The 282,537-nt window shown below is 40.8% G+C and overlaps 29 protein-coding genes, 5 long non-coding RNA genes, 3 other non-coding genes and 4 pseudogenes across 65 annotated transcripts in view; 12 read left to right on the forward strand and 29 right to left on the reverse strand.

The window, feature by feature from the left end:
• Positions 1-7,092: 7,092 nt before the first annotated feature.
• On the reverse strand, positions 7,093-7,464 carry LOC133736017 (uncharacterized). The gene has a single exon (XM_062163452.1). The coding sequence runs from the start codon at positions 7,462-7,464 to the stop codon at positions 7,093-7,095; it is 372 nt and encodes a 123-aa protein (XP_062019436.1).
• A 2,284-nt stretch (positions 7,465-9,748) lies between these two features.
• LOC133740288 (SKP1-like protein 1A) lies at positions 9,749-10,546 on the reverse strand. Its single transcript, XM_062168223.1, has one exon. The coding sequence runs from the start codon at positions 10,324-10,326 to the stop codon at positions 9,844-9,846; it is 483 nt and encodes a 160-aa protein (XP_062024207.1). The 5' UTR covers positions 10,327-10,546; the 3' UTR covers positions 9,749-9,843.
• A 14,459-nt stretch (positions 10,547-25,005) lies between these two features.
• Positions 25,006-25,907, reverse strand: LOC133740093 (SKP1-like protein 1A). The gene has a single exon (XM_062167950.1). The coding sequence runs from the start codon at positions 25,519-25,521 to the stop codon at positions 25,033-25,035; it is 489 nt and encodes a 162-aa protein (XP_062023934.1). The 5' UTR covers positions 25,522-25,907; the 3' UTR covers positions 25,006-25,032.
• A 1,168-nt stretch (positions 25,908-27,075) lies between these two features.
• Positions 27,076-27,175, forward strand: LOC133741619 (U6 spliceosomal RNA). The gene has a single exon (XR_009862060.1). It is a non-coding gene; the product is annotated as a U6 spliceosomal RNA (small nuclear RNA).
• A 508-nt stretch (positions 27,176-27,683) lies between these two features.
• Positions 27,684-28,994, reverse strand: LOC133736479 (uncharacterized). Its single transcript, XM_062163980.1, has one exon. The coding sequence runs from the start codon at positions 28,846-28,848 to the stop codon at positions 27,892-27,894; it is 957 nt and encodes a 318-aa protein (XP_062019964.1). The 5' UTR covers positions 28,849-28,994; the 3' UTR covers positions 27,684-27,891.
• Positions 28,995-29,848: 854 nt separating this feature from the next.
• On the reverse strand, positions 29,849-32,961 carry LOC133736478 (ABC transporter I family member 6, chloroplastic). The gene is made up of 5 exons (XM_062163979.1): positions 32,477-32,961; positions 32,146-32,367; positions 31,935-32,057; positions 31,303-31,479; positions 29,849-30,241 (listed from the first exon to the last, which is right to left on the reverse strand). Exons 1-5 carry the CDS (start codon positions 32,858-32,860, stop codon positions 30,152-30,154), a joined length of 996 nt encoding a protein of 331 aa, XP_062019963.1. The 5' UTR covers positions 32,861-32,961; the 3' UTR covers positions 29,849-30,151.
• An 8,116-nt stretch (positions 32,962-41,077) lies between these two features.
• LOC133735205 (uncharacterized) lies at positions 41,078-42,634 on the forward strand. Its single transcript, XR_009858837.1, has 3 exons — positions 41,078-41,382; positions 41,514-41,607; positions 42,391-42,634. It is a non-coding gene; the product is annotated as an uncharacterized LOC133735205 (long non-coding RNA).
• Positions 42,635-43,909: 1,275 nt separating this feature from the next.
• LOC133740899 (translocase of chloroplast 120, chloroplastic) lies at positions 43,910-48,450 on the forward strand. Its single transcript, XM_062168840.1, has 2 exons — positions 43,910-44,062; positions 44,382-48,450. The coding sequence occupies exon 2, from the start codon at positions 44,399-44,401 to the stop codon at positions 48,104-48,106; it is 3,708 nt and encodes a 1,235-aa protein (XP_062024824.1). The 5' UTR covers positions 43,910-44,062; positions 44,382-44,398; the 3' UTR covers positions 48,107-48,450.
• Positions 48,451-49,076: 626 nt separating this feature from the next.
• Positions 49,077-49,861, reverse strand: LOC133735300 (dirigent protein 22-like). Its single transcript, XM_062162719.1, has one exon. It carries the CDS (start codon positions 49,808-49,810, stop codon positions 49,235-49,237), a length of 576 nt encoding a protein of 191 aa, XP_062018703.1. The 5' UTR covers positions 49,811-49,861; the 3' UTR covers positions 49,077-49,234.
• A 10,354-nt stretch (positions 49,862-60,215) lies between these two features.
• LOC133735439 (dirigent protein 22-like) lies at positions 60,216-60,902 on the reverse strand. The gene has a single exon (XM_062162842.1). The coding sequence runs from the start codon at positions 60,894-60,896 to the stop codon at positions 60,324-60,326; it is 573 nt and encodes a 190-aa protein (XP_062018826.1). The 5' UTR covers positions 60,897-60,902; the 3' UTR covers positions 60,216-60,323.
• Positions 60,903-70,901: 9,999 nt separating this feature from the next.
• Positions 70,902-76,099, forward strand: LOC133735644 (uncharacterized). 9 transcript variants are annotated; one of them, XR_009859193.1, is made up of 8 exons: positions 70,902-71,391; positions 71,486-72,164; positions 72,266-72,346; positions 73,796-73,909; positions 74,556-74,612; positions 75,009-75,098; positions 75,252-75,317; positions 75,818-76,099. XR_009859193.1 is itself a non-coding variant. In XM_062163043.1 (8 exons), the coding sequence occupies exons 4-8, from the start codon at positions 72,338-72,340 to the stop codon at positions 75,893-75,895; spliced, it is 324 nt and encodes a 107-aa protein (XP_062019027.1). In that variant the 5' UTR covers positions 70,902-71,391; positions 71,486-71,594; positions 71,940-72,164; positions 72,266-72,337; the 3' UTR covers positions 75,896-76,099. The 9 variants fall into 9 exon arrangements, 6 of the variants coding, with proteins under 6 accessions (XP_062019027.1, XP_062019028.1, XP_062019031.1 ...); XR_009859192.1 differs by having other exon boundaries at positions 75,009-75,062; XR_009859194.1 differs by having other exon boundaries at positions 75,009-75,062; positions 75,823-76,099.
• Positions 76,100-94,551: 18,452 nt separating this feature from the next.
• On the reverse strand, positions 94,552-99,321 carry LOC133736030 (uncharacterized). The gene is made up of 12 exons (XM_062163468.1): positions 98,944-99,321; positions 97,974-98,186; positions 97,759-97,851; positions 97,546-97,659; positions 96,558-97,010; positions 96,194-96,454; positions 95,725-95,978; positions 95,476-95,640; positions 95,285-95,386; positions 95,134-95,200; positions 94,949-95,047; positions 94,552-94,850 (listed from the first exon to the last, which is right to left on the reverse strand). The coding sequence occupies exons 1-12, from the start codon at positions 99,319-99,321 to the stop codon at positions 94,761-94,763; spliced, it is 2,289 nt and encodes a 762-aa protein (XP_062019452.1). The 3' UTR covers positions 94,552-94,760.
• A 1,514-nt stretch (positions 99,322-100,835) lies between these two features.
• Positions 100,836-103,010, reverse strand: LOC133736031 (uncharacterized). The gene has a single exon (XM_062163469.1). It carries the CDS (start codon positions 103,008-103,010, stop codon positions 100,836-100,838), a length of 2,175 nt encoding a protein of 724 aa, XP_062019453.1.
• A 19,304-nt stretch (positions 103,011-122,314) lies between these two features.
• On the reverse strand, positions 122,315-124,617 carry LOC133740478 (UPF0481 protein At3g47200-like). The gene is made up of 2 exons (XM_062168429.1): positions 124,438-124,617; positions 122,315-124,096 (listed from the first exon to the last, which is right to left on the reverse strand). The coding sequence occupies exon 2, from the start codon at positions 124,054-124,056 to the stop codon at positions 122,611-122,613; it is 1,446 nt and encodes a 481-aa protein (XP_062024413.1). The 5' UTR covers positions 124,057-124,096; positions 124,438-124,617; the 3' UTR covers positions 122,315-122,610.
• Positions 124,618-127,255: 2,638 nt separating this feature from the next.
• Positions 127,256-130,722, forward strand: LOC133739460 (uncharacterized). 5 transcript variants are annotated; one of them, XR_009860640.1, is made up of 7 exons: positions 127,256-127,674; positions 127,759-127,863; positions 128,620-128,723; positions 129,029-129,213; positions 129,555-129,603; positions 130,093-130,161; positions 130,524-130,722. It is a non-coding gene; the product is annotated as an uncharacterized LOC133739460 (long non-coding RNA). The 5 variants fall into 5 exon arrangements; XR_009860639.1 differs by having other exon boundaries at positions 129,029-129,116; XR_009860641.1 differs by having other exon boundaries at positions 129,075-129,213.
• Positions 130,723-134,705: 3,983 nt separating this feature from the next.
• Positions 134,706-138,451, forward strand: LOC133739363 (uncharacterized). 3 transcript variants are annotated; one of them, XR_009860590.1, is made up of 5 exons: positions 134,706-135,016; positions 135,113-135,560; positions 135,682-137,489; positions 137,644-137,731; positions 138,218-138,451. It is a non-coding gene; the product is annotated as an uncharacterized LOC133739363 (long non-coding RNA). The 3 variants fall into 3 exon arrangements; XR_009860591.1 differs by having other exon boundaries at positions 135,088-135,560; positions 135,682-137,731; XR_009860589.1 differs by having other exon boundaries at positions 135,682-137,731.
• Positions 138,452-141,601: 3,150 nt separating this feature from the next.
• Positions 141,602-142,248, reverse strand: LOC133735586 (dirigent protein 22-like). Its single transcript, XM_062162990.1, has one exon. The coding sequence runs from the start codon at positions 142,181-142,183 to the stop codon at positions 141,602-141,604; it is 582 nt and encodes a 193-aa protein (XP_062018974.1). The 5' UTR covers positions 142,184-142,248.
• Positions 142,249-145,422: 3,174 nt separating this feature from the next.
• On the reverse strand, positions 145,423-146,877 carry LOC133738193 (dirigent protein 23-like). Its single transcript, XM_062165657.1, has one exon. It carries the CDS (start codon positions 146,763-146,765, stop codon positions 146,205-146,207), a length of 561 nt encoding a protein of 186 aa, XP_062021641.1. The 5' UTR covers positions 146,766-146,877; the 3' UTR covers positions 145,423-146,204.
• A 1,637-nt stretch (positions 146,878-148,514) lies between these two features.
• LOC133740500 (dirigent protein 23-like) lies at positions 148,515-149,287 on the reverse strand. Its single transcript, XM_062168455.1, has one exon. The coding sequence runs from the start codon at positions 149,213-149,215 to the stop codon at positions 148,655-148,657; it is 561 nt and encodes a 186-aa protein (XP_062024439.1). The 5' UTR covers positions 149,216-149,287; the 3' UTR covers positions 148,515-148,654.
• A 583-nt stretch (positions 149,288-149,870) lies between these two features.
• Positions 149,871-150,434, reverse strand: LOC133736038 (dirigent protein 23-like). Its single transcript, XM_062163474.1, has one exon. The coding sequence runs from the start codon at positions 150,432-150,434 to the stop codon at positions 149,871-149,873; it is 564 nt and encodes a 187-aa protein (XP_062019458.1).
• An 872-nt stretch (positions 150,435-151,306) lies between these two features.
• On the reverse strand, positions 151,307-152,083 carry LOC133740001 (dirigent protein 15-like). The gene has a single exon (XM_062167829.1). It carries the CDS (start codon positions 151,939-151,941, stop codon positions 151,366-151,368), a length of 576 nt encoding a protein of 191 aa, XP_062023813.1. The 5' UTR covers positions 151,942-152,083; the 3' UTR covers positions 151,307-151,365.
• A 1,875-nt stretch (positions 152,084-153,958) lies between these two features.
• LOC133736430 (dirigent protein 4-like) lies at positions 153,959-154,543 on the reverse strand. The gene has a single exon (XM_062163915.1). The coding sequence runs from the start codon at positions 154,538-154,540 to the stop codon at positions 153,959-153,961; it is 582 nt and encodes a 193-aa protein (XP_062019899.1). The 5' UTR covers positions 154,541-154,543.
• Positions 154,544-155,093: 550 nt separating this feature from the next.
• On the reverse strand, positions 155,094-157,796 carry LOC133740000 (probable amidase At4g34880). The gene is made up of 5 exons (XM_062167828.1): positions 157,095-157,796; positions 156,621-156,835; positions 156,094-156,333; positions 155,802-156,000; positions 155,094-155,596 (listed from the first exon to the last, which is right to left on the reverse strand). The coding sequence occupies exons 1-5, from the start codon at positions 157,641-157,643 to the stop codon at positions 155,240-155,242; spliced, it is 1,560 nt and encodes a 519-aa protein (XP_062023812.1). The 5' UTR covers positions 157,644-157,796; the 3' UTR covers positions 155,094-155,239.
• Positions 157,797-158,129: 333 nt separating this feature from the next.
• On the reverse strand, positions 158,130-161,657 carry LOC133740691 (probable amidase At4g34880). Its single transcript, XM_062168639.1, has 5 exons — positions 160,835-161,657; positions 159,990-160,204; positions 159,560-159,799; positions 159,268-159,466; positions 158,130-158,811 (listed from the first exon to the last, which is right to left on the reverse strand). Exons 1-5 carry the CDS (start codon positions 161,375-161,377, stop codon positions 158,398-158,400), a joined length of 1,611 nt encoding a protein of 536 aa, XP_062024623.1. The 5' UTR covers positions 161,378-161,657; the 3' UTR covers positions 158,130-158,397.
• Positions 161,658-161,814: 157 nt separating this feature from the next.
• LOC133740692 (probable amidase At4g34880) lies at positions 161,815-164,337 on the reverse strand. The gene is made up of 5 exons (XM_062168640.1): positions 163,765-164,337; positions 163,226-163,440; positions 162,876-163,115; positions 162,560-162,758; positions 161,815-162,370 (listed from the first exon to the last, which is right to left on the reverse strand). The coding sequence occupies exons 1-5, from the start codon at positions 164,293-164,295 to the stop codon at positions 162,014-162,016; spliced, it is 1,542 nt and encodes a 513-aa protein (XP_062024624.1). The 5' UTR covers positions 164,296-164,337; the 3' UTR covers positions 161,815-162,013.
• Positions 164,338-165,195: 858 nt separating this feature from the next.
• LOC133741622 (U6 spliceosomal RNA) lies at positions 165,196-165,288 on the forward strand (annotated as a pseudogene).
• Positions 165,289-165,910: 622 nt separating this feature from the next.
• On the reverse strand, positions 165,911-169,379 carry LOC133740694 (probable amidase At4g34880; annotated as a pseudogene).
• A 2,480-nt stretch (positions 169,380-171,859) lies between these two features.
• Positions 171,860-174,365, reverse strand: LOC133740695 (probable amidase At4g34880). The gene is made up of 5 exons (XM_062168641.1): positions 173,693-174,365; positions 173,192-173,403; positions 172,828-173,064; positions 172,529-172,721; positions 171,860-172,395 (listed from the first exon to the last, which is right to left on the reverse strand). Exons 1-5 carry the CDS (start codon positions 174,260-174,262, stop codon positions 172,255-172,257), a joined length of 1,353 nt encoding a protein of 450 aa, XP_062024625.1. The 5' UTR covers positions 174,263-174,365; the 3' UTR covers positions 171,860-172,254.
• Positions 172,110-172,196, forward strand: LOC133741625 (U6 spliceosomal RNA; annotated as a pseudogene).
• A 12,390-nt stretch (positions 174,366-186,755) lies between the features above and the next one.
• Positions 186,756-186,859, forward strand: LOC133741618 (U6 spliceosomal RNA). Its single transcript, XR_009862059.1, has one exon. It is a non-coding gene; the product is annotated as a U6 spliceosomal RNA (small nuclear RNA).
• Positions 186,860-191,777: 4,918 nt separating this feature from the next.
• LOC133735615 (probable amidase At4g34880) lies at positions 191,778-204,671 on the reverse strand (annotated as a pseudogene).
• Positions 204,672-206,057: 1,386 nt separating this feature from the next.
• On the forward strand, positions 206,058-207,045 carry LOC133736045 (uncharacterized). The gene is made up of 3 exons (XM_062163482.1): positions 206,058-206,267; positions 206,370-206,930; positions 207,034-207,045. Exons 1-3 carry the CDS (start codon positions 206,058-206,060, stop codon positions 207,043-207,045), a joined length of 783 nt encoding a protein of 260 aa, XP_062019466.1.
• Positions 207,046-222,466: 15,421 nt separating this feature from the next.
• LOC133736050 (probable amidase At4g34880) lies at positions 222,467-223,198 on the reverse strand. The gene is made up of 2 exons (XM_062163490.1): positions 223,079-223,198; positions 222,467-222,940 (listed from the first exon to the last, which is right to left on the reverse strand). Exons 1-2 carry the CDS (start codon positions 223,196-223,198, stop codon positions 222,575-222,577), a joined length of 486 nt encoding a protein of 161 aa, XP_062019474.1. The 3' UTR covers positions 222,467-222,574.
• Positions 223,199-229,836: 6,638 nt separating this feature from the next.
• On the reverse strand, positions 229,837-236,814 carry LOC133736051 (probable amidase At4g34880). The gene is made up of 5 exons (XM_062163491.1): positions 235,820-236,814; positions 235,338-235,549; positions 234,973-235,209; positions 234,783-234,866; positions 229,837-229,843 (listed from the first exon to the last, which is right to left on the reverse strand). The coding sequence occupies exons 1-5, from the start codon at positions 236,372-236,374 to the stop codon at positions 229,837-229,839; spliced, it is 1,095 nt and encodes a 364-aa protein (XP_062019475.1). The 5' UTR covers positions 236,375-236,814.
• A 669-nt stretch (positions 236,815-237,483) lies between these two features.
• Positions 237,484-237,572, reverse strand: LOC133741581 (small nucleolar RNA snoR69Y). Its single transcript, XR_009862025.1, has one exon. It is a non-coding gene; the product is annotated as a small nucleolar RNA snoR69Y (small nucleolar RNA).
• A 978-nt stretch (positions 237,573-238,550) lies between these two features.
• LOC133735618 (protodermal factor 1) lies at positions 238,551-240,336 on the reverse strand. Its single transcript, XM_062163020.1, has 3 exons — positions 240,124-240,336; positions 239,552-240,026; positions 238,551-239,131 (listed from the first exon to the last, which is right to left on the reverse strand). The coding sequence occupies exons 1-3, from the start codon at positions 240,278-240,280 to the stop codon at positions 238,780-238,782; spliced, it is 984 nt and encodes a 327-aa protein (XP_062019004.1). The 5' UTR covers positions 240,281-240,336; the 3' UTR covers positions 238,551-238,779.
• Positions 240,337-243,481: 3,145 nt separating this feature from the next.
• LOC133735616 (eukaryotic translation initiation factor 4B3) lies at positions 243,482-245,994 on the reverse strand. Its single transcript, XM_062163016.1, has 2 exons — positions 244,684-245,994; positions 243,482-243,841 (listed from the first exon to the last, which is right to left on the reverse strand). Exons 1-2 carry the CDS (start codon positions 245,892-245,894, stop codon positions 243,766-243,768), a joined length of 1,287 nt encoding a protein of 428 aa, XP_062019000.1. The 5' UTR covers positions 245,895-245,994; the 3' UTR covers positions 243,482-243,765.
• Positions 245,995-246,284: 290 nt separating this feature from the next.
• On the reverse strand, positions 246,285-251,166 carry LOC133735617 (probable magnesium transporter NIPA6). Of its 7 annotated transcripts, none has more exons than XR_009859167.1 (11): positions 250,794-251,166; positions 250,567-250,623; positions 250,376-250,466; positions 250,119-250,279; positions 249,884-250,011; positions 249,650-249,787; positions 248,669-249,159; positions 248,444-248,543; positions 248,253-248,324; positions 248,080-248,172; positions 247,927-247,953 (listed from the first exon to the last, which is right to left on the reverse strand). XR_009859167.1 is itself a non-coding variant. In XM_062163017.1 (9 exons), exons 1-9 carry the CDS (start codon positions 250,915-250,917, stop codon positions 247,109-247,111), a joined length of 1,005 nt encoding a protein of 334 aa, XP_062019001.1. In that variant the 5' UTR covers positions 250,918-251,165; the 3' UTR covers positions 246,285-247,108. The 7 variants fall into 7 exon arrangements, 2 of the variants coding, with proteins under 2 accessions (XP_062019001.1, XP_062019003.1); XR_009859166.1 differs by having other exon boundaries at positions 247,930-247,953; positions 248,745-249,159; XM_062163017.1 differs by lacking the exons at positions 248,253-248,324; positions 248,444-248,543; positions 248,669-249,159 and adding an exon at positions 246,285-247,203 and having other exon boundaries at positions 247,836-247,953; positions 250,794-251,165.
• A 493-nt stretch (positions 251,167-251,659) lies between these two features.
• LOC133735620 (uncharacterized) lies at positions 251,660-252,625 on the forward strand. The gene is made up of 3 exons (XR_009859180.1): positions 251,660-251,913; positions 252,192-252,266; positions 252,389-252,625. It is a non-coding gene; the product is annotated as an uncharacterized LOC133735620 (long non-coding RNA).
• A 4,857-nt stretch (positions 252,626-257,482) lies between these two features.
• On the forward strand, positions 257,483-261,536 carry LOC133735619 (uncharacterized). 9 transcript variants are annotated; one of them, XR_009859172.1, is made up of 9 exons: positions 257,483-257,667; positions 258,252-258,374; positions 258,492-258,565; positions 259,009-259,263; positions 259,337-259,491; positions 259,609-259,659; positions 259,911-260,011; positions 260,525-260,702; positions 261,183-261,536. It is a non-coding gene; the product is annotated as an uncharacterized LOC133735619 (long non-coding RNA). The 9 variants fall into 9 exon arrangements; XR_009859175.1 differs by having other exon boundaries at positions 261,271-261,536; XR_009859173.1 differs by having other exon boundaries at positions 258,228-258,374; positions 260,525-261,536.
• Positions 261,537-281,479: 19,943 nt separating this feature from the next.
• Positions 281,480-282,537, reverse strand: part of LOC133735614 (heat shock cognate 70 kDa protein-like) — a 2,813-nt gene continuing 1,755 nt past the window's right edge. Inside the window, exon 2 of the mRNA XM_062163015.1 lies at positions 281,480-282,537. This exon is cut by the window's right edge and continues 843 nt beyond it. Within this exon, the coding sequence (XP_062018999.1) occupies positions 281,702-282,537 (836 nt within the window). The 3' untranslated portion in view covers positions 281,480-281,701.

Below are 282,537 nucleotides of genomic sequence, written 5' to 3' on the forward strand. Positions count from 1 at the left end.
TTCAATCACACAAGAATAAGCAAACGCTACTCGAGGAACATTTCAAGGCAATGTGTCACACATAAACTCTATGATCTATTTTCCAAAAGTCCTTTTGAGATGTACCAATTTTTGGAAAAACATGATGGCATGCATGACATCAAGCTGGATATGAATGAGGAGTTTAGAGGCATAAGGAGAACCTAATGAAGAGAAGCCGCTAGATGAATATGAATATATAGGCCGGGTTTAATGGTATTCTAATCAATATACGTACCTATTTTTATGTTTTTGAATACCGTGTAATCTTAAATAAAGTACTGTGTTGTCAAACAATATATCACTTATTGGATAATCATGGTTTTGATTTAGTGCTTTCAGTCATCTTCGGGTATTTAAGCTTATGAATCGAATGATCATTTCACAATTTGTTTGTAGGGTTCTTGACCCTAAGCACCAAAATTGGCAAAAATTAGCCCACTTACCCCAGCAACAGTTTTTTATTCCCACTAATCCAATTATAAATGAAATGACAGCTTTGCCCTTAGCATAATTAAGAAAGCACAACCGAGTCCCTGCATCTGCAGATGCGATCCTCTCGCTCTCTCTCTCTCTCTCTCTCTCTTTCTCTTTCGGCCAGAGCACAGCCTTCAGCGTCTCTGGTCTAGATGGCCGGCGGCGAGACGATGACATCAACGGAGAGTTCGTGCAACCGTGAAGGTGCAGCCGGCGATAGTCGTGAAGACCAGAAGCCACCGCCTGAACCCGAATCGAAACCATTTTCGATTACTTTCTCTGGACTCTGACCGAAATCTCTCCAGATTGCGATCTCGATCTGAGCCAGAGACGAAGCTCCGGTTCAGTAGTCACCGCGGCGGCGATCGGATAACCGGTCATGTCGTCGAAGCTCTTCCTTACTCCAACAAAGATATCCATAGCTTGAGATCGGAGCTTTCTTCGCAGCTAGCGTCGTACGCGGCGGAGGAGAAGATGAGGGCCGAGGTTGTGGCGGAGGAGAGGATGAGGCCGGAGGTCGTGGTCGACGTAGATGAGGTAGGGCGGCGCGTGGCCGCAGGTCTGCTCGTAGGTGACGCGCTTGACGACGACGCCGGGTTGAGACGACGGTGAAAATGGGTTGTGGCTTGAGTCGAGCATCTCTGCCGGTGAGATTGGTGATTGGGTGCCCAAGATGAGTTTTTTTTGTTTTTTTTTTTGTGGTAAAATGTGGCAGAAGCCCAGAAAGAAAGAAAAAAGAAAGAAAAAAAAGTTTTATTGAGGGGCAATAGACGACTATTGGGGGGCAATAAACGTCTATTGCGGGGCAATAGATGTTTTAAATTGATGTAATCTCTTCTTTTTTTTTCGTTAATTAAAGTTTTATTTGTCTAATTTTAGGAAGATTAATTTTCATTCCGGCAAACGAAATGAGTTTTTCTCTGGGTGAGATTGGTGATTGGGTGCCCAGAGCTTTTCTCTGGGTGCCCAAGATGAGTTTTTTTTGTTTTTTTTTTTTGTGGTAAAATGTGGCAGAAGCCCAGAAAGAAAGAAAAAAGAAAGAAAAAAAAGTTTTATTGAGGGGCAATAGATGTTTTAAATTGATGTAATCTTTTTTTTTTTTTCGTTAATTAAAGTTTTATTTGTCTAATTTTAGGAAGATTAATTTTCATTCCGGCAAACGAAAGTTCTATTGGGGGGCAATAGACGTCTATTGGGGGGCAATACATGGCTGATAGTCGTCTATTGGGGGGCAATACATGGCTGATAGTCGTCTATTGGCCCCCAATAGACGTCTATTAGGGGGCACTAGACTATTGGGGCAATAGACGTCTATTGGGGGGCAATAGACGTCTATTGCCCCTCTATTAGGGGGCAATAGATGTCTATTGGGGGCAAAAAAACTTTCCGGTGAGATTTTCAGCAAATTCCGGTGGGCGGCAGCCGATGACCGGATTCTGGCGAAAGTTAGCCGGATTCCGGCGACCGGTGACCGGATTCCGGCGAAGTCTCCTATAGTTTCTCTCTCTCTCTCTAAGTAACAAAGGGGTGAGGGGTAAAATGGTATTAAAAAAAATTAAAAACAAAAAAAAAATCTTAATGGGGTATTAGGGAAGACTCCCTTAGAGTGTATTGGGTAAGAGGGAATTAAAAAAACTTAATGGGGTAAGGGGGAAAAAATCCCTAGAAATGGGGTAAATGGACAAAACCCCTTGTTTCTATATGATTTACATGAACAGATGACAATTACTATTTACTTCTTTTCTAACTAGGTGAATGTCCTCATTCATGAATAGAAAATAATGGATGGATCCAAGCGGAATGAAGTATATAAGAGGTTCAACTTTTTATAGGGTTGGTTCTCCTAAAGCAAAGAAGTGACGCTGTAAATTGTACTTTCTTGCCAACATAACAATACGGCCGTGAACAGAATAGAATAGAACCGCCGAACCTGTGATTAGCAATTTTTCAAGCTTAGTAATCAGAAGGATAAAGCTGTAGGCACTTGATGATATATGAATGCGAATGTAAACGTAAATGTATTTTTAAATGCAAACAAAAAATTAGATTTCAGTCCTGAGGAAACTAATTCAAAAAATAATATCAATAAAAAAAGAAATAATTACAGCTCTGATTAGATGCATGACAAAGGCTTTAGTCAGACAGGCTTGATTGGAATACGTTGCATATTCATTGTTAGGCAGCTTGGTATAGTATTCAAAGTCGCGAGTAGTGAGAAGTCGGTACTCGATGTCCAAGTCGGGAGTAACTTGATATTCGAACGTCATGAGATGAAGAATCCCCTTGTTTCTGCCGGTATGATCAACTAGCTAGTTTGTAACCTCCCCCCAAATCATTAGTGTCACAGTACAATGCGTAGAATTATTTGTGAAGAATTAATAAGGCACACTTTTTGATCTCCTAGATGCACAAGACAACACTTGGTTGGACCAACTGCTCTCACGCATGGATCATTGTGAAATTCAGGAGGGGTTTCATTGCTTGCAAAGAATCTAAATTACGGGACATGAGGAAAACTTGTACAGTAATTGTTACTGATCTGTGTAAAACATTAAGTGACCTAATATTATCTGCATTAAGTAAATAACAAATTGATTAAGCTTATTACGATAAATAGGAAATATATAAATTATCTATTTAGTTGCCTAATGAGTTTTGGTATGTCACTCTTGGGTTAGGAATCCATTTTGATAAAGATAAATACATAATTGTTGATATGATAACTATAACATCTCTACAGATAACTCATAGGCTTGCATAGGACTCTTTTATGGGAATGCCTATCTAGCTTGTATATATAGGTGCTTGAAGTCCCTATTCACTGTGTGACAAAACATTCAGTCCTGCCCCATAGAGAGGAGTTAAACACATAGTTGAGTAGAAGACTTTTGGCGTGTGGCTGCTTGAGGATTGGAGCTTGGAGCACTTGTGTTGAATAGTTGTGTTGCTGCTACTGCTCTTGAAGAAATGGATGTTGTCAATGAATCAGGTGATTAATTCTTCAATTGATGAATTCTAGTTCTTGTTGTCTTGATCATATTGTTATGTTTATGAGTTTTGTGAATGATCTTGGATTGCTCATTAAGTTAACAATTGGTATCAGAGCATGTTTTCACAAATTATAAATCATTTTAGAAGATCAATTCATTATGTTTGAGCCAGGGTTCCATGTTCTATTGTGCAAAACATTTTGGGAAATTAGGGTTTGCATAACAGGCCAAGAAAACAAATTTTTTAAAATCAAACTCTAGGCCCGTTTTGATATGACGTGCAGCCCATGGCCCATACCCGATTCAGAAAAAGAGTCTTCTCATGAAGGCTATAGTTTTTACCGTTATTCCATAACAGATAGTTTTCTTCTAGGTTTTGGTATGGATCGTGAAGCAGCGCCCGAGTTTCTTCACAAACTCAAAGTGGATTCGAAACCACATCATTCGATTAGGATAAAGATCATTCTTGGGGAATACAAGTTTTGGGGATTATTGCCTCCGCTAAAAAATTGTTGCAGAAATTGCAGTCGCAAAGGTTAGGCCTTCTAAGGACCATGTTTCAATTCAAAAGCTTTAAATTCATTTTCTATTGAAATACAAGAACACTAGAATCATTCCCAGCGTGCACCTAGGCTAGAGTAGATGGTGGCCAGATGAAATTTAAGTTTTGGTGTGCATGTGTTTCTGAATTGAATTGACTTGAATTAAAATGATTTTGTGCTTTCTCTGTGATTGCTTATGAATGGTTATGCTTGACATTTTGTGTCTTGCCATTATATATCTATGATTGACAATGAAAATATGATGAAATTGATGAATGTTTGAGTTAAGGATTCACATCTCCCTGTACATATTGTCATGTTTTCATTCAGAAAAATTGCAGATTGAGTAAAATTGCTTTCCAAATGCCTTAAAGATGCTTTGAATTGACTTCAGTTAAACTTTGCTTAGGTTACAGATTATAGCAAATGAGAATAGACATATTGCACAAAGCAATTTTTGTTATTATTTGTATGTGATCATTGAGATAAAAATGACCTTGAACTTGTGTTAAACTGTTAATTACTTCAAACTATGCTTACTTGTGTCTTCCAAAGAAGTATTAAAAAATTGCATAGTTTGGTAACAAACAGCTTCACACATAATTTTGAATTCATATTCTGATACTTAAAGACTCTTCTACTATCATAAGATGTTGATTGTCTTTTTGGATAACTTGAATTCTCTATATGTGGGGTGAAGATTCAGAAACTTAAGTACATTATGTCTACAGCTACAAAAATGTTGCCTAATGTAAAATTCAATTTTGGGGTAATTTTATTGATATAGTACCTTGCTATGCTTGTTGCTATTTTGTTTGATATTTTGTTTTGGTGTTTTATGTGTGTTTTGAACTGCTTTTGGAACTAACACATAAATTTACAGAAATATCACCATATTGAGACTTTATGCTTTTGAGTTTTTGAAATTGAAAACTTATAGAATTTTTCTTTTGCTTTTGCTCATTAGGAAGTGTTTACATGAACCTCAACAATGTTTTGATGCTCACTGGAACAAACTTTAGAGCCTGGAGAGACTCAGTAGAGCGTTACATGATGATGCATGAGAACATAGACCTAGTTTTTCATGAGGATGAACTTGAGGCATTGACAGATGATAGTACAGCTGAGGGGGTTAAGGCTTTTAAGGCATGGCACAGGTCAAATAGAATGGTCAAGAACACCATTAGGAACACTATGTCTGACATTGTAAGAGGTAGTGTAGAAGAACCTGATTTGGTCTACTGACTACATGGAGGCCATTGAGAGAAAATTTAGAGAGAGTGAGAAGGTAGAGGCTGTAAGACTGTCAAAATCTTTCCATGAGTTGAAATATGATGGGTCTGGGGGAGTTAGGGAGCACATTATGAAGCTAATCAAAATTAATGCTAGGCTGAGAGAGTTGTTGATAGGAGTAAATGATAGCCAAGTGGTACATGTTGCACTGCATTCCCTGCCAAATACCTTCAGTGGACTTAGAACTAGCTACAATGCTCTAAAGGGTACCTGGACCATAGATGAACTCATAGCTATCTGGACTGGAGAAGAAGAGAGAATTAAGAAAGAAAGAGAGCCTGCAACCTCTGTGAACCTGGTAGAGAAGCCAAAAACAAAGAAAAACAAGCTTAAGACCACCAAAACTATCACTAAGCCATCTGGAAACACTGCAGCACCAAATCCACCAAAGCTTTTAAGTTCAAGTGCTACTTCTGCATTAAAATAGGACATATGAAGAAGAACTGCTCAGGTTTTAAGGCTTGGTTGGTGAAGAAGAGTAAGAATTTCTTAAGTACTGCAGAAACCTTTTCTTTAGAAATTAATTTTGTCAATATTGAACCTCACACTTATTGGTTAGATTCTGACTCACCCTTGCATATTACGAATTCTTTACAGGGATTCACAAAGAAGAGGGCACCAAGAAGTGAAGAAACTAATGTCTGAGAGAAGTTTCTCTATATTTCTTACAGCTGTGCTTGTAATTGCTAGTGGATTCTAGTTCATCTCATATGACTTTCGACGCTTGACGACGGAGCCTCTTGCTATTGTGTTGACGCTTCCCGCATCAGAATCTCTCTATATATTCTAACTGGATTATGTATATATTAGCAAATCAAGCTGCGAGATGCTGCGGGTTTAATTTTTTCCTGAATTTTAAACGTAATAGATTATCCTCATGTATTTAAACGTATTCATAAATCACAACTATATGCATAGAGTCAGACAGAGACCATTGAACAGATGGTTGCTGGGGTAACTATTAGACATCAACAGTTTCTCTTAACAAAAAAGAAAAAGAAAAAACTACAGATCAAGCAAGAGTTCGTTGGTCATCTCAACTTCAACTTCAACTTCAACAAATCTAGCATCACATTTCATAAATATCATAGGTCAAATACGACACAACACAATAGAGGGTAGTGATATATACAACCAATGTTTTAAACAATCATCTCTCATTCTAACCAAGAGCGAAACATAGAAAATAACTCTTCCATAAAACCTAAAACTCATCACTTCTTCAACAGTTCCTTGGTAGGGCTAGTAGCAAAAAAATTTGTGGCTTAAACCACCTTCTGTACGTATTAGGATCAGTCACTGATCGACATGCTGATCCCGTATATAGCTAGATAGAGGTGAAGCAAAATTCACCATGTTGATCAAATTACAGAGTGTGTACAAGTTGTCTATCCCTACGTTGATTTGGATGTCAAATTGTAGTCATCTGGGGTCATGTCCAGCTATCAAACTACTCGGGCCGCTATGTCCAGCTTTAAGAAAACTCAGATAACTTGGTGAAGGACCTGTTGAAGTGTAAAATACAGCAGCATATATGTGCAAGCTTTGTCCCATTACATGATGTATTGTTGGAATTTCAATACTAAATGCAGTTTGGTGCTAAATTGAACTAGTTACATAGTTTCTAACGTACAGAATGACCAAACATGACAATGACATAGAAAAACTCAGTTATTGATATCCATCAACCAAGATAAAAAGTACTTAAATTAATACGAAATTAACCACTAACAAGATGGTTGCACACAATATATAGACTTATCAAATAGAAATTAACCACCAATCTGCTCGGACATTGCATCAATAACAAAATCATCCTCCATTTCCAGTTGTTGTGGGGTGTGAGTTGAGCGTACCCTTTTTCCATCGTAGATGAAACGCATTTCTCCATACACCAAACCTTTACGTTCACAGTAATCTTTCAATATATTTCCAAGTGATACAGTGCGACCGGTCCTGTAGTAGATGTCACCATGATTCTGATTCTGCACCTGGAGAGTTATCGGTTCTTCGTCTTCCTTAAGAGTGAGTTTGACAAGGGACTCCACGGTGGTTGCTAACCTCCTTTCACTCTCTATTGATGAGAATGTTATCTTATTAGGTCTCTCCACAAATGAGATTTTGTATTTACCAAATCTCTCCATTGATGGCAATTTTCCAAATCTGCCTCTCTGTATCTACAAATGAAAGAGATATATACTCATTTATAGTGGCATGCATGGAAGTTGGAACATCGATCCACGCATAGGAAATACCAAAAGTCTGATCCTTCAATTATAACCATATATACATAGTTTACTATTTAAAGCTATACATGTATTTAAACAAAGACATTCAGAGCCAATTATGTAAGACACTTATATATGGACTTAATGACATTTAACTAAGTAATTGTGATAGATGCAATGACTTGGTGATTAAGTTATAAGAATTTGTAATGAGTTCCACTTTTGTGACAATATTGAGATTAATATCTGATCTAATATTGATGAGTACTTGATTAATTATCTGCTTATCTTCGTAGGCAAGTAAGAGATAAACCAGTCATTGTCTCTGATGGAGTTATCCGTAAAACTCTGCGGGCCTCCATGTAAATGAGGTCCCTGCGAACTCTAATACACAAGTCGTCATCGTCTTGCCCCACAGAGAGACTCTTGGACTTTAGAGCTTCACAGAGGATCTCATTTTCACTATACCTAATCCATGGCTGCTAGCTCCAGCTATGTAATCAATAATTCCAATACGTATATGTTTCATAACTATTACAAAGTCCCAATAGAATTGGATCTAAACTATTTGCTGGTGATCTTGGATGTGAGAATAAATTCATACATGTATCTGCAGTGAACTGTTTATGTTTATATTCTGTGTTTAATCTTTCAAATTAGACTTGGTATACATGTGTGAATTAATGTAGAGCAATGAAGCGTTCTGTGCTTGATTTATCCCAAGAAGTTGGGTAATTAAGTTCAGTGTCAAGTGCTTTACTGCTTATGTAACATCAGCATAATTAACTTGTTTTTATATTCAAACCTATTTTAAAATTTGAGTTTGCAAGGAGTGGGTGAGTGATAAGTATCAGTTTTACAGTTCATCGAAATTCATTAATGGAATGTTCTGGTAAATTACTTTGTTTTCATGATGTTGATCGTATAATTTAAGCAACAAACAATGGATAGCTATAGTTCAGATATTAGGGCCGGCTTAGGGCGGACTAGGCATCTGCATACCCCCCAAGTCCTCCTCAACGAGCCGTAAATTTTTTTAATTTTCAAATATATCGACTCTGACAGATGCACATATATATGTGCTGATGTAGTATTCATAAAAAAAAAATGAAATTTCGTCGGCAAAAACTTCTTCTGAAATTACAAAAGAAATTCGTCGTCATCTGTCGACGGTGGCACCTAGCAGAAATATTCCAATAAAAAATTGGAAATAATACCTTGGCCGGTGAATTCTTTGTCGCCAACACAGATGTAACATCGATCACATTGCATTGCACCAAATTTGACCTGCTACTCGCTACAATCTGAAGCCAAATTGGTGAATGGTTACCCTGGTGCAATTATGTCCAGCTTCCAGAAACTCGGATAACTTGTTGAATGACCTCTTGAAGTGCAAAATGCTGCAGCAGATGCAAGCTTTGTCCAATTGTATTTCATGCAAAACACTACTGTTTTTATAGTTGATAAGGAATTTGAATTTACCAGGCCAGTTACCAATTTTGTAACAGATTCAAACTTATAGGATCATTAGATATATGAAGACAGCTACCACCAAATGGCATATGGAATCTGATAATTGCATTTGGGGTAGTTGATCGGGGGTATTACAATATTCCAATGTTTGTAGGGTTTAAAAAGTTTCGTTCTCTGGGTTATGGTGTGTTACCAAGTTGAACTTTTTGGTCGCTATCAAATACTTATCAAAATGATTTAGTCTCACGGAAGTTTAGGAACAAAATTATAGTTCAATACGTTAGATTACATTTCATGTACGTTTGTATTAACAATGAGTGAATTTCACGTGCAACATAAGCATTACTCCTTGCTTTGTATAAATATGTTTGGATCAATAGAACAAACTGCTTTATGAGCTGTATGTGTTTGTAAATAAGATGAGACCATGGTATATCTTGTAGCATGCAATCCTTTAATTTCCTGTTTTCAGGCACTTTATGGCTACAATCCTTTGTCCTGATCTATTACAAGAAATTTAACAAATGGCTTGGAAGTTGGAACTATCACTTTTCATAGTCATGTGGTCTACTGGTGGCTAAGATTGGCTAGCTTGATGGATAAGGGATTAAACTCATTAAATAAGATTTAAAGCAACAAAGTGGTGAATTAATAACAAATCATGAACTGGTGAACTAATAATCAAAATCAATGTATGTTGGTAACTTAAAGATTTCAGAAACAAACAGGTGTTTCAATTATTCTAAAACACAATAAAAGCTCTCCAAATAAACAACAAAACAAAACAAATATTAATTGTAGTTATATAACGATCGATCAGCTTCACTCAAAAGCCCATTGGTTCTCCCTTCGAACCTCCTCTTCTTCCTCAGGAGTGAAGTCATTCTTGATGTTGAAAGTCTTGCGAATCTCTTCGGGAGACTTTCCCTTTATCATGTCTGCCACAGTCTGGCATGTCAAGTCCAGCAGCCCGTTGATGTTCAGATAGTTTGCTGCCAATATCAGATCGAACCGGACGTTCTGGTCGACTTTCACGAACTCTGCGTCGAATTTCTCGAGAGACTCCTCCTTACCATTCTTATTGTCTTCATTCTTGCTTTCCTTGTCCTCAACGTGCCTCTTGCAGTACTCGATGACCTTGGCAAGGATGGCGCCGGTGACGTTGGGCAAGGGGATCGCATTATCGGCGCAGCCGTCCTCCACCATGTGCTTGATGGTCTGCGATTCTAGACCAACAGCCTCATCAATCTCAAATTGCTCTCCGTCGGAGCTTTTCAGGATTAGCTTCTTGTTCTCAGTCGACATGGCTATTGGTTTCAAGGATTGAGGGTTTGGGAGATTTGAGTGCTTTTCAAAGTCTTTAGAAGATTTGAGAATTGAGATGAGAGTAAACCTTGCCCCCTGCCCCTATTTATATTATGTGTCTGTGGATATTCCTATTCTGGTTTAGAATTGGAAACGGATTCACAGTATGATTGGGAAAGCGTCTCCTAAATGTAAGAGGAAAGGAAAAGTGAGTGAGAGGAAAAGTGTCTTTGGATTTCCTTTTCTTGTTGGGAAGTGGACAACTATGCAGTAGGGATTTGGAGTTTGTTTGGAGAAACATTGAAACTAACTGTGTTTATTGTGAGTCGACTTCCAGAAGTTTCAAATGCGTGGATTTTATTTTGAAATTGTACTATTTCTCTTTGGCAATTCACCAAGTTCTTCTGATACCACTTGTCTGTGTAATCAGAGCTCCAATGCAGAAATGTAGGCCTATTAGTAGAACTTGACTCAATTCCGCTACGGAGCTGTGAATATTAATTAGTTCCTATCCTATGGATTTTTAACATCTTCAATATATTTTTATGAAGATGATCCCACAACCGATGAAGTAATTTACAATGGATAGTAAGTCGGACCACAAGATATGCTGGAACTCAGAACAATGAAACGTACAATCACATATAATAGTCATGTGAGTAGCTCAATTTGCTTAATCGATCCGTGTGTTGATTAGCACCAATCTGACAAGCAGGTAGATGGAAGAATTCAAAACTTGAAATGACCACCGTGTCACAAAAATGACTGAAATTAACAGCTAGGTGAAACAAAGTTGAAATTATCAGCACTGTTGAAAGTTGTATTCCAAGTGTTCTCAAGCAGCTACTTATAGATAATTAGATATCAGATTGTAGTCACTTGGTAAGATCAAATTGCACCCAATTTGACCTGCTATAGGCTAATTTGGAAGCAGCCATATGAATAGCCCCAGTGAAGGACTCACTACTGTTTTGTAATTGTTAAGAATTGGTGCAGCATTTGGATTACCACAACACTGAGATTTGTAACATACACCCATTCAGGAATCAGGATCATTAGATATAAACACAGTTACCACTTACCACGAATTAGCATATTGCATAGGACATGTGATGATTCTGTTGAGTTGTAGCTGAAAAGATCTTGTTGTCAACCAGAGGATCAATCTTTACTACTATACATTTACTGGGAACAAGGTAAATCGAATGAGGGTTAAACAGTTAAACCCATAATCAAGGGTTAATGTTCCAGCAAATGAGCAGTCAAATGTGCCTACTGCCAGTCACTGCTCTACAATGCCATTAAGCAATGACCTGAGGTCCAGGTCTTCATTTTGCAATGAAATCACCAAATAAATTCCCAGTAGCCAAGAAGGGATGTAAGAGTTTGCTGCCCTTCTGCGTCAGTAGTAGAGTTCATGCTAAGTGGGACATGGGGAAATAATAACATAGATGAAATCAACTCAGAACAAGCAATTTTTAAAGTATAAAATAACATCCCAGATAATAGCATATATGGATCCCACCACTCCACCAGTTACTATGGCAGCACAAATCTACATGTGATAGCCTCTCAAAAGCGTTCTTGGAGCGCAAGATATTACAAGAACCAACGGAATTCTAGACATGTAAATATAAAAGGTTGAGTGTTTATATCCCAGAAGTTCTGATTAACTCATGACTGTCGTCACTCTCTTCACCTTGACATGTAGGGAGACTTCCTTTTTTAACAATATGACTCAACTGTAGTGTTGAACCCATATTTGCTAACAGCCCTCATAGCCTCCCTGAATCCTTCACCATAAATTTCACTATCCCAGGTTGTCATGCTCCATGTCTCAAATTCTTTCTAATCTTTTGTAACTTGAGCCTGCTTATTCGTCTTGTATGCAGAGTCAAGATCATAACTAGAGTGAAACCATCTCATCCACATGTGTGCCATTACTTGACAAATACCTTCTTCCACTGACCTTTCCAATAGTTCTGGAGAACCTATTAAACATATAACAGTACCAGTTAAGAAAAAGTAAAACAAGGACAGAACCTGACATATTCAATTTCTAGCTAGCAGAAAATAGAGGAAGGTTTATTCATTTTAACTTAACTCTTGAACTCTTTCAAAAAAGTGATTTAAGCCTCTAATGTAGTGCACGTAACTTCTCTTTTATTTTTTATTGTACCAGTTTTATATCTGGGTTTCCTTTGGCCATGATTATATATATATATATACGGAGGCGTTCCAAAGAGGACGTCCGCATTTTCGTTAAAGTGCGGACGGCGCTGCTGCAGCTCGGCTCGGGGCGCGACGGAGCGGCGGAGGTCGCCGGAAGGACGCCAGGGGTCGGGCGGAGAGGTCTGCAGTCGGTGGAGTCGCCGGCGACGTCGTTGCAGCGCTGCCCAGAAAACCTGCAGTTGCAGGTCGGGTTGCTGCCCAGAACCTGCAACTCGGACCTCCTCCGACCTCGAACGCTGCCCAGACCCGTCCGCCAAGCCTCCGGCCTCCGTCCGCCAAGCCCCGAGCCGCCGTCGCCGCCTGGAACGCCGCTGCTGCGTCGCCGTCCGCACTTTAGCAAAGTGCGGACGTCCGCTTCAGAACCGGCCTATATATATATATATTGATTTCCAATACTATAATTTTCCTGCAGACATGAAGACTCTAAATTCATATTCAAACCTTGAAGCTTCAACCATGCGTGCATGAACTCATGTGCCAAGGTCGCTCCCATAATCACACTGTATGAAGACAAAACTCTAATGTCAATATTTCTTCAAGAAATAAACAGTATGGATTTCATCATTGCTAAGTTGGAAAATAATGGAGAGCTTTCATAAACAGATCGAAGGGTATATCATGAGCATGTGTGCAGGTAACTACGTCAGATGTCATATTCATTTATTACATAATAGTCATTGCCAGTTTCTATCAACTTCAATGGAATGAAAAAATGATTTCTTCATCTGAGTCATCTTTACACTAATTATATATAATGTATTAGAAATGAGTCAAACGACATGCATATAGGATTTTAGAGTAGCAGAAAATATCAATTGACAAAACCAAGTAACCTTCCAATTAACTCATGAATGTATGGAACTACTGATGTTCTTCTAGACTGAAACTTTATGTTCCAACAGAGTTAGATACTTAACATCTAAAAGGCACATAACATAAAACTTCATAATAATTTATAGAAGAAGAGTGCACCCATTATGTCTAGAACATATTTGTGGATAGTATAAATATGGTTTTCCCTATGAAAAGTCGAACAGCTACCAAACTAAATAACTAACCAATACTAAAACAGATGATAAATCATCATGCCCTTTAAGTAAAGCAGCATTTGAGTTATTAGCAAGATGTAATGGCTCAATATGCCTCTGCATCTGAATTTGATGCTAAATATAACAACGAACTTGTAGGATTCAAGCGGAGATTCTCATCACCATGAACTAAACGCCATTGCCATTGCATAGTATTCATAGAACAACTGGTACTCAATTACATGTGGATATATATATCCAACCAAATTTTCAGAAAGGAAGATGCCCTATAAACTGTGCTAATGAGTCAGAGAATTGAAATTCAATGGGGGAAATGTATAGGTACAAAGAAATGCAACTATAGGGATTGATGAGTATGGAAAACACATCAAACAGTAATAAAAGTTCTTTGGCGGAAAGATAGGACGATACTCTGGAGATCCAAACAACAATAAAATTGTTATCACTCCTGATTTGCTCCTAAAAAGGGATGTCCATTTGCGCGGGTTTAGTGTTTTGACTTTTTTTATGGCTTTTGATATTTTCTCCAGATTTTAAACATCTTGTAATCTGTTAATCTGTTACGAACCAAAAATGAAAGGTTTAACAGCACCAAATATCTTGGTAGAACTTTCAGTATATAGTGATACATCTATATAGCAAAAATTATTTGCCGTAAAGACAAAAAGTAACTACCGAAATTCTTACCCTCAAAACAGAAAACTTACTAGGTGAATCCAAAATATAGTAAGACCATTAGCCATCTGATATAGAGACAGAAAGAAAACAACACGGGGAATAAAGAGAACTTAGGTGCAGGAAAGAATAAGAAAAAAACTTAGAAGAAGAGAGAGAAAATAAGAAGTTTAGGAAGGTAATTATTATATCAAACGAGTCTGTCTCTCCAGTACTATTACAATGCCTTAAATTACAGATACTTCTAGGCTACCTAGATGCTTGATCTCATCTCCCAAAGTAGTTCACTTCCAACACCTTGGGCGCCCACCAACCATAGGACAAGTAAATAATGCTAATAGTCTTAATTCCTGAAACTCATTCCTAAAACTCTGAAACCAAAAATACTGCTAGAATCACTGAAGAACACAAATTAAGAAAGTAACTATATATGCATGGCTATTCACCATCGCCATCTGTCCTTTCAATAAAGTAAGAGAAGAAAAGCAAGTAAAGATTTCTTGAAAACTTACTTTTCCTTCTTCCATATAAACTTTACACATCTCATACTCGTCAACCAACAGAATAGGAATGTCTTTATCCACTTCAATATTTAAAAACTTGTAAAACTCATGCACAATCTCAATAATGGGCTTGCATTGTTTTGGATCCAGGATAGCTATAGAATAGCAATCCGAGCACAGTTTCCGGCCATCACCAAGGTTGACTTATTCTCCTTTCTGCATCTGTGCAACCATTACCAATTTTAGTGATATAATTCTAAGCAATCCCACAACAAAAAACTATTGAGTCACTTTGAGGTAATGGCCGGCTTTCCCAAACCTAAAATCTATGACAGTAACTACACATGAGAGTCCAACTATAGTCGTGTTCATCGCATCTTCTTTGGCCCCAAAATGTATGATACATCATTTCATTCTGTACAAACAATTAAATGAATACAAACTTACTACTATAAAAAAAAAAAAAAACAACCAATAAAAGCTGAAAATTTACTTGTTTAAAAATCAGACATATCTTTGGTTAATCTGCACTAAAGGTCAAGTATTCTCATTTCTTTGGTTTTAGTCTTTTGGTGTAATAATAAGATTCGATACAAACACAATATATATAAAAATTGTATATCAAAACATAAACATCAGAGAATAAGATGAATCACTTTCAGAGGGTCCATTGCAAACACCACATGTATCAAAGATGTTCTCAATGGATGATACTCCGAAGACGCTGTCAATGTAACATTCGATGGAAGATTGCAAACTCATTTTCTGGGCCTATGAAATCGGATGCAACGCTAGAATTTGGGGTTTCAAGCAATGTATGTATGAACCCTAAAACTTGATATTTATGGGGACCAAAGTCTGAAAAGGTAGATAGTGAGAATCTCATTGAGAACAGATGGTCAAACGGAGTTGCCAGTGAGATTTTCATTTTCGGCAACTTCTTTCTTTTTCAGAGACAAACTCAGAGAGTTTCAGAGGGGAACAGAGTTCCATGTACAGCAATCTGGAGATAAACACGGTCTTTCTTTTCTATTTGAAAAATATAGTCCAAAAGCCCAACAAACGGTAGTAAAAAGCTGGAAGCCATTAAGAATTGGGTTAGTACTTAGGACCCAAAGCACAAAATTAAGCTAATTTATTCCCACTTACCCCATCATACCAAACCCAATTTAATGTAAAATGTCAATTTTACCCTTAAGCTATTCTTAAGCTACTCTCTCATCTCAAGATAGAGATTTTCTGGCCTCTCTCTCCGATCTCTCTCTCAACAATCACCGGCGCGTCGCCGATGATGATGTCAACGCTTGAAGTACCGTCATGTTCTCTCCCTTGCCCAACTCAGCTTCTTCGTCGTCACCATTGACGCCGACATCGGCCTCCAATGAGCGCGTCCAGATCCGATGTCAAACCGCTCTCTCTCCACTCTCTCTCTCTCTCCAAGTCGTCAGAGCATCCCATATAAGCTGAATCGTAACCAATGAGGTAGCTTCAGACAAAGCAGCAGGCAATTCACCCTCAAATTTTCTTAAGAAATTGAAATTACTATAGAAATGTAGTTATTTGAAATCATCTCTCTCACGTATAAAAAAAACACGTCTCTGAGTCACCGATTCTCCTCTCCTCCTCATCGACCTTCTCTCAATCAATATCAATAAGGTGTTTTTCGTTTCAAGTCATTATGAGTGGCTTATTTGTTGAATATGCAACATTAGAATTTTCTAACCAAAGTATATACAACACGGATAAACAAGAGAGAAGGACTTTAGACATTCGTAACGGTCATCATAACTCTAGGAGGCCATGTTATGTATCCAACCTGGAAAAATAGTTGTCGGAAACAAGTCATCCACCTTGAGAACAAGCAAAATGAGCAACTGAATGTGGGAGAAAGAAGGGGAAGGGGGACACTTCAAAGCCAACAATCAACTCATCATAATAAAACACAAATAAACTCGGAAACTGAGTTGCTGTCACCCAATACTAGAATGGGTGGAAAACAAATGGTTGAGATAAAAAATGCAACCGCGTCATTCATTACACACACTACCAGGACAGAGCAAGGACTAGAGAACTCTTGAAACCAAAACAATCTGGCATATACTCCACCTACACTTCTTTTGAAATGAAAGATGCAACCACTTCAATCATTGGTACACTCACTACCAGAACAGATCAAGGATTAAGGATTTGAACTCTACGGAAACCAAAACAAACTAACATACCCTCCCACCTACACAAAGTATATAAATGCTCTATTCCTGAACGTACCTAAAGTACCGACATACGACAACTAATATAGGGCAGCTTAATGCATCAACCAACAGAACAAAAGAAGGCATGGGGAGTACAGAACCATTTTGCTAGCAGGACTCTCTATAGGTTTCTCAATGTTCACGACAATAATAAACTACAAAGCACTCTGCCCATATGATTCTGCAAGGGAATTGTTCAGTATGTTACACAGGACTCAATTCACGATACAATTGGGGCCCTTCACATTAATCAACTACAAAATATTAACGTACAAAAGCTTTGATAAAAGAATTTAAACACAAAGAGAAACATTTGGGATTCAACTCGGCAGTAAAGCATCAAACTTTGTATGTTCTTCATCACCTCCCATGGAGCAAGACACCGAAAAAGAAATGAAAAACAGGGAGCAGGAAGGACCTGAAAACCCCAAGGGACTTGGAACATCACTATGTGGCTACGCCAATTACTAGGTTGCATAGAGGAACGAATAGTATGATTGAAGATATATTCTTTCAGCTTCTCTAATTGCAGCATACTCGCAAATGAGTTTAAATAATCTAACTGAATAACAGATTACCGCACTATGCGGTACACAGAAAGTACCAAAGAAACCTAACAATATCACCAATCGGATCTACCAAGTCGAGTATCAACAACCGACCAAATAAAATAAAATAAAAAAGCATCAACATAACCCTCAAGCAATGAATGCCAGAGTTAGCATCACATCATGTCAACATTGGGTCATCAATAACCCTTGACTCATCTAGAATACCTAGCAATAGCATTCAATTTCTTCTGATCGATACTTCCAATGAGCAAAGAAAATGAAAAAATGAAACAGATTTCTGTCCCCTGCAAATGCGATTACAGAGTCCCAGCGGCATAACCAATCCACCGCACAGAGCCATCCCAAAACTAGCATAATTTGCAGCAAAAATGACAATGTAGTAAGAAAGACCACAAAGTAAGCAAACAATACACCCAACCAATCAAAAGCAAGCAGATTAAAGCACCAGTTCAACCATAATGTAGATTATATTATCAAAGCATATATAACCAGAATTAGCATCCACAGCATGTTATAATTGGTCCACAGCATGTTCATAAACCTGCTCCAAGAAGTTTTTCCCCTCGGCTAACTCCTTCTGCAATTGTTTAAGGTTCTTGCCTTTCACCGTGCAACCAACCGGCACGTGCGTATCGGTTGGTTGCACGGTGAAAGGCAAGGACCCTAAACAATTGCAGAAGGAGTTAGCCAAGGTGAAAAACTTCGATCTCCCCGTCGCCCGCATGATTCAGGCGATATGCTTGACATCTCCAACGTTGATGTCAAGCGTTGGAGATGTCAAGCGACATCAGCATTGGAGATGTCAAGCGTATCGCCTGGATAGAACCAGCCGCGCCGCGCCGCGCCGATGACGCGGACGAAGACTTCAACGATCTGAGAGGGATCGAGCTTTGGCGCCATTGCTGCTGGTGGAGACTCCACAGAGCTTTAGGGTTTCGAACGCAGAGATGGAGTGGGGCGGACTGGAAATGGAAGATTATATATGCTAGGGTTTGGTGCCCCTTTTTCTTTTGTCCAATTTGCCCCTTGCAATTGCCGTGTGTTTTGAGATTACAATGTGGGTGTTTTCGTCAATCAGTGTAAAAGTACGATACGGGACTAAATGGTCTTGCCAACTGGGGCTTGCTGTAAGGTTAAACATGTCTTTTTCATGTTCTCACTAGTATGGGCCTTGTGAAAAGAAAAGACTACTTGGACCGTTTACCCATTTGTGATGGACTAATCCACTGCGCTTTACAACAAGTGAGATTCGGCGTGCAATACATTTACAGCGTTCAAAAGTGTGTCGCAAATTATCATTTACAACGTGCATGTCGAACGCAGAGATGGAGTGGGGCGGACTGGAAAATTGAAGATTATATATGCTAGGGTTTGGTGCCCCTTTTTCTTTTGTCCAATTTGCCACTTGCAATTGCCGTGTGTTTTGAGATTACAATGTGGGTGTTTTCGTCAATCAGTGTAAAAGTACGATACGGGACTAAATGGTCTTGCCAACTGGGGCTTGCTGTAAGGTTAAACATGTCTTTTTCATGTGCTCACTGGTATGGGCCTTGTGAAAAGAAAAGACTATTTGGACCGTTTACCCATTTGTGATGGACTAATCCACTACGCTTTACAACAAGTGAGATTCGGCGTGCAATACCTTTACGGCGTTCAAAAGTGTGTCGCAAATTATCATTTACAACGTGCATGTCGAACGCAGAGATGGAGTGGGGCGGACTGGGAAATTGAAGATTATATATGCTAGGGTTTGGTGCCCCTTTTTCTTTTGTCCAATTTGCGCCTTGCAATTGCCGTGTGTTTTGAGATTACAATGTGGGTGTTTTCGTCAATCAGTGTAAAAGTAGGATACGAGACTAAATGGTCTTGCCAACTGGGGCTTGCTGTAAGGTTAAACATGTCTTTTTCATGTGCTCACTGGTATGGGCCTTGTGAAAAGACTACTTGGACCGTTTACCCATTTGTGATGGACTAATCCACTGCGCTAATTTACAACAAGTGAGATTCGGCGTGCAATACATTTACGGCGTTCAAAAGTGTGTCGCAAATTATCATTTACAACGTGCATGTCGAACTCAGAGATGGAGTGGGGCGGACTGGAAAATTGAAGATTATATATGCTAGGGTTTGGTGCCCCTTTTTCTTTTGTCCAATTTGCCCCTTGCAATTGCCGTGTGTTTTGAGATTACAATGTGGATGTTTTCGTCAATCAGTGTAAAAGTACGACACGGGACTAAATGGTCTTGCCAACTGGGGCTTGCTGTAAGGTTAAACATGTCTTTTTCATGTGCTCACTGGTATGGGCCTTGTGAAAAGAAAAGACTACTTGGACCGTTTACCCATTTGTGATGGACTAATCCACTGCGCTTTACAACAAGTGAGATTCGGCGTGCAATACATTTACGGCGTTCAAAAGTGTGTCGCAAATTATCATTTACAACGTGCATGTCGAACTCAGAGATGGAGTGGGGCGGACTGGAAAATTGAAGATTATATATGCTAGGGTTTGGTGCCCCTTTTTCTTTTGTCCAATTTGCCCCTTGCAATTGCCGTGTGTTTTGAGATTACAATGTGGCTGTTTTCGTCAATCAGTGTAAAAGTACGATACGGGACTAAATGGTCTTGCCAACTGGGGCTTGCTGTAAGGTTAAACATGTCTTTTTCATGTGCTCACTGGTATGGGCCTTGTGAAAAGAAAAGACTACTTGGACCGTTTACCCATTTGTGATGGACTAATCCACTGCGCTTTACAACAAGTGAGATTCGGTGTGCAATACCTTTACGGCGTTCAAAAGTGTGTCGCAAATTATCATTTACAACGTGCATGTCGAACGCAGAGATGGAGTGGGGCGGACTGGGAAATTGAAGATTATATATGCTAGGGTTTGGTGCCCCTTTTTCTTTTGTCCAATTTGCCACTTGCAATTGCCGTGTGTTTTGAGATTACAATGTGGGTGTTTTCGTCAATCAGTGTAAAAGTACGATACGGGACTAAATGGTCTTGCCAACTGGGGCTTGCTGTAAGGTTAAACATGTCTTTTTCATGTGCTCACTGGTATGGGTCTTGTTAAAAGAAAAGACTACTTGGACCGTTTACCCATTTGTGATGGACTAATCCACTGCGCTTTACAACAAGTGAGATTCGGCGTGCAATACCTTTACGGTTTTCAAAAGTGTGTCGCAAATTATCAATTACAACGTGCATGTCGAACGCAGAGATGGAGTGGGGCGGACTGGGAAATTGAAGATTATATATGCTAGGGTTAAAAGACTACTTGGACCGTTTACCCATTTGTGATGGACTAATCCACTGCGCTTTACAACAAGTGAGATTCGGCGTGCCATACCTTTACGGCGTTCAAAAGTGTGTCGCAAATTATCATTTTACAACGTGCATGTCGAACGCAGAGATGGAGTGGGGCGGACTGGGAAATTGAAGATTATATATGCTAGGGTTTGGTGCCCCTTTTTCTTTTGTCCAATTTGCCCCTTGCAATTGCCGTGTGTTTTGAGATTACAATGTGGGTGTTTTCGTCAATCAGTGTAAAAGTACGATACGGGACTAAATGGTCTTGCCAACTGGGGCTTGCTGTAAGGTTAAACATGTCTTTTTCATGTGCTCACTGGTATGGGCCTTGTGAAAAGAAAAGACTATTTGGACCGTTTACCCATTTGTGATGGACTAATCCACTGCGCTTTACAACAAGTGAGATTCGGCGTGCAATACCTTTACGGCGTTCAAAAGTGTGTCGCAAATTATCATTTACAACGTGCATGTCAAACGCAGAGATGGAGTGGGGCGGACTGGGAAATTGAAGATTATATATGCTAGGGTTTGGTGCCCCTTTTTCTTTTGTCCAATTTGCGCCTTGCAATTGCCGTGTGTTTTGAGATTACAATGTGGGTGTTTTCGTCAATCAGTGTAAAAGTAGGATACGAGACTAAATGGTCTTGCCAACTGGGGCTTGCTGTAAGGTTAAACATGTCTTTTTCATGTGCTCACTGGTATGGGCTTTGTGAAAAGACCACTTGGACCGTTTACCCATTTGTGATGGACTAATCCACTGCGCTTTACAACAAGTGAGATTTGGCGTGCAATACCTTTACGGCGTTCAAAAGTGTGTCGCAAATTGTCATTTCCAACGTGCATGTCGAACGCACAGATGGAGTGGGGCGGACTGGGAAATTGAAGATTATATATGCTAGGGTTTGGTGCCCCTTTTTCTTTGGTCCAATTTTCCCGTTGCAATTGTCGTGTGTTTTGAGATTACAATGTGGGTGTTTTAGTCAATCAGTGTAAAAGTATGATACGGGACTAAATGGTCTTGCCAACTGGGGCTTGCTGTAAGGTTAAAAATGTCTTTTTCATGTGCTCACTGGTATGGGCCTTGTGAAAAGAAAAGACTACTTGGACCGTTTACCCATTTGTGATGGACTAATCCACTGCGCTTTACAACAAGTGAGATTCGGCGTGCAATACCTTTACGGCGTTCAAAAGTGTGTCGCAAATTATCATTTACAACGTGCATGTCGAACGCAGAGATGGAGTGGGGCGGACTGGGACATTGAAGATTATATATGCTAGGGTTTGGTGCCCCTTTTTATTTTGTCCAATTTGCCCCTTGCAATTGCCGTGTGTTTTGAGATTACAATGTGGGTGTTTTCGTCAATCAGTGTAAAAGTATGATACGGGACTAAATGGTCTTGCCAACTGGGGCTTGCTGTAAGGTTAAACATGTCTTTTTCATGTGCTCCCTGGTATGGGCCTTGTGAAAAGAAAAGACTACTTGGACCGTTTACCCATTTGTGATGGACTAATCCACTGCGCTTTACAACAAGTGAGATTCGACGTGCAATACCTTTACGGCGTTCAAAAGTGTGTCGCAAATTATCATTTACAACGTGCATGAGGTGCAAAATGCAAGCCGTAAATTGAAAGTGTCATTTATGGCACAGTTTTTTTTTTTTTTTTTTTTTTTAAGATTATCAAATAATTTCACTCCTACACCCATGGTGACTCGAACCCATGACTTCGTCATTTGGTAGTGGGTGCTCTAACCACTGAGATAACACCACTTCGTCATTTATGGCACAGTTTTTAAGGGCATATTTCTGCGTGTTTTGCGCGCTGTATATGACATTTTTTCCTGTAGTGTTCCCTTTAGCCTGAGGCTCTACCCTATAGCACTTTTTTTTTTCTATTGAAAAAATAAATAAAAAATAAATAAAATGATCCATACAGTGTAGGAAATTGGTTTTCGTTTGTCATTGGACTATGGATGTGTTTGGTATGGCTCAAAGCTAGTCTTTGTTTATTTCTGAGAATAAGTGTATGAAAAGCAATTTATGGCCTGTCCGGTAACGTTTTTAAAAATAATTTTTCAAAAACTGATTTTGAAAATGAAAACGAGAAAACAAGATTGGATTTTTGAGATCCGAAAATGTGTCCGATAGTTTATTTCGAAAACAATTTTCAAAAACGAGAACAGCAAAAACGAGTCCGGTACTACCGTATGAAAATACAAAAAACAATGAAATACATATATCTCCGTGTTTTCTAAAATATGAGAATGAAAAGGTGAAAACGTCTATTTGTCGTTTTCCTGTTTTACGAGTAAAATAAAAAATCATTTTCAATTTTTATTTTCTGTATTTTTGAAAATAGACCAACGAACGCATTTTCAAGCCATTTTCATTTTATAAAATGAAAAAGATGACTTGAAAACGTTACCGAACGCCACCTTAGTGTTTGGTAAACTGAACTTTTTTAAGTGTTGTGAGTGTTAAAAATTGTAGCAAAATGTTTAGTAAACTCAAAACTAAAAGTGTTGTGGCCTTGTTGAATGACCAATTTGGACATGAAAGAATTTTTTGCCTTAATTGTTTGGTAATATAATGTAGTTCAAGTACGTACCCTCGTTATAAATTATTCTTAACTATCAATTTTTGTATAACATTTGTTATAAAAACACCAAACCTACTGTGTTAAACTATAAAGCCTGCTCACCTAAGGGACAATTTTTAAGGGACAAGTGAATCTTACGGCTGAAAATAAATGTACAGTTTTAAGTTGTTATAATTTCTGCTTTTATATTTAATACATGTGGTTGAGATGCATTTGTCCCTCACAGTCTCTTAAAACTGTCCCTTAGGTGAGCAAATCTGGTTAAACTTTTGTTATAGCTTATTTGCGTGAGATTAAAATGTAACAAATACACCAAGCCTTAGCCTACTATCTAATAATCTTCTTCTTCCATCTACATTTCTCTCATACCTAGTGAAATTTTTTTTTCCTTTTTATTTATTAAATAAAAATGATAGTATCTAAAATAGGGACATGAAGCCAAAACCCCTTAAGAAGAAACAACAAAACCAAAAGACAACCAAAACATGAGCAAGAATAATCAGAGCCCATTGCGTCAAAGATCAAGACGCACAACAGCGTTTGATTACGAGCAGGGTAAGGGTTTCGTGAATATTTTTCGATCATTAATTTTTTCTTTTGAGACTTCGGGAGAGACTTGCGAAGATTCTCATCTTCCAGAGTTGCTTCACCCTCATCAAACAAGTTACTCAAAGGACTCATCCTCTTCAACATTCTACTGAATTGTCACTTTGATTCCATAATATACAATTACATAAACAAACAAAATACTATCCCAATTTTATTTTATTTTTCGGTCAACATACCATCTCAATCTCAAACTGAAAAACCACAAGATCAGACAAAGTTAATAGACATCCACAATCCATTACTTTCTAGTCAGATGATAGTGAAGCTTTTCAATTCATGTAGTATATGCTCATACATTTAAATTCAATAGTCATTTTCATTCGAAGAAAAAATACAAATTATTGTGTCCAGCAATTGAGCCGTGAACAGGATATAAAAATTATTAACACTGGAAGAACACTTAAATTGACAAGACGAACTGAATCAATATAGTTGGGGTGATTTGCAGGTTACATTTAACTCTTTTCTGGGTCATGTGCAGGTTCTATCAATATTGATCTCAGTCCCACAGGAAACAAATACGGCTTCAGAGAGAACATATGTTGCCAGCGGAAAGCACCAATGTGATTGGAGGGCCACCTTGCTACTACGTACTTCTGCTGTCAGAGCATCCCATATAACAATTATTTGCCGTAAGACAATTTTAAGTAACTACTTGAATATCAGACCGAAGTAGTAGCAAGGTGGCTACTAAGATTGCTTGAAAGACAAGGGAGCATATATAATAACTAACCTCGTTACTTGATAAAATCAGTACATATTGGTAACTAAGTTCTAAGAAACAAGCTGGTATTTCAATTATTGTTAAAAAAATTAGAACATATATGGAAAAAAAAAAAAAACAGGAGAACAAATCAAATGTTGTAGATATATATGGATCAGCAGCTTTGCAATCACAGCTTTGTTGCTTCACTCAAAAGCCCATTGGTTCTCCCTTCGAACCTCCTCTTCTTCCTCAGGAGTGAAGTCATTCTTGATGTTGAAAGTCTTGCGAATCTCTTCGGGAGTCTTTCCCTTTATCATGTCTGCCACAGTCTGGCATGTCAAGTCCAGCAGCCCCTTGATGTTCAGATAGTTTGCTGCCAATATCAGATCGAACAGGACGCCCTGGTCGACTTTCACGAACTCTGCGTCGAATTTCTTGAGATACTCCTCCTGATCCGTCTTATTGTCTTCATTCTTGCTTTCCTTGTCCTCAACGTGCCTGTTGCAGTACTCGATGACCTTGGCTAGGATGCTGCTGGAGACGTTCGGCAAGGGGATCTCATTATCGGCGCAGCCGTCCTCCACCATGTGCTTGATGGTCTGCGATTCAAGGGCAACCGCCTCTCTAATCTCGAATTTATCTCCGTCGAAGCTGGTCAGGGTTAGCTTCTTGTTCCCAATTTCAGTCGACATGGTTATTGGTTTCAAGGTTTGAGGGTTTGGGAGATTTGAGTGCTTTTCAAAGTCTTTAGAAGATTTGAGATGTGAATAAGCCTTGCCCCCGGCCCCCTATTTATATTATGTGTCCGTGGATATTCCTTTTCTGGTCTAGAATTGGAAAACTAATGCAATAGGGATTCACAATATGCTTGGGAAAGTGTCTCCTAAATGTAAGAGGAAACTTGTGACACCCTTCGGCCTTTCCATGTTTCAACAGGAGAAACATTGTTGACTATCTGTGCTTATTGTGAGTGCGGGTTTCAGTAGAGGAAATTGAAGTTGTCATTGCTAAGGAACCCTCAATTTGGTCTTATGAACTGATCGTACAAGCCATGAAGTAATCAACGATGGATAATACCTCAAGATGGGTTAGAAGTTGGAACAGTGAAAGAATTATACATAATTACAGTCATGTTAATGGCTCCATTTGGTTAATCGATCCGTGTGTTGCACTAACATATGCAGGTTAATCCTGGCTCAAGTGCTCAATCAGTACCGGTTGAGTGATTGACCTGCAGCTAGATGGAAGAAGTCGAGATGACAGCACTTTGTGCCTCTTCTATTAATGGTAGCTTGTGTTTGATATTTATTGTTTGGTTATGTGTTTTGTACTCTGCGTACCCTAACCTGCTTCCCATATGGTCAGACTTTTATTGTAAAACCCATCTCCAAAAGTTGTTATTGTCTTCTGAAAGTTTTGAGCCCTCAATTAGTTTTTATGAGTATAATCATACAAACTCGATCATAGCCATGTGAACTAGCTTATTTTGTGAACAAATTTCTGGAATGAATCAATATGTGGACCTGCAGCATAAGAGATATTAACAGTCATATGCGGTTTATAACTCTGTCATCCTGAATCAAATTCGAGCGTTGTCGTTAGCTACGTGTTCAGAGGAGATCACCTAATGGTAGCTGGCCTCACATGTTCGGTTCCATGCACCTAGCTAGCAGATGGATTATTTTTTGTCACAAGACCGCCATATGTCTTTGAAGCTCTTGCTCTATCTCTGATCCGTACCCAAGTATCGATCACACCAGTAATGACGTCTTCTCCATAATAGTTTGAAGCAGGCAACACTAACTGGAACGAAGGATTAAGATGTTCGAAAGGTGGTGACTGACACTATTGTCATTAACTGTGAGGTGCGAGGTGTCAAGGGAAGGGAAGTCATTGAATGGAATTGTGTCGGAAGATGAGCTAGATAAAAACTTGATTTCACTAACTGTATCAACTATAATGTCCCCCTCTGTAGCCTCTTGATATTAAGACATAATATCACAATCACTTTGAAGCTTGTAGCAAGACTTTCAAATTGATACAAGGATGGGTTATAATTATTAACTTCAGTAGAAAATGTAAGCTAGTTTCATCCCATGTAGTTTAAAGTTCTTTTTTTTTTTTGAGAGAACCATGTAGTTTAAAGTTCAGACATGCCACTTATTCGAAAACAAGGTTGTTCTATTCCACATTGCAAAATAGAGACCTATTTGGTCTTCATATATCGCTGGCTTGATAGTTGGTTTGTCCTTTCGGGGACATCCGATAAAATTGTAACAATACAGAGAAGATTAGCATGAGGGCGCAAGGATGACACGCATAAATCGAGAAATGGTCCAATTTTTTTTTTGCCAATCTCCATCTGTTCTCCTGTTCCCTTAGGTAAATTTCCCAGCTTAATATCTGGGTTTTATGCTTTTGCATGGTTATACTCAGATAAGTTTTCCATTTATCATCTAACATAGAAATTCATGCATTCTCATACACAGCTGTCATAGAAGGGATAGTCGGAATCAAACACAACATAGAGAACAAGCAACACATATATAGAGAGTACTGAATAACATGAACACCATGTTTGAAAGGTTGATAGCTAGCTAGCTACTTGGTACATAAATAGATCATCAAATTAAAACTAACAATACGGGGAAGCACCACCAATCTGATCATTCATTACATCAATAACTCGTGCAGTTCTTCGAATAGCTAGCTAGTTGGTAAACAATTAAAAAGGTAATGGGAGCTCAGCAATCAACCAAAGGAAGCATTAACTGGATATTTGATACAAACATGCTTCTTTTTTGGGGGGCCATCTAACAAATACAGAAAGAGAAGGACCTGGCCACACAGAAAATTTCTTCTCAATATCAATGTGCAAATGCCACTGACTATATTTACATTCCAATTCTCATGTATTACAACACAAACACATACATTGACCTGCAGACAAACAATAAGATATAACAGAACAAAACAATGCAGAAATAATTTTTTTTTTTTAAAAAAAAAGCAATTATCAAATTAAACACTTCAGCATGTACATATGAACAAAACACCAAATATCATGGCTTCCCTTCAATTCTCGAATATGTAACCGCGACGCACGCATCAACGAAATCCTCATCAATAAAATCAGTGGAGAAGACCTGCAACCTATCTGCACAACCTCTAGAGAAGCACTGAGTTATAAACAGCCTTGCATATCCATGAATCCGCCTTGTCACAGGCTTCACACACAAGATAGGGTTATCAGCCTGGGGTGTCACAGTGTTCTCCACCCTGTAAAAGTACTTCCTTGATGTAACCGGTGGCTGCTCACTCAAATTCTTCAGATTGCTCTCGAATTTCGTGGATGGCAAATCTGTGTCGATCCAATTATCCTTCAAGTGCCCGGAGTTCCATAATGGACTCCCTGCCTTGGCCTGAGGAGACTTCCTAGGCTTCCACACGCATATGATCCTCTTCGGCAGCAACTCCGAAATAGTTTTGTTGAATACATTGTCGTCCTGGTGGATCAAAAGCTCTCCAAACTGTTCCACCAAATACTTGTCAAAGTCAGGAGGGTCTTCATGTCCAAACTCAGTTCGGATTTCAAGGATGATGATCTCCTTCTCAGTTTCAGATAAGAACTTCTTGACGTCATTGATCACAACATCAAGGCTGTAAGTGGTGAGAACTCCATGACAGACTCGGCGATCCTCCTGAACACGAATGTCAAGAAGTCTGGTGCCTTTGACTAGCTGGTTGTAGATGGAGAGCTTTTGGCATTGTGCAAAAGGTCTAGTGATGCAGGGGACTCCAATCTTGTTGGTTGCAGAGTCATGAGTTCCGGGCCAGACAATCTTGTTGATGTGAACTTTCTCAGGGTTGATCCCAGCCATCCAGTTTTTTCTGTCTGCAGGCTTGTATGAACAGTCTGGAAAGTCCTCGCCACATGTTTTATAGAGATCACAGAGAGTTTTTTTCTCAGTCGAAATCGCCTTGCGCCTTTGGACCTGTTTAGAGAACTGGGTACCCATTCTCTTCTTCTTCTTTGACTTCTGGCTTTGAATTGGAGAAGCTGGTAGAGCAGAGAAAAGTTGTAACCTAAAAGTTGGTATTAGAACTAATTAAATGTTGCTGTTCTATTCTTCAATAAATCTATAATTATCATCATGACCTAGAACAGGATGAGATGTATTATCTTTTCTTGGTGGGTCGGAATTTGATTGAATTATTGGTGGAGAGTCATAATCAATGTATAGCTGGCCAGTGCTTATATGTGACTATACTATATGGTTTTGTTTTCATATCGTTTTCTATGATGTTTCCGTTTATTGAAATTATTACAACTCTATGTAGCCAGTCAGTCATCCGCCACATGGCAAAAAGAAGGGGATTATGTTTGTCCCTGCATCCATTATCCCCATTTGGCCTGGCTCAACCACCACATAAAGTCAGAGCACCAATGCCTATTATTGAATGAAACTATCACAATTGTGGCATTCTTCTATGAGTTTCCTTGAATAAATTCGCAACTTCAACTCTGCATTCAGCTCTTAACATTATTTTTACTGGGATCAGATCAATTCTTACGCCCATTAGAGATAGGTGTTTGTGGTGATACAGCTTGTGATAGTTTTTTCCTACCATGACATGTTACGACTTTCTCAGTTTCTGGGAATGCCCATATGTAACTAGCAGAGATCTTATGGAACAAAAATGATAGCAAGACTGAGATTTGAACAAGCAGCCATTGTTGTAACAGCCGAACTGCCCTCCTCCGGATTATTTGCAAAGAAACAACAATAAACTGAAATGCAAAACAAGTTTCCATATTGGAGGCAAGTTGCTTGCTTATGAAACAGATTAAAGCATTGACAACAAGCTCTTGAGTCAATGAGCTTCCTCTTCTTGTAGCAGAAACGCTACTCAAATCTTATATACCATGGCAAATAGCGAAAAACACAAGTCCTCTGTCCATATTGTCTATTTATTAGACGTAGATAACCTCTAGCAAAACTTCTAAGAAAGACGAAAAACAAAAAACTCGAGTAAAGATGTAAAATTAAACAACTAAATGGGGATTGTAAGTTGAACTCTCTGTAGTCATTAGACCTTTGCCTATTGGATTCTTAGCAACTATATCCTTCCTCACAAATTCACAATATTCAGCTCTTGACTCACTAAAGTGATCTGTCTAGCAGGTAGTATTCAAAGTTTTTCTTCACAGATACTGAACTATAGCCTAAGTACCTGGTTTCCAACCTTATGAATATCTCCTTTCATGATCCATCATCCAAGCATCTCATCTTCACCAGATAGAGGAGAGCGGTACCACTTTTAATGTGATTTTGCAATTGCTTCATAACCATCCTTCTCTAGTGCTTCTGCCAAAGAGATGTCACCTGTCTTCACAATTTTCCCATTCTCCTATAAAATCAATCATTTAAATGGTTAGACGAATACAGAGAGAAAATGTAGATGCAGTTTCAGCTGGTAAGGAATGAAGAGTTGAAGACAGATAATGCCTTTCAACAATAATTTATCAAGTACTCCTTGTATAGGTTTCAAAGCCAACCATGTGAATTACAATCTACAATCTACAATCTACAACTCTAGAGTTCTCATTTGATTGGAAGAACGACTTTTCCCCTGGTTTTAAAAATAAAGAAACAGCTTGTAGCTCAAATATCCATTTCACAAATTTCCAATGGAAAGGCAGCTATCATGAGAGTAAACATTCAAGTATCTAGAACTTTATAATCAAACCTTCCGATCTTGAACCCGATTCACCCCTAAAATACAAATAAAACTAAAGACAACTCCTAAAGGATATATGATATGAACCAGTACTATTTGTCCCAAAAGAATTCCAGTAAAAACTTCTCCAACATATGAGGCAATGTAAGCTAACTTCTCCAACATATGAGGCAATGTAAGCTTTTCTATTTTATTCACTAGAATGTAACGCAATGCTTAAAAGGATCACTAAACTTAATATGGCAACATAAAAATCTAAACCATTCATTCCTTCAAGCATTCCTAGATAACTCACTTACATTTGGAACTAATAGAACCATTTTACGGAGATACTTTATGGAACAGCCACTTTTATTTTTGTTTGCTACTATGATGAGACAAATTCATGCACTGAGACCCAACACCTCTCTAATCCCTGCAACACAGAATAGCGAGAGATGGGTGGTGAAATAGCGAGAGGGCCATCGGAGAGAGATAGAGAGAGAGCTGCGTGGTGGTGGTGGTGGTGTTGAATTTGAAGTGAGAGAGTGAGATAGGGACAGAGGGAGGGAGGTTAGTTTAGTCGGGCTTTTTGCCGGCGTGGGGTAAGTTTGTGTCAAAAGAGTGGTGAATATGAACAGCTGAATTTTACTCTTTTTAACTGTAGCTAACAGAAAATTGAAGTTTCACCATCTTTTACGGCACTGAGACAAATTCATGCATTGCTCCTTTCATATCTCCCACTGACTTACCATAATGTGGATGCATGTTGGCTTTATAAATTGTAGAAGCCGTAGATAATGAGTAATTAGCAACACAGAATTTGTTGGAGTTAAAAGCCCATTCACTGCCTTGGCTACATCTTGGAACGCGTCAACATCCAGGCCAGAATCAATTTCATCCAATAAAGCCAATTCTGCCCCCAAAACCTGCATTAAGCAGAAGCATATACAATCATGAAACTGCTCAATCAAATCCTAAGACTTTCTTTTCTCAAAAAGATCAAATCTTATCTTTATCAACTATTCAACTTTCCAGTTATCACCCACACCCAGAGAAGAAAGAAGGGGGAAGAGAAAATTAACAGTTCATCAAAAAGCAAAATTGAGTTGGAACCGTGAGCATGTTTGTTAAAGAATGCTAATGAATAACGTCAAAAGAAGAGCTGACTGTCCATCTACAATTCAGCCATTCTACACTTCCCACATATACCAAAAAATAACCCAAAAAAAAAAAAAAAAACTCATTGGGTTCACAAGCCATGGAAACTAGAAACCATGGAAGTACACTAATTCACATACCATTCCATTGCTCTACGAACATTCTAACCGCATTATATGTAACAGACACAAGAAACAAGATAAACTAAGAACGATGACCATACCGCCAGTTGTAAAATCTCATTGCGCTTCTTTTCACCACCGCTAAAGCCTTCATTAACATTTCTATCAAGAAAATCCGTCTTCATGTTCACAAGTTCAAGTTTCGGATACAAATAAGCATAGAACTGCAAATGCCATTGAGATATCAATCAACCACTAAAATCATACACTTCAAACTACTAGACCACTAAATTCAAAGATAAAAGCAACTACCTCAAATACTCCAAGCTCAGGCAATCCAAGCTTCTCTCTCTTAGCATTGTACGCCATACGAAGAAAATTGATATTGCTCACACCCGGAATTTCAACCGGCGACTGAAAACTCATAAAAAGTCCGGCGAGGGACCTCTCATCCGCTTCCATTTCCAGCAAGTCTTGCCCTTTAAACACCACACTGCCTCCGGTGACTTCGTAGTCCGGATGCCCCACCAAAACCTAAACAATTCCCAATTTTCAACCCTAGAAATCTTCAATTTCAAATTGAAAATCACAGATAGCACTGAAATGAAGTAATTGCAAAACAAAAAGGAAAAAAGACGGTGACCTTGGCGAAAGTGCTTTTGCCGGAGCCGTTCTTGCCCATGACGGCGTGAACCTCACCTTCGTACACGGTGAGGTTAACGCCTTTGAGAATCTGCTGCTTCGATTCGGCAATCACGGCGGTTAGGTCTTTGACTTGGAGGATGAGCTTCTTCTCGGGTTGGCCGCCGGAAGTCTGCGGGGGAGAATCGACGGCGGAGGAGAGGCCGGCGCGGAGTGAGGAGTGGAGGCGGTTTGGGCGGGAAGAGCGGAGGAGGAGGAGGGGGCGAGGGGCAGGGAGTGTAAATTGGAGGGAAGTGGAGGGTGAAGGTCGGAGAGAAGGAGGAGAGGGCTGTGGTGGTGGTGAAGGGAGAGTGAGAGATGGGTGGTGAAATAGCGAGAGGGCCATCGGAGAGAGATAGAGAGAGAGCTGCGTGGTGGTGGTGGTGGTGGTGTTGAATTTGAAGTGAGAGAGTGAGATAGGGAGGGAGGTTAGTTTAGTCGGGCTTTTTGCCGGCGTGGGGTAACTTTGTGTCAAAAGAGTGGTGAATATGAACAGCTGAATTTCACTCTTTTTAACTGTAGCTAACAGAAAATTGAAGTTTCACCATCTTTTACGGCCAGTTGTCATGCTTGGCAAAAAGCTGCTTACTGTATAAGTCGAGAAGCCAACAGTATTTGGAGAAATAAAAAAATTAAAAAAAAAAAAAAAAGCTTTATTTCAAAAGTTGCACACATTTGTATATAGAGAGAAACAAATGTTATCCTCATTCTTGAGCAATTCGGGATTAAAGATTTCACAGATTAAGGATCGAACATTTCCCTAGAGGCATTTTGGGTCACAAATTCAATGGACAATGTAAACAGTGAGCTAAATGAGGCACAAATTAATGCAGATAAAGAGGAAGAACCGAAGAATATATGGTAAATGACTAATATCATACTAACATGGTACTTGTCAACAATGCTGAATATTCAAAGGGCATAAAGCCTGTTGACGCAACATTATACTAGAATATGATTACACGCACTATTGACTTGGTTAGACTTGGAGGAATGGTTTGACTTGTTGTTTCCTATCAGAATTGTGTGATCGATGCTGTCATTAGTATCTGCGCGTCACTTTACTTTTTTACCTTATTAGATCAATTTTTTATTTCCTAATTCATTTCAACGGGCATTCTTTAATTCTTTAGAATTGATAAAATTAATGAAACAAATACAGGATATAATCCATCAGTCACTTGTTTTGGAGACGATGATAGAGTGGATGAAGGATTAACAACATGCCTTATTTTTTTTTTTTTTGAGAATAAATGTCAACTCCATTAATAATAAGAAAGATTATAAAAGACAAATGTAGAAACTACAATATAAATTAAAAGTATGAAGATAAAACAATGAACATAAAACCTAGCAAAGATACGATGGGATGCAAAAATGCATCTGAGGACGCAGCGGGTGTAAACCGTGCTATGTGAAAAGTTACTAATAGTATGACCGACCATAAAAGGGCAATCTTCTATCAAAGCAACCGGTGGTATGACCGACCAAGCAGATTCCTCGTACATCTTACGTCGAAAAGATAGTGTGACCGACCACTAAAGGGCAATCTTCTAACAATATAACTGGTGATGTGACCATCCAAACATCTTCCACGTAAAAAGTACGCCAAACAGAGATCAATCTTCCACCAAAGGTACCTATGAAAAAAGCTAAAAACCAAATAAACATCAACCTCAAAGCCCACATCCAGGCCCAGTACCAAGCCCAAAACCAGATCCGACCAATGATCCGGATCCAGACCCAGCACCAGATCCAAAGTTGGGTCCGACCCGGATCCCAAATCCGGATCTGCAAACCAGTCTGCACCCAAATCAAGTACGGCAGCACACCAGACCGCCTCCAGTCAACGACGCCGGACGGGGAGGTCATCCACCGCTGGTCGTCGCCATAGTCGCCTCTCCCAGCAGCAGCCAATCCCGCTCCAGCACGGATCAGCGCTGCATCTGTTAGCCTGGCCGCGCAAGCCTCCTTGTACGACGACCAATCACCAGCCACCGTCACCGCCCAGCTGCCTGGCACATAACAACAGGCCTTGCTTAAGAGAACTCATGGCAAAGAAGCAGAAAAACAAAGTTTTTTTTTTTTTTTTTATAAGAAAAGAAAAACTATTTAGGAAAGAAGCTTCTTAGGCAATCAAAGTTTACAACGTCAAAAATTAAGGCTCTAGAAGCCTCACTTGGGACTCTATCACTCCAAGACATAGGAGAAGCAGCATCATGTCCTAAATTTGCAATAGCATCAGCTACAAAGTTTGCTTCCCTATAGATATGCTTAAAGGTAATTTGAGAAAAGGAAGTTGCAATGGTTCTAATGTCTTCAATCAATTTGAGTAGCCTCCACGATGGAATCACCATTCCAGTAACTGCATCAATAACCAGCTTTGAGTCTCCTTCAACTTCAATTCTTGTAAAACCTTTGTCTTTGGCTGCAATTAGACTATCCCTGAGTGCAGTAGCTTCTGCAACAGGGGTAGAAGAATTGCCAACACACTTGGTTGCAGCAATAACTGGTCTTCCATTATGGTCTCTGATAACGAAACCACTAGCAGCTGATGTAAGAATAGAGTTTGAACATAAATACAATTTGCATTATGATTGATAACTTATCATAGATTGCAGAAATAATTAATCCGAGACAGAACACTTTTCCTAGTCCTTGTATAATTATGTTGTGATAAGAATCACACTTCATAATAGTAGATCTAAATATCTTGGAAACCAAGTAATAAACATCGGATATAATTGTAGTAGATCAGTTTCAATAGAATTCATATGCCTCTTATGGGGAGGACTCTATTTACATTGATCACTATATAAACAAGGTCCCTGTGACCTCTCTATTCACGAGCTTTCAGAAATCTAGCCCCATAGATAGTTGCGAGTAAACAGAGAGAGGATCACAGAAGTTCTTGTTTCTAGAGCAATGGCCTCCTTTTCATCATCCACTGGTACGAGTCCTTCTGCAAGTTATGAAGGCTCATGGGACATGTTTATTTATCTGCTGCACTCTGTTTTGTAATGATATGTTTGTTGTGTTTATTCTATATGCAATTATGTGTGCTTTAGTGTTTTTAATCTTTCAGCTGAATCTCTTCTAACTGAGCCATCAAAATTGATTTTAACAAAAGAACTATAAGGAGCAGACCACTTAATTGCGGTTGAAAGGTTTGAAGTTTTTGCTCCACTAGTACTAGTGTTAAAATCAGCAAAACTTTTCATTATTGTTTCAACTGACATAATAATTGACATAGGATTGACAAAAGCTATTCTGAAAATAACATCATTTCTAGTCTTCCAAACCTGCCAGCATAAAGTAATAATCTTTGCAAACAGGTCAGCATTGTAAGGTTGTGGTAAAAAAAGTTCCTCAAAAACTTTGAGATATCCTTCCTCCCAGTCCACTGGGGTGTTAATGTTTGCCAGCCTCCACACTTCCTTAGTGAATTCACAATACCCAAACAAATGATCAGCAGTCTCATTATCTCTATTACAGAGAAGACACGAGTTATCATTAATAATCCCAAACCTGGAAAGTCTATCCCTAGTTTTGAGTCTTCCTCTAAGTAACAGCCAACCAAAGATTTTAATTTTTGGTTGAACATTAAGCTTCCAGAGCTTATTAATCAACTTGGACTGGCTATGCTTACAAAGATGATCATATTGCAACCAAGTAGCAGATTTAATAGAAAATCTACCATTTGAGGAGGGACCCCAAATATATTCATCTTCATGTTCACAAACAGGTAAAGGAATGCCAAGAATCTGTTTCAGAATATTAGGGTCTAGAACATAAGCAAGCTTTTCCTTGTCCCATTTACCATTAATAATATACTCAGCCACTGATTTTTCTAGGTTAATCATATTCCTTCTATCATCAGGAATGAAATCAAGTAAATGACAATCAAATGCCCAATTAAAAGTCCAAAATTTAATATTCTTACCATTGCCTATAATCCACCTCATTCTTTTCATGATCAGGTCCCTTGCATCCAAGACACCATTCCAAGCAACAGAGTTCTTCTGTTTCTTCTTTGCCTAGAACCAAAAAAAAAAAAAAAAAAACCTTTCTTAGATACTTTCTTCTCATATTTTCCAAGCTAGCTTAGCTATAGCTACATTATTAAAATAAGCTGAAGATCTAATGCCCAAGCCACCTGTTGACTTGGGTTGGCACACCTGCTCCCAAGCAACAAGAGCACATTTCATGTCTGAGCCCTAGAAAAAGGATCTGGCTTGTTTATCAATGTTGTTGGTCAACTTCTTTGGACATTTGAAACAAGACATAATGTGATTAGGCATACCAGCAATATTAGATTTAATAAGGGTTAACCTAGGGCTGGGCATAAACCGATCCGAAGTTCCAAAACCGGCCGAACCGGCCAGGAAAACTGGGTCGGATACCCAACCGGATAAAACAAGGCTGAAAAATTAATTTTACCGAACCGGACTGGAATGAACCGGGTCGGAGCCGGGTTCTGCCTTTGAACCGACCGAAATAAAACCGAACCGGCATATTAATTACGTTATATTTAAATTAATATTTATTTAAATTTATTTTCTTAATGGTTGTCGAATTTTGATTGGGAAGAAACAGGTTTTACGTAAAACCTGTCGCACCAGATCCCTATCAGCTATAGAAAACCCTCAGCAACGAATTTCATCTCTCCTCTCTCGTCTCTGAGCCTTTCTCATCTCTCTCTCATCTCGACGCTGTGCTTCGTCTTCATAACAGGAGACGAAGACGCTAACACCAAATCGCAACTCAGGGTCGAAGACCTCAGATCTTGACCCCCACCTAAACCCCTCTCTGCTACTCTGCATAATGAAGAAGCTAGCATCAATCTCATTGTCTCAAAGCTTCAAATCTTCATTATGAAGAAGATGAGGCCGACGAAGTTTCTGACAACGCCGACAACAGTGACAACGCCGAGAACTAGACAGAGTCGAGAACTAGACAGCGCCGAAACCGAACCGGACCGACTTGAAATCGGGTCACCCGAAATTTTCGGCCCGTGTGTATTTACATTCAGTTTTCGGCCTTAATTTTAGGCCCACCGAATGATTCGGAGCGGACTCGATTTTGGCCCAAAACCGAACCGGGCCGACCCGCGCCCACCCCTAGGTTAACCTACCTGCCCTTGAGAGCGTTCCTTTCTTCCACCCAGACAACTTATTTGATCATTTAAGTAAAAGTTATAGATACCCAAATACTTACCTATTGTAGCCTTTTGCTGAATGTTCAGAATATTTACAATATCATTTTTGAGACTATTGACATTTGGAGAAAAATAGAGAGAAGATTTATGATAATTGATTTTCTAACCTGAAGCAGCAGCAAAGAGGTTAAGAATTTTTGAAATGTTCCTTGCTCCTTTCTTAGTAGCCTTAACAAAAATTAGACAGTCATCAACAAACATGAGGTTAGAAATTCTAAAACCACGTGGTAAAGATAGAAAGCCAACTTGTGACTTATGGTTGATAGCCAGAGCATTTAGGTGCCTTATTAGAGGCTCCATAACTAAGATAAAAATATAGGGTGAGAGGGGATCACCCTGTCTAATTCCTCTAGTTGGTTTGAACCAACCAGAGGGACTGCCATTAACTATAATTGAGAAAGAGGCAGAAGTTATACAATTTAAAACAAGCTTAATCAAATTATCATGAAAACCAAACCTCTTGAGGCATTGGGAGATATAATCCCAGTTTAGGAAATCATAAGTTTTTTCAAGGTCCAACTTGAGTGCCAAAGCACCAGCTCTTCCTTTCTTTTTTTGGAAGTCCGAGAAGATTTCAGATGCAATCAGGATATTATCTTGGATGGCCCTTCCTGGAGCAAACGCTCCTTGATTTTTCGAAAAACACTTTTCTAGCAGAGGTCTTAACCTTTTAACAAGAATTTTGGAGATAATTTTATAAGAGACATTGTAGAGACTTATGTAATTGAGTGGCCAAAGATGTAAATATCATAGTTGGACAATTTTTATCAAATGGAGAACATTGATTATCAAATGGAAAACCTCGTTACCATATTGAGTACTTACATATCTTTTGGTCTAATATTAATTTTACCATGTTCACAACATAAATATTGTGGGAATTGTAAAATGGTTGATAATCTTATAACTGATGTAGTTTTTGAAGTAACTACTACAAATAGAACAAAAGTTACCACTTTTACATCAATTGTTGGGGGTTGTGGTAAAATGTGTAGTCATTGCTGTAATCATTTCAATGATAAAAACATAAAGATTTACCACTCTGACAACAAATTTGTTGTCACACTTGTTAAATTGTCCATAAACTATTACATTAGTTTATGTGGAGTAATTACTACAAATAGAACAAAAATTACTGTTTTTACTTCAATTGACGTGAATTGTGGTAAAATGCATGGTCTCTGAAGTAAGCATTTCATTAATGACAAAAACATAATGATTTACCACAGGGACAACAAATTTGTTGTCACACTTATTAAATTAACCATAAACTAGTACATAGGTTGTAGATTGAGTAATTACTACAATTAGAATAAAAATTATCATTTTTACATCAATTGTTGTAATTTGTGGTAAATTACGTCGACTAAAAGTAATTACGACTTCGATGATGGAAATTACACAATATACTACTTTAGTTACACGAGTGAGAACTTCATTACACCGATGAGGACATACGTGGTTTTAGTTAAAATATAATGATTTACCTATAGGATAACATATTATTATAACATTTGTAAATTAGTTCAAAAGGCAGTTTTAACAAGTTGTACGTGAAGTAGTTATTACATCTAAAACAAAGATTATCTATTTTTACATTAATTTTTGTGGTGGTCGTAAATGCATGTAAAAGGAATTATATTTAGTTAAGGAAACTATTAATGATATGATTAATTATAAAGACTATTTAACTAATACTAATTTCATGAGCTTAGAAGGTTTTTCTTTTAAATAAGAAAAAAAATGTAATTGTCAATTGATAATCAAACATTAATTGGCTAATGATTAAATTAATTAGTAATAATAACAAATTACATATAAGTTATTGATAAAAGATGACTTAACAAATACATCATTTAAATATTGAATTAAACATATAAGGACTAAATCTTACAAATAAGGACAATTTGCTCTTCACTTGCCACATGTCATGAGTCAATTTATTTTTTTACCTTTAACTACTTCTTTTGACTTCTAATCCCTTTATAAGGATTAAATCTTACAAATAAGAACAATGTCCACTTGCCACATGTCATGAGTTAATTTACTTTTTTACCATTAACTACTTCTTTTGACTTCTAATCCCTTTATGTTTTTTTTTTTTTTTTTTTTTTTCTGAGAATAATCTCTTATGTCCCTTTGTTGCCATGTGTCAATAAGACATTTACAATTCTAACCTTCATGCATGGATAACTAAATCTTAATTATTTTCTTTAATCCAAACTCTTTTTTGCTCAAATCCTGCTGCTTGCTACTGCACTTGTACTCGTGTTCTACTACTGCACTCGTCATCGCCTAATCTTGCTATTGCACTCGTTCAACCCTGCTACTGTACTCGCTGCACTCATACTCGTCCAGTTCTGCTACTGCACTTGTACTCGTGTTCTGCTAGTGCAGTCGTCATCGCCTAATCTTCCTACTGCACTCGTCCAATCTTGCTACTGCACTCTCTGCACTCATGCATGTCTAGTAAAAATTCAAAATTAAGAGTCGAGGGGGTGACATGATGACACCCCCAAACCTTAGGGGAGTAAACTGAAATTAATCTTTTTTTTAATTTTTTTTTTTAAAAAGAAAAAAACATAATTGTCAATTGTCAATTGATAATTGATAATTGATAATCAAACAATAATTGGCTAAGGGTTAAATAGATTACCAAAGTTTAAATATTTTGGACCATTGGATATATTACTAATCCAATGGTCTAGAATATTTAATAAAATGAGTGTATGGCAAACACCCGGGTACCTGAGAAAATTCCAATATTTTGTGCTCAACCCACAAGATATTTTCATCCCTCTCCACCCATCCAAATCTTCCTTTCGAATTTACAACAAGAACCACCTTCGCTGACTGATTGTGTCATTGCTGGAGCTTCTCCATGGTCTCGCGTTGAAGCATGACGACCGAGTTGTAATGGTCGATGGCTAGCTTCTTCCATCACTAGCTGACTCACAACCTCCTTGTGCTCTAGAAAAGCAATACTGAAATCTCGTTAATAACTTAGATTCAGACGATTTAAGTTAATCTATCATAGTGAATATGAAAAAAGTAGGAAGACTGAAGAGAGATGCTGAGAGGCTGAGAGTAGGGGTGGGTTCGTCAAACCGAAAACCGAAAAAAACCGAGCCGAAAGCCGAACCGAAGCCGAAAAAAACCGAACCGAAAAAAAACCGAACCGAAACAAAAAAACCGAACTGAACCGAACCAGTTCGGTTCGGTTTTCGGTTTTATTAGGTTAAAAACCGAACCTGCAGAAAACGACGTCGTTTTGCCTTGGTTTGACTTAAGTCAAAAACCCTAAAGGGGTTCCAACTCCCACGACCTTTTGTCATTTCATTTCGCCTCTCGCCTCTCGCCTCTCTCTCTCTCTGGAAAGAGGGCTTTCTTCTGTCTCTCTTCTCTATCTTCTCTTCTCTAGTCGCCTCTCTTCTCTTTTTTGTCCATTTCTTCATCAAGAAGGACCAGATCGGGTTGATGTATCAATCCTCTTCTCTGGGTCATCGGGTTTCGTTTGAAATCTCAGTAAGGAGGATCGGATCTGAGCGCAACCTCTGTCACTGTAAGGAGGATCAGATCTGAAAAATTTATCTGAGACTTTGGGTATGATTATGCATGAAGACTCACGCTTGATCAGGTTCTCAGATGGGGTGAGCTTTACGCACTGCTATTAATACTTTAGCTTATACAAGAATCTTTAATTGTTTTTTTAAGAATCGTTGCTTATAAGAATCTCTGCTTATGTGGTTTTGATGCAATTTTTTTTGTTTGGTGTTCTTAGATAGTTTCACTGCTTGAGTCTGAAATTGATATTAATCTCAGGAACTATCAAAAGCAAAGCAAAGCTCTGTCCCAAACTCTTAACCAATTCTCAGGTAATCAATATTTCCAAAACCTTTTCTTTTTTCTCTCAATTCCCTATAACCTAAATTCTACAACTCTGAATCGATGTACTGATTTATGATGATGTAATATGGATGAAATTATGAAGCTTGGTGACTAAAGTTTGATCTTTTTGGTGAATAAATTGGTTCATATGATTTTCTGTTCAGATCTGAAATTTTTTGGAATTACTTTGTTCAGAAAGCATTGATGATTGTTGGTTCAAGAGTATGCGTCTATTATTTTTTTTACATATTAGATTTGAACTGGTGTTTAACCTGCGATTAGTTATCATCTGATGATTTCCTTTTCTGCTTGTATGATCAGTTTTCGTTTCCAATCATGTTAATAGTTGTACACATGATTATTGTTCAATAGAGACTTGAGTTATTTATAACTATACTAGCAAATTGGTTTTGCTTATATGATCAGTATGTCGCCAAACATTTTATAAACAAAAGATGACAATGATATACTTTATAGCTCTCTTTCTAATTTTTGTTATAGAAATGCTACTCACGCACAGTGTCTTTGCCTGCAAGTTATCAATGCTTGTTTGTGAAATCTGTTGATCTGTGTAGTCGTATTTATGGGTTTGGGTCAAGTAGCTTGAACTGGCTACTTGGAAAGAAATATTGTGATGGCCTACAGTAGAAGAAAAACTTGGGTACCAGATTTGAATACATCGATCGTCCCTATATCTGTTGTAATGTAATATACAGTAATGGGAGACTTCCTCAGGTCAATTAATTGATTGTCTGTTATGCTTTATGCAGTCTCCATTTGAAGCTTCTTTTTCCCATGAAAGACGGTAGAGAAAGAGGGGGTTTATTTACTGGGAAACTCAGTCAAATGCCCCTGATGTGGAAGAGGGATTTGCTCTATTTATATATTTTGTGGATGGTTAATGGTTTGCTCTTATTTTTTTACATATATTCTTTTTATATTGATAAGGCTCCAATGGCCTTGATTCTTCCAGAGTAGTTCGTTGTAAATAGATGGAGTTGATTAGTGGCTCAAATGGACTAAATATATACATACATGATTAAAAAGCCAAAAAAAAAAAGAAGCAAAAAAAAAAAAAAAAAAAAAAAAAAAACCGAAACTGGGCCGAACCGAACCGAACCGTTCAGTTCGGTTCGGTTTTCGGTGTCAATTTCTCAAAACGCAAAAACCGAACCGAACCGCACCGAACCTAAATTCGGTTCGGTTTTCGGTTTAGGCTCGGAACCGAACCGATCGGAACCGAACCCACCCCTAGCTGAGAGTAGAACGAGTCGAATAAGATGGGTGTTCCTTTTCCTTTTTTTTCTTCATTTTTCTTTTATGTTAACGTTAGTGACCGAGGGGGTCTCTAGTTAGCTTTAGAAAGAGAGGGAGAGAGAGAGAGAGAGTGACACAAGATGTATAGTGGTTCGTCTCCGCCTTAGCGGGAAACTACGTCTACTTGAATGTTTAACTAGTGTGTTCAGGCCTTGCGGCCCAAAGGGATTACAAAAGATGTAATGGGATGGATTGTAATGGAATGTCTTTCTAAGTGGGAGGAGAGTTCCTTTTATAGGTGAAGGAGTGCTATTCCTTTACATGGTTTTCGATGTGGGACAAGCAAAGATAACTATTCTAGTGTAGAAAGCCTAGTTTGTGAGGGCAACTTTGCAAGGCCGGAAATGTGGCTTCCCGGCGACGGATTTGAGACTTCCGGATACCGTAGCGTAGCTTGAACATAGGGCTACAAGATGCAAGTCTCGGTTGGGCCTCACCATGGCTTGTGGATGTCCCAAAGAGGGTGTTACTTATGCTTGGTGAGATAGCAAATACTCCATATTGTTGGAGGTATGTACATTTTACTTGCCCAAAAACGTTTATCTTTCTTTGGCAACTCGAGAAATCATTTGCCCCAAGGAAGTACATTTTTAATTAGAAATCCAACAACCCAAGAAAATTATGGCATAACCAAGATAATAAAGGATCTCGTGCAACATGCGTTGGCCCTTGGGGCTCCCCTCCCCTCTCCTCTCCTCTCCTCTCCTCAAAAACTTCCCACGTGACCATCACGTGACAACAATCGCTAACAAAAATGTCCAAGCAAACATCAAAATCAACGGATGTAATCAGAGGTCACGTGACTTCCCTCAGCCGTCGATTCCACACGTGCGAAACCCTCAAAATTGGGGCATGGGCAACAGCGAACCCTTTTTCTAGTTTCCGTCCACGTCACCCCGATTGGCGTCTTTCACGATGATACCAATGCAACAGTCCTTACCGTCGGATCAAAACCCCAGAAAATTAGTTGACCGTCTGATGAGACTCTTATCCTTAATTACTCTGCTCTGAAAGTAAAGCATAAGAAAAAAGAAGATCCTCAGTCTCTCTCTCTCTCTCTCAATCTCTCTCTCTGGAAACGAGTCCAAGGCAGGGCCTTTTTCTCTGTGGCACCCAGAAAACCTGGTAAGCTCTCTCTGCTATTTCATATTTGATAACCATTTTTTTCTTTTTTGCATTTATTCATTTTTTTTTTTGGGATTGGTTTTGTTTTTGATAAACCCTAATGAATCAAAGTCACGATCTTGCGGTGGTTTGTTTCAATTATTGTATTGATTAATCGATTATAAATACGTAGTGGTAATTGGGTAGTGAAATTTGGTCTTGGGGTTGTGTTTTGATTGGGTTTATGATTAGGGGCTGGGATAAAGATTGGTTCTTTATTTTGTTTGTTGAGCTTTTGGTGATTTGAGTTTTTTTTTTTGCTGGGTTTTGGTGAATCTAGGGTTTTGAAGATTTGGGATGGAAAATGGTGATGGGATTTTAGGTGGGTCTCAGACGGTGGGTGAGAATAAGGCTGAGGTTGTTGAGGAGAGGGTTGTAGAGGATTCTAATGGAGTCAAGGATGATGTGGAGGAAGAGGTTTTCGAGGAGGCGATAGAGACCGGGACTGTTGGCGACAGTCCTCGTGCGGAGGATTTTGAAGAGGCGATTGAGGTTCTGGATGAGGCTGAGAAGAGCAAGGAGGAGGAGGCTGTGGAGAACGGTGGGGAGGAAGTAGAAAAAATGGCGGGTGGGGATAGTGTTGATGGGGTTGCGGGGACTGGTAGTGTTGTTGTGGAAGAGACCGTGAAGGAATCAGAGACTGGTGATTTGAAGGGGGTAGTGGCAGATGAAGAGTTGGTGGGTAGCCTAGAAGATGCGGTAAAAGATGTCTCGGAGGTTGGTGCTGATGGACAAGTAGCAGTTTCGACAGGTGGGGATGAGGCTGACCATGTGAAGTGTGAGAAGCACGATTCTAAATCAAATGGATTGACGAATGATGGGTTGTTGGATGCAGCAAATGAGGTTTCAGGGATCGGTGCGGGTGGAGAAATACCAATTTTGACTGATGTGGACGAGGTTGATGGGAAGACTGTTGAGGTTGCTGAGAATGGGAAGTCTGAGAAGGTCGACCAGGATAACTTAGTTTTGGAAGTAGTGGCCACAGATGAAAAATTGGAGAACGAGGGTGCTAATCTTGATTCTGCTCCAGTAACTGAATCTAATATGGAAAATTTGAAGGAAGCTGGAAATGTTGAGGAAATAAAGGAGAATATCTTGAGTACAGATAATCTGGATGATAAGACTGTGGATGTGGTAGATACTTCTGTTGGTGTTACTTTGAAGCTTGAAGATGATAAGGGTGTGGAATTGCAAGAGAGAAATATGGATCCAGAGCATACAGAATGTGAGAGTACTGACTCAAATAATGCTATATTTGTCACTGAAGCAAGGCAAGTGGATAATAAAGTTGAAGAACTGAGAGCTACTATGACTTGTACAGATGCAGGAGACCAAGATTCAATGAAAGTGAAAAGTGTTTCTTCTGGGCTTGGTTTGGAGCATGATGTGGAAACATCTGAACTTAGAGGCATTTCATCTGAACAACAGTTGTCAGGGGTAGAAAGTCCTGTAGCATCTGAAATGGCAGGCTCAGCTGTTTCTAAAAGTTCTGCACCTGAGGACACAGAGAAGATTCAGGTTGGTAGCACTGTTTCGAGATCAGAGAATATCAAAGATGATGAACCTCAGCCAGCTGATGAGGTTGCTCATGTAGTTTGCAACAATGGTGCTGCGCCTGAGGAGCCTGAAAAGAAAGAAAACAATCATGTAGAGAAGAGTAGCAACAGAATGAATAGAGTGCAGGAGGTCCAGCATGCACCAGCTCATGGTACCTCTGGAAATTCTACAAATCCAACTCCCCTTCCCGCTCGTCCAGCTGGCCTTGGGCGTGCCGCCCCCCTTTTGGAACATGCACCTAGGGCGGTACAGCAGCCTCGGGTAAATGGTACCGTATCTCATGTGCAAAACCAGCAAATTGAGGATCCCATTAATGGAGAGGCGGAGGAGTCGGATGAGACTCGTGAAAAGCTTCAGATGATCAGAGTAAAATTTTTGCGGCTTTCGCATAGGCTTGGGCAGACTCCACATAATGTTGTTGTGGCTCAGGTCTTGTACAGACTGGGGTTAGCTGAGCAGCTGCATGGGAGAAGTGGGGGTCGTGTTGGTGCCTTTAGTTTCGACCGTGCAAGTGCTATGGCGGAGCAGCTAGAGGCATCTGGGAATGAACCCCTTGATTTCTCTTGTACAATTATGGTTCTTGGAAAGTCAGGAGTTGGTAAAAGTGCCACCATCAATTCTATATTTGATGAAGTGAAGTTCAATACTGATGCTTTTCAGATGGGGACAAAGAAGGTTCAGGATGTCGTGGGTACTGTGCAGGGGATTAAGGTACGAGTCATTGACACACCTGGGCTTCTACCTTCCTGGTCGGACCAGCGTCAGAATGAGAAGATTCTGCTCGCTGCTAAGCGCTTTATCAAGAAAACACCTCCAGATATTGTTTTGTATCTTGATAGGTTGGACATGCAGAGCAGGGATTTCAGTGACATGCCACTCTTGCGCACAATCACAGAGATTTTTGGGGCGACTATATGGTTCAATGCAATTGTGGTTCTGACTCATGCTGCGTCAGCTCCGCCCGAGGGCCCAAATGGCGCTGCTTCTAGTTATGACATGTTCGTCACTCAACGATCTCATGTTGTCCAGCAAGCCATTCGTCAGGCGGCTGGGGATATGCGCCTTATGAATCCTGTTTCCTTAGTAGAGAACCACTCTGCTTGCAGGACCAATCGGGCTGGCCAGAGAGTCTTGCCAAATGGTCAGGTTTGGAAGCCTCATTTGTTATTGCTCTCTTTTGCATCCAAAATCCTTGCTGAAGCTAATGCACTATTGAAGTTGCAAGACAGTCCTCCTGGAAGACCTTTTGCACCTCGATCTAGGCCACCTCCATTACCTTTCCTTCTTTCCTCCCTCCTCCAGTCAAAACCGCAGTTGAAGCTGCCTGAGGATCAATTTGGTGATGATGATGATGGCGTAGATGATGATCTGGATGAGTCTTCAGATTCTGAAGATGAATCAGAATTTGATGAATTACCACCATTCAAACGTTTGACTAAGGCCCAGGTGGAGAAACTCTCTAAAGCTCAGAAAAAGGCATATTTCGATGAGTTGGAGTATAGAGAAAAGCTTTTTATGAAGAAACAGTTGAAGGAGGAGAAAAAGCGACGAAAGTTGATGAAAAAAATGGCAGCTGCAGCAAAGGATCTGCCAAGTGATTATGGTGAAACTGTAGAGGAAGAAAGTGCAAGTGCAGCATCTGTACCAGTTCCCATGCCAGATTTGCCCTTGCCTGCTTCCTTTGATTCTGATAATCCCACTCATCGTTATCGATATTTAGATTCTTCCAACCAGTGGCTTGTAAGACCTGTTCTAGAAACTCATGGTTGGGATCATGACGTTGGTTATGAGGGCATAAATGCAGAAAGATTGTTTGTCTTAAATGGCAAAATACCCTTATCATTTTCTGGCCAGGTCACCAAAGATAAGAAGGATGCCAACGTCCAAATGGAACTAGCTAGTTCAGTAAAGCATGGGGAAGGGAAGGCAAGTTCGGTAGGACTTGAAATGCAGACTGTTGGAAAGGACTTGGCTTATACTCTACGAGGCGACACTAGGTTCAGTAATTTTAGGACGAATAAAGCAAGTGCTGGTGTCTCGGTCACCCTCTTAGGTGATGCTCTATCAGCTGGGTTGAAAATTGAAGACAAATTTATTCCTCATAAACGGTTCCGGTTGGTTATGACGGGTGGTGCAATGACTGCTCGTGGGGACATTGCTTATGGTGGTAGTTTGGAGGCTCAGTTAAGAGACAAAGATCATCCGCTGGGTCGTTCACTATCAACTTTTGGGCTCTCTGTGATGGATTGGCATGGAGATCTTGCTATTGGAGGTAATATACAGACTCAGATTCCAGTTGGTCGACATACAAACCTTATAGGTCGTGCCAATTTAAATAATAGGGGAGCAGGACAACTGAGCATCCGCTTAAATAGTTCAGAACAGCTTCAAATAGCTTTGATTGGTCTCATTCCGCTGCTTAGAAAGTTGTTCACTTACCCTGAATAGTTGCAGTAGGGACAATGATGAAAATTAGATCAATAATTGCGAAGCAGCAGCCTTGCGGAAATAGGTCGTCAGCAAGATTGAGCAAGGAGGTCATAATGTGATGGTTCACCACAAGTGAGTGATACTATGCTGCTGGTTTCTATCCATATCAATCTGGAAGTGTTTCTATTGATCATAGTGAGATTTTTGAGCTTCTTAATTAGATACTGGCAGTTGGTAAATTTTTGTTCTTGTTAAGGTACTGGACCCAATGTTGCTTATTCTTGAATCTGGCCTGTCTTTATTCTCTGTATGGGTGTGAAAATTCGTTTATATAGGCAAAATAGAATCAGGCATCTCTTCCATTCTCTTTGCATATACAGGTTCAACATCTGCTCAGTTTATTAGCTTTTCATCAACTTGATATTAGTTTGTATTTCTTTCACTAGTTATTGAATTGCAGGTGTTTTGAAAGGAACGAGCTTAATAATCTTCTGTTTTTCGAATCCATCATCCTGGACTTTTGCTGCTTCCCACAAAGGGAAATCCCTTTGCCTGGGTGATGGCAAATAACTATGTCATCTTTTTCTTGTGATTGTATAGCATATGTTTCTTTCCGGAGCAGATTTAAGATTTGTGCTTCAATTAGATGTTGGAAGCCTTGTTCAGGTTTTCTAAGAATTCTGTCCGTTGATTTAGTGATTTAAGACATTCTTATTCCTATGCTTGGATCTTTATTTGGAATTCCCTTATGAGTCGAGTCTTATCAAAGGGTTAACGTCCGTGGAAATGAAGGTTGTATGCCTTCGAATTGATGCTTACGGTTTAGGTTATTGATGCTGTATTGTCTTAATCATTGAAGACAACGAGAACTTGGGGAAATTGTAAAAATATATTTGAGGTACAAAGTCTAGAAAAATACCGACTTCAAAAATTATTGAGGTAAAAATTCTTAAGCAACACAATGAAGTCGTCGGTAAAATTATCTTTGTGGACCTGTTTATCTCTTTTTCAATTTCAATAAAAAACCCATTAGAATACTCGCATATCTCCAGCAAAAGCCACTAATTTTCTCGGCAGAGTCCCTACCAGAACAACAGTATTATTAAAAAAAGTAGAGAATAGACCACGCCATTCTCATTATTTCATTCAATATTGTATAACCATAAGATTATATTCCAGAATACCAAGAGTAGCATTAACAAAATAGCTGGAGACTGACGCAAATCCACGGCCCAACCGGAAATCGCCAGTTCCGCCGACAATTGGAAACTCTCGCCGGGATTGAAACACTGCGTTGCGCCCCAAAATAGTGACACCGCTACCGTTGTGTTTGCCGCTGGTGAAAACAATGGTCATGGCCATAAGTAGACAGAGCTCTTCTTGGGACGCGAAACTGTATAGCCCCTGAGCCCTACCTACAAGCTCGGACGTGAGTTCGGGTCCCTTGGTTAGTGGGTTGTCAAACATGTTGACTTGTCCGAACAAGGTGGTCGATGGCTTGATGATCTTGGGTGGTGGAACCACTACGAATGATGTCTGGCCATAGCCTGAAACGATGTCGTGAAAGTAGAAGTGGAATCGGGTCAGCTTGGGTTTTGAGTTGTCGAGCTTCTGAAACCATTGGTCAAATTCTCTATTTTCTTCGATGCTGCTACAGTGCCCTAGTAATGGTATGAACATGAACAGAGCTATGAAGAAAAGGTTTGGAACTACCTTCTCCATTTTTCACTCTTGCTGAGCAAAACAAATCAAGACCGAGGATGCATTTTATAGGAGGACTGGGGAATCAATAACATTATTGTCTTATTATTTTTAATGGGTAGTTCACTTATTTTGCCCAATGTTTCATACCTACTGATGCTATGAATCCTCTTTTGAATGTGGGAGAAGAAAAGTAGTGGCCTACTGATGCATGAGACAAAAAAAGAGACAAATGAAAAGAAAAACACTTTAATAGTTTAGGGTTTTGTCTGTGTGGTTTTTTTTTTTTTTTTGATAAGAAAAGAAAAACTATTTAAAGAAGGAAGCCTCTTGGGCAACCAAAGTTTACAACATCAAACATTAAAGCTCTAGCAGCCTCATTTGGGACCCTATCACTCCAAGACATAGGAGAAACAACATCATGTCCTAAATTTGCAATAGCATCAGCTACAAAGTTTGCTTCCCTATAGATATGCTTAAAGGTAATTTGAGAAAAGGAAGCTGCAATGGTTCTAATGTCTTCAATCAATTTGAGAAGCCTCCACGGTGGAATCACCATTCCAGTAACTGCATCAATAACCAGCTTTGAGTCTCCTTCAACTTCAACTCTTGTAAAACCTTTGTCTTTGGCCGCAATTAGACTATCCCTGAGTGCAGTAGCTTTTGCAACAGGGGTAGAAGAATTGCCAACACTCTTGGTTGCAGCAATAACTGGTCTTCCATTATGGTCTCTGATAACAAAACCACTAGCAGCTGAATCTCTTCTAACTGAGCCATCAAAATTGATTTTAACAAAAGAACTAGGAGGAGCAGACCACTTAATTGTGGTTGAAAGGTTTGAAGTTTTTGCTCCACTAGTACTAGTGTTAAAATCAGCAAAGCTTTTCATTATTGCTTCAATGGACATAACAATTGACATAGGATTGACAGAAGCTACTCTGAAAATAACATCATTTCTAGTCTTCCAAACCTGCCAGCATAAAGTAATAATCTTTGCAAACAGATCAGCATTGTAAGGTTGTAGTAAAAAAAGTTCCTCAAAAACTTTGAGATATCCTTCCTCCCAGTCTACTGGGGTGTTAATGTTTGCCAACCTCCACACTTCCTTAGTGAATTCGCAATAGCCAAACAAATGATCAGCAGTCTCATTATCTCTATTACAGAGAAGACACGAGTTATCATTAATAATCCCAAACCTGGACAGTCTGTCCCTAGTTTTGAGTCTTCCTCTAAGTAACAGCCAACCAAAGATTTTAATTTTTGGTTGAACATTAAGCTTCCAGAGCTTATTAATTAACTCGGATTGGCTATGCTTACGAAGATGATCATATTGCAGCCACGTAGCAGATTTAATAGAAAATCTACCATTTGAGGAGGGACCCCAAATATATTCATCTTCCTGCTCACAAACAGGTAAAGGAATGCCAAGAATCTGCTTCACAATATTAGGGTCTAGAACAGAAGCAAGCTTTGCCGTATCCCATTTACCATTAATAATATACTCAGCCACTGATTCTTCTAGGTTAATCGTATTCCTTCTATCATCAGGAATGAAATCAAGTAAATGACAATCAAAGGCCCAATTAAAAGTCCAAAATTTAATATTCTTACCATTGCCTATACTCCACCTCATTCCTTTCATGATCAGGTCTCTTGCATCCAAGACACCATTCCAAGCAATAGAGTTCTTCTGTCTCTTCTTGGCCTGGAAAAAAGTAACCTTTCTTAGATACTTTCTTCTCATAATTTGTGACCACCAGTTATCCTTATCATTAATAATTTTCCAAGCTAGCTTAGCTATAGCTGCATTATTAAAATAAGCTGAAGGTCTAATGCCCAAGCCACCTGTTGACTTGGGTTGGCACACTTGCTCCCAAGCAACAGGAGCACATTTCATGTCTGAGCCCCAGAAAAAGGATCTAACTTGTTTATCAATATTGTTGGTCAACTTCTTTGGACATTTAAAACAAGACATAATGTGATTGGACATACCAGCAATATTAGATTTAATAAGGGTTAGCCTACCTGCCCTTGAGAGTGTTCCTTTCTTCCACCCAGACAACTTATTTGATAATTTAAGTAAAAGTTCTTTTGCATTGATAGAATCCTTCCAAAAAATAACATTATGGATACCCAAATACTTACCTATTGTAGCCTTTTGCTGAATGTTCAGAATATTTACAATATCATTTTTGAGACTAGAATTGACATTTGGAGAAAAATAGAGAGAAGATTTATGATAATTGATTTTCTGACCTGAAGCACCAGCAAAGAGGTTAAGAATTTTTGAAATGTTCCTTGCTCCTTTCTTAGTAGCCTTAGCAAAAATTAGACAGTCATCAGCAAACATGAGGTTAGAAATTCTAAAACCACGTGGTGAAGATAGAAGGCCAACTTGTGACTTATGGTTGATAGCTAGAGCATTTAGGTGCCTTATTAGAGGCTCCATAACTAAGATAAAAATATAGGGTGAGAGGGGGTCACCCTGTCTAATACCTCTAGTTGGTTTGAACCAACCAGAGGGACTACCATTAACTATAATTGAGAAAGAGACAGAAGATATACAATTTAAAACAAGCTTAATCCAAGTATCATGAAAACCAAACCTCTTGAGGCATTGGGAGATATAATCCCAGTTTAGGAAATCATAGGCTTTTTCAAGGTCCAACTTGAGTGCCAAAGCACCAGCTCTTCCTTTCTTTTTTTGGAAGTCCGAGAAGATTTCATGTGCAATCAGGATATTATCCTGGATGGCCCTTCCTGGAGCAAAAGCTCCTTGATTTTTTGAAATACACTTTTCTAGCAGAGGTCTTAACCTTTTAACAAGAATTTTGGAGATAATTTTATAAGAGACATTACAGAGGCTTATAGGCCTAAAATCATTTACTTTAGTAGGATTATCAATTTTGGGAATCAAAGCAATATTAGTATGGTTAATTAGGTGTAGAGAATTACTATCAATAAAAATACCTTTAACCATGGGGATGATTGTATCCTTAACTTCATTCCAACAATTTTGATAGAAGGAGGCATGCAACCCATCTGGACCAGGTGCTTTAAGTGGTCCAATAGCTTTAACAGCTTCTAGAATTTCCTCATCTGTGACCTGTTTGTTCAAAAGCTCATTGTCAGAGTGATTAATGCATGGCTCAATAATGTCAATAAAATCATGTAAGGAGTCCCTATTAGGGATATTATCAAGATGGAATCTCTTTTTAAAATCATGGATGAGAATATCAGCAATGTCATGGTCTGTAGTTGCCCAATTTCCAGAGCCATCTTGAATTCGTGTTATCAAGTTAGATTTCTTCCTAATATTGGCCTGAGCTTGGAAGAATCTAGTGTTCCTGTCTCCTAATTTGAGTCAGTTAGCCTTAGCCTTCTGAGCCCAAAATAGTTCCTCATCTTTATAAAGTTTCAAAAGCTCTTCTCTGACTTGAAGATCCTGCTCTTTCAAGTAGTTAGACATAGGTGAAGTCATTAACTGCTGTTGAATAAGATTACTCCTTTCATTTAGATCCTCTAGCTTCCTGAAGAGATTTCCATAGACATTTTTGTTCCAGCTTTGAGCTAGACCAGAGAAATGACCTGCAATGGTAACAAAATTCAATAAAGGATTAGTATTGAGTTTTTGGTTCCAAATATTTTCAACCAAAGGTTTAAACTCCTTATGTGAGAGCCAAATTGCTTCAAATTTAAAGGATCTATTTTTCTTTTTCTTCACGTTATTGAGCGTTAGACAAATAGGTCCATGATCAGACCCAATAATTGGAAGGTTTTCCAACTTAATATCTGGACAGTCATTGAGAAGGCATGTGTTAACACATGCCCTATCCAATCTCTCGAAAATAATGGAATCATCTTCATGTTTGTTTGTCCAAGTATAAGGGAGTCCAGAAGCTCTCAAGGAGAAAAGATTTTCATTGTTTAAAAAATCACAGAAATTGAGCATATAATTGGTGACTACTTGGCTCCCACCAAGTTTTTCATCAAGGCTAGTAATGATGTTGAAGTCTCCCATCAGTACCCAACTTTCATTATTGGGGGGGGGGGGGGGGGGGGTTGTAAATGAGCAAGATCATTCCAAAGCCCAGCTTGTCTATCTTTTTGGGGATAGACATAGACAAAAGTTGTATAATAAGACTTAGTAGTGACCAAATCCTTAATAAGACAATGGATAAATCGATCATGAGGTTCAATCACATCGACTTTAACTAAATTTGATTTCCAAAGAATCACCAAACCACCACATTGCCCTAAGGCTGAAATAGCATAAGAACTATCAAATGGAAGGTTCTTAAGTTTATTGACAATGGAAGAAGAAGAAGCCTTTGTGTCCAGAATACAAAGAACATCAACATCAAAACAAGCAACATAGAAATGGGTTTGTGCCACAAAGCCCTCCCAGGCACTCCCCCGGCTATTCCATGAGAGTATCTTCATTACTCAAGATTAAAATTTAAGGAGGTGCCACCCTCCGTATTGATCATAATAGCATTAGCCATATTAACTATCAAATCTTTAATCCGTTCCTTATGATTTATGAAAGCAAAACCAACAAACACCCAATTAGGATTACCAAGTATAGCATTTCCACATGTTCCAGTAGTACAAAAGCGAAACAACTCAAAATCACTTTTGTCCAAAATACTAAAATCATTGCTACAGTAAATAGCTAAGTCATTCTTTTTGTTAGCAGGATTTCCAGAATTTGTCTTGGCTTGATAGAAGCTTGCATAAACAAAACCCCATGATTCCTTGGTGTAGGGCAACTCACCCACAATAACAGTAGTCAGATAGTCCTCAAAACAACAATGATCAACTAAATTGATATTAAAAGAAGACAACAATTGTAACCAATTGAAATAAGAAAGCTCAGAGAACAAACCTGATTGGTAAAGATAAATTTTGTCTGTGTGGTTGAAAAATTCGTTTACATAGGCGAAATAGAATGGCCTCTCTTCCATTCTCTTTGCTTTATTTAGTTCAACATCTGCAAAATTTATTAGCTTTTCATCAACGTGATAGTAGTTTGTATTTCTTTCACTAGTTATTTGGACCGCAGGAGTTTTGAAATCAACGAACTTAATAGTGTTCTGCTAGTGGTCTGTGTTTCGAAGCCATCATCCTGGAATGGAGGGAAATCCCCTAACCAGGGTGATGGCAAATAACTATGTTATATTTTGCTTGAGATTATATATCATGTTTTTCTTTTTAAAGCAGATTCAAGAGTTGTGCTTCAATTAGATGTAAGCTCTTTCTTTGAACGTGCCTAGACAGCTAGCTTATTTTGGTTTTCTAAGACATTTAGTGAGGAAAGACTGCCTATTTTCTTAAATGCTTGGATCGTTATAATTTGGGATTCCCTTTTGAGTCTGCCAAAGGGTTAACATAGGGCTGTCATTCGGTCTGTTCGAATCGGTTATAGGTATTACCAACTTCAAAACCAAAGCTTTTAGTATTAAAATTGAGTTACCAATTACCAACCAAAATTTTCAGTTTTTAATCATATCTACCAAATTCGGTATTTCGGTTTTCGGTATTACTAATTTTAGAACAAATAATTCTTTGTAATATAATAATTTTTTGTAATATAAATTAGAATGAACAAAATTAGGTTTTTCAATTTTATAGTCGTAAATTTCGTATTCATCTACTAATCATAGCTTTCTTTTTGTATATATGACATCAAATTTTAGCCATTTTCAATAAAACTAGGTTATTTAACCATCTTGGACTAGGTTACTTAAAATACATGTACTATTAATGTAGTATTTTTTTTGAGGTTTGGACGACAGTAGTAACCACACACACACCCTCATGCAGTGTATCCCCGCGTAGCCGGACTAATCACTGCACCGCAGACGCATGAACCTTGGTGTTTAATCAACCTAGGTCCCTCAAATCTGCTGGCCACGGGGTGGAGCTGTGATTTGAACGCTAGATCTGGGGGTTCCAGACTAGGCCGCTCGACCAACACACCACACCACGTGGTTACTATTAATGTAGTATATATAGTAATGTTCATACTATTATAAAATTCTTAATATACTTGTATGTGTTGAAAACCATAATATATAAAGCTAATATTTAGATAATCGGTAGATTTGGTATTTACCAAAACCAAACTAACTTTTTCGGTAATTTTTTATTTCGGTTTTATCAGTCTCGATTACCAAAAAGTCAATTTACGAAACCTAAAATATCGATTGGTATTCGGGTCGGTTTGGTAATTACCAAACCAAGTGGCGGCCCTAGGTTAACATCATCCCTTCAAATTGATGCTTTTGGTTTAGGGTATTGATGATGTATTGTCTTAATCATTGAAGACGAGGGGACAGGCGTTTGGAGCAGCTGAGATGGGATTAGGGATTATACTACCCGCATTATTTATTTCATGAATGTTCTAAACGTTAGGGAAAGATGGGTGTGTGTGTTTGGTGGGGTGGTAAGGCTTTGGTCTCATATATAAGAGGTCAGGAGTTCGAGCCCCATCAAGGGTGGGAATGGGGTGGGGTTTTAAAAAAAAAAAAAACGTTAGGGAAAGATTATATAATACACTTACCCTATTTCATCTAATATGCAAGAAAAAATTTTGGTAGGTCGGATGGTTTCATCATATCCAGCTTTTATCTTGCATAAAATTTCCATCAACAGTAATATTTAGAACTTTCATCTAGATGGGTTGGAATGGGTGTTAGAGAACTTCAACTTTCATCACCCAAATCCACTTCAAAATTTCTGAAGGCAAAAGGTCACACCTTCTTCACTTGGCTTTCACCAATGTAATACTTAACTCACTTTTAAAAATGTAACTTAGTTCACTCAATTTTGAAAATTGGTAAATTCGTGCTTAAACAATAAGAAACTACTATTTAAAATATTTTTAACCTATATTTGTCAGAATCTCAATCGACACTTGAAAATTTCGATACATATGGAAATTTTAATCAAAATCAAAATCAAAATTCTGTACCTTGATCTTAACTGGCCAATTACGTGACTATTTTTAATTGGCAAAGATGAAATTACCAAAATGTAAGACGTTATATAAGTTAAGTGAGTAAAGTAATAATATGTTTTTGAGATATTTTAATCAATTTTCAAAAATAACTGATTTTATTTTATTTTATTTATTTTGGAAGGGTGTCAATCCATTAAGAGTAAATGTAGTTAATATGGGAGCAATGGTTCGGTATATTCGAAGGCTCTCTCTCTCGAGGGAACCCTAAAGGCCGGTTTTTGTTCTGGGCAATCATCCTCGTCCGGCGGCGCCTGGGCGCATCGGCTGGCCTTTGGCCTTGTCGTCGTCATGAGGTTGGCTGCCGGACGGGTATTGAATGTACTATTGCTCATGGGATGGCATCTGATGGGGGTTTTGCTCGGGGCTTGTGGATGGTCCGACTGGGATGGAGGCAGAGATGGCGATTGTGCTAGCAGATCTGGCGATCGAACCCTGATGTCGGCGTCATTGATCTGTTGTTTGGCGGTGGCTCAGGGTTTGGTTTCTCCGAGGCGACATGGCTCGTGCGGGTTTGGGTTGTCGACGGTATGCTTGTGGCGGTGCGGATCGAGCGGTGCAGGTCGTGGTGGCGTGTTCTGTGGGGTTTGGGTCGCATGAGGTGGATCGTGGGGCGTAGATTGGAACGGTGCTGGTCGTGGCGGCGTACGGCGAACGGAGTTTGGCTGGCTGGTCTGTACGACGGGGATGGAGTTTGGCTGGCAGGTGGACTGGACCGGACCAGGCTATTGGGCCTTGGGTGGACCTTTGCTGATGGCATCCTATTTGGGCTTTGAGTTTATGGGCTGGGGTTTGACCCTGGTTTCTCAATTGGGCTAGGGTTTAGGCCCTTGGCCCAACTCTATGTTTTTAGCTTTTTTGTCTAATTACACTAAGTTCCCTTGTATTAGGAACCAAACACCCCTTTGTGGTAGGGGCCTATATTCTATGTCTCCATTTTATCCATAGTTTATAGGCTCACTTTAAGTAAGCGGTTAGTTCGAATATAGGTGGTCTATTTCTATGTATCACAGTAGTTTTGCTACAACTTCTTGATCTGTCTTGTTGAAGGCAGCAGAAGGATATGTAATGGCCATCTTGGCATGCGTCAATGAAATCCACATTCACTTCAAAAAAAAGAGTAAATGTAGTTAACAACATATCATGACCCACCCTTTGCAGGGTATGTTAATATTGAGTTATGTAAAGCTATCCTAAAGCAACCTACATGCAATTACCCTAACATGAAACACAAGTAACCAAGATAATGCTAGGGTTTAAGAATGAAGTATGCCCTAACTTATTTAAAAAACCATAGGACTTCCCTACTCAGAAGGGGCTTCCCCAGGATCAGTACTAGCTGGCACCATTGTCGTATCCTCCTCCACCGGAGTAGCATCGGCCTTGTCATCAACCATTTTCAAAGCACGCTTCACTCCACTAGCTGAACTGAACATTCTCTTCTTCCTTTTCTATGCCCCCACCATAGATGATGCAGACTTCGACTTCAAGGAATTTAGATCCTCAACTTTTGGTTTGTTACGAGCTTCAATTGGACGTCCCACCTTTCTCGATCTTCTTAAGAGACACTATCAACATTCCAGCATGTTGAGGGAGTTCAAGGGCAAGCTTGAAGTTAGGGCATTTTTTTGCTCGTGATTATATATCATGTTTTTCTTTCCGGATTAGATTTAAGAGTTGTGCTTCAATTAGATGTTGGAAACCTTGTTCAGGTTTTCCAAGAATTCTATTAGTTGATTTAGTGCGCAAATGCTTGTTTCTTATTCCGATGTTTGGATCATTATTTGGAATTCCCTTATGATCGAGTCTGTCAAAGGGTTAACGTCCATGAAAATGAAGGTTGTATACCTTCGAATTGATGCTTCCGGTTTAGGTTATTGATGCTGTATTGTCTTAATCATTGAAGACAAAGGGGGTACGACTTGGAGTAGCTGAGATGGGATTATACTACCTGTTTGGCTCCAAAACTAGTCTGGCTAGCAAACAGTCTCTTTTGATGTTGTGATTGTGCGAGCGTGCCAACACTGTGGGGTGTAATCGTCGGGGCGTCCCTTGACCTGACTTCTTATCCAAACGTTGTGGACGAGGAGAGCACCAACCTCGTCACCAGATTCTTTCTTATTCCTTTTAGAAAAGGACTTTCGCCTTACGGATAAGGATTTGTGGTGTGATCTCTTGCGTTCACCGAATCGATACTTAACGTTGTAGGTTAAGCAGAGAAATCACTGGGATGTAGGAGAAAGCATGGGTTTGCTAAAGCGTGACTTTAGCTTCGCTGGGTTGCGAGGGCGTTACCCTTGCTTCGCTAGTTTCAACTAGGTTAAAGGTATGTTTGCTCCGGAGAGACTTTGATAATCTGTGCGACTAGTTGATTGAAGAGTTGTTTTTTGTTGATGATAGCCTTCCTTAATTGACCCGCCATGCATGAGCAATTATATATATATATATATAACAAGATTATATATACCTTCCTTGATGATCGCGAGCAAGGCGATTGTTTCCTTACCCAATTGTTCGCGTTCGCTTCCTTGACTGCAATATATGGGGAACTTGATAATTACCTTGCATGGCTCGCGTAATCTCAGCCATATATGCAGCTTGCATGTTTATCTTCCCATTTTGCAGTCTTGGTAATCAAGCAATAAACCACCATTAATTATCAAATCTCTTGATAATTACTAGTAAATCAATAAATATCCACATTAGCCTAGCTCGAGGTTGCTTGATTTCTAAATAGGCTTTATTTAACCTCTAAACAATATATTCCGAGCTTATCGAAAATATATAGTTTGGGCCACGGATATTGGCCCGTTCTCTTTGAATCACTTCTGTAGGAAAAAAATGTTAATTTTGGATTCAAACACTACCTGCATTCTTTGTTTCATGAATGTTCTACTTCAACTTTAGGTAAAGAACGATACACATTCCTTCAATTTTATTGCATCCAATATGTCTTATCATATCAAGCTTTATGCTCGCATAATTTCTCCAACATTTCAGGATTTCTGATACTTCAACTTACAACGAGAACTTTGGGGAAATTCTAAAAATTATTTGAGGTACAAAGTCTAGAAAAGTACTGAGTTCAAAGATTATTGAGGTAAAAAGTCTTAAGCAAGACAATGGAAGTCGTCGGTTTAGAATCTCCCAACTTTTCTTTGTGGACTTGTTTATCTGTTTTTCAATTTCAATAAAGAAACCAAACCCATTAGAATACCCACATATCTCCAGCAAAAGCCACAAATTCTCTCGGTTAAAAGTCCTACCAAAACAACAATATTATTCCAATAAAAAAAAGAAAAAAGAACAACGATATTCTTTTTTTTTTTTTTTGAATAAGAACAACGATATTCTTAAACAAGTAGAGAATAGACCACGCCATTCTCATTATTTCATTCCATTATGTATAACCATGACATTATATTCTAGAGTACCAAGAGTAGCATTAGTCCAACCACATTACCAGAACAACAGTATTATTAAACTAGTACCACGGCATTCTCATTATTTCATTCAATAATGTATAACCGTAACATTATATTCCACAATAGCAAGACTGACATTAGCAATATAGGTCGAGGCCGACGCAAATCCACGAGCCAACCGGAAATCACCAGTTCCGCCGACAATTGGAAACTCTCGCCGGGATTGAAACATTGAGTTGCGCCCCAAAATAGTGACACTGCTACCGTTGTTTTCGCCGCCGGTGAAAACAATGGTCATGGCCTGAAGTAGACTGAATTCTTCTTGGGACGCGTAACTGTATAGCCCCTGAGCCCTGCCTACAAGCTCGGATATGAGTTCGGGTCCCTTGGTTAGCGGGTTGTCAAACACACTGACTTGTCCGAACATGGTGGTGGATGGCTTGATGGTCTTGGGTGGTGGGACCGCTATGACTGATGTCTGGCCGGGGCCTGCAATGATGTCGTGAAAGTAGAAGTGGAATCGGGTCAGCTTCGGTTTTGAGTTGTCGAGCTTCTGAAACCATTGGTCCAATTCTATATTTTCTTCAATGCTACTACTGTGTAGTAATGGCATGAACATGAACAGAGCTATGAAGAAAAGCTTTGGAACTACCTTCTCCATTTTTCTCTCTTGCTGAGCAAAACAAATCAAGACCGAGGATGCATTTTATAGGAGAACTGGGGAAGCAATAACATTATTGTCTAATTTATTTTAGTAGGTAGTCAACTTATTTTACCAAATGTTTCATACCTATCCACCTTTTTGAAAGTGGGAGAAGAAAAGTAGTGGCAGCATGAGACGAAAAAAGACACAGAAAAGAAAAACACCTTAATAGTTTAGGGTTTTGTGACTTTGAAAATTCGTTTACATAGGCGAAATAGAATGGTCTCTCTTCCATTCTCTTTGCTTATTTAGTTCAACATCTGCAAAATTTATTAGCTTTCATCAACGTGATAGTAGTTTGTATTTCTTTCACTAGTTATTTGGACCGCTGGTGTTTTGAAAGCAACGAACTTAATAGTGTTCTGCTGTTGGTCTGTGTTTGGAAGCGATCATCCTGGAATGGAGGGAAATCCCTTAGCTAGGGTGATGGCAACTGGCAAATAACTATATCATCTTTTGCTTGAGATTATATAACGTGTTTTTCTTTTTAAAGCAGATTCAAGAGATGTGATTCAATAAGATGTCAACTATTTCTTTCGAACGTGCCTAGACAGCTAGACTTATTCAGGTTTTCTAAGACATTTAGGTTTCGTTTAGTTCACGGAAGGGAAATTAATTCCCTTGTCTTTCTCATGGAGATGAGAAATTAAAATTCCTGTCAGGTTTCCCTTCCTATGTTTGATAAGCAAAGAAATCATTCAGGAAAGACCATTTGATTTACCTTCCAGTGTTTGGTTGGTGTAGGAAAGGAAGTTAAAAAAATATCAATGTTTCAATAATACCCTTGTATTTTAAAATAAAAATAACATCATGGAAATTCAAAAGTACACCAATTTTAGCAATAGCACATTTGAGCATCAAAATTTTCGTAATAAATGCTGGGAAAGGAGAAGGGAAAATAAATCTCATGGTTCTGAAAGGAATGATCTTTCCTTCTATTTTTCCATCTGTCCAGGAAAATACTTTCAAAGTTTGTGCCTACCAAACAAAGAAAATGAATGACTTTCCTTTCCTGATTCCTCAAAGCCAGGAAAATACTTTCAAAGTTTGTGCCTACCAAACAAAGAAAATGAATGACTTTCCTTTCCTGATTCCTCAAATCCGTGAACCAAACATGGCCTTAGTGAGGAAAGACTGCCTGTTTTCTTATTCCAAATTGAATTGTTATCTGGGATTCCCTTATAAGTCTGCCAAAGGGTTAACATACATGAAAATGAAGTTTATATCCCTTTATATTGATGCTTTCGGTTTAGGGTATTGATGTTGTATTGTCTTAATCATTAAAGACTAGGGGGTGTGAGGGTGGGGAGGGGTTAAGGCTTGGAGCAGCTGAAATTAATGGGATTAGGGATTATATTACCAGCATTATTTATTTCATGAATGTTCTAAATGTTAACTAGGGAAAGTATATATAATACACTTTCCCTATTTCATCTAATATATATGCAAATGGTTAATTCAGCGAGATTTCCTCTCGAAACCTAGCGGCTCTCTCCTAAACCCTAGCTTTCTAGTCGGCGCCTTCTGCTGCCTTCTTTTCTTCACTTCCTTAGTGGCTTCAATCAACGCCGTGACTGCCAGTTTTGCTGCCTCTCTGGCACTTTCTGAAGGGGGTAATGCCTCGAATCTGCGAAAGATTGGAGGAGGTCCGGTTCGCCGATCTTCTCAATCTTTTCTTCTAGGAAAACCTCTCACCCGTAAACCGGTTGACTCAAATGCTTTCAAATCTCATTTCTTCCGGACTTGGATGGTGGAGAAGGACTTCAGGATTCAAGAAAAGGCTGATAACCGGTTCCTGTTCTCTTTTAATTCAGCCCGGGATCGGAACAAGGTGCTTAAGGGCGATGTGTAGTGTTTTGACAGAGCTCTGATATGTCTGGATCAGTATGATGGTATCCTCCCCATCGCCGACGTCCTTTTGAAGCATGTTATGATGTGGGTTAGGGTTTCTGGTATCCCTCCTCTTTATGAGGAACCTGACAATTTCATCCTCATCGGAAACCTGCTGGGTGGTTATCTAGACTATGATAAGAGAGAGTTTCGAAAAGGTATCGTTCGGATTTTTTCTCTCATGACATCTTCAAACCGGTTTTTCTTGAGTGTAGGGTTTTCCTGGCCCCAGGCGTTGAGCCTATTCTGCAGTTTCAGTTTGAACATCTCAAGGGGAGATATCCTTAGTGTGGATTGATTACGCATTCTGGGGCTAAATGTAAGGAGCCCAATGCGACTATAACTGCTCTTAGGTTTTTGAAATTCGGTGTTGGCCCCTCTACCTCTAGTGGCGCCTTCTCCTTCTCTGCCCAGACGACTCGAGATTAACCTATGCCTTCTTCTTCCTTGCTAAAAAAAAGAAGCCAATCATTCGTCGTCTAGAGCGTTCAACTTCTGAACTTGCTGCTCCTAAGGATACCGTGCACACAACGTCAGAGTTGGAAGGCATGGATCAAGAGGTCGTGTTGCAAGAAACGAACACTGGGTTGTCCTCAATGGAACTTTCTGAACCGGGTACGAAAGATCTTGCTACTACTTCTGCCATGCAAGCTGTGCATAAGCAAACCCTGACCTATAAGAAAAGAGGTCGACAAGAGGCAACTGTCCCTTCTCCTAAGATATTTAAAACCATTCTAGGTGGTAAGCTTCTCACGCTTCATACGGAAGCTCTTGGTTTGGCTGAAGCTGAGGATGATGTTGCATTGGTGACACTGAAGAAGAGGGTGGGTAGACCGCTTGGAAGTAAGAACAAGGGTCCCTGGTCTCAAAAGAAGGTGGGATTGACCCCTTTGCGTCTCACCTATCCTTCTACTACTACTGCTCAAGAGATTGGCCCTAAAGTTAAGGGCAAGGGGAGACTCTAAGTTTCCTGCTTCTGTGCCTACCATTTGTTTTATAGTCTTTGGCTATGTAAGTTAGCTTCTCTAGTTGTACACCAATTGAGGTATCTAGGCGAGTAGGTTGCTATGGCAAGATCTTAGATAGTTTTGGGTTTTGCTCATTTGGCTAGGCACTTGAATAATTGTGCCTATTTTACAATGAGGGTCACTTGTAATTTGTTTGGCGGCTTGTGCCATCTAGAACTGTTGGTATGAGACAACATGTGATGTACGTGCCTTCTCGCCATAGATAAGTAATGAAGTTATCTATTTCTCAAAAAAAAAAAAAAAATCTAATATATATGCAAGAAATAATTTTGGTAGGTTGGATGGTCTTAGCATATCCAGCTTTTATCTTGCATAAAATTCTCATCAACAGTAATACTTGGAACTTTCATCGGGATGGGTTGGAATGGGTGTTAAAGAACTTTCATCACCCAAATCCACTTCAAAAATTCCTAAGGCAAAAAATCACATATTCATCACTTGGCTTTAACCAATATAAACATGTTCACCTGGTCAGTAACTAACCAAATGAACTGTGTTCAACCACGCTTGGATATAAATTCAACGGTGAAAGAATTGTTTTTAAAATTGAGTTATTTTGTTTTCAACCTTTGGATTTACATCCATTGGTGATTGAGCATAGTTTCTTTGGTCAGTTACTGATAAGGTAGACACTACTATTCACTAATATAATACTTAACTCACTCTTAAAAATATAAATGATTAAATTTTGGAAATTCGTAAATTCGTGCTTAAACAACTACTATTTAATTTTTTTTTAACCTATATTTATCAGAATCTCAATCGACACTTGAAATTTCTATCAAAATTTTTAGGATTAATTACAGTTTACCCCCCTGAGGTTTGGGGGTGTCATCATTTCACCCCCCAAACTCTAAATTTCACTTTTTTACCCCCTGAACTTTCCAATTTCAATCAGTCGTGTCCAATTTCTCCTATTCCGTCCAAATTGGACTTTAACTCTGACTTTTAAGGGGTAAAATGGTCATTTCAAGATTAAAAAATAAAAATAAAAAATTCGTTTTTATTTTTTTATTTTTTTTTATTTTGTCTTCAACATATACACCACAAGTTATAATAGGTTTATAAAAACAAAAAAATACTCTAGGTGGTTAAAAGCCGCTCGCTGGTCTACGATATTTGTGATATATCTCTGATAAAGTGAAGAATTTTAAGATATATCCCCAATAAAGTGAAGAAATATCTGTAAAAAATAATTTTACACATTATCTGTAAATAAATATCTGTAAAAATGATTTTACACACTCGCTGGTCTACGATATTTGTGATATATCTCTGATAAAGTGAAGAATTTTAGGATATATCCCCAATAAAGTGAAGAAATATCTATAAAAAATAATTTTACACTTTATCTGTAAATAAATATCTGTAAAAAATGATTTTAAACAAATATTTCTTCACTTTATTGGGGATATACAGATATTTACAGATAAAGTGTAAAATCATTTTTTACAGATATTTCTTCACTTTATTGGGGATATATCCTAAAATTCTTCACTTTATTGGAGATATATCACAAATATCGTAGACCAAAAATGATTTTACACAGATATTTCTTCAATTTATTGGGGATATACATATATTTATTTACAGATAAAGTGTAAAATTATTTTTTTACAGATATTTCTTCACTTTATTGGGGATATATCCTAAAATTCTTCACTTTATCGGAGATATATCACAAATATCGTAGACCAGCGAGCGACTTTTAACCACCTAGAGTATTTTTTTGTTTTTATAAACCTATTATAACTTGTGGTGTATAGGTTGAAGACAAAATATTAAAAAAAAAAAATGACTTTTTTATTATAATTTTTTTGTCTTGAAATGACCATTTTACCCCTTAAAAGTCAGAGTTAAAGTCCAATTTGGACGGAATAGGAGAAATTGGACACGACTGATTGAAATTGGAAAGTTCAGGGGGTAAAAAAGTGAAATTGAGAGTTTGGGGGGTGAAATGATGACACCCCCAAACCTCAGGGGGGTAAACTGAAATTAATCCAAATTTTTATAAATTCAACATATGAAAATTTTAATCGAAATCAAAATTTTATACCTTGCTCTTAGTGGGCTAATTACGTGACTATTTTTAATTGGCAAAGATGAAATTACCAAACTGTAAGACGTTAACTAAGTTGAGTTGAGTGAGTAAAGTAATATTTCTTTTGAGATATTTTAATCAATTTTTAAAAATATGTGAGCTTCCCCCCCCTAAATGGGAAGGGTGTCAATCTAGTAAGAGAAAATGTAGGTAACAACATATCATAACCCATCCTTTGTGGGCTTTAATATTGAGCCATGTAAGGCTACCCTAAAGCAACAAAGATGCAATTACCCTAGCATGAAACACAAATAACCAAGAAAATGCTAGGGTTTAAGACCGAAGTTCGCCCTAACATATTAAAAAAACCGTAGGACTTTTCCCTAAAGGGAAAGTTGTCAATCCAGTAAGAGTAAATGTAGGTAACAACATGTCATGACCCACCCTTTGCACGCTATGTTAATATTGAGCCATGTAAGGCTACCCTAAAGCAACATAGATGCAATTACCTTAGCATGAAACACAATTAAGACCGAAGTTTGCCCTAACTTAGTCAAAAAAACCATGGGACCTCCCTACGCAAATGGGGATTCCCTAGGATCAGTACTAGCTTATACTGTTGCCGTATCCTCCTCCACCGGAGTAGTATCGACCTTATCATCAACCATTTCTAAAGCATGCTTCACTGCAATAGCTGAAGTGAACTTTCTCTTCTTCACCTTAGCCCCTGTCGTAGATACAGACTCCAACTTCTAGAGATTCCCATCCTCCACTTTTGGTTTGTTACAAGCTCCAAGTGGACATCCCACCTTTCTCTTCTTAGGGGGAGATACTATCAGCAGTCGGGACCATCGAGAAAGTTCTAGGACAGACTTGAAATCTAGGGAGATAGGTACAGTTTTCGGCGCAAGCACCACAGATTTGGACCGCTTACTATAAGTAACCAACTCCATTGAGGCTGATTGCTTCATAACTAAAATCATCAGGATCTCCATTGCGACACGTCGTGTAGGAGGTGCGGTAGATTTTGGCGCCGCAAGAGCACAAAACTGATTCAACTGATCATCTAGTTCTTCTGCATATATCCCAGGCAGCAAAAAGGTAAATGAAGATGGTGTTGCCAAAAAAGGATTAGGGCTCCGAACTTGGGACACATACTGCTTCAGACTGGCAGACACTACCGCCGACGTTTGCTGCACACCTGAGCCCCTGCTGACCCTAGAATTTGGGTTACGGTTAGAGTTTGACAAGCCATGGCTCTCTGCAACTACTGTGACACTGGGCATATCTGGAGGACTGCCGCATTCTTGGGGAAGATGCTCCAACAACCCACAACTTTGGCAGAAACCTACTGTTTTCTCATATTTAAAACTCAGCATGGCCACTACATCAAACCCAAATTCAAAAGCCATCAGTAGGAATGTCTGCTTCACCATATCATAAATGCAGTGAGTGATCCAAACCCTACACAATTGCCTCGACGAATCCCCTGCTTTTCTAGTTGGATGATCTGCCCTAGCATTGCACCAACTTTGCCACTGCTTCGTTTGTAAACAACACCGATGGTAGCCCGAAAATTTTCACCCATACAGGAAAGGATAAGATCGAGACCGCCATTACATTAGTGAGACCATCGTACTTGGCCAGAGCAAACATCGAACGACCATAGAACCATGGCCCTCAATACTAGATCTGCCTAACTCCTTTCTTCTTTATTTGAATTCAACACAATCAATCGATCACCCTAGCTTTTGATTGACAAGTAATTCTTCAGGCCCAGATTGAAGTCATTGTGCTCATAAAGGTCTTCGGGTGGGGTTTCTGTTTCTAGGAGAGAAACCTCCCTATGACAGACTTGGCTTCTCTACTATAATTGCTTTTTGCTATGATCTGCTATAATTTGCTATTAAGCTACCACAACAGCATCATCCAATCCAACAGCTAATAATAAAGAGTTTACAAACTCACATTGGTGGACTTGGAAGCATCTTCTTCTTCCCTTCCCTTCCCTTCTCTCTCCCCTTCTCTATAACTAAAACTAAAAGTGTTGCAGACAACTTTCTCAATGAAAAGAGTTGCAGCCATCCTTCTTAAACACAAAATAGCCATTCTTTCTTGTAGAATCGTTGTAAATCTGTATGTAATTAGGATTTTATTTAATTAGGATATCCTGTAATTATGGAAAGTTTGTTTCCTATTAGAGTTAAACTACTCCTTTGTACTTGTATATATACCATCATTGTGGGATGAATAGAATTATCGAATTAACCCTGAATTGAAGTATTCTTTTCTACTTGGTATCAGAGCAGGTTCAATCCTTTGAACTTGCGCTGCATCCTTTGAATCCTGAATCCCGAAGAACACCACAAACCGCTGCGTACCACCACCATTGAAATCAAACCATCTCTGAATTTCAAACCGCCATCACCCTACCTTTTTTCGGAAGAAGAAGAGAAAAGAAAACTTTTTTTTCCAAAACATTCATATCCATCTTGAAACCCTAGAAAATCCAATCCTGCAAAAATCCTGACTTCCTCAATGGTGCAATCAGAGAAATAGGCTATGGGGCACTCGGTAACTACCGAATTTTCTGTTATAGCTCAACGCAAACAGGGTCCTCCTATAGGCTTCTCAGGACCTTCTCCACACCGTCCTCTAGGTAAACCAAATCCATATGCAAACAAAAAGTGCATTATCTGTGGGGAATTAGGTCGTAGCAAGGAGCGGTGCTATGAAGTGATTGGTGGGACTTCACCAAGAAACCGCTAAAGAATCTGGGCAAGGCTGCTGTTGCTACTACAGAGGAAGTTTACCTAGACAATGCCTCCGCTAATGTAGCGCAGTCAGGTATGAAGGGTAAGGTTACTTTTAATAGTACATGGATAATTGATACAGGTGCATCTGACCATATGACCAATGACCCTAGTCTTGTGAAAAACCTTAGACGTTCCCCTCAAAATGTTGTCTCTACTGCTGATGGTACTCCAACTCCGGTCACCGGAGAAGGTTCTATTGCTTTATCTGATACCTTAACCCTTGAATCTGTCTTAGTTGGTCCATCACTAGCTTATAATCTCCTGTCTGTTGGTCAAATTATTTTAGCTCTTGCATGTATTGTGACCTTCTATCCGTCATTCTGTGTGTTTCAGGACATTTTGACTCGGCGGATTCTTGGTTATGGTGTTAGAAGGGGGAAATTATACTATCTGGATCTGACAGAGACTGGAAAGAAACAGAAGCATCTTTTGGGACAAGCTAATAAGATCAACGGGGTAAAGAATGCGAAGGAAACTGTATGGTTATGGCATCGCCGTTTAGGTCATCTATCCTTTAGTTATCTTAAGAAGCTGCAACCTCATTTGTTTTCAGTTGTTAGTGATTTGGATTTCCACTGTGACATTTGTGAACTGGCCAAGAGTCACCATATTTCATATTCACCAAGTCTTAATAAAGTTCTGTTCCTTTTATGAAGATTCACTCTGATGTCTGGGGTCCTGCGAAAATTCCTTCTCTTTCTGGAGCTCGGTATTTTGTAACGTTTATTGATGATTGCACTCGCATGACATGGGTGTCATTACTGAAGAATAAGAGTGATGTGTTTGGAATGTTTACCAAATTTCACAAAATGGTGGCAACTCAGTATCAACAATCCATCAGAGTGTTTCAGTCTGACAATGGTGGAGAGTTTGTGAATGGCCCTATGATTGAGTTTTGCCGGTCACATGGAATTCGTCATCAAACCTCCAATTCTTATACTCCTCAACAGAATGGTTTAGCAGAACGGAAGAAAATGTAGTTGATGGAAGTTGTTCGTGCTTCCTTGTTTAGCATGAATGTACCTCGGTCCTATTGGGGAGAAGCAGTGAAATCAGCAGCATATCTTATCAACCGTACTCCTTCACGGGTGATTGAGTTTCAGAATCCTCATAAGAAACTTCATACACTTTTGACCATCTCTTCTATGCCTAATTTGGAGCCCCGGTTGTTTGGGTGCACAGCTTATGTTCATATTCCCAAGCCTCAACCCAGCAAGCTTGATCCCCATGCCCGTAAGTGTATATTTGTTGGTTATGCTGACTTCCAGAAGGGTTATCGATGTTATGATCCTCTTATTGGCACTATACATGTCTCTCTTGATGTTTCTTTTCGTGAATCCGAGCCTTATTACTCAAGGGGAGCTTCTCAGTCTTCCCTTCAGGGGGAGAGAGGTTGTGAAGGGAATCCTCGTTCTATTATTGATTTTGATGCCATTGAAGACTTGGAAAATTTGGAGGAATGATTTGAAGGTAGAAATTCTGAAACAGAAAATGCAGTTGCCGAACAGAGCATTGTGAATTCCGAAACAGAAAATGCAACTGCCGAACAGAGTGTTGTGAATTCCGAAACAGAAAATGCAACTGCCGAACAGAGCGTTGTGAATTCCGAGACAGAAAATGCAACTGTCGAACAGAGCGTTGTGAGTTCTGAGACAGAAGAGATGACTTTTCTGGATAGTTTGAATCAAAATCAAGACATATATGAAGCTCACACACAAGATATTCCCCCTTCTGCATCACCAACTGAAGATCCCAGTCAGAATGATCCACCTCAGGTACCCCTAAACTTTAATGAGTCTTCTGGGTTAGAAAGTGTCGAACCTAGGAAATCACAAAAGGTTACCAAGGGAATTCCTAAGAAACAATATGAACAAGATATCAAAGCGAAAGCTAAATACCCTATAGCTAATTTTATGTCTAACCATAGGATTTATGGGTCACATGTAGTTGTTGTTGATCAATTATCTACTGTATCTATTCCTAGTAACGTGCATGATGCATTGACGGATCCAAAATGGACAAAGGCAATGAATGAAGAATTGGAAGCTTTTCAAAAGAATGCAACATGGGAGCTAGTACCCATGCCGGTTGGAAAGAAGACTGTAGGATGTCGTTGGGTATTTACTGTCACTACAAAAAAGAATTGCATTGGCTTCACTACTTTGCGTCAGCAAGCAATTGTCGTCGCCAATAGTTGCCTATTTGCATCGGCAAAATTGGGCCGTCGCGAAAATATGGGAGGTCTGCCACTGCGTTAATGTGCCGTGGTAATAGCTGTCGCAAAACAATGATCTATGCTTCGGTAAAACTTTGCCGACGCAAAGCATTTTGTAAATTGCTGCTGCATGGAGGTGCCGTTGCGTTAATACTTATTTTGAGAAGCCCACTTATTCGATTAGAAAAACACAGTCTCTCTTTCTCTCTCTCTTCCTCCATTTGAAGCCTTCAGCTTTGTTTCTATTCTCTCTGGATCTGACTCGTAGCCGATTAATCTCCAGGCCTCGACCAATCGTTAATTGAGGTTAGAAGTTGCTCGGATTTTGGTCAAATTGAAAACCCAAGCTTGAGCCATTCGATCTCTCTCTTCGTCAAACCCTAAAATTTCATTCCCAGATGCCAAGTTTTCTGCCAGTCTAGTCCCTGTCGAATCTATGCCTTATCTCCAGGCCTCCACCAAGGTAGTCTCTATTCCAACTTTTCCTTGTTCTCATTGATGTTGTTTCTGAATTTGATCTATTTTGATTTGGGTTTTTTGGGGCAAAATGGACCCAGATGGCTTTGGAATCCCATACATTTGGATCGTACAAAATCGACAGCAGGGAAGTGTTTTACGACACTAATCTATCGTATGCCTTGGTTAATTTGCGCTCTGTTGTTTCTGGTACCGTTCTTACTCTCTTATACTTATTAGAAATTTAGAATGTAGAAATAAGTATAAAAGTTGCAAACTTGATGACCAATTTCCCTCTTTTCTCTGCATGTCAAATCCTTTTGTTTTTGGTTTGAATTGAAATGGTGTTTTGGGTTCAGTCAAGACATTGTTTTGCTTATGAAAGTTGGAAAATTTCTTTCTTCTAGTGACTTTTGGTTGCTTGTAAAGAATGGTATATATGTGTTGAACTACTTGATTGACTGGATTTCATTTTTGAGTATGCATAACCATTATAGAAGAAAAGTGTTCCTCACTATGCTTGAATTTGGGTTTCTTTTGACACTGGAATGTAAGCAAATAATGGCCTGGTAGTTCCAATACTAATTAAGCACATACTGGATGGACCCTGTTGAACATTCTACATGTGTGTACATCTGCGTATTGGAAACATGATCGTGCAGTGTATGTGTTTGTATGCTTGCACTAGCATGCCTATCCATTCCAAAGTATTTGGATGAAGCCTCTTTTGCATGCAACTATATGAGTAGCAAGTTTCTGTGGAATCATATACTTAATTTGGTAAGTTGTTCAATTTGTTTGATTTGACATCATGTACATGTGCTTGTCTGCCCAAAGCATGAAGTAAAGCGCTTTGTTGATCTCACTGTTGATGATACCAGTGATCTTTGGATAATAGCCAAAAGGTTGGCAGTCGGCTTGAGAGCTACCACAAAGCAACATCTCTAACATTGATGATTCAAGTAAGTAGCCAAGGCCTTTTGATTAATAAATTCGATTTTTTTTTTCTTCTGTTTGATCTGGTATTTAGTCAATTATTTTGCTCTGGATATCTGTTACTGAAATCACTTGTTGACTAAGAGAACACTTAGTACATTATATACAAATGCATTTGACACTTAATTAATAGGACAAGTTCAAATGCTCAATCGGATTCATTGTGCCATGAATGCAAGCTGCTTAAATAGGATAACTAACTTATCCTTTAGCATATGAAGCTTCAAATTTGGGGTACAACTAATGTTTTTTATTTTTTGTCAAATGCAAATGTATTTTCTAATCAAAATTTTGTCATGCTTATAGTAACCAAGAACTCTCTTTGAGTCTAGAGTTTCTCTTTTTCTATTATTACTAGGGAGGCAAGGAGTATAGAAACTGTCCACGGACTTTCTGGTCTTACTTTGGTTTGTATTGCAGTCTCCTATTGGTTTTCTTTCTTCTCTTTTAGTCGTTTATGCTTAGCAGGTAACACAACTGTTTGATTAGCAAAATTTCTTTTATTGTGCACCTTCTGGAATATGCTATTCACAGATGTGTGGTGTTCTCCTGACCTAGATTTCATCATAACCGTGTCATCTTATGAAGTAGTTTTGAAGTCTTGGTAGTCTATATTGTCCCTATATGGAACAATTTCTACAGCAACTACAAATTAGCAGCAGGTGCTGAATTGGGGGAAAAGGGCACTTTAGTCATTAGTCAGGGTGGGATATTGACAGAGCGGCAACTACATAAGCAGTAGCTAATGGTTGGGGCATCTGTACCTTGGCCTTCATATAGTACATAACAAAGTGGCTTAAGATTTGAAACATTTCTACCACATACTTAGGGTTGAATTCTTGAAGCAATGAAATTGTTGCTCTTATGCTTCTGTAGCAGTTAAATATTAGAATGAGTCAACAGAATTAATCTTCTTTCAAGTTTATGGTTAATCCTTGGAATGTTTGCTGGTCAAATTAGGGTTCAGAGAATATAGTGTCAAAGATCAACCAACTCCATCCTGTCACTTTTATGCATAGATTCTTGCAATACAATACTGATGATGTAGCTAATTTACTTAATAATACCTATTTATACAGTGAAAGAAAAAAATTGGGAAATATCTTTATGAGATTTCGTATTAGGTAGAAACCCCGGAGCCTCTCCTCACTCTAGCCCGTCTTGTGATGCTAATTTTGTCTTGCTTGTTTGTGATTTTCTTCTCCTCACGTAGCCAGGAGATAATGATACAATGGCCTCTGGCTTTTATGTTTATGACTTTATCAACTGCTCATAACAAGATGGTTATTCATGACTCATGTGATATGATTTTTTTTTTTTAAAATTTTCGATAATTTAAATATCCTGTATTGTTAACTTTCTATGTACCTGGGCTAACAGAACCTTATTTCCTTGCCTATATTATTATATTGCAGGTGTATGGATGGGGCCGAGGGGAACATGGTAGACTTGGTTTCGGCGATAATGATAAGAGCAGTAAAATGGTCCCGCAAAAGGTTCATCTTTTAGCTGGGGAGGATATCGTTCAGGTACCAATTATATTGTTTTCCTTGCAAATCCTCTGATAGCTTTGCTTAGTTGGAACTTAGAATACATGGAAACCTATTTGAGTATATAAAGTCAGTGCAGTGACTGACACGTCAGGGGAGGTGGGTCCTGGACTAGTTCTAAGTTCTAACAATGCTTTTGTGGTCGATGGTCATAGACAGCAAATGATGTTAGGATTTCAGATATATTTTCTAACAAAGTTCTTATTCTGTTTTTTCGTAAGACCAAAAAGGGGTTTCATGTATTCTGATTTGGGAATTCCAAATCGACTAATTAAAGATGTTAGCTGTTTCTCCATATCAGTTTTGGTAGAATGGGTGAAAAAGAGGAAAGAGATCATCTTAGTGTGCTAGCCTAAGACATTATTTCATGATTTGAATCTCATTTTTGGCACTATGCCTTATAGTCTGAGTCAGAACATCTGTCAACGTTTCCTACCATTTGAAATAGACAATGATGCACTTGGCTTCTTCATCATTTGATTGAATGGTCTATGAACGACACGTTGTCTTTTGCCCATTGTCAATTGTTTCTCTTGTTTTGACTGCTCTGAAGCTCCTGCACGCTGTAGTAGTAATCTCAACTACTTTAACAGCTTGAGATAACTCTTGCTTAATTGTGATATAGGTGTCTTGTGGAGGCACTCACTCTGCTGCATTAACACGTGATGGGCGCATTTTCTCGGTAAGAAACTCTTACTGCCGTCATTAAGCTGAAAAATGCAAGTTCCCAGAATATCAATAACACTATTGAAAGACCTCTGTTGAAACTAAAAATGACTCTGAAACTTGCAAGAATGATCTGTTATCAGGCTTTCACCTTAGTGTGCATCTCGGTGACAGTGTTAGGTGTTTATCAGTTGATGGTAAGAATCATGAAGATTTGGATATCTATAGTAACACTGAGGAGAAATCTAGACATTCACTTTATAGCAAATACTTATAAAAAGAAGGAAAAAACGAAAAGAAAAGGTTGTGCTAAAATAAACAAAAATAACTGTGACAGTAAAGGCTTTCATAGTTTAAAGGTTCACCAATCATCATCCAAAATGTCATACCATTGTACTTGATTATTGTGCAGTGGAGGGAGGGGTTGTGCTTGATGAGAGATTTGCTTCAGTGATTTAGTGACTGGGTATAAACTTGATTTCAACTAGTTGATAAAAAAGTAGTACGTGTTTCTTAGTTTTCTCTTTGATTTCTGCCCTTCCATTTCATTATCAGTCGGCCTTCTTGGTGGTTTTTCTTTTAGGTTTTCTATCTGATAAAAGAAAATCAGAACTTATGTCTTGTGATGCTTATGCTTGAGCCTTATTCTATACAGATATTTTGTAAGGAGCCATTCTTCTATGGACATGATAACTACGATCAGCTAGTGAAACTAGCAAAGGTATGCATGCCGTTCATGAATCTGTCTTGGCAAAGGTTACTGAATACAAATTGTCTTGGCAACCAATACACGAGTATGAAATTGCATCTGTTTTGGTATGCCCTGTTATGAGTTAATGACTTATCCTCAGCTTTGGTTACTGGTTAGTCAAGGATATTGCTCAGTTTTGTACCCTGAAAAGTCTAAGTGATAATGCTACTTCAATTTCTCTCATGATATGAATTTAGGAGTTCAAATTATAGCTTAAACTCTAGTGCTATTTCATTTTGGTTAATTTTATATGCCTTTTGTCTTAGTATGACACTTCTGCCTAAGATGAAGCAGTTTTATATGTTTTTTATCTGCAATATTGTCAATGTGTTCAAGTCTCTCCTTATATGTGGTGGCATCAAATCTGGTTCAAGTCTCTCTTTGCAGATTTTGTTGAATCACAAGTTTCACATTTTCAAATACTTGTCTTCAATCTACTGATTTTGTTTACAAGAACTGAATTTTTACAGTGTAGGACCTATTGCTATAGAGAGAAGAAGAGTGGTGGAGAAGGAGATAGACACAAAGAAGAACATAGCTATCAATGAATGAATGAAGCAAAGAAGAATACCAATGCGGTTGAACTTATGCGCTTGAATTCTGATTATGTAGGTCATGATACTTAGCCTACTGAGCGTCAGCATTATGTATTTTAATTTTTGAATGTTTTTGTATTTTCAAGATTGGTGAAGTTGTATGAAATGTATAGAAATAATGTGAAAAAAACATATGAAATTATGATTTATATGGCTTCTTTTGCTCAAAATAGAAAACCTGGTATGCAAATTTGCATGCCAGGTTTTTTTTTTAATCAATAATATGCATTTTTGTGACGGCAACATTGCCGTCGCCAATGACCTTTGGCGACGGCAAAATTGTTGTTGGCGTCGCCATTATGCCGTCGCCAAAAATCATGCGACGGCGTAATTGCCGTCGCAAATAGCAATGGCGACCCCACCAACGACAACGGCAATTTTGCCGTCGCCTAGCCGTCGCCGTTGGTCTTTTGCGACGGCAATTTGGCTTTTGGCGACGGCCTTGCGCCGTGGCAAATTGAATTCTTTTTTGTAGTGTGTGAAGTTTAATGCAGATGGAACTATCATATAAGGCGAGGTTGGTTGCCAAAGGATATACACAATGCTATGGGATTGATTATGAGGAGACTTTTGCACCCGTGGCAAAGATTAATACTGTTCGGATTCTAATCTCACTTGTAGCAAACAAAGATTGGTCCTTGCACCAGTTTGATGTGAAGAATGCGTTTATTAATGAGAATTTGGAGGAAGAAGTGTACATGGATGTGCCCCCAGGTATTAAGAATTATCCAAGTGACATTGGCAATGTGTGTAAATTGAAGAAGTCTTTGTATGACCTGAAGCAGTCTCCAAGAGCTTGGTTTGGAAGATTTTCAAAGTCCATGAAAGCCTTTGGATACAGACAGAGCAATTCTAACCATACCTTGTTTATCAAACGCAAGAATGGTCAGATTACAGCTCTTATTGTGTATGTTGATGACATGATTGTTACAGGGGATGATCCGAAAGAGATGAATGAATTGCAAAAGTATCTGTCAAAGGAGTTTGAAATGAAGGATCTGGGACAACTGAAGTATTTTCTGGGTATTGAAGTTGCAAGGTCTAAGAAGGGGATTTTGCTTTCACAAAGGAAGTATGTCCTTGATTTACTTGTTGAAACAAGGATGCTGGACTACAGACCAATGGAGACACCCATTGAGATGAATCACAGACTTGCTATTTATCCTGATCAAGTTCCAACTGATATAGGGAGGTATCAACGTTTTGTAGGAAGGTTGATTTATCTTTCACATACTAGACCTGATATTGCTTATGCTGTGAGTGTTGTTAGTCAATTTATGCATTGTCCTAGTGAAGAGCATATGGATGCAGTGTTTCGTATTTTGAGGTACTTGAAGATGGTGCCAGGTAAAGGGTTATTGTTTCAGAAAAAAAAGATGAATTGGAAGTTGTTGGGTACACAGATACAGATTAGGCTGGTGATAAAACTGATAGACGTTCTACATCTGGGTACTTCACTTTTGTTGGAGGGAACCTTGTCACTTGGTGTAGCAAAAAGCAAAAAGTCGTTGCCAGATCAAGTGCAGAAGCTGAGTTCCAAGGTATGGCACATGGAGTCTGTGAAATGTTGTGGATTTGTAATGTCTTGAAAGACTTGGGTTACAAGCTTAAAAAGCCTATGGATTTGCATTGTGATAATACAGCTGCCATTGAGATTGCACATAATCTAGTTCAGCATGATAGAACAAAACATGTAGTGGTTGACCGTCATTTTATTAAAGAAAATCTTGACAGAAAGGTTATTCGCTTTCAATTTGTAAACTCAGAGGAACAATTAGCTGATGTTCTTACTAAAGGAATGTCCAGGAAGGTATTTGACAGCTCGGTTGACAAGTTGGGCATGATAGACATCTATGCACCAACTTGAGGGGGAGTGTAGAATCGCTGTAAATCTGTATGTAATTAGGATTTTATTTAATTAGGATATCCTGTAATTATGGAAAGTTTGTTTCCTATTAGAGTTAGACTACTCCTTTGTACTTGTATATATACCCTCATTGTGGGATGAATAGAATTATCGAATTAATTCTGAATTGAAGTATTCTTTCTACTTTTCTTTAGACACAAAATATCCACAAATTCATGAAAGATCTCACAGTAAGAACAAAACTGATTTGAATTCAATTTATAAGAACAAAAACCCAGAAAATAGAAAATAATCGACAATGACAAATCTCATATGAGATTATGATGATTCTTCGTAGATCGATGTAGGATTCTGCAAGTGTTTCAAGGACTACTCAAGAGGATTCTTGAAGCTCCAAAACGGATATAACAATTTCATCATGTTCAATGAAAACCCATAATGGAAATGCTGGTAGTTGTTTCATAACTAGATGAGAGTCATAAACCAGATCGATATGAGAGAAAGAGAGATAGAGAGAGATGGGATCTGCTATTGCTTTGTGAAAGTTGGGCTTTAGCAAATTTTTCATCTTAGCCATCAGATTTTATTAAAATGACGTGGCAGGCTCATAAAAATCCAAGCAGATCTTAACGTAGCAGACTCATAAAAATCCAAGCAGATCTTAGCATTATATTTTCTAGCAGAGAATCCAGGTCCCCCTACGACATAGGGTCGGGTTCCACAATCTTTTGTATTGCTGGAAAAAAAAAAAAAACTAAAGAGAACTTAGGTTGCAAGACAAAAAATAAAAAATAGAATTAAGAATGTGAAAAAATTGAGTAACCCCATTTGTTTTGTTTTTCCAATTCTAAATAATTTTTTTTTTAAACTAGGGTAATAGCTAAGTTGAAAGAGAGAAAAAAAAAATGGTAGACGTAAAAAGTTTGGTAAGAAAAATAGAGAAGTCGTTTAGAGTTTCTCAACAACCTTTCAACTTTTCTACATCACTAAGAGTCGAGTGTTGTGACTTGTTTACAACTTTTCCATGTCGATCAACGTCACTAAGAGTCACGTGTTGTGACTTGTTTATTATGCCATGAAGGATTTGCAGGGATCTCTTTTTCAATTTGAATATAACCCAAACTTGGGTCATCAAATCCATTAGAACACTTGCATATCTCGAGCAAAAGCTACAAAGTCCCTCGGCAAAAGTCCTACCGGACGTACAACTTTGTATGACACCATTATTAAACAAGAAGATAATAAACCACGACATTCTCGTTGTTTCATTCAATAGTATATGACGGCAACACCATATTCAACAACAGCGACACTAGCATTCGCAACATTAATCCTTGCATCGCAAATCCGCGCGCCAATCGAAAAATTTCGAGTTATACCTAGCATTGGAAACTCTAGCCGGAATCTTGCAAGGCAATTTCCCCCAAGAGAATGGAACTACAATCGAAAATTCCTGGTACCATTGACGATTGCAGCCACACGCGCAGGAGAAGAAAAGTGACCTGCACAGAGAAAATGAACACCTTAATGGCCGACTTGTTACCTAAATTAGGATAATAAACAAGGCATTGAGTTACGATTGAGGCAGCTTTAGAGAAGCCCATTCAGATATAAACCAATCAGTGGCATGAATTAACAATCTGAACCAATATTTCTTAACGTACTGCATTGTTTTGAAGTTGATTTTGGGGTAAAATGGGTTCATTACTTGGGTCTTTTTGTTGAATCCATAACACAAAAAAAAAAAAAAATGTATTCCACGTCCAGGTGGTCGCTCTAATCTTTCGCTTTATCAGTTTCCATGCACATACCGTATCTGACTAATTCATCGCAGTCATTAGGAACGTGCTTTGACCAACACAAAGACTAAGGCACATTCATTCATTTGAAAAAGATCAACCACACCATTTTCATTCTTGCATTCAACAATGCATAATTGCAACATTATATTCCACAATAGCAACATTCTTGGACGTGGGTTCGGGTCCCTTGGTTAGCGGGTCGTCAAACATGGTGACTTGTCCAAACAAGTTGGTGGATGGCTTGACAGTCTTGGGTGGTGGGACTACCATAACTGCTGTCTGGGCCGGCCCTGAAACGGTGTCATGAAAGTAGAAATGGAGTCGGGTCAGCTTCGGATTTGAGTAGTGGAGCTTTTGAAACAAGTGGTCAATTTCTCTATTTTCTTCAATTATGATGCTGCTGCGCACTAGGAATAGTGGCATGAATAAGGCTATGAAGAAAAGCTTTACCTTCTCCATTTTTCTCTTTGTGAGCAAAGCAAATGAAAGGCCGGGGAGGCACTATATAGGGAACTTGTGGAAGCATCAATTAATCTTATCTGCTTGTTTTCTACTCTAAGCATTACCTAATAGTATTACATGCAAGCCACAAAACTACTACTTGGCTCATGCCAACTGATCATATGGTCCCTACTTTAAAGTAGGGTGTAGGACTAGAAATGTGACATAAACACGAAACAAAGAGGAAAACAAATAATGGTGTGCTTTGGCTTAATTGTCAAAATGTGAAAGGAATAGAGTTATCGTTAAAGCAGCTATAGGATAAGCTCCTTTAGATATAAACAATGCTGGCTTTGGTTTAATTAACGGCCAGAATTAAGAGTCCGATTGGCTCATAGTTGTGTTACTAGCAAGAGTCAGGTAAGACGAGATTGAGAGGATGAATTTTTTGATATCTTATTCATCTCACTATGGAGGTATATAAAGAAGATTACAGAAATACAATTTATTTACGTCTCTATTCTCTACCACACATATAATAGGTAAGTACTAACTACAAAATAATTACAATATATTACATTCCTAATGTTATGCCATGACTCACGCTAACACTCCCCCTCAAGTTAGCGCATACACATCAACCATGCATGCTCAACTTGCTTAATGAGTCATAAAACGCCTTCCTGGAAACTCCTTTGGTAAGTATATCTGCAAGTTGCTATTCAGTAGGAACAAAAGGAAAACTAATAAGTTTGGCATCTAGCTTTTCCTTTATAAAGTGACGATCAACCTCCACATGTTTAGTACGATCATGTTGTACTGGATTCTGTGATATATCAATAGCCGCCTTGTTGTCACAATACAACTGCATAATACTTTTGAGTTTAAAACCCATATCACATAGCAGATTTCTCAGCCACAGCAATTCACATACTCCATGAGCCATACCTCTATACTCGGCCTCAGCACTAGATCGTGCCACAACTTTCTGTTTCTTACTCTTCCATGTAACCAAATTACCTCCCACAAAGGTAAAGTAACCTGATGTCAACCTCCTTCTGTAATATTTCCAGCCCAATCTACATCTTTGAAGCCACAAACCTCAAGAATGTTGTTGTGTTTATAAAACAGTATTCCCCTTCCTGGAGCTGACTTCAAGTACTTCAAAATTCGCACAACAGCATCCTTGTGACTCTCACTCGGGTTATGCATGAACTAACTCACCACACTTACTGCATATGCAACATCTGGTCTAGTATGAGCCAAATAAATCAAGCGCCCAACCAACCTCTGATAGCGAGGTCAATCAGCAGGTACCTGATCTGGATACTCAGCTAAACACTGGTTCTGCTCAATAGAAGTATCAATAGGTGTGCAATCCAACAAACTTGTCTCTGTCAGCAAGTAAAGAACAAAACTTCCTCTGGTATAGGTAGATCCCTTCTCTTCCCCTGGTTACCTCAATTCCTAAGAAGTACTTAAGCTCACCCAAGTCCTTCATCTCAAACTCAGAGGCTAGTTGTCTCTGCAGTCTATCCATCTCGATCAATAGTATCATTTCCAATGATTACTATATCATCTACATAAATAATTAGAGCTGTTACCTTCCCTTGTTGATGCTTGAGAAATAAGGTATGGTATGAGTTGCTCTGTCTGTAACCAACCTTCCTCATGAACTGTGAAAATCTTCCAAACCAAACTCGAGGTGACTGTTTGAGACCATATAGAGACTTTCTCAATTTGCATACAAAATCACCAAGAGAAGCAACTACATACCCAGGTGGAAGACTCATGTACACCTCCTCGGCTAACTCTCCATGAAGAAACGCATTCTTGACATCAAACTGTCAGAGTGGCCAGTTTAAACTAGCAGCAAACGAGAGCAGAACCTGAATAGTGTTCATCTTAGCAACAGGAGCAAACGTTTCATCGTAGTCTATACCATATGTCTGCGTAAAACCCTTTGCTACAAGGCATGCTTTATACCGATTCATTGATCCATCTGCATTAGGTTTTACGGTAAACACCCAAAGACAAACTACAACCTTCTTGCCTTGTAGTGGAGGCACAAGTTGTCAAGTATTGTTCTTCTGCAACGCCTCCATCTCTTCCTCCCTTGCCTTCCTCCATTTCGGATCCCCCAACGCATCCTGCACTTTGTTAGGTACTGATACAGTAGATATTTGATTCACAAATGATTCATATGACTTAGACAACCTCCTAGTACTGGACATATAATTGGCTACTGGGTATTTTGATTTGGCAGTAAAAGCAGGTTCATTTTGGCTAGCTGACCTCGAGTAGTCCTATTTGGTAACACATATTGCCCAACATTAGACTTACTACTGCTAGTACTAGTGGGTGGACAGATGAGTGATCTTCAATACCAGGAAGCTGTGGGTCAAGGGTAGGAGCAATGGCAGGAGGGGCAGTTGTGTCTTCAACTTCACTTTCTGTGATTAAAACTGGTGCCTGGATGTTTGGAACTTCTGCTTCTGGAGGTGACGGGTTGATGGTCTCAACTGGATTCGTCAAAATACCTCTTGCCTGCGTGACTTCTTCTCCTCCTTCTGATTTCTCCCCCTCTCCATAATACACCTCTTCAAAATATGAATTCTCCCCCTGAATAGCTGTATCAGAAGAGGAAAAATAGCTCATGTCCTCAAAGAAAGTAACATCCATAGTGACATAGTACTTTCTGGTAGGTGGATGATAGCACTTGTACCCTTTCTGATAGCCTCCGTAGCCAACAAACACACACTTAAGCGCCCAAGCATCCAACTTAGACCTCTGATTTTTAGGAACATGGACAAAAGCAACAAACACAAAGACATGAGCTGGAAGATTATGAAATGAAGGTAAGGAGACATGAGACGCAAGAACCTCAAATGGAATTTTTTCCTGAAGGACACTAGATGGAAGACGATTGATAAGATGGGAGGAAGCGTGCACAACATCACCCCAAAGATACTTAGGCATATGAGCACTAAAGAGAAGAGCACGAGCCATATCAAGTAAATGACGGTTTTTCCTTTCGGACACTCCATTTTGTTCTGGTGTTTGTGGACATTTAGTTTGGTGAACAATCCTATAGGTCTTAAAAAACTCTTGAAAAACATGATTAACATATTCTCCCCCATTGTCAGAACACAGGACTTTAATGGTGCTATGGTATTGTGTTTGAACAAGGGTACGAAAAGTTTAATTGAAAGGCTGGAAAGACTTCATCTTTGGTTTTAAGAAGAGCAACCCATAACAATCTCGTACAATCATCAATAATCAAGACAAAGTATCTCATACTCGATGCAGTGGGCTCTCTAGAAGGTCCCCAAACATCAGAATGAATCAACTCAAAAGGAATAACACTTTTATTAGAAACACTAGGAGAATAAGTAGCACGATGACTCTTAGCCAAAACACATGTTTCACAATGTAAAACAGACTCATCCACACCAATAAATAGAGTAGGCATGGTTTTTCTCATAAGACAAAAAGATGGATGCCCTAAACGGCAATGCCACAACCAAATTTCACTTATCTTATCAAAATTCAAAGTCAAAGCGGCGCGAGACTGTGCTCCTGGTTTCTCCCCTGCGTTTGCCTAATCTAGATGGAACAACCTGCCCCTCAGATACCCCTGACCGATTATTTCTTTGGTGAGAAGATCCTCAAAAATCACATTTAGACTCAGTATTCAACTGTGGAACAAATATCAAATTATGCGACAAGTCTGGCACATATAACACATTATGAAGTTCTAAAGTGGGAGTAATACGAACTGACCCTGACCCTAACACAGGGAAGGCTTCACCATTAGCACTTGTGACATAGGACATTGATGGGGAAGACAATTCAGTAAAATACGATTTATCATAAGTTATATGATCGGAAGCACCAGAATCAATAATCCATGTATCAGAACCAACAAAGTTAGAAACCTTTAAAGCCATACCAATCTTACCACGACCAGCTATAGAGGCTGTAAGAGTAGCCCCTCCTATTGTATGATGATCCTGTCCGGCCACACCATAAAAGTCTGGTTCTTGGACCAACTGAACCGCAGATGCCTTTGCCTTAGGACGATATCCCTTCTTTTTAGGATACCCATTCAGTTTCCAACAAGTCTCTCGAACATGCCCAAGGTTGTTGCAATAAGAGCATTGAGGGCGAGGGCGGTTGGTGACGTGTGGTGGGAAACTTTGCTGATGGACTGGAACTGAACTCTGCTGCTGAAGGTAAGGTGCTGGTGACTTGGCCTGAATGGCTAGGCTAGACACTTCAACCTGTGCATTCTTGACACTTCCGTAATGAGACTCATCCTTGCGGATGTATGTAAAAGCTGTGTTTAGACTAGGAGGGTCTGTCATTCTAAGCAATTCTCCCTTGACACTGCTATGTTTTTCATCAAGCCTTCTCAAGAATACATGAACCCTTTCAAGTTCCTTCTCCTTCTAGTACCACACAAGATCTTCTTGATTCTTGATCTTGCAATGACGCTTCTGATCAATTTCAGCCCATACATTCTTCAGCTTGGAAAATACACAGCTATTGGTTGCCTATTATGTTGCATACTGGCAGCTTTGCACATCAATTCATGAACCTGTATAAAATCAAACTCATTGGTATACAAATCCCCCAATGTATTCTAGATTGCTTTAGCAGTCTCACACTCTTCCACCAACTGTAGCACATCTTCAGTCATGGCTTTGAATAGGATTGCCATCACAGATCCATCATCATCCTCCCACTTAGCATAGGCATCCTCATCTTCCTTAGTAGGAGCTTTTTTTGTTCCAGTCACATGTCCCATCTTGCGTATGCCACGAAGATGGATAGACATAATCTTCTTCCACGTTTGAAAACTGGTACCATTGAGTTTCGTAACCCCAAAAGAACCACTGTTTGAACTTCGGACAGAAACCTCCACCTTTTGGACCTCATTGATCTTGGAACTCTGACCTTCACTTTCATCACCACCCAGTGCAACAATACAGTAGCAAAATCACATAATTACAGAGTATGCAGCGGAATAACAAGAACAGGAGACTCCAAAAGTAATAATAACAGAACGTGCAGTAATTAACTTTTTTTTTTTACTCTTTTTTTTTTTTTGAACCTGTTGCACTAGTTGACGCTGGGAACCTGTTGCATGGGTTGACGCCGGTCTGAATAGAGGAAGCCAACGCCGGGACTGGACAACCTGAGAAGATAGCCTAACTTGCGACCTGAGAAGATGACGCCAGTCTGAACCGAGGAAGCCGACGTCGGGGACTGGGTAATGATAGAAATGCCTGGTGGACCTGATTGGATTGGGCAATCTGAATTGAGACGAAGGCGGTATGGATTGAGAGGGTCGCCGGTCATGATTCTTAGAGCAAGAGATGGAAGTGATCGGGTCTGATGCCGGGTCTAACTCCTTGTCTAATGCGAAGCCGATCTAGTGATGAACTGATGATGATGTCGAAGTCAAAGAAGAAGACAGCTAGTCATTCTTTAACTGACGCGTAGGACATAGACCAATAACGACAATAGTAACGTCGTTAAGAGGTAAAAAAAAAAAACCCTAACAACGGGGTTCTAACTCCTCAATTTGAAAAACTGAAATTAAAAGCAAGGAGACAAAGTCCTTTTGAATCTTTGCTCTGATACAAGTCAGATAAGACGAGATTGAGAGGATGACTAATATCTTATTCATCTTACTATGGAGGTATATAAAGAGGATTACAAAAATACAATTGACTTACGTCTCTATTCTCTACCACACATAGAATACGTAAGTACTAACTACAAAGTAATTACAATATATTACATTCCTAATGTTATGCCATGACTCACGCTAACAGCTAGGGATAATACTCTATACTCTTGTCAAAATGAGTTTGGACATCTCCGTTGATTACACGCATTTTTATGCGCGTAATTACGTTCTAAACACTAGAATTAAGCTAATCTCTAAAGTAATTATTATGTAATTAATCTATTTTTATTTATATTGTAGTAAATAAGCGGAGTTGTGGATTTCGGAAGAAGTTGTGCGAAATTGGAGCAAAATGAGGTTTCCGACAAAAGGACGAAAGTCAAGCTTGAGTCAAGTACATTGAGAGGAGTTACAGCAGAATTAATTAAACTAATTAATTTTAGTTTAATTGGAGAATGGGGACAGCTTAACAATTAATTAAACCAATTTGGTTTAATTAACCAAAAAGGGAGCTGCGCACTGTTTTCTACTTTTCCTTTTGGCTTAATTAAGTTACCCAGCTGCACCCTCATTTCTTTTTGGCTTAATTAAGTTACCCAGTCGCACCATCATATAGTCTTCCTCTACTCCCAGTGAACGACACGTCCCCTGGTCCTCTCTCTTAGGAAGACGCCAGCCACCCATCTTTAATCAACTCTTATTCTCTCTAGCTTCAAAACGACCACGTTTTTAATTGATGAGGGATTGTAGACACGACCCATATATATCCATTCACCCCAATCCTCTCTCTACCCTAGCACAGAGCCGCACCACAAAACAGAGGCAGCCCCTTTGGGCTGCTCTCTTTCTCATTCTCTTCTCCCATCCTCCTTCTCCATTTCCATTTTAGCTTTAGTTTAATTTCTTTCGGGTATTTGAGAATTACTCACCCAAAGCTTTCAAGCATCAAAGGACTTCATCATCATCAAGATTTGAAGATTGGGTAAAAGTGGGGAGCTATAAATCAAGGCTTGTCATAATTGCTTCATAGCAATTGTGACTTGTTCTTGTTACTTCTCACTTCTTTTCACTTTTTCATCTTTAATTGATGTTTGTTGATGTTAATTTAATTATGGGTTGTGAGTAATTCTCTTGTTGTAGGGTTGTGTGCCCTAGCCCAAATTTGATGTAATAAATTGAGCCTTGAGCCTTGAAAAGCCTTGGGTACGGCTTCTACCATCTTTAATAAATTGCACGTAAATCAAATTAGCATCGAGAGCATTGAATTAGGGTTAGGAACCATCCATAGCTACCAACCCCCAATTTATCTCAATTTCTTACTTTGCATTACTTTATTTAATTTAGTTGTTATTTGAGTTTTCATTTAAATTGTTGCAATTTAGTTATTAGAAATTTAAATTACAATTTTTGGTGACAATTTCGACTCATTGTAAATAACCACCACTAGGCTCATAGTTTTGATTAGGCTTTGGTGAGAACCAAAGCCGAGCATTTCTAAGGCTTGGTGCTTTAGAATAGATTTTTTATTTATCTTCTTTTTCTTTTTCTTTTGTTTGCTAAGTGTCTTTATTTCCGATTACCCAAGGATTGTGGGTTAGCCACTAATCCCCGTGGTACGATAAACTTTGGGCATAATATTTCCCTATCTTGACAATGATACGTACGCTTGTGAAGAGTATATGAACCAAGTCATCCGTCGAAGTTCTCTCAATTACGCATATAATCTGGATTTTTACAACCAAATCGGAAATTATTTAACTATATAACTGTATATAGAAATAAAACAACGATCGATGTTGATAACAATTAATGTGAGAAAATTAGAGTAGTATTGAGTTTATTACCAAACTAATCGGATTAGGGTTTCTAAGCATTCAACGCATGCAATATGAACAAAACTCATTTCATAATTTGTCATTATTGATGCTAGCTAAAATCACGAAATGGTTTCTTTACGTACAATAATGTTCACCGGGTCAATTTGTAACGAGGAATATATATCTTTCTTAACTACCATTGGATGTAAATCTAACGATGATAATTTCTTATGTTGAGTTGTTTTATTTTCCACCATTAAATTCGCATCCAACGTTAATTAAACATAATTTTCATATTCAATAACTGACCAGATAAACACCACTGTCTTTATATAACAGAAGATGATATTATTGTCCCTTTGAAAACACAAGATTTGATGTCTTAACTTGGGAGTAAATTCTGTTCAAAGCTATTGCAAAGTACAAAACATATTACGCCTGGGGACGTAGATAAAGTTAAAGGAAGATATTTCATGATGAGCTTGATCGATATATACTGTATTTTCTTAGGACTAATCACTCAATGTCATAAAAAATTGAGGCTAATTGTTTCTCTTTGCATGATCCACTCATCTTTATTCATTGACCAAAAATAGACTTGCAGAGTCAATGGTCACCTCCATTCATTTGATGCTTCATGCAAAGTGGTGAGCATATATGCACTTCCAAATGAAAATGAGTGATTGGGAATTGGTGGAAAATGAGTGATTGGGAATTCGTGGAACTTAAAACTTTTGAGCCCGATTAGTTGAAGTGGTGGTGTGGAGTAGGGAATTATGTTAGAATTTAATTAGGTTAGGGATTCGGTCTTCTATAACAATTTTTGTTTATCAAACAGAAAAGAATTAGAAGAATCAAGTGATTGAAATCAGTAGCTTATATTAGGGCTATATATATTCAGATTAGATTTGTCGCCTGATCACCACCTTGTTTGATACAATTTATGATGACGACAACTTTTAATATGGAAGTCAATAGATATTCTTGCCTGCCAGTACAATATAGAATATATATTTAGATCATCAACCAAAATATATTATGGTGGAGAAATAAGGCAATTAATGGTATTATGTCATTACCAAAAATATGTCTTGGCTGTCTAAATTGCCAGTTCCACCTACAATCGGAAACTCTCACGTGGAATGTGTCACTGCGTTGCGGCCCAAAATAGTAAAGCTACTGCTGTTGTGCTCGCCACTAGTGAGAACAAGGGTCATAGCCTAAGTAGACTGACTTTCTCCTGGGAAGCGGATCCATATAGCCCCTGGGCACGACCCAGAAGCTTGGATGTGGGTTCGAATTCCTTGGTTATCGGGTTGTCAAACATGTTGACTTATCCGAACATGGTGGGAGATGGTTTGACGGTCTTGGCTGGTGAGATCACCACCACTGTGGTCTGTACGTGCCTGGCCGGGAACAATGTCGTGAAAGTAGAAATGGAGTTTGGTCAGCTTCAGTTTTGAGTACTGGAGCTGTTTGGCTCCAAAACCAGTTGGCTTGCAAACTGTCTCTTTTGAGCGAGTGATTGCGCAGGCGTGCCAGCACCGCGGGGTGCAGTCGTTGGGGTAGTCCCTTGACCTGACTTCTTCTTCAAGCGCTGTGGACAAGGAGAGCACCAACATCGTCACAGGGTTCTTCTCTAGCCTTTCGGAAAAGGACTTTTGCCTTACGGATAAGGACTTTGGTTGTGATCTCTTGCGTTCACCGAATCGATACTTAGTATTGTAGACTAAGCAGAGCAATCACTGGGAAGTTTAGAGAAAGCACGGGTTGCGCTAAAGCGTGACTTTAGCTTCGCTGGGTTGCGAGGGCGTTACCCTTGCTTCGCTGGCAGTAACGGTGGTGGTTGCACTCGCAGTCGGCTCGCTGGGAGACTGGGACTGGAAGTACGGTCGCCGGGTTGGTCTGGTGATGCTGACAGTCGGCTCTTGGAGAGACTAGGACTGGCGCACGGTCACCGGGTTTCAACAAGGTTGAAGGTTTGCTCCGGGGAGGCTTTGTAATCGCTAGGATTGATTGATATGAGAGAGAGGTCTTAATTCGTCCTTGAAACCCGGTATATATACCTAGGGTTTCTGACTGCTCCTTGTTGTAGAAGGATTATTGATTGAAGTTTCCTAATCGATCTCTGCTACTTACCTCCAATAAGGTTTCGTTTTCCTCATGGATTCCGGAATGGGCGAAGCTGTAACCCAAACCATAGCAGGCTTATTTTTAGGCCGCAGGTATCGGCCCGCTGTGCTAGATCCACTAAAGGATACTGCCAAAATTACTTTTGGGCTCAAACATTGCCCCCCAGGCCTCGAAATCAGGCCCATGAAAATGTAACTGATTGAAGGGGACTAAAACGACGCGTTCGATGCTCGAAACGATGTCATTAATGAGGGTTGCGTCCTTTCATTCGCGAAACGCCCTTCTGTCGTATCGTTTCCCTCACAAAATCTCTTATTTAAATCCGCAGCCACTTCAGACCTGTCACATCAGAAACTCTTTTAGTCTCCTAAACCCAGAAACCCTCTTTTGCACACATCTTCCTCATCGAAAACCCAGAAATGGCTCCCTCGAAAAAGATAGTTATCGATCAAGAAGAAGAACTGAATGAACAAGCCGCCCATTCCTGGGGAACCAACATCGGTGCCAGCCTGATCCTCCAGACCATTATCCAGAGACCCCTACTCCTCAGACTCTCGAACAACCATGCCGGACTAGGTCCAACGCCGCGAGATTCTTTCCCGGCCGACGCCATCGCCTTCTATGGCTTACCTGTTCGCCGCCCCATCCCAGTCCTCCGAAGGACTCCTGGGGATTTTACCAGTTGGAGTGCCCCTAATCATCGATCAAAAATAGGGCATTGGCCATCTTTTATCAGTGCGGCGGAGCTTTCCTGGTATCGTGAAGCGCGAGCTCGAGATCTGGCTCGCTGGAACGCAGCAGGTATCACTCATACTATCGATCTTTGTTTTCGTCTTCCACGCGGTGGCAATCGTTCGCCACTCGTTTCTCTGTTTCTGGAACACCGCCACCAACACCTTCGATTTTCGATTTGGCCAAATGAGTATCACTTTGTTGGACATTCTCACCATCACTGGCCTACCCATCGACATCGAGCCTTATCTGCATGCCCAATTCGACTCTGATACCTTTACTTCCACCATGGCCCAAAATGGTCGCAGCGCTCATAGCGGCTCCTATCCGCGGTGGTTGGCTTATTACCGCCAGGAGCACAATGCGACTGGCGAGATTGCTTTCTTGGAGTACTGGCTTTGTAAGTTTATCTTCTGTACTTCCTCCTGTAAGCCCACTGGTGCTTGGACCTTGCTGGCAACGGCCCTCTACAACGGCCGCCGCGTGGGATTAGGACAACCAGTGCTGGGTGCCCTCTATCGCACTTTGTACCAAGCCACAATGCATCCCTTCGAGACTGGCATTTCTGGCCCTTTTTGGATTCTTGACTTCTGGATTCAAATTTACTTCCCATATTTTCGTCGCGACGACATCCCATTGCTTCCACCTACTGATCAACTCCTGGGACGATGGCTCTGTCGCGATGAAAGGTACACATCCCCTCCTTATTCTGAGTGCTTCACATACTTGTACCTTCTGCACGAGATGCCATACTGCGACTTAGTGCTGAGTCGAAGATTCCCGGCTCCGCTTGAACACGGATTTCTTCCTGGCGCCTCTCGCTACAGCGATCGCGCGCGCTTGGCCTTTCGCCGCGCAATCTCCTGTTCCGACATCAGGATTGCCGCTGAGGAACTCAGTTACGAACTCTATGCTCCCAACCACTTCGCTCGCCAACTCGGCCTTGTTCAATTAGTGCCATTCCCTCTGTATGATGCTTGGAATTACAATACCTCTTGGCGTAGATTTGGGCCTCTTTCTGGGCCTCCGCCAACACAAAGCACACTCGTACTGGTTGACCTCCCTGACTGGGCTAGAGAGATTGACTCTGTGGATGGGGCTGAGGAAGGATACGAAGCATGGTGGGCAGAAGTTTCTGTTAACTGCTGGAGGCAACAGCATGATGAGCTATTCGCTGCCATTTTCGGGGAACTGCGATACCCCTACCCTGTCGACGTTGATCTACTTGCCCGCGTCCCTGAAGATGCTGCACAAGTTCCTCCTCCTGCTGCCGAGCCGGCTCCGCGACCCGCGCGAGCCCCACGTCAGGCCCAGGCTGGTATCGTGATCCGCGAACCCCCTCCAGAGGTAAATATCCTGACTCGTGTTTTGTCCTTTGTTCATCTGCTCTTCCCTTTTAATTCAAAATTTTGCTATTCCAGGGAAACGCGCCATCCTCTGGCAGTCGCGCAGCCAACACTTCCCAAGCCACTGGCCAGTCTGGGAAACAAAAGGCAGTAATGACAGAGCCTGAAGACAACGAATCCTCTTCTGATGATGATGACTCGCAGACGGTAAGAAATTTTTTATTGTTTGAGTAAATCATACTTCCTCCACGAATCAAACCTAATCTTCTGATCCCAATAGATCGCCGCCCTCTCGGCTCGGAAACGCAGTCGCTCGGATCCTCGAGCTGACCTATGGGCAGAAGATGAACCAATCGCTGACCGACCGGTAAGACACAAACCTACTCAGTACTTGTTAGCAATTTCTTTCTATTCTATGCGACCACGTAACAATCCTCATTCGCAGGTTCGCCATAGGTCCTCGAGACACACTGAAGAAGGATCTTCAGCTGCTGGTGAAGGCACATCTGCTTCCCAAGTCCCAGCGCCAACTATTGTGAACAACTCTCTACTTCCTGCGGGCGCTGCCAGTAATGTACAGTTGGCCTCGATCCCAGTGCAGATCATAGATGATAGCTCGCCTGAGGCTGAAGATAGAGTACCGCTACCGGATGCACCTCACGAGGAACCAAGTGATATACCTGTCCTGGAACAGATAACGCCTGACTCAATTCCTATCCCTAGCGAAGCTAACCCAGAGGCAATGCCAGCGGTCGTTGAGCATGAGCCCCCAGCCGAGGAGGTATTTCCTTTAACCAACTAATTCATTATTATTATTTCCTGGCTTAAATATTCTATTCTGCCAATACCTTCTTCCAGAATCCGAATGCCTTCAACACTGAGGACGCTGAAGCTGAAGCTGTAGAGGCAGAAGCTGCTGAGCCCGCTCTTAATATGGTTGGTCAGGAACCTCCTCCCCCTGTCCCCCAAGTTACTGAAGCCGGAGGATTGGGAAATCTTCCTGAACCAATGCCAGAGGTAGCACCTGTCGCTGAGCAACCAACTCCCTCCACTCTGGAAAGGTTAGCTCGTGTACTTGAAGTGACCCCTCCTGGGGTCGTAGATGAAGCTAAAGAAGGCCTTCGTCGCTTCCTGGGCCCTGATATCCTGATTCCTGGTGCGCCCGTGAGAGTCTTAGAATATTTGAGGGTGCTTCTCCGCGAGGGAGCCATCACTGAAGATCAGTTCCAAGAGGTCGATCAACTGCTGCAAAATCTCCCTCAAGGGCTCAATGAGCGAGCAGTCGCGAGCGCGCAGGCTAGGCAGACCGAGGCGCACTATCAGAACCTCACTCAACAAACAGAGACCGCGCGCGATTTCTTGGGTGACCAAGCTAACCTCATCAGGGACCTGATGCTCGAAAGGAACCACTTGAGGTCCCAGATTCAGGCTCTTCAAGCCCGGTTAACTGACGTTACCACCAGGCTTACTCATGCGGAGCCTCAGTTGGAACAATCCCTCGCTGCCTTTGAGACGCTATCCCAGGAACTGGCTCAAGCTCGCGTGGCAGCCCAACAAGCCGCACAAGCTGCTGCGGATGCTAGTTTTCGTTTAGATGAACTTTTCCTTCGCCTGACCCATGCAGGCCGCAGACTTTTGGGCCTCTAGAATTAAGCCCATGTTTTGTATGAACAATGATATTATTCTTAACTTAATATTTAGCCCACATTCCTTGGCCCAAATACATATCAACTTAGCTTCTCAAACTGTTCAGCGCTTTAATTTGTTTTTATGCTTTTAAAACTGTTTTGAAAAGATTGAAAAGATAATCTCGAAATGGCACTACTAGAATTTTTCTCATATACATCGGCCAAAAACCGATGTAAAAAAAAATTTCTACACATGTGTTAGTGGGTGATGTAAAAGATCGCCAAAAAATAGACATCGGTTAAAAACCGATGTCCCATATAACTATAAACATCGAATTAGATTCTAGACTCGATGTTAAACTGCTATTATGATCTCAAATTGGTGTTTGTAGATATTGTTAAAACTTCATATTTTTGCATTTAATGCTTAACGAAATATAGATCCAATAGCACTAGTATTCATTTTAACATCGTTACTCATTCTAGAAACGATGTGTAATATATTCTTACACATCGGTATTTTTGAAATTTGCCTACTGTTTATAAGGTTTACGGGTACTTGCCATATACCAAACTATTTCCAATAGAATCTACATTCTTTTGCATTATAGGACCGATGTACATTATTATGTTAAACATCGTTTCCTTTTATGAAGTGATGTGCAAGCTTATATTAAACATCAGTTTTTGAGATTGTCACCAATGTTAATACTTATAGTAAACATCGTTTTTAATTTAATAAATCGATGTCCATTTCATTGTTTTACATCGTTTCTTACTTAAAAAGTGGATGTCCATTGCGCTGTTTAACATCATTTCTTACTTAAAAAGTCGATGTCCATTGAGGTGTGTTACATCGTTTTTTACTTAATAAGTCCATATCCATTGAGCAACTTACATCGTTTCTTACTTTATAACTCGATGTGCACTGAATAAAGAGACATCGATTTTTGTTTCCAATCTGATGTATCATCTGTTTAATGACATCGTTTTTGTAGTTTAATACTGATTTGAAATACACGTATATACATAATGTCCTTTACATGAGCATGATGTCCACTAACTTTGTAATTGCTACTACAATGCATCTATAATCCACATTTGACAACATGAAATGCTAAATAATTTGAATATGGGGCATTGCATTAATTTGTATAATCCAACATCAAAGATATTAATAGTTCAAAAAATAGGCAAAAATACCCCAACCTACTTCAAGGCTAGCCTAAAACATACCATTGCAATAAGTGTACATGTAGTTTAGTTCACATTTGCTGCAACAGTACAACTACTCCAAAATAGTTCACAAAAAATCTAGCTAGCCTTGCTCAAAATCACTTTGCTAGTCAACATCTATAACAAAGTCTGCAAATAGTCAGCCACCTCAATGCGCACCTCGTCAAGTTGTTGTTGGGTGTATCCTTTCCGAGTCTTTGCTGCCCACTAGGAATGTATTTTCATAACGCAAGTCATAATCATCAGGTAAACGTGCCATTTATAATTAAACAAAAGTTTATATATATCAACTATAATGCATATACCTTAGTCGGAAACGAAAATGTGTCATCATTTATAATCTCCTTCATATATCTCATTACATAATAGCCACATTCAATTCCACCCGGTTGTTTAGGTACGCCCTATATATTCATATTATTGAATTAGAAAGACTTTACCATACTAAATCGAATATGGTAACTTAATCAACCACATATATCATACTAACCGGAAGTAGTTTCAATTTCGGCACCTTGTTAGCCCTACCCGTTTCAGCATTGAAACTTTTAACCGCACTGCACCATAAAACTATGTAATTAAGTAGCAAAACATTACTTGGTTATAGAGAATTACAAATAAAATCATTCTGATGTGCTTACTTTATCACCGAGTTCTCCCATGCTTGGTAATGGACTGATTTCCCCAAAGGGTCCAAGATGTAGATATCATCCTCCCATATGATTGTCAATATCCAATGTTCCCTACATTATTAATGCAGCCCACATAATATAACCAATTAACTAATTAAGCAAGCAGCAGCTGAGAACCAAAAGACATGAAGAATACTTACCCTGGATTGTAGGGCATAAAGAATATGCGATCAGTCTTGCCCTCTTTCAACCGATTCACTAAATAGGAACCAAAATCTGATCTCTCACAGTTATATGTAGCAGCAGGATCAATAAAGGCAAAATTATCAAACTCGTCTCTTTCAGTAACAACTTCATGTAGGTGGCTGTGTCCAAAAAATTCTTAATTAATTTGCTGAAACTTGACACAAGAAAAATCAAACATTTAATCCGAGTAAGAAAGTGCTTACGCCATGTATGCTGCTATCACTCCTTGGCCAATCTTCTGCATTTCTAACAGATCAATCACATTCTCTGTCAAGATGAAGAGTTCTTTGTGTACGCCAAAGACTTTATCGTCCAATACTGTGGATATTGCCTCACTAGTATGTGTCATGATTGTTGTGGCATGTTTGTACAATAGCTTGCAGCGCTTGGGCACAAACGGGTTGACCTCAGCTTTATTGAACAATGATTTGACAAAATCATTCTTCCTTATCTTTTTCTGTTAGCAAATAAGTTGAATATATGAGATCATCATTTAAATAAACCTTGTATAATATCTACTCCTAGTTTGACAAAATCATGAAACAGATCCTCTTTTTCTGTTAGCAAATAAGTTGGATCAGATCATCATATAATTAAACCTTGTATAATATCTACTCCTACAATGGCAATATGAAACAGATCCAACATTATGCAACATATAGTTACACATACCTTTGATGGCTGTCTCCGAATTACAAGCTCCTCAGGCCAAGCCACGTGACTTCCAATGGCTTCTCGAACCAATTCCATCTCACCCGCTATAGGGAATGGAAGTGGTGCATCACCTTGAATCTCACCATCCACTGACACTCTAACGCATCCCTCCTTCAATGCAGCTCCATGTATCATCTTATTAATATCCACATCATCGAATACGGTACCAAAAGCAACTATGTTGGTGATGTTATTCACTGCCAACTCACATACGCCACCCTAACCAGAAAAATCAGATGCACATATTACCAAATAGCAATGGTATTTCACACATTAACTAGTTTGAGGAGTATTGGAATTGGAGTTGGAATAATATAGTTACCTTATCAGTAGGTGGAGGAACAATTTCACAATCATCCACATTTTCTTGCACCTTGTCATCTAATATAGGGGAATTTTTTTTCACTCTATCATGAAAACTGCCCTTATCTGATATAGGGGAATGGGGTGCATAGTTCGCCTTGTCTGTTATTAGTGCTTCTAGTTGAGCAATCCTTTTGTTTAAGAGATCTTCTGCCTTTGCTTGTTTTTCAATAAGCATTTTCTTTGTCTCCTCCAACTCCCGATTACGCTCTCTATCACGTGCCATTAATTCTGCCTTGGTAATTCTGACCCTTTTCTGCTTTGGAAGCTTAAAGTAGGTGGACGGATTGACGAAGCCTCCAACACCCCTCACCCTACCCGAGTGTTCAGGAGTTTCTAGTGCTTGAGTGAGAACATCATCGCTCCCTGATATTTCTAGCTCACCCTTACTCTTCTTCTCCAACAATTCATCCTGATAAAATATGTAAAGATGCATTACATGAGGTAATAGACTATATTTTTACATGAAATCCATCGAAAGCACTAGCATAAGTAATAAAAATTATTTAGTACCAGCCAAAGATGTGATTATATGTCACTATCAGAATATGCATTTGATTCGGAAACTGCTTCAATTGATCAGTGTAATACACATACCTGATGCAACTTCAGTTCTCAAACATATGTTTCTTTTAATCATTAAATGACTATTGATGCTTGTCAATTCCTATATACAAGTCTACTGGTGCACATATCAAGTCCCAAAATACTGAACAGCCAAATCCATCAAAGATGATTAATACCCATCAAATATAGACATGCTTCACATCAGCAGTATTAACGAAAATGTTAATTTTCAGACATTACAATTTCCATTTGAGCAAAGAGGAAGATGGTTGTCCAGAAAAACAAAACTAAAATTAAAAACCATTCAGTCCTTCAACTATATCACAAGTCTTTAAACCATCAGTGGAATAGATTCATAGAACAATATCTGTGATACTTACTATCTTTCTTGCTACCGGTGTGACCTCTTCACTTATCTCCCCATTTTTTAGTAAACGGGCTTTCTTCCACATAATAGCGCGATCAATTACCTCTCCTTCAGGCCAAGTATCTCTCTGTGCATAGGTTAAAAATTATAGTGAAAACATCAGACAAATAAGCCGTACAGTTATCATTAAGCTTAAAAAAAAAAGACTACAATAACAGATTATTACCAATTCTTCCTCCAGTCCAATATATCCCTTTCTTGATAATCTATGATGATATTTTCTCTTCTTGACTCGTTCCCTTTGGTCATTGTTAAGTTTCTGCATGAAAAGTAAGACTATAAATCATTTGTGATACAATATACATGTATCCGAGTTAGCGTAAAATCAAAAAAGTACTCGTAAAGTAAACCATACTTTACTTATATGTAAACTCATCATACCAGCCATTCCTCTGTCTTCCTCTGAGTTACAAATTCCTTCCATGGTTGTAACCCAACGAATGCATATTGCTTCGGTGGCTTCCTCAGTTTCTTCTTCTTCCCCAAGTATGGCAGCACATGCTTATTTGTTAAGTAGGTCTTGAATTGTCTCCATTTAGTGCCGGCAGATGTCAACACCAATTTCTTGCTTTCAGGGGCCACTTTGAATGTATCCTGTACAAATAGGATTAATAGACGTGTAAGAACAATCGATTCAAAGTCACAAATTTTCAAATAACAAGCTATCAGTCCAAGTCATTGATGTTTGCCCAATGGATATTGTTTCACAAGAGGTACAATCAACAGTAGCTTGCGTACTCCAAAAATAAACTTTCATATTTGTTTAGTTTAATTGCAGAAGTTTCCAGAAACAATGAAATGTAATATCACTGAAAAATTGAAATGTGAAGCCCCCTTATTCTTCTCCTGTTCATATTTTTCAACTTCCACAACCTAAAACAGACTACAACTTTCCTCTCCTTGCTTTCTTTGCTTTTCCACTTCAAAACTGTGTATGTAACTTTTATATAGGAAACTAGAATTTGACAAAGAAACACCAGCTAATTTATTCAAATTTAGGCCCAGTGGTCGAGAACAAAAAACATGCCAACAGGCTACTAGTGCCAAAACTAATATTGCAAGTTGATCAGAGGACTCGATCCTTCAAACTGAGTTAGAACCGAAACTCTGTTTCCTAAAACCTAACATAGATATGGAAACATAATTCCCTCTACATTCTTAAAATTACTTTCTTAGCACATATCTGATGCACCCACAAGTATCATCATGTTTCAAGTAAAAGTTATGATATATATATATATATAGAGAGAGAGAGAGAGAGAGAGAAAGAAGGAGACCACAGCTTCTTCGAAACCAAACATTTGCCATGAAACAACAGTCATAATCAATTGACAATAGCATGGATAAATACCTGGACATCAATCCAAATTTTATCTTTCAAGTCTTTGTCCACTGCAGGCCAGCTTTCAATGTTGATCGGCACCATTTTACGCGCCAGCATTCCTATGTATGATTGCAGATTGTGCCGTGCTCGTCCATTTGGATTGCCAGTGTCAGTGTATGTCACTTTCAACTTTTTACCCAATGCTTTCTTGATCAAAACATTGTACATTTCCACCACACTTCGCTTCCCTCTAATTTTAGTTGATTCGCTGGTTGTGACGGTGTCTGCTGATATAGATTCTACTTGCTTCTCAACAGACTCATCAGACTCGGGACAAGTCTTCACATCCGCTTCTTCCACTAATTTTTTCTTTCTTTCAAACTTTCCCTTCTTCTTGGAACCCATGGCTTCCTACAATCTGTTGATAAAGCAGAAATAAATGTTATAGACAAACAATAATGTAATAAATCAATTTCCACAGTTAAGTACTAAATCAGTAAACACAGTAAAGTACTAAATCAGTAAACAAGGATCAATATGGTATTGGAGCTGCAAAGCAAGTTCAGAGAGACGAAGACTACCACAATCAAATGCAGTTAACAAAATCACATATTCAATTCAAAGTCATGAAACAAGAATAGAAAATAAGGTTTTAACTCCTAAAACAATCAATATAGAAACACGGCACTATTATTCTCTTGGAGTGGTGAACTGGTCAACCCAGAACCCCTCCACATTTGGTCTCCTATAAGTGGCATCATCCTCATTCTCCTCTTCATCACAAGGCAACGGTATTTCTGCACAGAAAGGTTGATGTTCCATGGAGGTGTCCCCTAGATCATCTTCATAGAAACAATCACGATAGTCTCTATTTGGGGTCGTTAGTACAACCGACCAGTCTGCATCGATCGGATCTTCCACATAAAAAACTTGCTTCACTTGACCAGCAGAAGCAAATTTGTCTTTCTTATGGCCCTGTCGATTAAGGTTGACCAATGTAAAACCAAACTCATCTTGTTTTATTCCCTTTTCATTCTCTGCCCATCGACACAAAAACAAAGGGGCTTTGAATTCATGATAATCGACCTCCCAAATCTCTTCAATGATCCCATAAAATGTCATATCACTCTCAACTGGATTTTTATCCTTGGCACTGGAAACCTGCATCGTCTTAGCCACTAAGGTCACACCACTATTTTGGACAGCTCTAGCATTGTCTCGCTGCTTTGTGAAGTATTTCACTCCATTATACCGATACCCTTCATAACTAAAAACTGTAAAACTTGGTTTTCCAGCTAGCCATCTAATTGTTTGGGAAACCTCAGTTGGACTTTCCTTCATTTGAGCTGAAACCTGGTTACAAAACAGCCATATTATGTCAACTTCAGCAATCTATACACTTGATTCTTACAAAATTAAGCAACTGAACACAATGTGTAATCACCTTCGCTTGAAACCAATCTGCAAATGTACGATTGTGCTCACTAATTAGCCACTGTTTACTCTTATGTTTCCCAGCGTACAACTGCTCTACAATCCTTTTATGTGCGCTGTCCACAAAAAAATAATGAGCAGATGCGAAAAACATTCAGAGCAGCTGAATTTAAATTGCACATATAAATATAAGCTTAATGTACTTACATCTTATACGGATCCACCTCAGCATTATTGGACAGCACATGAAGATGTGCCTGGTCTCTGACTTTCTCATCTATGGACTTCAGTTTCGCACTAGAAAGTGGGCCCGAGAGCGTACTTGGATCCTTAGGAATCCCAATTGGATTACAACGTTGAACAAACTCCGAGCAAAACTCTACAGCTTCTTCTCCAACATAACTCTCTGCTATACACCCTTCGGGATGAAAACGGTTACGAACATACCCCTTCAAAACTTTCATGAACCGTTCAAATGGGTACATTCACCTATAGAAAACAGGGCCACATAATCGCACTTCTCTAACTAGGTGCACAGTAAGATGTACCATTATGTCAAAAAAGGAGGGAGGGAATATCTTCTCTAACCCACACAAGGTCAGAACCAAATCAGATTGCAACTTATCCAACTTTGACACATCAACCACTTTGGTGCACAGAGCATTAAAAAAGAAGCACAGCCTCATTATAGAAATTCGAACATGCTTGGGAAGCACCGAACGAATGGCCACAGGAAGCAACTGTTGCATTAATGTATGACAATCATGTGACTTCAATCCATACAATTTCAAATCATCCATGGACACCAAATTTTTAATGTTTGATGAATGACCATAAGGAACTTTCATAAACAAGAAAGAAGTACACATTTTTATCTTCTCTGCTCTCGACAAAGTATAAGGGGCAGCAGGCAAAAATGTTTTTTTCTCCCCAATATTTGGACCCAAATCAAGACGAACACCCATGTCAACCATATCTAAACGGGCAGCCACACTATCCTTTGTCTTAGAAGGCATGTTTAGTAGGGTACCAATCACACTTTCGCAAACATTCTTCTCAATATGCATTACATCGAGAGAATGGCGAATATGAAGAGATTTCCAATACTCTAAGTTGAAAAAAATGGTTTTTTTCTTCCAACAAGAAGTACCGGCAGCCATTGAATTCTTCTTCTTTTTTCCCTTCCCATACTCATAACTAGCATGTTCTACCCTCTTTAACACTTCCTCTCCGGATAATGGTGTAGGTGCAACTTCAAATTCTTGCTCATTATTAAATGCTTTTTTGGCCCTCCGATAAGGATGATGACGAGGCAGGAACTTACGGTGGCAGGCATAAGACATTTTCCTACTATGGGGCAAATGGATGGCTGAAGTTGTGTCACCACAAATTGGACATGCTTTGTAACCTTTAGTGATGCACCCCGATAAGTTTCCATATGCGGGAAAGTCGTTGATGGTCCACAACAAAACAGCCCTTAGAGTGAAGTATTCTTTCCTATGAGCATCATACACATCATTAACTCCATCCCACAAAGTTCGCAAATCATCAATTAATGGCTCCAGGTAAATATCAATGTCATTTCCTGGCTGTTTGGGACCAGAAACTAATAGAGATAACATCATAAACTTTCTCTTCATGCATAACCATGGAGGAAGATTATAAGTCACCAATATTACGGGCCAACAACTATACCTACTACTTAGAGAGCTATGTGGGTTAATACCATCTGCTGACAATGCTAACCGAAGATTTCTTGAATCACTACCAAATTCTGGCCACTTATAATCAACCAACTTCCAAGCAGGAGAATCAGCTGGATGGCGCATGTATCCATCCTTAGTTCGCTTATCCTCATGCCAAGTAAGCATTTCAGCAGTTCCGACAGATCTAAATAAGCGCTTAAATCTGGGAATTATAGGAAAGTACCACAACACCTTGGCGGGTTGCCCCACTTTGATTGTTTTATCCTTCTTTAGCTTCCAACGAGAGACCCCACACTTAGGACAAGTACTTGCATCAGAAAACTGTTTCCGATACAATATGCAGTCGTTAGGACATGCATGTATTTTCTCATATTGTAGCCCCAAATTAGTGAGAGTCTTCTTTGCCTCATATATAGTTTGAGGCAATACATTATCTTTTGGAAGCAAAGACCCAACAGTAGCAAGTAACTCAGAAAAGCAAGTATCACTCATGCCGTACCTAGCTTTCAAATTGTGAAGTTGCACCAATGCATCTAACTTAGTGTGTTCACTATCTTCAAATAATGGAGTTTCTGCGTCATCAACAAACTTATTAAACTCATATGAGTCCTCATCATAATCACCTTCATTGAAAGCTGCTTGACACATATCAACAGTTTCAGAACCAAATACAAGGTTTGGAGGCTGGCCTAAACCACTAGGTGCACTAGCACAGGAGGACAATGTAGGTTCTCCATGCCACATCCAGTTTGTGTACCCCAAACTGAAGCCATAATCAAAAAGATGTCCCCTAATGACTTTAATCGACTTTTTTTTGAAGTTTACACATCTTGAGCAAGGGCAACGAATTCTCTTAGGGTTACTAGCATTTTGTTCAGCAAAAATCAAGAAATTTTCAACACCCAATTCATATTTTAAAGTATCCCTATCTGCATTTATCCAAGATTTATCCATGGCTGAAAATCGGAAAAAAAAAAAACAAACAAACAAAAAACAATGAAGTCAGGCCATCAAACCAAAAACAAACAATCAAGAATCTTAAATTTCATGCACAAACCAAAGTCTGGAACAGTTGGATTGCTTACCTGAAAACTTGGATTTATCTTGAAGTTTGTCAAAACCAAAATGCAGCAAACGCTTTTGCACCTCCTCAGATTTGACACCCTCTTGTTCAAGCACTTCCTCAACAAGATGCCCTCCTGCCAACATATTGTAGTTTAGAAAAAGTACCAGCCTTTAAATAATATGGATATAGTATGAATTAAAGCAACTGCCAGATAACTATAGAATATAAGAACTATATTACATTTGGTTCAAGCATTCTGATTATATACAATGTTAAAGCATCACCCAGTGAACTGAATATGAACATACAAACCAAGCCAAAATCTTATTAAAAAGGTGAAGAGAACTAGTACTGAATCCCAACCATAAATTTAACTAGTTTGAGGACAGATTTTGTCTTTATAAAATACAATGACTACATCCTTTCTTCTAACTTTCTACATTACAAACCAAATAGCAAAAATCACTTATCCCAGTAAAAATCAAAAAATCCACATTCTAGTAAAAATCACTTATCCTACAAATATTAAGTAAATTTGAATGAAATGCCACAAGGTATATCATCTTAATAAACCACGGGTGAAATTTAAATAAAGACTACCTTCTGAAATCTATGTCAACATCCACTCCGGTTGCAAGTCGAGGGAGTAGATTGATACAATCGGCTATACTCTACTGTTGGTTTCCTACATAGATCATCATTTATTCCACAGAATGACAAGAATGATCATTTTAATTTCAATTTACATTGATAACAAACAAGCAAAGTATAAAAGTGAAAAAGAAAATTACGATGTGATTACATAAAGCTTACTGTTTGAATCAATTAATCTTCCAGCACAGAGTGAGAGTAACTTTTCTTCAACGATTATATCAAAATGTTTGCACTTAAATTCAGCTTGTTTTCTCAGGGAGATAACATTATCTGCAAGAAACCAAAATGTAAACTGAAATTAGTAGGCGTGCATCACTCTCTTGCAAAAAAACAATAATCCAGGTACGCATACCATTCCATATGAGCATGGAACACCATCATTCATGTTCAACTTTACAAGCAAAGACATAATGTGCAAGCATGAATGAAATCTACATTCCTAGTTTCCCTCCTGTAATGAAAGACATATAGATTCCTAATTTCCTATTCAAGTTTAACATCTAGACCAGTAGAGTTGTATTTGAATTTGGGCCAACGATAGCAGAACACCTGAAAGTCAAAAACTTTGACATTTATCTCCTCAGATTTTTGGGATCCAAATTCTGTACTATAACATTATGTGCTAGAATGTGCTTGGACTTCAAGATGATACTACCACATCATAAAATGGAAATCAACAGCTTAAATCAATCTTTCCCTTCTTTTGGCAGTTTTGGATTCTGAATCAGTTCTGGAACTAACTTACTTTGTTCAATGAAACAGAATGAAATATATATATATATATAGATGGCGTAAAAAGACACCAACATGCACATACTGCCACAATGACACACATACACAAACAAACACAAGCAGCTGCAACATTAGAAACCATTAATTGTTTACAATGAAGTAACAAGCAGAAGGAGTAGTTACTGTTTTCGCTTGTTGGCCCAAGCTTAAAACTTCCAAGGTACCGAAACCTTCATGACTAGATAACACAGTTCCAAGTCTCCTCTGCAAAACCGAAAACCTATAACTCAACAAAAGTACAAAAATTTCCCAAAACCAAGCACAAACAATGAGAAGAATCGAGAGAAAGCAAACCAGATATGGAGAATGCCCAGCAAACCAGATATGGAGAGTGCCCAGAAAGGTCAAATGCAGCCCACAAAGCTTCGGTAGATGAAACACAAATCCTTGGAAGCAAAATAAGAAACAAAATCAAATCACTGAATTAAGGACTCACAAATCCTTCGACGACATGCATTGAACAAATTCTTCAATTACCTATGACAAAAAGCTCAAATTTTCACCCAAACCCCGGGCTCCATCTCTGATTCTCTTCACCGTCTTCGAGTAGCGGAGCTGGTCTGAGGATGAAAAGGAGGAGGACGAGGCGGGTCGGGTTGTGATTGTAGCCGGAGAATGAAGACGAGGAGGAGGGTTGTGGTCGGAGGCGGAGAACGAAGAGGAGGATGGTTTTTGTCAGATGGGGAGAACGAAGAGGCTGATTCTCTTCACCGTCTTCGAGCAGAGGAGCTGGTCCGAGGCTGAAAAGGAGGAGGATGAGGAGGGTCGGGTTGTGATTGTAGCCGGAGAACGGAGACGAGAAGGAGGGTTGTGGTCGGAGGTGGAGAACGAAGAGGAGGATGGTTTTAGTCGGAGGCGCAGAACGAAGGAGAAAAGGGAGGTTTGGTCGAATAGTGTTAGGGCAAGCTGAAGTCAATGTTAGTCCAAATATGTCTAAGTGTGGGAATGAGTTTTTCCTCCCCCGCACTTCTTTAAAATTTTTTAACTTAGCCGCTCAGCGGTTTTCTGAAAATTCAAACAAAATTTTTGTCATCGGTCAACAGTAAAAAACGATGTCAGTTATATACATACAAATCGGTTTTTGCGAAATCAATGTTAATGATATTGTTTTACATCGCGTGTTTTTCTCACCGACTTAAATGGCGTGATGTCTATGAGCATAATTCTAGTAGTGTGGAGCGGTTACCTCCATGGAGACTGCCCCGTCTCCCACGCGCTTTCAATTATCTTCATTTCCGAGATCTTAGCATTTAACTCCGATTGATACGCTCATTGATGGCAATGAGAATATCACAACTAACCATCGTACGGTCAAGGCCACTGAGACTGGCACTATAAATACCTGCACTCCGGGGAGATGATATACACAAACGAATATGGGTTTCCCAGAAATAGCATCACAATCTCTACTTCTCTTCCTCCAGTTTCTACAATCTTCTCCTCACGATATTAACCTTAGCCTCAAATTCCTAGGCCTTATGGCTTAACCTCAATACCTGGGTAGGTCTTATGGCCTAACCTCAGGTCCAACCACATGTCTTTGGTCTCTGGAAGTCGCGGTGAAATCCACCGGTTTCATTTAGACTGAAGAACATGTGGTGCTCCCGCCGCGGCAGAACCCGATTTTGAGGGGTCCTCTCTCTCAGATTGCCCGCGTGGAGCAGGAGGAAGAAGGGCGGAAGACCAATATGGGTCGCCTGTTCTTGCTCCGTAGCCTACTTCCAGGGTCTGACTGCGTGACTTATGTTTTTCCCCTGGAGGTAGATGTGGTTGTGAGTCGCGCTTCTCTGTGAAGACCATCTCCATCCCGGAGGGTAATCCAACCAAAAGGGTTGCGATGGATTATTTCCTTCCTTTTTGGTCCGGTACAGACGGTAGCGGCTGCAACTCAGAGCAGATGAGGCATGTGGGTGAAGAGAGGGAGAGTATGAATGTCCACAGCCCCTTCGCTGCCACAAGATCCAGAAACTCTCAGTAGATCTGTAACTTTATGATTTTTACTCTAAGCCACTTCTGGCCTTGTAAACCGCAAATGTAATTATTTTGATTTGCACTTTGTACTGCTCTTTGGCCGCAAAGCCACTTTATGAATGGAAGTTTTTTAACACTTTTTTGCAAATCAAAGTATGAAATAAGGCCTCAGGTATAGGCCATTACATGCATTCTTAACACCATAATGTCAAAGAAAAGAAAAATTGAAATTTGAAATCGTTGACCGAAAAGCCTCAAATAAGGCCTGAATGTACAGAGTGTTGCCCCCTAGTATGCGTAGGTGAAGCAAGTACAGGATACTAAGGCCACAGAAAAGGGCTGAATATGGATGAAGCGAACCTGGGGAGACTAAGGTTGCCCCCCTGTCTGAGAAGAAGGTTGATCCGGTGGATCTTCAAACTCCCAAACACTAGGGTAGTATTTCTTCAGGAAACGCCCGTTAATGGGATTGCGGTGGAGGTCGCCATCCAAATCTTTGAGGTGAAAGGCCCCGCGCTCCAGAATGCGATGAACAACGAAGGGTCCTTCCCATCGCGGAGTCCATTTACCGCGACCGGTCAACTTCTCGCCAAAAGGCAAAACAGCCTTCCAAACCAAGTCACCCTCTTTGTAACTACGGCCACGTGTCCTCTTATCATAGGCGCGAGCAATCCTCTGCTTTTCCAAAACCAAGTTGTCCAAAGCTGCCAAGCGTTGTGCGCTGAGATCTTTGTGTTCTTGCCACATCGCCTGAACATAATCTTCCCCGATCAAGTGGTGCTGATCTTGGACGCGCAGAGACTGGACGTTGATCTCCAACGGTAAGATGGCATCATGACCGAACATTAGTGCATAGGGGGTCGTAGCAGTGGGATTTCTCTTGGAGGTACGATAAGCCCATAAGGTCTCATACAACGTATCGTGCCACTGTCTAGGGTTTTCAACAAGCATCTTCTTGAGCAAGGTGATAATAATCTTGTTACTGGCCTCTGCTTGACCATTGGATTGGGCATAATATGGTGTGCTGTGGACGAACTGGATGCCCAAGTCAGTGACAAGTTTCTCTACCTCGCCGCCCATAAATGCTGCCCCCCTGTCTGAGACCAACACTTCTGGGATGCCGAACCTGCAAATAATATTCTGAAAGATAAACTGGCGAATGGTAGCGCCGGAAGCTTCCTTCAAAGGTTCAGCCTCAACCCATTTCGTGAAGAAATCAGTGGCTACAATGATGAACTTATGCTGGAGCGAGGAATGAGGGTGAATCATCCCAATCAAGTCCAAAGCCCATCCTCGGGCAGGCCAAGGTTTAATAATAGGTTGCATGGGAATATTGGGAATGTGCTGCACTGGACCATGCGCCTGGCAGTCTTGGCAACCTTTCGCGAACGCGATACAGTCCTTCAAAATGCTGGGCCAATAATACCCATGTCTTCTGATAAGCCAACGCATCTTGGGGCCTGCTTGATGGGCGCCACATACTCCCGTGTGCGCTTCGCGCATCAGCCTCTTGGCTTCGCGGCCATAGACACAGCGAAAGTCTACGCCATCTTCCCCACGACGTCGCAGCTCGTCACCTCTGAGGAAATAATTTAAGGAAAGAAAACGAGTCTTCCTGTCTGCTGTAGAGTCTGGTTGCTTGAGGTAGTCAATCAGCGGAATGCGCCAATCGACGTCAATAGGCTCGAGAACCGCGACAACTGGATCATCTGGTGGGTCAGGCCGCGCGAGCCACGAAGGCAGTGTGCGGCGCTCGACCTTCAGGATGCGCTCGCGAACGCCATACTTCAATGTAATGCCTGTAGCCAATTGAGCGAGCTCATTGGCCGCAAAGTTGCGCTCACGGGGTATGTGCTCCAAATCCGCCTCATCGAATTGATCCAGAAGCTCAATGGCGCGATGCAAATAGGGTATAAGCAAAAGGCTTTCACACTTGTACTTTCCTTGGAGCTGATTGATTATAAGCAAAGAGTCGCCGTGTACCTGAACGTCCCTGACTCCCAACTCTAGCAGAACCTCCAGGCCAATGATCAGGGCCTCATACTCTGCTTGATTGTTTGTACATTTGAACTCCAACTGGAAAGAATAAGAAAAACGATCGCCCGCTGGATTCTCCAGAACAATCCCTGCCCCTGCTAACGTTTCCGTTCTTGAACCATCAAAGTACAGTATCCAGGGCTGCAAGGAGACTGTGGCTTGATACCGAATAGCGTATTCTGGGATGCGCGCTAAATCTGGCCGAGTTATGGTTACAGCTGCTATCTCTAACTCCTTCACTACGGGGATGTCCAAGGTAGGGTGGTGTGCCAGGAAATCTGCGATAGTCTGTCCCTTTACTGCCTTTTGTGGCACGTACTGTAGCGAGAATTCAGATAAAGCCAATACCCATTTGCCAATGCGGCCTCTCAGAATAGGCCGCGACAACATGTACTTGACCAAGTCAGTCTGAGCGATGATGCAAGTGGTAAAGGATAACATGTAGTGGCGCAGCTTGCATGCGGAGAAGTACAACGTGAGACACAACTTTTCCATCGGAGTGTACCTTGTCTCGCAGTCTGTGAGTGTCCTACTAAGATAGAATATAGCGTGTTCGACACCATCCTCATCGTCTTGGGCGAGAAGGCTGCCAATGGAGGCCTCAGTCGCTGAAATATATAGTTTTAATGGGAATCCAGCCCTAGGAGGAACGAGCACTGGTGGGCTCGCCAGGTAGGCCTTGATTTTATCAAAAGCCTCTTGGTGTTTATGCTCCCAGACGAACTCGCTCTGGCCCTGTAGCTTCAACAGAGGAGAGAAAGGCTGGATCTTACCTGCAGAGTTAGAGATAAAGCGTCTCAAAAAGTTGATTTTACCGAGCAAACGCTGCAACTCTTTCTTCGTGCGTGGCGGAGACGCGTTAATGACTGCGCTCGCTTTGTCTTCAGGGACCTCAATTCCCCTCTGATGGACAATGAACCCAAGAAAGTCTCCTGCCTGAACCCCAAAAACGCACTTAGCGGGATTCATTTTAAGCTTGTGCTGTCGCATGCGCTCGAACACTTTCCTGAGATCTCTGATGTGATCCCCTCTTTTCTGAGATTTGACAACCACGTCATCAATGTAAACCTCCAAAATCTTTCCAAGGATATCATGCAAGATTAGGTTCATGGCTCTTTGATAAGTCGCACCAGCGTTCTTTAGTCCAAAAGGCATAACCACATATTCAAAAACGCCCGCGAACCCAGGGCAGCGGAACGCGGTTTTGTGTCTGTCTTCTTCTGCGACCGGAATCTGGTGATATCCTGCAGTGCCGTCCATGAAGGACAATAATTCATGTCGCGCAACGGCGTCGACCAACATATCCGCGACCGGCATGGGGTAGATATCCTTAGGCGTGGCAGTATTAAGGTCTCTATAGTCTACGCAGACCCTCATCTTGCCATTCTTCTTGCGGACAGGCACTATGTTAGATAGCCACTGATTGTATTTGGCCACCCTGATAATGCCTGACTTATGCATTTTTTCAACCTCCTCTTTGACGAGGATTTGAGTTTCTAAATTCATTCTTCGCGGTTCTTGCTTCACAGGCCTCTTGTCAGGGAGTGTTGGTAGCTGGTGGCAAACCAAGTCTGGTGACAGGCCGGGCATATCCTCGTACTTTTCCGCAAAGCAGTCTTTGAATTCTAGCAATAAGTCGATAAGCCTCTGTTTCTCGCTAGGCTCTAGGTAAGCGCTGATAGCCACTTCCATGGGCTCATCTGCTGTCCCGAGATTGACTTTCTCGGTAGGGTCTCTGACTTTGGGAGGCGTGTCGTCCAACGCTGCCGGAGCGAGCTGAATCTCCACCTCATCCTCTTGTTCCTGATCAGAGAGTTCCTCTTCAACGATTTCCAAAGTCGCGATTCGCTCATAGGCCTCTTTTTCCACTAGATATGATGATAATCTTTCGTACAGCGAGTGGAGGGCCTCTATCCCTTCCGCTGGAAGGTCGTAATCCATTAATCGTTTAAGGGTTTAGGCACAGCGTGGCCAAGCCTTTCCAAGCCTTCTTTTGCGAGCGTAAGCCCCCACTGTGCCAGTTCAGAGGCCGTCACCCCTGTGGGGCGGCCTTTGTTATCGAGGCCACTGACTTGCAATGGAGCGATAGGCTCCAAATAGTACCTGGCATCTACATAGTTTGCGGAAACTGGGAATGGACGAGGATCCGCTTTGATTACCTCAGCTTTATCTGTCTCCCTGTTCCACATAATAAGTTCCTGATGGAGGGTTGACGGAACAAAGTAGCTCCGGTGAATCCAGTCCCTTCCCAGGATAGCGCTGTAGGCCGCATAGCAATCTGTCACAAAGAAAGCATAAACTCCCTCTGCTGGACCTACCTTGATACGCAAGAAAAGTAATCCCAAGGTCTTTGTCACAGTCCCTGCGAAGTTTTTGAGAGTGAGGGACGTTGACTGGATCTTCTCCTTCTTGATTCCAAGCAAGTGCAAGGTTCTAGTAGTAATGACATTAACCGCAGCTCCAGTATCAACCATGGTCTTGCTAACCTTGGTACCGCCAACGTCCGCCGTGATGTATAAAGGTCTCATGTGCTGGACTATAGCAGGCGTTGGCCTAGTGAAGCTCATGAAGAATTCTTTACTGTTGGCGTCCTCTGTTTCCAGACAGACAATCTCTTCTACCGGTGTTGGGACCGCTGACGTGATCTGCAGGGGCTGTGTATTACTTTCCTCAGCTTCTACGCATTCCTGAGCCGCGACCGGTATTGCATACCGCGCTGGGAGCACATAAACCATATTGCAGGACGTGTCTAATTCACCTATGTCGTCCTCCAGGTTGAGCTTGGGTTCGTTGACAGGGATAATCGTGTTGAACTGTTTAGCCAACCTGTCTACTAAGGATTCCTCAGTGAGGCCTTTTATCTCACACTGCTCATGCTCCTGAACCACGGGAGCGGTTTCAGGAGAAACTGATTTTGGTTCCCTAGCAGAATCGGTCTCTAAGGGAGCAACTACTACACTCTGGACTTTTTTAGATCTCCACTGTAAAGTGTCGGTAGTCCTATCCTTGCCCCCCAGTCTCTCGAAAACGGAGGATTTGGCTTCCGGTTCATTGCGAAAAACACGGCGCTTGACGTGCGGTCGCCTGGACGGCGAGCTCTCCTTCCTGGCTGGTGGAAGTGTTCTTTCCTTGGTAATTCTGCAAAAAACACTGGGCTCAGAAGCCCCTATCGCTGAGCTCGCTTGCTTTCGCAAACTGCGAGGGGCCACTAATGGCTTGGCAGCAAGTGCTTCCATTTCCTTCTGATATTGCTCAGGCGATTTGACCAATTGTGAAGGTTTGATCAGGCCCTGGTCTAAAGCCTCGAGCGCGCGCTTAGCTTCCCCAAACCTGCGCTGCAGTTTTCGCTTTCTGGAAGGGCTTATCTCCACTGCCTTCCCCTTCTCCCTGGTGTACCACTTCCCTTCCTTGATAGTAGCGGTTGAAGCAGGTGGGATGTAGGTTTTGTCAGAATGTCTTTGTGCTTGTTGGTAGCTTTCGCCTCTGTCTGCTGATCAACCGTAGCCGCCCTCAGCTTCTTAAATAGATTGGAGTCCTTTGTAGGTGACCCCAATTCTTCCTTTTCTCTCGGGCTGGAAGGTTGATAGTTTCGCGATGGCGAGGCCCACTTGATGGGCGGGAGAGAGCCAAAACGAAATGTCTGCTCGACCTCTTCGTGCGACACTTGGATGCCACACTCTTCCTTGCACCGCGAGCATAACACGACGGGCGAGGCCTGACCAAATGGTTTAGCCTTCTTCTGGGCAGGGGCCTCGTTAAGCTCTCCTTCTCGCCCCTTTGTGTTCAAATCCAGGGTTGGTTTCCTCTGGTTCTGCTTGGTCCAGTTCACATCAACCATGTTGATCCCAGTATCAGGAAAAGGGTTTAGGTCAACAAGCGCTGCTGCAGTTACTGGAGCCTCCACTTGAAGACTACCGTTATTGAGCCATACCTGAATCTAGTCCTTGAGCTTCACACAGTCAGCTGTATTATGGTTCCACAAGTTATGGAATTTACAATATTTCTTTCCTTTCAGCTGATCTGGTCGAGGGAAAGGTCCAAAGTCGGTCTTCACCATCTTCGCGGCGATCATCTCATCTAGAATCTCGTGTGCCTTGTTGGCATCATATGTATATGCCGCGAACTCAGGTTTAGTGAAGGCCATCGATTTGAGCTTGACAGGTTCCTTGGAGATTTTCAGTTGCTTCAAGGCTGGGTTCTTTCTCCCTGTCAGTTCATAAGCAGCGATGTCGCTCTCATCTTCCTCATCGTCCTCCTGAACCAAATCCTCACTATGATAGTTATAGTAAGGATCATACGTAGCCGGCTGGTAGCTCAGGGCCGCTATGGTGCGATTTTTCCCTGGTACATACGTCCCTCTGGACGCATTCTTCCTGGCATCAGTTTCTCTGAGGAGATGTTCGAAGCTTCCCACCTCTGTGATGAGCTCTCCCATTGACTGAATCATGCTTCCATGCTGCTTCTTTCGCTGGCGCGGCTCTAATCCTTTGATCGCCAACTTGATCAACTCTTTCTCCGGCAGGATCACATTCAGTTTGGCCTTCTGAATCTGGAAGCGCTGAAGGTAGGCCACAGCGGACTCCGTGGGTTGTTGGGCCATCTGGGTGAGAGAAGCCAAGTCTACCTCAGGCTCTGTGGCCCCAAAAGTCTCTCGGAAGAGCTTTTCCATTGCAGGCCAATCTGCCACAGTTCCTGGTCGCAGTTTGGAGAACCACCTGAAGGCAGCCCCTGATAGAGAAGTACCAAAGATCCTGCACTTGAGGATGTCATCATTCTGGTACTGGCCGCATTGTACCATGAACCTGGCCAGATGAGTTGCCGCATTCTCGGTATCCTCCCCTGAAAAGGTGGCAAATATGATGTTTTTATAACCCCTGGGGAAAGGCGCGAGCATTATGTGCGGTGGGAAAGGTCCCTCATAGACCCCCTCCATCTGGGCCCTAGGGTTAGCCTGTCGAATCATCTCTTCTACCTCATCTCGTCTCACATATTCTAGACCCGGAGGAGGAGGAGGTGGTATGGCCGCTGCATGGCGAACAGGCTTCACAGGTATTGCTTGGTTTACAGTCGCTGTCCCTTCTCCTATCTGCACAACGCGGGTTGTAGCTGGTTGTCGAAGAGTCACTGCTGGCATAGGCATCTCTTTTGCCAAAGCTGTTATCTTGATCGGGTTACCAGCCTGGTCAATCCCATAATAGCTTCCTGGCAGCTCTTGGTATACATTCTCTGCCCCATCGCTGTCGTACTGAATGAACACAGCGGGGTCGGACGAAGTGTCAGCATTTTTCGATGCCTGCTGCTTCTGTCTGGCGGTCTGTCCACCTGACGGTGTGGTTTTTTCCTTGCTGCCGCCAATAACCAGAGCTCGCTCCTTATCTCTCACTTGCGTGGTAGCAGCGGTTTCGGCAGGTGTAGCGGCAGGCGTAGCTGTACTGCTGCTACCCTTTTCCCGCTGATTTGGCGGCACATATTTACCTGAACCAGATGGTTGGCCCAGGGAACCAAGGATAGCGTTAGGATCTCCTAACGTCTTATTCAACACTTCTTTGGCTTGGTTCAACTCAGCTCTTTGCATGGCCACTTCGGTTGCGAGAGTTGCTCCATCTTTGCGAAGACCTGCCATATCTGGTGCTGTTTGCTTGGTATGATTCGCAAGAGCATCAATGATCTTTTTCTGCTGCTGACTCTGGGCATCTGCGATGCTTATAGCTTGAGCTTTTAATGTACTCTCAGTTTGCGACATCAGTTGCTTGGTTTCCATAGCTTGTTGGGAAATACGCTGGTTTATTTCGCGTAATATTCTATCTGTTTTCGCGTTCTCCCTTTTCAGATCAGCAGCCATCTTCTTACGATGGTTTTCAATGTTTTCTGAGATGATCGCGCATGCAACCTCGACGGTCGCTCCCTCTGGAATAGGCTTCTCAACGAAATCCTCTGATTCCTCACTCTCCACCGTATTGGAGACAGGGGTAGCGACAGGCTCACTGGCCTGATTAGTGATGACAGTTTGACCCTCAGTAGCGGTCGAGTGACTCTCTCCCTGTTCAGTTGACATATCGGAGAATTGAGGATGAAGGGAGAATCTTTGAATCACTTGTTCTTCTGACAGACCACGACAATCCACGCGAGGATGCGGTTTGTAACTGGAGGTCTTGTGTTTTGAGCAGTTAGCGTAACCCTTTTTGTAAGGGTTTTCGCTTGACTTCCCAATGGCTAACGTTCACGAAGAGACACTTAGTAAGTCCCACTGGGCGTGCCAAAATGTTTGGCTCCAAAACTAGTTGGCTTGCAAACTGTCTCTTTTGAGCGAGTGATTGCGCAGGCGTGCCAGCACCGCGGGGTGCAGTCGTTGGGGTAGTCCCTTGACCTGACTTCTTCTTCAAGCGTTGTGGACAAGGAGAGCACCAACCTCGTCACAGGGTTCTTCTCTAGCCTTTCGGAAAATGACTTTTGCCTTACGGATAAGGACTTTGGTTGTGATCTCTTGCGTTCACCGAATCGATACTTAGTATTGTAGACTAAGCAGAGCAATCACTGGGAAGTTTGGAGAAAGCACGGGTTTCGCTAAAGCGTGACTTTAGCTTCGCTGGGTTGCGAGGGCGTTACCCTTGCTTCACTGGCAATAACGGTGGCGGTTGCACTCGCAGTTGGCTCGCTGGGAGACTGGGACTGGAAGTACGGTCACCGGGTTGGTCTGGTGATGCTGACAGTCGGCTCTTGGAGAGACTAGGACTGGCGCACGGTCACCGGGTTTCAACAAGGTTGAAGGTTTGCTCCGGGGAGGCTTTGTAATCGCTAGGATTGATTGATATGAGAGAGAGGTCTTAATTCGTCCTTGAAACCCGGTATATATACCTAGGGTTTCTGACTGCTCCTTGTTGTAGAAGGATTATTGATTGAAGTTTCCTAATCGATCTCTGCTACTTACCTCCAATAAGGTTTCGTTTTCCTCATGGATTCTGGAATGGGCGAAGCTGTAACCCAAACCATAGCAGGCTTATTTTTAGGCCGCAGGTATCGGCCCGCTGTGCTAGATCCACTAAAGGATACTGCCAAAATTACTTTTGGGCTCAAACAGGAGCTTTTGAAAACAATGATCGATTTCTCTCTTTTCTTCAATGTTGCTGCTGCTGTGCTCTGATAATGACATAAACAGAACTAGAAGAAAGCTTTAGAACTGGACCGACAACCTTTTCCCCCTCTATGTATCCAAAAATCTCTTGCCCACCAAAACAAATGAAGGCCGACAATTTTATAGCGGAACTGTGGGAGCAATAACATTATTAATGTTTTACTTCTTTTAATTGGTAGTTCATACCTACTCGTGCTGGATCCCAATTTTAAATGTAGGGAGAGACATACAGACGAAAACGAGAGGAAAAAGAAGAACCCCTCAATGGTCGATTTGTTACATAAATCATTATCATATTGTAAACAAGGCGTCCAGTTACATTGAAGCGGCTAATTCAGTTTATGATCAGAAAATCAATACAGAGTTTATTTGAAAAGGACATAATCGCCCGTGACCCCTCGTCCCCTCATACAAGAAAAAAAAAAAAAAAAGGAAAAGTGAAATGTGTTTTAGAATGAGAGAATTTGAGAGAGATTGATGAGAGAATTGTGTGTTCCACTATTGATACTAGAAGCCCTATATATAGGGATTACAAAGTACATATTCTAGTGATACAAGGAAAACTATTCTGAATAGAATTAGGAATTCTAGAACCTTCTCTCCTATTACAATCATAGAACTAATTAATCCTAGTTTGATAAGGCACACAAATGTTAATATTCTTCAACACTCCCCTTTGTGCCGCTCAAACTTGGTGGTGACACTTCATCTGTTGCCTCGTTAAAAACCTTACTCGAGTGAAAAACCCTGTGAGAAAAAAACAAGCTCGAGGAGGAGAAAAAGAGTACAACACGTCATTCACTCTTCGAGATCGAACATGTAGACATCATACCTCCCCTTGATGTCAATATCTCCCCCCGATTGCTACAATCATGGGAGTTCGGATAACTTTCTCAATCCGATGCTCTTCACATGTTTCTCGAAGGTGGATTTAGGTAACGACTTAATGAATAAGTCCGCTACATTATCCTCTGATCATATTTGATTCACTTCAATCTTTAGAAGTGATTGTTGTTGCTGATGATAAAAGAACTTAGGCGATATATGCTTGGTGTTGTCGCCCTTGATGAAACCTAACTTCATTTGTTCAATACAAGCTGCATTATCCTCAGAAATGCATGTAGGTTTATCCGTGGTAGACTTCAAACCACAAGTTCCTCGAATATGTCTAATTACAGACCTTAGCCATATGCATTCACGCACGGCCTCATGTAGAGCAATAATATCTGCATGATTCGAGGAAGTAGTGACAAATGTCTGCTTTGTAGACCTCCAAGATATCGTGGTGCTTCCCATGGTAAAGACATAACCTATTTGGGAGCGACATTTGTGAGGGTCAGAAAGATACCCTGCATCAGCAAAACCCATCAAAACATCACCATCATTTTGAAGGAGGGGAGGAGGGTGACGTCGGCCACTCTTGGTGGTGCCGGCGTCGGCCATCTCACCAGTCACGGCGGTGGGGACGGCGACATTATGCCTAATGGGGTCCGATCCCATTCTTCCGTCATTCCTTTTCTCTCTATAGGGATAAAACAAGCCCATATCTATAGTACCTTTTAAGTATCGAAAGATTGTCTTTACTCCAATTCAATGGCAACGCGTTGGCGCATGGCTACTTCTAGCCAACAAGTCCATAACAAATGAGGTATCCGGTCTTGTATTGTGTTAAGGACAATAATGCGCCTATTGCACTTAGGTAAGACAATTCTGCCAATTAACACGTCTTCGTCATCATCCCTGGGACAAAACGTATCCCTTTTAGGGTCAAGACTCCTGACGGCCATGGGAGTGCATCTTGACTTTATCAAAATGCCAAAGCATTCATTGACATGGTATACAAGTTCTAAATCTAGACAAAACCATGTTCTCCCAAGGTCCTTCATCTCAAACTCGGATTTCAGGTGTTAAGCGGTTTCCTTTAACTCTCAAGGGTTCCAATTATGTTTATCAACATAAACCGCAACAATTGCAAATCCGGAACTTGACATGGAAACGCGCGGGCATAGTTCATCATATCACTTCCCAATCAAGTAGTCACTTTAGTGAGCGTTTCAACCTCATTGCAAACGCGCTCCGTGGTCTAGAGCCACTTGATTTGGGTAAATGAAGTCTACAAGAACCTTCATTATATTCTATATCTAGATCCCCATAAACATATGTAGTGACCACATTCGTAAGCTGCATGTTCAGTTATTTGGAAACTACCAAACTGACAAGGTAGTGGAGTGTAATGACATCCATTACGAGAGAATATGTCTTCTCGTAGTCAATTCCATGGCGTTTTTGTGAGAAACCTTGCGCCGTAAGGCGAGATTACCATATCTTTTTCTCATCACGCTATCTAACGAAGACCTATTAATGTCAACATGTTTTATGTTAGGAGGTGTTGGCATATCAGGCCCGAAATCCTTCCTCTTCATTAGTGAATCCAATTCAACCTAGATCGCATCTTTCCATTTAGGCCAATTTTCTCTACGTTGGCATTCTTCAACAGAGTAAGGTCCGATGTCATTGATCTCAATAATCCCACGTCCTCATGTACACTAGTGTAGTTTGTAGAGATCTCTATATTCTCAGGAATTGGTTCTAACATTGAGGCGTCCCCCAACGATGTCTCTTGGACATAACCACAATCCAGAATATTCTCATGAGACGGATTTTGAATATCAATGATCAATAGATCAAGTTGTGCCAAACTCGCTCTCTTCCTAGGGCGAGAATCCATCGAACCTATGAGTCTCCTACGCTTTCTAGCGGAACCCATGGCTTATGACGCCATTATGCCACCTTTTGGCGTCACAATACCACCATCCATGGTGATGGTGCCGTGCCCATCTCCTCTGGGTGGCGCCATGTTCTCTTGTGGGGACATCAATCCTTACAGACATGTTTGCAGCAGGTATATGTAATCTCGTCACTTTTAGGGGATCAAGATGAGACATAGTGGGGATAGACCACGACAATTCTTGTCATTCCTATTGAACGTTGACGTTCTAATATTCTCCTAACGACGGGAAGACGGTCTCATCAAAGTGACAATCCACAAATCTAGCTGTAAAGAGATCGCCTGTCAAGGGTTCTACATAGCGGACTTATAGTTGGAGATTTATATCCAACACAAATATGCATTCGTTGCAATGACCCATTTTGATGCGCTGTGGCGGCGCGATTGGCACATAAACTGCACACTCAAATATGCATAAGTACGAGTTATTAGACTCGCACCCAGTCACTAGCTGTAACGCAAATAAAGGTTGAGTGGCTATGGGTCATAGACGAATTTGCATAGCTGCATGCGATATTGCATAACCCCAAGCGGAAATATTGGTGCGCATTACTAATGTCCGAGCTACCATTGTAGTCGTTTAATGGTGGCTTTTCCGCTAGACCATTGGGGTGTGTATATGGGAATATGATGCCTAATATCAATCCCCAATGATATGCAATAGTCATCGAAAATTTTCGATGTAAACTCTCTAGCATTATCAAGTCGAATGGACTGAATGGGATGATCCGGGTAGTGAACCCGTAGCCAAATGATCTGGGCTATGAGTTTATCATAAGCAGCATGACGAGTGGAAGATAGTGCGACACATGACCAGCGTGCCCGCACATCAACCAACACCATAAAATATCTAAGCAGTCCGCAAGTTGGTTGAATCGATCCACAGGATCCCTTGGATTCTATGTAAGAATGGAATTATTTCCTTAGTATCCTTTGCATAGAATGGTGTCAATCCTAAAGAACAGGGTTTACAGAACAAAAGATGGGCTTTAGAAGCAACCAATGAGGATTTTGGTTGAGCCATGAAGTCATAATTGACTTTAGAAGTAGAAAGAGGAGGTGAGTTAGGGTTCTTTGGTGTCAAAGCCAAGTGATGGCCGCAAGGGGTAGGCGGCGCCAGCCATTGGTGGCCGGTTTAGCATGGTGGCGGCGCCGTGAGGCGCAGGGGCGTGCCATGCTTCTCCTCGAATCAATTTTTGATTCTTACTTCTATTCGTTCTGAAGAATGGATGTCCGTGTGAAGTCTTTAGTATTACGGATCATATCATGACCTGAGTGTCCCAAACGGTCATGTCAAAGCCTATATGTGTCGGTATCCCAAAGGTCATCTCTTGTGATGTCATTGGACATAATTACTCGAATAGTTGTTACATATAACCTACTAGAGTGACACATAAGTTTCTCTAAGACTCGTATATGTCCGTAGTCATTAGAGGTGATGCAAAAGAACTCTTGTCCATTCTCACAATGTGTTTCCACATGAAAACCATTGGCTCTTATATCTTTGAAATAATAAAGTTTGAAGGGCTAAATACAAATTACTACCCTGTGGTTTAGGTCCAAAATCAATTCAGTCCCTGAACTTCTAATTTCATCAAAAACACCCCTGCACTTTCAATTTTGATCTAATAGGTCCAATTTGTTAGTTTTCCGACAATTGAGTTATTTAACTTGTTAATGTGGATCATATATGACCTATATTTTATGATGTGGTGTCAAGGTGGTCTGCATTGTCAATTTAGGAGTGAGTCCTACTATTAAAAATAAATAGTTTTTCAACAAATAATCCAACTATTTGAAAGAATATTAACGAATTGGACCTATTAGATCAAAATTGAAAGTGCAGGGGTGTTTTTGATGAAATTAGAAGTCCAGGGACTGAATTGATTTTGTACCTATACCACAGGGTACTAACTAGTATTTAGCCCAAGTTTGAATTAAAGAATCGACACTTTATTAATAATAATAGCCAATGATTATATCAAAGTTTCTGGACCAAAATCTAATCCAAAATAAAAATCAAATTTAGACAAATTGTAATTATTCAATTCTTTCGGTAACTCCAATTAAACATGACCAGAAAAGTAAGAAGAGATGTCGGTGGAGCAAAGCTCACTTAAGTACCACTAATCTCAACTAGTTTCCTAGACATCATACTTAATTGGGTGAGCCTAGTGAGAAAGAGTTAAGACAATTGTCATTTATTGATTTAAGGCATAATTGCCATCAATAATTCTTGGAAAATAAAAGACTATACGAAAAATCTGCGGCATTTTATCTTCATTGCCAGATTTAAAGTCTTTCATAACTCGATGTCTTAATCACCATTGATCAGATACTCCATATATAAAACATAATGTAGAGGATGCTCTCTTGAATGAGGCGTATTAACGCAATATACATGGTCCCTAGGACCATTGGCTTTGGAATAGTGTTACCATGGCCAAAAGTGGCGCCATAGTATCCAACCCCTATACCCTCAAAGTCATGACTCCTTTGGTCATGTATTCGCCAACTTTGGCGAGTACCTTCTCGAGCAAGTTGATCATATGGATCATATTGTCCATGGCGACTTCTTCTAGCCATTGAACGGTGCTCATGGTAGCCATCTTGAGGCCTACCAAATTCTATATTCACAAATTCGTGGTTGTGCCTTTCAACACAAACCATAGCTCCAATTAGCTGATGGAGATTTGTGATCCGTCCTTCGTTGATTAAGATTTGATAGAATTCAGAGAATCTTAATTCAGTACGGGGAAGGTAGTTAGGGTTTTCTCAATCAATTGTGTTTCCGAACAATATTCCATAACTATTTCAAAGTTAGAGAAGCAGAGATTATTCCATCGTGCTTCTAAGTTTGGAAGATCGTGAATGTTAACTAAAACGTTCACTAAGCGCTACCCAAAGGTTTCTAGCGCTATCCTCATTCATGTACTCAAACTAGAGTGTCATCTCTATGTGGCGCTTCATCAGGGTAAGTGCCCTGGAATTATCTATCTCAGTTTGAGAGTCTTGAGCGGTTCCTTTAGAACAAGGCTCTTAGATTATAGACAATAAATCAAGGGCAATTAGGTGGAGCTCAACATTATGAGCCCACATGAAATATCTCATGCCCGTAGAATTCAATGGAGTAAAATCGAGCTCATCCAAGTTTGACATCCTGAAAAAAGAGTCACAAGAAAAATGAGAAACAAGAACGGATTAGTTTCGGAGTCAATGCTTCCACGAAAACTAATATTAAGATTTCCGAGCCTTAATGCTACCAAGAAATCGATTTCCAAGAAATTGGATTAGACCGAAACAATAATGTTTGTATGGTCAAAATCGATGCTTACAGACCCTCTTAGTCTGAAGTCTACAAACGCTCTTAGTTCGTATAAATTGATGCTTATGGATGCTCTTAGTCCGAAGTCTACGAACGCTCTTAGTTCGTATAGCGTGAATCCCCACGATTCAGCTTTTATAGAATCGAACCCACGTTACAGAAAGGTGGGATGTAGAAGAAGTGAGGTTGCAAGTCCCCGAAGAAAAGAATATAAAATTAAAGTGCGGAAAGCAGGAACTTTAATGAAAATACTTACTTGGATTTCTTTTCTTATTCTTTTTCTTAGTCTTGATCTTGAACTTGAAGATGATGTAGGAGGAGGAGGACTTGCGGCGATGGAAGTAGTGCGCACGGCCAAGGATGGTGCGTACAGGTTCCTAGGGTTTGGTGTTGCGCAGCAGGATGCTTTGCAGAAAAATTTTGGCTTCTGATTTCAGGGTTAGGGCTCGTGCTGATAACGTGTTTTAGAATGAGAGAATTTGAGAGAGATTGATGAGAGAATTGTGTATTCCACTATTGATAATAGGAGCCCTATATATAGGGATTACAAAGTACATATTCCAATGATACAAGGAAAACTATTTCGAATAGGACTAGAAACTCTAGAACCTTCTCTCCTATTACAATCATAGAACTAATCCTAGTTTGATAAGGCACACCAATGTTAATATTCTTCAACAAAATGAAAAGACAAAAAAAGAAAGAAGAAGATAACATAAGGTTCCTGCAAAATTATCCCAGAGTAATTCAACTGCTTAGATTACACATTAACCAACGTAATAATATTGCTTAATGGTATACAGTATACACCGTCTGCACAACAGTGAGAGACAGAAGGATACTTGCTGCAATCACAGAAATAACTTTCCATGGATTAGATAAATAATCACGCTTCAATTTCTCTACCGTTGAAAACTCACGCATTATTGTATTCAGCCACTTGTCCTTTGCGTAATATTCGTTCACTTTGGCGCAGATTCCATGGTAGTGAAACTTTTTGAGCGAGGTGCCCTCATGAAGCTTGTTGAAAAACTGGAAAGAATCATCACTGCCCCGCCAATTAGCTATTATTCTCTTCTCTGAGAGGAAATCCATGTCCTTGCTAGAAGCGATGAGTTGATCCATGAAGACAACATAGGATGTCACCATATGCGAATGACCAGGGTAGCATTGCTCAAAGGCAATGAGATTGCGGAATAATGATTCTGTAGACTCTCCGATTGCTATCTGTGGAATTATGAAAACCTTGTCTCTGAAAGTTATGTTCATTATACTATAGTCCATGTTGGAGAACTGAACACCTGCTTGTGCAAGAGTTGTCGCACAAGGCATTAGTTGTTTATCCGGGAGGCAGGAAGAAAACTGATCATCATCATAGTCTTTGAATTCGTAAATAAGTGAAGTTCTTATCAGATCAAGTATGTGCAGAATTTTACGCTGATCCATTTCACACTGAAAACGATAGATCTGTGGATGGCGAAGCACTGGTAGTGAGGAGAAGACAGAGAGTACGAGACTTTTGAGGGAAAACTTAACAGGGTACTTGTCCGCAACCAGAATGCTATATAAGCACTTAATAACAAACCAAGGTAATTGATTCTCAAGCAGCAAAAGATCATGGCAAAGATATTGAAACGGACAGTTTAAGTTGAATACCAGATCATGTGAAATACCCAATTCATGATCACTCTCATCAGTAATAGTACTAGCATACTCAGAATTGTGCTTCATGCTGTATATGGGATCATTCCTGTCATGCATATTATAGTAAGCCTTTCTGAACAGCTGAACTAGGAAGCAACCGTCCATTATCATCATTTCTACGAAGTCATTCTGGTTGATGTGATCAAGCGGTTCTGCATAAGAATCACGTGCCCGTTTCTCAACCTTAAGAATGGCTTCGATCAACATTTTCAAACTGATGTTCCTGCCCGAGTTGAGAATGCGATGTAAATACCAGCGTTTCACATTTTCCATGTGTTGAAATTGTTTACTGCTTCGATCATGCAAGGGTCCGATTGCAATAACATCAGGTTGATATACCTTTCGGTTCTGTCTCCGAAGCACCTGGGGAACTCTGAAGATGCAGCTTGTACGAGACATTGGTGAATCCCCGTTTAGTTTTGCTATAATGCTGATTTCCAATTCTTGAACAACAATATCTTTGTCTTTATCAATGGAAGTCCAATCATGATCCAGACTAGTTTCACCTATATTACTTGATTTACTTCCCATGACTATGATTCCAGTACTCTAATTAATTTTTCCAAAATGGCTGCAACAAGTTGCAATGGCATGAATAAAATTAGTTAACTGAAAGCACAAGTGAATTCAATTATTTTTCAACCGTCTTCGGTTTTTGATTTATAGGATTCCGAATTTAAAATCTGAATACAATGGGATCAGACTATATTAGATGACCCAAACAATAATCTAAACCAATTTATACTACCAACCAATGCAGTCTTCTTTGCCGATGTACAAGAAACAATTCACAGACACGTTGAAACAACATACAACCAACAATGGCAGTGTATATATATTTAACAAATAAGAAAAAAGGAATTAACATAATATTGTATCTGGCTTAGCACAAAAAAGGGGAAATAATTTTACCTTCGAGAATGGAAACAGAGAGACTGGGAGAGATTGTAATGACTTCAAACTCGAACTGAAACTGAGAAGTAGATGTACAGAGACAATTGTTGAAAGATACAAATGGGGGAAGAAATAATTGAGATCTGCAATCATAGAGTGAAGTTTTACTATTCGATTCGGATTCTCTCCTTGGCTCCCTTTGGCCTTGTTTCTTTTTGGCTTTTAATTCTGGCCACTAACTACATATCATAGAGTGAAATTTTTCCATCCTACCGTCACACCAAATGGATATGTGACGTTCCAATGAAAAACTTCCATGTGGATTTTGTTGCCAACTCAAATCCACGTTGAACACCAATTTCTCTGAATACCCCTCTCTCTTCCCTAGTTCCCTCTTCTTCTCCCTTCCCTTCAATCTTTCTCCAAACACCATAAAATTTTCTTTCATCCCCGCTGGTACCTCTCTGCGAAACCACCAAACTGAAACTCATGAAGCATTAAATTTAAAAAAGACGAAATCAAGAAGAAACCCACCGTAAACCCATAAATCAATTAGAAGTGAATCTACTCTGTCAATCAACCCTTCATAAGAAAAATGAACCAGTGAGAAATTTTGATATCCATTAACATATTCTTCACCAACGGAAAAAAAAAAGAAAAAAAAAACCAAACATATTCAAGGAAGTCAAGATTACGCATGGAAGATGACATTAATTAGGTGGGTGGATCAATTGAAACGCTGTTTCTGCAAACTTCTGAGCTTTAGTTGGATAAAATACCCAGGTCTACAAACCCAGATGAAAGCATAATTCCAACAAAACATTGAGTGTTTCTAAATATAATAATTCAACTATTTCTAATTAATCTTCTGGAGCACAGTTTCCCATTTTAATTGAAATGATTTTCTAGAAACAAAATCAGATTCATGAGGTTTTTGACATAAGCTCATGGATATAGACCAAATCAGGAAGAATAGTTCTTCAAAAACAAATTTAAAAAGGTCTTTTATCCCATAAGACATTCAAATTCGATCCGTGATTATGTTCAAGGTTCTGGTTTCTCCCTAAGGAACTGTAGAGGGGTTGGAGAAGAAAAAGAATGGAAAGAGAACCCTGGGCAGAGAGAAGAGAAAGGATATTCTAGACAAATTGGTTTTCAACACTAATCTGAGTCGGCGACAATATCCACATGGAAAATTTTTATTGGCCCGTCACACAATCTATTTGGTGTGACGGTAGGATAGAAAAATTTCTCTTTGACTACAGATCAATTTCCCAAATGAACTCAAATCACCATTCCTCTATTTATTTCTTCAAATACAGAACACAGATAACCAAAAGCGTCTATAGTTCTAACTGCTGGAGAGAGAGGTTTCGTTTTTTGTTTTCTTGTTGGATAGAAGGCGTTAGTATATACGCTCTTGTTAACCTGAAAAATCTGACTTGTACATTTAATATTCAGAAGTTGCTGATGTGGTTACTCATGAGCTCTTAGATATGTAATTAATGGTCAGGATTAAAAGTCAAGGAAAAACAAGGCTCAAAGGAAGCCAAGGAGAGGATCCGGATCCTTTACTATTATTGGCCTGAAGTTTACCTAGTCCTCACTGCTATAATTTTCAATTCTTGGATGTAGTAGGACTAGATAGACTTTATGACTAGTTTAGACAATTTTCAACTACTTTTCTTCGTAAACCAAGGTCCCTAGCTAGATTTATGTGTTGTCTTTGTCTAGAAAATGATTTACGTCTTGTGACTAGTTTTTGTAGCTAAATCATTTGGGGAAAATCTTATTAGAAGTTCACTTTGTATTCACAATAGAATATTGTTAAGTGAACCACTTTTTTGAGTACCACTTGCATCCCACATGGTAAGATGCATGTGGTATTCCACAATAACAAGATTAATAAGACTAGTATTCCACAATAGCAAGACTAGTATTGGCAAAATAATTTGTGGCCGAAGCAATCCCCCCCCCCCCCCCCCAATCGGAAATTCCCAATTCCACCATTGTTCAAAAAGAAGAGAATAAACCACGCCAGTGTCGTTATTTCATTCAATAGTATATGACAACAACACTATATTCAACAACAGTGACACTAGCATTCGCAATATAAGTCCTTGCCATTGCAAATCCACACGCCAATCGAAAATTTTCGGGTTATATCTACCGTTGGAAACTCTAGCCGGGAATGTCACTACTACAAAAACTACATCACACAACACCCATCAGACAAGAGATTAAAATTTTACCGTCGTCTGATAACGTGAACTCCATTGTACAACGGTATTAATAAAGTTCTGTTGTGGGAATGCTACCAAATTGATGACTTTTTCTTCAGAGTTCTATCACACAACACAATTAGGCATGTTCTGTTGTCTAAATGACACAAAATTTACCAGCAGATATCCCGCTCAAAATTCCCTCCCAAGACAAGTTCACCAATTTAATCACACAACATAATTATGTTTCATCTGTTGTAAGAATTCTGCATGCTACAACGGTGTAGTTGTTTCTGTTGTGTGACTAGAACGGGGCGCCAAATTCTGCGCCAAATTTTGAGTGGGCGGCAATGTTGTAAAAAATTGACACCTTCTACTAGGTATACCGAGTGTGTGATATAAAAAATGACACAACAGATTGTGGGGATTCTGTTGTGTGAAGGCTCAAATCTATTTGAATTACTTCCCCCAAACCTAGCTAGGCAGCCAAATTTCCCTCCCTACTTTGACATTGTATATATACTCTCCTACAACAGTTGTTTAATTATCTGTTGTATGATGAACTTAACTCTTCTATGACAAATTTATTGAAGTATTCAAGTCTTAGTGTCTTACCAAACCTAGAAAAGTCTTAGCTATCTGTCGAGAGAAAGAAAAAAAAAGAACCCAGAAACCTTCTTTCCCTCTCGATCACTATCAGAACTCTAAATCACTATCAAAACTTTCTAGCCCGAGTCAAAACACTCTCAATCACTCTCAATCGCTCTCAAAACCTAGATATCGGGTTCTAGCTCTCAAAACACTCTCAATCACTCTTACCAAATCGCCGTCGAAAATCTCGAGAAAATAATCCACACCCTCACCGCCGACGGCCTCTCGGTCCTCCTCAACTGCCTCTACGATGCCTTCGCCGACCCCAAACCCGCCGTCGAGAAAGAGTCTTTGAGTCCACGTCGATTTCACATCCATCCATCTCACCAAAGGCTCAAGAACGCCGACTCCGGCGTGGGAGACGGTGTCGCGACGCCATTGGGTTAGTTTACTGTGTTTATTGAATTCGATCCCTCTATCAATTCTTTAATCTGAAAATTTTGTTTACTGGGTTTGTTGATTATAGGGAAATCTCAAAGCTTTACATACAGAAGAGAGATTGGATTGTAGGAGCTGACGATTGACAAGTCTAGGCGACTGAATTTCTGTTTGTTTGAGTGTTTGATTTCTGGTATGATTTCTTTTCAGCCCATTCTTTTCTTCTTGAGTGTTTGATTAAGTGTCTCAGCGAGTTTTGTCACTCTGGGCGATTTTTTGGGTTTTGGAGTTGGTTTTAACTTTATTTGTTTATTTTTGGGGGTTTTCCCGATCTTCGTTTTTGTGGTTTCTTCTTTAGAGTTTTAGAAATCAGAGTCTAGTTGGAGGATGAGAAAGTAGGAACCATTTTGGTAGAAATCAACGAACCCCCTTCATTTGTGGTTTTTTTTTCCTTTACTTAATTAAAGTATTGGTTTAGTTTTATCCATGATTGAGGAAATATTGGATTCATGATTATTCAAGTTTAAAATAAACTGCACTAGTTACTTGCCAAAGTCTCTTGGACTCAATACCTCAGGTTTGGTTGTTAATTCCCTTTTGAGTTTGAATACTTCATTTGCCTGTGCCCTTCTACTGATGTTTGATTACTCTTAATTTGCCTGTGCCCTTTTGAGTTTGAATAGATCTATTTGTTTTTAAACTTAATTTGTCAGATTACTCTTGATAATGTTTAGCTCAGATAATTGCTATTGATTTGGAATTGCTATTGTCTGTATATACATGTTAGTGGTGACGACTGAATGTGTGAACTTGAGAAAGTGAGAGAGAGTTGGTTATGATTTAGAAATTGCATCCAAGAGCCTCACCGGTGAAGACTGAATGTGTTTATATATTTTGATTGAAATTTGAACTTTAATAGTATGATTGAGATAATTGGTTTACTTTGCAGCGAAAGGGTGGGCAAAATTCGAGAGAGAAACCAAAGACGGAGTCCTAGTGGAAGCGGTGGGGAAACTCAAGCATTAGTTATACCCATTCGATCAATTGTGGAAGGTAAAATCCAGTTCTAGTACAAGGTCAAAAGGGAATGTGGAAGCCTAAATCTTATATTGTTTGCTGGTGCAGATTTTGATCTTTACTTGTTTGGTTTGATAACAAATGTTCTACGGTGAAGAAAAAGTGTGGGATTCAGGCCATCAAATAATGATTAATTGCACATATGTAGGAAATTTCATTATTCAACTACCATTACAAAAGATGGATTGAACAAATATAACGTATTAACTAAAGTTTGAAAAAGTTTTTTTTTTTGGTTCCCTTTATTGAATTTCAGATTATATTGCATGACATGTTTCTAGTTTCTTTGTGATCTGTGATTTGCTGCCGTGGATTGGACTATTGCAGCTCAAGAAAGCAACCACAATCTCCTAAAAGCTGAGCTGAGAGGTACACACCAAGATTGAAATGGGGGGGAAAGGAATTGTATTAAAGATTTCATCTTTAGTAATTTTACTAATATCCCATCAACTAAACTGAGTTTCAGGTTCTTATTCGTCTTGAATTAGTCTTTAATTCATTTCTATGTATGTTGCTTGTTTTGAATTAGTCATTTTTTTGACTTCTGGTGCTGCTAGTAGCGCTAATTGATGGTAGTGTACTCAGTGTTCATCTTTATTTGATTTGTTTCTTTGGTTGCTACTTGACAATTTGAATTTTGAGTCTTTTGGCTGTTCTCTTCATTTACATGCGAGGACTTGAAAAAAGTGAATGTGAGAGAAGTGGATTAATAATTGATAGGTATTAATAGAGTATGCCTTCTAGTGCAGTTGATATGTTTAATAACCTTTCTGAATTCAGATCTGGTATGGTTTTCTTGTATGGCAGTTATGGGAATGAATAACCAAATCATTATGAGGGAGCTCTCACATGTAGGGTAAGCTCTCATTATATGCATGTGGTTTACGTTTTATTAGTACTAATGAAGCTCTGTTGCTTAGGCATTAGACTGGCTATGTAAAATGAACTAAAAACATATAGAAGTGTACTGCAACAATTGATGAGGTTGCTGTTGGCGTATTAATTTCTTAGTGGCATATCTTGATCATTTACTATTTTCAACAACAATTTACTATAATTTTTTTCTTTTCTTTTTCCTTGTCTGCATGGTAAAGGAGAAATCTGTCCAGTTTATTATGAGTGTGGAGGATAGCACATATTTCTTATGAGTGTGTTACAAGCCAACTTGCACATCTCTAAGCTAATCCTTAAGTTTGTCTGGGTATTTGCCAAATGAACCTGCTTATCATAATCCATGTCATTTTTCCTTTCAAATAGCAAGCATTATCTTTACTAGTTTTGTTTGTCTTAAATTATGATCTGTGTGCCAGTTGATGTGATTTGTTACTCATTTCCTTTCAAATAGCAAGCTTGCAAGATCCGAATTGCTGAAAGAGTAACTGCACTGGAAGAACTGCTTCCACAATCTGTAGAGGTAATAATTTGCCTATGCCAGATTATGCATGCAGTTGCTCATTGAAGAGGGGTTTTTAATGACTTGTCGATGGTTTGTTTTCTTTTATTATGTCCTACTGATGCCTTCAATCTAAATATTTTGAATTAGTAACTAAGTTACTGACATGGGCAGCTGAGTCTGCATATAAACATAATTAGAGTTTGGTATCTAATCCCTGACAGAATATGCTTATTACACACCTCTTAGCACGCTACCTGTCGTTTCCCATGTGAATTTTAATTGTGGTACAGTTGAAGTTTGTTTACATGATTAAGAACGTGTATAAATGTCTCGACTCACATTATCATGTAACTAAGGCTATTATGTTTTCTGTGCTGTAGGAAACACCTGCTATAGTCAAGTCCTACTATGACAAAAGAATAATTGGATGCCCTGGTGTTGAAGGAGGTAAACTCCTCCAGCTGCATCTTTTTCTTCCCTGTTGAACTTACATCATTCCGCATTTGCAGCTAACTATAATTTTTGGATATATATGTCTGCTGAGGATGAGCACGATGCTATGTGGTTTTGGCTGGACAAAGGCAAGTCACATGAACGCCCTATCTATGTTATCGTTTGAGTATCTCTTTTATTTTTTATTTTATATTATGGGGGTTAGTTATTGCTGGCAATGCTTCTATCATAATGCTATCTATGTGTGTGTGTGTCTCTGTTTGGGTACTTCTCATATTGGTCTCATATTTTTAACAGTGCGTAAGGGGTTCTGTTGTTCTCTTGGACAGTGATGGTGCAGCTGCATTAGTGCTAGCGAGTGGGAAGAAGGCACTTGAATGCAATAGTGCCAGCATGTGTATTTTTTGGAATAATGATATTGTATCAGCTTTTGCTATCTTTCATTGTAATTAGCTAGGATGCAGCAGCCATCAAGCTAGCTAGAATGTCTTCTTTTTGGTTTTATGGTATGGATGGATACATGAATGCTACCTCTTTTGGTACATTAGATGGTTGAATTAGAGTATTTCAATGCCTAAATCTTATATTGTGCATTATTTTTGTGCAAATATTTCAGGTAAAGAACCAAAAATAATCAAATAACAATCAATTATATTACGTAGTATGAATACGCATATATCGTATCACACAACAAATCAATTTTAATCACACAATGGTACCTGTAAAATTTTGTCGTCTCATTAGTACTCACACAACATAACAAATAGATATTAGTTGCCTAATTCTAAATCACACAACGGTCCCTATAAAATTTTGTTGTCTCATTAGTACTCACACAACAGGTTCCATATTTTTCTGTTGTATGATAAGTTAACCAACAACATTATAGTATTACTTTCGTTGTCTGAGTGTCATTTTTCTGTTGTGTGAGAAGTTAACCAACAACAGTCCCTACTTACTTTTGTTGTCTGACCACATCGACAGAATGCGCCGTATCCAATTTATGGCATTGGCATGCGCAGAATTGGTGCAACGGTTTTAAGCAATGCGTTGTGTCTATGATATTCACACAGCGGTGTTTCACCGTTGTGTGAGTGTGCTCATCACACAACATCGAGATAGACGACAGACATGGTCCACATCACACAACAGATTTCCACCGTTGTGTGATGCAGTTTTTGTAGTACTGTGTTGCATGGAATTTACCCCAAGACAATGAAACTGAAATTGAAAATTCCCGGTACCATGGACGATTGGAAACTCCCGCAAGAGATGTTAATTGCATGCATTGCATATCTCCTCAAGAGGCTTAAAATATTATAAAAAATTTAATTGATGTGGTAATGTTAATTAAAAGTTCAACATGCTAAATCTAAGCTAGTTGAGCAGTCAAAATGTGGTAGAGGTTGATCACGTAAGTAAAGTAACAGAGATGAGCGGAAGAGGGTTGCGTCTCAGGTTTATGTTCATAAGCAATCCGGCCATAGACAAGGCTATAGTTGTTGCTCCTACACCTTCTAGAATGGATCGATATGGGTAGGACCCTTCTTTTGTTAAAGAAATCATCGGTCACCGTTGATCATATGACCATTCAAATGGGCATGGATCAAGTTCCTAGTATAGAGGAGAATGCATTTATTGTTACTATCGAGCAACAACTTGAAGAGAGTGTATTAGTTCTCAAGAGAATGTCTTGCTATATTAGCTAATGAGTCTTGTGAGCCTGTCTTAGAAGACCATAATCATCTAGCCACTGAACCAATAATAGCTCTGAAGAATGAGTGTGAGGTTATGGAGAATGTTTTAAATGTAAATAATAGTGTTATTGTAACAGAGCATGATTCTGAGCCCATTAACACTTTGGTTGCTGATGATATGTATAATTTGCTTCTGTAGAATCTCAGGCTCAAACCAAATTTTGTTGGGGTGCTTTGAAAAATGAAGAACTCTTTGGGCATCGTTGCTCTATTGAATCAGATTTCAATTTTGATAGTTCTTGGCTTAATGAAGATATGAATAACTTCGACGATTAGAGTCTTCTTCAGACTCTCTCAAAAGTTTATCACAAAAGATTGAAGACGGCATAAGTTCAAACGAGTTCAAGGTATCCTATATTTATTTATGGATTAAATTCAGTTTACCCCCCTGAACTTTAGGCCTAAAATCAGACTGGTCCTTAAACTTTTTTTTTAATCAGACTAGTCCTTGTACTCTCAAACAACATCACCCAAGTCCAAAATTTGAATTCGGGTCCAAAAATAACGTCAGCTGCTGAGTTGGAGCCGACAAGGGGGCTCACACTTCAGATTTTTAAACCCTGAAGGAGGGCAGAATGGACATTTCCTATTTAATATAATTTTTATTTTTATTTTTTGTCTATATTCTCTCTCTCTCTCCCCTTTCTCTCTCTCCACTGCGCAGTCCTCATGGATGAGGCTCTCTCTCCCCTTTCTCTCTCTTCACTGCGCAGTCCTCATGGAGGAGGCTGCAAAGTCTCCGATCCGATCCCAAGTCCTCATCGCCTTCTCTCTCTCCTCCTCCTACTCTGCTCTCCGCCAATCCTCCCCGATCCACGCGCCGCACCTCTCTACACTTCGACGCCCTCCCTCCTCCTCCTCCTCCTCCTCCTCCGACCATGTCAACACCCCTAAATATGTTGCGCAACACAAGAAATCAAAGAAATGGAAGCACAAGGAGAAGAGCAAGTGGAGTAGAGCTGAAGTCGATTTCTCGCCGGTGTCGCCAGATGGAGGTGAGTTTGAGGTTGGTGATGATGGAGGTGAGTTTGAGGTTGGTGATGATGTGTATGTGAAGAGGAGAGAAGATGCGAGCTCCGACGAGGAAGTGGTTCAGGTGGAGGAATGTAGTTTGAAATTTACTTTTAGTTTGATCTAGAAATTTTGGATCTTGAAATTGCAGATCCAGAGTTGCTTGAATTTGTTGATTTGGGAGGGAGTTCGGGAGTAGATTACTTCGCGGCGGAGCAAAGATTGGCGACGGTGAGGGCGGTGGTGAGGGGTGGGGTCGTTTGTTAAGCTGGTTAAAACTGTGGAGGCGAAAGTTTTGGTTGGGATGAGTTTTGGGGACATGGATACGTGTATGTCGAAAATGGCGGAGCTATGTGAGGACCTACTGGGTCCTGTGCCCCAGTCAAATTTTGGTTTCTAACTATATATGTGGTTCTGCTATATATCACAGCCACTAAACTATTAATTGTTATTTGTTAGTGAATTTTGTCCTATGCACCTACCTAAAGAACTAGTTATCTTTATTGTTTCTTCTTTTTTCCTGCTAAGTAAAATATTTTGCGTGTTAGCTAACTAGAGTTCCATTGTATGCATGTATTTGTATAATTGCGGGGAGTTCTTATTTCCATAAAAGTGGTTAAGAGTGTTGATGAACTAAAATAGAATGATGAAACTATTTTATTTAATAATATAAGTTTAATGGAAATAAAAATTTAAGCGCCCCACCTATACTAAATTTCTGGCTCCGCCTCTGTATATCGAGATTGAGAGGGAGTGAGAGTGTTGGAGAATGGAGAGCTGGTCTGGTTTGGGTGATGAGATGAGAGTGGTGAACATTGTTTCGAATACGAATTCGGATGCAAATGTAGGGATGAGGAGAATGGGAATTGAGTGAGAGAGTGAGGGAGAAGATGGGCTGGTTGGGCTTCTGGTGAAACGAGTCTTTGGAGGGAGGGAGGGAGGGAGCGAGAGAGAGAGAGAGAGAGAGAGAGAGAGAGAGAGAGAGAGAGAGAGAGAGAGAGAGAGAGAGAGAGAGAGAGAGAGAGAGAGAGAGAGAGAGAGAGAGAGAGAGAGAGAGAGAAGATGGGCTGGTTGGGCTTCTGGTGAAACGAGTCTTTGGAGAGAGAGAGAGAGAGAGAAATAAAAATTAGAAATTATATTAAATACACTACTAAAAAGAATTCCAATTGCTTCGGTTTTTTACTTCGGCATCCATTTCCGTCGCAATTGATCACCAATTGCAATGGCAAATTGTCCGTAGCGAATGACTTTTATTATTAGCAATGGTAACTCTTTACCGTAGTAAGATTTGTTATTAATCGCTACGCATTTTCGTGTTGCCGTCGCAAATATAAACATATCTTTTATTTTTTTTTAACCACCTGACTCTCACTCCTCTCTTCCTCACTTTTCCACCACTCCTTTCCCTTTGTTGATCACAGACCCATGCCCAAACTCGACTCCACTGCGCCGCCACCAAGCCCAAGGAGGCCAAGCTCTAGGGCGACCGCTTCGAGGAGGGCCTCACCGACGCCGTTGTGTGCTTCACTGATACATTCGAGCGCTTCACCAACGCCGACAAGCACTTCACCGAGTCCATTTCCTTCGACAAATCCCTTTACAAGCATGATATCATGGGAAGCAAGGCCCACGCCTCAGTGCTCCCCAAACAGGTCATTTACTTTCTTCATTTTTCAATTCTCTCAATTTCTCAATTTCTAGGGTTTGATTTGGTTACTATTAGGGATTCATCACTGTTTTGGGTTTAGGGTTTAGGGCCCAGGCCGCCTAGGCGCTGGGTCTCCGCCGCGATTAATGTCGAATCGGTGGAGCTGGGCTGTTGGGGTTTCGGCGGCCACCTAGGCGTCCTAAACGGGCGACTGGGCACCTGTGCGTTTGGGCGGATTGGCCTGGGCGGTTCTGCCATCAGATTTGGTTTTGATTTGGATTCTTTTCGGCAACGACGGAGGTCCGATCCTCAACTGCGATAGAACTTTCTTGTGTTTCTGAGTTTTGGTGAGGTGGGTCGATCTGATTTTGGGGTGTGGATTGGTGAGATTAATCAGTTTTGCTGATTGGATTCGGTGGAACAAAAAGTTATCTGGGTTGGATCTGAAATAGTATACCTGACCTGACTGACCTGAGTCTCTCTATTTCTCTCTTCTCCTCAGAGTCCTTGTGCCGTAGATGGATACTCCCTCTTCTTCGATCGATAAGGTAGGCAGTTACAGAATATGTTGATAACTTGATACCAATCATATCTGTTAGGTGTTTTTTAAATAATGATGGACTTGGCGTTAAGATCCATGAAATTTCAACTAAAATTGTTTTCTTGCAGTTCATGTCCAGGGAGGAATCTGGGAAATGGTTTGGAGGGAAGGTCCTTGTATTAGCAAATTGTTTTTGCAATTGCCGTTTTTGTTACAAGTGGGCTTATTAATGGAGTCAAAACTGGTCTTCGTCTGCCTTTTGTTTTTTTGATGACTGGTCTTCGTCTGCTTGATTCTTATCAATGCAATTGGGTTTTCCATTGTATAAGCTTTTTTGCTATTCTATATTTTTATTATTGATTTGAGACCATGGATTGGCCTTGGTTGCTGTGAAATTGATCTAAAATTGGAGAGAGGCAGTGATCTCATCTTGGGTAAAAAGAGGCAGTGATCTTTTTACTTGGAAAACTTCATGATCAGGTCTTTTAGTACTCGAGTCATGATAAATAAGCTATCGATATGTTTTCTCAGTAGACATGCACGACAGGAAAAATTGGCTAATAATTAAGTCATCCTTAGTAGAGATGAACAGGTGAGGCTAGCTTTTAAATTGGAGGGTGCAGTTTGGTTCTTCACTTAGAGATGCTGGAGGGAATAATGAGGGATATTGAGGTTAGCAATTAGTAGTGAAGATAGTAAAGATAGCGATGAGGGATTGGAAACTATGATATGAAGGTTCCGGTGCATAAAAACATTTTAAATTTGTCACATTCACTTAGCAATTGCTTTTGGGCCTAATAGTACTTCATGATCGAGGTACTGTACTGTTAGGGAGAATCATCTCACGTATATACCATTGTCCATTGATATTTTTTATTGCGCACTATGAACCATTAGTGGCCTTATTGCATGCAGACTTCAATACATTGATACTTTTATACAATGCAAACAGGTAACAACTGTATTAATACTTATAGTGTAGTAGTGTACAAAGAACAAAGCATCGGTACTTTGTATACAAAGCATCTGCATTTTTTAGTACCAAAAGCTTTGGCTTGATGTACTTTGCTATACCTCTTTATTCAGACTCTGCTACCATGTACGAGTGATGTCCTTAATTATATATATTGCTTGATCGATGACATTACATCTATAGCTAGCTTCATATGTCAATAAATAGTTTATTTGAGTGAAAAGTATTAGGTGTCCATGGAACCTTATTGAACAGAGAAAAAGGAACACCTTGCTCATTTGTGAAGATGAAAAACCGAAACACTTTGATACTTTGAATATGCCATTTTCTTCAAGGCTAGACCTATATATATAATCATCCAGTAATGCTCCCAAGTCATACTTTGTTGGCATGAATCAGTTAATTAGGCAGGTGTTTACTTATTGAGAGATGTTGAGGTTCGCAATTAGCAAAAGTATAGTGAATTAACTTTGTGTATGTCTTATCTTCTTCATAATAAAGACAAAGTGTCTCTCTTTCTAGTTTTGCATTCGTAACTTAAATATTACACCAGCCATGCATTTTGCTATTACTTACTTTTAGTTGAATTCATGGATGCCAAGCCATTGCTTTTAAAGAATGAGCACATACTAGTCACACAAATACATGGTGTGCAAAGTGTTGGATTAATTAATTTATGTCAACTAGAGAACTAACTATAAAATGGACAATGTTTTGGAAGTAGTCAGCACACTTTCAGCAAAATGTCTACAGAGTAACTCGCTGGATTTTGATATTTGGAGCAATGATTGAAGATTGAGTTTCTTTTATGGGGTTTCAGTTAGTTTTTGGTTCATGACAGATACCAAAGACTGAACTGTGTCTTTGTTAAGAAGTTTTGGTGTGGAGTACATTTGGTTGACTGTTATCTGATTTTTTTTTTCTTCTGTTTTTGCAGGTTGCCGGATTTTGTGTTGGGACTTGGTATATTCGTTTCTTCTTTTGCTTAAGATTACATATGGAAAACATACACAGTATTTTGCATCTTATATTAGTATATTACTCTTAGTCCAGGCTTTAAGCTTGTCACTTTGATCATCAACTTTGAATATTTTCCCTTCTTGCTCATCATTTTCAGGGTTCAACCTTTGCATAATGAACAAATTATCTGACCCCAGTTGATGCTATATATGTGCGTGCTGGACTATATTGTCTGATGCAGTTAGGTGAGCGATCAAACTTAAGTCGTATGTTTATGTATGTAATGCACACTGCTTTGCACTAAACAATACCCAAATTTGTCTTTTGATAGTGCAATTAGTTATCTAGCACTAACTGCAGAACACTCTGTACAATAGAAAAAAGAATTTCCTTTCTTTTAGAGTATGACTTTTAGAGTCAATAAGGTGGGGGGTTTTGCTTTCTCCATTAGGCTATTCCTTCTTTGTTCTTACTCCTTAATTTGATTTTAACATAAGTAGATATGTATCTTTTTTTAGCACTTGCCTTTTCTCATTAAAATGTCATGTACTGAATTTGACATGTATCTCACAACTTCTCGTGTTCTCGTCTTGTATACATGCTCTCGACATCATTTATAAATCAAACTGTAGTTATCTTCCTTTTGTTTTGTTAGCATTCCTTGATGCAAGTAGATTTCATGCTCTCGAGTTGTGACTAGATTATTGACTAGAGTCGATTGTCATTTTTAGGAGGAGATTGGGCAGATGCAGACAACGATTCAACTACCTTTTGTAACTTTTAGTATGCTAAAGAACAGCTTGAGTAATTCGTGGTTTGTTCGATTCAACATAGTATAAATATGTTATGTGATTTGGTGTAGTTTATGAATACCTGGAATGTTTATGAGTGGCATTTTATATTTTTATGACATTTTGTATTGCACAATTTCATTAGTTTTATTGTAAGTTTACAATGTTAATATATCTTATTAATAACTTTTGCATGTTCATAATTCACACCATTTTTTTTTTAAATGAAATATTCTTTTGCGACGGCAAAGTATCCGTCGCAACCAATTCACCCCATTTTTTTTAAAAAATGAAATATCTTTTTGCGACGGCAAAGTACCCGTCGCAAATAGTTTAGCCATTGCGACGGCAACAGTTTTCCGTCGCAAAATACTTTTTGCAACGGAAATTTACCGTCGCAAATGGATTTTGTGACGCCACCTATTGCAACGCCAACATTTCCGTCGCAAAAGGCTCAATTGTCGCGAAAAGTTTTTTCCGTCGCAAAAGCCCAATTTGCCGTCGCAAAATAGGCGTCGCAAAAGCAATTCTTTTTAGTAGTGATAGGAAATGTCCATTCTGCCCTCCTTCAGGGTTTAAAAATCTGAAGTGTGGGCCCCCTTGTCAGCTCCAACTCAGCAGCTGACGTCATTTTTGGACCCGAATTCAAATTTTGGACTTGGGTGATGTTGTTTTAGAGTACAAGGACTAATCTGATTAAAAAAAAAGTTTAAGGACCAGTCTGATTTTAGGCCTAAAGTTCAGGGGGTAAACTGAATTTAATCCTTTTTTTATTTATTTTTTGAATAGGATTGATTTCATTAGTAATCAAGTCATGAAAACAAGCCAGAGTCTAACAGAACTTAAATAAGAAATACTGGGACAAACCGGATAACCTATCTAAGCCACAACTAAACTCATTAAAATCTAAAGGGACGCTTGTTGAATAGCAAGCCTAAATTAAACAAGAATAGTCTCGCTCTCTAAGGAAAATATATTCATCTAGTCTAATTTGTCAATCACGCAATTGTGGTACAAATATAAACTAGAAACGTCTTAGAAAAGCTTATAGAAATTACCCCTACTTCAAAAGGCTTGAGTCCAGAATATCTAATAACCTAGAGAAGTTAAGAAAGCACTAGTCCCTCCCCCTTAGGGTTGGAACCAGCACTATCCTCAGCCTCCTCAGTAGCCAACAACCTCGACAACAGGTTGCTAATCGGGCTCTTCTTGAAGGTCTGTAGTATATTGCCCCTCTCTCCAAAATTGAACCCCCCCCATAAACATGCCCAATCAATGTCGGCCCACAGAGTGCCCCAAAGCCAGCCACATCCAGCCCATCAGCTCTATTCAGCCCGGTTAAGTCAGCAGTCAACCCTAGTTCAAAACTAGGGTTTTCCGCCGAGTTTTCCAAAAACTCTTTCCCGCAGTTGCACATCGGATCCGACCTAGCCACCGCCAGCGCAAAAGCGAGCCACCTCGGCCCTCCTACCACCTCCAGAAAGCGCCGCAAACCTGCGGCACCACAACCCTAGTCGATGACGGCCCGGCTCGACGCCATCAGAGAAGCCAGCGCCACCAGCCACCCAAGCCAGATCCCAAACTCAGCCAACCGACACCGCCACCACAAGGCAGAGCCAGATTGCCTCGAAACCTGTAGGCACCTACACCAACGGTGCAGCTCCAATACAATTCGCCAAACCGTGTCTAAACAACCACCCTCAGTCGAGAATCGCCTCGACTGGAGCCTTCGAAAACCTTGGTCGAGATCCGTAGTTGCAGAAGAAACTATGGTCTCACTAAGCCCACATCGCCGTCTTCTCGCATTTGCTTAGTCTGGAGAGCGCTGGACTCACCGCCGCGATCACGAAATCGAATTCGCCTTATCGAGTCGCTCCGCAAGTGTCGAAGGCTCCATTTTTCACCACTTGGAACAAGGTATATATATCCTATATTTTGGTATTGCCTTTTTGGATTCTAACTTTATGTCCCTCCATTAATCAATCTCTTTTTTGTTTATTAAATTATTCTTGCCAAAAAAGAATTTATTATTAAACAACAAAACTTAAACCACGTAGACCTTGTTTTATATATCATTCAATAATAATTAAACCCTAGGAGTGTTTTTCTCTCAACCCTAGTTTGTCTACGACCTCCTTGCCTCCCTCAACAATTGCTTCGTCCCCTTCACTTCTCGTCTACTTTCTCATTGACTATGGCCTCCATTGATGCAGTAACAGCGAGCTTTGCAGCCTCGCTTGCTCTTGCTGAAGGGGGTCGTGCCCCAGATCTGGGGGAGATCGGTGGAGGTCTTGTACGCAAGTCCACCGTGACCGCGACAAAGGGTAGCGCGCTGCCCTTATACCATCAATTCGACAGACGATCAGATGGATCTATTTTCTTTCACCGGGATCAAGCGAGCGTTAATCGCTGTTTGGGCAGGGTTGTCAGCTCAAGGGATCTAATATGGCTCTGGGATCCGGGTCCTAGATGGTGGCTTCGTTGTTTCCTTGCAGCTCTGTCATTGATGGTGATGGTAGTGGTGTGGGCCTGTGCACACGTGAGGCTGACGACGGAGGATATGCTGTGTGTCGTGATGGGGTTTGGTGGTCAGCTAGACTGGTGGTTGACCACGGCGCCGTTCAGTGAGGCTATGTAGGAGATGCAGACACGGTCAGTGCTGATGGCTGCGTGGAGATGGCGTGATTGGATGCCAAACAGAAGTTGGGTGTCCATATCAAATCTAGCAAAGGCTTTGGGTTGCTGTTGGGATCAGATCAGAATCCATTCAATGGGCTTAACCTCTCCAGGGGGTGGATTTGGGACCCAGGAGATGCGATGATGTTGTTCAATTCTCCTGTTTTCTTTTCGCTGGGGATGTTGGTTTTACTTTCCGGTAGACTGTTCGTTTCTATATTCTATAAAGAGTCTCAGTACATTCACGCTGTGAGTACCACAATTGCGTGTCTTGGCGAGAAGTGTGTTTTAGGCTGGGACGAGTCTAGATTTGATTGGTTCACCGATTTCTTGCATGCTCAGATTGCAGATTCTGATGGTTTGATCTACAAATCTCAAGGTCATGACAATAGTTATATTGTTGGTAATTATCTTGAGGAGGCTGAGGATTTACCTTTAGTTTTTGCTAGGTTTCCTATAAGTGTTTCAGAGTAATGTTCTATTGTACATGGACAAGTTATTGGTGTAGTACACCTTCTAATTTGTTCTACTTTAGCTCTAGAGTTAAGTCTTTCTTGGCCTTTGTATGCTCCCTATTGGGATGCCCTCATGAGCGATTTCTATCGCTAGTTCAATGAATTTCCTTTCCTCAAAGAAAAAATATATCATTCAATAATGTATAACCACAATATTATATTCCACGATAGCAACAGTATCATTAAAAAAATACGTCTTGGCTGTCGCAAATCCACGTGCTAATCGAAATTTGCCAGTTCCACCTACAATCGGAAGCTCTCGCGTGGAATCCGTCACTGTGTTGCGGCCCAAAACAGTAAAGCTGCTACCGTCGTGCCTGCCATTAGTGATAATGAAGGTCATGGCAACTAGTAGACTGATGTCTACCTGGGACGCGTACCCATATAGCCCTTGAGCATGGCCTAGAAGTTTAGACGTGAGTTCGGGTCCCTTGGTTAGCGGGTTGTCAAACATGTTGACTTGCCCGAACCAGGTGGGAGATGGTTTGACGGTCTTGGCTGGTGAGACCACCATCACTGTGGTCTGTGCCTGGCCTGAAACAATGTCGTGAAAGTAGAAATGGAGTCGGGTCAGCTTCTGTTTTGAGCAGAGGAGCTTTTGAAACCTATGATCACTTTCTCTCTTTTCTTCAATGTTGCTGCTGCTGTGCACTGATGATGACATGAACAGAACTACGAAGAAAAGCTTTAGAACTGGACCGACAACCTTCCCCATTTTTCCTCTCTGTATGTATCTAAATTCTCTTGCTCGATCACCAAAACAAATGAAGGCCGTAGAGGCATTTTATAGAGGAGTTGTGGAATCAATAATATTATTGTTTTACTTATTTTAATAGGTGCGTGATTCATGCCTAATGATGCTGGATCCCTATTTTAAATGCAGTCAAGCTCGCAGGCCCCGAAAATTGACCTATACAGACGAAAAGAGAGAAAATGAACACCTTAATGGTGGATTTGTTGCCTAAAATATTATCCTATTGAAAACAAGGCATTGAGTTACCATTGAGGCAGCTCTAGGAGAAGCACATTCAGATATAAACCAATCAGTGGCATGAATTAATAATCTGAACCAATATTTCTTAACATATTGTTTTGAAGTTAATTCTGGGGTAAATTTGGTTGATTACTTGGGTCTTTTTGTTGAATCCATAACAATATATATATATAGTCTTTTTATGCTAAGGACATTCTTAGATTTTAAAGTGTAAGAATTTCCTTGAATAGACTCGATCGCATATTCACATATCGACTGTTCAGTTTTTAGGTCTTAATATATAGATCACTTCTGCAAATTTTCAGCTAAATTGATGATCGTTAAGGTATCGAACTAGATTAATTCAATGAACGAACCGAATCTGTCCAACCTGAACTGTTCAAGTGTATAATTGTAAATCGCAGTTTTGAATGTCTTAGTGATTATCAATTTGGCTGAAAATTTGTAGAGATGATCTACTCATATATACCTAAAAACTGAACGGTTAACATGTTGATATGCGATCGAAAAGTGAGTCTATTAAAAAAAAAACTCTGAAATTTTAAAATCTAAATGGGTGCTTAGCATAGAAAGACTGTATATATATTTTATATATACACACACATTCTGGTCCCTCTAATCTTTCACTTTATCAGTTTCCACCTACCATATCTGGACTAACTCATCGCAATTATTAGGAACATGCTTGACCAACACAAAGACTAAACCACATTCATTCATTTGAAAACGAACCACACCGGCCATTTTCATTCTTGCATTCAATAATGCATAATTGCAACATTTATATTCCACAATAGCAACACTAGAATTAACAAGAAAAGTCTTTGCAATGGCAAACCTCGGGCCAATCGGAAATTTCCGGTTCCACCTACAATCGGAAACTCTCGCGGGGAATGTTCCACTGCATTGCACCCCAAGATAGTGAAACTGCTGCCATTGTGTGATTGTGCTTCCCACAACTGAGAACAAAGGTCACAGCCATAAGTAGACTGATTTCCTCTTGGGATGCAAACCCGTATAGCCCCAGCCCCCAGGGCTCCACCTAAGAGCTTGGACGTGGGTTCGGGTCCCTTGGTTAGCGGGTCGTCAAACATGGTGACTTGTCCAAACAAGGTGGTGGATGGCTTGACAATCTTGGGTGGTGGGACTACCATAACTGCGGTCTGGGCCGGCCCTGAAACTGTGTCGTGAAAGTAGAAATGGAGTTGGGTCAGCTTCGGTTTTGAGTAGTGGAGCTTTTGAAACCAGTGGTCAATTTCTCTATGAGAGAATCTTGCGTGGGGCAGCCGCACGGACAGGTGGTGGGGCGAACCAATCACTGTCTAGTAGGATGGTGTTTTGGCTATTGCACTTTAAGGAGCATGGGCAGTTTCGGAAAAGAAGGAAAATTTTCTCCCTTTTGATTGGGTGACCCTAAAGCACTTTACAGGGAACCTGTGGAAGCATCAATCTTTATCTGCTTGTTTTCTACCGTAAGCACTACCCAAAAGTATACATATGCAGGCCACGAAACTACTAGTTGGCTCATGCCTTTTGATCATAAGGTCCCTATTCTAAAGTAGGGTAGGACTAGAAAAGTGACATAAAGACGAAAAAAAGAGGAAAACAAATAATGGTGTGCTTTGGCTAATTGTTAAAAAGCGAAAGGAATTGAGTTATCAGTAAGGCAGAGATACAGACAAGCTCCTTTAACTCCAACAGTTTCTCCATATTTTAATTTTTCTCTACTTTAGGGAAAAATTAGCCTCTTTTGCTCCAACCAGATTCCCTATAACTATCCATATTTTAGGAAAAGTGAGGAAAGAGAAAACCAAATTCCCTATATTTACAGCAAATCTCTAAAATTTTAAGGAAGAATATGAAGATTTTAGAGATTGCTGTAAAATAGGAAATCTGTTGGAGTTGGAGAAGAAGAAAAAGGCTAAAACTTTGACTTTTGCTTCTCTATAATACAGAAATTATAGGGAAGCTGTTGGAGTTGCTCTTAGATATAAAAATGGTAGTTTTGGTTTAACAACCAGAATTAAGAGTCCGATTGGCTCATAGTTGTCTTACTAGTTAGGGATAATACCCTATACTCCTGTCCAAATGATTTTGGACATCTCCGTCGGAGTTCTCTAGATTATGCACATAATCCACATTTGTTATATTTTTACAACCAAACTGTATATAAAAATAAAAGAATGATGTTGATAACAATTAATTAACATAAGATTAAAAAAATAGGATTAAAAAAAAATAATAAAAGAATGATGTTGATATTGAGTTTATTATTCGATACAATTAATCAAACTAATAGGATTAAAAAAAAAAAAAAAAAAAAAAAAAAAAACTAGGTTATCGGATTGGGGTTTATAGACGCAACACATGTAATACGAACACGTACAACTCATTACAGGAATTGCATGCCACTCTTGATCGATGCAGGCTAAAATCACGAAACGATTTCTCTACCTAACAGAAGATGATATTATTGTTGTCTCTATGAAGGCAAAAAATTTGCATGATGTTTTGATTTGAGAGCTAAATGTCTCTTCAAAGTTATTACAAAGTGCAAAACATATATACTCATTATGCATGGGAACACAAAAAAAATGAAGGAAGATATTTCATGATGAGCTCGATCGATATATGGGGTATTTTCTGGGGACGAATCACTCAATATCATAAAAAAGTGAGGGCTAATTGGTTCTCTTTGCAAGATCCAATCACCTTTATTCATCGATCAAAATAGACTGAATGGTCACCTCCATTCATCTAGTGCTTCATGCAAAGTGGTGAGGCAAAATATGCATTTTTAAATGAAAATGATTGATTGGGAATTGGTGGAAATTGAAATTTTTGAGCCCGATTAGTTGAAGCGGGGTGTGGAGTAGGGAATTATGTTAGAATTTAGTTAGGATAGAGATTCGATCTCCTGTAATAATTTTTATTTATTAAACAAAAGAGAACTAGAAGAATAAAGTGAAATTTCACATAATTTGTTAAATACATTCAAATTAGTGGTCTGTATTTGTTGCTTGATCACCACTCTGTTTGATACAATTTGCGATCGAGGACGACAACTTTCAATATAGAATATTTAAATCATCCACCGAAATATATTATGCTAAAATGAGATGGTGACAAAATAAGTACAGTAATGGTATTATGTCATTAGACCCTAATACACAAAATGACATATATTGACACTGAGTGATCATAAGAGAGACGAAATAAGTAAAAAAGAACATGACAGAAATTTAAAACAAAACAAGCAACTAGTTTAAATTGACCCAACAAATGAAAGGAAAATACACACAAGATGACATGTGTTGACACCAAATGATCATAGGAAAGATGAGATAAGTAAAAAGGAACATCACAGAAATTTAAAGCAAAATAAGCTACTCAGTTTAAATTGACCCAACAAATGAAAGGAAAATACACAGAAGATGATATATGTTTTTTTTTGATAAGCAGAAGATGACATATGTTGACACTAAATGATCATAGGAGAGATGAGATGAGTAAAAAGGAACATCATAGAAGTTTAAAGCAAAACAAGCAACTCAGTTTAAACGGACCCAACAAATGATAGGAAAATACACACAAGATGACATATATTGACACTGAATGATCATAAAAGAGATGATATAAGTAAAAAGGAACATCACAGAAATTTAAAGCACAACAAGCAACCCAGTTTAAATCGACCCAACAAATGAAAGGAAAACTAAAAGAAAAGTTCATAGAGCTAGCTCTAGTGAACTACAGTGACATTGTATCCAACAACTGCATCGCCAGCTGTGGCATTTACCCAATGCGTATGGGCAATTGCATAGCCACGAGCCAACCGGAAAACCCCAGTTCCACCCACAACGGGCAACTCCCGAATTGGGTTCGTGATCGGGTTCTTTCCAAAAATACTAATGGAGCTACCATTGTACGTACCGTCCGAGAACGCAAAGCTCATGGCCATAATCAGGCCAAGTTCCTGCTGGCAGGATGACCCGTATAGCCCTTGTGCCCGGCCTACGAGCTTGGAATTGGGGTCGGGAGTCTCGGTGAGCGGGTCATCAGCCATGAGTAAAGCCCCGAAAAGTGTCGGAGACTTTTCGGTGTCGGAAGCTTGAGCCACACGTACGGCACTAGGGTTCTTCCCACTGACTGTGTCGTGGAAGTAGAACTGGAGGTTGGTTACTGTCTGCGATGGCGTCGCTTCCTTTGTTGCCTCCACGGACTCAGCCCACTTCGCTTCAGTGAAGGACACCACCAAGGAGATGAACACCATCAGCACCAGATGTTGAGCTGTGTTTGCCATTTGGATCTGATTTTTCTCTAGCTTTCAACTGTCCAAAGAAAAAGGAGATGATGTACGTCTGGGACGTATATTTGTCGCGTGGGATATTTGTGGTCTGCAAAGAGGTCTTAAATCACGGGAAAGTTTATGGAGTGTGCAGTTTTTCTTTTATGGGGCCATCTTCTTACTAGAGAGTTTGACTACTCGTGAGAGAAAGAACAAAAAAAAGAAAAAAAAAAAGAAAAAAAAAATTAACTATACAGACCCAAACGAAAAATTCATGAACTTTTTCTTTAGGGGATTGGAACACTATGGTGCCAATTTGGGTGATTGAAACACAAAAGAGAGGGTGAACGAAGAGAGGGTGAACGATGTGGTTTTGTGTGTTGATTTACCATTCTTCTTGTTTTAGTGGTGAGCAGAATTGAAATTGGTGGGTGAGGTTTGTTATTGATGGGGTTGATGAATTAATGCAAGGTATTGTTCTCTTCTTTTTGTTATATTGAATCCTCTAGTATTTTGGATTTAGGGGAAACTGATTTGTTCTATGATGAAAATTAGTTATGACAGGTTCAATCGACGGTAGGCGCCCGTGGTGATGTGATGGCAGTGTGATCTCTGGCAAGTTGGTGGTGTTGGGCTTGCAGCTTCCTATTTGGGCGAGTTGGATACTTGGGTCTAGCTAGTAGAAAGATATGAATTGTAGCACGAAAAAAATACGCGCGTGCGCTGTAGGAGTCATACTCTCAACAATCAACACATCCAAATAATATATATTAATATATGAAAATTATTCTATGCACTTGGTGACTCACAAATCAAAGAGCCAATTACTTTTTTTTTTTTTTGTCAAGGGGAACACAAAGGCTTCCTAGACCCAAGATAAATGCTTCGGCGCATGTGAAATGCTCTAACTGTGCATTGCAGCACAGTGCCTGGCCACTTTGATAGCTTCGGGGTTCGAATCTAGATTGGGGAGCACACCCAACTAGGCAAGAACCACTAGGTCACTTGCAATGGTTAAATAGCCAATTACTTGATTGTTAATCAACCTCAGAACAAAATTTTGATGTTTAATTTAACTCTTAATTCTCTAGCAAAAAAAAAAATTTCACTCTTAATTAGCTCTTCAAAGCTACTGAAAAGTGCAAAACCGGTCCCATACAATGTGTGAAGCGCAGACAACAAATATATTCAACTGAAAGTGAGAAATGCCATGATGATGAGGCCAACAGAACTTGTGTGACTTGTGCTCTGTTCCACAACCAAAGAAAGCAGAAAGATATGAAGTTATGAACTGTTGCACGAAAAAGATATGCGGGTAGACAGAAGAGAATTAAAAGAACCTAGATTATTTAGGAAAACATGTGGAAAACAAAATGATTTGTTGATTAATTGAGGGACAAATTCTGCCACAAGGCCTTGTAGGGCTAAGTAGTTTCAAATCATTGACCTGTATTTGTTGCCGGTTATATTAGGTTCAAAAGAAAACATGATTATTTTGTTCGTTAAAAGAGATCAACTCTGTTTGCTAATTTACAAATTTTAGTTTTTTTTTTTTTTTTTTTGAAATTATTTGACGTGTTTTTTGAGTTGTAAAATTTATTGTTTTTCATAGAAATACTTGGCATGGCTCATAAGTTCCCTAGAAGAAACACTTCAAGTACTTTTACAAAAACTACCGGAAATATTTACTAAGAAGATGTGGTTCAAATAAAAGTGCTTCTAATGAAAGTGCTACATAACAAAAACTGTCTAAGCCACATCACATATCATAGACTAAATTCATAAGAAGAGTAAATTCATAGAAGAGATCATACAACATTAGAGCAAACCATATGCAAGAGATTCAAGTTCAAATTTACCCAACAAATGAAAGGAAATCTGAAACAGAAAATCGTACAGTAGCTCTAGTGAATCACAGTGACATTGTATCCTACAATTGCATCACCACTAAGATCAAACCAATGAGTATGGGCAATTGCATATCCACGAGCCAGCCGGAACACCCCAGTTCCACCCACAACCGGCAACTCTCGAACTGGGTTCAGTGCCGAGTTTTTACCAAATATACTAATGGAACTACCACTGTAAGGACCATCCATGAACGCAAAGCTCATAGCCATAATCAGGCCAAGCTCCTGCTGGCCGGATGACCCGTATAGCCCTTGTGCCCGACCCACGAGCTTGGAATTGGGGTCAGGAGTCTCGGTGAGCGGGTCATCGGCCATGAGTAAAGCCCCGAAAAGTGTCAGAGACTTATTGGTGTCGGAGGCTTGAGCCACACGTACGGCACTAGGGTTCTTCCCACTGACTGTGTCGTGGAAGAAGAACTGGAGGTTGGTTACTGTCTCCGACGGCGTCGCTTCCTTTTTGGCCTCTACTGACTCGGCCCACTTGGCTTCTGTGAATGCCATCACCAAGGAGATGACGACCATCATCATCAGAGGCGCAACTGTGTTGTTTGCCATTTTCTGCTTGATTTCTGTCGTGTCTTGTTTGTCCAAGGGAAAAGGAGATGCATGTGTGGATGTTTCGGTCTGCAGATTATAAGGGCCGAGGATTCGATGTCGTTGAACTACCCACCGCAGGACTTGGGAAGTATAATGCATGGGGCCAACTGCTTTACCAGTGAGTTTGACTACGCGTGAGAAAAAGAAGAACCAAGTAGAATATGGATTTGCCAATTTTGGTCGTTGGTTACAACCAAATACATAACTTCATAAGGTATATAATGTCTGTTTTCATTACCTAATTATTTGTAATAATTTACGGTGAGTCATGTGTTTAAGTTAGTCACTGAGGTATATTCATCCATGTTAATCTTGTTATGAAAAGTACCAAAAAATTAGAAAATTAGAAAATTTCTAAAAAGTGTAATTACTGATTTTCATATCCATTAATGATTAGAAGATTTCTAAACAGATATCTCTTTCAATCTAATTAAGCTATAAAAGATTGAAGAAGAAGGGTGCTAAAATCAAATTATGACATAGTCGGTGCAATTTTTTAAAAAGTCTATGGTAAAAATCAGAGAAAATTAAAGCAAATCATATGCAAGTAAATTAAAAATTTTTAGGTCACTAAAAGTGAAATGAGAACCAAATTATGTAAGAGAGTATGGAACTAGCTCTGATGATTTACAGTGACATTGTATCCTACAATTGCATCACCAGTGCTATCAAGCCGATAAGTCTTGGCAATTGCATATCCACGAGCCAATCGGAACACCCCGGTTCCACCCACAACCGGCAACTCCCGAACCGGGTGTAGAGCTGGGTTTTTACCAAAAATATTGATGGAGCTACCATTGAACGTACCATCCGTGAACGCAAAGCTCATGGCCATAATGAGGCCAAATTCCTGTTGGCCGGATGACCCGTACAGCCCTTGCGCCCGTCCCACGAGCTTGGAATTAGGGTCCGGCGTCTCAGTAAGGGGGTCATCGGCCATAAGCAGAGCCCCAAATAGGGTTGGGGACTTGTCGGTGTTGGCGGCTTGTGCCACCCGTACGGCACTGGGGTTCTTCCCACTGACTGTGTCGTGGAAGTAGAACTGGAGGTTGGTTACGGTCTCCAAAGGCGTGGCCTCCTGTTTTTCTTCGACTGACTCTGCCCACTCAGCTTCCGTCAAGGCCATCAGCAAGGAGGTGATCATTAACATCATTAGCGGCAGAGCTGTGTTTGCCATTTTTTGACCAATTTCCGTCGTGTTTATTCCAGAGAAAGAGGAGATGTCGGTGTCTGGGCTTATTTTGAGTCTTAAATAATGGGCGGGGATTGAATGCAGTTGAACTAGCTAGCACCATATGGCCCTGTTTGGTTAACCAGAATGTTACGGTGGTGGGAAAATGAATTGTACTAATTTTCCTTTCAAGGATGGAATGAAATTGATTTAATATTTCCATTTGTGGTGTTTGGAAGGATTCAAGACTTGAGATTAGAAAATGGTTTGAGAGAATTAATTTGTTAATGATTTTCCAATAATGCCCAATCGAATTAAATATGGAATATTAAAAATGGATGAGTGGAGATAGGAATTATTAATTGACCAAATTTTATGAGGGGCTAAACAAGTAAATTTCCTATTCCATTGAGTGAAGGAATTGAAATACCACACCCTAGATGGTATTTCTATTCCGCCTCTTTTATGGAATTTAACTCTGGTCAACTCATTTATTTTACATTCCTTTCCAGACTTATGACTTAACCAAACACGACAATTTAATTGAATAAGAAACTATTTCACATTCCAGATTCGGGACGTTGTATTTCCATTAGGTGTTTATTGGAAGATTTATGACTTTTATTTAGGTAAAATTATTTACAAATCAAATATGGCAAAGTATTTATTAATTTGCATCTATTATGGGTACGTTTCTTTAGGTACATTCACGTACATATTCATGTACGAGAAATATAAATGAATGATTGAAATTTGGAAAATCAGTAAAAATAAAGCATTAATTTGCTAACCCAAAAGGAAAAAAATATATCAATGAATACAAAATAGAATGAAACATGTATAACGTAATATTAATTAGTTATTCCATAAACGTCACAATTGAATACAAGCATGAATTTTAAATCAAATTCAAATGCATGCATTTGCCTTCGCTTCCTCAATAGTGAATGATGGTTGCCTTATACTCCAAAATGGCATCACCATTAGTAGCATTGAAGTAATGAGTCTTCACCCTAGCAAACCCTCTAGCTAGCCTAAACTTCCCTCTCCCACCAACCACAGCCACCTCCCGCTCCGGCGACTCAGCCACTGGATTCCTTGAAAACACGCCAAATGAGCTCCCTTTAAACTTACCGGTAGTAAAACCGAAATCTGCGTACATCACGATTGTAAAGTTAGCTGGGTCTTGGCTTGCGGACAAGTAGAGCCCCTTCGCATTCCCCACTATCGATGAGTTGGTCTCGGGGCCCTCTCGGAGATGGTCATCGAAGGCATAGAGGCTCCCGAAAGGGGTGGCTGACTTGTCAGTGGTGACGTTCGGACGTGCGATCTCCACGGCGCTGGGTTTGGTGCCGCTGAGGATGTCGAAGAGGTAGAAGTGGAGTTGCGTGACTTTCTCTTTGAGGCGGTCTACAGGGACTGTTTTTGAGTGGTATTTGCAGTGCGAAGGTGTGGTGACGATGGTTAGAAGGATAGTAAAGGCCAACCCAAATATCAAACGACTACGCTCCATCTTTCTTCTAGTTTTGAATGTTGTGAGAGACTGATGGGGATTAGGTTTAAGTTTATATAGAGATACATGGAGGATGTATTAGGTCCGAAAGCCAAGCAAATTCAAATTTTGATCGTGCTTTTGGGTCGGATGAGGAAATGAGATAATAAAAGATATGTTATTGCCATTATGGGCAAACAAAAAGTGTTATATTTTCTGGATTTTGTGTCCCAAAATGTGGTTTTATGAGAGCCATTAAAGCTAAATCTTAAGCATGACGATTTTCTTTGATCTATTGGCTGTTAATGGATAGCATCTGTTTTCTTTCTTATTTGTTTTTTCTTCTTTAATTCTTTTAAAAGTGCTTCTATTCATACCTCCAAAATTTCTATTTGGACCTCTAATTTTTTTGAAGTGATAATTGACTTATCAACTCTATTGAAATGACCAATAAAGACACAAACCGTTAAAAAAAAAAAAAAAAAGATCATCTTCTCAATTAATCTCTTTCATTTTTCTCTTCAACATATAGTTTCCTCTCAAATCAATCTATCATGCTAGATGATACATCCATTATGTTAAACAATTGATTTGAATTAAGTTTCTTTTATAATTTTCAAAGTATAGCAACTCATAAATTCTTTCTCCATCTCTTCTGACCTTTAACTCCAATTTGTGCATCAAAATCAATGAAAGCAAGTGATGGTTTAGTAATTGAGAATTAAATCTTCTTTCGAAGCCTTCATATATGTATGGTTTTGCATATTTCCATTTCCCCTTTTTCTATTGTTTTTCAATCTGGGCTCAAAGAACTTCTGTTTCATAAAAAATATCTCTAGCGTCAGAAGTTTTTCTTCAACCCCCTTTTTTGTTTTGATATCAATATGTTAATGGCTTATCAATAAGCAAGATTGGCATTTTTAATACCTTTGAAGCTCTAGATTGTTTATGTACTGGGTCATTTAAACATGAAGGAAGAAAACAAGCTGCTACAAGACAATTCTAAAATTCTTGGCTTATATATAAGTATCCTGATTAATCCTCTTGATCACTATACTCCATGTTTCAATTATATTTCAATATCTTTGCTTTAGCTCCTTTTGACTCCCTTGTTTCCCTTGCCCTTTCAATGATGGTCTCGTCCGATTCCTTGGGTAAATGATGAGTGGAAGGAAAACTTGCTTGTGGGAGAATTTTAGTTTTTATTCAAGTTAAGGGCATTTTAGGGAGATTAGAGAGGTGTAGTTAGTATATTAGGTTTTTGAAAAAGAAAGTTAGAGGTTTAATAAGTCGAGAGGTCCAAATGCTAATTTTGGAGGTTTGAATAGAAACACCATTCTTTTAAATTCGTTGTACGTTTTATTTTTTTTGAGAAGTAGGTTAACGAGAGAGAGAATGAATGGTTTTCTCAACCATTTAAACACACACTGACATATATATTAAGAGAGAGAGAGAGAGAGAGAGAGAGAGAGAGAGATAACCTCCTTAAACTTGAAATGTATGTTTTTATTTTTAGTATGTGGTTTAATAATCTAAACCATTCATTCTCTTATTATATACACACATATGAATCCTACAAAAAATTAGTCAAATCGAAAAATGTTTAACTATTAGATTAGCACAATGTTTGTTTTAATTTTATCTAACTAACTACATTTGCTTACATAATTTTGAGTGACCAAAGGATTGTGGATTTGGTTGATTTTTGGTGGACACAAGTAAGGATCAATGGTTGAATCATTGAATTAGGTCATATATTTGTGTAAAATAGTAAAAATTCTCAAATTCTTAAAATAAGATATCTTCATGTTGCGGATGCTTCTCGATCCAAATCCTCATGGGCTTTGACATTCTTGATTTCTTTGTTGATAATGATAAATAAGAGCCATAAATAAGAAAACTGGAGATGATCATATTCAAAATCCGAGAATTTTACCACACTTAGTTTTATATAAACACAAAACATAAGGAATTATCAAGGTGGCATTCAATACAATTTCCAAGGCGCATGCATTGCATAAAGCCCTAGGCTTCATCCTCAATAATGGATGAGAGTCACTCTATACTCGACAACGGCATCACCATTACTAACATTTAAGTAGTGAGTCCTAAGCTTAGCAAACCCTCTAGCCAACCTAAACTTCCCTCTCCCGCCCACCAACGCCACCTCACGCGGCGTCGTCTCCCAAATCGGATTCCTCGAAAACACCCCGAAAGAGCTCCCCTTAAACTTACCCGCAGTAAAACCGAAATCTTTGTACATCATCAAAGTCATCTGGCTTGCGTATTGGCTCGCCGACAAGTATATCCCCCTGGCATTCCCGATCACCGTTGAGTTGGTCTCTGGGCCTTCGCGGAGAGGGTCATCGGTGGCAGTGAGGCTGCCGAAGGGTGTGGGCGACGTGTCGTTTCTGGTGAGGCTGGGACGTGCGATTTCCACCGCGCTGGGTTTGGTGCCGCTGAGGATGTCGAAGTAGTAGAAGTGGAGGTGCGTCACCTTCTCTTTGCGGTGGATGTTGGGGATTGTTTTGGAGTAGTATTTGCAGTGTGCTGGTTTGGTGGCCATGGCTAGAAGAAGCAAGGCCAGTAATCCGAGAACCAAACCACTGCATTTCATCATTTTTTGAATTTCTTAATTTTGTGAGGGATTGCCGTTCATGTCTTGGTTTATATATATAGATATATTTGTGGATGATTTTAATATAAGATGACTCTAGCCGGTAAGAATTTCATTATAATCACACAAATATGTAAATTTTGTGCTGAAATTGAACATTCTTTATTGTTTTAATTACCATTCATGCTACAATTTATGAATGGCAAGATATGAAACCAAGAATATATTATTCTTATAGTTTTCTCAGATTCACTCTACTAACAAATGGGTGTTTTTTTTTTTTTTTTGAGAATAACTAACAAATTGGTGTTCATTCTGGTACATTTGGTAGTAGTTAAAACGTACATTTACCAAATTATTGCCCTACTAATGATGCAATTAGTAGGCAATTAATAATTCATTAAGAAAAAGAAAATCATAAGATTCATGCATGCATTGCATGTGTCATGAATCTAGGTCGATATTATAATGAAATTCATAACCTACGTACGTGTCTTTTTAGTGTTTATGATTTGTTTTTTTTTTAATTCAGTATGTAGGATTTTTTGCAATGTGAAGATATTACCATTTGTATCATTTTCCGATTTAGATGTGCCAAATAGATAATGTTTACACACACCAGCTCATGATCGAATTCAAGATGACAAGAACGAAAATTAAATCAGGGATGAAGCTAGCTAGGCTACCCGCTACCCTAAAGCTTTATGGTAGAAATGTGGGAGGCTTTCTAATCTTAGTAGCTTGCTCGAAACCGTAGGCAATCTGTATAAGCTTTGGTTCAGATCCCTTTAGACCCCCAAAAGTTATGCCGAAAGGCACACCCTTCTTGTCATATCCAGCTGGGACACTAATGCCTGGGAATCCCCCAATTGCAAGTACAGGAGCAATATCTGCACCGGGAGTCACCAATGCATCTAGCCTGTTGTATGTCATTAGATTATCAAATCCATCTTTTGTCAGCTTTGCTAAATTTAACAATGCTGCCTTCTCATTGTTGCCTATCCCATTTGTGGCTTGTGCTGAAAGAAAAATGTCTTGGCCAAATTCCTTGATCATTTCCTGCACAACCAACAAGTAAATATCGCTCGTTAGCCAGTGAATATGGTTGGGGAGTTGTTGCCAACTTATCAATCTGGATCGATCATTAATAAGATATGTAGTCGAGATTGAGAAACTGGCGAGAAAACTTTACCCTGCCCTTTTTTCTATGTTCTATGGTATAGAGAAATGGATAAGTGAAAGGAATTGAACCTAATTTACTTACCACACCAGAAAACTTCAAGTTGAAGGCTATGATATCTGCCAAAGATCGAACTGGGGACACCACAAGGTCTTCTAGATATGAATTTATGGCTAGTTTGAACTCAGCCACTGTTGCTATTGCTTCTCCACTCAAATTAAAATTCAAGATGGTATCAATGTTTGCTATTTCCAGATGGTCTACCAAAACAGCACCTCCTTGCCTATAGTTTGCAGGAAGTTTGAATGATGTTAAATACTCTGAGACACGTAATGGGACTAGCTAGTAGTTTGAAAGAAAATACACATACTGTTACCTTAGCGTTTGGAAATGATGCTCAAATGCTTGAATTTGGAGAGATCCACTCCCAGAGGTGAAGAAGGGATTCCTCACTATTCCCAGTCTCTTTCCCTTGAGCCCATAAGCCCCAAGGAACTGCTTATACCCACCGCGTGGAATGTATTTCGATGCTTCTTTGGTTGCTTGATCCTTGTAGTCATAGCCTACAATCGCATCAAGAACATAAACAGCATCTGTCACAGTCCTGCAGATGGGTCTGTTCCATTGAACACAGCATAAGTCATTAGTGAATGTCGTGAAAGTATATAGTTGAACTTGAAACAAAAAATGATCATTAGCAGTCATAGGAATTGGAACTTAAAGATGGTACTATACTCTGCACTAACAGAACAGACACTGAGATAAATGTTTTGATTTTTGATTAACAGGATTTACCCAATGGTGTCCTGTCATAGGAATTGGAACTTAAAGATGGTACTATACTCTGCACTAACAGAACAGACACTGAGATAAATGTTTTGATTTTTGATTAACAGGATTTACCCAATGGTGTCCTGTCTGGGAGTAACTGGGATCACCCCGGCTCGGCTTGTGAGTCCAACGGTTGGTTTGATGCCGACTACTGAGTTAAAGCTTGCTGGACATAGTATTGAGCCATCGGTCTCAGTACCAAGAGATCCAGCTACCAAATTTGCTGCAACTGATATTGATGATCCACTGCTTGATCCACATGGACTTGCAGATAGTACATAAGGGTTCTGCACCCCAACAATGAGCAATGTTCTTATAAGTAAATGGTATATATGTATCACTGCTACTAATTTAGACTATAAATTGATCAGCTTTGCATACCTATTGAACTAACAAGTAGGACAATATTATTACACAGAACGTGTAAACAACATGTCTCTCGTAATAACTGATCACCATTACTTACAACTGAAAGCATGATACTTGAGTTCTACTGCTATCGATCAAAATCACAGTTGACAAGCATTTGACAAGTTTCATGCTTACCTTTCCTTGGTCACCTCTGGGGCTGAAACCTGGGGGTGACGTAAGAGACCTGACCTGAGCCCACTCACTCAAGCTAGCCTTCCCCAAGATAATGGCTCCAGCGCTCCTCAACTTGGTCACCACGCCAGCATCCCGGGGCACGACAGAGCCCAGCAGCGCAAAAGAGCCAGCAGTAGTGTTCAGCTTATCTCTGGTTCCAATGTTATCCTTCAGCAAAACAGGAATGCCATGCAAGCCGGAATAATAACCAGGGGCCTTAGCCTTTCGCTGATAGTCAGCCTTGTCAGCTTGGTAAAGTGCATCCGGGTTCACCTCTATGACTCCGTTAAGAACCGGGTTGAGCCTGAGGATTTCTTGAAGGTAGAACTGAACTACTTGTCTGGAAGTTAGTTGGTTCTGTTTGAAAGCCAGTTGAAGATCGTAGATTGTAGCTTCTCTAATTGACAACCCATGGACAGTGAAACTTTGGGACCCAAATGATGTTAAGGCTAGAAGAACCAACACCAATACTGAGAAGAGAGAAAAGCATGATGGTGGTTTTGTAGCCATGGCAGTAAGGATTGGCTCAGTGCTTACTCAGTTTCTTCGACTTGGTATATATAAACCAAATCTCGGGGACACTAACAGAAATTTCATTCTCAAAGATACATAAAACTACAACAATATACTGGTGATATATGGCCTCCTTGTATCCTAGTTGAGTTTTTGCTAGTTGTTTTAGTTTAAATTCCACTGTGGAACGAAACAACAATAACAATTAGCAGAATAAGACTAGAGCATATGGCATTGATCGGCTAAATTCTACAGCATTTTAGGAATATCCGAGAAGAAGATGGTCCAGATGCATGCAAAGAAAAAAGAAAAAAATCATTTATGAACAATAATTTTGATTATTTAAGCGTGTGTATGACCGGTTCATAGCCTTGGCCGTCTCATTTCGAATAAGAACAACCTATAATGCTTAATTGCTTGCATTTGGGATTTATTAGCTTGTCTACTTGTCTTGTCTAATCCGGTTTAGGACAATACTTATCAGGCTTTGAATACATCAACCTTGATATCTGGAGAAAATGTACAACAGCCAATGTGAATACACAACTGAAGTTGGCTACAAATAAGATTTAGACATTTTGATCCGCATCAACACAACCAGCAGAACCACACTCACCACTGCAACTTTTGTTAACGGCACTGATTATTCATTAGCAACGTAATTAGACTTGCACCGTTAAAACAATGGAGAGCCAACCATAGTATTAGAGCCACTGCTGTCATACAAGTGACTTGGACTTTCCTGGTGGTGCTATTGAGTAGTTACGTTGGAGCTTCTTGTGACGGTGGTAGAGATACTTTGGTATTGAGAATCAACAGTTGGAGGCTTCCTGATCATAGTTGCTTGCTCAAAGGCATAGGCAATCTCGATCAGCTTTGGCTCCGAACCCTTCAAACCCCCAAAGCAAATTCCAAAAGGGTACTTATCAGTGTCATGATATCCTGCTGGCACAACGATGCCTGGGAAACCACCAATTGCGAGGATAGAAGAAGCGCTATTAGCATAAGTCACCAATGCATCTAAGTTATTATCTGTCATCAACTTCTCAAATCCATCTCTAGATAGTCTCTCTATATTTGACAATGCCTCAAGCTCTTTAGCTCCCATTCCATTAGTCTCCTCAGCTGCTTCTAAGAGATTTTGTCCATAATCATCATTCTTTTCCTGTAAATGATCAATAAGAATGTTTTCAGGTTATTGTTAACAAGTACCAATGTGGGTACATAATGCATGAACTTATATAGGAGATATCGAGTATGTACCAATGTAATGTATTGGCCTAGAAACTATCTACAAGACTGCATGATATACTCAGGTACACACAGAAGGCTGTTGGGAATAGAACGAAGGAAGAATGCAAGGCACATGTTTGGGAATAGAAAGCAAGAATTTGAGAGTTATTATGACAGTCAAATTATCAATCTCTCTCTATAGTATCTCAGATGGTTTATTTACCATACATCTTTAGTTGAACCAGTTTTTTATATAGTTTACATTTTAGCTGTTGTTAATTGTTAATTCAATTTCACCATATTATCTTCTAATACAATGTGTCTGCTAGACAAGCAGTTCAATTTAGAATATTGATGCAACAACGAAGAATTGCAAACACACACTCACCAGATAAGAATTATTCTTGTTGAATGCTATAACCTGGCCTAAGGTTCTCACTGGAGATTTGACTAGGTCACCCAGGTACGCATTCAAGGCGATCTTGAATTCAGCTAACATTGCTACAAACTCACCACTTGAAGTAAAATCGCGAATATCTTCAAGGTTGGCTATTTCCAGATTCTCAACCAAAATTGCACCTTGTTCCCTACCATGCAGCAAGGGAAACTCCATAATTTTTTTTCCTCGTAGAGAGTCTAATCTTTATAAAAACTACAAAAAAGAAAGTGGATTATGTTACCTCAGTGTGGTAAAATGCTGCTCAAAAGTTTGATTCAAGAAAGCATCATCCTTGATCTGAAGAAACATGAGACTGACTATCCCCAGTCTCTTTCCTTTGAGACCATTAGAATTGAGAAACTGACCATAGCCACCCACTGGAATATACTGGGATACTTCTTCTGTTGCCTTGTCATTGCTATCAGTGCCAACAATGGTATCAAGGACATGAACAGCATCCGCTACAGTCCTACAAAGTGGCCTGTTCCAACCAGCATAGTAGGAGTCAAAGCTATGAACATTGTTACTGACTTCAGTAAATCCAATAAAAGAGAATAAAACGATCCAATTCAGAGACTTGGAGCCACCTAAAAATTACTAGTATAATTCTCACACAGAATAGAAAACTTGTGCATAAAGTATAATGTCAACAGAATGTGCATAAGGCATACCCAATTGTGTCCTGTCTTGGACTGACTGGGATGACTCCTGCTCGACTAGTGAGACCAACCGTTGGTTTGAAGCCCACTACTGAGTTAAAACTCGCTGGACATAAGATAGAGCTATCGGTCTCTGTTCCTAGAGACACTGATACCATATTTGCAGATACTGATATTGCGGATCCACTACTTGATCCACAAACTTCCAGTGATGAATTATAAGGATTCTGCACATCATAAGAAAAGCTTATGTCTTTGATTCTGCTCATGCCAAACTTTGTCATTAAAATTCACAGATAAATCATAATTTAGTGATTGCTCTACTAAACATGTTACAATAATCCATATATCTCATATGGTATACCCTGCTTAAATCTCCACCAAACTTTATAGCACTCCACAGTCATTGTGCGAAAATTCATAAAAATGTGGACAAGTCCACAGCAAATCAATAACAACATAGAACAGAAGAAACACTACATCACAGGGAAGACTAGACAAAGAACACTCATGGATACAATCACATAGGTACACATAACTTTCACAGAAGTGACTTCCACTTGCATAACATGGACCCAAATGAATCCCATATTATGTGAAAGATGTGGCCAGCAATTCATCATATGGGACATAAATCCTCTCCAAAAGTCTCTAAACAGTTGTGGTCAATGTGTCCTACATCAAAGATAGGGACTTGATACAGAAATTTCCAAAACTTTGCAGAAGCTGATAGCTATTTAATGCAAACAATAATTAGCAGAAACTCTATAATGACCAAACAGTCAAAGACCAAAGCTTTGTAGTTTACTAAATAACCCAAAATCACAATAAGCAGCTGAAAGTGAAGGTCAACTCACCACTCCTTGACCACCTCTGGCACTCCAACCATAGGGTGCTTTAGATGTTCTGATATAGGCCCATTCACTCAACGTAGCCTTCCCCAAAATGATAGCCCCAGAGCTCCTCAACTTTGAGACAACCCCAGCATCTCTAGGCACTACGGAACCCAAAAGAGCATAAGACTCAGCAGTGGTGTTAAGCTTGTCCTTGGTTGCTATATTATCCTTGAGCAGAACAGGAATCCCATGAAGCTTAGGCAGTGTTTGGGCACTGGATTCATATTCACTGCGCTCTTTGTCTGCTATGTCAGCTTGCGATAAAGCATCTGGGTTTATCTCTAAGACTCCTCTGAGGTCTTGATTGAGCTTGTGGATTTGGTCCAGGTAGAACTGAACGACTTGCCTTGAAGTCAGAAGCTTTTGCTTGAAAGCGAGTTGGAGATCATCAACTGTGGCTTCTTCCATTAGGCTTCTGGGTGTAATGGATTCAGACCCATTTGATAGTGTGCTTTGAAGAATTAGAAGGAGAACCCAGAAGAGAGAACACGAAATGGTAGCCATAGATAGATGGAGTTATTTCTGAAGTTATTTTATGTTCTTGCAAGGACTCCAGTTGGTATCTATTATTTTTCTAAGGTTATGTATTTTGCTTTTTGGGTTGATCAATATTTGGTCACTAGTTTATAAATTGAAACCTATTGGCTTGTTTTTTACCACCAACCTCTGAAACCTATTTCTTGGATGGAAAGTATGTGAATTCAGTGTCTCTTATTCGGTTATTCCATATAGACATTTGATCCATACCATCAAACCAAAAATGTAAAACATGATACCCTATTATCTACCTAGTAGCATAATTAAGCTTATAAAAAAGCCGAGTGCATACCCGTGAACAGATGTGTGTCTAAATTCTCTTATTTGCATAGACTCAGTAGGTCAGTTATAGAATCTAATCTTTTTAACAGTTATTTAAAACAAATTCAATACAAACAGATATCTTGATGTTGAGAATCAATGCAGTGCTAATTCCCAAATCCTTACTCTTATCATTCAAATATCATCTCTGCAAAAATTCAATGCAAATAGATAACTTCCTGTTGAGAATCAAATACTAATGCAGTACTAAACTACTAATGCCTGAATCCTTAGTCTAATCACAGATTGGAGCTCTGACAGATAACTTGATGTTGAGAATCATCAGGCTAGAGGAGGTTTTCTCCTTATCTTAGTTGCTTGCTCGAAGGCATAGGCGATCTCAATCAGCTTTGGCTCTGAACCCTTGAGTCCCCCAAAGCAGATCCCAAAAGGATACTTTTTAGTGTTATGATATCCTGCCGGCACAACAATGCCTGGAAAACCACCAATTGCGAGGATAGAAGAAGCACTGTTAGCATAAGCCACCAAGGCATCTAGGCTATGATCGGTCATCAACTTCTTGAACCCTTGTATAGATAGTCTTTTTAAATTTGACAATGCCTCCTGCTCTTTTGGTCCCATCCCATTAGTCTTCTCAGCTAATTCGAAGATATCTTGCCCATATTCATTGATCTTTTCCTGTGAATGACAACCAAATGTCTGTGTTTTAGTAATTTTATAATCACACTAGTTTTATTAGTATTAATGGTATTTATGTATTAAACTTATGAGATGCATTATGAACTACAATTATGCACTAAATTTCCTAACAGTCAATTTCAGAACTTAAAAGTATGAGCAAAGAGGTCTGCGACCAGATACACTCACCTCCTTTGAATGATTCTTGTTGAACTCTATCACCTCCCTTAAGGACTTCACTGGAGATTTTACTAGGTCACTTAGGTACTCATTCAAGGCTATTTTGAATTCAGCTAACATTGCATCAAATTCTCCACTTGAATGAGAATCCAGAACATCTTCAATATGGGCTATTTCAAGATTGTCAACCAAAACTGCCCCCTGTTTCCTACATATATATATATATTGCCACAAGTTATAATATATCACACATGTTTAGAGAAACAGAAATCAAACAACTATTAAGTCCTAAATAGTAAAAGAGGAGGTACCATATCTGTTATACCTCAGTGTGGTAAAATGCTGCTCAAAAGTTTGTTTCAGAAAAGCATCGTCCTTGATTGAATCAAATAACATATTTACTATCCCCAATCTCTTTCCTTCGAGGCCATTATGCTTGAGAAACTGTCCATAGCCTCCCACTGGGATGTACTTTGATGCTTCACTTGTCGCATTGTCATTCCTATCAATGCCAACAATGATATCAAGGACGTGAACAGCATCCGCTACAGTCCTACAAATCGGCCTGTTCCAAACATTAACATAGTAAGAGCGAAGGCCATAAACAGCTCTAGTGTTACCATTGAAATTTTTTTTGGCTTAAAGTAAAAGCAATGTGAATATCAATTCACATACCCAACTGTGTCCTGTCTTGGACTGATTGGTATGACTCCAGCTCGACTAGTGAGACCAACAGTCGGTTTGATGCCAACTACTGAGTTAAAGCTAGCCGGACAGATAATGGAACCGTCAGTCTCCGTTCCTAGTGTCACAGAAACCATATTAGCAGCTACTGATATTGCAGGTCCACTACTTGATCCACAAACTTCCACCGATGAATTGTAAGGATTCTGCATCCATATATTCAAAAAATTAAACCATGTCGTGTTCAATTTTATGAACCCTCTTCCTATTTAAATCCAAAGAAGTAGAATTTGTGAATGATTTGATACTCAATATATAGTACCACACAATCCATATATGTCATATACATCCTACAAGTACTGCTTTGCTGAAAGTCTGAAACAAGTTATAATCTTCATAAACCAAAACTCCTATACCAGACAATAAAAATGTTCAAACAATTATTGACATAATCAATGGTAATTGAGACCAACGGTGAATACAAACTTTATAATGATGCTAAGGGACTGATGATTTAACCCTTGACTCACCTTTCCTTGGGAACCTCTGGCGCTCCAACCGTTGGGTGCCCATGATGTTCTAAAGTTGCTCCATTCACTCAAGCTAGCCTTCCCTAAAATGATAGCTCCAGACCTCCTTAGCTTAGAAACAACACCTGCATCTCGAGGCACAATGGATCCCAACAAGGCAAACGAGCCAGCTGTGGTGTTGAGTTTGTCCTTGGTTGCTATGTTATCCTTTAGCAGAATAGGAATGCCATGAAGCTTAGGCAGTGTGTGGTTGCATTCTCTGCGTTCTTTGTCAGCTATATCAGCTTGGGATAACGCATCAGGGTTCACCTCTATGACACCCCTAAGGTTTTTGTTCAGTTCTCGAATCTTGTCCAGGTAGAACAGGACAACTTCCCTTGAGGTCAGAGTCTTGAGCCTGAAAGCAAGCTGGAGATCATCAACAGTAGCTTCTTCGATTGTGATTTTGAGCCTTTTGGCTGTGAGTTTTTGTGAGCCATATGATAGAATGCAAATTAGAAGCAAAAACGAGAGGAGAAAATAGATAGCCATGGATGGTAATGGCAGTAATGGAGTGCCCAACTGCCAGTCACCAACAACCCAAGAATTTGAGTTGTATACAGAGTTTTGTCTTTACTGGTCAAACAAAATTACCAGAAAAGAAAGGTAAAAGTCCTGGAAGTCATTAAATACATAGAAGGGTTATCATGAGTAAAAAAGTTAAAACTCTCACAAAAAACTGAAGGGTAATGTTCTTCTCAAAAAAAAAAACTGAAGGGTAATGTTATAAGCCCTAGCTAACTAACTTGTGAACTTTTCTTGGAGAGTTGAGCTGTCATACTGTAGAAATACACCTTCATCGGTCTTTTACTGTTTTCACTTTCGAAATAAAATCATCCTAAACGTTCATGGAGAATCACAGTAGCTAGGCTTTGCCTAATCAGTTATGAAGTTATCTTATGCTAAATGGAAGAGTCAAACTAATTAACCTCATGAGTGTGGAAGAGGCAAGAAAAAAGTAAACAACAAGATGCAAAAGATTTCTGCTTTCTTCCTGATATAATTTTACTGCACTATTCCAAGCAGTTGGTTTAGAATTTTTACAGAGAAAGACGTAGCAAGTAAAACAAGAAAAAAATTGACAAAGGGTGAAAGTGAAAAAAGAAGGTTAATTATACCCTGTTTTCTCAGTGAAGTGGTAAAATCAATCTTCCAGGTGCGTCTGCGAATCAAAATCAAGCTCCCATTTCAATATCTGACCGAGTCTCTTCGCGACTTCGCCTGCTTTGGCCATATTACACTCTCGCTCTTAATCGTTTGCTCGGCAGAGTAATCATATATTTTTATACAAGCCACCTTTGAATTTAGTACATTTTCACAGAACCCTTATATTCTTAAAATTGACCAAAAACACTCTTTACAAGTTTAATATGCTTGGCCTCATGCATAACTGTCCCTTAGGGGATGTTTGGAATGATACAGAGAAATTAGAATGGCTCTTGCACGAGAATGACACGCATAAATAAAGAAAATAGTCTAGATTTTTTAAGTTGCACCTAAAAAAAAAATCTATAGCCTACTTACTAGTTACTACATGATTTTAATATGCATAACCACTAATCGCATGATCAAGTATGACATACCAAGTAATACAATGTTGTAAAACTTGAAGCTTTTGAATGAAGGAGGCTTCCTAATCTTAGTGGCTTGCTCAAGAGCATATGCAATCTCAATTAGTTTTAGCTCTTGATTACATGCATAGAAATGCGTGTAATTATATATAAAATATTAGAAATAAGTTAATTTTAAAGTCAATTAATAAGTAATTAATATATTTTTATTTATTTTATAGAAAATAAGCGGAGTTGCAGAAAAAAGATAAAATGAGGTAATATTGAAGTAAAATGGAGTTTTCCGATAAAATGACGAAATATTCAACGTGGGTCAACCGTGGCCAACACATCAAGGGAGCGGAATCCAATCTCCTCAAATTGTATGAGTGAAAGTGCATTGAGAAGAGAGAAAGAAGAAGACAAAAAAGAAGTAGAAAGAAAAAGGAAAAGAAAAGAAAAGAAAAAATGAATTCTGTATGTTAACTGCTCAATGGTCTTTCACCAATTCTTTTCTTATCTAACAAGTCTTATCGATTTACTATAGAATTTGTATATACTCAGAAGGTCAGTTTTATACTCAATATTCAAAAAATTCAATACAAACAGATAACTTGATGTTGAGAATCAATGCAGTACTAATGCCCAAACCCTTATTCTTATCATTCAAATATCATCTGCAAAAATTCAATGCAAACAGATAACTTGATATTGAGAATCAAGTACTAATGCAGTACCAAACTACTAATGCCCGAACCCTTACTCTAATCACTTATGCAGTAGTATTGCACATTAGAGCTTTGACAGATAACTTGATGTTGAGAATCATAAGGCTAGAGGAGGCTTTCTCCTTATCTTAGTTGCTTGCTCAAAGGCATAGGCGATCTCAATCAGCTTTGGCTCTGAACCCTTGAGTCCCCCAAAGCAGATCCCAAAAGGATACTTTTTAGTGTTATGATATCCTGCCGGCACAACAATGCCCGGAAAACCACCAATTGCGAGGATACTAGAAGCACTGTTAGCATAAGCCACCAAGGCATCTAGGCTATGATCGGTCATCAACTTCTTGAACCCCTGTTTGGATAGTCTTTCTAAATTTGACAATGCCTCCTGCTCATAGTCTTCTCAGCTAATTCGAAGACATCTTGCCCATATTCATTGATATTTTCCTGTGAATGACAACCAAATGTCTGTGTTTTAGTTCATCATTTTATCAGAAAATGGTGAAAAGATGTTTTTAGAATCACACCAGTTTTTATTAGTATTAATGGTACATTATGTATTAAACTAATGAGATGCATTATGAACTACTATTATGCACTAAATTTCCTAAACAGTCAATTTTAGAACTTTAAAGTATGAGCAAAGAGGTCTGTGACCAGATACACTCACCACCTTTGAATGATTCTTGTTGAACTCTATCACCTCCCTTAAGGACTTCACTGGAGATTTTACTAGGTCACTTAGGTACTCATTCAAGGCTATTTTGAATTCAGCTAATATAGTATATTGGCTATTTCAACTTGAATGAGAATCCAGAACATCTTCAATATTGGCTATTTCAAGATTGTCAACCAAAACTGCACCTTGTTTCCTACGCATAACAAGTATGGTATATCAAACATGTTTAGAGAAACAGAAATTAAACAACTATTAAATCCTAAATTGCACAAAAAAGGAGGTACTCTATCTATTGTACCTCAGTGTGGTAAAATGCTGCACAAAAGTTTGTTTCAGAAAAGCATCGTCCTTGATTGAATCAAATAACATATTTACTATCCCCAGTCTCTTTCCTTTGAGGCCATTATGCTTGAGAAACTGTCCATAGCCACCCACTGGGATGTACTTTGATGCTTCACTTGTTGCATTATCATTCCTATCAATGCCAACAATGATATCAAGGACGTGAACAGCATCCGCTACAGTCCTACAAATCGGCCTGTTCCAAACAACATAGTAAGAACCAAGGCCATAAACAGCTCAAGTGTTACCATTGAAATTTTTTTTGGCTTTAACTAAAAGCATTGTGAATATTGATTCACACACCCAACTGTGTCCTGTCTTGGACTGATTGGTATGACTCCTGCTCGACTAGTGAGACCAACAGTGGGTTTGATGCCCACCACAGAGTTAAAGCTAGCCGGACAGATAATGGAGCTGTCAGTCTCCGTCCCTAATGTCACAGAAACCATATTAGCAGCTACTGATATTGCAGGTCCACTACTTGATCCACAAACTTCCACCGATGAATTGTAAGGATTCTGCATCCACATCATCGGGAATTAAAACTTGTAATAGGTGTTTGATTATGGACTTGGTTTTGTTGCTGAATCGAGAAATGAAATCATGAAATAGAATTAGTGAATTATTTGATACTCATAGTAGCACTAGCTCCACACCATATGTCATATATTCACTGCAAGCACTGCTTTGCTAAAACAAGTCATAATCTTCATAAAGAAAAACTCCAATATCAGTTTAAATTATATAAATGTACAAAAAGTTATTCATATAATCAATGGTCAAAGTGATAATGGTGACTACAACGTTAAAAATTTATCATGCTAAGAAACTGATAATGTATGTACCTTTAACTCACCATCCCTTGGGAACCTCTGGCGCTCCATCCAGAAGGTGCTAGGAATGACCTGAAATGGCACCATTCACTCAAGCTCGCCTTCCCTAAAATGATAGCTCCAGACCTCCTTAGCTTAGAAACAACAGCTGCATCTCGAGGAGCAATGGATCCCAACAAGGCAAACGATCCAGCTGTGGTGTTGAGTTTGTCCTTGGTTGCTATGGTATCCTTGAGCAGAATAGGAATGCCATGAAGCTTAGGCAGTGTGTGGTTGCATTCTCTGCGTTGTTTGTCAGCTATATCAGCTTGGGATAAAGCATCAGGGTTCACCTCTATCACACCCCTAAGGTTTTTGTTCAGTTTTTGAATCATGTCCAGGTAGAACAGAACAAGTTGCCTCGAGGTCAGAGTGTTGAGCTTGAAAGCAAGCTGGAGATCATCAACAGTAGCTTCTTCGATTGTGATTTTGGGCCTTTTGGCTGTGAGTTTTTGTGAGCCATATGATAGAATGCAAATTAGAAGCAAAAACGAGAGGAGAAGATAGTTAGCCATGGATGATAATGGCAGTAATGGAGTGCCAGACTGCAGTGACCAACAACCCAAGACTTTGAGCTGATCAACGGAGTTTTGGCCATAATGGATTTGGATCCTCTCCTCAGCTAAGCTCTCTGCTGAGCTACCTAAGCTTTAAAGGAGATGGTGACACGTGTATATGTGTCACCAGTATTGGATTTGAAAATGCAAGAGTATATAGAAAGGGGAGAGAGAGAGAGAGAGGTAAAGAGAAGATGAGAACAGGACAGAGAGATTGTTTTAAGTTTTCAAAGAACAGATGAGAGAGAAGGTGCTGAGGTTCTCCATTCGAGAGAAAAAGTTGAAGATAGAGGTAACATTCTTCTCCAAAACGTCGACAAAGCTACAACCTTTGATCATCTCGGCAAAACTATAACAATAGAAGAGTTTAGTATATATAGTTTTCACTTTCGAAATAAAATCATACTAAACGATCATGAAAAATCACAGTCGCTAGGCTTTGCCTAATCAGTTATGAAGTTATCTTATACTAAAATGGAAGAGTCAAACCAAATTAACCTCTTGAGTATGGAAGAGGCAAGAAAAAAGTAAATAACAAGATGCAAAAGAAAAAGAAAGCAGAGATGACAATTTTTGTGTTCAAGGTTTCTGCTTTCTTTCTTTATATGAATTTTACTGAACTATGTTGATACAGATTCAAGAGATATCATCATAGAAACAAGTAGAGATTGGAGGACTTATCCGATCATAGAGAAAATTAGGAGGAGGTGCTCTGTTTTCGCTGAGTGAAGCTGGGACGGTGGATCTTTTGCGGTGGGCTAACCAGCCACCACCCTCCATGATTCAGGTTCTGAGAAACGATGGGCTACCTTGCCCTCAGGCGGTGGAGCTATGAACTGGAGGCGGAGAGTTTTTTTATTGGATTAAATTATATTTAGTCCCTGTACTATGACCATTTTTTCGTTTCAGTCCCTGACATTCTCAATTAATCTGAAAAGTCTCTAAAGTCAAAATTTCCGTCTGATTGGTCCCTCCCGCGTCAAATTAGGAGTTGGTATTAGGTGAAATGTCCAATATACCCCTCTGTTATTTCTTTTTCTCCTTTTTTTTTCTTTTTCCTTTTTAATTTCTTTTTTTCTTTTTTCTTTTTTCTTTTTAATTTCTTTTTTGCTTTTTCTTCTTTTTTTCTTGTTCCTTTTTAATTTTTTTTTTCTTTTTGTTTTGCCTACTTTCTCCTTCCTCAACCCACCAATCTCATTTCGATCAAACTCCACAACCCATCTGTTTCTCTCCCCAAATTGAAACCAAACCCAGCACAGACCTAGCTTGGCGGTGCAGAGATGGACATCGAGCAAAAGCAAGAGGCTAGGAGCTGATTGATCACTTCTTCACCTTCTCTGAAGCCATCTTCCTCTGTTGGGATCCGCCCTCGCCTCCATCGTCGCCGACGCCATCTCCCAAACACAAGCAGATCCCAATCAGCTCGGAAATTCGCCGCTAAACCACTCCCCTCTTGTTTTCACAGCCTACTTCTCTCTCTCTCCCACTCAAATCTCACTTTCTCTCTCCACATCAAGCCTCAATTTGGAAACTTTTCACTGAAAACTACCATTTTTTCAGACCCTGAGGTTTTTGGGTCTTGCTCAAAATGGTGATTTGGATTTTGGGTCTGGTTGAAATGATGGTTTTTAATGGCCAAGTTGACCAAAACCAGAAGTGAAGAAGAAGAATAGTGATGGAAAAGAAAAATGGCCGCCGGCGTGGAGAACAATAATTGGGGTTTCGGGTCGATCTGGATTGGTTCGCCGACGTGGCGCTGCCGATGCAGCAGGATACGATGGTCATTAAAAAGAAAAAAGAAAAGAAAAAGGAAAAAAGAAATTAAAAAGGAAAAAAGAAAAATAAAAAAAGGAAAAGGAAAAGGAAAAAAGAAATTAAAAAGGAAAAAGAAAAAAGAAAAAAAAAGGGCCGCCGGCGTGGAGAACAAGAATTGGGGTTTCGGGTTGATCTGGATTGGTTCGCCGAAGTGACGCTACCGATGCAGCAGGATACGATGATCATTAAAAAGGAAAAAGAAAAAAGAAAAAAGAAAAAAGAAATTAAAAAGGAAAAATGAAAAATAAAAAAGGAAAAAAGAAATTAAAAAGGAAAAAGAAAAAAGAAAAAAAGAAATTAAAAAGGAAAAAAAAAAAAATTAAAAAGGAGAAAAAGAAATTAAAAATGAAAAAGAAATAACATAGGGGTATATTGGACATTTCACCTAAAGCCAACTCCTAATTTGAAGCGGGAGGGACCAATCAGACGGAAATTTTGACGTTAGGGACTTTTCAGATTAATTGAGAATGTCAGGGACTGAAACGAAAAAAGAGTCATAGTACAGGGACTAAACATAATTTAATCCTTTTTTATTTCTAAACTCCAGTTTAGTTGTAAACGAACTTTGGCTTTTCCCAAAAACCCAATAGACAACCCATACCTATCTCAATACCCAAAAAATAATAATAATAATAAAAAAGAAAGAAGTAGAGTTGACAATTTTTATGTTCAAGGTTTCTGCTTTCTTCCTTAAAATTCATATACTGCACTATTCCAAGCACTTGCCCTGTTTTCTTAGTGAAGTGGTAAAATCTGTCTTCCAAGTGCGTCTAGGAATCGAAATCAAGCTCCCATTTTATTGGAGAGGAAAGATCGTGAGTGGCTCACACTCAATTGAATCGAGGCCTTTTGTGATTAAAACTCAACACCTAATGAGTGCTTAAGTTAGGACAATCGGTACAATAATGGGCCACATGTCATGCTTGTCGTTGTTTAACACATTTCAATCATTGAATGAGTCTCTTCGCCTAGGGGCGTAACTAATTCAAGGGCTGGTTGGACTATAGCCCAACCCAAATTTTGGTCGAAAATCTCCCAAGTATACCTATAGCCCAGTCCTATTTCCAGCCAAATCAGGTTACTTCGAGAAAGGAAAAAATTTCTTCGTGAATCACCCTTCATCTTCCGTCTTCGTCCCTCAGCCTTCAGATTTCAGTAGCTATAACACGGGACAATGAGAATTGGAGGCTTCCTAAAGTGCCAAGTACCTTGGTTTTTGCTAATTTCTGGGTTTGGTTAGTGTTATTGCGTTTTCTTGGTTCTTTATCTGGGTTGGTTTAGATTGAGCAAAAATGAGTAATTTGGTCTGAAGTTTTAACGTATTGTATTGGCCGATGGAAGTGAATTATGGCTGAGAAGATAAATCAACCCTACTCTTCAATCATTACCACAATATACACACACTAATCAATCCTACTCTTGCTGCACCAGTTGTTGGGATTGTGATTGCTATGCCCATTTCAATGATACATACTCAACTGCTACATTTGTTAATAGTTGTACTAAAAAAAAAAATTTTGGCCTTCGCCTAAAGAAAGAGATTTAAAAATGTAGCCCACCCTATTTTCGGATCCTAGATCCGCCACTGTCTTCGCTTGCTTTGACGATCTCACACTCTCGCTCTTATTCATTTGCTCACTAGAGTAATCATATAATTTATACAAGCCACCCTTGAATTTAGTACATTTTCACCGAACCCATATATTCTTAAAATTTACCAAAAACACTCTTTACAAGTTTAATATGCTTGGCCTCATGCAAAACGTACTATCTCTTTGGGGATGTTTGGAATGATATAGAGAAGATTAGCATGGCTCTTGCACGAGAATGACACTCTTTACAAGTTTGATAGACTTGGCCTCATGCATACCTGTCTCTCTTGTGAAATCTAGACTATTTCTTTATTTATGCGTGTCATTCTCGTGTCATTAATTTCACAAGACCATATCTTGTCCACCTTGCAAGATTCAACAATGCTGACTTCTCTGTTTTTCCAAACCCATTTGTTGCTTCAGTTGCTAAAAATAGGTCTTGCCCATACTCCTTGATCTTTTCCTGCATAAACAAATCAATTAGTTCATATGGTCATCATCAATTTGGTTTTAGACTTGCATTGTACACTACTGAAAAGGATCACTACTTATCACTAATAATTATAATGAGGTTTTGTCAAACATTATTTGCTAACCAGTTTCTGATGTTTGTTGTTAAAGGCTATAGCATCTGCCAAGGATCGCACTGGGGAAGCCACCAACTCCTTCAAGTATGCATTTAAGGATATTTTGAACTCAATATACAATGCATTATATTCATCGTTTGAGGAATAGATGTCAGTCAAATTAGCAATTTCCAAATTGTCTACCAAAACAGCACCTCCTTTCCTAACACCAAATTAAAAGGTCGTCAGAATAGATGAAGACACTGCATATGATCTCCAGTTAAGACTAAAACATGGAAAATGGAAACCGGCCTGCAGCATTTTGTTACCTCAGAGTGTTGAGATGTTTCTCAAAAGTTTGAGCCAAGGAAGTGTCATTGCCAAAGTCATAGAAGGCTCTCAATATCCCAATTCTTTTTCCTCCAAGTCCGTCGCGCCTGAGAAACTGTGCATAACCACCTTTGGGAATGTACTTTGATGTCTCAATCGTTGCAATGTCATTGTGGTCGATGCCTGCTATGGCATCAAGAACATAAGCAGCATCTGCTACTGTCCTACAAATTGGCCTGCTCGATCGCAACCCCAAGAAATGAGTGATGCAAAACTATGCAACCTGATTTAGTCATGGCCATAGGAAAACGAATTGTACTAATTATAAATCGGCATTGATATATATTATCTTTACTTACGTACCCAACAGTATCCTGTCTTGGAGAAATTGGGACAACCCCTGCTCGACTAGTAAGACCGATTGTTGGTTTGATGCCCACAACCGAGTTGAAATCTGATGGACATAAGATTGAACCATCTGTCTCAGTACCTAATGAAACCGCTGCCATATTTGCTGCCACTGATATTGCTGAACCGCTGCTTGAGCCACAAGGGTCTGAGAATGTGTAAGGGTTCTGCAATGCATGTACTCTTATATTCAGTTTTGTGGGGTTTGTGGCTTGACGTACGTATGTATTGTTTCAGCTTAATTTTTCTATTCATTTACATATATGGTTTGAAATATTTGTCAACGCACCTAACATATTTATGTTGTTAGAAGGAGTAACGATCTAGCCATATATCTAACATATTATTCTACGATCAAAGAAACATGTATATTTTGAAATGTATCATCAGTCCAAATGACTAGTCAAATAAGAGATTGTGGAAACTATAATTATACAGATGCACTAATCAACTCACCAAGCCATGACCGCCTCTGGCGCTCCAACCATTGGGTGCTTTACTACACCTAAAATATGACCACTCGCTCAAGCTTGCCTTTCCCAAAATGATTGCCCCTGCTTTCCTCAACTTCTCCACCACGCCAGCATCACGAGGCACGACAGATCCAAGCAGTGCAAAAGAGCCGGCGGTGGTGTTCATCTTATCCTTAGGTGCAATGTTGTCCTTGACCAGAATAGGAATGCCATGCAACTTAGAGAGTAGTGACACTGGTGCCTTAGTCCTGCGCTCGTAGTCAGCCTTGTCCACAAGGTGAAGCGCATCTGGATTAACTTCTAGGACTCCTTTGAGAACCGGATTCAGTTTTCGGATTTGGACAAGGTAATATTGGACAAGTTGCCTCGAGGTGAGTTGGTTGTGCTTGAAAGCGAGCTGGAGATCGTCTATGGTGGCTTCTTTGAGTGAGAGTCTGCGGGCTGCGAGTGTGCCTGGCAGAGATGACAATGTGAAGAGAAGAATGAGAAGCAGTAAGGATAAGATGTGAGGGAATCTTGGTTTCGCCATGGCAGTGAATGAGGAAATTATCATTTCTTGTACTGGTTTGAGCTAGACTAGTGTGAAATGTGTGATCCAAAATAATTTTTGGGTTTCTGGTTTAGTGGGGAACTGAGGTAGACCACCATGATAACAATAATTAATGTCGCTCACCATGTACGGCAACTTATACGCACTTGATCCCAGAGAGCACCTATTCCAGGCAGGTTTGAAAAGACCCTCTGGTCCACACTCATCTTTCTTTTGGTGCTGCTACTTTACAAAAGAATATGCCATGGACCAAATACCTCCAAGTTCAATAATGTTTTATGCGACAAAAATCAGAACAGTAGCAAAAAGTACAAAAATTAGTGAAAGTCAAATATTATGTCCTACATGATGATTAATTAACTCGTGTATCACTGTATCACATTGCTGGCTTTGAGAGATATCCATGTCATTTCAAATACGAATCTAAAGAAAAAAATTTCGACTACTAAATTAAAGGTAAATGTGGATGAGTAATATTAATTTGTGCAGCAATATTATGTCGGCAGATGGAATTGATTTAATATGTTAGAGAAAAATGCACCATCAGTGCCTCAACTCTTGTGCACCGGCCAAGTTGATACCCGGACTCTCAATTGTATCAATGTGATACCTGAACCCATATTTTGCTATCAACGAGGTACTTCCGTCATATTTATCAAACGGGAACGTTAAAAAAGTCACGTGCCAATCATATGGGCCCAAAAAAAAAGGGCAAATACGTCTTTTTGCCCAAATGCAGCCCAATTTTTTTTTTTTACACAATTTTCTCTCTCCTCCTCTTCTTCTTCTTCTTCCTCCTCCTCCTCCTCCTCCTCTGTTTAGTCGTTCAGTCCAATGAAGAAGGTATAGACAGAGACCAGAAACGAAATCTTGCAGCGACTAGCTATCACAAGACAATCCTTTGGCCTTGTCACTATCCCTACTTTTATTAAACACCGAAGACGTGAACATCGACGAAAGCCTCTGCTTCCCCATCATCGCCGCCGCCGCCGTAAGCGACGAATTGGGCTTTTTGGGCCGCGGCTCCTTCTCCACCTTCTTCCTCCTCCTGGGCCTCATATCGCCTTTTGATTCATCCGACGACGTCGGAAGCCCGTGGCGGGTCCAGCCCTCTTCCTCGCCGTCGTCGCGGTACCCTAGGCTGTCGTCGTCCTCGATGAAGTCCCCGAACTCCTCGTTGCGCTTGGCGATGATCGCGTCGTACTCGTCCTCGTCGACCATGTCGTAGATCGACTTCTCCATCTTGATCTGGAACCGGTCGTCTGCGTTTTCGGAGCGGCGGCCGCCTTGCTGGCCGGTACAGGCTGCCAGTACGTCGCCGCCTCCGCCCCACCAGAGCCTCGAGTTCACCGTCAAGTCACTGTAAGTGATTTCTGGGCAAGCATTGATTAATGGGTTTTTGATCTAGCTCCTAAGGAAAGAAAGCATAAAGCTTGAGTCTATGTTTAACAGATGGTGTTTTGATTTTGAATGATGTCAAATGCCAATTGATTGGATAATATATTGTTTTCCAGATTTGGTTTTGGTTTGTTATCGAATTTCAATTTTGGTCAAGACTTGCAAGTGGAATTGCTACAATTTAATTTGAAGCTCTGAGATTTTTGGGATAGTGGAGCACCTGCATCTGTTTGCGTCTGGTTTACAATGGCAATGCATTCATACCATCTGCATTCTGGGCCCTTTTCTTTATCTTCTTCAACCTCACTTCCCTTATTAATTTGCTTCGTACCCTGTTGAAGGTTTGTGTACAATTTGTTGGGTTTTGGTTGTGATTAGATAACTGGGTTTTGGCAATTTGTTGAGTTTTGGTTGTTGTTTGGACCCAAAATGAACATTTTGGCCTGACAAGGCATGTGTTGGAGAAATTGAGCCAATGTCAGTGGCTCAAGCTATATATTGTCGACAAGCTCGAAATATATATTTAGAGGCTAAATAAAGCCTACTATGGAAGCATGGAAGCATGAAAAGTTAACTTTAGCACATTTTCCTACTTCGGCTAGGAGAAACCGAGCTAAACAAGGAAGGAGGGGCGGTAGACTGACCAAATGAACTTGAAATGAGCTGAAACTCTGCAGATCCATTCTAGACAGCCCAAGGATAATTTCTTATGAAGAGTGCCAGAGATTTTTTTGAGTGGAAGGCCTTCAAACAATCAGTCCAATTTTCTACAGAAGCAAAACTGGAAAACTGGACCTGTAAGAGGTCCAGCAGCATTTCCAGCCCAACCGCATGGAATAAAGCTCTGAAAATTTGTCATGATGATCTACACTCATAGTGGAACAATTTTTATGAAGAAGTTGAAGGCTCAATCTGAAGTCTTGTTGGAGAAATAATTGAAGGAATAAAGGGGCAGAAACTGACCTAAAATCAGCTCAATATTCACATGTTCATGTTTCCTACCCACATGAAGAAAGCTAGATGCTTTTCTTTTTTTCCTTGGATATATTTTTGTACTACAATCTCTTTAATAGATCATCATCACTTCCATGTTTTTGCACCTTCATGCCTTGCTTTCATTTCATCATTTCTCTATCTTTTCCATATTTTACAAATCACTTTCATACTCCACTTTCATTATTTTTCTTCCACTCATCATTTCACTCTTCTTTTTCTTCCCTATATAAATACCTTCTCCTCTCATTCTACAACACCCATTCACATACAACAAAAACATCTCTAAGATGATCTAAGTTCTCTCTAGAGCAAACCTCTCTAAGAGCAACTCCTCTCATTCTCTTTCTCTTACCGGTGATCACACTTCTAGTCCTAGTCTTCTCAGAAGCCGACTTTCAGTGCCACCAAACCCTCTGTCAACGTACTTCAGTCCTAGTCTCCTAGAGAGCCGATTGTAGTACCACGACCAAACACCAACACCAAGACAGACACATTCACAACACAACATCACAACATCTCTAAGATGATCTAAGTTCTCTCTAGAGCAAACCTCTCTAAGAGCAACTCCTCTCCTTCTCTTTCTCTTACCGGTGATCACACTCCTAGTCCTAGTCTTCTCAGAAGCCGACTTTCAGTGCCACCAAACCCTCTGTCAACGTGCTTCGGTCCTAGTCTCCTCGGGAGCCGACGGTAGTGCCGCGACCACAACGGTTACAGAACCAGCCAAGCAAGGGTAACGCCCTAGCAACCCAGCCAAGCTAAAGTCACGCTTTAGCAAGATCTCAATACTTCCCGGTGATTTCGCTCTGCTCAATCTGCAATATTGAGTATCGATTGTGTGAACAAGAAGAAACTTCAGCAAAGTCCTCACCACGAGGCAGAAAGAATCCCGCGACGAGGTTGGTGCTCTCCTCGTCTACAATCGCTCGACAGAAGTCAGGTCAAGGGATATCCCCGACGACCGCACCCGAACGGTGCTGGCACGCCCGCGCAGAAAAGAGATTGTTGACCAGCTGCAGCAAAATTGGAGCCAAACAGTTGTGATTAGAGAACTGGGTTTTGGTTTAATGGAGCATTGCTTTAGTAAAGTTTGGAACTTTGGATTGAGCTGAAATCGAAATCGCATTGAACATTTTGTATGCTTAAACTTAGAGCTGAGGTAGTGGAGGTCGGAGAGGCAGGCAGTTCTGGAAAATGACGACGGAGGGAATGGTGGTCATCCCCTATGGAAAATGGCGGGAAATCATGGTCTGATAGAGTCTGGGGTCATTTAAGTCATTTCATGGCATTTTTGGGGTCCACATGTTTGCCACGTCAGACATCTGACGGAGCCGTCAGTGAAATGTGACGGAAGTACCTCGTTGATAGCAAAATATGGGTTCAGGTATCACATTGATACAATTGAGAGTCCGGGTATCAACTTGGCCGGTGCACAAGAGTTGAGGCACTGATGGTGCATTTTTCTCAATATGTTATACAGAGTTGGTTTACATTATATATTGGTGCATGAAAACACCAAAGATTAGAAGAGTCATATGCATAAACACAATTTCATCAGAGTGTACGTAGGAGTTGGCAATCTTTGCAGAGGAAAAAGAAATTTTAGGTTGGCCACAGCCAAAAAGAATTTAGCTTGGCTAATGATAAGCACCAATGGCAGTTCATTGGCAAGTCTCAGTCTGGGCGGGAAATTCAAAAGGTGCACTCTCTAATGAAGAAGTGCTGGAGTGTTTTAGAGTTTTTACTCTCTCACAAAATGTTTTTTTTTTGTTCCATACACTGGAGAATCTCTCATTTTATTACCCTAATTTGTTACATGGAATTCAAAACCTGTTTCTCAGCTTTTCTTAGCTGACCATCTTTGCAACAAGCTGATGAATGTCTTGATAATTTTTATTTGTATATCTAAGGTTCCAAATTTCCTGCTAGTTCTACTACTCGGAAAGTTGTCCTCTATGGTGCTCAAGTGTTGTCGAGGGACATCAAGTGTCAAGTGAACAATCAGAGATGGTAAAACATTTCAATCCACTATATTGCATGGAAGACTCTAGCAAATGAATCAAAGATACACAAGGGGAATCCATTAAGGTTAAGTATCACCTGTTTGAGCCCAAAAGTATTTTTGGTAAGATCCCTTTAGGGGATTCAGCGTAGCGGGCCGATTCATGCGGCCCAAAATCCCAAAATTAAGTCTGCTTAAGTTTGGGTTATAGTTTCACCCAATCCGAGATCCATAAGGAAAACGAGCCCTTATTGGAATCAAGTAGCGGAGATTGAATAGGAAACTTCAATCAATAATCCTTCCATGGCAAGGAACAGTCGAAACCCTAAGGTATAATACCAAATTTCAAGGGCACAGAAAGAGAAGAACTCTCAATCAACTAATCTCTTAGATTATCAAAGTCTCTCCAGAGCAAACCTACCTTCAACCTAGTTGAAAACCAGCGAAGCCAGGGTCACGCGCTAGCAACCCAGCGAAGCTAAAGTCCCGCTTTAGCAAAACCCGTGCTTTCTCCTACTTCCCGGTGATTGCTCAGCTTAGTCTACAACACTAAGTATCGACTCGGTGATGCAGAAGATCACAACCAAAGTCCTTATCCGTAAGGCAAGAAGTTCTTTTCCGAAAGGCATAGAAAAGAACCTGGTGACGAGGTTAGTGCTCTCCTCGTCCACAGCGTTTGATCAAGAAGTCAGGTCAAGGAACGCCCCGACGACTGCACCCCACTGTGCTGGCACGCCTGCGCACTCAAAAGAGACGGTTTGCACGCCAAGCTGGTTTTGGAGCCAAACATTTTAGCACACCCGGTGGGACCTACTAGAGTCTCTTTGCGTCCATCATTGGGAAGCCGTAGAGAAATCCTTGTCCGTGGAAAGTCCTAGAATGCCCAACTCATGGAGTTCAAAAACTCCTGGAAATTTGACTATGGTGAAACTGAGCAAACATTAGAGGCGTCTCAACATGATGCCTATGAAGATTCCTCGCTTAATGAGGTGGTTATTGAGAGTCCCGGCCAAATCAAGTGGATCGGTGACACATTTTTTGTCCTCCAAGCCAAGTATGCACTCCCAACCAAGTATACCGCATTAGAAGATGCTCCAAATTGCCAAGTTGTGGAATCAGCAACTGACCAAGAAGTCAAGTCTGAAGTTGGCAAAGACCATGAAGACTTCTTGGAAAGTCAAGAAGTTGCACGCGAAGATGCTGTTTTTGAGACTGAATTGCCTATAGGTGACGATCAACCTAAGGGTCTCACTGGTGAATCATAGCCTTACATAGAGGCTGCGTATGGAGAAGATGATCAACAAGATTGTTCTCCTGACAATAAAATTGTCTCTGAACGGATACTTGATTTCTCCACTGATCAAGCCATATACATGGCTACTGATCAGATGCATGGGGGGCAAGATGCAGCCCATGTTGATTCCTTTGATCAAAAGAAGCAAGTTCATGGTCAATTTAATTGTGATTCTGCTACTGGACGTCATGTTGATCAAAAGCATGATCAAAATGGTCAACTCAATTATCATGCAAGTGGCTTTCATGGCACTAGATGTCATCATGAAGATTATCAATTGAGCCATGGCCAACTTAATTATCAATTAAGTTGTGGTCTTGGAAAGCCAATCTGTGGCTTTATTAATCAATTCAACTTGAAGATCTTCATATATGCTTCAAGGCTAGGCGGTGGCCTTGATATATATGGGAGACACATCTGCAACCCACGTTGCAAGAATGGCCAGAACAATTATTCTAGTGGCCAATTTGTACTTCGCGACTGTAAGTTTGATTATCATCAATACAAGTTAACTCTTGTTTACAATTATCAGGCTCTAAATTTCTTGCAAAAGAAATTTGTCTATGATGATACTATACAGTCTATAGAGGCATCTCAATATGATGCCTGGAAAGAAAATAGAGGCAAACAAATATTTGAGATGCCTATCTTTGAAGAAGATATCAATTCATTACTCTTTGGTGACTCTAAATATGATCTCGATGTGGAGCCAATCTATGATGAGTATGATGATAATTGTAATTTGATTATTGGTTCCAAAAATCATATGTAGGAGTTCAAGTCCTTTGAAGCTCTTGATATGAAGAATTCAGACCAACAAGTGGTCGTCTATAATGGCCAATCTGTGGCTAATTCTAGAGGGGTCATGTTCTATGACATGGTAGTTGGCGATAAAACAGATCTATTAACACCGTCATCTCAAAAATTGCAATTGAAGATCATGTTTAGCTAAACAACAAAGATGCTTGGGGGCAAGGTGACAATTCCTTTGACGTCTCCTATGAGCTAAATTTTCAACGTCTTGCTACGAAGTATCTCTGTTCTTTGCCTAGAAGTTCAACAACGAAAACTTCTCATGCTGAAAATTCCAAACCATCAAAACTGGGAGTGAAACATAAATGGCCTCCTCCGTGGCCTTCTGCATGTTAGCTAAACTTGCCTTGGTATGCATAATCTTTCTTCGCTTCCAGTAAGCTGCAGTTTTTGGGTTATAGTTTTCTTTGGTAATCTTTCTTCACTTCTAGTTTGTAGTAGTTTTTCTATTTTAGTTTTCTTTCACCAGAAAAAAAAAATAGAAAAGAGAAAATAAAAAAAGAGTTCTACGTTATGTGCATTACTGGGATGAAAAAATAGCGTTCTGGCCTAGCAGTGGCCTGAACCTAATTTCTAATATATTTGGAGGCCATTTGACTCTGATGTCGAGTTAAGGCCTGTGCGCATACGAAGTGTGCAATATGCCTAGAGTTTGGCGTCGACGAAATTAAAAAAGAGGAACCTAGAGTTGTCTTTGCTGACGAAGAAGGAGGCCTCTCCTGTTTGTTCGCGAAGCAGCCTAGAGGCTCACAGGCGCATCCACCTCAGAAGAAGTTGAGTGAAACATCTTGGAGCACAGCAAAATTCGCTTGCTGAGCCATGCGAAAGATCTGTCACATCACTGGCGAAGCAAGATAGGCAGCGAACCGCTGGGGTCGCATCCAGAATTCTACCATAAGACTGGTTTAGAGTTTTATGTTTTGTAAGGGCCAAGTCCAGTGGCCTCAAAGTGAAACTAGGAACAATCTTCTGTCAATCACAGTGGCATTGAAGGTTCATCAGATTGATGCGAGTAGTTGGATGAAGTCTGCGAATTGCGTACAGGACAAGGTGAACACACAGCGAATATGAGCTCGCGAAAAGTACCAAGAAGAGTTTCTCCATAGTAGTCTTTTGCATTGTATTTCCATTTGCACTTGTGGCCGAGATATTTTTGGTGATTAATTTATTAGCTGAGTCAGCAAATGGCGTTAGCTGATAATTAATTTAAGTTACATGGTCTTCACCCCATTTTGAGAATAACATCTGAGGCGGTGAAGAGGTGGTATATTCTGACAATGTATGAAAAACATGGAGCCAACATAGTGGCTTGATGCATTTTAGTTAAGCATAATTAAAACCCATGCGGTTTTAGTTGCTGCGAGCAAGTGTGGTGTCTGCAAATGCTATGGTGGTGGGCTCACATGTTCACGTATTATGGTTTTGATAGCCATGATTCAATCATGATCTCAGTATTTGACATATTCGCTTTACTTGAAAAGCATGCATTTCGCGAAGAGATGAAAGAACACGGTTCGCGAACAGTTCGCTTCATAATCACCTCCATTCTCTTCAGCGAACGGTTCGCGAAGGAAGACATATAGTTCGCCATGGGATTTCGCAGCGGCTCTCAATGAAGAGCTGCCTCTTAGTCCTTCGCATGGGGGGCACGCTAAAGTCTTGAGGTCCTACACCTTTTACAGTCTCGCCAACCCCTAGCGCAACTCGCTTCATACCAGATGTCAAAGCTGGGGGCCAAATAGAGCATTTTTGTGGCCTTACTTTATGCCAAACTTCATAAGTTCATATTAAAACTTATATTGTCTTAGTATTTCTAAGGTCAACACCTGTGGCTTTTAAGTTTTTACCAAAGTTTTACTTTGTCAAGTGGTGAATTTACTTTGCCAATATTCTTGCTCAAGACTTATGTAGTGTTTTAAGCTCTTTAAGGCCAATTTCAGTGGCCTACAAATAAAGTTTTTCATTCAAGTTGATGATACTTTTTGGAGCAATTCGAAGACTTATGGCGAGTACATCATCCGTGAGTCTTTGTCTATCAAGATTGAGTTAGATTGTGACAATCAAGCTTCATGGCCTATTTAGGGGCCTATATGGAATCAATCAAGTGATTTCAAGTTTGTACTTATCAATTAAGCCAATGCAAGTGGCTTTAGAGCGACGTTATTGCAAGTGCTGACTCAAGACCACTTCAGTCAAGACGGGGAACTTTGACTTTGAGGTCTGGGGGGCAATGTTTGAACCCAAAATTAACATTTTTTCCCGACAAGGGGGACTCGAAGAAATCCAGACCAATATCCGTGGCCCAAGCTATATATTTTCGATAAGTTCAAAATATATTATTTAGAGGCTAAGTAAAGCCTACTTGGAGACCAAGTAATCTTAAGGCAAATCGTGATCTTATTGATTTACTTGTAAATATCAAGAGATTTGATAATTAACGGTGGTTTGCTTGATTATCAAGTTTGTACAATATGAGAGGATATCGAATTTATGGCTCAATGACGTGGGCTATACCGGTTAATTATCAAGATTGCAATTAAGTCCTACGGTGGACGAATTAAGGAAGGGATCATGGACGTACGTAAGCCATGAAAGGAATCATGAACATGGCGAATGTGGATCAATTAATAATACATATCATGAGAGTGTTGAGAATGTGAAAAATATAACTCCCACATTGGAAAAATATAACTTTTCTTATGGGTTTATAAGGTTTGAGCAACTTCATCCATTGTCAATTGGTTTTGGATGTGAATCCCAAATTACTTTATCATGGTATTAGAGCGGGTTACCCACGTGTTTAGTTTCAACGATGGCCACACGTGCTCACTGTCACCCACTATAACTTGTCCACGTGTATGACTTGAGAAATCGCCACATGTGCGGGGGCGTGTTGAGAATGTGAAAAATATAACTCCCACATTGGAAAGATATAACTTTGCTTATGGGTTTATAAGGGTTTGGGCCATTCCATCCATTGCCAATTGGTTTTGGATGTGATATTACACCCCGTACCCGAATTTACCCGTTTACTAGTCATTTGGACAGTAAACGATAATTATCTTTACTTTTTACCTTCGTTTCAGACTTTTTAGGGGTTTAAGGAGTTGACTTTTGTTCGGCATTTTTTGGAGTTTCCTTTAAGTATAATTGGAAGTTTCCTGAAAGGGAAACTACTATTTTTAGTAATTTCCATTCCAGAAAATCGAAGAGAGCGAGAGAGAGACATTAAATTTCTCGGTCTCGTTGGTGCTGATTCTAGCCACCTCCGGCCGTGAAACCAGTCCCATCTGGACCGTCTCATTTTTCTCTTTCTCTCTGTGGTAGTGGCGCACAATGATACCGGTGACAGGAAGCGCAGTAAGCAATTTTTTGGCCAAGCTGTTTTTCGATTTTTTGGCCAATCTCTTATTTTTCAGCCGTTTTCGACCACACCACCGCCTGAGCTTTCAAGCCCTCTTCTCCACAGTCCTAACCCACCAACTCTCTTGCTCCAATTTAGCCGGACGAAGGGGAATCGAAGATTTGAGCAATTTTGGGGATTTCGGGTTCGAGGTAAATTCTGCCTTATACGTTTGAAATTGATCAATGTTGTAGTTGAGAAAAATGTTGGGAATGTTGAGAGGAGCATGTCGATGAAATTTGGTGACCCAATTGGTGGTCGGAACTGGCGGAGTGTGGGGCCACGCGCAGCCGCCTGTAGGGGCGAGTGAGGGCGAGTCTGACTGTTCTTGGCGTCCTATTTTGGTTTGTTGGGTTGAGCTCATCGTTACGAGCATGTGGGTGTAGTTTGGTAGCTATACAACTAACCTTGGGATTGTTGGGAATATCTGAAGTTTTGGAAATTTGGGTTCCGATTCGGGAAGATCCGACTGTTGGATTGACCCTAGCTTTCGATAGGTTGTTATAATTATCGAGTCAACGTAATTTATGAAGTTTGAGCCGTTCTGACATGATTTCGAGTTTCTGATGAATTATCGGTTTTAGGGTTTTGATTTTGTTATCGTTAATTTAATTCCGATTATCGAGAAACAATTATTTATAATATCATTTTGTCAGGACGACGTGTAGACCGAGTTCGAGGAAGAAATCGTTGGACGGCGTTGTAGTCACAAATCTATGAGTGGACATTTGCTTTTAAATTAATTGTGCATGCAGTATTTTTGTTATTTTCCGATTAATATTATGAGTTTATTATTTTGAAGATCTTATGATTTATGTGATTTATTTCTTGATTTATGTTTTCGACGAGTTATTTATGATTTATCGGCAATGAGTATATTTTGAGTTATGAAGGATTTTATAGAGTTTTGCTGATATTTGATTTTATTGATTTATTGTTGATTTCTATCGTGATTTTGAGTACCGAGTCATTGAGAAGAAAATGGAGATTTAAATAGTATGAGTATGATATTGAAGTATTTGAGCAAGATCGATTTCTCGAGAGTTCACGAATTATGCTTTCGACAATTTATTATTGAGGATTACGGAATTAATATTGAGTTTTCCTTCCGAAAGCATTTGCTATTGTCGAGTTATGCGAATATCGAGTTATTGGGAGAAACATGCATGGAGATTTAAATACAAGTTGAGATTTCACGAGATGATTTCAGTTTATTTGGGGAGGTAAATACGTTAGCGCATGGATGCTTTATCTGGTCGGCAGTCCCCTTCAGGTAATAGTCTGGTCGACAGTCCCCTCCAGAATATTCCGGTTGGCAGTTCCCTATCATGAGTCATCTGGTTGGCAGTACGTCCCCTCTAGATGAAAATAATATATAGTTAGTCGGCAGTGCCCTCTAACTATCTATGGTTAGTCGACAGTACCCTCTAACCATCACTTCCTCTTCCGGTCGGCAACACCCTCCGATCCGTTATATGGTCAGCAGTCCCATCTAGATGGCATGAGATAGTCGGCAGTACCCTCTAACTATCTATGGTTAGTCGGCAGTACCCTCTAACCATCACCTCCTCTTCCAGTCGGCAGCATTTCTGATGCGTCCCTAGTTGGCAGTCCCCTCCAGGTGGCATGAGATAACTAGTCAGCAGTTCCTTCTAGTCATCGCCTATTTTCCTATATGAGTATTTATGAGATTTCAAGAGTTTAGAGATGAGATTTACATTATGATTTGAGATATTAGTATATCTTTCAGATAACAAGATTTTGAGATGGTTTTCGAGATGATTTACAGCAGGAGTTGAGATTCAGTTTCAAAGAAGAATTAAGAGTATTTTGAAGAGACTTTACTGCATGCTTGGTTTTTAAGAGAATAAATTGGGAAAGTATTAAGTTTTGTTTACTTTCTTTCGAAATTACTTATTTTTCGTCCACTTACTCTAACGATTTTAAATGCTTTCCCCTTGGCCGTTCGGTTTCAAATGTATAGTTTGTAGGCTAGATTAGTTGAGGTCGGGTGTACATGGAGTTGAGACATAGCTGTCACTGCTCCCGCATTGTAGGATTTATTGATCATTTACCTTTCTATTTCTTTTATTGTATACTTTGTATATTAGATTGCTCCGATAATCTAGTGGCTAAATGTTCTTAAGTTAAGACTTGTGTTGTGGTAGAGTTTGTTGTGAATCGGGGAGCAGAGTGGTTCTAGGAGAATAAGGATGGATTGTTTAGAAGTGTAATTATCTTTCTACAGGTTTTGGGTAGTCCACTTTTAGGAGAAGTTTTGTCAAATTTTTGGTGGAATTTCTTCTAAGGTGGGCCCCACAGGGCCACTTCGGATTTCAGGGTGAATTCCGGGGCAGGTCCTGTCATGTGAACCTCAGATTACTTTATGAGAGAGATTATACTTTTTTTTTTTCTGTGACTGAGCCTCTACGCTTGCTTTGACGATCTCACGCACTCTATTTATCGTTTGCTCTAAAGAGTAATAATTAATACAAGCCACCCTGAAATTTAGTACATATTCACAGGACTGCCATATTCTTAATTTATAACCACGAATACTCAAGTTTAATATGCTCTCCCTCATGCTTAACTGTCCCTAGGGCACATCCGATAAAATTGGAATGATACAGAGAAGATTAGCATGGTCCTTGCACAAGAATGACACCCATAAATAAAAAAATAGTCTAGATTTTTAATTCCACCAAAAAAATAATAATTTCATAGCCTACTTACCACATGATTTTTATTTAGCGTGACCACTAATCACATGATCAAGTGTGACATAAAGAAACCTTGGGATCCCGTATATCAAAAGATTTTGATAATGTATATTGTTCATGTAAATTCAAGATCCAGAGTGATGTCAATTGTGTACATCTATATAGAACCATAGATTCTCAAGGCAAACCGATCTGTTTGGATGGCTTCAGGTGTTTGCTAATTGGTTCTACTCACCGTAGATGTTGTTCTCAACTTAACCATTGTTGGAGTGAGTCACTCCTTAATTGTATCCCTTGATTGTAGCAATTGTTATGTAGTTAGGATTGTGTAATTATTTAGAATGTTATGTAGTTAAGGGGGAGTATATTATGATGTAATTAGGTAATCACTTTCCTATTAGGTTTCTGCATACTTTGTATATATACTCTATTTTTGAAGAAATCAATATACATCAGAAATTCCCAAACTTTCTCTTTGCCTTTGTTCTATTTGACTTGGTATCAGAGCAGAGATGCGTCTGGACTCTGTTCGTTTGTTTCCGCTGCAAATTTGTCTTTGTACTCTTTAAGAGTTTGTCCTTTGTCTTCATCCTCTGTTCCTTTTGCCCTAAAATCCTGAAGTTTGCAATACCTTGTCGTCAGCCTCTCCTTCCTTAGCCATGCCAAATTTTGTGGTTTGTGTTGCTGCTTGAAGAAGAAGAATGACAGATTTTTCCCTTAGTTCGTTATTCAACAGTCAGGTGACTTGCAACTATTGTAAAACTGTTGGACACTACAAGAGTCAATGCCCCAAGTTGTTAAGACTCAACTCCAATAACTCTGGTTGGAAAAGAAGTAACAATGGTCAGAAAAGCAAGGCGGCAATTCAACTGGTGCAAGAGCAAGAACCTGATTTCTATGGTGTGGAGGTCAAGATCAAACTAAGGGTAATATTTTCCTAACCCAGGAGAATAGAGGTAAAATTGGTGTAACTTTAAATGTTTCTGGCTTTATTGGTAGTAATACATGGATAATTGATTTTGGTGTGTCTGATCATATGACCTATGATAAGTCTTTCTTTGTCACGTTGTCCTCCCCATCCATAACACATGTCTCTAATGCCAATGGTGAGTCCTTTCCGGTCTTAGGAATTAGGTCAGTCCAGGTTACACCGTCCATTACTCTTTATAATGTCCTCTATGTACCCTCTTTATCTCATCATCTTTTATCTGTGTCTCAATTAAACACACAAAACAAATTCTCTGTCACCTTTTATCCTATGTATTTCATCTTTCAGGATCTGTGCACTCGGGTGATAATTGGCAAGGGAGATCTGAGGGAGAGACTGTTTCACTTGGATTGCATGTACGGATGACCGACACAAGCACCATCAAGTGCACAAATTCCTGTTGCCCTGACATTGAGTTCTGATCGGATAAATGAATTGTGGTTGTGGCATTGCCGTTTGGGTCACCCATCCTTTGGTGTCATGAAGAAGTCCATGCCTTCCTTTTTTTTGGGAATAAGTGATTCTAGTCTACATTATGAAACATGTTCTCTAGCCAAGAGTCATAGGTCTAGTTATCCTTCTAGCTTTCAGTCTAGTACAACTCCTTTTGAATTAATTCATTCCGATTTATGGGGACCTTCCAAAAATTCAACTCTTTTAGGAATGCATTATTTTGTTTTATTCATTGATGACTTCACCAGATTAACTTGGGTTGTTTTGCTTAAGTCAAAAGATGCAGTTTTCTCTGCCTTTATAGCATTCCATAATCTTGTTCGTACCCAATATGATGCTCGTATTAAGGTCTTTCGGTCTGATAATAGGGGGGGAGTTTGTTAATCATTCATTTCGTGATTATTTCCAATCTCATGGAATTATTCACCAAACGACTTGCCCACAAACACCAGAACAAAATGGGGTCTCTAAACGGAAGAATCGTCATTTGTTAGACATTGGTCGTGCCCTTCTTCTTAGTGCCAATATGCCTAAATACCTTTGGGGAGAGGTAGTGTTATGTGCCTCCCATCTCATTAATCGTCTCCCATCTTCCTCTCTTCAAAGTCGTATTCCATTTGTGGTATTGTCTAGTTATGTCTCTATCCCATCTCTTAATACCCTTCCTGCTCGTGTCTTTGGTTGTGTAGCCTATGTCCATCTTTATAAGAATCAACGTTCCAAGTTAGATGCAAGGGCTCTCAAGTGTGTCTTTGTTGGGTATGGGACTCATCAGAAAGGATACAAGTGTTATCATCCTCCCTCTCAGCGATTTTATGTCATTATGGATGTAACATTCAGTGAGGATACATGTTATTTTCCACCTTCTATGACTCATAGTCAAGGGGGCAGGGTGTTTTTTTATGAAGGACAGTACCAAACAGGGCCAACGACCTCTGCACTCAGTGACAATGAGCCCAACCTTCCTACCACAACCACCCTTCCCTTTCCAGCCTTCGATCTCGGCAAAAATGCAACTGCTGAACAGAGCATTGCGAATTCTGAATCAGACAATGCAATTGCCGAACAAAGCATTATGAATTCTGGAACAGAAAATGCAGTTGCCGAACAGAGCATTGTGAATTCCGAAACAAAAAATGCAACTGCCGAACAGAGTGTTGTGAATTCCGAAACAGAAAATGCAACTGCCGAACAGAGCGTTGTGAATTCCGAGACAGAAAAGACAATTGCTGAATCATCTACCCTTCAAGACGAAGCCCCTAATCATTCAGTCTCTCTCTCTTTCTCCATCAGTGGTCTCCCCTATTCAATCTTCAACTGAGGTACGTATTAGTTTGCCTTTGTCCTATAACCCACCTTTGTCTAATAGTGTTACTCCTTTAATTGATTCTACACATGTTCAAACACGAGTCTTACCAGAACGGTCCAATAGTGGTCAGCCTCCCAAGAAATATGAACCAAGTTTGTGTGCTAAGACCAAATACGCTATAGCTAATTATGTGTCTACTCATAGGTTGTCTAAACCATATGTAGCCTTTGTGAATCAATTATCTTCTGTGTCACTTCCTAGTAAAGTGCAGGATGCAATGAAGGACGAGAAGTGGGCAAAAGCAATGGCCATGGAGATGGATGCACTTGAGAAAAATCAAACGTGGGAGTTAGTATCACTACCTCCTGGAAAGAAAACAGTTGGGTGCAGGTGGGTGCAGGTATACAGTGAAGCACAATTCTGATGGTTCAGTAGACAGATATAAGGCAAGGCTAGTAGCAAAGGGTAACACTAAGAAGTATAGCGTGGACTATGATGAAAATTTTGCCCCAGTAGCAAAAATCAATACAATTCGGGTACTTCTGTCTCTAGCAGCTAATCTTGATTGGCCTCTTCAACAGTTTGATGTTAAGAATGCCTTCTTACATGGTGATTTGAATGAAGAAGTCTACATGGACTTTCCTCCGGGGTATGGTACTTCCACTGGGACCAGGGTGGTGTGTCGTCTAAGGAAGTCTCTATATGGCCTCAAACAGTCCCCAAGAGCTTGGTTTGGTCGATTCACAACTTTTATGAAACGGTTTGGATACAGACAGAGCAACTCTGATCATACTCTATTCCTTAAGCATCAGAAAGGTAGAGTCAAGGCTCTAATTATTTATATGGATGACATGGTAGTGACAGGTAATGATCTTGAGGGGATGAGGAAGTTGCAAAGAGAGTTGTCTGCAGAGTTTGAGATGAAAGACTTGGGGAGTTTAAAATATTTCTTGGGGATTGAAGTTGCTCGAGGAAAAGATTGTATTATGTTGAGCCAGAGAAAATATGTTCTTGATCTGTTAGCAGAAACATGTATGCTCGATTGTACACCAGCTGATACACCTATGGAGCAGAACCATCGGTTAGCTGAGTATTAGGATCAGGTACGTACCCACAAACAAGGCCAGATATCAAAGGTTAGTTGGGAGATTAATTTATTTGTCGCACACCAGACCAGATTTAGCTTATGCAATTAGTGTTGTGAGTCAGTTTATGCATAATCCTAGTGAGGCTCATATGGAAGTTGTGATTAGAATTTTGAGGTATTTGAAGTTTTCCCCAGGCAAGGGTTGGTGTTCTCTAAGCATAGGCATTTGGATGTTTTGGGGTATACAGACGCAAATTGGGCAGGTTGTATAATTGACAGGAGATCCACCTCTGGTTACTTTACGTTTGTTGGTGGGAATTTGGTTACTTGGAAGAGTAAGAAGCAGAAAGTGGTGGCCCGCTCTAATGCTGAAGCATAATATAGAAGAATGGCCCGTGGAGTTTGTGAGATGTTATGGTTGAGGCATTTGTTGAGGGATTTGTGATTCAAACAGAAAAAGGTCATGCCCTTGTTTTGTGATAACAAAGCTGCGGTTGAAATTGCTCATAATCCTGTCCAGCATGATAGAACCAAACATGTGGAAGTTGATAGACATTTCATTAAAGAGAAGTTGGATCAACAGATTATTTCTTTTCCCTTTGTACCTTCTGAGGAGCAGTTGGCAGACATTCTCACAAAGGCAATTTCTAGTAGGGCATTTTATGACTCACTTGACAAGTTGGGTATATGTGATCTGTATGCTCCAACTTGAGGGGGAGTGTTGGAGTGAGTCACTCCTTAATTGTATTCCTTGATTGTAGCAATTCTACATAACAATTGTGTAATTATTTAGAATGTTATGTAGTTAAGGGGGAGTATATTACGATGTAATTAGGTAATCACTTTCCTATTAGGTTTCTGCATACTTTGTATATATACTCTATTTTTGGAGAAATCAATATACATAAGAAATTCCCAAACTTTCTCTTCGCCTTTGTTCTGATTGATTTCTTCTTGTGGTTAAGAGTTTACTGGTTCTGTCTTCTGTGACTCTGTCTTTTGTGTCAGCTAAATGTTGAAACCGTTGATCATTGTGAATGAATTGTGTACCTTAACTGGTCATTGGTCTTTCTCTCATTATCTTCTTATTTAAAACGTCTTATCGACTTACTATAGAATTTGGGAGCAGAGACATAACTCCATTTTTCTAGTACTACTAGCTCCTCTCATAGCACACTGCATTCTCCAAGTAATACAATGTTGTTCTAAAACTTGAAGCCTTTGAACGAAGGAGGCTTCCTAATCTTAGTAGCTTGCTCAAAAGCATATGCAATCTCGATTAGCTTTGGCTCTGAACCCCGAAGTCCACCAAAGCATATACCAGCTGGTCTCCCATTGTTTTCGTATCCAGCTGGAACTGTTAGACCTGGGGCTCCCCCAATTGCAAGTACAGTTCGAAAATCTGATTTAGGAGTCACCACAGCATCTAGCTTCCTCTCTGTCACCAATTTCACAAGACCATTTCTTGTCCACCTTGCAAGATTCAACAATGCCCGCTTCTCTGTTTTTCCAAACCCATTTGTTGCTTCAACAGCTAAAAATACGTCTTGCCCATACTCCTTGATCTTTTCCTGCATTTCGAGAAAAAAAAAAAGAAATCAATAAGTTCAGATGGTTATCATCAATTTGGTTTTAGAACTTACATTGTACACTATTGAAAAGGACCACTACCTATCACTAATAAATTATAATGAGGTTTTGTCTGACATTATGTGCTAACCAGTTTCGGGTGTTTGTTGTTGAAGGCTATAACATCTGCCAAGGATCGCACTGGGGAAGCCACCAACTCCTTCAAGTATGCATTTAAGGATATTTTATACTCAACAAACAATGCAGTATCTTCATCGCTTGAAGAATAGATTTCAGTCAAATTAGCAATTTCCAAATTGTCTACCAAAACAGCACCTCCTTTCCTAACACCAAATTAAAAGGTCGTCAGAATAGATGAAGACACTTCATATGATCTCCAGTTAAGACTTAAACATGAAAAATGGAAACCGGCCTGCAGCATTTTGTTACCTCAGAGTGTTGAGATGTTTCTCAAAAGTTTGAGCCAAGGAAGTGTCATTGCCAAAGTCTTAGAAGGCTCTCAATATCCCTATTCTTTTTCCTCTAAGTCCGTCGCGCCTGAGAAACTGTGCATAACCACCTTTGGGAATGTACTTTGATGTCTCAATCGTTGCAATGTCATTGTGGTCGATTCCTGCTATGGCATCAAGAACATAAGCAGCATCTGCTACTGTCCTACAAATTGGCCTGCTCGATCGCAACCCCAAGAAATGAGTGATGAAAACTATGCAACCTGATTTAGTCATGGCCATAGGAAAACAAATTGAACTAATTATAAATCGGCATTGATATATATTATCTTCACTTACGTACCCAACAGTATCCTGTCTTGGAGAAATTAGGACAACTCCTGCTCGACTAGTAAGACCGATTGTTGGTTTGATGCCCACAACCGAGTTGTAACCTGATGGACATAAGATTGAACCATCTGTCTCGGTACCTAATGACACCGCTGCCAGATTTGCTGCTACTGATATTGCTGAACCGCTGCTTGAGCCGCAAGGGTCTGAGAATGTGTAAGGGTTCTGCAATTAATGCATGTACTCTTATTCAGTTTTGTGGGGTTTGTTGCTTGAGGTATGTATTGTTTCAGCTTAATTCTGCTATTCACTTACATGATTTGAAATATTTTAGGAGTAATGATCTAGCCATATATCTATCATCTTATTCTAAGCTCAAAGAAACATGGAGATTTCGAAATGTATCATCAGTCCAAGCTAGTCAAATAAGAGATTGCGGAAGCTATAATTATATAGACACACTAATCTACTCACCAAGCCATAACCGCCTCTGGCGCTCCAACCATTTGGTGCTGTATTATTAGACCTAGAATTTGACCACTCGCTCAAGCTAGCCTTTCCCAAAATGATAGCCCCTTCTGTTTGGCTCCAAAACCAGTTGGCTTGCAAACTGTCTCTTTTGAGCGAGTGATTGCGCAGGCGTGCCAGCACCGCGGGGTGCAGTCGTTGGGGTAGTCCCTTGACCTGACTTCTTGTTCAAGCGCTGTGGACGAGGAGAGCACCAACCTCGTCACAGGGTTCTTCTCTAGCCTTCCGGAAAAGGACTTTTGCCTTACGGATAAGGACTTTGGTTGTGGTCTCTTGCGTTCACCGAATCGATACTTAGTGTTGTAGACTAAGCAGAGCAATCACTGGGAAGTTTGGAGAAAGCACGGGTTGCGCTAAAGCGTGACTTTAGCTTCGCTGGGTTGCGAGGGCGTTACCCTTGCTTCGCTGGCAGTAACGGTGGCGGTTGCGCTCGCAGTCGGCTCGCTGGGAGACTGGGACTGGAAGTACGGTCGCCGGGTTGGTCTGGTGGTGCTGACAGTCGGCTCTTGTAGAGACTGGGACTGGCGCACGGTCACCGGGTTTCAACAAGGTTGAAGGTTTGCTCCGGGGAGGCTTTGTAATCGCTGGGATTGATTGATTTGAGAGAGGTCTTTAATCTGTCCTCGAAACCTGGTATATATACCTAGGGTTTCGACCGCTCCTTGTCGTAGAAGGATTATTGACTGGAGTTTCCTAGTCAATCTCTATTACTTGATTCCAATAGGACTTCGCTCTCCTCATGGATTCCGGAATAGGCGGAGTTGTAACCCAAAACCAAGTATGTTTATTTTTGGGCCGCAGGTATCGGCCCGCTGTGCTAGATCCACTGAAGGATATTGCCAAAATTACTTTTGGGCTCAAACATTGCCCCCCAGGCCTCGAAATCAGGCCCATGAAAGTGTAACTGATTGAAGGGGACTAAAACGACGCGTTCGATGCTCGAAACGATGTCATTAATGAGGGTTGCGTCTTTTCACTCGCGAAACGCCTTTTTGTCGCATCGTTTCCCTCACAAAATCTCTTATTTAAATCCGCAGCCACTTCAGACCTGTCACATCAGAAACTCTTTTAGTCTCCTAAACCCAGAAACCCTCCTTGGCACACATCTTCCTTTTCGAAACCCAGAAATGGCTCCCCCGAAAAAGATGGTTATCGACCAAGAAGAAGAACTGAATGAACAGGCTGCACGCTCTTGGGAAACTGGGATTGGCGCCAGCCTGATTCTCCAGACCACCATCCAAAGACCTCTGCTCCTCCGACTTTCGAACCACCATGCCGGACTGGGCCCAACGCCGCGAGATGCTTTCCCGGCCGACGCCGTCGCCTTTTATGGTCTACCTGTTCGTCGCCCCATCCCCGTCCTCCGAAGGACTCCTGGGGATTTTACCAGTTGGAGTGCCCCTAACCATCGATCAAAAATAGGGCATTGGCCATCCTCCATCAGTGCGGAAGAGCTTTCTTGGTACCGGGAAGCACGCGCTCGAGATCTAGCCCGCTGGAACGCAGCAGGTATCACCCATACTATCGATCTTTGTTTTCGTCTTCCGCGCGGTGGCAATCGTTCGCCACTCGCTGCCTTTCTTTGTTTCTGGAACACTGCTACCAACACCTTTGATTTTCGATTTGGCCAAATGAGTGTCACTTTATTGGACATTCTCACCATTACTGGCCTACCCATTGATGGTGAACCCTATCTGCATGGCCAATTCGACTCTGATACTTTCACCTCCACCATGGCCCAACATGGTCGCGGCGCCCATAGCAGCTCCTATCCGCGGTGGCTGGCCTATTACCGCCAGGAGCACAATGCGACTGGCGGGATTGCATTCTTGGAGTACTGGCTCTGTAAATTTATTTTCTGCACTTCCTCCTGTAAGCCCACTGGTGCCTGGACTTCTCTGGCGACGGCCCTCTACAACGGCCACCGTGTGGGACTAGGACAACCAGTATTAGGTGCCCTCTACCGTACTTTGTATCAAGCCACAATGCATCCCTTTGAGACTAGCATTTCTGGCCCCTTTTGGATCCTTGACTTCTGGATTCAAATTTACTTTCCATACTTTCGTCGCGACGACATCCCATTGCTTCCGCCTACTGACCAACTCTTGGGTCGATGGCTCAGTCGCGGCGAAAGGTACACATCCCCTCCTTATTTTGAGTGCTTCACATACTTGTACTTACTGCACGAGATGCCGTACTGCGACTTAGTGCTGAGTAGAAGATTCCCAGCTCCGCTTGAACATGGTTTCCTCCCTGGCGCCTCTCGCTACAGTGATCGCGCGCGCTTGGCTTTTCGCCGCGCGATCTCCTGTTCCGACATCAGGATTACCGCTGACGAACTCAGTTATGAGCTCTACGCTCCCAACCATTTCGCTCGTCAACTTGGTCTTGTCCAATTAGTGCCATTCCCTCTACATGATGCTTGGAACTACAACACTTCTTGGCGTAGAATTGGGCCCCTTTCTGGGCCTCCGCTAGCACAAAGCACGCTCGCGCTGGTTGATCTTCCTGACTGGGCCAAAGAGATCGACTCTGTGGACGCGACTGAGGAAGGATATGATGCATGGTGGGCAGAAGTCTCTGTTAACTGCTGGCGGCAACAGCACGATGAGGTATTCGCTGCCATCTTCGGGGAACTGCGATATCCCTACGCCGCCGACGTTGATCAACTTGCTCGCATCCTTGAAGACGCTGCACAAGCTCCTCCTCCTGCCGCTGAACCGGCTCCGCGACCCGCGCGAGCCCCACGTCAGGCCCAAGCTGGTATCGTAATCCGCGAACCCCTTCAAGAGGTAACTAATCTTGACTCATGTTTTGTCCCTTTTGTTCTTTTATCCCTCCCCCTTTAAATTCAAACTTTGCTTTTCCAGGGGAGCGCGCCACTTTCTGGCAGTCGCGCAGCCAACGCTTCCCAAGCCGCTGGCCAGTCTGGGAAGCAAAAGGCAGTAATGATAGAGCCTGAGGACAAAGAACCCTCCTCTGATGATGATGACATGCAAACGGTAAGAGCCCTCTGTTTGTACAAATCATGCTTCCTTTACGAGTCATACCTAATCCCCTGCCTCTAACAGATCGCTGCTCTCTCGGCTCGGAAGCGCGCTCGTTCTGATCCTCGAACTGACCTGTGGGCAGAAGATGAACCAATCGCTGACCGACTGGTAAGACACAAGCATACTAAGCACTTGTTAGAAATTTCTTTTCATTCTGTGTGACTCTGTAACAATCCTCATTTGCAGGTTCGCCACAGGTCCTCGAGACATGCTGAAGAAGGATCTTCAACTGTTGGTGAAGGCACATCTGCTTCCCAAGCTCTAGCGCCAACTGTTGTGAACCACTCTCCACTTCCTGCGGGCGCTGTAGATAATGCACAATTGGCCTCGATGCCAGTGCAGATCATAGATGACAGCTCGCCGGAGGCTGAAAATAGAGTACTGCTACTGGATGCACCTCGCGAGGAACTAAGCGACGTTCCTGTCCTGGAACAGATAGCGCCTGACTCAATTCCTGTTCCCAGCGAAGCTAGCCCAGAGACAATGCTAGCGATCATTGTGTATGAGCCCCCAATCGAAAAGGTATTCCCCCTAACCAACTATTTCATCATTATTTCCTGGTTCAAGTATTCTGATATGTCTTCTTCCAGGTTCCAAACGTCGTTGGAACTGGGGACGATGTAACCGGAGCAGTAGAAGCAGAAGCTGCTGAGCCTGTTCCTAACGTGGTTGATCAGGAACTTCCTCCCCCTGCCCCCCCAAGTCGCTGAAGCTGAAGAATTGGAAGACCTTCCTGAACCAGCGCCGGAGGTACCTGAACCAGTGCCGGAAGTACCTATCGCTGAACCTCCTGAGGCCCCTGTCGCTGAGCCTCCTACTCCCTCTACTTTGGAAAGGTTAGCTCGTGTACTTGAAGTGACCCCCCCTGGGGTCGTAGATGAAGTCAGAGAAGGCCTTCGCCGCTTCCTGGGCCCTGATATCTTGATTCCTGGTGCGCCTGTGAGGGTCTTAGAATACTTGAGGGTGCTCCTCCGCGAGGGAGCCATCACTGAGGAACAATTCCAGGAAATCGATCAGCTGTTGCAGGATCTTCCTCAAGGGCTCAACGAGCGGGCAGTCGCGAATGCGCAAACCAGGCAGACCGAAATGCATTATCAGAACCTTACTCAGCAAACGGAGACCGCGCGTGACTTCTTGGGTGACCAAGCTAACCTCATCAGGGACCTGACGCTTGAGAGGAACCACTTGAGGTCCCAAATTCAGGCCTTTCAAGCCCGGTTAACCGATGTTACTGCTATGCTCGTTCATGCAGAGCCTCAGTTGGAACAACCCCTCGCTGCTCTCGAGACGCTATCCCAGGAACTGGCTCATGCACGCGTGGCGGCCCAACAAGCAGCACAAGCTGCTGCGGATGCCAGTTTTCGTTTGGACGAACTCTTCCTTCGCCTGACCCATGCAGGCCGAAGACTTTTGGGCCCCTAGAATTAGGCCCATATTTTGTATGAACAATATTATTATTCTTAACTTACTATTTAGCCCACTTTGCTTGGCCCAAATAATAACTTATTCTCTCAAACGGTTCAACGCTTTAAGTTGCCTTTATTGCTTTAAAACCGTTTGAAAAGACTGAAAAGATAATCTCGAAACGGAGCGGTTACCTCCTTGGAGACTGCTCCGTCTCCCACGCGCTTTCAATTATCTTCATTTCCGAGATCTTAGCATTTAACTCCGATTGATACGCTCATTGATGGCGATGAGAAAATCACAACTAACCATCGTACGGTCAAAGCCACTGAGACTGGCACTATAAATACCTGCACTCTGGGGAGAAGATATACACAAACGAATATGGGTTTCCCAGAGATAGCAACAAAATCTCTACTTCTCTTCCTCCAGTTTCTACGATCTTCTCCTCACGATATTAGCCTTAGCCTCAAATTCCTAGGCCTTATGGCTTAACCTTAATACCTGGGTAGGTCTTATGGCCTAACCTCAGGTCCAACCTCATGTCTTTGGTCTCTGGAAGTCGCGGTGAAACCCACCGGTTTCATTTAGACCAAAGAACATGTGGTGCTCCCGTAGCGGCGGAACCCGATTCTGAGGGGTCTCCTCTCTCAGATTGCCCGCGTGGAGCAGGAGGAAGAAGGGCGGAAGACCAATATGGGTCGCCTGTTCTTGCTCCGTCGCCTGCCTCCAGGGTCTGACTGCGTGACTTATGTTTTTCCCCTGGAGGTAGATGTGGTTGTGAGTCGCGCTTCTCTGTGAAGACCATCTCCATCCCGGAGGGTAATCCAACCAAAAGGGTTGCAATGGATTATTTCCTTCCCTTTTGGTCCGGTACAGACGGTAGCGGCTTGCAACTCAAAGCAGAGGAGGCATGTGGGTGAAGAGAGGGAGAGTAGGAATGCCCGAGCACAGCCCCTTTGCTGCCACAAGATCCAGAAACTCTCAGTAGATCTGTAACTTTATGGTTTTTACTCTAAGCCACTTCTGGCCTTGTAAACCGCAAATGTAATTATTTTGATTTGCACTTTGTACTGCTTTTGGCCGCAAAGCCACTTTATGAATGAAAGTTTTTAACACTTTTTGCAAATCAAAGTATAAAATAAGGCCTCAGGTATAGGCCATTACATGCATTCTTAACACCATAATGTCAAAGAAAAGAAACATTGAAATTGAAATTTTATTTTTGAACGAAAAGCCTCAAATAAGGCCTGAATGTACAGAGTGTTGCTCCCCTAGTATGCGTAGGTGAAGCAAGTACAGGATACTAACGCCACAGGGAAGGCCTGAATATGAATGAAGCGAACCTGGGTAGACTAAGGTTGCCCCCCTGTCTGAGAAGAAGGTTGATCCGGTGGATCGTCAAACTCCCAAACACTAGGGTAGTATTTCTTCAGGAAACGCCCGTTAATGGGATTGCGGTGGAGGCCGCCATCCAAATCTTTGAGGTGAAAGGCCCCGCGCTCCAGAATGCGATGAACAACGAAGGGTCCTTCCCATCGCGGAGTCCATTTACCGCGACCGGTCAACTTCTCGCCAAAAGGCAAAACAGCCTTCCAAACCAAATCACCCTCTTTGTAACTACGGCCACGTGTCCTCTTATCATAGGCGCGAGCAATCCTCTGTTTTTCCAAGACCAAGTTGTCCAAAGCTGCCAAGCGTTGCTCGCTGAGATCTTCGTGTTCTTGCCACATCGCCTGAACATAATCTTCCCCGATCAAGTGATGCTGATCTTGGACGCGCAAAGATTGGACGTTGAGTTCCAAAGGTAAGACTGCATCATGGCCGAACATTAGCGCATAGGGGGTTGTAGCAGTGGGATTCCTCTTGGAGGTACGATAAGCCCATAAGGTCTCATACAACGTCTCGTGCCACTGTCTAGGGTTTTCAACAAGCATCTTCTTGAGCAAGGTGATAATAATCTTGTTACTGGCCTCTGCTTGACCATTGGATTGGGCATAATATGGTGTGCTGTGGACAAAGTGAATACCCAACTCATTGACAAGCTTCTCTACATCACCGCCCATAAACGCTGCCCCCTGTCTGAGACCAACACTTCTGGAATACCGAACCTGCAAATAATATTCTGAAAAATAAACTGGCGAATGGTAGCGCCGGAAGCTTCCTTCAAAGGTTCAGCCTCAACCCACTTCGTGAAGAAATCAGTGGCGACAATGATGAACTTATGCTGGAGCGAGGAATGAGGGTGAATCATCCCAATCAAGTCCAAAGCCCAGCCTCTGGCAGGCCAAGGTTTAATAATAGGTTGCGGTTTGATCAGGCCCTGGTCTAAAGCCTCTAGCGCGCGCTTGGCTTCACCAAATCTGCGCTGCAGTTTTCGCTTCTTGGAAGGACTTATCTCCACTGCCTTCCCCTTCTCCCTGGTGTACCACTTTCCTTCTTTGATGGTAGCGGTTGAAGCAGGTGGTATGTAGGGCTTGGTCAGAATGTCTTTGTGCTTGTTCGCGACCTTTTCCTCCATCTTCTGATCAGCCGTAGCTGCCTTCAGCTTCTTGAACAGATTGGAGTCCTTTGGTGATGTAGGTGACCCCATTCTCTCCTTTTCTCTTGGGCTGGAAGGCTGGTAGTGTAGTGATGGCGAAGCCCACTTAATGGGCGGGAAAGAGCCAAAACGAAATGTCTGCTCGACCTCTTCGTGCGGCACTTGGATGCCACACTCTTCTTTGCACCGCGAGCATAACACTACTGGCGAGGCTTGACCAAATGGTTTAGCCTTCTTCTGGGCAGGAGCCTCTTTAGGCTCTGTTTCTTGTCCTTTCGTGGACAAATCCAGAGTTGGTTTCCTCTGGTTCTGCTTGGTCCAGTTCACATCGACCATGTTAATCCCAGTATCAGGAAAAGGGTTTAGGTCAACGAGCGCTGCTGCAGTTACTGGAGCTTCCACCTGAAGACTACCGTTGTTGAGCCATACCTGAATCTGGTCCTTGAGCTTCACACAATCAGCTGTATTATGGTTCCACAGGTTATGGAATTTGCAGTACTTCTTTCCTTTCAGCTGATCTGGTCGAGGAAAAGGTCCAAAGTCGGTCTTCACCATCTTCGCGGCGATCATCTCATCTAGAATCTCGTGTGCCTTGTTGGCATCATATGTATACGTCGCGAATTCAGGTTTAGTGAAGGCCATCGATTTGAGCTTGACAGGTTCCTTGGAGATTTTCAATTGCTTTAAGGCTGGGTTCTTTCTCCCTGTCAGCTCATAAGCGGCGATGTCGCTTTCATCTTCCTCCTCGTCCTCCTGAGCCACGTCCTCACTGTGATAGTGGTAGTAAGGATCATACGTAGCCGGCTGGTAGCTCAGGGCCGCTACAGTGCGATGTTTCCCTGGTACGTATGTTCCTCTGGACGCATTCTTCCTGGCGTCAGTTTCTCTGAGGAGGTGTTCGAAGCTTCCCACCTCTGTGATGAGCTCTCCCATTGACTGGATCATGCTGCCATGCTGCTTCTTTCGCTGGCGAGGCTCTAAGCCCTTGATCGCCAACTTGATCAATTCTTTCTCTGGCAGGATCACATTCAGCTTGGCCTTCTGAATCTGGAAGCGCTGAAGATAGGCCACAGCGGACTTTGTGGGCTGTTGGGCCATCTGGGTGAGAGAGGCCAAGTCTACCTCAGGTTCTGTGGCCCCGAAAGTCTCCCGGAAAAGCTTTTCCATTGCAGGCCAATCTGCTACAGTTCCCGGCCGCAATTTGGAGAACCACCTGAAGGCAGCTCCTGAGAGAGAAGTGCCAAAAATCCTGCACTTGAGGATGTCATCATTCTGGTACTGGCCGTATTGTACCCTGAACCTAGCCAGATGGGTTGCCGCATTCTCGGAGTCTTCCCCTGAGAAAGTAGCAAATATAATGTTCTTATAGCCCCTGGGGAAAGGCGCGAGCATTATATGCGGCGGGAAAGGTCCCTCATAGATCCCATCCATCTGGGCCCTGGGGTTAGCCTGTCTAATCATCTCCTCTACTTCATCTCGTCTCACATATTCTGGACCCGGAGGAGGAGGAGGCGGTATGGCCGCTGCATGGCGAACAGGCTGCACAGGTATTGCTTGGTTTACAGTCGCTGCCCCTTCTCCTATGTGCACAACGCGGGTTGTAGCGGGTTGTTGAAGAGTCACTGCTGGTATGGGCATCTCCTTTGCCAGCGCTGTTATCCTAACCGGATTACCAGCCTGGTCAATCCCATAGTAGCTTCCCGGCAGCTCTTGATATACGTTCTCTGCCCCGTCGTTGTCGTATTGAACGAACGTAGAATCGGACGAGGTTCCAGCGCCCTTTGAGGCCTGGTGCTTCTGCCTGGTAGTCTGCCCACTTGAGGCAGTACCTTTATCTTTGCTGCCGCCGATAACTAGCGCTTGTTCTTTGTTTTTCAGCGGCGTGGCAGCAACAGTTGCGGCAGGTATAGCAGTATGGCTGCTAACCTTCTCGCGTTGGTTCGGTGGCACGTATTTGCTCGAACCGGATGGCTGGCCAAGAGAACCAAGGATAGCATTGGGATCACCCAAGGTTTGGTTTAATACCTCCTTAGCCTGGTTCAGCTCGGCCCTCTGCATGGCAACCTCGGTTGCGAGGATCTCTCCATCTTTACGGAGACCAGCCATGTTAGCCGTTGTTTGCTTCGTATGGTTCGCAATGGCCTCTATTATTCCTTTCTGGCGCTGGTTCTGCTCTTCTGCGATACCTGAAGCATGGGCCATCAAAGCATTCTCAGTCTGTGAGATTTGCTGCTTAGTTTCCTCCGCTTGTTGGGAAATACGCTGGTTTATCTCGCGTATGACCTGGTCGGCTCTCGCATTATCCCTCGCAAGGTCAGCAGCTATCTTCTTGCTGTGGTTTTCAATGTTCTCCAGGATAATTGCGAACGCGACCTCGGAGGAGGCCCCTTCTGGGATAGGCTTCGGAACGAAAGCCTCTCTTTGCACACTCGTCGCTGTGTTGGAGCTAGCGACAGTGTCAACCGGCTCGCTGGCCTGGTTGTTAGTGACAGTTTGACCCTCAGCAGCGGTCGGACGATTCTCTCCTTTTTCCGTCGACATCTCGGTTGGATGGGGATGAAGAGCGAATCTTTGAGTCACTTGTTGCTCAGAAAGACCACGACAATCCGCGCGAGAATGCGGCTTGTAACTGGAGGTCTTATGCTTTGGGCAGTTAGCGTAAACCTTTTGGTAAGGGTTTTCGCTTGACTTCCCAATGGCTACCGTTCACGAAGAGACACTAGTTTGGTCCCACTGGGCGTGCCAAAATGTTTGGCTCCAAAACCAGTTGGCTTGCAAACTGTCTCTTTTGAGCGAGTGATTGCGCAGGCGTGCCAGCACCGCGGGGTGCAGTCGATGGGGTAGTCCCTTGACCTGACTTCTTCTTCAAGCGCTGTGGACAAGGAGAGCACCAACCTCGTCACAGGGTTCTTCTCTAGCCTTCCGGAAAAGGACTTTTGCCTTACGGATAAGGACTTTGGTTGTGGTCTCTTGCGTTCACCGAATCGATACTTAGTGTTGTAGACTAAGCAGAGCAATCACTGGGAAGTTTGGAGAAAGCACGGGTTGCGCTAAAGCGTGACTTTAGCTTCGCTGGGTTGCGAGGGCGTTACCCTTGCTTCGCTGGCAGTAACGGTGGCGGTTGCGCTCGCAGTCGGCTCGCTGGGAGACTGGGACTGGAAGTACGGTCGCCGGGTTGGTCTGGTGGTGCTGACAGTCGGCTCTTGTAGAGACTGGGACTGGCGCACGGTCACCGGGTTTCAACAAGGTTGAAGGTTTGCTCCGGGGAGGCTTTGTAATCGCTGGGATTGATTGATTTGAGAGAGGTCTTTAATCTGTCCTCGAAACCTGGTATATATACCTAGGGTTTCGACCGCTCCTTGTCGTAGAAGGATTATTGACTGGAGTTTCCTAGTCAATCTCTATTACTTGATTCCAATAGGACTTCGCTCTCCTCATGGATTCCGGAATAGGCGGAGTTGTAACCCAAAACCAAGTATGTTTATTTTTGGGCCGCAGGTATCGGCCCGCTGTGCTAGATCCACTGAAGGATATTGCCAAAATTACTTTTGGGCTCAAACACCTTCTTTCCTCAACTTCTCCACCACTCCGGCATCACGAGGGACGACAGATCCAAGAAGCGCAAAAGTGCCGGCGGTAGTGTTCATCTTATCCTTGGTTGCAATGTTGTCCTTGACCAGAATAGGAATGCCATGCAACTTAGAGAGTAGTGACACTGATGCCTTGGTCCTGCGCTTATCGTCAGCCTTGTCGGCAAGGTGAAGCGCATCCGGGTTGACTTCTAGGACTCCTTTGAGAACCGGGTTAAGTTTTCGGATTTGGGAAAGGTAATATTGGACAAGTTGCCTCGAGGTGAGTTGGTTGTGCTTAAAAGCGAGCTGGAGATCGTCTATGGTGGCTTCTTTGAGTGAGAGTCTGCGAGCTGCGAATGTGCCTGGCAGAGATGATAATGTGAAGAGAAGAATGAGAAGCAATAAAGATAAGATGTGAGGGAAGCTTGGTTTCGTCATGGCAGTCGATGAGGAAATTATCATTTCTTGTATTGGTTTGGGCTAGACTAGTGTGAAATGTGTGATCCAAAATAACCAAATGTTATCTGTCTTTGGGTTTCTGGTTTAGTTGGGAACCGAGGTAGGCCACCACGAGAACAATAATGTATGGCCACACACGATCCTAGAGAGCACCTATTCCAGGCACGTTTGGAAAAGAATATGCCACAGACCAAATACCTCCAAGTTCAATAATGTTTTATGCGACAAAAATCAGAACAGTAGCAAAAAGAACAAATATTAGGTGAAACGTAAAATATTATGTTAGCGTGAGTCTTGGCTTAATATTAGGAATAGAATCTATTGTAATTATAATCGTAGTTAGTACTTACCTTTTCTATGTGTGGTAGAGAGTAGAGACGTAAGTCAATTGTATTCCTGTAATCCTCTTTATATATCTCCACTGTGAGATGAATCAAATATCTGAAAATTCATTCTCTCAATCTCGTTATATTTAACTTGGTATCAAAGCAAAGATCCGAGAGGACTTTGTCTCTTGTTTTTTCAGTTCGAGGAATTAATTCAAAAACCCCATTGTTAGGGTTATTGTTCTCTTAACGGCGTTATTGTCATCCCGTCGTTATCTTCCTTGCACCAATGTCTGTCCAAGAACGATCTGACCATCTTCTTCTTAGACTTCGACGTTATCAGTCAGCCTTCTTCGACGTCAGGCCAGCCGCCTCCAACCGACGTCGTCTGCCATCTTCCAAATCGTCAGTCTTTTCCGTCGTCATTCCAGGTCTCTCCAAGCGGCAACTTTATCCTTCATCTATTCCAGATCGGTTTCTACGCCTTGTCAGACGTCCATAACTCCAGGTCGTGACTGGTTCAAGTCTTCAGATCGGCTCTTCAGATCGGTCACTCTCTGCTGCTCAGTTCCAGGCGTCGCTGCCAGTTTTCGGCTACCGCGCGCAGTCCCCGACCGTGCCCAGACTCGACCCAGTTCCCGTCCGGCCACCTGATCCATCTCCTGCTGTGCTCTAGTCCACGATCGTGCCCAAACTCGACTCAGTCCGGTGTCGCAAGTAAGGCCATCTTCCGGTCGCTTTCTGTGCCATCTTCCGGTCGCTCACTTGGTCAACTCGGTCAGCCCAGTCAACCCCAACAGGTTATCAAAAAAAAAAACAGTTTCTGTTATTGTTATTTTTGGAGCCTTCTATTCTTCTTATTTCAGCTGCATACTTTGGGTTTTGCGTGTTCTTTTTTGCTACTGTATTATTGCAATGGGTGGTGATGAAATTGAAGGCCAGAGTTCAGGATCAATGAGGTCCAAAAGGTTGAGGTTTTTGTCTGAAGTTCAGACAGTGGTTCTTTTGGAGGTACAAAACTCAATGGGACCAATTTTCGAATGTGGAAAAAGATTATGTCTGTCCACCTTCGTGGCATACACAAGATGGGGCACGTGACAGGAACAACCAAAGCACCTAGTGAGGAAGATGTGGATGCCTATACTAAGTGGGAGGATGATGATGGATCTGTGATGGCAATTTTATTTAAAGCCATGACTGAAGATGTGCTACAATTGGTGGAAGAGTGTGAGACTGCTGAAGCAATATGGAAGACATTGGGGGATTTATATACAAATGAGTCTGATTTTATACAGGTTCATGATTTGATGTGCAAAGCTGGCAGTATGCAACAGAATGGGCAACCAGTAGCTGTGTATTTCACCAAGCTGAAGAATGTATGGGCTGAAATTGATCAGAAGCGTCCTTGCAAGATCAAGAGCCAAGAACATCTTGTGTGGTACCAAAAGGAGAAGGAACTTGAAAGGGTTCATGTATTCTTGAGAGGGCTTGATGAGAAGCATAGCAGTGCCAAGGGAGAATTGCTTAGAATGACAGACCCTTCTAGTCTAAACACAGCTTTCACATATGTACGCAAGGATGAGTCTCAGCAGGAAAGTGTCAAACATGCACAGGTTGAAGTGTCTAGCCTAGCCATTCAGGCCAAGTCACCAGCACCTTTCCTTCAGCAGCAGAATTCAGTCCCACTTCATCAGCAAGGTCCTCCACAAGGTTTCACCAACCGCCCTCGTCCTCAATGCTTTTATTGCAACGACCTTGGACATGTTCGAGAGACTTGTTGGAAACTGAATGGATACCCTAAAAAGAAGGGTTATCGTCCTAAGGCGAAGGCAGCTGTGGTTCAGTTGGTCCAAGAACCAGACTTCTATGGTGTGGCTAGACAGGATCATCGTACGACAGGTGGGGCTACTCCTACAGCCTCTATAGCTGGTCGTGGTAAGATTGGTATGGCTTTAAAGGTATCTAACTTTGTTGGTTCTGATACATGGATTATTGATTCTGGTGCCTCCAATCATATGACTTATTATAAATCCTATTTTACTGAATTGTCTTCTCCACCAGTGTCCTAAGTAACCAATGCCAATGGTGAGGCATTTCCTGTGTTAGGGTCAGGGTCAGTTCGTATAACCCCCACCTTAGAACTTCATAATGTGTTATATGTGCCTGACTTGTCTCATCATTTGATATATGTTCCCCAGTTGAATACTGAGTCTAAATGCTCTGTAACCTTTTATCCTATGTATGTGATTTTTCAGGATCTTCTCACCAGGGAGATAATCGGTCGGGGGTATCTGAGGGGCAGGTTGTTCCATCTAGATCAGACATATGCAGGGGAGAAACCAGGAGCACAGTCCCGCGCCGCTTTGACTTCGAGTTCTGATCAGCTAAGTGAAATTTGGTTGTGGCATCGCCGTCTAGGGCATCCCTCTATTAGTTTTATGAGAAAAACTAGGGCTGGGACAGTTCGGGTTTGCCGGAAAAAAAAAAACAAGAACCGAGACCGAACCGACGGGACAAAATTCGGGTCGGTTTGATGATTTCTAAAGTCTGAACCGAGCAAAACCCGAACCGACATAAATCGATTCGGTTTCACGATTTTTCGGTTCCATTTATGCTTGCATTTCTTTGTACCTATACATTTCCCCCATTGAATTTCAATTCTTTGACTCATTAGCATAGTTTATAGGGCATCTTCCTTTCTGAAAATTTGGTTGGACATATATATCCATATGTAATTGAGTACCAGTTGTTCTATGAATACTATGCAATGACAATGGCTTTTAGTTCATGGTGATGAGAATCTCCGCTTGAATCCTACAAGTTCGTTGTTATATTTAGCATCAAATTCAGATGCAGAGGCATATTGAGCCATTACATCTTGTTAGAGCAACTCCAACAGCTTCCCTATAATTTCTGTATAATAGGGAAGTAAAAGTTAAAGCTTTAGCATCTTTTTCTTCTCCAACTCCAACAGATTCCCTATTTTACAACAATCTCTAAAATCTCCATATTCTTCCTTAAAATTTTAGAGATTGCTGTAAATATAGGGAATTTAGTTTTCTCTTTCCTCAATTTCCCTAAAATAGGGAAAGTTATAGGGAATCTGTTGGAGCAAAAAAAGCTATTTTTTCCCTAAAGTAGAGAAAAATCAAAATATGGGGAAGCTGTTAGAGTTGCTCTTAATAACTCAAATGCTGCTTTACTTAAAGGGCATGATGATTTATCATCTGTTTTAGTATTGGTTAGTTATTTAGTTCGGTAGCTGTTCGACTTTTCATAGGGAAAACCATATTTATACTATCCACAAATATGTTCTAGACATAATGGGTGAACTCTTCTTCTATAAATTATTATGTGTTGTAAAACAGAAAAGTTTTTGAGAGAGAGAGAGAGTTTGGACACAGAGAATAGAATGTGTGTTATTCATCTCACCATGAGGGGGTTTATATAGGAGTGCATGATGTATACAAATAGGCAACGTTTAATAGCAACGTCAATTACTCCTATTCACAATCCTATCAATCACTAATCTGTAGTGAAAGGCATATATGACTCTCCATCTATTTACATGATATTAGCCACAAATATTTACAACACTCCCCCTTGGATATTCCATGTCAATAGTGTTGCATAAGCTGAGCGCTTCTAAGTTGCCTCGTCAAAAACCTTGCCAAGTAATAAAAAACCATGTGGGAGAAAAACAATCTTGGTCGAAGGAGAAAAAGAGCACAACGCGCGTGAATGTGGAGTAGTCGTATCACAACAGAGATAGGTGAAGTCTTCTTATCAGCATCATAAGTAGATAGTATGTCTACGAGAGGGATGCATTAGAGTTGCTACACCAAAACCTTGCTCGGTAAACCCAGTGGGAGAAACCCGTGGTCGAAGGGAAAAGATGAGCAAATACATATATGTCAAATCAAAGCATCTTCAGGATGCAGTATAAGTGGGGTGACCATTCTAAAGATGTGCCTCGTCAAAACCTTGCCAGGTAACAAAACCCAGTGGGACAAAATAACCCTGGACGAAGGACAAAAAGAGTACACGATGGTCAAGTGGGTATGCTTCGGGATACTCCCCCTGATTTCGACTCCCCCTGAAAATTACATGTTAGGTAATTCAGATAGTTTACGTAGACCAATACCTTGAACATGCTTCTGGAATGTAGACTTTGGTAGTGACTTGGTAAAAAGGTCTGCACGATTATCTTCAGATCGAATCTGCTTGACTTCAATCTTCTGATGCTCCTGTTGTTGCTGATTGAAGAAGAACTTCGGTGCAATATGTTTGGTGTTGTCTCCTTTGATGAAACCCGTCTTCATTTGCTCAATACAAGCAGCATTATCCTCGTAGATAATGGTTGGTTCATCAGTGGTGGAATGCAGTCCACATGTGCTTCGAACATGCTTTGTAACGGCTCTTAGCCATGTAAATTCACATACTGCTTCTTGAAGAGCTAGTATCTCAGCATGATTCGAAGAGGTAGCAACAAGTGTCTATTTCGTAGACCTCCAAGAAATTGCAGTATTCCCAATGGTAAAGACATAACCAGTTTGGGAACGTGCCTTGTGCGGGTCTGATAGATAGTCTATATCAACATATCCAACAAGGCAAGCATCATTTTGAGGATCAAGGGGATTTGATCTATTCCTTGATGCGTATGGATAGAATAAGCCCATATCCGTTGTACCTCTAAGTTAGCGAAAAATGTCTTTTATGCCATTCCAGTGGCGGCGTGTTGGCGCAAAGCGATATCTAGCTAACAAGTTCACATCGAATGAGATGTCCTATCTAGGGCATTGAGCCAAGTACAATAATGCGCCTATTGCACTTAGATATGAGACTTTTGGCACCAATATCTCTTCGTTATCATCTGCAGGACGATACGGTTCTCTCTAGACTTCAGACGACCATGGGTGTGCTTGCTTTTATTCTCATTAAAGCATCTTAACATCTTCTGGATGTAATTTGGTTGATGGACCAAAATTTCATCTGCACTGTGCTCGGGCTCCAGGTCGAGACAATAATTTTTTCTCCCAAGGCCTTTCATCTCAAATTCCAACTTCAAGTGCTTTGCGGTTTCCTTGATCTCTTCAGGAGTATCGATCAAATTCATGTCATTGACATAGACCGCCACAATTCCAAACTAGGAACTTGTTTCCTTAATAAACACGCATGGGCATAGTTTATTATTCACATATCCCATCCCGATTAAATATTCACTTAGACGGTTATACCACCTCCGTCTGGATTGTTTCAATCCATAAAGTGAACGCCTCAAAACTAATGAAGAGCGTGTTCCATGGTCTAGAACTATTTGCATCGGGTATATTAAGTCCTTTAGGAACTTTTATGTATATCTCTGTATCGTGATCCCCATAGAGATAAGCTGTGACCACATTCATAAGCTGCATATTCAGTTTTTCGGAAAACTACCAAACTGATAAGGTAGCAGAACGTTATGACGTCCATTACGGGAGAATACGCCTCCTCGTAATCAATCACAGGGCGTTGAGAAAATTCTTGCGCCACTAGACGAGCCTTGTGTATCACAATCTCGATTTTCTCATTACGCTTCCTTACAAATACCCATTTAAATCCTACAGGTTTAACATGGGGAGGTGTGGAAACTACAGGCCCAAACACCTTTCTCTTTGTCAAGGAATCTAATTCGACCTGAATTACTTCTTTCCATTTTGGCCAGTCGTCTCTACGTTGACATTCATCAACGGAGCGAGGTTCGATGTCATTGCTATTTATAATTTCGGTAGCTACTGCGAATACAAATATATCATCGATGATAATCTCATTCTGATTCCAGATCTCACTTAAGCATGCATAAGTTACCGAGATTTCTCTATTCTCGGGAGTGGGTTCAGACGTTGGAGCGTCCCCCAACGTCGTCTCTTCTAGGACGGACCCATAATCCGGAATTGTCTCGTGAGATGGATCAGTTGAGATCGCGATGTCTAATGGATTGGTTTGTGCCAGTTTTACCCTCTTCCGGGGATAAGAATCCTTCGAACCTAGTGGTCTACCTTGCTTCTGGGCAGGGACATGTGACTGGTTAGCCGCCATGGTCGTACCTCGTCCATCTGGGGCGACGTGTCCTACAGGGACATTTATCCTTGCAAGCACATTTGCAGCAGGTATATGTGATCTCGTCACTTTAGCTAGATCAGAGAAAGTGTCTGACATATTGTATTCTATACTCTATAGATCTAGAATTGTCCACACTTCAGTACTTTCGTGCGGTTTGGGGATCAAGATGAGACATTGTGGGGACATTTCATGTTAGTTCACGCCGTTCATCAGGAACGGTGACGTTCTTATCTCCCCCTAACGGCGGGAAGACTGTCTCATCAAAGTGACAATCCGCAAATCTAGCGGTAAAGAGATCGCCTGTCAAGGGCTCTAAAGAGCACATAATGGATGGGATTCATAATCGACATACACGCCCATCCTTTGTTGAGGACCCAATTTTGTACGTTGTGACGACACAATTGGCACGCGGACTGCATACCCAAATGCGCGTAAGTGCGAAACATCAGGTTCGTACCCAGTCACCAACTGTAACGCGGAGTAAGGTTGGGTAGAAGTGGGCCTCAACGGGACCAACATAGCTGCATGCAAGATTGCATAGCCCCAAGCAAAAACTAGAAGCTTGGTGCGCATTACCAAGATTCTATTTGCGAGACCATCTTGGGTGTGAACATAGGGAACTATATGTTCAGCATCAATCCCAAGGGATATGCAATAATCATCGAAAGACTTCGATGTAAACTCTCTGGTATTATCAAATCTTATAGACTTTATGGGATAATCCGAGTGGTGAACCCACAATTTCATGATCTGGGTGAGAGTTTAGCAAAAGCAGCGTTTTCTTGTGGACAATAGTGTAACATGTGATCACTTTGTCGATACATCAACCAAAACCATTAATATTTAACTGGTCCACATGGTGGTTGGATATATATGTCCACAAATTTCCCTTGCATTCTGTGCAGAAAAATGGTGGTGTATGTACTAGTCTTTGCATATGATGGTCTAGTATGGCATAGCGTTTCATTATATACAAGACCCTTATTCAGAAGGGGATGCACCTGCGATGAATTTAGGATACGGTGCATCATACTTTGACCTGGGTGTCCCAAACGGTCATGCCATAGCAAGTAGTTGCTTGAATTAGTTAGCTTCTAGCTAACAGATTTCAATTTCTCCAATGTACGCTTCTGGCCACACACTTGGAGGTTATGCAAAGATATTCCACTCATTTTCTCAGTGGTTTCAACGTGGTAACCGTTGGTTCGAATATCTTTAATACTCAATAACGCTATTCTGGAACGTGGAGATTATAAGGCCTCATTAATGGTAGGTTCAGTACCATTGGACAACATATAGTGGGTTTTGCCATAACCCTCTATCAGGTTGGATTGGCCTCCCTTTACAAGTTCAAATAAGAACAACGTTTGAATAGCCAAAAGGTAAACTAGTTTGGTGTCTTTCTAAACTCTAGCCACGTCAAGCAATTACAAGAGCAAACTTAAAAAAAGAAAAGAAAAAAAAAACAATGCCTTGTTTCAGTCCACACAATAGCAAACACAATAAAACAAAGATAAAACAATAAAGAAGAAAAAGAAAACAATAAGCACAACAGTGGGATGATACCAAGTTACTAGTCTAGATAACAAGCACTCAATTAAAAAATTACGGATATCACAAGAAGACAACCTCTCTTCCTATGCAGTATAATCAGGCAGAACTGCCATCTTATAGTTATGTTGATTGAAACTTACTACATAGAATGCATTCTACAAGAAGAGAGGTCTTGACCATAAATCAAGAGTCTAACAAATTGCTATTCACTGTTTCCTCTATTACTACAACAGATGATGACCTGAACTAAAAGTTTTGCTAACTTAAAAGGAAGAGAAAAAAATGACCATGGTTATGTGTTAGAATGACTAAAATCTGAAATAACCATACTTGGGTTGCCTGATCAAGCCTATCAAGTTAGTTACGAGTTAGATGACTGCAAGCTGGTAATTTTTCACACTTTATAATATACATCTGAAGAAATGCTTACACATATTTATCATGAATTCAAATTTCTCACCATATTCATCAATGGGGGCATGGCAGTCGTAGCTGGTAATAATAAAAGGGCAGAGCCGGCCCTGGGATTTCCGGGGCTCTAGGCGGAAAAAAAAAATTGGGGCTCCCTACCTTTAAATATATTAAAAAAAAATTTCTCTTCTGTACTCTCATTCACATTATCATTCTCATTCTCTTGTACTTGTTCATCATTTGAGTTAAAGTACTTACGAAGGGATCCGGCTTGAAGCTTAACCAATGCCTCTCTCTTTTGCTTCTCTTTTCTTTTTTTAACCCCAGAAGGATACTTCCTAATCGGAGCCATCATAACCTATAAAAGATAAAATAGATATGGAAATTTTGATCTAAACATATTGCCATATAATAAAAAATAGGGCTAAATACAAATTACTACCCTGTGGTTTAGGTCCAAAATCAATTCAGTCCCTGAACTTCTAATTTCATCAAAAACACCCCTGCACTTTCAATTTTGATCTAATAGGTCCAATTTGTTAGTTTTCCGACAATTGAGTTATTTAACTTGTTAATGTGGCTCATATATGACCTATGTTTTATGATGTGGTGTCGAGGTGGTCTGCATAGTCAATTTAGGAGTGAGTCCTACTATTAAAAATAAATAGTTTTTCAACAAATAATCCAACTATAACTTGAACCCATAACAGAATATTAACAAATTGGACCTATTAGATCAAAATTGAAAGTGCAGGGGTGTTTTTGATGAAATTAGAAGTTCAGGGACTGAATTGATTTTGGACCTAAACCACAGGGTACTAACTCGTATTTAGCCCTAAAAAATACCAATGTATCAAACCAACAAAACCATTTTCAATTCAAACTTACTGTCATAGTGCCATACAAATTATACAACACCATTATCCTAATATTAAACAAAGCAAAAGCAAAGCAAAACAATTTTCAATTAAAACTTTAAGATATGTTTACAATACTTTTGTAAACCGATGAATCATGAAGTTTCTAGTTTAATTTTCATAATTGAGACCCTAATCCATGTGCCTTGTACTATTTTTTTTTTCTTTTCTTATACAGCTCGGTTCTCATATATATGGTTCAATTGCTCTTTGACCAATAAAGAGCAGCAGAGATGGGAATGAGAAAATAATAAACATATAATGAAGGTATAGAACAATGATCATAACTAGACAACCTAGAAATGAACTACAAAACATTATTCTTACTAAGATTTGATCAGCACAAATGAACCAAGAGATACGAAGCACAGTAGTAGCACAAACAATCAATTTGAAATTAAAGAATAAAGGAGAACCAGAGGCTTTCATCTCTTACATTCCTACAGCTGACCACTTCTAGGAGGCTGCCACCTCCGTAAACTGCCCAAGCCCACCTCCTCCGCTGCCCTATATTCCACTCTACTCGGCAGCACATAGCCTCTGTGAAACTCTTCAAAAACTTCACCCGATTCTCATATAGAATTCTAGAAACTCAAATTCAAATATATAGCACAATGCCCACATAATTAGTAGAAAACAAAATCACACATACTTAATTCATTGCTCTAGAAAAAGTAATAAAACAAATGCGAACTGCACGAGGAATCAAAAGAAACTATCTAACAACAAGAACTCAATCAAAATGGTCGTCCAACATTTTGAGAACCAAACAACAAAGACCAATCTCAAAACAGAAGATGAAGGGAAAATAAAAGTAGTTTGGAATCTATATGGATCTAATTGCCAAGCCCCATCCCAATTAACTCTTCATAGTCTTCAAAATTTGAACAAAAGAAACAGATTCAGAAGCTCAAATAAGATCAAACCAACAATCAAACAGAGCCCATTTCATTTTCTTCTCTTTTATTTTGTCTTCAATATCCCAGCAACCAAAGCTAGCAAGAAAAGCATGAAAAACACAATAAAAACCAAATCGAACGAAAACCCAGATCACATAAATCCCGGAGAAATTCACCAAAGCCAACACCATTTTCAAAAACAAAGCTTAAACGAGAACTTGCACCTGATCTAATTCGAGGAGAAAGAGTCGGTGCCGTCGACCTTTGAGGATAGAGGGAGAGGGCTAGTGCCGACGACCGTCCAGGAGAGATTGAGAGAGAGGGACAACGAGTCACTAAGTGATTCACTTCATATTCATGGAGAGACCAAGACAAGAGTCACTGAATGCTGCCGTTTCGCCGCCGTCGACATTGAAGGAGGTTGAGAGTCAGAGAGAGAGAGGTCTGGGTTTTCAGTAATTAGAACACCGAACAGTGTTGGTCATTTTGGCGAGGATAAGAGGAAAAGTAAAATCCAATCACCCCATCCCTAAATACAAGGAAAACCTAATTGAAATCAAACCCTAAAATCAAAACTAAGAAGAAGAGGGAGAGACTAAGAAGAAGAATTGAGAGAGAGAGAAGACGAAGGAGAGAATGAGAATCGAGATCTGAGAAAGCTGAGTGAGAAAGAGAGAGGCTGGTTTTTGAGGTTTTCAGTTTTACGAGTTCTAGGTCAAGCTGAGAGAGCTGATCGAGTGAGGATGACAGAAAATGACTTAATTGCGAGGGATCTATGTCCAAAAGCACAAGTCAAAATAACTTGGAAAATTTTAAAACAAGCTCTACACTCAGACGACATTTAAATGTTGTCTGAATGTCACAAATTCTAGTCAACTAGAGCGTGGCTATTTGAGAGGGAAAACACTCAATCAATTTTTGGATATCCCTCCAAATTTGATAGGAAATCACCACCTTCTACAACTACACAAATGTGTTGTCTGAATGCTCACCATTTATCCTAATTTGAGATAGGAAATCACCACCTTCTACAACTACACAAATGTGTTGTCTAAATGCTCACCATTTATCCAAATTTGAGATAGGAAATCACCACTTTCTACAACTACACAAATGTGTTGTCTGAATGCTCACCATTTTTCCAAATTAAACCAGTATGGTTTTAGTGTATATTCAGACGACAGAAAATAAAATTATGTCGTCTGAAAAACTCAGACGACATAAAACAAAACTTATGTCGTCTGATGCGTGTCGTCTGAAGGCCTTTTTGGCATAGTGAATGGACGTAATAACGTTCCGCTACCTTATCAGTTTGGTTGTTTTCCGAAAAACTGAATATGCAGCTTATGAATGTGGTCACAACTTATCTCTATATGGATCATGATATAGAGATATACATGAAAGTTCCTGAAGGACTTATGAAACCCGATGTAAATAATTCTAGACCACGGAACACGCTCTCCATTAGTTTTGAGGCGTTCACTTTATGGATTGAAACAATCTAGACGGAGGTGGTATAACCGTTTGAGTGAATATTTGATCGGGATGAAATATGTGAATAATAAAGGGAAAATTTTGAGAACAGTACATCAACTTAAGGCCACTATGCATTTCTGTACACAAAGTTACAAATTATATACTTTAGTACACGAACATTTGTCCCCGACTAAAGAATAGTACACGACGTTAATCACTCCGTCAGTCCATATGCCATTATCTATATTATGATGGGTAGAATAGGAATTTTACCTAGAAAATATGAACCCAACCCCAACCCAACCCTTACCCAGAAACCTACGCTCTCTTCTTCTCCTCCTCCTTCTTCTTCTTCTTCTTCCTCACTTCTCTGTTTCTCTCTCTCTCTCCTCCACTAATCCTATCACTTTTTCTCTTCACTCTTTCAAATATTTCAGACCAAATTAACCAAAACCCTTCTTCAATCTCGAACCCTCAAAAACCCAAAACCCCATTCTCTTCCAAATCGCAAAATGTTCACAGAAGGCCTCGACGAAAACGCAATCAAGTGGATCAAACAGGTATCCAATTCGATTCAACCCTTCCTTTTTCCAAAAACCACACAAAGTTTCCATCTTTCTCTCTAATTTTTCCTTCTCAATTTCTTTCAGGGATAAGACCTAGACCTCTCGGAACAACAACCGCCGCCGTTGCCGCCGCAAATTCGGTCGCCGCTCGCCGAGAAGCTCACCTCCGACCGTTTTCTGAAGTCCCCTTTACTCTTCAGCTCCAATAGCTTCGGCCTTGCTCTGCTCCCAATTTCTCAGGGCGTCCAATTTCTCAACCAGCTCTTGTTGTAACTTTTCAGTCTTCCTGCAAATGCTTCAGCCTCAATTACATTCTACTACTATCTAGCTCTGCAAACTTAAGAAAATCAAAGAGCTTTCACAGAACCCAATCTTGAACCAACAATAAACTCAAAAGTTGAAGACTTTCGGAGATTTCCAGATCAAAGACCTTGATGATGATGTGATTTGAAGATTTACTCAATCCACCACTAAAAGTTGAAGACTTTTTGAGATATCCAGATCAAATACCTTGTCTTTGAGGATATTGGTAAAGATTGAGTGCCGGCGGGGGAATGAGGCATGTGCAGAACTCGAGAAGAAAAGGATGGTTGCTGCATCTGCAGCTGAGGAAGCAATGGCCATGATCTTGGGTGCCCAGCGTAAGAGAGAGGGGTGCCCAACGTAAGATCTGAAGAGACTAAATTACCCTTTAAATTATGCCAGGTGGCACACTAGCTAACGGCGTCATTCACGGCATGTACACATAGTTGGTCGAGATTACAAGTTCGTGTACTAAAGTTTATAATTTGTAACTTTGTGTACAGAAATGCATAGTGGCCTTAAGTTGATGTACTGTTCTCAAAATTTTTCCAATAATAAACTATGCCCACGCGTGTTTATTAAGGAAACAAGTTCCTAGTTTGGAATTGTGGCGGTCTATGTCAATGACATGAATTTGATTGATACTCCTGAAGAGATCAAGGAAACCGCAAACCACCTGAAGTCAGAATTTGAGATGAAAGGCCTTGGGAGAACAAATTATTGTCTCGACCTGGAGCCCGAGAACAGTGTAGATGAAATTTTGGTCCATCAACCAAATTACATCCAGAAGATGTTAAGACGCTTTATGAGGATAAAGCAAGCACACCCATGGTCGTCCAAAGTCTAGAGAGAACCGTATCGTCCTACAGATGATAACGAAGAGATATTAGTGTCAAAAGTCTCATATCTAAGTGCAATAGGCACATTATTGTACTTGGCTCAATGCCCTAGATAAGACATCTCATTCGATGTGAACTTGTTAGCTAGATATAGCTCTGCGCCAACACGCCGCCACTGGAATGGTATAAAAGTCATTTTTCGCTACCTTAGAGGTACGGCAGACATGGGCTTATTCTATTCCTATGCATCAAGGAATGGATCAAGCCCCCTTGATCTTCGGAATGATGCTCGCCTTGTTGGATATGCTGATATAGACTATCTATCAGACCCGCACAAGGCATATTCCCAAACTGGTTATGTCTTTACCATTGAGAATACTGCAATTTCTTGGAGGTCTAAGAAACATACCCTTGTTGCTACCTCTTTGAATCATGCTGAGATTCTAGGCCTTCACGAAGCAGTACGTGAATGTATAAGGTTGAGAGCCATCACAAAAACATGTTCAAAGCACATGTGGACTGCATTCCACCATTGATGAACCGACCATTATCTACGAGGATAATGCTGCTTACATCGAGCAGATAAAGATGAGTTTCATCAAAGGAGACAACACCAAACATATTGCACCAAAGTTTTTCTTCAATCAGCAACAACAGGAGCATCAAAAGATTGAAGTCAAGCATATTCGATTTGAAGACAATCGAGCAGGCCTCTTTACCAAGTCACTACCAAAGTCTACATTCCAGAAGCATGTGCAAGGTATTGGTCTACGTAAATTATCTAAATTATCTAACATGTAATTTTCAGGGGGAGTATCCCGAAGCACACCTACTTGACCATCGTGTACTCTTTTTGTCCTTCGTCCGCGGTTATTTTGTCCCACTGGGTTTTGTTACCTGGCAAGGTTTTGATGAGGCACATCTTTGGCATGGTCACCCTACTTACTGCATCTTGAAGATGCTTTGATTCGACATATATATGCATTTGCTCATCTTTTCCCTTCGACCACAGGTTTTTCCCACTGGGTTTACCGAGCAAGGTTTTGGTGTAGCAACTCTAATGCATCCCTCTCATAGACATACTACTACTTATGATGCTGATAAGAAGACTTCACCTATCTCTAAACTTGTGATACTACTACTCCACACTCAATTGCGTTGTGCTCTTTTTCTCCTTCGACCAAGGTTGTTTTTTCCCCCACAGGATTTTTATTACTTGGCAAGGTTTTTGATGAGGCAACTTAGATGCGCACAGCCTACGCAACACTATTGACATGGAATATCCAAGGGGGAGTGTTGTAAATAATTATGGATAAATCATATAAATAGATGTTGAGTAATGGATGTCTATCCCTATAGATTGGTGATTGATAGAATTGTATGTAAGAGTAAATGACGTTACTATTAAATGTTACCTTTTTGTGTACACCATGTACTCCTATATAAACCTCCTCATAGTGAGATGAATAGACACTCCATTCTCTGCGTCATTTCTCTCTTCTCTCAAACTCTCTTACTTTTCATTTTACAACATTGGCAAATTTTTAAATTTCAACATGCATCTCACCATATCCATAATGGTTCTATTTTTCCTCTCTGCTACGCCGTTTTGTTGAGGCGTGTACCTGGCTGTCAACTGGTGTTTAGTACCATTTTTCTTCAAGAAGTCATCACAAACAATATATTCTTGGCCTCGATCAGTTCTCAACACCTTTATTTTTCCTCCACTTTGCTTTTCAATATAAGCCTTGAAGACTTTGAATGTTTCACATGCTTCAAACTTATGTCTTCCTACTAAAATCGTCAATAAAAGTGATGAAATATTTCCCACCACCATGTGAAGGAACTTCAACAGAGCACAAGTCAGAGTGTATAATCTCAGAGTCTTTCCTTTTGGAAAACTATCTCTGTGCTTTTTTCCAAGAACACAAGGCTCACAAACTTGGTTTGGAACATGAATAGGAGGCAACCCAGAGACTAAATTTTTCCTTGCAAGAGAATTCAAGCTATTGAAATTTAAATGCCCAAAACGCATATGCTAGAACCAATTATCACCATTTGCCACAAACTATTGAAATTTAAATGCCCAAAACGCATATGCCAGAACCAATTATCACCATTTGCCATAGAACTAAAGCAAGGTAACTTATCATACTGCACATGTAATGGAAACAAGCGATTAGGAGCCATGGTTACCTCTGCTATTAGTTTCCATCGAGGATCTCTGATGGTGAAAACTCCTTTGAAAATACTTATGTCATACCCCTTCTCTGATAATTGCCCCACACTAAGCAAGTTGTGACTAAGGCCAAGCACATATATATAGTATACATCTGATATGGTGTTGTACATCCTATTCTACAGTTGGATAGAAATCTTGCACTTTCCTCTAACCGCCATCCTTGCATCATTCCCAAATGTAATCTCTGACCGTATTGACTCATTTAGCTCAACAAATAACTCCTTGTGACCGGACATATGATTGTTACAGCCTGTGTCCAGGTACCATGTGATATGTTCACCATTACTCATAGCACTGAAAGCCATCAACAGAGTCTCTTCACTACTGTAATTGTCCTCTGGAAACTTAGCATGAAACTACTTGTTCTCCGACCTTCTCAAGCTGCATTCATTCTTGTAATGACCATATCCATAACAATTAAAGCACTGGACATTTGATCTATCTCTTCCTTGACTCCAATGAAAGCCCCTTCCTCTTCCTCTTCCTCTTCTTGCTCCAAATCTGCCTTGTGAACCTCTCTTGTAACTTGAGTTTTGATTCTTCTGAGTTGAGCTTGACTTACTGCAGGACGACTAATTTTTCTCCCTTTTGAAGCTTAATTGAGTTTGCAGTGCTTCTTCAATTACCATCTCCGACTTCTCATTCAGCCTTTGTTCATAAGCCTACAAGGAACTCACTAAATCGTCCACCTTCATTAATTACATCGTTTCGATCACCAGACGTGTCGTTTTAGTCCCCTTCAATCAGTTACATTTTCGCGGGCCTGATATCGGGGCCTGGGGGGCAATGTTTGAGCCCAAAAGTAATTTTGGCAAGATCCTTTAGTGGATTTAGCACAGCGGGCCGATACCTGCGGCCCAAAAAATAAACCTACTCGGGTTTGGGTTACAGCTTCGCCCATTCCGTGATCCATAAGGAAAACGAAACCTTATTAGAGTCGGGTAGCGGGGATTGAATAGGAAACTTCAATCAATATTCCTTCTATGACAAGGAGCAGTTGAAACCCTAGGTATATATACCAGGTTTCAAGGACGAATAAAGGACCTCTCTCAAATCAATCAATCCCAGCGATTACAAAGCCTCCCCGGAGCAAACCTTCAACCTTGTTGAAACCCGGTGACCGCGCGCCAGTCCCAGTCTCTCCAAGAGCCGACTGTCAGCATCACCAGATTAACCCGGCGACCGTACTTCCAGTCCCAGTCTCCCCAGGAGCTGACTGAGAGCGCAACCGCCACCGGTACTACCAGCGAAGCAAGGGTAACGCCCTCACAACCCAGCGAAGCTAAAGTCACGCTTTAGCGCAACCCGTGCTTTCTCCAAACTTCCCAGTGATTGCTCTGCTTAGTCTACAATACTAAGTATCGATTCGGTGACGCGAAGAGATCACACCCAAAGTCCTTATCCGTAAGGCAAGAAGTCCTTTCCCGGAAGGCTAGAGAAGAACCTTGTGGCGAGGTTGGTGCTCTCCTCATCCACAAATGCTTGAAGAAGAAGAAGTCAGGTCCAGGGACTCCCCCGACGACTGCACCCTACGGTACTGGCACGCCTGCGCACACGCTCAAAAGAGACAGTTTGCACGCCGACTGGTTTTGGAGCCAAACACCCATCAAATTTACCAACTGGGCATTGAGGAAAATCATTCCCTCGGCTCGCCATCGATCGCTACACCTGCTCTGCTATACCAGCTCTAATACCAGATGTAGAAACACTACACAGATCACACTAGCAAATCTATCACACACACACAATAACAAAACCAAGAGTGCTGGAGTAACAAGGAAGCATATCATTAATCACACTCTTACACAGCAAAGTGCAAGAGGCACAGCCTTATAGATGGATGTGCAGCAAGAACAAAGAGTTTTAAGCAAAAGTGGCTCTGAAGCCAAAAAGACAACATACTAGAACACTCCTCCTAGAACACTCCAGACCAAACTAAAACACTTAACTAAATAACTATTAAATGGGAGAGACAATTATTTAATCAAGGCTTGGTTTATTTTCCAACAGCCGCCGATGTTATTCTCAACTTGACCATTTTTTCTTGTTGTGGTTAAGAGTTTACTAGGGTCTGTGAGTCTGTCTTTTGTGTCAGCTAAACGCTGAAACCATTGATCATCTGTTAGTGAATTGTGTATGTTAACTGGTCATTGGTCTTTATCTGATTCTTTTCTTATTTAAAAAGTCTTACTGATGTACTATAGAATTTGGGAGCAGAGACATAACTCCATTTTTCTAGTACTGCTAGCTTTTCTCATGGCACACTGCATTCTTCAAGTAATACAATGTTGTTCTAAAACTTGAAGCCTTTGAATGAAGGAGGCTTCCTAATCTTAGTGGCTTGCTCAAAAGCATATGCAATCTCGATTAGCTTTGGCTCTGAACCCCGAAGTCCACCAAAGCATATACCAGCTGGTTCCCCATTGTTTTCGTATCCAGCTGGAACTATTAGACCTGGGGCTCCCCCAATTGCAAGTACACGTGACAAACTTGCGTAAGGAGACACCACAGCATCTAGCTTCTTCTCTGTCACCAATTTCACAAGACCATTTCTTGTCCACCTTGCAAGATTCAACAATGCCCGCTTCTCTGTTTTTCCAAACCCATTTGTTGCTTCAGCTGCTAAAAATCGGTCTTGCCCATACTCCTTGATCTTTTCCTGCATTTTGAGAAAAAACAAATCAATCAGTTCATATGGTCATCATCAATTTGGTTTTAGACTTGCATTGTACACTACTGAAAAGGACCACTACCTATCACTAATTAATTATAATGAGGTTTTGTCTAATTTGCTAACCAGTTTCTGGTGTTTGTTGTTGAAGGCTATAACATCTGCCAAGGATCGAACCGGGGAAGCCACCAACTCCTTCAAGTACGCATTTAATGTTATTTTGCACTCAATATACTGTACATACATGTACATTTGCAAGCATAATTAGCTCTAATGGGCTACGCTCATTCTACCGCCAAAGGTACTAATTCCAACCAAAGGAATGACATGCAGACACACCGCCAGGCGGGCTACAGCCCCAACTTCGGACCACCTCCAGATCGCCGCCGACGCGCCGCCACGCGCCGCGCCTAGATGGCATCAGAAGCTTCTGAAACTGGGAACTGAAGCATATCAGTCCCACATCGAAAACAAAGAGAAGATCAACCTCTTCATCACCTATAAAAGGTCCTCTCCTCTCTCCTCATTAATTACGCATTCAATACTTACCTACTGTTACTTTGTCAACATAAATACATTGACTAACTTAGGCATCGGAGAGTTGAAGACCGCCCAACGCGGTCTCCCTCTGACGCCCTTTGTATTTTACTTGACAGGTAGCGGAGGCTTTGAGAACGTCACAAGTATCGATCCGCCCACCGGATCAGCGTTAACAAAGGTTCAGCTACCGCCGAACTTTTAGACATTAACATTGGCGCCGTCTGTGGGAACCCTTGAACAAAAGGCCATCCCACCACAATCACCATGACTAACGGTAGCGGGGGAAACGCTGAAGAGCGGGCAGACCATCCCACCGTCCCCCAACCTCCCGACGCAGCAGTAGGCGTTAACCGCGCACTATTCACAACCCCGGCCAACCCCGGCGGTGAGGCAAATCCGAGCAGCAGCCGCCCGCCGGGCCAAGATCTCGTCACTATGTACGAGCTAGCACTGGCGGATCTTCACAAGGCAAATAAGGAACGTGAGGCGGAGCGCAAGGAAAAGGCTGAAGCCCAGCGGCAGGTGGCTACGCTCATGACACGTTTCGAGGAATTAAAAAAGACGCTGGAGGCCACCGCCCGCCCAGCACAGAGCGAGCAGTCACATAGCACCAGGCATAGCCGACCCGGCACCGGAACGTTGGGACCGGGGCCGGTCATACAGATGCAGGTACCGCTGAACCCACCCGAGTTATTGGGAATGGGACCACCGCCCATACCCCAACCCATGTTAGAACAAGAGGCGGAAACACTCCCGCACACCAACCACTCGGAGGCTAGGGCAAGGACCGAGAATATTCCGCCTATGCCAAGGCGCAGGCTGTCCCAGCGGGTTGTTCAGGCTGATTCCACCAACGATGCAACCGCCCAGATATTGGAAAGAATGCACCAGCTGGAGCAGAGGTTGATCCGGGCGGAGTCGGGCGTCCCAGCGCCAACTCAGAATCCGCTCTTCGCTTCCAGACCCGGGCCCTTCACCGCTGCCATTCTGCAGGCTGTCAGACCGGCATATGCAAAAACCCCAAAGATGGCGCATTACGGTGGAATGTCTGATCCCTTCGTCCACATGGACACCTTCAAGAAGGTCACCAACAACAAGGGGTTCGACGACGCCACCTTGTGCCACTTGTTCAGCGAAACATTGGATGGCGAGGCAATGAACTGGTTCTTTGAGTGTCCGCCGGGGTCTGTCAGTTCATTCAATGCACTATCCCATGCTTTCCTCTCCCGGTTCATCTTATTATCCGCTGGTCATCACAATACAAGTCAGCTGTTCAGCGTCAAGCAGGGGGAGGACGAGTCACTGAAGGCCTTCGTCACAAGGTGGCGGGCGGCAGCATCTCAGTGCCGTGACCTAGACAAAACGATGGCGTCAGCGGCCTTCAGGAAGGGACTGCTCAAGGGACCGTTCCTCTATCACCTCAACTACAATCATCCCAATGCGACGTATGACCACGTCATGAGTGAGGCGGTCATTCACGCCCAGGCGGAATTCATCACATACGGAGAAACCCCACCGCCACCACTAACACCAAAATCAACACAGCCATCTTCCAGTCATCAGGAAACCGCTAGCAAGACCCCCTCAGCACCATCAACTGACAAGAAAAGGGAGTGGCAACAGGGCCACCACCAGAGCAAGCGGCAGAAGGACCAGCATTACCATAAGGGCAACCGCCCAACCCATGGGGATAACCGCAACAAACAGGCGGAGTCCTCGCAGCGGTATGCAGTTTTCACAGTCCTGACTGCCTCATATGAAGACATCTACAATCAGTGCAAGGATCAGATCCCACCGCCACCCCCTCCAAAATACCCAAAAACAGGCAAACCCAGGAACACCGGCAAGTGGTGCAAATACCACGAGGACAGCGGCCACAATACCAATAGCTGCAATGCTCTCAAAACGGCCATCGAGACCTTGTACCGTGACGGCAAGTTGGAGCAGTTCAAGGTGCGTCAACCACCACCAGTAATTGCCAACGTTGAGACCTTGGGCCGCATCAACACCATCGATGGCGGTGCTCCAATCACCAGCATGTCTCACAGGGCAAGGAAGCGCTATGCACGCGCTAATCACCCAAAGGAAGTCTGCAACATCCGCTACGAAAGATCCGCCAAGCTCCCAAAATCAGGTTGGGAACCTATTACCTTTTCGGAGGAGGAAGAGCGCGGAGTGCATTTACCCCATGACGACCCATTCTTGGTCGATGCCATTCTGGGCAAATTCTCGGTGGGGAGAATTTTGGTAGATAGCGGGTCCGCTGTCAACGTCATCTTCAATGGTTGCTACGACCATCTCAAGCGGAACAAAAAACTACTCCAGGATCACGAGCCACTGTTCAGCTTCTCCGGTGACGTCACACAACCGCTGGGGTCAGATTACATGCGGCTGGTTATTGGCACTAGCCCCTGCATGGCGGAGGTACATACAGAATTCATTATTGTCGACTGCTTCAGTTCGTACAACGCCATCATTGGTCGACCAGCGCTTAACAAGCTCAAGTGCATCATTGCCGGGTACATGCTTCTCATGAAGTTCCCCACACCCAACGGCACGGGCTGTGTCAGGGGAAGCCAACAGCTGGCACGAGAATGTTACTCAACGACTATAGCGCGGTCGACGCGCCGCCATGAAATTCTGACAGTGTGTAGTGAGGCACCGCCACCAAACATCTTTGAGGATCCTAGGGATGAGGAGGAGAAGTATGTACGGAAGGAGCCGGTCGACCCTGACACGTCGCTAAAGGTTGTCTGCCTCTCGGACGAACACCCTGAGCGGACAGTCCGCATAGGCGCCCATCTAAACCCAGAGGTGGAGGCAGAACTCACTCAGTTCCTACGTGATAATGCCGCCGTCTTTGCATGGTCATACGCGGACATGCCAGGTATCTCTCCTGAAATTATCACTCATAAACTGACCATCAAACCCTCCTTTTATCCCATCAAGCAGAAGCGAAGGGCCTTTGATGAGGAAAAATACCGGGCAATCAGAGAGGAGGTCGCCAAACTCCAGGACATTGGGTTCATCCGCCAAGTCATCTATCCCCAGTGGATCTCAAACCTGGTAATGGTCAAAAAGGCCAGCGGCAAGTGGCGGATGTGTGTCGACTTCAAAAATCTCAACAAGGCATGCCCAAAGGATAGTTTCCCGCTACCTCGTATCGATCAGCTAGTCGATGCAACTGCCGGACATGAGCTCCTCAGCATGATGGACGCTTTCTCCGGATACAATCAGATCAAGATGCACCCCAGCGACCAGGAATGCACCACCTTCACCACCGACAAAGGCCTCTACTGCTACAATGTCATGCCTTTCGGTCTGAAGAACGCCGGTGCAACTTACCAGCGGTTGATGAACGCCATGTTCGCTGAGCATCTGGGAAAAATCATCGAGGTCTACGTGGACGACATGCTAGTCAAGAGCGTAAGGGCCAGCGGACATGTGGCAAACCTCAAGGTCATAGTAACCATTCTCTTGGCCTACGGCATGCGCCTCAACCCAGAGAAGTGTTTCTTTGCGGTCACCGCAAGCAAATTCCTGGGCTACATCGTCAGCGAGCGAGGCATCGAGGCTAACCCAGACAAGGTCCAGGCCATCCTTGACCTGGCAGACCCTGAATATAAGGTACACGTCCAGTGCCTCCAGGGCAAGTTAACCGCCCTTTCTCGGTTCATCTCTCGACTCACTGATAAGTGCGCCCCATTCTTCAAACTCCTCAAAACAACGCACAAGAAGGTCATCGACTGGAACCCAGAGTGCCAGGCGGCGTTCCAGGGCTTAAAGGAATACCTGGCGGCAGTCCCTCTCCTTTCTGTTCCTGTGCAAGGAGAAACACTATTCATCTACCTGGCGGTTTCGGTATCGGCGGTAAGTTGCGCCATTGTCCGGCGGGAAGGCCAAGATGAGCTTCCAGTGTTTTACGCCGGCAGAGGCATGAACGGAGCAGAAACAAGATATCCTCCCTTGGAGCAACTGGCCCTCGCACTTATCGTTGCTGCCAGACGCCTCCGGCAATACTTCCAGGCTCACACGATCCATGTGTTAACCAATCAGCCGCTGCGGCAAGTGATGCAGAACCCTGAGCACTCGGGGCGCCTCAGCAAGTGGACCATTGAGCTCAGCGAGTTCGACATAGATTACAGGCCAAGAACCGCCATGAAAGGCCAGGCAGTGGCGGACTTCATCGCTGAGCTAACCGAGCGACAGCCGGAGCCCGGTGTTGAGACAAGGCCCGGAACAGAAATGGTGACCGTTGAGGAGGTAGCCCCCCCACAGTCAGATTGGAACCTGCATGTGGACGGCTCCGCCAGCGCCAAGGCCAGCGGCGCCGGAATCATCTTAACAGGACCCGGGGGACTGAACACGGAATATGCGTTAAAATTCAACTTCAAAGCTTCAAACAACATGGCGGAGTACGAGGCACTCATCGCCGGTCTACTGCTCGCCATTGACTCGGGGGCTGACAGCGTCAACATATTCAGCGACTCCCAGCTAGTCGTTAACCAGGTCAATGACAGCTTCCAAGCCAAGGACCAGCAGTTAGCGGCATATTTGGGGTACGTCAAAACGTTGCTAAAAAAGTTCAAATTTCACAACATCACACAAATCCCCAGGGAAAAGAACGCCAAGGCTGATTCACTGGCGAGACTGGCAACCGCCCAGCCACATCAGAGTCCAGCGGACACAAGGGTAGAATACCTTGACAAGCCAAGCATCACAAAGACCCTGGCGGAGATCTTCAACATTGAAGTCAACTCCAGCTGGATGGACGAGATCATTGCATATAAGCGCAACGGCACATTGCCAGAGGATAAGATCCAGGCAAGACAGCTCAAGCGGAGAGCAACCCGCTACAACATTCAGAATGGCAAGCTGTACCGTCAGGGGTTCACCTACCCCAACCTCCGCTGCCTAACCCCAGAGGAGGGAAAGATCGTCCTGGCGGAAATCCACGGCGGAGAATGTGGAAACCACTCAGGTGCCAGATCATTGGCCAACCGCACATTGCGACAGGGCTACTTCTGGCCCACACTGGGTGATGACGCCCGGAAAATTTCGAGGTCTTGCCACAAATGCCAACAGTTCGCGGATCTCCCACATGCACCGGCGGAACCTCTGTCAGTCATCATCGGCCCTTGGGTTCACTCCACGTGGGGCCTCGATTTGATGGGAAAATTCCAAACCGCCAAGGGCCAATTCAAGTACATCATTGTAGCCATCGACTACAACAGCAAATGGATAGAGGCGGAGCCACTAACAGCAATTACTACCGCCAAGGTCATTCGCTTCCTCTGGAAGAACATCTACTGCCGCTATGGTGTCCCACACACAATCATTACAGACAACGGTACACAGTTCAACAACAAGGAACTCATATCGTTCACCGCCAACTTGGGCACCAAGTTAAGTTTTGCATCTGTCGCCCATCCCCAAACAACCGGCCAGGTCGAAGCAGCAAACAAGATAATCAAGAAGCTGCTAAAAAAGAAGCTCGACAGCGCCAAGGGTTTATGGGCGGAGAAGCTTCCAGAAGTCCTATGGGCCATCCGGACAACTCCAACTACCGCCACCGGCGAAACTCCTTTCTGCATGATGTTCGGCACAGAGGCGGTCCTACCTATTGAAGTAACTCAGCCTACCGCTAGGGTCGAGGGCTACTGCCCAGACACCAACGGCGACGGCATCAACCTGGACAGGGACCTCCTAGAAGAAAAAAGACTCAAGGCCCATTTGCGCAACTTGCAAAACAAAAGGCTGGTATCGCGTTTCTATAACGCCAGAGTCAAAGCCCGGAACCTCCAACTGGGGGACTGGGTAATGAAAGAAGTCATTCCACCACCAACAAAGCTCCGCCCAACTTGGGAAGGCCCATACAACATTGTGGAAGTCGTGAGCCCAGGCACCTTCTACTTAATGGACAAGGATGGCGTCAAATCGGCCCACCCTTGGAATACTGAACACCTTCGGTATTATTACAAATAGTCAGACCGCTACCCAGGAGCATCTTGACTTAGCTAAATTTTTGTTTAATATTTAGCTAAGGGAAGCTACCCGACGGGTACTACCCCACTTTTGTACGCTGATCAATCAGCTATCAATGAAACGAGGAATTATTCAAACCATTGTTACCAAGTCTAGCACTGAGGGCAACTGGCAACGCCAGCGATCGTCAGCGGACCTCGTCCGCTACGAGGTGCACTTGGACCAATTTTAATTCCTTTAATGTGTCATTGATTGACAAAAGCAAAATGTAACTCAAAGTACTAACGGTACAAACACATGGGGCAAACACAAACTCAAAATTTCATATTATTCAGCAAAACATTACAAAATGGCATGCCTCAACGGCTACAAAAGAAACAAAGTTGAAAAATCGGGAGCGGTCCAAACTGGCCTCAGGGGTGGCCTTCGACATCTTCTGCTTCGGCAGGCGGCGGCACGACCGCTCGACTCGTCTGATCGGATCCTCGCGCTGTCGGACTTGGAGTCTCGATGGTGCCATCCGCACGGGTGTGCGCCGCCAGGAAACCAGCGCGCGACACCTCCGATGGGGTGGGGTTGGGAGTCTGCTGGGACCCTTCCGCCGGATGCGCACCACTTTCCCCGCTACCTGACCGGGCACCTCCCGCTGGAGCGGCCACGCCGTCTCTCTCCGTGGGGGTACTCTTGGCTGGCGGCGCATCAGGCTGCGACGCTTTGGCGAAGTCGATGGCACCCTTCCGCTTCAGCATATCTATGTTTGCCAGGGCCCCGGCCTTCGCCGACTCGGTCATCGCCTTCTTAAACTCCGCAGACCGCTTGAATGCCTCGACAGCGGCTGCCGCAGCGGTATTCCCTTCAGCTCTCAGACGAGCAACCTCACCTTCTAACCGCTTCAACTCCGTCACCCTGGCGGCGGACTCCCGCTGTACGATAATAAGTTTTTTGTCCTTGGCGGCAATCCGCTCCTCCAGCAACGCAACGTCCCGCTCCAACTTGGAGACGCGGTCATTCCTCTCCAAGTCACGCTCGATGGCCACGCGAAGCTTACCGCGGGCATCGGCAAGGTCACACTCTGCCTTAGCCAGGCGCCGCTCTGCCTCTGCCAGCTTCTCCTTCTCCTCCGCCAACTCCCTCTGGAGACCTTGAATTTCCTCCCGCAGCTCCCCCTCGACCATGGGCTGCTTCGACGCCGCCACAAACATGTCGTGCAGTCCCGCAGATATTTGCCCAAACGCCAGGTTGAAGGGCGATTGGTCAATTGTTGTCGGGCGTGAGATACCCGCTAGGCCGCCGAACCCTATCCGTTCGCATAGGTGGAAGAGAAATTCCCGCTCCCCATCTGTCATGAACGGTGCGTACTCGGCAAACGAGTCTAGCTCGCTGGCGACGGGCTCTTCTCCCTCCCCCACAACAGTCTTCGACGGAGCTCCTCGGGCCCTCTTCTGTCGGCGCGAGCCGATCACCTCCACGTCCTCCCCCTCTTCCTCGTCAGGGGAGTCAGCCTGCCGACGTTTTCTCTCCGGCGCCCTCTGGTTCCCGGCGGCAGTCTTCGTCACCCTCACCGGCGGTTCCTCCCTTGCTGCAATGACAGTATCCGCCGGCGGCACCACCTTTTCCTTTTGGGGGCCACGCCTGTTGGCGGGCATCCGATCTTTCTGCTGCCCAGCCGCAGCGCCTCCCTTCTTCCCGCCAGCCACTGGGACCCCCGCCTGCACTACCGGCAGGCCATCCTCACCAAGATGGGAGTGGTGCGGCATTGGCAGCACTACCGGAACCTCCGACTGGCTCAGCGCCAGTGTCTCGGGGTTCACCAGCGTCTGTTGGGCCGCCAGCCCCTCGGCGTACATGGTCTCCAGAAAATTGTCCACCTCGGCGCGGTGCATTGCTTTTTCGAAAGCGTCGCGGCTCGACTTATTTCCTGGCGGAGTTTCTGGGAAAATACACATAAGCCAGTCAGTCTCGGCTACTTATTACAAAGGAAACATCGGTCTGACGGAAATTTCTTACCAACGGAGCGAGTAAGTTTCTGGTCGACTAGCAACTCCCAGCCAGTCAGAAGTCTAAAGTCCAGCAGGTTACGGTTCCGCCAACAGCCTCTGATACGAGCAATGCGACACTCCTCCTCCCGCGTTAGGTTGTACCGCAGTCCCGCTGCACAAACACAAGTGGATTAGTAAGAATACAAAGCCTTCAAGATAAAAACCCCGCCGGCTACCGCCAGCGGAAATTGGTCACCAACCTCGGATAGGTTGGAATTCCGACTTAATCCTAAACGTCGGCCCTTCTTCGTTCGCTCCAGCCTGGTACTCCCATCCCTCCGTGGCGACACAGAAGGTCCCCCGCCAATAGGACATTGAATCCCTTAGGTTTTCTATCAGCTTCGGTGCTCCCTGACGGCGGCTCAGGTTCACTTGCCCTCTGCAACCCTGGCGCTTCAAGTACACCAGCTCGTAGAAGTGAAGCACTTCCGCCACGGTAGGCCCCTCGCACCCGGACAACCGCCACAAGGAGTTCATCGCCAGCAGCAGACGCCACATGTTGGGACAAACCTGACCGAACGCAAGGCCGAATTCACACACCAGGATTTGCAGATTCGGCACCAGCGGTAATGTCACTCCTTGGCGGAGTATCGCTTCGTGAACGGCCGCAAATCCCACCGGGAGAATTGACGCCTTCTCATCCGCAGTCGGCGGGCGCAGCTTCACAGAGCCCGGCAGCCGGAACGTCCGCTTCATCTTGCTAACAGCGGCAAGAGTCATCCGCCCTCCCGCCTCGTCGACGGGGGTGCCATCCCGGAGGAACCACGCGGAGTCAGCGTCCTCCCCCGCTGTTTCCTCATCCCCAGCGGATCCGCTGGCGGCACTGTTGCTCGCCAAGCGCTCGTCGCGCCTAGCTTTGGCCGCCGCCACCTCACCCGCCTTAGAGCTCTCCGGACGTGACGTACGACCCATGGCTATTGCCCAAGGTATGGTCTGTAGCGGCTCAACCTCTAGCGGTTCCGGCAGTGAGGTTCCTGCATGGGCAGACGGACGCAACGAGTCAATAAATATCCTATCCGCCGCGCTGAACGACACGTCAGACCCGGAATCCTCACTGCTCGATATCTCTATGACTTTAGCCATCCCAAACCCTAAAACCCACACCAGTTAGCACAAACACAGATCTAGCCTATTCTTACATCAGTTATCGACAAGAACATCAGTCACAGTTTACCCAGAAATCACAAAAACAGGAACAAATAACCAACAAACACTGAACCCAGATTCGACCATCTAGCAAACCCAGAAATCCCAACTGTCAAAAACACCAAAACCCATCCCCCAAAGCCCACTTTACACACTCAGAACACCCCAAATTCACAAAACCCAGAAAACTGACAACAACAATTAAGTACATAGAAATTCAATGGAACAGGGATAAGATTCAGAGAACCAACCTTACTGATGAAACCTTTGCTGTGATTGCAAGCGCTTGTCCTCACCAATAGAAACCTCGTTCCCAAGACCCGGTGACTCCACAGCTTTCGCCCCGCAGAACTCTATTCGCAAATCGCAGAGAGCTTGAAGACGACGACTCGGGTTTGAAGTTTTCACAAAGTGTCAAATCTCGCTAAGGTTCCCCCCCCCTTTTATGTCAACATCAACGCGTTCTAGGCCGTCCGCTAAAATACGACATCACACACCAGCCGTACACGTGTCACCACTTTTCACTTACTCTCCGGATTAACCGAGGCGTCGCCTCGGTTACGAAATCCATCATTACTATCATTAATGGCGAGAAGACGGCTACGCTTAGGGGACAGGCCTGCGCACGCTAACCCTCTACGGGTTCAACACGTGTCAACCACCACCAGACGAAGCGTCTGGTGGGAGCAACCATTTGGGAAGAGTTCCCCAATCGTCAGAAGTCTCCGCTGAGCGAAACCCCGCCAGCGGAACTTTTCCCTTGTCATCTGCCAAGTGACGAAGTTTCCGCTGAGCGAAACCCCGCCAGCGGAACTTCTCACTTGTCGTCTGCCAAGTGACGAAGTCTCCGCTGAGCGAAACCTCGCCAGCGGAACTTCTCACTTGTCCTCTGCCAAGTGACGAAGTCTCCGCTGAGCGAAACCCCGCCAGCGGAACTTCTCACTTGTCATCCGCCAAGTGACGGAGTCTCCGCTGAGCGAAACCCCGCCAGCGGAACTTCTCCCTTGCCATCCTGCAAGCTGGGCATCTTCCGCTATGAACCTCTAGCGGAACCTCCTTTTCAGCTTGCTAGCTGCGTATGTTGTTCAGCACTATCGCTCTACAAAATACCGCTAGGCACGCCTACCGGACGCTGCTTTCTACTGCATTTAGCGGGGGGATATCCGCCAAACGGCGAATCCCGAGGCCACGCCTCACTCTGACAACGACCGCCACGCGGCGTTACCGTCAGACCGTCCCTACGGGACACGGGGACTTGTCAACAGTCTACGACGGCCCTGATCAGGCACGTTGACCCCCGTCATTTGGGTCCTAAAGCTTGGGCTCGCTACCCAACACCCTCTGCTCCGTGCAGCTCCCCCTCAACAAACAATTTTCCGACCATCCGGAGGTCTATCTTAGCCGGGGAGTGGGGGACTCCCTGGGGGGCCTAGCAGGGGCCCACCCGAAAGGGTATAAAGCGTTTGCTCAGTAAAACCAACGGTTGACAACGCACTGACGCTAATTATGCTCTTGCAAGTCTAGCGGAAGAAAACGCTTCAAACCGCCGAACAACTCCCCAACCAAGATTGCCCTCCTTGACTGGGGACTTGGGGGACTTGTACATACATGTACATTTGCAAGCATAATTAGCTCTAATGGGCTACGCTCATTCTACCGCCAAAGGTACTAATTCCAACCAAAGGAATGACATGCAGACACACCGCCAGGCGGGCTACAGCCCCAACGTCGGACCACCTCCAGATCGCCGCCGACGCGCCGCCACGCGCCGCGCCTAGATGGCATCAGAAGCTTCTGAAACTGGGAACTGAAGCATATCAGTCCCACATCGAAAACAAAGAGAAGATCAACCTCTTCATCACCTATAAAAGGTCCTCTCCTCTCTCCTCATTAATTACGCATTCAATACTTACCTACTGTTACTTTGTCAACATAAATACATTGACTAACTTAGGCATCGGAGAGTTGAAGACCGCCCAACGCGGTCTCCCTCTGACGCCCTTTGTATTTTACTTGACAGGTAGCGGAGGCTTTGAGAACGTCACAAGTATCGATCCGCCCACCGGATCAGCGTTAACAAAGGTTCAGCTACCGCCGAACTTTTAGACATTAACATATACAATGCAGCATATTCATCGCTTCTAGAATAGATTTCAGTCAAATTAGCAATTTCCAAATTGTCTACCAAAACAACTCCTCCTTTCCTAACACCAAATTAAAAGGTCGTCAGAATAGATGAAGACACTGCATATGATCTCCAGTTACGACTAAAACATGAAAAATGGAAACCGGCCTGCAGCATTTTGTTACCTCAGAGTGTTGAGATGTTTCTCAAAAGTTTGAGCCAAGGAAGTGTCATTGCCAAAGTCATGGAAGGCTCCCAATATCCCTATTCTTTTTCCACTAAGTCCGTCGCGCCTGAGAAACTGTGCATAACCACCTTTGGGAATGAACTTTGATGTCTCAATTGTTGCAATGTCATTGTGGTCGATCCCTGCTATGGCATCAAGAACATAAGCAGCATCTGCTACTGTCCTACAAATTGGCCTGCTCGATCACAACCCCAAGAAATGAGTGATGAAAACTACGCAACCTGATTTTGTCATGGCCATAGGAAAAGGAATTGTACTAATTATGAATCGACATATTGATATATATTATCATCACTTACATACCCAACAGTATCCTGTCTTAGAGAAATTGGGACAACCCCTGCTCGACTAGTAAGACCGACTGTTGGTTTGAGGCCCACAACTGAGTTCAAACTTGATGGACATAAGATTGAACCACTTGTCTCGGTACCTAATGACACCGCTACCAGATTTGCTGCGACTGATATTGCTGAACCGCTGCTTGAGCCGCAAGGCTCTGAGAATGTGTAAGGGTTCTGCAATGCACGTACTCTTATATTCAGTTTTATGGCTTGAGGTATGTATTGTTTCAGCTTATCCCAGAATTATTTATTTACATGATTTGAAATATTTGTCAGCGTACCTAATATATTATGTTGTTAGAAAGAGTAATGATCTAGCCATATATCTATCATATTATTCAAAGATCAAAGAAACATGTATATTTCGAAATGTATCATCTGTCCGAACTAGGCATATACGAGATTATGGAAGCTATAATTATATAGGGACATTAATCAACGCACCAAGCCATAACCGCCTCTGGCGCTCCAACCAGAGGGGGTTTTAGTAGACCTAAAATGTGACCACTCGCTCAAGCTAGCCTTTCCCAAAATGATAGCCCCTGCTTTCCGCAACTTCTCCACCACGCCGGCATCACGAGGCACGACAGATCCAAACAGCGCAAAGGAGCCGGCGGTGGTGTTCATCTTATCCTTGGTTGCAATGTTGTCCTTGACCAGAATAGGAATGCCATGCAACTTAGAGAGTAGTGACACTGGTGCCTTGGTCCTGCGCTCGTAGTCAGCCTTGTCGGCAAGGTGAAGCGCATCTGGATTGACTTCTAGGACTCCTTTGAGAACCGGGTTCAGTTTTCGGATTTGGGCAAGGTAATATTGAACAAGTTGCCTCGAGGTGAGTTGGTTGTGCTTGAAAGCGAGCTGGAGATCGTCTATGGTGGCTTCTTTGAGTGAGAGTCTGCGGGCTGCGAATGTCTCTGGAAGAGATGACAATGTGAAGAGAAGCAATAAGCATGAGATGTGAGGGAATTTCGCCATGGCAGTGGATGAGGAAATTATCATTTCTTGTACTGGTTTGAGCTAGATTAGTGTGAAATGTGTAATACAAAATAACCAAATGTTATCCGTCTTTGGGTTTCTGATTTAGTGGGGAACTGAGGTAGACCACCATGAGAACAATAGTGTCGCTGACCATACAGGTCGACACATCTTTCTTTCGGTGCTGTTACTTTACAAAAGAATATGTCATAGGCGGCAATGAATTAAAAGGCGCGCCTTGAGGCGTTAAAGGCGTAAGGCGCTGCTGAAATTGAGTGTGCTTTGCTATCGAGGCGATCAGGCGCCGAAGGAGCAAAAAGCTGGTCTGAAGGCGTCCAAAAAGAAAATTTTAGCTTGGCACGCGGCCAGAGTTTTATGCTAGCTTGGCTAATGGTAAGCACCAATGGCAGTTCATGGGTAAATCTCAGTCTGGGAGGGAAATTCAAAAGGTGCACTCTGTAAATGGAGGAGTGCCAGTGTTGTAGGGTAGGTAAAACAGGGACTCTCACCTTATGCTTTTTGATCCATACATGGAGAAGCTCTCATGTTATTAGTTTTCAAGTGGCCACATGGAATTCGAAACCTGTTTCTCAGCTTTTCTCTGCTGATGACCTTTGCAACAAGCTGATATTATGAGGGAATGTCTTAATAGTTTTTATTTGTATATCTTAGATTCCAAATTTCCTGCTAGTTCTACTACTCGGAAAGTTGTCCTCTATGGTGCTCAAATGTTGTCGAGGGCGCATCATCAAGTGTCAAGTGAGCAATCTGAGATTGTAAAACACTTCAATTCACTGAATTAACGATAAATGATACACAAGGAGAGTCCATTATGGTTCAGTATTCACCAATTCCCATCAGGTAGCTAATTTAATTGAATCAAGTGGTTTGGCCATTTGGTCAATAAGCTCAAAACAAACTTGGAGTTGCCAAGAGCTTAAACTGCCCATGTGCTATTGAGTTCATATCAACAGATTTAACAAAACCAATTGGACAAATTGGATTAAATAGGCTCAATACTTTCAATCCTAGAACAATAATCCAAAATCAAACAAAGAGAGAGAGAAAACTCAACAGCAAAAAAAGATAAGAACCCCAAAGAAATCAAAAACCAAGAAGCAAATAAGAGTGTTATCTGGGCTCAGATATATGAACATATTCGTACTCCCGGACCACAAAAGGTCTCATAGAGCTGGGATTATCATTTATCATCATCGCAAATCCACAACAAAAATAACACCCAAATATCAAAACAAAAAACCCCATCTTATAAATCAATCAAAATTGCAGAGAAGAAGAGAGTTCAGAGGGAGACGGCGCTCAGGGTTTTTGGAAGAGGAGGAGGAGAGTATGTGACGGCCACTGGTGAGGGTTTAAGCCTTTAAGAAGGCAATCGAGGTATGCTTGATTTACTACTTTAACCCTCGACATTGAGTAAATGGCAATCGAAGTCAGGCCCATTACCCATTATCATAAGAGATTAAACCTTTTGTTTTGGTGCACATAAGAGATTTATGCGAACCCTTTGATCTCTTTTTTGGAAAAATTATTCAATAGCCCAGAATTTTTGATAATCTAACTAGTTCATGTGGCACTATCTTGATGACGATTGGTTGATTTTATAAGTTCTTTTGTTTTCCCATGCATGCACGTGTAGGCGTTCTGGTTGTCGGCATTGTTTCAGACTTACAATACCCGAATAATACACGTATTGAACTATATTTTAAAAATATCTCCGTACTTAATATTTTTGAAAAGACTCGTTAAATTTTCAAAAACTCCAAAAGTATTATACACAAATTTTTTTTTACATGTTTTTCCATATTTACATATATTATTAAACAAAAATTAATATAAGCTTAATTTTTTTTTTTTAATGATTCATGTCCCATATTTTACTAACTATGGTCTCGGTCCACACTGCAATTACTCTTCTTTCGGCTTAAGGGTGTTTTTCACCATTGTTCTCTTCTCTTTCACTAATGTTTTCTACCTCTTTTTTTTTTAACCTTTGCATTTCATTCACTGCTTTGCAAAGCTGGTCAATCACTGTTCCACCGCCTTCATTGGTTAATGATAACACCGACAATGTGATTGAGGATCTTTGGCCAAAAAAAAAAAAAAAGACAATGTGATTGAGGAAGATTAAGTACAAAAGAAGGTTATAGGAATTTTTTTTTTTTTTTGAGATAATAAGAACTTTCTATAAATAGGCATTAAGAACTCATATTTCTTTATTATATATATTAAGATAAATAGGAACTCATATTTTGATAGATCAAACTACTATTTTATAAATAAGATTCGATTTAACATATCATAAATTCAAATTAAATAGAAGCTGTATGAAAATGTTATTTTACTAGACATCGATAAGTATAGTCTCATGTAAATATAGCCTACTAAGAATGACAAACAAACATATATGATCACTTGCAAGAAGTAAATTTGCAGGTGACTTTGCCATAGCCTGAATTAGCCCTGATGAACCTCAAGGCTGTATAGAGGACATTCCTCTCGGAACCCATCAATCCCGAATTCATATGCTGCACAACAGCAATGGTATTGTAAGGAAATTGAAGACTGTTGTAGGAGTTGAGAAAGGCAGTGATGCCTTCCCTTAGGAGAGTCCTATAAGGGTCTCCTCTTCCCTGTAGGCCGTGCCACAATGTTAGGTCAGTCCCATATCTTCTTGCTGCAAGCAATCCGAAAACAACAGCTACCTTTGTGTCTGGATTCACTGCCCTCCAGTAGCATTTGTACTCTGGCCTTGTCCAACTCCTGGAAAAATCACACCCAACATTGTTGTCAGCAAGAGGCTTGGGAATCAAATAGTTGGCCTCTTAAAACAGTATGACAACTACTTTTCCAAGCATCAAATCCATAGTCAATCTAGTGTAGTAAGAGGCCTTTTCAGTCTAGCGTATATGGTCAAAAAAGTGATGAATTCGTAACACTTATTACCGACATGTGAGTGGAATAAAAACCCACGGTTCCAATAAAACTTGGTATTGAAGACTAAACTCTATATCAAAATCCCCAATTTTGGACTCCTAACTATTTCATGTGTTTGTGTGTGTGTATATATATATATATATATATATATATATAAAGCCATGTTAGCTACCACATTATTTGATTAATGAACTCATGGATTGGACCTCTAGTATTAATGGACCCAACTAAAAATGAAGAACTCACTGATGTGGGCATGCTGTGAGTTCCAAGAAGGGCACTGGTGGCATTGGTGGTAGCGGTGGCAGTGGAGGCAATGGTGGCAAGTGAGGCATCGGCGGCAATGGAGCAATTGGGGGAAGCCTGAAAGGTGGAGGACTGGCTGGCGTTACTTGTCTAGGCGGTGCCGGTGTTACAGGAGCAGGCACAGGATTAGATGACTTTGGGCAAAATGACATAGGCTGAGCAGGCTGAGTGAGCAAAGAGTCCACAGCATACATTCCCATGCCAAACATCGTAAACACAAGTTTAAGACTCTGAGCAGGGCCAGCAGGAATCCCACATGAGCCTTGCCCTGAGCTTAAAACCTTGGCATAACAGCCGCTCAAATCTGGTGTCCCGTCAAATTGCATAGCATAGTTCCCAAACCAGTTGGTAGTCTCCTCCCTTGACAATGTTACTTGGCCATTACTGTCACTACATGCCACTTGTACTTTAATTCCTGCAACAAAAAATGCAATCAAATAATTAAACTTCTAGGATAATTAAATGAATAGAGAATGTAAAATTACTAAATGGTTGGAGATTGTGGATCTGACCATAGATTGGATAATCAAAGAGGGACCTTTCACCATCTTTGCATTGGTCACAGAAGACTGTGCCACTGACCACGGTATTTGCTTGAGCTCCATCAATGGCTGCCAAAACCAGAACTAGTAATGCTGCTGTAGAAATGAAAACCTGAAGAGAACCCATGAGAGTTGGAGAGAGGCTCTAAATGGGTCTGCAGAGAAAGAGAAAGGATTGGTGTATAAGAATGTACTGATGAATACTAGCATTTAATAGTCAGAAGTAGAATTTTTTTTAGCCCTATATCCAACTTCCAACTGCCTACATTTATTATGTACTGATGATTAGGAAGACCATGATTTTCAATCTAAAAGCTGCAAACAGTACGGATATACATTTAAGACTGGTGCTAAGAGTTTAATATACTTGATTTGAATTAGGACTGAGGTAGGCAAACCAAACTCTTGTAGGCCTATTAATTAGTTCAGTAATATGCTAATTATTTCCCAAGCTGTTTTATTGGTCTAGGATTTAGTTAGCATAAACTTGCTTGTTTATACTATTGCAATCCATATATCCCAAGATTTGAGTTAGAAGAAGAAAAGAAAATGAACTCTTAATAACTCCTTGTACATCGATCATTCCTGAAACCACTCTGTACAAATGACTTTCAAATGACTACTCATTACTTGTTTTGATCACTCAATCCAAACGAAGCATGAGTTGAATCCACTGAAATCTTAAAATGGTGTGAAGGGTGTTCGTCATTTCACCCGATTATAATCACATTATAAGCCGGAAATGTAGATGATATCCCATTTTTATTTACGTGCATTACTACTGATTTGATGAAATAAACATCTTTGTCTATCATGGACCAACCTTTTTTTTTTTGGTCTGATATCATGGACCAACCTTGATGTTCTAAATCTGGATCTCGAAATTGATGTGCATATGGAGACTTCAGAGTTCAAACCCTTCATGGCCCTCAGATATAAGTGCAGGCAGAGTTTTAGTTTGAACGTAACGACTTTGTCACTCATACACGGGCATTAGCAAAAGAGAGCAATGAGGGGCAAGCATAGTGCCATTTGTAACTTGGTCCAGATTGAATTTCAAGGCAAAAGCCATTTATTAGAGATGGCATACATGAATTTCCTTTCAAGATTTTACTGGTGGGGAGTTGTAGTTGGCCGTCCAAGTAGCCAAAACATTAAATTGATGAGAAGGAGAAGAACTCAAGGATATGGGGGTTTTTGAATAAGAGGTTAAAAGGCAGCCAGCCTAGACATAGAGAATGGACTCTCTTTAATGTTCTTCAACAACAATGTCTGCACAAATATGGGTTTTCTCTTCACATTTCAGCTGGACATTTCTCGTGTCCCCACTCAAAGGCTGATGTGCTAGCTAGTTTGGTGTGTACAGATACAACCACGTGAAGGGAGTGAACTTGTGTTTTCTCTATAGCCTCCAGATCCTCTACAGTGAGGAAGCCAAACAATATATACATGTAGTATGTATTAGAATAAACTTAAGTACTGATCTTGTTTGATGGATAAAACTTGGCCAATTTGTGTACAAAATATTGGTGGAATTGGTTTGTCCGTTCCAAATTATACTCAAATTCCGAACAATTCCGCCATATTTTATCCCAAATTCCAAAAGTTGTCCATGTACCTGAACTCCGAAAACCTAGTCTCATCCAAAACAAGGGACTTGGACAAGTTTGGAGTCCAAACCTTGGGCTGAAGATGTGCGGTTCAAGTATTAGGATCGCAGCTTAGGGTATAGAGATCATAGTAGGTTATTACAAAATCTTACATCTAAAGTTCGAGAGTTCAACATTCAAGTCTTGTCTAATCCAATTACTTTTTACCCCAAAACACAGGATAACAACATGGTAATTATTAAAAGTTTTTTAATCCCAATATGAACGTAACATGACATAGTAAGTTACGGAGTAAATAACATGTCACCCTCCGTTAAAACTGACCAACATCTATTTTGTCCTTTGTATTATACGTAACAATCTATCACCAAAGGTTTATCAAATGTTGCGAATTGGAACCCCTTCCCTCATCTTTGTCATTTGACTTTCTTCTCACTAATTCATGTCCCACACTCAGATTGTGAACCCTCCATACTCGATCTTTATAATACCCCAAATTACAAATTTTTCTAGTCTTGTGCTATGAAACAGTCTCAACTCTCAAGATCTTCATTTTAATTTAGAAACCCCAAAGTTCTCTTGAGGAATACAACTTAAAGTTCAAAGTGTAAACTGAAACATTGAGATAGTTGAAGGGTTCATCTACGCTGAGATTAACATATTGACAATCAAGTATGCATTGGTAACTAAGTTAGCTTAATCTTGAGCTAGTCTACGACTGTTGATCACACCAATGGCGATCAACTTCTCACAGCCATTGATGTCTCTGTATAATTACCTTTCTGCATTTGCATGGTAAGTAGAAGAAACAAGGGGAACAGACGGAGCTGTGAAGGTAGTGAGAATATGGTAGATTAACAAGGAGGGGTATGTAGGGTGGGAGGGTAGAAGAAGACAGTAGAGAATTAGAAATTATGGGTATGACCGATGCGGCTGGGTTAAGGTGTAGAGAGTCTCTCACATGAGTTCAACTCGTACAGAATCCAGCCAATCTTGAAATTTCTCACATAAGTTCCAACTAGTACAGAATCTAGCCAATCTTAAAATTTGAAGTTCAGAAAGCTTGAAGGATTTGCCATGACACATTCGTAATTCTAGTTGGGAAAATATTTGCTGACAAATTTATTATATCTACTATTATAATTAGTTAATCTACATTTGATGTACTGATACATTAGCGTACATAAAATTAGTTAGATGTCATAAAAAAATAAAATAAAAAAAATAAAAATAAAAACTAGTTAGAATCGTTAGATAGCAATGCCGAAATAATAACAGTCTGGGATCGGACTATCGCGCTAAATGAACATGAGAATACTTGTAAGGATGGCACATGGCCACATGTATTGCAGATCACACCAGTTCATCACTACTTGTACTCGCTGCCTGGTGCCAGTTGTGTGTCCTTTGCCCCCATTTTGTTTGAATCAAGATTCCAAAATATATAAATCATTATGCCTCCCCAAGATTCTGAAATCTCACATTTACAAGATCCTGAACAGTTATTCCTATCCAAACCAGATATCATGTATAACTTGCTCAAAACTACCTTCCGGCGATGGAACCAACACAGACCCATAACCTAAACGACATATAAATAATCACACATCACTCTACGACAGTGCATTCAGCAACTCTTCATCAACCACACATCCAAAACCAAGAAAACACCAAGAAAGCATTGCATGTGGAAGCACAAAAGAAAATGATCTGGACAATTATCCAACGAACATACCACAATTCCACGTTAACTTAACGATCAAAAATAATTATCAGAGTCACAGTGTTTCTCAATCTCAATACAACATACAAAACAAAGTCCTATAGGCAAAACTAGTATACTTGAAAACCTACCAAAAAAACTGTTTTTAAGTTGAATGTATAGCATTAGCGACATAGCATAAATATAAAAAAGAAACTGAAAAATCAACAGCCTCATGGAATCAGCAGATCAAGCAACTTGGGACTTGTTCCCTCTAACATCATATTTCTAAGCTCCTCTTCAGTTCTCATTAACATTCTCATTCTCCGGTTCTGGTTCCTCAGAATTGCTGCTCCTACTCTCATCGTTTCCAGCACTACACTCAAAGAAAACAATTTAGTTTCAGAGTGGTAAGAGAACCTGAAAATTAGCACAAAAATGATTCCATGTACACAAGAACAAGCAAAGACCTTGAACATAATCAACTTGAATATCTAACATCTACAGATGCATAAGTATATACAATACATTTCCCCTTTGGTGTTACATTTTGCAGGTGACAGGGTTAGGTTCCTTTGTTCCTAAGTTTGTGTTCTCAAAACGCTTAAGAATGAACATGCAATCACAAATATTACAACACACAAATGTAGGTAGGTTCTAGGGCCCTTCAGGATATGTAACAACTATCAAGTTGAGAATACAAACCAAATAATAGGGCCTTCTACCAAATAGAATACAAATACATTATAGACAGCATGAACAGAATTCTTCAAAACAGGACCGCAATACCTCACAGTTCAAAATGCTTCCTTTTGAATTTAAAATGGAACATTAAAAAACGCAGCTTATTGCTTAGCAAAGTAATACAGAAACACCAACAGAAAACACTGCAGCTTATTGCTTGTTATATGATACAAAAACACCTCCTAACAAGCATCATTTCTCCTACAATATTCAAAAAGTATAGACACAAATGAGCATCACTTCTCTTGCAATATTCAAAAAGTTAACGTAAAAGATGTAAGTAGTAGGGTTCCATCAAACAAAACTTCCACTAGCTAACTGAAACCAATTATAACTAAAATGCACCTCTTTAACTGGCAATTTGCTGACAGAAACCATGCATACGAAGTACTAAAAGCATCAACCTTTACAATTAAGCATCCTAAAGATGATCAATTTATATAAACAATCAATCATATAACTGAAGCAGCATACCTCTGAGGACGAGCCTCAGCCTCAGCCTCCGCCTCAGCCACAACAGGTTTCCTCCAAGCTCCCACGGTGCGGTCACCAGAGCGCCCATTTCCCATCCCAAAACTCCTCTTCCCAAAAGACTCCCCTTCGGCAGCCACAGCCTCCTTCTCCTTAAGTTTCACAGACTCAAGCTGCTCGTCAATCTTCTTCCAATCCTGCCCCTTCTCTGCCAAAACCTCCTCTCTCGGCCTGGCGGCCCCAAACGGGTTCGAACCCCTGGGCCTTGGTGCTGCCGCCACATCCTCAGGCACCGCCACCGGAGAGGTTTCATTGCTCACAACAGGCAGAGTAACAGGCAATGTCCTCGGCTGCAAATTGAGCCTCGGCCTCCCAGTACTCTCCATCCCACCATTACTCTCCTCCCTCTTCCTTCCCCAACTCTCCGAATCCGCACCGCCACCGTTCGAATTGAACCCTAACCCTACCTTCCTCTCCCTTTCAAACCCACCCCCACCGTTACTCTCCTCCCTCTTCCTCCCCCAGCTCTCCGAATCAGCACCGCCGCCATTCGATGCAAACCCAACCTTCCTCTCCCGCTCAAACCCACCGCCGGAGCCGCCGTATCTCCTTCCCTCCGACGAAAACGAGCTCTTGTTCGAGACCCAGCTGTCAGATTCATCCGCCTTCGACTGGGACCCAAAGAACCCTCCTTTCTCCCTCCTCTCAAACCCATTCCCCGCCGCCGATTTCTTCCCGGCGCCCCAGTCGTCGGCCTCATCCGCCCGCGACGGCCCATCTCTCTCTCCTCCTTCTTTCCCCCCAAACCCTCCTCCTCCTTCCCTCCTCTGACTCCCCCACTTCGAACTCGAATCCTCGCGGTTCCCCCGATCGCCGCCGTAGCTCTTGAACCCGCCGCCAATCCGGTTCCGTTCGAGCTCCTCGGCGGTCCGCTCGCGCGGGCCGGTCGGGAGAACCAACCGATCCTCGTGGGTCAGGCCCACGGGCTCGGCGGGCTTGGGCCCGCCGAAGGTGGAGAACTCGGCGAGGCTGACCTTCTGGCCCTTGTTCTTCTTCTTCGGCTTCGCGGCGGCGGCGGAGAGAGAGGGGAAGTCGGCGAGGGGCTGCTGCGTTTCCATCTTGGTCTGTTGTTGTTCCAGCTCGGCTTCGTGCTCTTCGGCGTCGAGGGCCCACGCGCCGGGCTTGGCCCAAGGAGACGACACTGTTGCCGCCATGGTTGCGTTTGCTAGGTGAAAAGCTGTCTCTGGTGTTTTTTGGCTCTTTGAGATTTCTGCGATTTGTGTTTTGGGGATGCGTTGGTTTGAAGCGAAGGAAGGGGGTTTGTATTTATAGGTAGGGATGGGGATTTGATCCGACGGTCCAGAATGGATTCCCAATCAGATAGGGAATCTGGCTTTGATCGTAAAAAAGAGTTGAGAGGAAAAACTTAACACGAAAGTAATTGAGGGGTTTGTAACAGTAGATGAAGATCCTTCACTACCATTTTTTTTTTTTTTCGAAATCCTTCACTACCATTTTTATGGTCGTGATTAGCGAATTAGTAACCGAGTTGGAGATGATTTTTCACTTCAGTTGTGATTAACGAATTCTCACATGAAATAAGATTAGTGTAACAAGATCAAAAACTTAAAAAGAGTTGCATACAAGATGTACAATGCCAAGCGGTAGCTGCGGAGTAATTGGCCAGTATGCCTCTTGGTTCTGTTCTGATAACGCGCTATTGACTGATGATACATAAAAAAGAATCAGACTATGAAGGGAGAAGAGATCAAATTCACTCATACATCAACAAGAATCAGGGACAGAAACTGCAAGCATCCATATGTGCATATACCAATAGCCGTCATAGACAGATTGGACATTGCCAATATCACAGCAAATGTCTCTGCGCCACTGGTATATTGATACAGCACTGCAACCCCTTTTCCTGAGCCGATGATGATTCAGAGTCGGCACTGAGAGTGGTTCCACAAGCACACATCGGTAATCAACAAGCGTCCGGTTGAAGGTCTCATCAGTTGGCTTGTGAAGAAAGCCACATCAAATTAATCTCTGATAATCACCCTAAGGAGACACCTAGAAGAAACAAGGAACTCTATAAACACTCTCAAAGGGCCGCCCTATTGACACCCGACGCATTGCTCTCTACATCCTGTCAACTACTTTCCTTTACTTTCTCACTTTGACCTAAAATTTCATATTTTCCAAAAAAAAAAAAAAAAAAAAAAAAAACAAATATATAAAAAGACCTGCCATGGCTAGCTAGCCTAGCCTAGCCTAAGAACATGGCAAAAACTAAGGGAGGGAAGAGGTGTCTAGATATTTGAAGTTGTAATGAGCTATGTGCTAGGTGTCAACTAACTCAAGTCACAGCGCATCATTGCTAGGATTCCATTCTCAAGATGACCGCTGCTGATGAATGGGTATATTACGGTTCAAGAAAATCTGAATCGTGTAAAGCAATCAAATCTTCATCTTCTGAAGCCTTCATTGAATCTCCACTAATGTACCATGTTACAGTTCCTGTTACAAAGAGCAGAACTACTGTAAGCTATAGTCAAAACTCAATAAGAAGATCTGAAGATACACCGAACACTTCAAAAACACTGAAAAAGCATTTTCAGGTAGCAAATATAAGCAAAGGAAGCGACTATCACAGCTAACTGTAAGTGTAAATTTTCCCTTTATTCAAATGACAATGTAACATTCCACCAGATAAGAAAAACTACCATTCCAGTCCTTTTTTATTTTTCCATAAGGTACTCAACCGTAGAAGCAGTTACAATTAAGATGGGATAATCCAAGTACATGCTTGGGGCACAGGGTGTTATAGATTATATCTTTTTTCCGATTAAGAGGCAACTAAATATCTTGCACTATTGGGATCAAATATAGAATCATTAGACTCAAAACAATCTTCTTGAAGAGACGCTCAAAACTGAAATTGACATTATGCTTTTGGTCAAGAAAAGATAAAAACACTCACACGCACGCGCGCGCGCACGTGTGCTTGTACTCCTATGTTTAACTCTTCGTTTTTGAGATGAATTATCAATTATCAATGTTACCATGTTGCAGGATGTACTAAGAGAATAAAGAGCAAAAGAATACAACTGTGAACCTTAGACAACAAAGTCCATTCTATATTTCTATACCTTGCGGAGGAGGTGGTTCCTGATCTCTGGTGGCATGGAGTATAATGGTTCCTGACAGTACAGTAATGAATCCACAAATTTCAGAGGCTATGCTGCTTGCGTCCTGACCAGACCAATCCTGCAGAATATAGAAGGAAATGTGCAATCAGAATCCTAAGTCTGTAGTTGCTAGCAAAACAAGTAAAGAATCAAAGCACCAGAAGGAATCAGAAGGAAACCCCAGCATATGGATCAAGCAACTTACCTTGAACATTATTACACTAGCAATAATGGTCAGAGTTGTGAACATCACATAATATACTGGAGCAACAATAGTTGCACTGAAGGTATCCAAAGCCTGAAACGAAGAATTCATGAACATCAGTGATATGAGACTTAGGTGCTTAAGCAGAATAGCATCTGACCAGTGCGTGATACATAAGCTTAAGTTGTCAACAAACTGGAATCAAAATTGGCCAAAATGTATGCCATCTGAGGGGAAACCAGCACCTGCAGGCATTAGTGGCTAGTGGCTAGTTAGACCCCACTTAAATTCAACATATATATACATATAAATATGTATTATATATATAGTTAAATATCCCTTCTAAAGAACAGATAGGTCTCACCTACGGACTGCTACTTCATAGCCTTATGTGGCACCAACATGTAAGGAAACTCCTAAGAAGAATGGAGGGGCCCAGATCAATGAACCAGGGTTCAATTCTTCTGCTAAGAAGAACAAACAAGCAGTCAACCCTCCTGTTGTTACTACTATTACTACTACTACTACTACTACCACGCCTAAGAGGTTCGACAATCTAAAGGAAATAGGACTCAAAGAGTCAATGGACCTGCTTCTATGACTAGGGGTAGTAAGGCTGATTCAACCTGCTGGTCAAGGTAATATTGCAAGGGAGCTATACCAACCTCCTCATCCATATGAAGTCGATCAATTAGAGTTCCCAGGACCAGAGCTTAGGTCTTTCCTTATGACTTATCCAAAGCTGCAGAAATTTTTGATGAACTTCTTGCTGCGAAGCCAGCTCAATCCCCAGTGTTATACAAAGACTTGCCTAAGCTGAAGGGGAAGAAGTTTTGCAAATTGCACAAAATGGACGGGCATCACACAAAATATTGTGTTCAGCTCACTTCTCCAAACATGGTTTGATCAAGGCAAAATTGCAGGACAAAGAGAAGAAAAGCCTCTGAAGACTGACACTGAACCATTCGCTGAGGTCAACATGGTGGTGGAACTCAACTGGCCAAGAAAAAAAAAACAATCCAAGAAAAAAGAGAGTGGATTTTACTACCACCGGCTCATCCAGGCCGGAAACTGGGCCTCCTGTCAGAACACTAAAATCTTTAGGAGACGGGAAATTCTAGCAAATAGCTACATAAGTACAGTGGGCAAGAGGGGGTTCAAATTCCAGATCAGATGGGAGCAAACCATGAGCCTAACCATTCCAACTATCCTCTTCTTGGTAAGTGTGTGTGTATATATATATACATATTATGATTGAACTTTCGTAATTTGACTAAGTTTCAAACTTGTCACAAATGAATGTCTGTGTGCTTGATCTAATGCAATTATAAGTACAAGAAATAGGGAAGTCAAAAACACACAATGCATCATTTTCCTCTCCTTTAGGGAAGGAGAAACACATTGTGGTCAGAAGGTAACAAATAGGCAGAACATGATCTGAGAAAAAAAAAAATTGGAAATGCATCTCAGGTAGAGCACAGATATCTGGTACAAGATTAGTATTACTACACAAAATGCTAATGACAATAGTCTTGCAGGAAGGGGGCAGCATTAATAGCTGACTACTGACCTTGTTGAGGTAATTCAACTGTGTAACGACGCAGATTACTGCAACGGTCAGAAAAAACCAAGTCTGAGGATAAGCTATTTGACTTACTCCCTCAAGAGTAAGCTTTATTGCAATTCCAATGGCCTTTATGCTTACAACCTGAAGCAGCAGAACACAGCTAAGCATCTAAACAAAACATGATACATAAAGGAACAAAGCGCCTATGTACTTGGCAAACAAGAGAAGCATATTTACCGTCAGTGAACCCATCAAAGAACAGATTCCCAAGTAGACTAGTATGTTTGTTAGCCCATGGCGAGGTTCAAAATGCAAAACCAAAGCTAATACCAGGGAAAGTGTAGCTGCGACGTAAATTAGAAAGGCTGTTGGTAGGAAAGGAAAACAAAAAAAGTGTTAATAACAACCCCATTCAAGTTTTATGACAACTAGTATTGAAGACAGAAAACAAAGCGAGTATATAGTCATAAACCTGGTTGAGTCGCAAGAGTCCATATTTCCAGTACAGAACTCAGAGTATGCTCCTGAGGCGCATGGATCACAATAACCACTGATCCCACAATGCACGTAACACATCCCACAATCCCCATTTTCTGCAGCCTTTCCTTCAACAAGAAGTGCGCCAAGACAGCACTAGACAAATCCAACAAAACACTCGAGTCACTAAACAAACTTCCTCCCATCACAAATCACCACAGAAATGACCTCGAAAACACATCTCACACTCACCTGACTATTATACTCAATGCACCAAGTGGAGTTACAAGAACTGCCGGCGCATATACATAAGCAATGAAATTCGCAACCTCTCCAACAATCACTACCGAAATTGCGAAAATTCAACACCAAAAAATCAATACCTCATATCCTCTAATCCTATATAAATGAGTAACAGAAAAATTGGCAAGAGCTAAACTTACTGGTGATCATGCCCGCCCACCATAATGGCTCTAACAAATAAGTATATCCCCCAACGCCTACACAACTCAAACCAGAGAATTTCCATCAATCCCCAAACACTAGAATAATCCTAAAAATTGAAACTTTTGATAAAATCTTTGCAATTCAGTCCAATTTTTCGGAATCTTAAAAGGCGAAAAAAGGAGCTGAAATTGAAATTGAAATTGAAATCGAAAAGAAATAGGACCTGCTCGAGTTCCGGCGGCGGCGGCGCGCTTGAGGCCTTTCTTCTTCAAGATGAAGCTGCAGCCTATGAAGGCGCTGGAGGCCATGGCTAGTATCAGACCTATCGAATTCTCTGACACCCCCATCTCTCTCTCTCTCTCTCTCTTTCCCGCCAACCAGAATTGAACAGGTGGCGCGCTTTCTCTCTCTCTCTCACACTCTCTCTGTGAAATTGTAATGGCAGCTCTGAAGATTCCAGAGCGAGAGAGAGAGGGAGAGAAGGATCGGGTATTGAATTTTCCGGTGTCGTTTTGTCGGAAGTTTCCGGTGGAGGGGAAGAATCGCCTGTTTCGCGTGCTGATTGGTTAAGTTGGATTCTCTCTCTCTCTCTCACTTGTTTTCTAATATTTCTGGAGGGACGGTGTCGGAATGACGATGTTGCCCCTATCACATGCAAAGGTGCGGTCTCTTTGACTCTTTTGCGTAGCTGGAACAGCGTACGTGATTGAAAACCGTGGCGGTGACGTGTATTTGTTTTGTTTTGGCCGGCAGCTCCGCCTCCACCACCACCACCCAATACGGTGGCAGCACTCATTTTCGGTGTCGACAAAGACTTCTTCTATTTTTTTTTTTTTTTTTTTGAGAATGATGAACAAAGATTTTTAGATGACATAAAGATAAGGGTCCTTGACCAAATACCCAATTTTAAGGCAAAGTACTCCCACTTACTCTACTAAAAAAAATTTATTCTCATTTACCCAATTTAAGCTCAAATGACAACTTTATCCTCAGCCTATTTAATAAATTACAGACTCTCTCTCTCTCTCTCTCTCTCTCTCTCTCTCACACACACACACACACACACACTGGCGCGCACGCACACACACACACTTCAATCTTAATCTCCGATCGGCAGTGTGCTGGCTCAGTGGCCGTCGCCTTCGACCATGAGGATCCTTCGGGCGAGAAGCTACATGCGCCGTCGAAATAGGCAGTGAACTTATCGTTGCTCCGGTCGAGCTTGTAGCCGGTGACTGGATGACGTCGTAGGGCCACCGGGAATCGTCATCGGCGGTGGCTCTGAAGAACGGTGATTGTTCTGGTTTGAATTAGCAATTCCGACCGGAGCTCTGCAAAAAATGGTGAGTCTCTGATCGCTTCACTTTACATGATCGTTTTCGCATAGGCCGCACCTTAGATCTGATTCAAATCCTTTAGTTTTTTGTGCGAATTCCTCATTGTTTGATCAACTGTGTCAATTGTAGTGACAGTGTTGGAATTCATTAGGCTCTGTTTGGTTGATTTGAATTCTATGGCTGCTCGATTTTTGATTTGATATCGGCAATCAGCCTGAGCAATTGTAACTTGAATTTCGGTGAGATCTTGTGTTGATTGTCGTCGATTCTGAGTTGTTATGTAGATTCTAATCAATGATGAGAAGATTTGGAGTTTTGAATTGGCACTGATAGGTCTTCCTTTCCGAGTTGAAATCAAGGTAATGTTGTTAAATTCCCTTTTCTTTAATATTACTTGTTCTCTGTGGGATCAGATCTCTATTCTAATTGTTTTGTTTTGAATTGTGTTTCTAATATTTTAATTGAAATCTTCTTGGTTCAGAGGAAACTGGCTCAAAGAACAGAGAGAGTAAAATCTAGGGATCTACATCCAACGGAAAATTGGTTGAAGACTGCCTAATATCATTTGTATTTTGTAGATCATGAAATTGTTGCAAATGCTTGACTTAGCATTTTGTTTTTCTATTTTGCCTATTTTTACCATACCAGCATATATGAGTATCATGCATATGTAAGCGTTTATGTGTGCTGAAGAAAGGAGAGCTTCATATCATTTTTAGTTGTGAATTGATATATTTTGTACTTTCTAATAACAATGTCGGAGCAATAATATCGTGAAACATGGGTCAATAAAAAGTTATTGGGGAGTAATAAAATCTTTATTAGAGGGCAATAAAAAGTTTATTGGGGGGGGGGGCACTAAAATCTTTATTGGGGGGTAATAAAAAGTTTATTGAGGGGCAATAAATTTTTTATTGAGGGACAATAAAAAGTTTATTGGGGGGCAATAAAAGCAGACTCCGGTCGCCGGACTCCGGTCTCTGGTCACCGGATTCCGGTGACCGGAGATAGAATTCTGGCTACCGGTTGCCGGACTCCGATCTCCGTTCACCGGAATTTGGTGCCCGGTCACCGGAGTTCGGCGAAGTCTCCGATGACTTATTTTTCTTGCTAAGTGATAAAGAGGGAGAGGGCAAAATTGTCCTAAAAATAAATAAAAAATAAATATTTAATTGGGTATTAGGGCAAAAGATATATAATTTATTGGGTAAATAAACAATCTCATAAGATGGTTGGGTAAATGGGGTAAGTGTAGCTCAAATTTGGGTAAATAGACATTTTCCCTAAAGATTATTTTGAGGATTTATGTTACCACTTTGATGACTCATATGTGGTAATTTAACAAGAACAACAAAAATCCTTATTAAAGTGAGGGTAAGGCTATGGTATGTTAATATTTCTCATACATCAACTATTTTTACCACTTTGAGGACTCATTTTACCACTTTTTGACTCATTTTACCACTTGAGGATTCATGTGGTAAATTTACCACTTTAAGGACTCATGTTACCACTTTGAGGACTAATATTACTATTTTGATGACTCATTTACCACTTTAAGGTAATTGTATGCATGTCATACATTAACACATTGTAGAATTTCCCTTGAATAAGGTTCTCGTTTGAGTAAAGGAGGTAACTAGAAAAAAAAAAATCATCATTATGGTAAATGAGATCTTCATTAGAGTAAACTAGGTTTTCATATGAGTAATTAAGCCTGAAAGTGTTAATTGTATTAGGTTCTCATTTAAATAATTTTGTCATTTACATTTTACTTGTGTATATGTCATATATTAACATAATGTAGAAATTTCCTATAAAACAGGAAAAAAAATAGTAATTTTTGTGAAGATGTTGTTAATTTGTTTGTTTCCAACTGAAGAGAATTTACCGAATTTACCATACTACAATTGAATTTCACCAACATTACTCACGTTTTTCCATATTGTCCAACCCAATTTTTAGTGCTTCACAATTATATGTTGGAGTTGCATGTCCTATATATACAGACAAGAATTAGCATTAGAAATTTTATTTACACACCTCTAAATACTAAATATACATCTTTTTTTCCATACACCTAACATTAGATTTTATGAGTACATTTTTTTTCTTGTTTTTTTTTTAAAGGAAAGAAAAAGCTTTCATTGATTAAACATCATTACAATCCGAAAAGATGATAGCCTTCACATTAGGAGGGATAGAACTAAAAAATTCCATAGAATACAACCCAACCTTGGCTTCTTGAGCTAGAGAATAAGCCACTAAGTTAGCCCCATGTCCCACAAATTCCACTTTTGCAAAAGAGGCCTGTTGCAAAAGGTTCCTGAGGTCCTGAATGAGAAAACCTAATTCCTAAAAAAAAAAAAAAAAATCTAAGGTAGAGTGTGAAAGAGCTTGCACCGAATCATTACAATCGGATTCCACCAACAAGGGAGTGAAGCTATGTGCAATAGCCAGCTAAACCCCAGTCAATAATGCAAGCAGTTCAGCATGCATGTCTAGCAGAGCTAGAAACAGGCACAGAATGTCTGAAGCCTCCAAATACTTAAACATCATGGTCCCTAAAAATTCCACCAAGGCCAACTCTCCCTAAAGCTAAGTCAAAAGTTGCATCCACATTCAGCTTAACCATTCCAACTGGAGGTTTCCTCCATTGTTGTTATCTGATCGAACTAGCTGAGTGATCAAAAACAGGAGCCAATCTAAACTCTTCCCACCAACCCAACGTCAAAGGCACCAACTTAGAAGCCTGTTGAAACTCATCATCCCACAACCTGGCATTTCTATTCCTCTATATAGCCCAAATTAATAAGCAAAGGAGCAAAATAAGCAGGATGTTGTTGATGAACCGAAGCAAGGCAATCAGAAACTCCCAGAGTGAATTGAACAATAGGAAAATTAGCTTGCTGTAGAATAGCAGCAGCATAGGGGCACTCTTTAAGTGCATGAACAAGTGATTCCACCTCCTCCTCACAGAACGGGCATTAGGTACGTATCAATGTCAATACCTCTTTCATTTAGCCTGCTGCGTCACCTGCGTATAGCGAGAATGTTAGAACAAGCCTTCCATGCACAAATTTTAACCTTACCCGGCACTGGAGCCTTCAAGATATTATTCCAAGGCTTCTACATAATCTGATCAAGCTGACGCCTTGTAGCTTCCAAATCCTCTTTTCTACTTTTGAACGCAAAATGGTCCCATGCCGACAGATGGCTTCCAGCCTCCTTGATCTTCATTGCACAAATGAATCATAGGAGATGGATTCCCCGACGCTGGCTAACTCAAGCTTCCTCCACGAGAAAAATTTTCATGAGCACACACCAACCTTCTTCAAACCTAAACCTCCTCTGTATCCTATTCTGCCTCACATGTTCCTTCCTAACCTCTAAAGGTAGAGGAATATGATCCGAACAACTGGGAGGTAGATGAAAGACAGGACAAATGGGAACGCAGTTTGCCAGGTCGACGAACATAGACCCTTGTTCAGCCTCTCCTTTGTGTATGAATTACTCTAAGTGTACACACCTCTTGCATCACCCATATCACTCAAATTACAATCTGATATAGCTTGCCAGAATGCCTGCATCTGAGTTTGATCATAAAGCCTACAGTCAGATTTCTCAAACAAGGACAAAATTTCATTAAAATCACCGGCATTTACCCACTTCTCCACCGGACTACTGAATAAGGACCTAAGAAAATCCCACGACTTATGCCTCTCACCGGTATCAGAATGCCCATAAAATCCCTTGAAACGTCATTCTCCGTTCTCCGGGCTTGTCATGATGACGTCAATGGAGAAGTAGTTGAGGTTGCTTGCTTAGACAGAGACCGAGTCGCCCCACAGTAGTGCAACACCACCGGCGATTTCAATCCAGTCAAAATGTGTGATATGAGGGAGTCTAATCGCTCAGGGCAGCAACTTGTGAAGCTTCTTGAAGCAGTTCGTTTCCTAAGAAAAACTAGAAGATTGATGCTTTTGAACGGGAAGTTTGAGGGCATGACGCGTAAGCTGATTGGCTATACCCTGACAGTTCCAGAAGGGGAGGTTCATGGCAACGACGCGATGAGGCTGCACCATTGGAATACGGGTCGGAGATCGAACTATGCAAAAACCCTAGAACCAGACGTTTCACTTCTTTTGTGCATTAGATTTTATGAGTACATTAACGCTGTGTTTGGATGAGAAAATTTTAAATTCTCGAGAAATTTTGAAACAATGGAATCTAGAACTCCATCAATTAAAATTCCATTAGTTGCAATTTTTATTATTTGGTTGTGAATTTTTAGAATTTGAAATGTATTTTAAACTAAGAAAGTTTAAAACAAACTAAAATATCCAGATAAAAAAAATAATAAAAATATATATATTGTGTTTTGGAAACTCATAAAGAGATAAGAAGAAACATCTGCTGAAAATTTGAAATGACACCTATTTTGAAGGAAATCGAAGTGAGGAATTCAGTCAATCAATTCCTTCATTTTGTCCATAAATAAGTTTATAATTTTCACGTTTAGAATGCCAAACAAGGAAATTCATGTTTAAGAATTATGAATTCCTCATTTTCATTTAAATTCCCTCTTCTTTTCCTTCATCCAAACACACCCAAATTACTAAAAGCGACATCTATGTTTATTAGAATTAAATAGTATAGTTGAAAACTTAGAATATATTATCCCACTTTAGCGTTTTCTTCTCCTCGTTACGTGAATGAAATTGCAAACTTAGAATCTATCTAAAAGTATTTAAGTATTGCAAAAATGGATCCCATCTATAAATAGTAGCCACTCATCTAAACCCTAAACTCATTGCCTCACCTCACAGATCGAGAAAGTTTTGAGCAACCAATCCCAAGCTTGAAGCAAAGGAAATCCACTACGCTGCCTACAATGAAGTTGAAGATGATTATATCCAGGTATCAAGGCAAGTCCCCAAAGTTTGATCCATAAACCAAGATGGTCCTCGCTCACTACATGAGAAAGGATCTGGTCCAGTCACTAATCGCTCATCAGAAGTATATGTAGAGCAAGAAGCCCAATTAGACTTGAGAACAACGTAAGAGTAGCACGCGAACCAACTTCGTGCTTGCTATGCTGAATTTTGAATAGTAACGGCTGGTTCCCTTTGGCTTAGAGCCGTCGAGCATGAGCTGGCAGAGACAAATCTATGAGCCATTTCAGAGATGTGTGGTTATCACTGGGATTTGGTTGCTTGCTTTGCTTGAAATTTTACAAAACCCTAAATCTAAGACCAAAATGACACCCCCTATTTACAAGAGATGTCAGTCAGGGTAATCTACTCTCAGTGCAGTAATTTTCAAATGAAACCTGTAGTAGGGAGGTAGAGGTATTAATTAATCCTAATAACATTTAAATGGAAGTCGGTAACGTTTTCAAAAATGATTTTCCAAAAAAGATTTTTAAAAACAAAAAGGAGAAAACGAAAATGTTTTTTCAAATTTACTATATACTAATTCTCAACGCACTGTTCATCGGCTTATGAACAGTGCCGGCTGGAGCCGAGCCGGTAATGAACGAAAACTCCATTTTACCCCTGCGTGCTGTTTCTTGCTTCGACACCTGGGGTGTTGTTCAGTGCGTGTTGTTTCTTCCTCCGACACCTGGGTTGCTTCTCAGTGCTATCGTGTCTTTGCTACTTCACTCCACAGAGAGGGAGATAGTGAAGGAAGTGGTGCTGAGAATTGCGCATCCGCTTCTGACGACTTTTGGCAATATCAGCTGCAATCGATTTGCGGGTAATTTTAGTTATGATGTTGACGCTGCCTCTCTATCAATTCTGCATGTCATGATTGAGTGTCTGTTTTTCTTCGATTTAGGGTTTCTTTGTTGGGTTTTCTTTGGATTCACAGTTCGTCAAATTCGGTTCGGGTTGAAAGATTGGGTTTTGGTGATGAGTTAAATTTCTGGGTTTCATGTAATCTGTTTTCTCAAGCGCGCTGATAGACACGATCTTTTCTTTCTCTCTTTTCGTTTTGGTTGAGCTTTGTGTTTCTGTTGTTGATAGAGTGAAAGAGAGGGAGAGGATTGCAGAGAATAGGCTCTGCATGTTCTCTATGGGTGTGTTTTTGTGTTCTCTGATAAGAGAAGTAATCAAGAAAAACGGAGAATGAAAGAATTTGTGGTTTTTTTGAAAGAATTCTGATTTGGGGTTTTGGTTAAGGACTATTGGATTAGATGGTAGTTTACTTGATTTCATGAATTTGCTTTGTGATCTTGAAATGTTCTCTTCTGTATCTGAACATTGCTTTTGTTTTAGTCATCCGGATTGAAAAGTGGTTCTGGCACTGTCAAACAGCTAATTCATCTGGAACATCTGTAGATTTTGAAGCTTCACAGCATATTTGAGGACAGCGAAAGAGAGAAAAGAAGGAGAAGAGAGAGGGGAAAATCTTGATTAAAACTAATCAAGCCAACCAATAAAATTGTAACATTCCTGCTATAGGTAGTTCATTCTCAATTGCTTCTTTTTCTTCTACACAAATAGATTCACCAGTTATATTTACTTAACAAAACAAAATGATCTCTTATTAATTGTTTGCTTTTCTACATTTGTTTCTAGGATTATATCCAGTGCTTTCCGTGTTGAATAACCGCAGTTTCTCCCTAGAAGATTACATTTGTCATCAAAACTTGGTGAGCTTTTCATTTGGTGCAACGAATAGCAACACAGTTTAACCTAATTTCCTTGAATTCAGTATGTCCTTTTTTTAGTTTCATTTCATAGATATATCCGAACTTTATCATACTCAATTTGATAAACTACCATATAACTCATATTGTACATAAATGTCTAATAGCACAGGCAACCAGTTCATACAGCTAATCATTAGTCCACTTTCTCTTCTGTCTTAATCTGGTGTTTGAGCAATTCATAACTGATTCTCTGTTTTGTTGTCTTATCTTTCAACTGATATTAGTTTCAACTTTGATCACTACTGATAGAGATTCTAACGTTTTATAACTACTGATAAAATTGATAATATTAGCAGTTGAACATGCTATTATCATGTTGATACCTTTGATGCTCTTTTTAATAAAAATGCGAATAGATCTTAAACATGCTCCTACTTTTGCAGGTAACTAAAGACTCACACTTGGTCAGGATAAAACTAAATGTTCAATCCTTCGAATCATTACTTTCACCAATAGTACTATCTCCTACAATCGAAAACCTATGCATCCAAGCTAGCCAGCAAAATTTAGTTAGGGCTATAAATGAGTTCCAACAAAGTTTAGCTGACTGGTTTGAATGGATCGGTTCTCGACAGTGGCACATAGTAAGAATCAGTTACGCCAGAATATCAAGTAAAACCAACTGTCCACAGCTTAAGGTAAAATATTCTTGATCTCCTGATGTGACTTTCCTATATATGCTGAACTATTTATCTGATTGTGACTTTCAAGGACCACTATCAGCTTTGATGAAGCTGCACTTGCACAAATTCCTCAAGCAACCATCACAAGTTGGCACAATCCAGCAAATTAATCTAGCAGCTGCATTCACAACAACTTTTTAGCTGCTACATTCATTTGCTAAAGCCACTGCAATATTAATATTGGTTAGTCTAATTCCCTTTGAAGAACCGTAATATGTTCCTTTACCTTTTTCTCTTGATAAGAACACACTGCATTTTGTGACCAACATATTGATATTGCTGACTTTCCTTCTCTCTCAGATCTGCCTGAAGTAGCAAGAAATTTATACCTTCCGATACTATTATATTCAGGTATGTCTTCAATGCAAATATTATTCTCTTTACCTATAGTTCTAACTTTCCAGCTTCATCCTAAAATTAATTTGTTGTTCACTCTAAAGTTCTAGCTTAGCAAGATTATAGAAACTCTTAATCGATCCTTATATACACCATAAGCCTCTCGACTGTGAAATCACCTTAGATTTTCACTTTTAACTAATACTGTAAATTTAATTTATGCATAATATCAACTTTTAATTAGTTATCATGCACAATATTTTCAGTTCTCCACAAATCCTCTTTAGTTACTGCAAGGTAGCACAGAGATATCATCAATTTCAGCGATCAAAAAGATAAACTTTCCTCAAACTTTGCAATTAGCAAGGTAAATGCTATATATTCGTTCTTCCACTTTTTATTCAATTATAGCTTTCATTCAGTTTTTGTTAAAAAAGAAATTTTCAGATTGCAACTCTTTTTTTTTCATTTCAATTGTTTTCTGTAGAGTAGTACTTGCATCATTTTTCTGGGTTCAGTAAACTAGAGTTTTCAGCACAATATTATCCCATTGATATTACCATGAATCAAACAGCACAAACATACGTATGCGATAAACAGTAAATTTAACTCCAACACGAGCATTATATAACATAATCATATCTTATATAGCCAACATTGCCTTCCTTACTTATCAAAAAAAAACATTGCCTTCCTTACTTTAGCTTGAACATTTATCAAAGTTTAGTTCTTCACAGTCACACAAATTATCATTCCTTTGTGCATAGATGGAAAACTATTTTCAATATTTTCTGCCCAAAATGTTAGTATTCAATTTGCTTTACATAATAACTAAAAATTGAATTAAATTCATTTCACACTTTTTTTTTTCTTGCTCCAGATCTGTGAAACACATTGACAAAGCTAGCCATAATATTTCAGTCACAATCAAGTTATAAAACAGGTGTAGCCAATGAAATACATCTACTCCACTGCTTATATCAGTTCTTTGCCCTGATATACACTTCTTTACCTTCGTTTACTCACTGTTAAACCTGACTGCCTATGGTAGCACTAAGGTACCCTTTTATTCGTTTCTGCATGTTTATTCCAACCTTTGGTAGTTGATCAAGGATATGAACTATGTTATTTGGTGTGAGCTTCAAAAATTTGTCGCTCTCTTTTTTCCATTTTAAAATCCATCTTTTATTTTTTTGGTAGCATTTTTGAACACAATTTGTACTAAGCTTTCATTCGATCAACCAAACACATTAAGCAATAGGTTCTAAGACATTAAACGCAAGTATGACAAGCTACTAACTAGCTGATCACATATTTATACAACCCAAGACATTCTCTTCACTTCTCCAATCTTTGACCACATATATTCTTCGTATTTCAAAACCAAATCAACTACAGCAATGAATTTGCAATCATACTTCTGAATTTCTTCTTCAATTTGCTACCTTACTGTACTTTTAATTTAAAAGTCTACAATAGACAGTTAATTGAGAATGGTTGAAAACTTCACAAATTTTGTCATCTGCATTTTGCTACAGGAATATCATATGCAAAGAGTAATTTGCTCTGGATAATGTTTGTATGAAGTAATTTGCTCAATATCCTTAGAGTCATTTACATGTGCAGTAATCCGAGGTACTAGCCTTGCACAAAGTCAAAGAACATCCAGTATGATCATCTTCTGTTTGCAGTTGGACTTTGTCACCAACTCATTGATATTACATAATCAGTTATAGGCCCAGTGACACATTGTAACCCTCCACTTGAATTCATTTATTGTAATGGAAAAATTGTGCCTGACCTCAAATGGAAGTTGGTAAGGTGTACTTGAGCTCAAAACGTATGTAAAGACAGTTACACCGGAATGAGATGGAGATTCAATTAGAACATTACTTCATACAAACATTGTGCTATATAACGTTATCAAATCAACAATATTCTTATGTATAGATACAATTACTCTTCCAATAAATCCCGCAGCAAAGCGCGGGCCACTTTTCTAGTTTGAAAATGGTTCGACAATTTAGTGAAAAAATATAAATTTTAAAATTAAGAGAAGAAAAACATGAAAATGATATATTGTTGTTTTCAGTTTGTCCGAATAAAAATTGAAAATATTTTCTACGTTTTGAGAAATAGGTTGCCAAACACATTGTCATATCCTTTTCCTATCTTATATTCCTACGTATGTAGGAGCAATCTCTAATCTCAACCAAAGGTTGTTAATTGAAAATTTTGCATTATTGTTTCTGTATGGGTTAGGTTTATGCCCCCATTGCACGTTTCTACTTTTCAATGAATCTATAAATAGAGGGACGGGCAATGGGCTAGTCTTGTAGTGACCCCCTTTCCTTCAGGATTGTAGGTGTACGCTAGACGCCTCAAATTGGCTGCTACAGCGGAGGTAATATCGTCTAATCCTCTATTTATTTATTTTAAAAAAAATGTTATGGAGAAGATATCTAAACTCAATAAGTGCTCCTAAGATAAAAAAAAAAAAGATAAATAAAAATACATAATTTGCGCTCGCCATATCATGTGCTTATGGCTTCAAAACATGAAAGACAATGTCCATTCATTTTTTTTTTTAATCAACCTAAAGGGGGTGATAATATATTCATTTCAAGCCAGAGTGGTCGTTACATATCATTTCACTGTCATCTTAAATAGTGACAGACAAGATGTAATACCCCGAAAAATCCAAATTAAATTCTGTGGATTTTTAGAAATGATTTCACGATAGTGGGAGCGAGTACGAGGCTCGGAGGAATTGTGGAATTAGTTCGAACGATTAATTTTCGAAAAACGAACGTTATTTAGGGGGTCTCAAAAAGTGACTTTTTATACATTGGGAATTTGGGAAAACTTCCTTCATGAAAGTTGTAGAGGACATTAAACCGAGTGCGTGCATATGTGGTACGTAAAAATCGGAGTTCGTATGCGAAAGTTATAAGCAAAATATGAAAGTTACTGTTTATGGTAGATTGGTATAAATTTGAAATGTTACTGTAGCCAGGTAACTTTTCTTTCTTTTCTCTCTCCTTCCCCCGTGCTCTCTCAGTCTCTCTCTTCTGCAACTCTCTCTTTCTCTCTTCTGCAACCTCCTCTTTCACCACCTCTAGACCACCAAATGGCGAGCTGCGAGCATCGATAGACTCGTCTCTTCCTCCTTATCACGCATGTGGGAGTTGTTTACGACGATTTGGCCGGAAATGTGGAGATCGAAGCCAACATTTTTACTGTAGCAAATTAGTCAACGCCGATTTCCGGCCACCTCCAGTCATAAACCCAGGTCCATTAGAAGCGCCTTAAGCCGCTCTTCATGCTCGCCAAGTCTCATAACCCAGATCGAAGCATGGAGGAAGAAAGCATAATTGGAAAATTTCACTGTACATCGGAGTGCTTAATTGTTCGGCTACTTCAAGGTATTTTCTGACTTTGTCACAGTTGAGAAAGTGATTGGAAATGTTGAGATGATGCTGTGGATGAAATTTGGTGGCCAGAGGAGGTGGTTGACCGCCGCGTTGACCGCCGTTGACCGCCCACTGACCGCCGCTTGTGGCGGCGTATTCGACCATATTTTGAGTTTTTATTATCTAGGTGATGATCTACGCATCCTTACGAGCGTTTTGATATATTACAAGGTCATTTTAGAAAACGTTGATAAATAGTGAATTTATGTTTTGACGTTACTATTTAACGTTTTTACGTTTTATCTTCGGTTTACGATCTGTGAGGATCTGACCATCGGTTTTACTTCAAATTTGGATATGATGATCTTATGACTGTCCCAGTGGCTTTGTGTGGTCATGGGCGAAGATCCGACCGTTGGATCTTCGTATAAATGTAAAACAATGATTCGGAAGGCGATTCGTGAGAATCCGACCGTCAGATTTTCGTATAATTTTATGGAGATGTTTGTTAGAGTGATTCAAGAAGATCTGACCATTGGATCTTTGTGATAATTTTGGAGGATGATCCTAAGGGCGATCCGTGAGGATCCGACCGTTGGATCATCGTATAATTAGGATCCGACCGTTGGATCATCGTATAAATTCGATCTGACCGTTGGATCATCATTAAATTAGAATCCGACCGTTGGATTTCCGTATATGTGTTGTTTATGAATGATTGCTAAGTTAAGATCGTATCTGACTAGGTGATTGACGGTTTGAGTTGGTGGACGATTGTGGATCGTATTTTGAGCTGAATTGAAGACGCAGCGGGATTATCGAGGTGAGTAAACCTCACGTGGTTCATATTACGAACCCAATATATTTAATTGCTTTATTTTGCAATCATATGAACTATTGTTGGTGTATTAGACATTCCTGTGTGAATGTCTGTATATATATTATTACGTGAAATAATATGTATTGTTGGAGTTGTGTTGAGTTTATTGTTGAGAAACAATATATTGTGAGAGGTATTGAGTTTATTGTTGAGAAACAATATATTGTGAGAGGTGTTGAGTTTTATTGTTGAGGAACAATAAATTGTTGTGATCTGTGGAGATCACTAGGTCACGAGGTGACCATGGCATCTATTAGTGAATCACGCTCTCGTACCGGGCTGGTGGTTATTAATAGTATTAAATCGTAATCACGTCTGTGGCCGGACGAGTGGTTACGTTCAGTTAGAGCTCTAGTCTGTCTGCCAAATGTGGAGTGACCTTATGAGTGAAATTGAGAGTAACTCATAAGTGTCAATATATATATGGTAACCTTATGAGGGAAATTGAGAGTAACTCATAAGGGTCTATATATATATATGAGTCTGTCTACCAAATGTTGGGAAATCTTATGAGCGAATTTGAGAGTAACTCATAAGTGTCTATATGTATATATGAGAGTGAGTGATCTTATGAGCTAAATTGAGAGTAACTCATAAGTGTCTACATATATATATGAGAGTGAGTGATCTTATGAGCTAAATTGAGAGTAACTCATAAGTGTCTATATATATATATGAGAGTGAGAAAGTAACGTGGGTTTGTGGTAGTCTTGAAATCTAATAAATCAACAGTTCTTTCTTGTTTACTCATACTGGCTGTAAAAAGCTTACCGGGTTTTGTGTTGTTGCAACTCCCGGTACACTATTCAAATTGTGTAGCGGGTAATCCTACAGGACAGGAGAACCAGGACGGTGATCGTGCGGTTAGAGCAATTGTTAGAGTTTTACAACAATTGTAAGTTGTGAGGTGTGTTATGCTCATTTGAGCTTTATAATATATTGTGAGAGTGAATTGTAATAATGAACTCGAAGTTTCGAGATTTGGTTTTTTTGTAATTGTAATTATTCAGGTTTCGGATTTGAATTTATCATTCAAAATCCGGGGCGTGACAGTTTGGTATCAGAGCGTAAGGTACATATTTGGTGATAATCAGTACCTCCCGAGTGATGGCCCGTCTGCAGCGGATCCCCATCATATACTCTTCGGTACTGGTAAAATCATTGGGTATGTCTTAGTATGGGGTCTAGACAACGTGTAAGTCCGTAGGACGGTAGAGTTGTCTACTAAGTTCGTATTAGAATAAGTTTAGTTTCCGCGAGTTGTGATCTTCGAGGAATAGGAACCTCTGGATTTAACTCTGATGAGTCGGTGAGGTAGAGGTCGAGTCTGATGTAGGGACAGGACCTTTCTATGGAGACAGTTGAGGATGAGGTGGAGGCATTAGAGGTTGAGTTGCCTAGTCTACCTGTAGTTGATGTGATGGATGTTATTCTTGGGTTGAAATGGTGAAAGAGATTGAGACCCTAGGAATAGTTGAAAAGAGAATTGATCTCACCAACTCAAGATGATAGGAGTGTGAGAGATTATGAGACAGAATTCTCAAGACTATATTGGTGTTCGAGTGTAGTGATGTAATTTGGGAGATACTTATGTTACCTTTAATAAGGGTAGTATGTCAAGTGATCATGGCATAGGTTGACTTTGTAAGTGAAGTGGTGGAGCTTGTGTAGCTTCTTTGAGTTATCACCTTTGAGGAATGGGAACCTTTGGATTAAACTCTGGTGGAGTTATTGAGGATGGTTTTCACGAAAAACAGTATCCTTATGTGCATTGTAGTCGTTGGTTGTTGGGGTCATGGTGTTTGACCAATGCTTGTATCTAAAGTCGTTACGAGTATTTGACTAGTAGTTGTGATACTTTCCATTAGTTGGATATGCAGATGTTTTGAGTTGAAGAATACTTAGCAGTTATTGGTTGCTTAGTGATGGAATTGTGTTATAATGGAGCATTCATTCATGCACAGTTGTTTGGTGTTTAGGATAGCTACTATATATTAGCTAAATGTCGGGGTGTGGTTTGAGATCTGCGGATGGTATTGGAAATTATTGTGGAGTGCTGGTTCACTGACTATTGTTGAGTAGTAATGCATAATTCGTTGTTACTATGATGGATTTTGTGTATGGTTGACTTATGGAAAGATTGATATGACCTCGTGATAGGATTGACTGTGAAGAGACATTGTGTTGATGTATGAGCTTAGGTAATAACGTTGTTTTCAACTCTAGGAGTGCTAGGGTTGTATAACTAATTTATGAGGCCAGATACTGTTGTGAGGACAGATTATGGATTATGACGTGGTTAGTGTGAAGTGCTATAATCACAGAATTTTGACCCACTAGATGTTGACTTACCACCAAATGAGCAGTGAGGTGATTCGTGGGTGAGATACTGAGTGTGGTACCAGTATCGATTAGTGGATGCTAAGATGGTACATATTGCTTGTTGAAGCAATTGATAGATGGAGTGATCGAGATTTTTTTTAGAGTTGTAAGTGTGACTCTAAAGATGTGGGTTTTTCCTAGCTAACTCAGGAAGTGTTTAGCTTTATTAATCCCTAATTCTAGCGACGAAATTATTGTGTTTGGTTTGACTCAGAGGATACTAGCTTGACCTCTGTGTGACTTAATTGATTGCTAGGTTTTGAATGATTGTTTGTGATAAATCATTTTGAAAGATGTGTGCAGCAGAGTCTCGATGGTTTTGAAAAGAGTATTAAGTGACCAAGGTTCGATCCTTGGTGTTGTTGTGGTTAAACAAAAAAAGAAAAAGAAAACATGCACACAATCTTATTGATTTTATATTACAAAAAGGGAAACGAGGACTATGCTATACTAAGCCTAGTCAGCAGCTCCGGATGGGTTGAGGCTAAGCTCAAGAGAAACGTTTGAGCCACTGTGGTAACCGCCTGAGCCACCAGAATAGTAACCAAAAGCGCTACCTTCCTCGGAAGTAGCCTTCAGGTTACCAAAGACGTCCTCGCCGTGCACGGGGAACAGAGGAAGAGTTTGAACCTCCTGGTGATCTCCTCCTCGTTGTTGCAGGGATGTTTGTCCTCCTGTTGTGCCAAAAGAGTTGTACTAGTATTAGTGTTGAAGTGTGAGGAAGAATATGAAACAGAATTTAAATCAAGAAATCCTTCATTACCAGTAGAATAGGTGGAACCAAAGTTGAGATCAATGGATCTACCATCATCAGTAGAACTAGTGGACCCAAAATTGATGTCAATGGATCCACCAGCTGGCCCAAAATTGATGTCGATGGATCCACCAGCACCAGTAGAACCAGTGGACCCAAAATTGAGATCAATGGATCTACCAGTACCAAGAGAACTAGTTCTCATGGGCACTGGAGCAGCCTGATTACACCTATTCATCTGCTTCTCTCGAGCCCTGACGTTCTGGAACCAAAAGTAAATGTTCTTACCCTCAACATACCCATACTGGTTCAGCTGGAGACAGATCTCGTGAATCTGCTCTGTAGTTGGGCACTTAAATCCCTTGACGTAGTAAAGATCCTTGAGGATTCTTATTTGTTCTGGAGTAGGAATCCACCTGGTACGGCTTCGCCAGAAATCCATGTTGGCACTACTTCCAGCTGCTTGGGTGTTTCCTCCCTCCTCTGTTGGTTGCTGTTGTTGTGGTTCCATTTGTTGCGGGGTTTGGAGCTCCATTAGTTGCAGAGTTCGTGGCTCTTGGGTCATGGGGTGAGAGGATGTGGAAATCGAGGAATACATGGTTTAGTGTTTGAGGGAGATTTTGTTAGAAGGATTGGAGTTGTTGAACTGGTGATTGGAGATCTGAGATTCTCAGAGGAAAGATGAGATCGAATCTTCAAATGGAAGAAAAGATCTGAGAAAGAAGGATTGAAGATTTGGAGGAAAAGATTGAAGATCTGAAAGTTCAGAGGAAAGATGGGATTGAATCAACTAGATGGGAGAGAAGATCAGAAGAGAAGGATTGAAATTGATGAAGAAAGGATTTGAGTTTCGAGAGGAAGGCTGCAGAGTTTGAGAGAGAATGGCTGGGGAAAATTTCTTTTCTTTGGTGTGAACAGTTTTTCTCCAGGATGCACCTATTTATAGAACGAGGTGAGCAGATCTCCACCGTTGGATGGACGATCTCTGAGATTCAATCCACGCGTTGGATTAAAGTCGCCCCGAAACCCGGAAAAGCTGTTGGCGCGTGGAGAGCGTGTAAGGGGACCGAGGGAATCTCGAGGCGCTGTGGCAGACAGCTGTAGCCGAAAGCAGATTTGACTGCCGTAAATCACGGAAGGGATAAGCCGTGACACAAGTGGGCCGTACTTGGGCCTGTCTCGGATCAAGGCATCACTGTAGCTGTGGGTGGAGGCCTGATGGGCCGAGTTTCAGAAACAGTTTTGGACATGATGGGCCGAGTTTCTGAAACAGTTTTGGATGAGTTGGGCTGGATTTCTGTAACAGTTTTGGATACGTTGGGCTGGGTTTCTGCAACAGTCTTGGATGTTTTGGGCCGAATTGTTTAAACAGTTGAAACAGTTGGTTTAAATAAAAGGATTTGTATGGATAATAACGTGAGCAGCCGTGCTCGAGTGGTTGAGTGTACAGTTCGTGTACAAGAGGTCTGAGGTTCGAACCTCGCCTCTCGTTTATTTTTATTATGTTCGTTATGACATAATAAGTATAAAATTTGTACACATTATATTAAGCACAGCTTGTGCTCCAGTGGTTGGGGGACAAAGGTTTCGTGCGGCAGGTTGAGGTTTCGAACCTTGCCTTCCCCGTTATTTTATTTATGTCGCTTATGACATAATAAATATAACACGTGAGCATATATTAATGAAGGCAGCTCTTGCTTCAGTGGTTGGGAGCAAAACCTTCGTGTTCGAGGTCGGGAGTTCGAACCTTACCTCTTACAAATATTTTTGGATCTCGTATATGCTTGATATACGGACGTGTATACGGTATGTACGGTATACATACGTATATACGGTCTGTACGGTATGTATACGTATATACAGTTGTACAGTATGCATACGTATATACGGTCTGTACGGTATACATACGTATATACAGTTGTACGGTATGCATACGTATATACGGTCTGTACGGTATGCATACGTATATACGGTATGTACAATTTCATACCGTAGCCGAGCTGGAAGTTGGTGGGCCGATTGGTAGGCCCAAATAGTAAGCCCAATTGTTCGGCCCGAATGGTAGGCCCAAATGGTAGGCCCAAATGTTAAGCCCAATCGTTCGGCCCGAATAGTAGGCCCAAATGTTAAACCCAAAGTGGTTTGGGCCGGTTCGAAATGTGGATGGTTCGGTTTCTTCGGCTCAATTGGCCAGCCTTAATGCTTAGCCCAAGGATTGAGCAAGCCCAAGTCATCATCACTGGGTCACATGTTTTATTGGCGTGCTTTGGAGAATGATTTGTTTTGAGTGATGCTAATTGAGTAGCGAAACGCTTTGTGGGAGTGTTTACTGTGCTTGTATGCCAGTACAGGGTGAAGATCTATGTGAGGATCTATGAGATAATCTCTGTGAAGATCTAAGTAATGATCTATGTGATGATCCATGTGATGATTTTGTGTAATTGATGTGGAGTGATGTTGAGCAGTTGTGTTGTGAGTTTACGTTTGTGATGAAAGGATTTAGTGGCCATAGGAATGTATTTTTATACAAAGGGCTGAGGCTTTGTAGATTACTACAGATTTGGAAAAGATGGAGATTCTATAGTTAGGTCAACCTTAATCGAGAGGAATTGACTTACGCTTAAATTTCGGGACGAAATTTCTTTAAGGAGGGTAGATTGTAATACCCCGAAAAATCCAAATTAAATTCTGTGGATTTTTAGAAATGATTTCACGATAGTGGGAGCGAGTACGAGGCTCGGAGGAATTGTGGAATTAGTTCGAACGATTAATTTTCGAAAAACGAACGTTATTTAGGGGGTCTCAAAAAGTGACTTTTTATACATTGGGAATTTGGGAAAACTTCCTTCATGAAAGTTGTAGAGGACATTAAACCGAGTGCGTGCATATGTGGTACGTAAAAATCGGAGTTCGTATGCGAAAGTTATAAGCAAAATATGAAAGTTACTGTTTATGGTAGATTGGTATAAATTTGAAATGTTACTGTAGCCAGGTAACTTTTCTTTCTTTTCTCTCTCCTTCCCCCGTGCTCTCTCAGTCTCTCTCTTCTGCAACTCTCTCTTTCTCTCTTCTGCAACCTCCTCTTTCACCACCTCTAGACCACCAAATGGCGAGCTGCGAGCATCGATAGACTCGTCTCTTCCTCCTTATCACGCATGTGGGAGTTGTTTACGACGATTTGGCCGGAAATGTGGAGATCGAAGCCAACATTTTTACTGTAGCAAATTAGTCAACGCCGATTTCCGGCCACCTCCAGTCATAAACCCAGGTCCATTAGAAGCGCCTTAAGCCGCTCTTCATGCTCGCCAAGTCTCATAACCCAGATCGAAGCATGGAGGAAGAAAGCATAATTGGAAAATTTCACTGTACATCGGAGTGCTTAATTGTTCGGCTACTTCAAGGTATTTTCTGACTTTGTCACAGTTGAGAAAGTGATTGGAAATGTTGAGATGATGCTGTGGATGAAATTTGGTGGCCAGAGGAGGTGGTTGACCGCCGCGTTGACCGCCGTTGACCGCCCACTGACCGCCGCTTGTGGCGGCGTATTCGACCATATTTTGAGTTTTTATTATCTAGGTGATGATCTACGCATCCTTACGAGCGTTTTGATATATTACAAGGTCATTTTAGAAAACGTTGATAAATAGTGAATTTATGTTTTGACGTTACTATTTAACGTTTTTACGTTTTATCTTCGGTTTACGATCTGTGAGGATCTGACCATCGGTTTTACTTCAAATTTGGATATGATGATCTTATGACTGTCCCAGTGGCTTTGTGTGGTCATGGGCGAAGATCCGACCGTTGGATCTTCGTATAAATGTAAAACAATGATTCGGAAGGCGATTCGTGAGAATCCGACCGTCAGATTTTCGTATAATTTTATGGAGATGTTTGTTAGAGTGATTCAAGAAGATCTGACCATTGGATCTTTGTGATAATTTTGGAGGATGATCCTAAGGGCGATCCGTGAGGATCCGACCGTTGGATCATCGTATAATTAGGATCCGACCGTTGGATCATCGTATAAATTCGATCTGACCGTTGGATCATCATTAAATTAGAATCCGACCGTTGGATTTCCGTATATGTGTTGTTTATGAATGATTGCTAAGTTAAGATCGTATCTGACTAGGTGATTGACGGTTTGAGTTGGTGGACGATTGTGGATCGTATTTTGAGCTGAATTGAAGACGCAGCGGGATTATCGAGGTGAGTAAACCTCACGTGGTTCATATTACGAACCCAATATATTTAATTGCTTTATTTTGCAATCATATGAACTATTGTTGGTGTATTAGACATTCCTGTGTGAATGTCTGTATATATATTATTACGTGAAATAATATGTATTGTTGGAGTTGTGTTGAGTTTATTGTTGAGAAACAATATATTGTGAGAGGTATTGAGTTTATTGTTGAGAAACAATATATTGTGAGAGGTGTTGAGTTTTATTGTTGAGGAACAATAAATTGTTGTGATCTGTGGAGATCACTAGGTCACGAGGTGACCATGGCATCTATTAGTGAATCACGCTCTCGTACCGGGCTGGTGGTTATTAATAGTATTAAATCGTAATCACGTCTGTGGCCGGACGAGTGGTTACGTTCAGTTAGAGCTCTAGTCTGTCTGCCAAATGTGGAGTGACCTTATGAGTGAAATTGAGAGTAACTCATAAGTGTCAATATATATATGGTAACCTTATGAGGGAAATTGAGAGTAACTCATAAGGGTCTATATATATATATGAGTCTGTCTACCAAATGTTGGGAAATCTTATGAGCGAATTTGAGAGTAACTCATAAGTGTCTATATGTATATATGAGAGTGAGTGATCTTATGAGCTAAATTGAGAGTAACTCATAAGTGTCTACATATATATATGAGAGTGAGTGATCTTATGAGCTAAATTGAGAGTAACTCATAAGTGTCTATATATATATATGAGAGTGAGAAAGTAACGTGGGTTTGTGGTAGTCTTGAAATCTAATAAATCAACAGTTCTTTCTTGTTTACTCATACTGGCTGTAAAAAGCTTACCGGGTTTTGTGTTGTTGCAACTCCCGGTACACTATTCAAATTGTGTAGCGGGTAATCCTACAGGACAGGAGAACCAGGACGGTGATCGTGCGGTTAGAGCAATTGTTAGAGTTTTACAACAATTGTAAGTTGTGAGGTGTGTTATGCTCATTTGAGCTTTATAATATATTGTGAGAGTGAATTGTAATAATGAACTCGAAGTTTCGAGATTTGGTTTTTTTGTAATTGTAATTATTCAGGTTTCGGATTTGAATTTATCATTCAAAATCCGGGGCGTGACACAAGAAGGTGTGGTAGTACCTATGGTGGTACATAGACAATAGGTCCACTCATTGGACATCAAATTACAATACCCACGGTGATCATGCCCTCCCACCAAAGTGGCTCTAACAAATAAATATAGCCCCTGACTCCTACACAACTAACACCAGAGAATTTCCAATCAATCCCCAAACAGTTGGATAATCCTAAAAATTGAATCTTTTGATTAAATCTTTGCAATTCAGTCCAATTGTTTGAAATCGTAAAAGCATAAATAAGGAGATGAAATTGAAATCGAAAAGAAATAGGACTGCTCGAGTTCCCGCGACGGCGATGCGCTCGAGGCATTTCTTCTTCAAGATGAATATGGAGCCTATGAAGATGCTGGAGGCCATGGCTAGTATCAGACCTATTGTATTTACTAATACCCCCATCTCTCTCTCTCTCTTCCCCTTGCTCCCCCTCTCTCTCTCTCTGTGAACTGAAATGGCAGCTCTGAAGATTTCAGAGCGAGAGAGAGAGAGAGAGAGAAGGATTTGGTACTGAATTTTTCGATGTCATTCTGTTGGAAGTTTCCGATGGACTGAGAGGGGAAGGATCACCTGCTTCTCGTGCTGATTGGTTAAGTAGCAGAAATCTATTGGATATTACTTGTTTTCTAATCTTTCTGGAGGGTCGTTGTCAGAATGACGATGTTGTCCCTATCATATGCAGATGGGCAATTGTTTTCTAACCTTGTATGACTCTATTTGCATAGTTGGAACAGTGTACATGATTTAAAACCGTGGCGGTGACGTGTATTTGTTTCGTTTTGGGCTTGCCGCTCTGCCTCCACCACCACAGCACCATACAACTCGTTCACTATGGTGGCAGCACTCATTTTCGGTGGCACTGCTCAAGTTCCATGACCAAAGATTTTTGGATAACATAAGGAAAACAAATGGACGTTAAATTTCTTATATATATTATATTTCATGTAATATTTATCTTTTTGAAGACTTATGTTATCACTTTGAGGACTCATATGTAGTAACTTAAAAAAAGTCCTTACTAAAGTAAATAAGGTTCTCGTTAGAGTAGACAACTAGAAAAAAAATCCTCATTAAGGTAAATGAGATCCTCATTAGAGTAAAGTAGATTGTCATTTGAGTGATCAGGTCGTAGAAGTGGCAATTGTAATATGACAATTCTTAGGTTCAGCTTTGGAGTGAATGGGCATATTCACCATTTATTGTGATTAATGCATTTTAATTTTATAATTTTCTAATATAACAATTCATGTTGCATATATATCATCAAACAAAGATTAGCTCTGTAGAAAATCAATCAAACTAAAGACCTTTTAGTTATTCATTTCTATGAAATACATTGTTGGTGACGAAAAATTCAGTAGAGAAGTTTGACTCACCAATGAATGCGGACTGGAGCGGGAGCTAACAAGGAATGATTGAGAAGCTTCCTTTGGAGCGTTAACTCGAAGTTTGACCGTCGCTCGAGAATGGGGGGGGGGGGGGGTATCTGTAGAAAACCCTCTGATGCCTAAGTCAGTACGTTTCTTAGTAGTGGAGTAAAGAGAATTGGAATTCGATGATTTACCTTGACGTCGAGCCGCCTTTATATAGGCGATGACTTACTTAGAGAGCAAGCCGTCATCATTCCGGGTTTTATGGCTGTATTTATCCACATACTTATGTCGATGATTATTGTTGTACGAATTGCGTAACCACCATTGCCCTTAAAGCCGCAATTAACGCCGCACTTATCGCTGCATTGATCGTCGTATTTATAGCCGCAATGAGGACAGCATTCATGATCGTATTCATAGTTGACTGTTTGTCATAATTGCGTGTCGAAAATATTTGGCTGCTCCCACATACATGGACGGTTTATCATAATAGTAGTAAGTGTTGTTAGAATCATCCATTTGTTTGATTCAATTAGATAATTAAACGGTTTCTGATTCGATTGATTTTTTACAGAAATGATCTTAAAGGCTAATCTAAGATGTGAACTGTTGGATGATAAATTTATTAAGTAAAAGCTGAACCTCCGAATTATCTATTGTAATAGGTATCTACCAATGTTGGACGGAAATTGTAAGACCCCGGAAATTCGTTATTAATTCCTAAATGTTTCCTGGGATTAATAAAGTGTTCGTTTGTACGATTTCGTGGTTCGAGGGTGGAATTGAATTATTTTCGGACGAATAATTATTCGGAGTGCACGTTTTAGGTGGTTACGAAGTTTGACTTTTTATACGTTAGGATTTTGTGGAAACTTCCTTCACGGAAATCGTAGAGCGCGTCGATACGAGTTCGTGGACATGCGGAACGTGGAAATCAGAGTTCGTATGAAGAAGTTATCGCATTCGGAAAAAGTTTCCATTTTGGTTAAATAGGAAAAAAAATCCGAAAATATCAGAAAATACCAACTTTCCATTTTCGGAAAGTTTTCTCTCTCCTCTCTCCCGACCTCAGTTCCGCCCAGCCAACTTCGGCGGCTTCGTTCTCCGCCGTCCGGTCACCATAGGCCGTGATTTTTGTCCCTATTTCTTCGCTTCACTCCCATTTAGCACCCTGTGAAGTTTCACTATGTGGGTAGAGCTGTGCACGACGCAGCAACTCCAGGAAGTTTGGCACCCGAACTGCAAATCGCCCAAATTGGAGATCACGTTTCCGGCCACCATAGCCGGTGATCCTTGGGGGCTTTTGAAGCCCAGAGGACGTAGATGCTTCCCTCCAAGCGGCTTGCAACTATTCAACCTGTGGAGCTCGAATTTGGAAGATTGGGAATCTAGGGTTCATCGGTTTTCAAAACTTGCGAGGTAAATTCCGGCCAATGGCTTTGATTCTGACTTTGTGCTAGTTATGAAAGTTTCAATTGGAGTTGAGATGAAGAACTTTGGTGTTGGAAGTTTTGTCAAATTCCGACTTTGGGCCGGTGGCGGTGCCGCCACTGTGGTGGTGTTTTCCGGCGGTTTCCGGTCACCTCAGGGACAGTTTCTGTTCCTGATTTCGATCTACTCGTCGATACAAGCATTTCGATATATAGTTTGTAATTTTTGGAGATCGTATGAGCATGTCAGGGTTTTAGGGTTTTCGATTCGTTTCGGTTTTCGATCTGTGAGGATTCGGCCGTTCGATCGACTTGTAGTTTTGATTTATTGATCGTAGAAGTGTTCCGAAGACGTTGGATGGTTTTGGATGAGGATTCGACTGTTGGATCGTCGTATAATTGTGTTTTGTGCTTTGTGTTGTATTGAGTGTGACCTTGATGTGATTAGGTGATTGACGGAATTGTGTGAGCGGAGTATGGATGATTTTGTGCTTGTCTTGGTTTTGTGTGAAGATGCAGCAGGATTTGGAGGTGAGTAAATCTCACGTGGTTCATTTACGAACGGATTTATTTATTACTCGGAATTACTTGTTTAATTGTTAAATCATTTTCAAAATAAATTATTTGTTTTAAAATATATGAACTTGATCGACAACGGTTCATGGGTAAGTTAAAACATGGTTTTGATATAAAATGATTTTCGAGAAGTATAATTTATGAACTATAGTTGGTATTAGTGGTCATTCCTGCGTGAATGACTACGTGTATATATATATATATATATATATATACGTGGAATATATATATCTGGAAGGTGTGGCATGTGATATGTAGACTTTTGATGATTTATATTGTTGAAAGAGTGATTTGGAGTTGTGATGTGACAATTGTGAGTCGGAAGGTTTCAGTGGTAAACCTGGGTATTGTTCTGAGGGCCAAGTGGTCCGAAGTCCGAAGGTTGCAGTGGTAAACCTGGGTTTGTTCTGAAGGCCGAATGGTCTGAAGTCCGAAGGTTACAGTGGTAACCTGGGTGCACTGATATCGTAAGGTTGAACCTCGGCCGAGGTGACAGGTTACGATACAGTTAGGGTGTAAGTCATCGGATGCTTGCACCTTGGTCAAGGGGGCAGGTTACGATACAGTTTGAGCTATAGTCTGTCGTAGTTCAGGGAAGGTTTCTGGGATTCTTTCTTTAGTGTTTACGTGAGATTTGGGATTTCCATGAATTCTATTGTTTGATTTAAATGTAATCTCCCGAACTAAGTTATATGCAGGGATTACTGCATTTTGTATTGTTTGTTTTAATGTAATCTCCTGAACTAAGTTATATGCAGGGATTACTGCCTTTTGTATTGTTTGTTTTAATGTAATCTCCTGAACTAAGTTATATGCAGGGATTACTGCCTTTTGTATTGTTTGTTTTAATGTAATCTCCTGAACTAAGTTATATGCAGGAGTTGCTATGATTTGAATTGTGTGCTTTTAGTGATCTCCTGAACTAATTTTCTAAGCAGGGATTACTGGTTTTATTTACTTTAATGTTGTGACAGGACCCGCCCCGGATTTCACCCCGAAATCCGAAGTGGCCCTGCGGGGCCCATCTTGGAAGAAATTCTACCAAAAAATTTGGCGGAACTTCCCCTAAAAATGGACTACCCAAAACCTGTAGAAAAACATTTACACTTCTAAACCATCCATCCTTATTCTCCTGGAGCCACCCTGCTCCCCATAACACAACATTCTCCAATTCACATTACACAATTCCCAACTTAATAACGTAATTCCACGGTTATCAGGGCAAAATGAAAGGTATCACAGAATAAAAAGTAAAGAGGGTAAAGGATCAATAACTCCTACAATGCGGAAGAAGTGACAATTATGCCTTAGCTCCATGTACGCCCGACCTCAACTAATCTAGCCTGCAAACTAGGCATTTGAAACCGAACGGCCCAGGGGAAAGTAATTGAAAAACACGTTAGTGTGAGTGGACAAAAATAATTAATCACAATAATTTAAATGAAGCAAAGCTTTATTACTTTCCCAAATAGTTAAATTTAAAAAAGCCTTGATGCATGCAACGTTTATAAAACGTATTTCTTTAAATTCAAAAATCTCGTGAAAACATACCAGCCCCGCTGGTTAAGAGAAATCGGACTAGCCCCGCTAGTCAAGTAATAATAGGATATGGGGAAGAAGAAATCACCATATGGGTAAAGGAGCCCCTTAGGCTCTACCTACCCTCGACTGCCACTCACACATAGATTGTGTGAGGAGGAGAACTAATAACCTCGACTACCACTCACGTGAGGAGGAGAATAAATCACCTCGACTGCCACTCACAAACACAAAGTAAGTGAGGAGGAGACACAATCCGAACGACCCGAGTATGGTGAGGAAAACAATCGAAAACCAGTAAATCCATAAAGCTTCCCCAATATCTCACGAGAAAAAGATATCTTCCAATGACGTGGCCCCGCACGCCAAAATAGTCTCGAAGTCATAAACAAATGGGCAAGAAATAATAAATAATTATAATTTCCTTAGGAAATCCCATTTCCGATAATATTCCAGAAAATCTCAAAATCATCATTAAGGCATTCCCAATGCCAAAACCGAAAGTTGATAAATAAATAAGAAATATAACTCCAAGGAAATTCCATTTTGAAAATCCTTCAGAAATCTCAAATCGACGAATAGAAATATATTTAATTCCGAAAACCACCTTAGAAATAATTGTCGAATATCCATATCAATCATAAATTCAAATCCGAGCATAGAAACTCACGTTCGAAAATCATGATGGAAAATCCAATCAAAATTCCAATAAATATTCAAAACCAAATAATATCCGAAACTAAATAATATGCTCAAAGAATAATATGATAATTAAATAAAGCATTAATTTAAGAAACAACGCATGCATCAATTCTTAAAAACAAAAGTCCACTCACTGTACTATTTAGGCGATCACGCGTACGAGTTCCTTCGTCGAGCAATAGCTCGGTACGTCGCCCTGTACATAAATATAATTTGTGAATAACGATTCGGCAATTAAATACGATTCTAATATCTTATCCTCCTAAATCAAACTTCCAATTTCTTTTCCAATTTAATCCAACTTCATCCCTAATACCAACTCATTAGTTTAAAGGTTCTAGGGCAGAACCGAGAGAAATCCGACGGTCGGATTCTCAAATTCGATAACCGAAACTCTTAACTTTTCAAAAATTCATAATCTATTTACAACTTCTCCAATCTTCACCAAAATCACATTTACAACCTCCACAACTCATATACATTTTAATTAGCTCAAAATAGAAACCAAAACTCCACCCTACGCGCCACCTACAGTGGCGGCACGTGGGCTACACGCGCCGGCGGCAACCACCTCCGATGGCCACCAAAATTTGGCAGCACCACCTACTCAACAAACCCAACATCTTTCTCAACTACAAAAAGTTCCAATTTTACCTTGAAGAGCTCCAATTTGGCTGGTGAACACAAGCCCAGAAATTTCAAAACCCTAGTTTTGAAATTTCTTCGATTCACTCTCCACACCACGAATTGAAGCTAGAAGATTGAGGGGAAATGATCCTTGGCTCAAGGCGATTCTACTATATCTGGTTTTGTGGCCGGAGATGGCCGGAATTGGAAGAAATCGACAATTGAAGCCGATTGCTACAGTAAAGTTTGGAAGCCCGATCTGCGAAATTCTGGCCAAATCGTATTGAATCACCACCGTAGGTGTGTCAAGGAGGAGGAGGAGCACCGCTCATTGCCCGGAGTTCGTCGTTGGGTGGCCGGAAGAAGCAGATTCGCCTGAAATTGAAGGGAGGCCGAAAGGGAAGAAGAAAATTCGGGAAAGAAAGGAGAGAGAGAGAGAGTTACTGAGGTTTCCGAAAATGGAAACCTACCAACAGTAAGTTTCCATATATATACTTATTACCATGAATAGTAACTTTCACATTTTAAGCTATAACTTTCACATACGAATTCCGATTTTTACGTACCACATATATATGCACGCGCTCGGTTTAATGTCCTCTACGATTTTCCTGAAGAAAGTTTCGTCAAATTTTGACCCGAACAAAAAATCAACTTTTAGGGCCACTAAAAGCATCGAAACAAAGTAAAAAGTGAAAGTAATTGTCGTTTACCGTCCAAATGACTAGTAAACCGATAAATTTAGGTTCGGGACGTAACATGTTGTGAGTGCAATTGTGGTTGAGACTCGTAGAGAGTCAAGAAATGTTTTATCATTGTGGTGATAAATGTTTTATGTTGAGAGGAAAGAAGTGTGATTTCGTGGTTGTGTTTTGTGGAGTTAAATGTTGTTGCTTTAATTTATCTCACGAGTTGAGAAATTATAAGCATGCGTGACGTGAGTCACTTTAATTGAGTTTACTCATACGGGCTTAAAAAGCTTACCGGGTTTGTTTTGTTCAATCCCGGTGCACTATTCTATGGTGTAGGGTTTATTGTGCAGGTTTGAGTATCGAGTGATCATTATCAAAGCTGAGGTGTACGTTCGATGGCGTGGACGTGGAAGGGTGCTCTTAGTTTTAAGTCTTCCGCTGTGTAGTGAGTTGTGGTGGGTGTGTTTACTTATTGAATTGTCATTCAGTTTAATTTGTAAACTATCTGTAATGTAATATCTGACTCTAAAGAACGAGTCGGTATTGACATTGTGAGCTCAGTTTGTTTAGTTGCTTAATTTAAATGAAAATTTTCTATGTGTTTTTCTTGTGCTTGTTAAGTTATCGCGTTTCGGATTTGAATTTATTTATTCAAAATTCGGGGCGTGACAGAAATTGACATTAAAAATGACTCGGCCCTTCTGATTACTGCACTCAACAGTGAGCAGAAAATTTTCTCGGAGGTAAGTCGGGTTATAGATGATTGTAGAGACTACTTGACAGCTTTTCAATCAGCTATAATTCGACAAATTTGCCATGAAGCAAATGGTGTTGCACATAGGCTTGCTCACCTTGCTAGTGTATTTTCTCATGGATGATGTTTGGCTAGATGAGACTCCTGCTATTATTCAGGATATGTTCTCTACGAGGATCATTGTGATTGTTTCTATGTAGTACGGGGTTCAGGTATTACGTCCCCCCTGTCAGTGGCGTAGCTAGAAATTTCATTTAGGAGGGTCAAAACATAATAGCTATTACACTGGAAAAATATTCATTGGATAACATAATTGCTCCCTGTAAAATCTTTTAAGTAGTTGACTAGCTTATACCTAGCTTTATAAATTACCTTATTAGATTGATTTATTGGAGAATATCTATTATGGCTTCCTCTGTATTAATAGAAATTGAAAAAGAAATTTATCAAACATTAAAACTGGAAAGTAAAGAGGTAAAATTATGCATTTAATTAGACCAAAGGTAAAGCTGAAAAACCATTATTGATTTATTGTTATTTGTTAGGACTTAATTAGAAGGATCATTATGGTATTATATTATATTATATTTTCATATAGAAAATTCAATTAGTCAACAATTAAGATAAAAATATGAGAAGGGTTAGTTCCCCTCGCCCCCCTCTCCCTACGCCCATCCCCCCATTACAAAATACTATCTTAATAAATAGAATCGGCCATGGGGCTGAGTCTCCCAGCTATTCCAAACCCCTTTCAGAAAAAAAAATATAAAAAAATAATCAAATATGACATACATACAAGTAAGTGTAAATGACAAAATTACTTAAATGAGAACCTCCTACAAGAAGAAGGCCAGCTCTGCACGCCTTAGTTTCCATAAAACTGAAGGAAAAAAATAATAATAATGTGATGTTGTTGTTTGTTTATTTTCAACTGAGAAGAGAATTTACTGAATTATCGTACTACTTTGGGTTGAATTTCACTAACATTTCTACGTCTTTCTCTGTTATCCAACCAAAGTTGCGGTGCTTCACAATTATATGTTGGAGTTGCATGTCTTATATATGCACACAAGAATTGGTACTAGAAAGCTCTAATTTCATGTTTATGAAGCATTTACTCTAATTCTGGCAATCCGGCATTAAGAACAGAACATGTATATATAGCTACCACGTACGTAATAGTAAATGATTACTGCCCTTGAATCCTAATTGATCGAGGCAAGCCATTACTATCTATCTTTTTTACCCCGAGAATGAGATTCCAGAATATGGACGCGCGTGTATGTATATATGGATCTTCTAGCTCAATTGATGAGGTGGTGGTAACATCAATTAATATCAAAGAAGCATGCAACCAAAACTAAAGGCCAAAATAATGTATTAATGCTTACAATATATGCCATGCTTGTAATTCAGTATCTGCCTGTGTTTCAATTTCCAAAGAAACGTTAACAAAATGTTAATGCATGTAATGTTGTTTCTATCTAGCTATCATAAAATTAAGATGCTCATAGAAGCAATCCATACAAATAATAAACCTATGAATCCACATGCCACAGGAAAGCAAACGAAGACTAACACCAGCTTAAGCAGGACTATCGATCATCGACCCACTTTGCTACAAGCTTGACTTTTGCTACCAGCAGTCTGACGCATCTTGGCTTTTGCAATGATGGGATTGCAGAGACTCTCAAGCTTTGCCCTTTCATCCTCGTATTTACTGCATTCCACAAGTTGGTTCGCATTAAGCCACAGCAAAGCCTTTTTAACTGCATCAACAATTGTCTTCTTGTTTGCCTCATTAAGGGCAAGATCACTAACGCTATCCCTCAAGCCATATGCATATAATTCAAATAAAACCTTAGCCTCTTCTTTCTTTTTGTTCTCCTCATCCTCTGCCTTGTACTTCTCCGCCTCCTTTACCATCTTCTCTATTTCCCAACTATGTAACCTATTTTTGTAATCATTGATTGTGATCTTTTTCTTCCTCCCTGTTAATAATATCTCCTCTGCAGAGATAACCAAAATTCCATTCGCATCTATCTCGAAGCAAACACTGATCGAAGGTACACCTTTTGGACTAAAAGGTAAGCCGGAGAGTACCAGTCCACCCAACAATTTGTTATCTCGGGCCATTATTCTTTCACCCTCAACAACATCTATAATTATACCATATTGGTTTTGCATGATGGTTGTGAAAACTTTTTCTTTCTTGGTGGGAATAGTAGTGTTTCTTGGGATCATAACAGTTGTTTTCCCTGTATAACGCCACACACCAAGGGAAAGTGGAGTCACATCCAGCAAGAGTAAATCCTGAACCTTCTCAACGCCACCGCTTAAAACTGCAGCCTGTACGGCAGCGCCATATGCAACTGCTTCATCTGGATTGATATTTTTGCAAAGCTCCTTACCATTAAAAAAATCCTGCAATAGCTGTT

The sequence above is a fragment of the Rosa rugosa genome, chromosome 3, assembly GCF_958449725.1.
Source record: "Rosa rugosa chromosome 3, drRosRugo1.1, whole genome shotgun sequence".
Classification (NCBI taxonomy): domain Eukaryota; kingdom Viridiplantae; phylum Streptophyta; class Magnoliopsida; order Rosales; family Rosaceae; genus Rosa; species Rosa rugosa.

Excerpts from the sequence above, each read along its gene's own strand:
- LOC133740691 (XM_062168639.1), bottom strand. The coding sequence starts at position 161,377 with ATGGCTACCATTTCGTGTTCTCTCTTCTGGGTTCTCCTTCTAATTCTT. Across the intron at positions 159,800-159,989 it reads CCAAGACAGGACACAATTGG|GCCACTTTGTAGGACTGTAG; the intron begins GTATGCCTTATG and ends TGGTTGGAACAG. Across the intron at positions 158,812-159,267 it reads ACAAGAATAATTCTTATCTG|GAAAAGAATGATGATTATGG; the intron begins GTGAGTGTGTGT and ends GATCATTTACAG.
- LOC133740000 (XM_062167828.1), bottom strand. The coding sequence starts at position 157,643 with ATGGCTACAAAACCACCATCATGCTTTTCTCTCTTCTCAGTATTGGTG. Across the intron at positions 156,334-156,620 it reads CCCAGACAGGACACCATTGG|ACCCATCTGCAGGACTGTGA; the intron begins GTAAATCCTGTT and ends TCAATGGAACAG. Across the intron at positions 156,001-156,093 it reads CATCATTTCCAAACGCTAAG|GCAAGGAGGTGCTGTTTTGG; the intron begins GTAACAGTATGT and ends TGCAAACTATAG.
- LOC133740478 (XM_062168429.1), bottom strand. The coding sequence starts at position 124,056 with ATGGGAAGTAAATCAAGTAATATAGGTGAAACTAGTCTGGATCATGAT.
- LOC133738193 (XM_062165657.1), bottom strand. The coding sequence starts at position 146,765 with ATGGCAAACACAGCTCAACATCTGGTGCTGATGGTGTTCATCTCCTTG.
- LOC133736050 (XM_062163490.1), bottom strand. The coding sequence starts at position 223,198 with ATGTATGTACAGTATATTGAGTGCAAAATAACATTAAATGCGTACTTG. Across the intron at positions 222,941-223,078 it reads ACAACAAACACCAGAAACTG|GAAAAGATCAAGGAGTATGG; the intron begins GTTAGCAAATTA and ends CTCAAAATGCAG.
- LOC133740899 (XM_062168840.1), top strand. The coding sequence starts at position 44,399 with ATGGAAAATGGTGATGGGATTTTAGGTGGGTCTCAGACGGTGGGTGAG.
- LOC133736478 (XM_062163979.1), bottom strand. The coding sequence starts at position 32,860 with ATGGCCCTCTCGCTATTTCACCACCCATCTCTCACTCTCCCTTCACCA. Across the intron at positions 32,368-32,476 it reads GCAAAAGCACTTTCGCCAAG|GTTTTGGTGGGGCATCCGGA; the intron begins GTCACCGTCTTT and ends GGAATTGTTTAG. Across the intron at positions 32,058-32,145 it reads CTGAGCTTGGAGTATTTGAG|TTCTATGCTTATTTGTATCC; the intron begins GTAGTTGCTTTT and ends TGGCATTTGCAG.
- LOC133736479 (XM_062163980.1), bottom strand. The coding sequence starts at position 28,848 with ATGGGTACCCAGTTCTCTAAACAGGTCCAAAGGCGCAAGGCGATTTCG.
- LOC133736038 (XM_062163474.1), bottom strand. The coding sequence starts at position 150,434 with ATGGCAAACACAGCTCTGCCGCTAATGATGTTAATGATCACCTCCTTG.
- LOC133735616 (XM_062163016.1), bottom strand. The coding sequence starts at position 245,894 with ATGGCGGCAACAGTGTCGTCTCCTTGGGCCAAGCCCGGCGCGTGGGCC. Across the intron at positions 243,842-244,683 it reads GCTGAGGCTCGTCCTCAGAG|TGCTGGAAACGATGAGAGTA; the intron begins GTATGCTGCTTC and ends CTTTGAGTGTAG.
- LOC133735586 (XM_062162990.1), bottom strand. The coding sequence starts at position 142,183 with ATGGGGAAGGTTGTCGGTCCAGTTCTAAAGCTTTTCTTCGTAGTTCTG.
- LOC133740695 (XM_062168641.1), bottom strand. The coding sequence starts at position 174,262 with ATGATAATTTCCTCATTCACTGCCATGGCGAAACCAAGATTCCCTCAC. Across the intron at positions 172,722-172,827 it reads AAACATCTCAACACTCTGAG|GAAAGGAGGTGCTGTTTTGG; the intron begins GTAACAAAATGC and ends ATTTGGTGTTAG. Across the intron at positions 172,396-172,528 it reads ACAACAAACATCAGAAACTG|GAAAAGATCAAGGAGTATGG; the intron begins GTTAGCAAATAA and ends TTGTTTATGCAG.
- LOC133735617 (XM_062163017.1), bottom strand. The coding sequence starts at position 250,917 with ATGGGGGTGTCAGAGAATTCGATAGGTCTGATACTAGCCATGGCCTCC. Across the intron at positions 250,624-250,793 it reads CGCCGCCGGAACTCGAGCAG|GCGTTGGGGGATATACTTAT; the intron begins GTCCTATTTCTT and ends TGAGTTGTGTAG. Across the intron at positions 247,954-248,079 it reads CTAGTGTAATAATGTTCAAG|GATTGGTCTGGTCAGGACGC; the intron begins GTAAGTTGCTTG and ends TATATTCTGCAG.
- LOC133736045 (XM_062163482.1), top strand. The coding sequence starts at position 206,058 with ATGGGGCACGTGACAGGAACAACCAAAGCACCTAGTGAGGAAGATGTG. Across the intron at positions 206,268-206,369 it reads ATGAGTCTGATTTTATACAG|AAGCGTCCTTGCAAGATCAA; the intron begins GTTCATGATTTG and ends GAAATTGATCAG.
- LOC133740288 (XM_062168223.1), bottom strand. The coding sequence starts at position 10,326 with ATGTCGACTGAGAACAAGAAGCTAATCCTGAAAAGCTCCGACGGAGAG.
- LOC133735644 (XM_062163043.1), top strand. Across the intron at positions 74,613-75,251 it reads GTGATGGGCGCATTTTCTCG|ATATTTTGTAAGGAGCCATT; the intron begins GTAAGAAACTCT and ends TATTCTATACAG. Across the intron at positions 75,318-75,817 it reads AGCTAGTGAAACTAGCAAAG|TGTAGGACCTATTGCTATAG; the intron begins GTATGCATGCCG and ends GAATTTTTACAG.
- LOC133736030 (XM_062163468.1), bottom strand. The coding sequence starts at position 99,321 with ATGGGTTCCAAGAAGAAGGGAAAGTTTGAAAGAAAGAAAAAATTAGTG. Across the intron at positions 97,011-97,545 it reads CACCGGTAGCAAGAAAGATA|GATGAATTGTTGGAGAAGAA; the intron begins GTAAGTATCACA and ends ATATTTTATCAG. Across the intron at positions 95,201-95,284 it reads TGGGAGAACTCGGTGATAAA|TGCGGTTAAAAGTTTCAATG; the intron begins GTAAGCACATCA and ends TTTATGGTGCAG.
- LOC133740001 (XM_062167829.1), bottom strand. The coding sequence starts at position 151,941 with ATGGAGCGTAGTCGTTTGATATTTGGGTTGGCCTTTACTATCCTTCTA.
- LOC133740692 (XM_062168640.1), bottom strand. The coding sequence starts at position 164,295 with ATGGCTATCTATTTTCTCCTCTCGTTTTTGCTTCTAATTTGCATTCTA. Across the intron at positions 163,116-163,225 it reads CCAAGACAGGACACAGTTGG|GCCGATTTGTAGGACTGTAG; the intron begins GTATGTGAATTG and ends TGTTTGGAACAG. Across the intron at positions 162,371-162,559 it reads ACAAGAATCATTCAAAGGAG|GAAAAGATCAATGAATATGG; the intron begins GTGAGTGTATCT and ends TGTCATTCACAG.
- LOC133735439 (XM_062162842.1), bottom strand. The coding sequence starts at position 60,896 with ATGGAGAAGGTAGTTCCAAAGCTTTTCTTCATAGCTCTGTTCATGTTC.
- LOC133740500 (XM_062168455.1), bottom strand. The coding sequence starts at position 149,215 with ATGGCAAACAACACAGTTGCGCCTCTGATGATGATGGTCGTCATCTCC.
- LOC133735618 (XM_062163020.1), bottom strand. The coding sequence starts at position 240,280 with ATGGGTTCTCTTCAGGTTTTCATTTCTACAGCAGCATTACTAGTTCTG. Across the intron at positions 240,027-240,123 it reads CTTTGATTATCCAATCTATG|GAATTAAAGTACAAGTGGCA; the intron begins GTCAGATCCACA and ends TTTTTGTTGCAG. Across the intron at positions 239,132-239,551 it reads CTCACAGCATGCCCACATCA|GAGTTGGACAAGGCCAGAGT; the intron begins GTGAGTTCTTCA and ends TGATTTTTCCAG.
- LOC133736031 (XM_062163469.1), bottom strand. The coding sequence starts at position 103,010 with ATGGATAAATCTTGGATAAATGCAGATAGGGATACTTTAAAATATGAA.
- LOC133740093 (XM_062167950.1), bottom strand. The coding sequence starts at position 25,521 with ATGTCGACTGAAATTGGGAACAAGAAGCTAACCCTGACCAGCTTCGAC.
- LOC133735300 (XM_062162719.1), bottom strand. The coding sequence starts at position 49,810 with ATGGAGAAGGTAGTTCCAAACCTTTTCTTCATAGCTCTGTTCATGTTC.
- LOC133736051 (XM_062163491.1), bottom strand. The coding sequence starts at position 236,374 with ATGATAATTTCCTCATCCACTGCCATGGCGAAATTCCCTCACATCTCA. Across the intron at positions 235,210-235,337 it reads CTAAGACAGGATACTGTTGG|GCCAATTTGTAGGACAGTAG; the intron begins GTATGTAAGTGA and ends GTGATCGAGCAG. Across the intron at positions 234,867-234,972 it reads AAACATCTCAACACTCTGAG|GAAAGGAGGAGTTGTTTTGG; the intron begins GTAACAAAATGC and ends ATTTGGTGTTAG.
- LOC133736430 (XM_062163915.1), bottom strand. The coding sequence starts at position 154,540 with ATGATGAAATGCAGTGGTTTGGTTCTCGGATTACTGGCCTTGCTTCTT.
- LOC133736017 (XM_062163452.1), bottom strand. The coding sequence starts at position 7,464 with ATGGAGAGATTTGGTAAATACAAAATCTCATTTGTGGAGAGACCTAAT.